The sequence below is a fragment of the Mytilus edulis genome, chromosome 5, assembly GCF_963676685.1.
Source record: "Mytilus edulis chromosome 5, xbMytEdul2.2, whole genome shotgun sequence".
Classification (NCBI taxonomy): domain Eukaryota; kingdom Metazoa; phylum Mollusca; class Bivalvia; order Mytilida; family Mytilidae; genus Mytilus; species Mytilus edulis.
In genome coordinates this window covers 66,737,317-66,982,212 of record NC_092348.1, presented here as the reverse complement: position 1 = coordinate 66,982,212, position 244,896 = coordinate 66,737,317, and the positions used below count along the sequence as shown (strand labels likewise).

Below are 244,896 nucleotides of genomic sequence, written 5' to 3'. Positions count from 1 at the left end.
GGATAGTGCGAGTGGGGCATCCGTGTACTTTGGACACATTCTTGTTTTATAGAAGTTAATTAATATTAATTTTCACCATGACTGTATGACATTTTATATTTTAATATTTTATGATGTATTTAAATGAGTAGTTATTGTTGCAAACTCTATTAGGAATTTGAATTGGGATCATTCTTGGAATAAGGGACTGGGGAGGTGAAAAAAAATTGGGGGAAGGGGGTCAATTTTTCTCATTTCAGATTTCAGAAATTAAAAAGAAAATTTCTTCAAATATTTTTTTTTTTTGAAAGGATTAATATTCAACAGCATAGTGAATTGCTCAAAAGCAAATCGTCGCTGGGCTTCTAAATGTTGTAAATAACAAATTTTTCAAGAATTTTTTTTCTCACAAACAGGCTTTAAAATTTTTGGCATGCTTTCAAAATGTCGTATGTGAACTTGAACATTTTTGTAATAAGCAGTGAAATAAAAACTTTGACATTTCTGGATTATCCAAGAACTTAAATTATTTTCACAGAAATAAAGAAATGTACAATTATTTTTTTCCCAAAGCCATTCTACAACGATTTTCAAGTTTTCATACATTTTGGAAGCAAACTTTACAAACAACTGACATTGCCAATTTTGTAATATGTCTTATTTCACACATTTTGATTGGTCTAACTGTATGCTATTTTGTAATACCAAAGATTTCCTGCTGCCCAGACCATTGGTGTCAAAAAGTATCTTTAGCCAAAAAATGCATATACATTGTAGGACATTTTAGAAGCCCAGCGACGAAATGAAATATTTTAAGTTCATTAGACCACATTCATTCTGTGTCAGAAACCTATGCTGTGTCAACTATTTAATCACAGTCCAAATTCAGAGCTGTATCCAGCTTGAATGTTGTGTCCATACTAGCCCCAACTGTTCAGGGTTCAACCTCTGCAGTCGTATAAAGCTGCACCCTGTGGAGCATCTGGTTACATAAGTTGTAAAATCACTTCTTGTTTACCAATAGTTAAACCTTTTACCACACTCATTGTACTAGAAAATCTGTCAAACTTTTCTTTTGAATGGAATGATTTTATATGTGGTTTGCAGCTTCATATAAATGGCAAGATGTAGGGAGTAGGCAATATTTATATCCACTATCCAGCTTCTTAAGGTTTGTCTATAGTTTTAGAAATTTTTCAGATAGCCATAGATATAGGAAGATGTGGTGTGAGTGCCAATGTGAGAACTCTCCATCCAAATAACAATTTATAAAAGTAAACCTTTATAGGTCAATGTACGCCCTTCAACACAGAGCCTTGGCTCACACCGAACAACAAGCTATAAAGGGCCCCCAAAATTACTAGTGTAAAACCATTCAATTGGGGAAAACCAACGATCTAATCTATATGTACATGTTTACTGTATGCTTATTCCTTACAAGTATAGTTGAACTATTGCTTCTAGTACTTGATAAATAGACAAATACACAAAACTTAATATTGTCTAATGAACCATGAAAATGAGAACAAGGTCAGAAGAACCTTCCAGACTGACATCTACCCCTTACAATCATTCCATACACAAAATATAGTAGACCAATAGCTTATAGTATCTGATAAATGGACTTGACCATGAAAACTTAACCTTGATCACTGATCCATGAGATGAGGTCTAGATCAGATGAAAACCGTCTGACTGTCATTAAGACCTTGCAAGGTACGCTCATACTAAATGTAATTATCAAATTAATCTAATAACACGAAAGAAATTAACATTACAAAAAAATTTAGCTTTTTTTCAAGTATTCACTAAACCATGGAAATGAGATCAAGGACAGACAGAAACTACATAACATAAAGCATTTATATACAAAGTATGAAGCATCCATGTCTTCCACCTTCTAAAAATATAAAGCTTTTTATACGACCGCAAAAATTTTAATTTTTTGGTCGTATATTGCTATCACGTTGGCGTCGTCGTCCGCATACTTTTAGTAAAAGTGAATAGAAATCAATGAAATTTTAACACAAGGTTTATGACCACAAAAGGAAGGTTGGGATTGATTTTGGGAGTTTTGGTCCCAACATTTTAGGAATTAGGGGCCAAAAAGGGCCCAAATAAGCATTTTCTTGGTTTTCGCACTCTAACTTTAGTAAAAGTGAATAGAAAACAATGAAATTTTAACACCAGGTTTATGACCACAAAAGAAAGGTTGGGATTGATTTTGGGAGTTTTGGTCCCAACATTTTAGGAATTAGGGGCCAAAAAGGGCCCAAATAAGCATTTTCTTGGTTTTCGCACTATAACTTTAGTTTAAGTGAATAGAAATCTATGAAATTTTGACACAAGGTTTATAACCACAAAAGGAAGGTTGGGATTGATTTTGGGAGTTTTGGTTCTAACAGTTTAGGAATTAAGGGCCAAAAAAGGGCCCAAATAAGCATTATTCTTGGTTTTCGCACAATAACTTCAATATAAGTAAATAGAAATCAATGAAATTTTAACACAAGGTTTATGACCACAAAAGAACGGTTGGGATTGATTTTTGGAGTTGAGGTCACAACAGTTTATGAATTAGGGGCCAAAAAGGGGGCAAAATAAGCATTATTTTTGGTTTTTGCACCATAACTTTAGTATAAGTAAATAGAAATCTATGAAATTTAAACACAAGGTTTATGACCATAAAAGGAAGGTTGGGTTTGATTTTGGGAGTTTTGGTCCTAACAGTTTAGGAATAAGGGGCCCAAAGGGTCCAAAATTGAATTTTGTGTGATTTCATCGAAAATTGAATAATTGGGGTTCTTTGATATGCCGAATCTAACTATGTATGTAGATTCTTAATTTTTGGTCCCGTTTTCAAATTGGTCTAAATTAAGGTCCAAAGGGTCCAAAATTAAACTTAGTTTGATTTTAACAAAAATTGAATCCTTGGGGTTCTTTGATATGCTGAATTTAAAAATGTACTTAGATTTTTAATTATTGGCCTAGTTTTCAGGTTGGTCCAAATGGGGGTCCAAAATTAAACTTTGTTTGATTTCATCAAAAATTGAATAAATGGGTTCTTTGATATGCCAAATCTGACTGTGTATGTAGATTCTTAATTTTTTGTCCAGTTTTCAAATTGGTCTACATTAAGGTCCAAAGGGTCCAAAATTAAACTAAGTTTGATTTTAACAAATATTAAATTCTTGGGCTTATTTGATATGCTTTATCTAAATATGTACTTTGATTTTTGATTATGGGCCCAGTTTTCAAGTTGGTCCAAATCAGGATTTCATATCAAGTATTGTGCAATAGCAAGAAATTTTCAATTGCACAGTATTGCACAATAGCAAGAAATATCTAATTGCACAATATTGTGCAATAGCAATTAATTTTCAATTGGAGTTATCTTTCTTTGTACAGAATAGTAGTTGATAATATATTTTGGAAATTTGCCAGACTTGACTATGATGTCATTTTCTATTTTTATTTGCCAATAACTTTATGTAAATAACTTCATTGGAAATTTGCCAATATAAAATGTTGCTGATGAAGCTTTTTTTCCTTATCTTATCTAAAATGTTTTTAGATAATGTATGTTGGACATTTGCCAGACATGACTATGATGTCATTTTCTATTTTTATTTGCCAATAACTTTATGTAAATAACTTCATTGGAAATTTGCCAATATAAAATGTTGCTGATGAAGTTTTTTTTATTGTTTTATACAATAAACAATGTATATTCACTTTTACTACCAACCAATCTTTACCATTCAGTGATAACAAGCACTTTATTTTACATTTTAATATTTTATGATGTATTTAAAAGAGTAGTTATTTTTGCAAACTCCATTAGAAATTTGAATTGATATCAGTTTTGGAAAAAGGGAAACGGGGATGTGAAAAAAAAGGGGGGGTTTAAATTTTTCTCATTTCAGATTTCATAAATAAAAAGAAAATTTCTTCAAACATTTTTTTGAGAGGATTAATATTCAACAGCATAGTGAATTGCTCAAAGGCAAAAAAAAACTTTTAAGTTCATTAGACCACATTCATTCTGTGTCAGAAACCTATGCTGTGTCAACTATTTAATTTTAGATTTTAAAAGTTTGAAGAAGAAATCTTTAATTGATTTGTAAAATCTTGACATTTGTTTTGTGTAAAAAAAAACCATGTAATGTCAAAAATTTGATCACAATCCAAATTCAGAGCTGTATCACACTTGAATGTTTTGTCCATACTTGCCCCAACTGTTCAGGGTTCGACCTCTGCGGTCGTATAAAGCTGCGCCCTGCGGAGCACCTGGTTAAAAGTTATTTCGACGCCACTGGATCACTATCCCTATGTCAACTTTCTGTGACAGAATTTGCAGACTCGACAAACACTTAACACATGACTAAAAACACTTTTTATTTAAACAGTCCCTGAACCATGAAAATGAGGTCGAGGACAATGGACATAGACATAATCTTTGTTACATAAGGTTTCTCCATACAAGGAATGTAGCACCCAGGTGTACTAGATTCTGAAATATAAAGCTGTAACAAATAGCTTCAATGTGTCACCATCGCCGGATAGTAATACCTATAAGGCTATTTCTTCCTTACTGCCACTTTCTTAACAGGCAAAACAAAAACAGACAAAAGTTTGCAGATCTTGTTATTTATTTTCGTACAGTATTTAGAAAATAAATTCTATATGACAATTTATGATAAATGTAATTGGCACTTTACATATTTGTTTACATGATCAAATTATTTACCTTGTTAATATTTCATTCTGCGTTGACAATTTGACATATATACATATAAGTACATATATGTTTTATCAATAACCTTTAAATTTTACATTACTGTAAATTCTGAAATTATTGCGATGTTTTTCTTTTTGCAAAAAAATGTGACAGGGTTATCATCGCAAAAATTAAAACTTGCATTTTGATTTTTTTTGTTAAGAATTAAATAGGATTTTTCTGAATAGCGCCAAAATTCAAATCGCAAATAAATGCACGCAATAATTTCTGATTTTACAGTATTCTTTTATCTGTTCCTAGATTTTTCTTTCCTTCTTGTTAAAATAACATTATTTTTTTTTGTAACATGCTGACATCATTTCTGGAAAAAATTGTTATCGGGATATATATAAACGTAAATTCTAGATGTTCTACAAAACTTTTCATATGTACATTGAAGAATTAAAAGTTTCCAATTTTCTATGTGTTTAGAGTATTCAAAATGCAAATATCTCTGAACAAAACAAAATTAATGACAGTGATGGAGTTATTTATTTATAGCACTAAGATTTATGATGGTGGATCTCAATCCTTCCTGTATTCCAAAATTCCAAGGTTAGCTCTTCTTAAATGTACCGGTATATCAAAATAATTCACTTTATATTTCATCAAAATATAGAATGCATGGTTTGTTTTTCCAATGACTTCCCTGAAATAATGTGCAACGCCCCTAACCCTAATTGGAATATATTTTTAATAGTTTACATCACAATGAACATGTATGTGTACTCAGATCCATGTTGAGTTGATTAAAATTTTTAGTAATCAAATCTTTAATCTGATATTAGACAGACAGGCAGACTGACAGACCCATATAATACCCATCCATTAATGTAGCTGGGTATAAAGATTCTAAACAGTTCAGCAGAAAAATACTATATACACATGTTTTAATTTTACAATAAGTTTATGAATGTTGAAGATTTCTGTGTTTTTACTGGTCAAAATTTGAATAAATCTGTAGGGTTAAAAGAATTCACCAGATTAGCATAACTGTTGAAGATTTCCATGTTTTTTTTAACTGGCCCAGATCTGAACAAGTCTATAAGGATGAAATTATTCTCCGATGAGTACTTTATTCGGCCACATCACCAATTAGCCCTGTTGTATATATGGGTTCTCAATTGTGTTCTGGTTAAGCATTCACATCTTCGTGCACACATGCATTCTTCATTCATCCATTTGTAATTTCTTTGTTGTCTTTACGTCATACTGAAATATACAAAATAATGTTGCATTAATGTATGCAGAAACCAGATGCTCTGCAGGGTGCAGCTTTATACGTCCACAGAGGTCAAACCCTGAACAGTTTGGGCAAGTATGGACACAACGTTCAAGCTGGATACAGCTCTGAATTTGGACTGTGATTAAATAGTTGACACAGCATAGGTTTCTGACACAGAATGTATGTGGTCTAATGAAAATAAAAATTTGTTTTTGCTTTTGAGCAATTCACTATGCTGTTGAATATCAATCCCCTCAAAAAAAAATATTTGAAGAAATTTTCTTTTTAATTTCTGAAATCTTAAATGAGAAAAATTGTACCCCCTCTCTTTTTCACCTCCCCCTTTCCAGTATTCCAAAAATAATCTCAATTAAAATTTCGAATGGAGTTTGCAACAATAACAACTCATTTAAATACATCATAAAATATTAAAATATAAAATGTCGTACAGTCATGGTTAAAATTAATGGTAATTAATAGTAATTTCTAAAAAATATTTTTTACAGCAAATCTTCTCAAGAGGTTCATCATTTCTTAATACATAATTTTCAATTAAGTGAGGTAATCAAACATACATATAACAGTATTCTTCAAATGGAATTGGATTACCTCCCTTACACTGCTTTTAAATTGTCTAAATTGTCCTTTAACCAGAAAACCCTTGTTTCCCCCCTTTTTGCCCCTATTTGCTAAATGATTTGAGCCATAACCCCCCATAACAATCCCTTTGTAGTATGGAAACTTGGTATAATTTCAGAGAGATTTATACACTTAAACACAAGTTATTGACTGGAAACTACAACCAGATGCTCCGCAGGGCGTAGCTTTATACGACCGCAGAGGTTGAACCCTGAACGGTTGGGGCAAGTATGGACACAACATTCAAGCTGGATTCAGCTCTAAATTTGGATTGTGATTAAATAGTTCACACAGCATAGGTTTCTGACATAGAATGAATGTGTTCTAATGAACTTAAAATTATTGTTTTCTCTTAGAGCAAGATTTATGAAATTTCAAATGAGAAAAATTGAACCCAATTTTTTTAATCACATCCCCCTTTCCCTTATTCCAAAACTAATCTCAATTAAAATTTCTAATGGAGTTTGCAACAATAACTACTCATTTAAATACATCATAAAATATTAAGATGTAAAAAAACTGCTTGTTATCACTGAATGGTAAAGATTATTTTAATTTATCAGTTGGTAGTAAAAAGTGAATATACATTGTATATTGTATATAACAAAGATTTAAGTTGATTCTGGACAAAGAAAGATAACTCCAATTAAAAAAAAATCTTGCTATTGCACAATATTTTGCAATTAGATATTTCTTGCTTACTATTCTGGACAAAGAAAGATAACTCTAATTAAAAAAAAATTTGCTATTTCACAATATTGTGCAATTAGATATTTCTTGCCATTGCGCAATACTGTGCAATTGAAAAGACTTGCTATTGCACAATACTTAATATAATAATTTAAGATCCTGATTTGGACCAACTTGAAAACTGGGCCCATAATAAAAAGTCTAAGTATATTTTTGGATTCAGTATATCAAAGAACCCCAAGATTTCAATTTTTGTTAAAATCAGACTAAGTTTAATTTTGGACCCTTTGGACTTTAGTGTAGACCAATTTGAAAACAGGACCAAAAATGAAGAATCTACATACACAGTTAGATTTGGTATATCAAAGAACCCCATTTATTCAATTTTTGATGAAATCAAACAAAGTTTAATTTTGGACCCCGATTTAGACCAACTTGAAAACTGGGCCAATAATCAAGAATCTAAGTACATTTTTAGATTCAGCATATCAAAGAACCTAACTGATTCATTTTTTGTCAAAATCAAACTAAGTTTAATTTTGGACCCTTTGGACCTTAATGTAGACCAATTTGAAAACAGGACCAAAAGTTAAGAATCTACATACACAGTCATGACAGTTAGATTCGGCATATCAAAGAACCCCAATTATTCAATTTTGATGAAATCAAACAAAGTTTAATTTTGGACCCTTTGGGCCCCTTATTATCTCCCAAAATCAATACCAACCTTCCTTTTATGGTCATAAACCTTGTGTTTAAATTTCATAGATTTCTATTTACTTATACTTACGTTATGGTGCGAAAACCAAGAAAAATGCTTATTTGGGTCCCTTTTTGGCCCCTAATTCCTAAACTGTTGGGACCTAAACTCCAAAAATCAATACCAACCTTCCTTTTGTAGTCATTAACATTGTGTTTAAATTTCATTGATTTCTATTTACTTAAACTAAAGTTATTGTGCGAAAACCAAGAATAATGCTTATTTGGGCCCTTTTTTGGCCCCTTATTCCTAAACTGTTGAAACCAAAACTCCCAAAATCAATCCCAACCTTCCTTTTGTGGTTATTAACCTTGTGTCAAAATTTCATAGATTTCTATTAACTTAAACTAAAGTTATAGTGCGAAAACCAAGAAAATGCTTATTTGGGCCCTTTTTGGCCCCTAATTCCTAAAATGTTGGGACCAAAACTCCCAAAATCAATACCAACCTTCCTTTTGTGGTCATAAACCTTGTGTTAAAATTTCATAGATATCCATTCACTTTTACTAAAGTTAGATTGCGAAAACTAAAAGTATTCGGACGACGACGACGACGACGACACCAACGTGATAGCAATATACGACGAAAAATTTTTCAAATTTTGCGGTCGTATAAAAATGCTTATTTGGGCCCCTTTTTTTACCCCAAACATATTGAAACCTCCCTTGGAGCAAGAACCCCAAAACTAAATTCCAGCCTTTCCATTGTAGTATAGAACCTTGTTGTATAATTTCAGAGAGATCCATACACTTAAACACAAGTTATTGCTTTTTTTGGCCCATTTTTTGGCCCCTTATTCCTATATGTTCTGGAAAATTAACCCAAAACTCAATCCCAGCCTTCCCTTTGTTATATGGAACCTTGTGGTACAATGTCAGAGAGATCCATACATTTACTAACAAGTTATTGTCCTGAAACTAGAAAAATACTTGTTCTTACCTCTTAATTCCTAGACAGTTTGCCCCATAACCCTTTAATCCCTACCTTCTACTTATGGTATTAAACATTGTGGTACAATTTCAAAACAATTGAAATACTTATACACAACTTATTGTCCTGAAACTAGATAAATGATTGTTTTGGGCCCCTTATTCCTAAACCTTTGGGACCTAAACCCCCACAATCAATCCCAACCTTCCTTTTGTGGTTATAAACATTGTGTTAAAATTTTATTGATTTCTATTCACTTATACTAAAGTTATTATCCGGAAACCATCTGTCTTCGGACGATGCTGACGACGCCGACGTGATACCAATATACGACAAATTCAAATTTTTTTTAGTTTTTGCAATCGTATAAAAAGGCATAATTTAACAAATTACTCAAGTTCTTTTATAATCTGATAATATAATGGATTTTGAGTTTTATCAAAACAACAAATATTGATATATCAGTTTCACAATCGACAACTTAACTTTAACTGATCTTTAGTCAATGCTTTTTTAACTAATTACATTTCCAAAATCCCTGATGGTACTCAAGCGTCAAGTTATTCCTGTTGTGACAAAAAATTTGTATAGCTAACATTTTTGCTTCTATACAATGGGTGACACTAATGATCTGTGTAGACACCAAAAAATGCATATGTTGAATTGATTTGTTTAATTTGTCACATGTGTTATGCATAAACTAAAAGTGGAAAAGCAAAACACTTTTTTTGTCAATTAACCAATGGTTTTTCTACAGATAGTGTTAATACACAAATCAAGTACCTTTACAGTGCATTGAACATAAGTTACATTTTTAACGTAATGGTAAAATTTATGCTTCTGATATTTATTACGTAATGGTAAAATATATGCTTCTGATATAACAGGGTCAATTCAGTCCCTTCAAGATTAAAAGTTCACAGAAATTGAATAATTTGGTTAAAATGAGCATAATTTTTTACAGAATTAGTCAGTAGCACAACCTATGTCAGACCATTGCAATTTTTTAGGAAGTGTTTAGATGGTTGGAAGTTGTGAGATATATTTCAATTTCTTTTTAGATCACATTAATGCTGGTGGTGAAATGGCTAAATGGGATATTTTCTGTTTTATATATTAATAGAAGACTTTAAAAGTCAGCATTGGCTTACTATGTATGGTATAGTATTCAAGCTATCTAGTCTGGGAGAAAATTTATAATGCTTGAAAAATATGTCCATATCTAATTCTGATATTTGTACAAAAATACTTTTGAGTATTACAGGACAGTTTATTTGGCATTACTGGTATGGGAATAAAAGTGTAGCATTTTATAAATGAATTATCCAAAGTAGTAAGTCTTTACCTATCAATTAAACTTTCTCTCATTTCTGTAGATATTGAACTAGGTTGTCTATCTCCGAGTTTAAATACACTTTCTACAACTGATAATTCTGTACTGGTTGTATCTAGTCCACAAAATGCTATCCAATCATTGACTACCAGACCTGCTGCTATCACATCGCTGCCTCTGTTCACTGTACCTGCCTAAAATACGAAGAGTAAATGAACTTATAGTGATTTACAGCTGGCCATGTTATTATTTTTAAAGGTTTTGTGTTTCTGATTCTCTAGTTTTCTATGTTGTGTTCTGTGTACTGTTGTTTGTCTTCTGGTATTGTTATTTTTGTGTTTTTGATATTGATATAGCATTGTCTGTTTGTATTAAACTTATGAGTTTGATTATCCATTTGGTATCGTATAGGTTGTTGTGGTGTCCTCATGAATGTTGTGTTCCACTGGTCATTTTAATTGAATTTCGCTGAAAGTACAGTGTGCTTCCATTGCAATTTTTAAATTTAAAAATGTTGTTATTGGTCATGTTGGTTGTATTGGTGTCCTAATGTTGTTTTCCAGCAGATATTTTCTATGAATTTTTAAATTTTCACTGGACATACAGTTTGCTGCCATTGCAATTTCAAACTTTAAATATGACTATTTTATTATTATATTTTGCCCAATTCCTCAATTCCCTGAGAAAGTAAACAACTTCCAAACCGTTTGACACATAAGTGGTACACTGATTTTTATAGCTGTTTATAATTCCACCTTTATAAATATACTACCTATTATATTCTTTTAGACAAATGAAAACTTACAACTAGAGGAACTTGTAATAATGAGGATAATTCATCTTGATCTTCTATGGTGGTTTTTGGATGTACCTACAATTTATTTTCAAAACATAATTAATTGCATAACTTTTAAAAGTAGATGACATGGGATATGTGTTCAGATAAAATAATTACACACATTTCAATTAATAAATATAACTCGTACAACAATTTCACCTAGTCAATTTCTGTTGATGTTATGTCTCGTGTTCAAATTATTGATAGCCTTGTTTAAATATAAGGTATGGGGCTGAAAGGTAAACAACTTGTGACCAGTTCTGTTGTGCACATGTGTTTATAATGGGTCATACTGGACAAATTAAGTGTAGTGGTCAACCATACAGGAACAGTGTCATATTTTGCTTTAAATTAAAATTTACCAAGTAAAACTCTTTAATTCTAAAACTGCAACTATAAAGTTAATGGCAATAGTTATGGCATATTTCAAACCTTCATTGGCTGTCTATAAGTGCTTATTTCATGTATTTGAACAAGCTCTAATGTGTTTCAGTTATACTATAAATAGATATTAGAAGATGTGGTATGAGTGCTAATAAGCAAACTCTCCATTCAAGTCACAATTTGTAATTTAATTTTTTTTTTACCAGGATTGCAGTCTGATTTGGCTATATTTAAATTTGTTCAAAGTTAGATAAAATCAAATTACCAGTCCTCCTTGATTACTGATTGCACAATAACTGCCTACTAAAACATTGTCTGCAACTGTTTGTCTGAACACTTCTACTTTCAACACATCAGAGATTATTTCTTCCGTTTCCTGAAATGGTTTAAAATAATATTTTATACTTATATAGATCTAATGTATTCACCAAACAAAGATTCATGTAGAAGTTTTCACCTTCCAAATCATCTGTATACAAAGTTTAAGTTTTGAGACATTTTTGGAGTGACGAACTTACAAACCATTTTTTACATCTTTTGGCAAACATGCATCTACCATGTAATGACAGATCTGTTATGTATACATAGAATTTCTATTAAAGTACTATAGTATTTTGTTCAATGTGTTTGCTGTATGGCTATTATTATTGGTCAAGTATAGGTTGAAATGCAAATTCATAGTTTTGAATAACTTAAATACATGCAGGCTGCTACAGGGTGTGGGTACAATACATGTTTGCATTGTTCTAAAGGCAGTTGACATCTGATCGAACAGACCCCTTCAGCTTATCTTTTCTATATCAGTTATGCCTTGTTTCAGTCAACTGCAAAACTGACACACTGTTTATAAAATCAACTTGTGAGTGATAGAGCTGTTAGTTTTCCTTAACTGCTGGCAAAGTTTTTTAATACCAGTGGCATACTAGTTAATTGTGTCTTTGTTTATAAAACTAATTACTAGGAGACTGTAAATGGTGGCTTGAAAATTTCCAATGGGGCCTGTAAGAATGTCTGTTACAAGGCAAGAGAATAAAACAAAACATTTATATCTGTGGCTTCAAAAGTTAACCATGATAATGCTGAAATATGGAGAAAAAAAATTACAGTGTATAACTAGCTTGATATCTTTATGTCAAAAGATAATTCATGCAACAAACATTTCTTCAAGAGCATTTAATCTGACATTTCATTTACTTACCCTATCTAAATCTGGATGTACCAAGGCAACATAATCATTACATGTGATAACATTACCAAGGGCAGATAACCGTTCCTCAACTCTTTGTATTTTAACAGTGTCAGGAAGGGAATTTCTTATATGCTGTAATTCTTGATCTGTTGTTGTGTTTGGAACAAGTAATCCATTTCTGTTTCCTGGTTAAAAAGTAAAGGACATAAAGTTATAATAATAAAAAGCAATTTCTAAATGCACTTGAACTTTTTTGCATTGATCTGGATTATAGGTTACAAGAGCGCAATTATTTGTTTACATTTTACCGGCAAGTTTTTTACCCCAAGATGGTACTCAGAATAGAATCCTATACGGCTTCTGATTGGTTGATGCAGGATTGGATTTACATTTAATCGAAAGCTTATCCAATTAGGTTTAAAAATTGCCGAAAATCATATTCACATTTTACGAAGTATAGAAAATATCTTCCATTTCTGCACGTCGGAGCCATTAAAAATATGCCTTTTTCATTAAGAGAAAAAAGTAGACGATTTTTTTCAACTGCATTTTAAGTCAATTTGAGCCGCATGACCCTATATATTTTTTTGGTTGTAATGCAACACTGGCATTTCTAGTAACAGGAACTGCTACCTGTTTTTCCCTAGTTTGTGTAGTCTTCGAGAAAAAAATACGGAACACTAGTGGTACCCTATGGAAAATGCATTACGAATAATTGCGCTCTTGTAACCTATACATCTATCTACCAAGGGGAGGTAATATTTATTAGGTCTCTTTGGTTCTTCAGGCTTATTTAATTCTTTTCTAAATAACTTGGTTAACAGTTAACATTACTTTATTGAAATTTTGTTTAAAATGATTTTTGTTCTGATGCAATAAACACTCCAAGTTGACAATTGTAAGTAGATAACTTTTCATTTTTATAACGAAATAACAGGTATACTATAATTTAACTACCTTAAATTATTATTAATGACTTAAGATCTGCACATACCTACACACATCCTCCCAATAATTCTGCATCCTGCAAGACTGACATGCACTACAGGTATAGTTTCTGATAATTCACCTTCAAACACACTGAAAAATAAATTTCGAAATAAATGGAATGTAAAATTATTTTATTTTATATCAGACAAAGTGCTATTTGGCTGCACATAGAAATTGTTTCACAAGAAACATGGATATATATATCATGTATATATGGGGAATGTGTCTATGGGACACAGATCATGCCCCTGCATCCATATGACATTATAAATGGACATAACTCAATAATGGTGAAAGATATGGTACCCAAATTTGTACTTGATCTGATTTTGAGGTAATAAGCATTGTGTTTCAAGGGAAACTTCGCAAAAAAATCAAAAATTGATATTATGTTCATTCGGTATAAAAATGCTCAAATTCATAGATATTAAAGTTTTATTCCGCTAGATAAGCGATCACCATCGATTTTAAATTTAGAGTATCATTTCTCTACGATCAGCCATTTTGTCTTCTTTCCCGGTAAATAAAATCGATATGTCTATAAACCCAAAAGGAACAAAACTACAGTAACCGATGTAGTCGCAATTGCGTGTCGATATCTTGTCAATCGTACGTTTTTTTTTATCCGACTTACTAACTTGATACGGAAAATATTCTTATTTTTTTTAAATTACCATGGTCTGTTGTTTTTAAACTGTTGATATTGGAATTAGGTAAAAAGTCAAAGTTGAAATCATAAATAAGTGTTCCGGGAAAATTGTTTTCGAAAATCTAATTTGTTCATAATTCTTTAAAGTAATAAACTTTTTTCAAATAACTTATAATCTTCCCTCATCTGATCACCAGCATGGCTAAAGGTATAACTTTCAAAGGTATTGTGAGGGGTGTGAGGTGACACGTCCAGGTATTCAAGCGATTTCCTGTCGGGCTTGCAAGTTCATGCATCGTTTCACTTCTGCATGTATTGATCAGTGTACACGGCTGATAACTTATAACTTTCCATTGTGAACTATCAGATGTATAATATACAACTCTGTCTTACTTGTCATTACTAAACTCATACGCTTGTTTATGAATAACATTTCTGGTGTAAAGAATATTATTCATAAAAATATAAATAATACCCAAAAAATAAGATTTGATGAAATTAAAATCTATTTAAATATTTTTTCCAAGGGTGAATTTGGGAAAATGTAATATATACTCATTGTCAATGGTGAAGGACAGATTGGAACATACCAGAAATATTGATTTAAGAAAATGTACGCACTTGCCGACGATTCGTTTATACGACTGGGTAGAAAGTTATGGAACTAAAGCGCAATTTAAAATATATACATGTATACATTAAACATAAGAAAAAAATCATATATTTTGAATAAATTGGGGTAAAAGTTTTGTAAATAGACTAGTCCACGTATGCCAACAGTATGTAATCATTGAATGTCGATAGACTATTGTATACCAGAAGAAGAAGAGAACCAATTTGATTTAAATACAGGTCGATGTATAACTTTTGCTTTGGTTCATTGAAGTTGTCACGGGAAATAGTAAAATCACAGATTTATATTTCAATAAGATTGTTCTCGAACAAAGGAAGGAATTCGTCATCACAATTGTTATATATGCCACTGGACGAACACTAATTATCCCCTTGAGGGATGTGAATATTTTGCTGGGAAACTTTTGAGTATCAAAGTTTCAAATTAATTTCGGGAGTTATTTTCGTTCTTGGTATTTAATTACAGAAAAAAGAATAAATTACTTGTCCGCTAAATAGGGGTATTCTTGTCAGTTAAAAGACTTTTAGTTATATTTATAAAAAAAAATGGAAATATGACATTAAATTGTTTCTGTCGTTTTTTTTAAACATCGTTAAAAAGATGTGTGTCTAAGGTGAACGCCACAAGAACCCTGTAATACTAGTACGAGAGTATAGCATGTAAACCTTGCTTCTCAATAACATGGTTGTATTGGAAATCTTTTCATACAGATTGACAACTCATGGTCCGATATGCATGTAATATTTGCCACATAACGCCCATAGTTCTTTCTACCATCATCATCTTATTCTTTGATATTGCTGTAAACATCGATGGTTCACACCCAAACAAAATGGGAGTAATGGACCCTCAGAGCTTCCCCGTGTTATACACTTGTGGAACTTAATACATAGACGAAATTTCTGTATTGAAATGAATCTACATCTCACAAACAGGATTTTCAAATTACGATTTTGAGTAATCACCTTACACAATGTTACAAACCAATATAAAAGTATGGCAAGATATAACCATGAAGGAATTTAGTTTTTGTCAGTCGCAAGAACTCATCACTATCATAAACGTATACGTATATATGCATGCAGTTTCAAATATCAAGAACAAGCGGTCGATGTCGATAGTCCGTTTTCTAACTGTTCAGAGTTCGACATGTCACTTGTTCATTCTTGGAAGCCTTCATATTCCCTGTCCAACGATGGGAACTCTTTCTGATTGTATTGACTATAAATGCGTATATGGTAATTCTGCGTTTATCTGTACAAGTGGTTGCATTTCCTCTCCTTTCCCAACAAACGAACGAACGAAACGCTACTAGTCTGCTTTCTCTGGAGCTCATCCTCAAAGGCGCTTATACGTCAGGAAACTTACATGTATGTATACTAATAATGATTGTTTCAAGAACAACGATGTATGGACGAACTATTCTAAATTCGTCAATCTCAGTTATGCATGACTAAGATATAAGTTTTATTACAACTACTGTATTATTTGGATTAATGACGGCTATCATGTTCAACATTGCACAAATATTATCATAGAATTTTTAAAAAAAATCCTCAAAAAAAAAAATGCCTTAGCTTAGATAATTGGTATTCTTTTCATAAAAAGTTCGTGTAAATGATTGTCAAATGAATTTAATTATGTAAGAATAAAATGTTAAAAAGAAACTAAAAAACATCATGCATTTTGTATGTTGTATTTTTTTTTCAATTAAAAACTTTAAAATTGCTATAGTTTTATTAGTATTTGAACACAGCCAGATTTGAATACAAGTTAAAAAAATTCCGGTAAAGTCAATGATATCAAACAGATTTGCAATGGTATATCAAATTGGGTAATATTGCATTTAGTTTTTATTAAAGATTAAAACTACTATTTTTTACTTCATTTACGCCAATTGCAGCTAAGAAAGTAATCAAAAATTATTTCCTTGTATTTTTATGCACTTTCGGAATTACGAATCTGAATTTTATTTTCAAATAATTTACACAATTTAATTATTGTATCTTTATTCTCATCGTGTATTAAATCTTAGTGTATTAAAATCGTGACAGCATACTCTTTCTACTAATCCTTTCTGTTTATCCTTTCCAAATAACAACATGTATACCTGTGTTCGCTTGAACTCACACCTGCGGCTAAATAGCTACAAGGTAAACAAATTGACCTCAAGCCGAGAAATATACAGTGACCTTTACAAAATAATATACACACTCTGCTCACACTTTAGTTGCATTGAAATGATTATCAAGACAATAACGGTAAATAGAACTGAAATATTTTCAGTTCAATATCAGTAAAAATGTTCAATAAATATTTTATGAAAAAAATCTCAACAATAATTAATGAAATTTATTCGAAAACATTTACTAGAGATAATTTAATAGGAATTTAATTCATCATTACAAAACGGTATATGCATATTCATTTTCGTTCATGCTTATATTGTGGTTAATGACTACGACCATTCGTCAGCTGTGCGCTTTTAATTACGTATATTGTCGATAAGATATAAGAGTTAAACAGATTTTATTTTTTCCCAGAATTCAATAAATCGGGCTAATACGTCACGACCCACTCGAGAATTCAACCAAAAAAGTTACAAATACTTGATTTTCTCCGTTATTAGAAGGAATATAAATTTAAAACTTTGCAAATGTGTTTTTTATGTTAAGATGAACATAATTAGATGATAAGTAAAAAATCGCGGAATTTCCCTTTCAGTTTCAAAACATTTTGTTGAAGAACAATAACAAACTAGATGTGTCAAAGCAACACGAATGGCCCCGTCCCAAAATGTTGAGCACATGTGGACACAAACATGATGGTAGTCTCACATATCAAAAACCAGCTCAAAATCTGGAGGCGTTTAGAAAAAAAATCTGTATAACTGTTGATTTTCAATACATTTGCAATTTATCAAATTCCAAAGCCTGTAATTTCAGCAAAAATTAGCAGAGCGGAACGAAAACTTATTTGATTTGAACAATGGCGGAAGACAATTTAACGACGGCGCGGGTCATTTGACGATGGCACAAGACATTTAAACAATGGCAGGGCGCCCTCGTTAAACAGGCCATGGAGATCCCTGTGGATTTTGCTGTGCACTTTTTTTCGTCCCTGCAGAAGATGATAAAATTAACAAACATTTGAGTTTTCCTTGATATGGTCCACTCAGGTACACAGTTTAAAAAAACAATTATTGTCAGGTATCTATTGTTCATGTCAATTAATACTGCTCATCTCAATTATTACCTTACCTGGACCTGTGGGGAAGTTCTAAAACCTGTTTCCCAACTTAGTTTATTTTGACACCTTCTGGAGGAATGAAAAAAAGTGCATAGCAAAATCCTGGTAAGTTTTTATTTTTCTAAAACATAAAACAAATTTGAAATTTATTTATCTAGGGCATGCTATGCCTTAAAAAATTTACAGATGCCCAGATTTGTCTATACTCAGAGTAAATTTTGAGGTGAAAATAAGGCCATTTTAGCCACTGGGTCCACATGAACCTTAATAAGACGTCGCAGGAAGGCGTCAAAGAAAAAATTAAAATTAAAGTTGTCATAATTAATTGGACTAATGCAGGTGCTGCTTGAATGTTGCTTCATAGAAATGAAGAGTTCACAATTGGGAAGCTGAAATACAATGTACCCTGGCACATGTATATAATATGTTTACATGCCATTGTAATGCCAACCAAGCCAAAGAATAGCTGCGGAACCGTAGCTCTTAGGTCCTTATGTTATGTTTTGACTTTTTGCGGACCATAGATCCGCAAATAGTCAAAAAATAACATAAGGACCTAAGTCTAAGAGCTACGGTTCCACAGCTAGCCAAAGAAAAGAACAAATTTCCCACTTTAAACATTTGAAGACAAAATAATGATCAAAGTGGTGTATAGATGCATTTTTATTGGAATAGATCAATTAAATTCAGCAGACAATTGATTGATAATCATGTAAACAGTAAAATAAAGTTGATTTTGTATATTTTTTTTGATAACTCAACAACCTCACCTGTAAAAGTTTTCAGAACCACCTATTGCAGTAAGGCAATATGCATTTGTCAGTTTACTGAACACACCGATTTCATTATTTCCCTCAAACTGAGCACGGACAGCCATAGCAGTAATATCAAAAATTCAAATCTTCGGTTTAAAAACAAGATTATTGCGAAATCATGAGAAACTTTCTCGACAACGTGCAATATCCAATGTGTAGTGAGTAATACGTCACAGAAATTGTGCTCTTGGGTTGTTCCATATTTCAGATCGACAAATAAAACGAACTATGAGAATGTTTTCCTTCAAATTCACGTCACGCCTAAAATTTACCATCGAATATCTTAATTTTCATGCGCGTAGCTACGTTTACGTCAAAACGCCCGGGCGTACACATGAATTTTGAAAATAAAACAAACAATCGACATAGAATAAGAAAAACTGGTCAAAAGCACATCAGCCTTGTGCTTCTTTTTTTCAATGGATTGTGATTTTGAATAAAAAGGGACTAAATTTACTCAAATATATTTGTTCGAATCTTTTGTAAAAGTCTGAATCTACTATAAATTCGACGTACTTTTTCTTATATTTAAAGCAATTCCCTATCTGCTCAGATTCGATATGCTGTTTGTTTTATTTGTCGAGCCTGTGATTTATGTCCCAAAAGCGAGACAAAGCGGCGTCAATATTTAGGTTCCGAATGTGGATAAAGTCTTGAATGACTCTCCGTGAAATTTTACGAAAGTTGGACATAAACTGTTTATGATCAAAAGAGTATTCAGAGCAATATAAAAATGCAATTATATCTTTAATTTTCCCGCATTTTAAGGACAAAATGTATTTCTTTCTGCAATTGATAAGTGGTCGCAGTTTGGGCTTACATTTTGTTATTTCTTAATTACATTAACTGCTTGTCGAACCTTTATCGAATTTCATGAAAATGCCGAAGAAGCTTTTTCTATGACTAATGTCTAAAGCTAAAATTTTGAAAGCATTTTTTTTCGTTCATTTTTCTGTTCTTTTCTGATAGACAGATAGCCGGACTCTTCTTTACGCAATTAATTGTTTTATATGCTCAATTTATAAACCTTCATAGATTGTCGTGAAATATTCCAGATCAAGAAAAAAATATCAAAAGAAAATTTTTGATTTTTTTTAAATCCCTTTAAAGGAATGATAAATTGATTCACTTTTTGTGGGAAGAAATCCTAGGTGTTCAAGATTTTTTTTTATATTGCACCTCTTAGAAATATTTTTTTTCGTGTTCATTAAAAGGTGCTTTTGTCGATTGTATGCTCACGCACGGCACCCTTTAAACTTATTTAAAAGTAATATTGGTTTCGACGTTTTCTCTAAAACCAATGACCATTAGGCTAGCTTCCAGTTTAACACGATGAATAAGTTAACATATTACAAAATTTAACCAAAACAAACAAACCATTTAGATTCAAAAGTATGTTGCTATCAATGATTTTTGACTGACAGGAATTATTTACGGTATCTCATTCTCGATAGCTTTCGGGGGCTTCGTCCCTTTCGAACCCACTACCAGCAGGTGCTTTAACATTGAGCGGTTGGCATCCCTCATATCCCTCGCCAAGGTTCGGGCGTACACGTAAAAATGACCCAGCTACGCCACTGATTTTGCACCAGTTGGTCAAATGGATGTTTTTTAAACACAACTTTTAAGTCTGTAACTTGCATTGAAAAAATAAAAAATGGAAACGGGGGAAATTGTTATCATTCTTGAACTTACACAAATGTGGACCAACTTAAGTTTCATAAAACTCGAAATGAGTAGAATAAGAGTGAGATTAAGATAAGTAAAGTAAAAAGTTAAAGTAATCTTTATTTAAAGTCGGGTTGCATATATACACAATAACAATGAACATGAGCTTTTAATAGCTCTTTAAACCGACTTTTAATAAACAAAACATACATGTAATGATTACATCAGATACACATACAACACAAATATACAGACAGACAGACAGACAGCCAGCACATATATGTATTAATACATAGATAGCACATGCAGAATAAAAGCTAAGCAAGATATATATTAAAACAAATGTCAAATATCAGCACATAGTAGAAAAGGTGTTTATATCGGAGTAGCACTTGCAAAATTAAACAATATAAGCACAAACAAACGACTGCATGCAGCTATAGCAAAGGTAATGCATAAGCAAAAGAAATAAATAGCTAAACAAAAAATCAAAAAGATAAAACATAACAGCAGGCTTCGAGATCAAGTTATGGGGCAGAAAGTAAATACATTATTTACAAGAACTGCATGTACATTTTTCTGAAAAACACCAGGTGGAGATAAAAATTTTGAACAGGCCTAAAGTTGATAAGCTCCTTGCCTTATTTGGCAAGGAGTTCCAGAGTTTTGCTGCCTCATAACTAAAGCTTTTCTTACCATATACCTTGTTGATTTTGGCCGTGGTATACCTGCTATGCCTTTGTACCTGAAGTTGTATGAATTTTCTTTAATATTTACTAAATTATGTAGGAATTCTGGACTTGATTTATTAATCATTTTTATATATCTCTAATGCCATGGTTCTCAATCTTCTGATTTTTAGTGCTGGTAGCTTGGGCTGTGCAAGAAGTGTATCGTAAGAATTTGTGTAGTCGTCATAAATAAATCTGAGTGCTCTTTCTTGTATTTTTTCTATTTTCTTTGTGTTTTGTTCACTGCAGAAGTGCCATGTAAGAGGACAGTAGCTGAGGTTTGACACATGTGATAAATGAGTGGTATATTGTAAGTTTAGAAAGTCTAATGAGATGAGTGCCAATTCTTTTTAGAACGTTTAGTTATCGTGCACCTTTTGGCAAATATTTGAAATGTGAGGGTTGGAATCTAGTTTGAAGTCTATGGTTTTTTTTTTTTTGTTTTTTTTTTTTTGTTTTTTTTTTTTTTTTTTGTATTTGTTTTTGTTTTTAGTTTGAAGTCTATTGTTACACCGACTGAAATTAGAACATATACGATCATATATATATATATATATATATATATATATATATATATATATATATATATATATATATATTTATAAAAACTCGTCTAAACATCAACCCAACAATGTTAGATCTGTAAATTTGCTTTCGCAAATTTTTGGTTCTTCCCTCGCCGGGATTCGAACCTATGCTACTGTGATATCGTGACACCAAATCGCCTGCACTGCAGCCGTCCCGCTAGACCACACGACCACCTGGGCTCTCAAAAAAAGAGCTTTCGCTGGCTGTGTGTTACCTTTCCTCGTCAGTTTTAATCTAGCGGCGTACTACAGTACATGATATAGAAGGCATGAAGATGTTATTGTTACAGATCAGCTAAATTATCTATAGTAAAGGATCCTACAAATTAATGTAATATACAGTCACAGAAAATAATTATATTTATAAGTACGTCTGAGTCAGTGACAACTCTACAACAGATGTATCCATCGGATCGCCATCAATGATGGTGATACATGGCTGTGTATATAATGTATATACAACTCGTCTAAACATCAACCCAACAATGTTAGATCTGTAAATTTGCTTTCGCAAATTGTTGGTTCTTCCCTCGCCGGGATTCGAACCCATGCTACTGTGATATCGTGACACCAAATCGCCTGCACTGCAGCCGTCCCGCTAGACCACACGACAATTTGGTGTCACGATATCACAGTAGCATGGGTTCGAATCCCGGCGAGGGAAGATTCAAAAAATTTGCGAAAGCAAATCTACAGATCTAACATTGTTGGGTTGATGTTTAGACGAGTTGTATATACATTATGTACACAGCCATGTATCACCATCATTGATGGCGATCCGATGGATACATCTGTTGTAGAGTTGTCACTGACTCAGACGTACTTATAAATATAATTATTTTCTGTGACTGTATATTACATTAATTTGTAGGATCCTTTACTAAAGATAATTTAGCTGATCTGTAACAATAACATCTTCATGCCTTATATATCATGTACTGTAGTACGCCGCTAGATTAAAACTGACGAGGAAAGGTAACACACGGCCATCGAAAGCTCTATTTTTGAGAGCCCAGGTGGTCGTGTGGTCTAGCGGGACGGCTGCAGTGCAGGCGATTTGGTGTCACGATATCACAGTAGCATGGGTTCGAATCCCGGCGAGGGAAGATTCAAAAAATTTGCGAAAGCAAATTTACAGATGTAACATTGTTGGGTTGATGTTTAGACGAGTTGTATATACATTATGTACACAGTAAAATTGAGAATGGAAATGGGGAATGTGTCAAAGAGACAACAACCCGACCAAAATAAAAAAACACAATAGCAGAAGGTCACCAACAGGTCTTCAATGTAGCTAGAAATTCCCGCACCCGGAGGCGTCCTTCAGCTGGCCCCTAAACAAATATATACTAGTTCAGTGATAATGAACGCCATACTAATTTCCAAATTGTACACAAGAAACTAAAATTTAAATAATACAAGACTAACAAAGGCCAGAGGCTCCTGACTTGGGACAGGCGCAAAAAATGCGGCGGGGTTAAACATGTTTGTGAGATCTCAACCCTCCCCCTATACCTCTAACCAGTGTAGAAAAGTAAAAGCATAACAATACGCACATTAAAATTCAGTTCAAGAGAAGTCCGAGTCTGATGTCAGAAGATGTAACCAAAGAAAATAAACAAAATGATAATAATACATAAATAACAACAGACTACTAGCAGTTAACTGACATGCCAGCTCCAGACTTCAATTAAACTGACTGAAAGATTATGATTTCATCATATGAACATCAGGCACAATCCTTCCCGTAAGCCATGTATCACCATCATTGATGGCGATCCGATGGATACATCTGTTGTAGAGTTGTCACTGACTCAGACGTTCTTATAAATATAATTATTTTCTGTGACTGTATATTACATTAATTTGTAGGATCCTTTACTAAAGATAATTTAGCTGATCTGTAACAATAACATCTTCATGCCTTAAATATCATGTACTGTAGTACGCCGCTAGATTAAAACTGACGAGGAAAGGTAACACACGGCCATCGAAAGCTCTTTTTTTGAGAGCCCAGGTGGTCGTGTGGTCTAGCGGGACGGCTGCAGTGCAGGCGATTTGGTGTCACGATATCACAGTAGCATGGGTTCGAATCCCGGCGAGGGAAGAACCAAAAAATTTGCGAAAGCAAATTTACAGATCTAACATTGTTGGGTTGATGTTCAGACGAGTTGTATATATATATATATATATATAATTGAGAATGGAAATGGGGAATGTGTCAAAGAGACAACAACCCGACCAAATAAAAAACAACAGCAGAGGGTCACCAACAGGTCTTCAATGTAGCGAGAAATTCCCGCACCCGGAGGCGTCCTTCAGCTGGCCCCTAAACAAATATATACTAGTCCAGTGATAATGAACGCCATACTAATTTCCAAATTGTACACAAGAAACTAAAATTAAAATAATACAAGACTAACAAAGGCTATATAGGCATCACAAAGGTTAAACCAAAGAGTATCAAAGAATTGTTGTTACACAGTTGAAGTAGCACATACGAGAATTATACTTCCAAATGTCTGCAAAACTAAACAGAAGACTATTATAGAGTAGAAAGCATTACACAAGACATTGTTAAAACGAAGCAATTAAAACGAAGCAATTTAAGAAATAAGAAAAGATGCATCACGACCAGGAACCAAGTTAGGTAATCAAATATTTAAAAGACTCTTCACCAGGGGATAGCACAAAGACTTTCTGCATATTAAATTGGTAACCGTAAAACTAGCGAATGTATTTGATATTTACATACAGATCCAAAAGAATACCAAATTGGCAAAAAATTATAGGCCGAACATAAAAGTAAGTATTTTGGAGGACTCCGTTTAACATTTTTTAAATGAAGTTCAGAACAGGCTGAAAGATCGATACCGAAACTAAAAAAAAATGATGGAATTAAAGAAATCACATGCCAAGAAATCCTCGCTAAAAATTCCGGTCGACCTCCTACGGCAGTCATTAGTAGCTAAAGATTTGATTTCATTCAAGAAATTAATTTATGACCTTCATGTACGTGTCGCTTAGAACACGGCCATATACCAAATGGTCAATATTAATCATCCATGTAATTTGCTCTATGGGGTGTTTGCAGAATTTCAACGGAGGCAATTTCTTGGCATGATTATAACAGACCCCCCCCCCCCCCCCGCCATTACAGAAGAGATTGTGTTAAGATCAATAGCGATTCACTTTGTGTGGTTTTTAGTCTTTAGTGTTTTAAATGATATCGTCATCTAGCTTGGTGTCTTTTTCTGGTTTCCTTGTGTTAAGGTTGTTGGCTTATTTTCGCATAATCCACATAGATCTCTGTTGATTAAAACAATAACGAAAATTTAAACAATGTTTAACAATTTTAAAATTGAATTTACTATATGTTTAGTTTGTATCTAGCAGCTGTTGAAATATTACAAACACCAAAAACAAACCAAACATTATTAATAAATGGGACCCCTATCCAAAATAAAATAGAAAACCAGAAAAAACGGCAACGTGACAAACTTAATTTAATTTATCTCTGGTATCTTTGTTTCAAATGACATCAGTAAAAAATTTAGGAGATGTGGTATAATTGCCAATGTTAGTCTGTATTTGTAGAAACAGCAATAAATCATCAATAAGTCACGAATGTCTCTCTGTATCTGAATAAACAGTCTAACACATAAATTGCTATTCTGTTTATAAATTTTTGCCGATTTAGGCAAAGAACTAGACCGATTGTGTGCTGTCATGATTATACAATCCAAGATGGCAAGGTTGTCAAGAAACTTTCCATGTAACAGTTTAATCACTTACGGTCATGGTGCATCACAGTTTCAGTTAGTAGATTTCTTTTTTTCATAACAGAAGAAGGCTGGTTATGAGTTACAGCAAATAAAACATATAAGACGGGTTTGTCAGTATTGGTTAATTAACGAATACATTGTAAAAACTCTTGTATGTGCAGTTTATGTCTTCAGCTATTTCAGGAAAGCAAAATAAGAAAAAATATAAATGTTCGGTTTAAATGCTTTATTCATTGAAGATCTCGAAGAAAATCAGAGAAATTATTTGCAAATTATTATTTATTTTACATGATTCGTTATTAGTAGTCATATATTTGTGTAGAAATATTTATCAATGTTCATCTTTTTGTTCATATATACTTTTAATTTCTGCACATTTTAATTGAACAATTCTATCATCTTAGAGCTAATGATAAACTGACACTAACAACGACATTTTAATTTATAAACCAAGTCTTTGCTGGAAGATCGTACTTACAGTACTCCGTGGGCTTTGATTTTCAGATTGTTGCTAAATAATTTAGAGTTATCTCCCATGAGGTAAATAAAGATTTCGGTATTCAACCGAAATGAGTGCGATCAAAGCGTGACATGTTTTCGAAACGACCGGATAGATAAAATGGGATTATGGCGAATACGAGCCAAAATGAGAATGGTGAAATATTTATAGATTCTTTATCATTAGAGGATATATTAGTAGCTTTTAATAATGCTGTCAATGAGGAACAGGCTTGGTCAGTGTGTTACCAATGTGCACAGTTTTTTCAAAACTTCGAAAGTCAATCTTTGGATGATTGTCGTTTCAAGTATCACGAATTGTATAAATATGGAAAACGTGCTTTAAAATTTAATAAGGATGGTGCTGTGTTTATAGAATATTCAGAGATTAGTCGAGGCACTGGAAAGGGTCCTCCTGGAAAGTGTAAGTTTATTTTAAATGTTTTTTTTTAATTTTTAATCATAAGGGGGTAGGAATTATGCCCTTTACCTTATGGCATCAAACTTTCATTTTACACTATACCCAGTGGCGGATCCAGAACCTTTCATAAGAGGGGGCTGCTCCAGTCATGTTTAAGCGATTCCCTATATAATAAACCTTATTTTTTTTCCACGAAAGGGGGGATGGCCGGGCCTCCCAGGGCCTCCTGGATCCGCCTATGCTACCGTTATTGTCGAATTGGATAAAAATTTACTGTAATTTGACAAAATATCCTTATTGTGATTCGTCAGAGGTCTGAAATAATTTTCGTTACAATTATTTTTGGAAAAGATTTACGTTATTTGTCAAAATCAGTCGATTTTTATTGTCTAAATAAAAGTGTACACTTTATTGTCATGTACGAAACATTACAGTTAACATCATTTGGCAATCGTTGATTTGCATAGATTATCGGGTTTCTACACATTGATATTTATGAGGGTGGTCAATATTCCTTCCTTACTGTCATTAAGTTTATGCTGAGACTACTATAACTGTTATAGTAGTCTCAGGTTTATGACATGTCAGAGAACAGATAACTTTACTCAACTAACATGTCTATATAGATGACAAATTCATTTTGCTCCATTGTAAGTAATGGAACCAAATTGTAACCCTGTAAGGATAGTTAGTAGTGGACACAAGGCTATGTCATGTACAAAAAAATGTATGACATAATGTGATAATGTCTACTTTGTACATGTACAATGTACATAATTTAAAACTAACAATAACATCAAAGGGAGAAAGTAGAAAATGGTTTATCCTTGACATTGATCATGTTGATCAAACAAATAGTTGATGATAATAATATAAATCAATATTTTTGCATCTACATGTGAATCTGAAAGATGAGGAATCACACACATGGGACAGATTTTCATTTGGACCCCTTGTTGACGGAACACAGGTAAGGGGTGCAAATGAAAGTCTTTGATATTCATTATACTATACATACATTTTGTATATCAGCACTACAAGTAAACATATTTTGTCTTTTCTTGCAGCCAGGATGTCGTTTTTATAGCTTTACTTTGTTATCTTGTATTTTGTATTTAGCAGGATATCCAGCTTTATAAGTAAACATAATGTACATGTCCATGTATGTACAATAGAAATGTAGCAACCAAATTTAAACATCTTGTAATAAGTTCATTTTCAGTTTAAAAAAAAAAAAGACGCTGGAGAAAAAAAAGGGAGGCAAAGAACAGACAAGGAAGTACAGAACAGAATTTTTGATTATATTATATTATAATGAAACTGACAGCACTGTACACATGAGGTCATGATGAGGATGTAATTTTTTATGGATAATCTATAATAGTAGCCTTTCAATAGTAATGGCATTATTTTAACTGATCTGTGTTGTTATCCCTCGTTCAATACATTTGTTGAAAGGGTAAATTTATGTAATACATGTATAAAGTGTCAGTGTGAGCAGATATGGTGTCCTATAGACAATTATTCTTGATTGTATCTTTATATTTAACCTTTACTTTTTTTCGGGGATCTGAACTTGCCTGTATTATAAACATACCCTTAGCCAAGGGGGTTCGAGGGGTTCTGACGAACCCCGTCTTGAAACCAAATAATCACTGTTAAAGTCAACGTTCTGTTCAAATTGTGACTGTTAAAGTCGAGTTCATGAGTCCAAATAACCTCCCATTGGAAATTCCTGACTACGGGCCTGATAAATGTGTATGTTGATTGTTCAGCATGTTCAGTATACTAGTGTGGTTCAAAAACTTTTATTTACATGACATGAATGGCAAAAAATCTGTCTTACTGTCAAAACTCTTACATTGCCTTGTCCTTGATCAGTGTTTTATGCTATTTGTACAAAATGTTTTAAGTTCTGAAAATCAGCCAAATTAAAGGTTTTAACTTTCTCTGTATTGTTAATTTTCAGTGATTTTAATTCATATAAGAAATTTTGTATGTCATTTAAGAAATAGAAAGTCATCATTAGACAACAGGGCTATTGAAGTATGTCGAGGTAAATCATTTTCTCAATGAAATCTGTCAATATCTGTTAACCTGACAATTCTTGCCTGACCTCACAATTATTCTATATACACCTATCATGTTAATGTGATTAATATTGTATTGTCTATAGTACATGGATCATGATCAGCGAGTCAATGAGACCTGCACTCATTAAAATCTGTCTAGACTCATCATTTTCAAAATTTGTGAGTCCAAAGACGCATCAAGATTGTAAAATGTATCGACTGAGAAAAATTATAATTATTTTATATCAAAAATTAAAAAACAGTATTAATTTGATGTCATTTTTTTGTTCTTTTTGTCATGGAGACTGAAATAATAGATTATATACAAGTGTACATATGTAGCAATAAATTTCCTCTTCTTACTGTTGACCTTGGACTCTACATGGACAAAATATGAGTCCCTAACTAGCATATACAAGTTCTTAGTGAGAACCCTGACATCTACATGTACATGTATCAAGATTATAGCGCTTGATACAGTACATGCAGTTCATTACAGTGTACATCCAAAAAGTGTAGGTGGTATTTCTGGATTTTTCCTATTGGTGACGGGTGCCTGGATAATAGACAGTCACCAGTGTATATATTGAACATTAGTTTTTATAATATAACTGTTTATCATCACTTGTTCATGTCTAATTCTTAAAGATCGTTTAACTTTAATTTCAAAATCTTTCAAGTATATGTCAATTAAGTTTTTTTACAGTCAATTTGAATTTGTTTATTTAAATAATCTTGTAAAAAGTTATCATTTGAAGATTTTATGACATATTTTATTGGCAATGAATAAAAAACTATTAAAATATTTTCAACTGATCAAAGATTCTGAAAATGTGTATATTTTAACTTAATGGGGAGAATTATATTCTTACAGTCAATGATTTGTGCAATGGACTGACGAAACTTTAATTTAATTTTTGAACGCCTACAATTTTAATTTAAAAATTTGTAATAAGGTCAATGTTTATTTTACATATTAATTTAAGTTAGAGAATAACGGAGTCATCGATAAAAATAGTTTGGAATTTTAAGACCTGCCATTCCTTCTTCACTGTCATGACTGTTATTTGTTATTTAATTATAGATATTTGAACATTTTATTATATTTCCTGTTTGATATACATGTACATGTATGAATAACTGTAAATAGCACATGTGGACAGTTTTGGTTAACACCTTCAACATGGTATAAAAATACATGTAAATAGATTACTGATGTAAATTTGTTTATGCATATCTTTCATTTTTACTACATTGTAATTTTATGCACATACAGTGCATAATTTTTTTTACATGTCAACTTTTACTTATACATGTACCTACAAAACATGTCAAGTCAATTAATATTATGTAGAATTAGATATACTTTTTGCATTGAACCTACTCTATCAATACATGAATATTAATTATTTAATTTTTGTTGTGCCAAACAACCATGACTGTTGACAACTGACTTTTTTTTATTTAAATTTGAATAATTTGTGAACTATTAAAGATTTAATTAACTTCTAAAGTTTTAAATTTAAAAAAGAAAAATACAAATACATGTAATATTAATTCCGTTCATTTCCATTAAGGAGACCATTTTATGAAATCCTTCTAGAACGTCTAGGATTTGGTCAGGTTTTAACTATATGGTGTTAATTGAACTATGGGGTTCAAAGAGTTCTCCATTGTTTGAACATGAAAAAAACAGTGTAAATATTTGTGTTTATTTTTATCTTATAAATACACTTGACACATTCTTTATGTAGTAATTTGTTAATTCTTGTCTTTGATTGATTTAAGACCATAATACTAATCCTGGGGGCCATTGTATCCCCATAAGGATTTTAGATTTTAGACTTTTATGTTTATTTGATTGGGAATTATGTTATTTGAGACCCCCTTTCTATTGTATTTGGTGATATACCTGTTAAAACATTATGTTATGTTATCTTATAATTTGTCTGATTGTGATTTAAAAAAAATCTTTTTGTGTTTTCACCTTTATTTTTACTTTTTATGTAAAATATCTTAGAGGTATTTACAAATTAACCAACTTTAATTATGCTCCGTATTGGGATAGGCATAATTATTGTGCATTTATCATATTTAAAAGAATCATCTGTAAATATTTTGTTGTTTTAAAACATGATGTCACAATATCTATTTATGGAATGTTCATTGATACTTTTGAAAGACATAATTATAGTTTGAAATTCCAGATTGAACAATTATAATTAATGTCCTCATAATTAACATATTTTTAGCTCTTTGTTTTGGTTATCCAATTTGTATGGTTACTCTAGAAAAGGAGTGACTTTTATATTGTTTTGTTACAACATTCTTAAATATTTTGAGAATTTCATATTAATTTTAAAGAAATGCATTTGGACTTTGTGTAATAACAAGTATACAAAATAAGATGTAAATATAATTAGAAAACCAGAAGTTTCCCCCACTTTGTTTATATTTTATTTTTAATGCAAATTAAGGTTTTGATATAATACATGTATGTTGGTATACTTCATGAAGACTTTACAACATGCATGAAATAAAACATTTGTACCATTTTGTCATTAATGTGTTTAAAGCTTGTTAATAGAGGCTTTGAAGTATAATTTTATCTTAAGAAGGTCAGAGTTATACATAATTTTGGTTATAAGTGGATGATAATAGACTGAATTGTCAACACGATTTGTGTGACATTTGTAAAACATGCATGTATACATGAAATTTTTCCTAGATAATACATACAACATATATATTTCTATGACAGCCATATAACATGTATAAGCTTCTAAACTTCTTGTTTTTAGAATATTTGAATGACCCTGTATTCATAGTATTAAAAGTTTTGTTAATTTTAGTATATTTTTAATATAAATTTGTGTGCCTTCGCCAAGTCGTGCAAGTGGAAGGAGCATTAAGTGTTACCCTTGTCTTATACATACAATGTACCTCCCAAAATAAGTATACATTTAGTTTGCCTCAACCAAATGTTATGGAACTTATATATATTCAATACTTATTTGTTACCACAAAACACAGATTAAGTTCAAATTTGGGTACTTGACTTTTACCTTTCATTAATTATTTTTTAAACCTTTTATAACATTATATGCATATATCCAATGGACTCATTCTCCATTTATTTTTCAAATAGAAGTTTTAAGACTATTTAGCATATATTTAATCATAGTCTTGCCTCAGTCTCTCAGTTAAAGAGGTCACAGTAGATATTATCTACACAGTTAGTAGTCCATATTTCAGACCATTTAATAATGACATGGATGAAATTGACAGTTATTGACCAGTACCTGATTGTCCTTAGGATGTTAACATAAGTGACCATTACATGATAACACATATACTACCTCAATTATCCGATTGTAATCAAATTCTTTGATGTGATAATTGTATATTCATACCTGTCACATATGAATTCACATGAGACCTTGAATTATCAGGTAGTATGAATATATTACAACCCCTACTGTGATGAATATATATGTAATTCACAAGGACAATACTATAAAATATTAAGATTTATTGAACATGTATATTTCATGTAATTAGATGTTAACATTCTCCCAATAAACACACAGGTGATTTAAACTGTCAAATCTGTAATTTTATTTTTTAATTGAATTTTAACTTTTTCGTTGATATGCTTTTAATAAAAAATATTTTTTATTATTTCTGTAATTCTGTAGACATAAAGATGGTAATGTAACAGGTTAATACACATTTTAACTGAAAAGAGCTGAATGTATGATAGCAGGGGCTGATTCAGTCATTTAAAAAATAAAAGTGGGGGGATGTTCCCAATCCAGGATAAAGGGGGGTTTCCAACTGTATGTCCCCATTCAGATGCATTGATCATTCAAAAAATGGGGGAGGGTTCCAACCCCCAGAATCCTCCTAAATCCACCACATGTTGGTAATTTTTTTCGATTATCTCTTTTAAATTACATTAAATGAAAGTGACCATTTATCTAAACTGAAGATAAATTATGGTCATTTATATTTACACAGGCTTCATTATTTTCATACAACTTTGTCTTTTTCGACCTGAAAAGGTCACTGATGACACCTGACACTAATTAGGCACACTTTGTAAAGGGACTTGAACTGTTAGACCTTTGTGACATACAAAAATAACAGTTTGACAATTTGTCACTGAAAATGTATCATCTTTGTTTATTGTTTTGTTTGTAAATATTAACAATGTCCACTACTTGTCCAGTATGAAGAGCTTAAATTATGAAGTATGAAACATTTCTGAGATATATACCTTTTCCTCACTTTGCTTTACTTATTTCCTATCCATTAAATTTGCAATCAGTTGATCAGAAAAATATATAAACTGCCACTTGAAATTTGTTTGGTCCCATTGGTATTTTGATAATGATGGATGGTTGTTTCACATCCCACATTTGTCCAGTGGCAAATTAAAAGCTTATTCAAGACAGAAAGCATGTTAAAATGAATTAAATATGGACCTTTGCTTTGTATTAGTATTTTGCAAAAGATAATTTGCGTAACTACAGCATATGTTATATTATGATTAAGATACGTTTTTTTTTTCCATGTGCATGCTACATGTACATTTCATTGAGCAACACATACTGGGGATTCATTTATTTTTATGGGGGTCTCATTGGGGGGTTCCGATTACGGATGCCGCTTACTGTTTTGTCTGATTCCTGTATCCCGCTTACACTATGTACGTAAGCAATTCTAATTTTTTTGTCATTTCCCGTTTTCCCGACACAATAATTTGACTTTCACGTGTCACGCTTACAAAAAAATCGGCAATCCCGCTTCACGCTTAGACCCCAATGAGACCCACTTTTATGGCTATCAATGTTTGTTGATTTAGGAAACTTTTCATTAAGCTGTATATTTGGTTTCAGGGTTTTGTTGAATTCTGCATAGGACAATGTAGGAGATCATAGATAATTTGTACTTTGTATAATATTTTTATTTGTGGTTTTCCTACAAGATCCACCAAATCCACCAAATATCCAACAAATTCACTACATGTCATATCAAATCTGTTCAATGCATGCAGGATGATCAAATGTTTATGAGTTTATTTATTTTTGGTATACAATTTCATCAAGCTTTGATTTCAAGAAAAGAATATCCAATTTCAAGGACTCATTGTGGTTTGTTTTCTTTTCCTCTAAATTTGTGGTTTAATTTATTATTGCTTGTCCGGTGACCTTAGGTCAGGTGAAATCAGCGTTTTACATTGACAAGTTGACAAACAGTGGTCGTTTGACTTTTAATTGTAACATAAAGTAATTACTGGCCTCACTACCCAGGTATTCATGCCTGAGGATTTAAAGGTTTGAATGTTTTATCCTTGTTTTATTGTCCAAGGCAAGCCGACTGTAAAAAGCCTAATCTTTGCCGAACCATTGTACATTGTAAAGGATCATGCTCATTTTGTCAATATTGTGTATTTGGTGTATGATGTTGTTGATACAGGTGTCTGTCTCAATGTCCCCCTCCGAGGATGGTTTACGTAAAATGCAGCTTTATATTAAAAAATAAGGTAGTGATATCTCTCTGTATATTTTGAAGTCCTTTAAATGGTTCAGAATTAAAAAAAATAGTTGCTGACTCATTGTTCATGTTGAAATTGTCTTCATTATTTTACATCTGCCAATTTGACTGGACCTTTTATTGCTGACTACATGTATATGCCTTATGGGTTTTGCTCATTGTTCAAGGACTTCCAGTGACATACAGTTGCTTACTTCCACTTAATTTGGTCTCTGGTGATAGCACTTTCTATTACAAAGAAAATAGTATATTTTCAATAGAATGTACTGTGCCGTGCACAACACTATCTAACCAAAATACATTGTATGGAAAGTGTCATTAACCGCTCAAAAGATTATAATACCAAATAAACATGGAATTTATCAAAAAAATTTAAACACAAGAAATTATGCAAATTCCATAATTAAAAATAATTCCAAGTTCAAATAATAGCCTGTTATATATATCCGTGTATATATATATAAATATATTGACAGATTATATGGTAATATCAGTGTTTAATAAAGTCCCTTTAGCAAATCAAATCACAGGTTTTCAATAAGTGTTGTTATAATGAATATCAGAAACAATTCATTTTCCTGAAGATATATTTCAGTATGCAACATTTGGTGTCAGATGTTTAATTCCCAAATGACAATTCTTTTTTTGTGTGTGCCAAATATGGCCTTTGGAATAAACCAGTTTTTAATCTGCTGATGTAAATGAAGGTTTTGAATTGTTATTTTGTTATCATAAATTTCAGTGATGTGGGGGGGGGGGGGGGGGGGGAGGGGTTCCGGGGGTTGGAACCCCCTTTTTTGGGACGATCAATGCAATTGAATGGGGACATGTAGTTGGAACATCCCCCCTTTACAGTTTAAGAATTAAGTATATATGTATACATTTCTGTGACTGTATCTTACATTAAGTTGTAGGATCCTTTACTATAGATAATTTATAATTAGCTGATCTGTAAAAACAACATCTTCATGCCTTATATATCATGTACTGTAGTATGATGCTAGATTAAAACTGACGTGGAAAGGTAACACCTGGCCACTGAAAGCTTCATTTTTATGAAGCCCAGGTGGTCGTGTGGTCAAGCGCACCGTTTACAGTGCAGCAATTTGGTGTCACGATATCTCAGTAGCATGGGTGCGAAAGCAAATTTACAGATCTAACATTGTTGGGTTGATGTTTAGACGAGTTGTATTAACTACCATATATACTTAATTTTTAAACTGTAAATTAACTATTAACTACCATATAGACAAACTGAACCCTAGATGGTTTTTGACTGTTTTAGTTTGGTCCTCTTTAGATTTTTATGCTTCCAACTATGTAATTGGTTTCCTTGTGAAAAACACAGACTTTGCTGTCATTCAATATGTTATTTGGCAACTGCAGGTGCCTTGGAAGACTGCCACTTTAATTTGAAAAGCTTGTCTTTTATCCCTATTGTACTTCTAATAGTGGCAACAATTCAACTCTATGATGTTGAAAATTCATCTTATGAAATGCATGCAACGTGTCAAGACCTCTTATTGTAGATTTTTTTTCATGAAAATATAAATTAAATAGGAATTTAAGTCCTCTTATTGTAGTTTTTTTTTTAAGAAAATATAGATTAAATAGGAATTTAAGTGGTTCATACCTGGAAAAAGTAAGTTTAAATGATTTATTTGGTTTGGTTTCTTAAACTGTTCAAACAAAAAAATAAAATTGAAACAACACTAAAAATCTTTTGGCTTTAGGTTTTCAATTGTAAGAAAAGGTGCAAATATTGAAATAAAAAAAAAATGTATTACATCAAAAGGACTGAAGAGCTGGTTCTTCTTGTAATAAGTTTTTGGCGAGCAACGAAGTAATGTAAACATGAAGTTTGACAACACACACACTATAGAAAATGTCAGCGTTTCATGTCAGATAGGGTTGACAGTTTTATGTAAAGAGATTGTTGTTTAATCTACTTAAATGTAATTAGTTGGGTAATCGAAGATTGAATACATGTATAGTAATGACTGCTTCAAATCTGGGGGCATTCTCTGTATTATGTTGTGAAAAATAAATACCCAATTTAACGATTTGGAAGATTTTCAATTTTCTTGTAATTTGAAAGAAGATTTTTTCTTCCAAATTTTTATACCCCACCTAAAGCATTATGTTTTTTGGTCTGTTTGTCTGTCTGTCTGTCTATCCCCTTTCAGGGTAAAGTTTTTGGTCAAGGTAGTTTTTGATGAAGTTGAAGTCAGATCAACTTAAAACTTAGTACACATGTTCCCTTTGATATGATCTTTCTAATTTTATGCCAAATTAGAGTTTTGACCCCAATCTCACGGTCCACTGAACATAAAAAATGATAGTGCAAGTCAGCAGGTTAAAGTTTTTGGTCAAGGTAGTTTTTGAAAATTTCAGAATTCCTAGCAAATGTCAGTGGTTCTGTATAAGCACTCCAGCTTCCTACACCAATAAAAACTGAAAGCCACGAAGTGACGCTGAAAAGTGGTGTTTAAACACCCACAATCAATCAATCAATCAATCAATCAATCAATCAATCAATCAATCCACCAATAAGAAATGGCTGCCAAGAACTGAACAGTAGTTTTGAAAGTGGCATTAAACACTATTCAAGCAATCAACTAATGCGATGTAAGATTTTCCAATGGGCGTTCAACATAAGTCGATTTATTGAAGTCTTAGAAAGATGGTTATTTTGCTTCAGAAGAGTGCTCATTTTGACTTCCTATCTTGATATAAATGATGTCCCTAACCCTTACTTTTTGGAAAAGTAGCTACCAGGTATTCTAAATAAGCACCTTTCACTCAAAGTTAAACTAATCAGATTTTGGTGAACAAAAACTTCCTGGACAGTTATCAAATGTAAATACATGTAGACACTAAGTATATTTGTACTTCACATCAGACATGTAAAAGATAAATTATTTAAATAATGGTTTTGTCCTAACATCCATGGTATTTCGTGATTCCCATCCAATACAACCTTGTTATACTCGACAGACTGATTAAATAGAATGGTTAAAAATGTCTGTAATTTTTTATGTGGGCTGTATGTATAATGTTGGAATGTTTGACTAAAATATAACTTTATAAATTAATGACAATTAAAGAATTTTTTAAAACACCAATTTGGCAGTATATCAACTTATCCTGGCTTAAGATTAAAAGTTCGGAGACTTTACCGATAAAATAAATATGAGATGTATTATATTTGTAAACATAATTGAAATTCTTTGTGAATAGAAATTAAAATGTTGGTATACTTTACTTTATATTGATTTTTAGAAGTTGTAATTTTTATTTACCAACTTTTCAATTCACTTTTTAATATTTGCTTTATATGTAGATTCTAGTATAGCACATACTATAACATCTTCCCCTAAGTTTATAAATGATATGAAATTGAAAATGTCACATTATAAATTTAATATACTTTTGCATTGATATTAACATAGAACATAACAGTCATGACTATTTGAATCAAAATATTTTATATGTTTTTGTCAAATTTTGATCATAAAGAATTGCCTTGTACAACTGTATAACGATATAAATGGTGCTCAGCTTGTTTGGTGTTGATTGATTGCTTATTGTCCAGTAGCAAATATTCTGGAATTACATAATCACATTCAACAATTATCATTAGACAATCAGATTGACTGTGAATGTGATACTCATACCTTGTTTACAGGCCCTTTTCAGAGGTACATTGTAGGTGTGGGTAAAACCAGGTTTTATGGTACCAACTACTGTAAACCAGCTTATTTTCGCGGATACTTTATTTCGCGTTTGACCCTTATTAGTCCACTTTACGGCTATTTAATTTCGCGATTTTCATATTTACTCTTTGTAAAGATCCTAGTTTTACATATTCACGATGATTAATTTTTGAGGTATTTTTTTTACTCACAAAAGTCGCGAAAATAAATCACTCGCGAAAATAAATCACTCGCGAAAATAAGTTTGTTTACAGTATTTAATAGAAACATATCTCCTTCGTGAAGTGTGGTACACATATTTGTACATATAAAAAGCAATCAAGAATCATGACTGTTCAGCAGCTACAATTAGATGTACTGAGTCTGAGTGTATAAAAAATATATTCAGTTGAACCAAGGAGGTTATATTCTAATATAACCTCCTTGGTTGAACCTAATAGCATAGCTGCAAAATAACTAATTGTCATTTGTCAAGTATGTAATAAGAAATAAAACACCAAATAAGCAATTATCTGTATGTATGCATTAAATGTTAATTTGATATATATTTTTGACTCCTTATAGACAAACTGCAATAATTGTAGCAATTTGTCAATCTTAATGGTGCGTTGGTGTGTAATTTCATTCATTCATAAGAAAAATGATTATAATAGAACACAGCTAGATGTGTCATCTTCGTGGTATTGTAGTAAAACTTGGTATTGTTCCAATATTCTGATTGTTCTTAAGGTTTAGCTTCATTACCTCATGCATAAAATATTTTGTTGCAACTATTAAGTGCAGTTGTCAGATCTGGAATGAAATTTTAGCTGACAACTGAACATTTTAAGGGAGGTCCTCTTTTTGTATAATTTTGACCATTTGTCTTGACACATTTTGTTGCATTTTCTATTTCAAAATTTGGAACAGTTAATTTACATTATAACAGAGGAATGCCGCCAAGACACCTTGTTGATGTTGTGTCATAAGGTAAAAGTCAATGATATAAAGCCCCTAGATCTAAAAAAATGTTTTTGAACACTTCCTTGAGTTAACTTTGACCCACATTCATGTAACTCAAAGATACACTAAAAATACAACATTTTAACAAGATGCTTAAAGATACTTATAGATTATAGTTCAAAAAGTGGATTTAGACCAACATTTTAAGTTTTAGATTATTCCAATCAGGCATTTTAACAAATGAACCTTTCTGATATTTTATCATTATTTTCAGAGGGTGGCGGCTGTAAGTTTGTTGGCCATCAAAAGAGACTATATAGTCCTATAGAAACATTGATAAACTAAAGAGTTTATGTAATTAATTAGGTAGCTAGAAACCATTATAGGAAATAGTTGTCTGTGACCCTCCACTTTTTTCAGTCTACCCTGTCAGTGGACAAAGTTGAGATATATACAGACATTGAATTTTTAAGTGTAACATGCAATATGTTTGATCTCCATAACTAATTCTGGATTTCTAAAATAGTCTTTTTTACACCCTCAGGTATATGTCAGAGGTTGTGAGATAGGTTGTATACTTATATTTACCTTTTAGTTCAGTAGTTGTTTGCCTGATCGTTGTATATGGAAAGAATTTTAAATATTAAAACTAATAAGTTTTCATATTGAATTTTGTCAGCATGTCAATATTGAAATATAGATATATTAATAATATCAGCAGGAATACAGTTTATGTGAAGATTTTGATGGGGATTACTTCAAAAGAAGTGTCAGAAACATTAATTTAATTTGTCTGCAGTTTAGATTGAATTAGCTATAGTCTACCAACGTTATGGATTGAACACAGCTGATTTAACTTACACATTTGATAATCAAAAAGAAGTGATGGGAATTACTTTTTCCTTTTTATGCGGAATCCGCCAAATTCTGGGCTTTCTAGATTTTATGTTGTCCTTTTTGCGTAAACCCCTGAGGGTTTACGCAGTATATATTGGACGAGTGATGTAGTCTTTCGGAACACCGGATGTTAGTCGGAACACTTCTGGTCTTTCTATGACCACCTTTCAAATACATGCGCAATAGCTATGACCACCTTTCAAATGCATGCGCAATAGCTTACAAATCTGTTGAATATGCATTAGCATCTTAAGTTGCTATAGAGATATTTTACGTATGATCTGAAATTTATTATGATATAATATTTTCTTGCACACGATTACAAGCTGCTAATATTAACCTACATGCGTAGTATTTTAATTAGTCAAACGATGTAACCAGCTGTGTTTAGATATGAGATAAGATTTCATGTAAACAATGCGCTTTATATTCTGAACGAGAATAATTAAAAATAAAATCTTTAGAAAGAGTTTTAGTAGCATTTTATTTTAGATTTTACGTTTAGTGAAGATGTACATGTTGTAAAAAGCAAGCTATTTATTTTTTTATACTGAAATTAAAGGGAAGTCTTTCATGCATATGATTAAATTTTTTTTGGTTAAATATTGCAACTTTAATAAAAAAAAAATGGTTATTAAAAATAAAATTAAATAGATATTGAATATGAAAAAATAAAATATTTTGAACGAGAACAATTAAAAATAATATCTTTAAAAAAAGTATTAGCACTTTTTGAAATTTTACGTCTAGGATAGACCAAGGACATGGAAATATAATCATAAATACGTGCCTCAAATAGGTGTAAAAACGAGGATTTAAAAAAAAATCGTTTATTGAAAATAACGTTAAAATTAATTATGAAAGTTATGTCCGTATTTATTTTCATTAATATTGCAAATTTAAAGTTATTTTCTTTGTTTAAATATTGCAACATTATTTACTTTTTTTTAATAACCTCTGAATCCTTTTCGTCATTAAAATGCGACTGATAAGTATAGATATTCAATATGAACGGGGAAAAAATAACTGTGACTGAAATCTAAATCTAAAATTTATTTAAAAAAAATACACATTTGACCATGCAGATGTAAGAAATGATACTTCAAGCAATGAAACAACGAATTAAATGTGCCACTTTAATTACGACTGATAACCTAAAAATGAATCATGCATGCATTTTTAGCAGACTTAACCAGGTCGGCGATAAGATATCGAATATAAAAAAAGATATCGGGTTTGGTGTCAATGAGACAACTATCTGCAAGAAACCAAAATAACACAGAAATACAAACTATGGGTCACCGTACGGCCTTCAACAACAGGCAAAGCACGTACCGCATAGTCGGCTATAAAAGGCCCCGAAATGACAATGTAAAACAATCAGTCAAAAAAGAAAATTAACAAAGTCCGTATCATCGTATGCGTAACTTAGTTGCTCACCAGAGGAACTTTACGCAAGCGTTTAAACACGCGTTCCATAAGTTTGAAGTACGTCGAAATGCAAAGGTATACGCTTGGTGAACGCTTTTACTTCAGGAAAATTTTAATGGAACATAAAAAAAATCATTCAGCTCAAGCGTTTGTCAAACGTATATACATGTACCTGTAAACTGCACGCACATAATATACACGCTACACGAGCGTTGAAAACGCTACAGATAAGTTTTAGACACGTTAAGGGCACATTGCATACAAAAATACTCGTCGCCTTAAAGCTTTCATTTAGGAAAAGAAGTCCGATACGGGTGAAACTTCATCAAACCTACAGAAGATATTACACCCTCTCTAACCATGCAACATGGGACTAGACATAGAAGTACAGGAACAACTCACATTAGTTTGAGCTGTACAAGATCTACAAAAATATCCCGCCTGCCTCAAAGGTGCATATAGGATCGACCATGGTCCAGCACTAATGATACAAATACCAACCAGAGTTACAATGACGTGGTAGTAAGTCTTTAAAGGCCACCGAGCGGCCTCCAAAAATGAAAAAAAACCTACTATTTAGTCGGCTATTAAATGCCCCGACCATTAAGATTTAAAAACAAAAATCAAACAAAACTAAACAGCCTTATTGATAACAAAATAATTTACGAAAACAACTTGACCGACATGAATTATGAACAACAACCACTGTACTACATGTTTCTGGCTTTAGAATGGACATTGGCACATAAACAATGTGGTGGCCATAAACCCAACCCTCCCAAATGAACCAAACCTTAAGGACAACACATCGCAAGAAAAAACTGTAAAATATCAGTTGCAATTCGCGTCTCTAAAATTATGGGTACGGTGCACAGTAATCACTTACATAAAAACAATAGACACAAATCACTGAAATAATCGCACTTACCGAAAGCTATTTCAAAGCTAGTGAACATGTAGACGAACCAGTGGACATAGACGGACTGGTAAACATGTAAACAGACGGGCGAATGTGACAGACTTATTGACAAACATTCACATATAGACAGACCTGCAGTTGGGAATGTAGGAAGACCAGGAGAAACGCTAAGGTACGCTTTACGCACACCCAATACACGCTTTAAGCTCGTTGTGCACACGATACAGATATGATTGACAGGTTGAATGCATCAAAATTACTAGCGTTTTGGTAGCGTGCATGATTTTTTTTACCTCGGCCGACGTACGTCGGATCTATACGTTGATGTGTGAAGCCGGTATTACATTATTTAAACCACTAAACAGGCAATGTCAGTTTCTAATTCTAATGCACAACAAAAGTAATATAAAACAATACATCTTTATTAAACAATTATCTAATATATATATAATGCCAAACAAGCATTTGGGTTTACGATTGCATTTCTTTTTTTAAAGAAAGCAACTTGTTACACTGTTGTATACATGTCTTGGTAATTTTTTCAATTTTTTGCCATGGCGTTATTGACTGCAGCTAAAATCATGTTGAAGAAAAATAGATTACAATGGATAGCCAAAAGAGTAATAAAACAAACAGCACAACACCAGTCAACAAAACGCTACTCAGAAAACTACAACAGTCAACAAAACACTACTCAGAAAACTACAACAGTCCACAAAACACTACTCAGAAAACTACAACAGTCCACAAAACAATACTCAGAAAACTACAATGGTCCACAAAACACTACTTAAAAAAACTACAGATTGTACCACATTTACTAGGTATATTTCTTACATGACATGCTGTCTTTAGACAATCTGATGTGGACAATGTAATGACATTATTTCTACTTTTATTTTCAGTAAAAAGGAAGAATTCAGTAACAGGAAAAGATATAAAAATAGTCACAGAAAATGATGTAAGTAGTCGCTGAGAACAGGGATATATATACATATAAATCTGCTCTGACTGAAAAGTTGGATTGAAGTTTTTATGAAGAATATCATAGGTAATGCCCCTTCAAGAAAACCTGAGTTCACCCTTGACTTTAGGGATTCAAGTCCCCTGTGTAATGGTGTATGGAATCTGTCTTTTCATCTTTTCTTTGTTTTTTTGAGGTTGGTGTCTGTTCTTTTTAACAAATGATTTGGATTGGACACTTAGGCCAAATAAAAAAGTATGTGTGGTTCCAGTTACATCTTAAAAAAAGTTAGGGTAGGTAGGTAGGGATTTTTTTATTTCATATTTTTTCTTTACATTGAGTCTATGGGAGCAACATTCTGAATTTAACAGTATTTCAAAGAAGGGACGGTAGGGTTACTGGAACCACACATATATTTTTATTTGGCCTTGGTATCTTCTTCTAGTTTGTTTTATTGAAGATAATAAACAAAAATACCATGTATGGTAATTGTTCAATAAATCAAAGATTGAAAATAGGGCTATTATTATCAATTTTAGTTATTCATAGTTAAGAGTGTGTACTAGGCATAGGATTAGGATTATCTCTTTGCTCTATGACTAAGTAACGTTCTTGGACCTTAATAAGATTATCCTGATCCAGTTATAACTAATTATAACTTATTGTGTGCAATTGGCGAATTCTAAAGATTCGCTACAGGTGCCACAAGCAGATTATTTCTTGTTGATCTCTACATGTCTATCGTTTTTCCTGTGTGACTTTCAAATACATTGTGTATTATAAATGGTTTTATTTGGAATTTAGTGAAGTACATTGTATTTCAGATGAACTTTCTGATAAAATTTTGGCATGTGTGTGACTGAAGAGATTTCGATTAGATTTATATAAAGTAATGAGCTATAACACTCATGTATTTAAAGTTTAGATGAATATTTCATCAAAACTGAAAACATGAATCCATCAGATTAACATGATATTGATATTTCTTAGTTTCTACAATTATAGAGAAAGAACTTTTGAATGTAGCAAATTAGCTTACATTCGTAGTTGTCAACTAGTTAGATACTGTCTCCTTTATGCCTTATGTATACTTTGTTTTGATCCTGAACTTTTAGTCAATATATGCTCTCAATTCTGGATACATGTACGGTCGGTACTGACTTCTGGGGATCAGTTTCATGTTTTTTTTCTCAACAATGGAAGAAAAAAATATTTTTATGGCATTTGATGTCCAGGGTCATAGAAAGAAAAGAATTGTTGCTGGATAAATTTTATTTATTTGTAATCCATATTTTTACAATTAATTAAAAACGGCAATGTTTCGTGACTGTATTAGACCCACTCTGAAAAGATGGCAGGATTTGATAAGTGTTGTAGCCTAACAGCCTTGATAGATTGAAATTTCATATAGGGAAATTAATGATGAACAATTTAAAATGAATTTGACTTGTACCTTCAAATTCCTCAGATTCATTGATGTAGTAAAAATCCGATTGAAATGCTGATTTAAAAGTTAAAATGTTTGTATTCACTTACATAAAAAAAAATACCTCTTTATTCACACAAGAAATTCAAAGATTTATTAAAGAGATTTGGGTAGGGCTATTGATGATAGACCATTTCCTGTTTAAGGATAAGGTAGAAATTCATTAGTATAAAGGTCCATTTTTGTGGATGATAAAGAATCTTCTTTGAAGCTTTTGTTGTCATACATCATGTATGTTCATCTTTTAATGTGATATTCAAAGTGTAGAATAATCATATAAATGAACAGAAAGAGAGTTATTTGATGTGAAACTGTTACTAACTTAGTATGCATGTTTTATGAAATGTGGCCAACTGCATTGTATACATATTAACAAATTTAAGGCTGGGAATCTGTAATGCTGAAGTAAACCCATGGCTTAGAGTAAAGCCTGACAGTGTTCTCCCCAGATATTTCATATAGCATCCTATATAGCTAGTAAACTAGGAAATTTGAAATAGAATCTTATTTAAAACAAATATAGCATACATCTAAAACACAATCTATAAGAAAATCAATTCAGATAGTATCACATAATTTAAGAAATATAGCATCACATTACCATGATGATAAAAGGTCCTGGGGAGAACACATACATGTATATAAAACCATATTACTGCATGTCAAAGGTACTGTAAACCAGCTTATATTTTGTGATATTTTTTTCACATTAAGGACTCACCTTAAGCTTAATGTCATCAAGGTTAAGCCTTATCTAGCCGACTTCATGGCCAAAAGTCATTGAAAAAATTGCTTGTGAAAATAAGATTGTTACAGTATGATGGGGGAGGGGGTTACAGTGTGATGGAAGCTGTTTTATGCTGGTGTCCTAAAGTTTATTATTGCACTATTTGCCTAAGAGACATGAGAAAATGCATAACTCTGTGATCAGTGGTAAAGCTGACCTGGACTTTTTTATTTCTTTACCTTGGAAAACCAACACCTTTATTACTTCTCTGAAGTGTTGAATAAGTATTAAAAACATTTAATGACTGAAATATGAAGAGCTTTTAAACCCTTTTTCAACATGATTTACAGTTAAAACATAGCTTTATATAGAAAATTCTTATTTGTTTTGCAGATTGAGTTTGAATGATTTAGTTGAAAAATAACTCAGCACGACATTTTGACTTATTTGGAGGGTTACTTTTGTATTTTCTTTTGTTTTTAAGTAGGTATAAAGGTGTTGATAAAAGTACCTTGACACAGTACAGCACATATAAATGGGCCATAAACTATTAACACAATTCTTAAAGTCAAATATGGTTGTGTTTGTAATATATATGTTTAGTATTATTGACAAGTCCCATTATTTGTTTACGACATAATGTTGTAAATGAATATTTATGTTGCATAATTCATGTATAAAGATTTTTTATAAATCAATATTTTCTTCTATTCGGGAGCTTCAAGTCTGGATGTCCTGCATGTATAACTCTAAACTGCTGACTGTTTCTAGTGGTTAATTTTAAGCTTATCCCTGGCCCGACAATGATCCAAACTTAGTATACTTAAGTATTAAACAGCTGTCCAAGACTTATTATAATAGCCCTTGCACAGTGGAGGGAGCATTAAGTGTTATCATTGTCTGTCTGTACATATGTACGTCTTGAAATTGGTTTCCGTTCACTAGATTTAGTTTGCCTTAACCAAATATTGTGTGACTTATACACAATTCTTATTATAAAAAAGAAAGATCTAGTCTGAATTTGGGTGATGTCATTTTTACTGTTCTAGAGTTATGCCCCTTTACAAATCTCCCCAGACTGATGTGGTATCCTTAGTCAATTGCAGTATGGACTATAAAATTTTGCATTATTTGAACTTGGTGACAGATAACTGATAAGTCTGCTATTAGATGACTATGCATTAAAGGGTTGGCCTCTGGCAAAATTCGTGTTAAACACAACCAGTCTTATTTAATAGAAAACATTTATATCTCTCATGTTTCAAAGAAAGTATCAAATTGAAATAGAGATTTTTCTACAAGATACATTTTAATTTAGAGTTTCAGTAACACACATTTTATTATAATTATATGAAAGGTGATCAATCATTATTTAAAGTATTAGATACCCTGACCTTTGACATTTATTTCTATTTGATGAATGTTAATTATTTGTTTAGGTTTTTTTTCCTTAAATACCAGTTCGTAATATACATATATTATGTATAATTTTAATTCCCTTTGAAATTGGTTGTAAGAGATAATTTATTTTCATAAAGAAAATAAGTGTCTAATTCTGTAGAAGAATATATCATTTGTATATTGTAATCATATTAAAACTTGGTTATGAATGGATAATAATTTAAATGAAATACTGAATTGAGGATATAATTACTAAAAATGAATGAGATAAACTTTGTCTTACATATTTTCTTATTATTTAATTCTGTCATTTGTATATTTTAGGAAGCCATCTTGAATGACATGTGTCAAAGATTTGCCAAAACTAAATTTCAAATTCTTTTAGTAGAGTTCAAGATGGTTCAGTAGTGCAGTAATGACATTCAGTCAAAATTCTAGTGGACATTTAGTCATATAAGCTTTCTTGTATGTTTTCTGGCTATGCTTTTCTTAGGTTGTGTTGTTGTCTCTTTGACACAGTCATTGTTTCCATTCTCATTTTTGCTAGTAGTCTGATGTTATTTATGTATTATTGTCATTTTGTTTATTTTCTTTAGTTACATCTTCTGACATCAGACTCAGACTTCTCTTGAACTGAATTTTAATGTGCGTATTGTTATGCGTTTACTTTTCTGCATTGGCTAGAGGTATAGGGGAGGGTTGAGATCTCACAAACATGTTTAACCCTGCCGCATTTTTGCGCCTGTCCCAAGTCAGGAGCCTCTGGCCTTTGTTAGTCTTGTATTATTTTAACTTTTAGTTTCTTGTGTACAATTTGGAGTTTAGTATGGTGTTCATTATCACTGAACCAGTATATATTTGTTTAGGGGCCAGCTGAAGGACGCCTCCGGGTGCGAGAATTTCTTGTTGCATTGAAGACCTGTTGGTGACCTTCTGCTGTTGTCTGCTCTATGGTCAGGTTGTTGTCTCTTTGGCACATTCCCCATTTCCATTCTCAATTTTATAAATTTTATGGTCATGGCAATAATCATTGTTTTTACCTACAGGAATGAGTGTAAATGCTATAGTCTTTGAATGTTGGAGGACATGCAAAGTGTTAATTTTAATTATTCAGAGTAAAAACTTCTTGAGTGTCTATTTATTGTGGAATAACCAGTAAATGAAAGGAACAGCTTTTTTTTGCGTTGCATCATTGTTTGCCATGGTGTTTCTCGGTGATTTATAAACGAGTATCTTCTGTTTCCTTATTAGGGACACTCTGGAATTATCCGCAATTTTAAATCTCAGATATATGTATTTTGGTTGCAAAGCAATTGAAAAGTTTGAATTCTACACTATTGTTATAGAAGAATTATAGTAATAATATTCTGAACAAGGCATCTATTTGTAACCAGCATACTCTCATTGCATCAACTGGTTGCCTTCCCTGATCTAATGATCTAATTATGCCAGATGTCTTAACTGTTCCAACTCAAAATGAGAACTGTCAGTCATATAAGAGGACAGGCATCCTGAATTGTTGAAAAAGATGTAAAAAATGCTGAGGTTTAAATTTTTGATGTTGATTAGATCTTAGATGCAGAAATATATAAGTGAAATTATATAAAAAATGATAAACTTTCAAAAATTCTTGTAGACAATAATTTGATATTCATTTTTTAGGCAATACAAGCCCTTGGTCTGGTTATATACCAAGCGTTAGATTTTGGTCTTGGAGACAATGAAGAGCGCCATCTGGGAAGAGATTTGGAACATCTTTTGGAGTTGATGATAAATCCTGATGAAGAAGATGAAACATTTAATGCAGATGATGAAGGAATAGAGAAAGATGCTAAAGAAGGGTGTACATTTCAGGAAATCACAGTGGTAAGGAAATTGTATAGAGTTCAGGATTGATGCTATTCTGTATTGAATGAACGGGAGATAACTGAAGATGAAAAATAAGGTTGAAAAGATTAGCAAATTCGATCAATCAGATGTATGAAAAATTCTTTCATTGTTATGTGAAGGAGACGTAAGGAATAATAGAAATGTAAAGACAGCATTTGCATATAAAGGAGAAGGTACATATCAGAAATTGTAGAGATAAACTATTTCAGGAGTGATGGAAAGCTTTTAAATGTTTTTTTCGAGCCACTTTCCTATTCTATTAGAAAAAACACTGCTGTGATACAGAACCAGTTTTACAGCAACACTTATTTGATATTTTGATCAACACAAAAAATTTTCAAGATAGGATGAAATGCTAGTTTGTTAAAAAGAAACTGTCATTCCGAAACTGAATATCATAAAACAATACATAATTAATACACCAGTAATTCAGATTAGATCAGTCTCAACTTTAAAAATTTATCCCTTGTTAAATTGCTCTGACCGAAAAATTAAATACTGTCTTTATTTTATTCAATTAAATAGGCCAAATTGGAAGAGCATGCCTCTTTAATATGTTTAACAAGGAAATAGCATAAAAAGACACAAAGTTTTGTTTATTTGGTAATTTACCATTCAAAAACATATTGCATTACACCCTGGTTTTTAAGTGGGCACAGCTCTGGGAAAACCCATTTTGGTCACAAAAATAATTTATATAGAAGGACAGGATATGGAAATTTTATACCTTATGTATTTTAAATTAGCCTGAAATATGAATTGATATGAGGCCTATAAAATTAAAACGATATATACTTTGATAGTCTTTTTTGCAAGCTAGCATACCTATAGACCATGGTAGACCTAAACGATGATTCAAAGATGTGTCATACTTTAAACATATGAGTAATCTGTGTATTGTAGTGAACTACCCCCATGACTTTAAATATTGTCTGATTACTTTAAATATACCCTGCAATTGTTACACCTATACCCTTCATTGTAAAGATTTTATCAAGATAGTTCGGTCAATCATCAAACAGTACGATTCTTATATCTATATAAAGACTCTGACAATGCATGTCCATCTGTTTGTTTTTAGATACAAAATATAGATATGAGTTTATTAAGTTATTAAATTTCTCAATGTAGGGGGTTCATTATGCGCCATTCAGCTTTATAACTGGGGTATATGATGTTTTGAAAAGTAATATTTATAATTTGAAAATTGGCAAGCAGCTCCTAAATTTTGTTTTGTTATTGTTATAAATTAAAATATAAGTTTTACAAAATATAAGTTTTTCGTTGTGTCTCTGGTATATGAAGCATTTGTTTGACAATATTTTTTGGCAAGAGATGGGCTTAGTTTTAAAATATTGTATACTGCATATTTCATTCACCTTTTATGCACAATTATAAGTAGAGCTAAGACCTAGAATATCTAAAAAGATTAGAAAAATACAAAACTATCTTTTTATCTCTTCTACTCAAAAAAAATATTTTAAAGAATTTGAAGTTCTTGAAATCGAACTTCAAACTATTCATCAGAATGTTTGAATTTGGACAAACAATTTTTGAAGATATTTTTTACCAAACATAAGTGCTTCCTGAAGTGACAGTGCCATCTTTGATCTTTACCTTAGATCTTGTTTACCTGAAAGGTGATCTAACTGTAAGTCAAAATAAATAAATAAAAAAGGTCACTTAGGCTCTCCTTTTATGGTATAAGGTGTACCTCTAAAAGTAAGCAAAACAGTAAATAAAAATCTTACTGTGGGAAAAATTTTAACTGAATTTTTTTTCTATCGATGCATGATTTATCTTCAATGAAAACACATTTATTTCAGTGTTATGTAATTATATAAGTATTTTTTTTCCTTCAATATATTTACTTTTACATATAGATGATAATTAAAATATTGGTAAAATGATTTATTTTTGATGCTTGGATGAGTGATTTTCTCATGTTTAAATATTTTAGAGACTTTTAATTAAAAGATACAATATGTGCAGTATCATACCTGTTTACGTAACTTCTCAAGTTGATAGGTATTCAAACTATTCCTTATTAAATTTGTCCAGAAACATGAGAAGGAGTAAAGTTAAATTTGGTTTCTTTATTAAGTTGTTTCAACTTTAATCATGCATTATAATCATCTGAAAAAGGATATTTTAGTTAGTTGTACATTGCTTAATACACTATTCTCTCATTCCCTTTATATGTAAACATGACATATGTAATATTTTGTAACAAAAAAGTATGTTCTTGTTAGAAGTGGGAGTAGATAGAACTTCCAATAATGTTCTCTCTGAGTCTATCATGGGTCTTATATAAGATGGTTGTCATTATTTGCACATTTTGACCTGTCTTTGTCTTCTCTGTGATGCAGTTTGGTTTTGACTTGTCAAAAGACGATTAATTGTTATATAAACCATTACAGCCACCCTTTATGCTTCATTTCAAATAATTGAATAAGCTAATTTGCAGGAGATATTTGATACATGTAAGTTAAATTAATTGGAAGTTCTCGAAATGCTCTAGAAAATAAAAGTATTGGTCAGTACACCTGGCCATTTTAATATTTGTCCTTCATCATTTGTTGATAGCATTGGACAAAGGACATATATTCAGCATGATTTATACAGTAGTTGTGAACTATCAAATTTATCATCACCAGGCTACAGATTTATTAAATGGGTTGTTAGGAAGGTTGACATTTGTTTATAATTCTTCAATTTTAAATCTTTGAATGTTTTGAAAGGGAAAGTTCATGACCACTTTTATGTATAGGGAAGGCAATTTATTTGTGCAAGGGTCAGAATAAAATTAACTTTGCTGATGTTGATTGATATACATAAAATTTGATGTTTTTGATACATTGAAGTCAGCACATAACTTCAATTTACAATAGGTTGACATCAACATTCACAAGAACAGGTGTGATACTAAACCAATAATAAATCAGCAATAATAGATCAGCGTTTAATATCCAATTGTCATTATTTTTTTTTTACCAAATAAATAACCTTATATCATCTGATTTACGACTTTATCCTGAACTACCTGATTTTTACAGCTTTACAAACATAAATGAAAAAAAGGAAATAGAAACAGAATATGAGTAGTTTGCCATAATAATCAAATGAATAGAAGATATAATTTACTTCGTTTTATGAACCATTGGATACTTGTCTGAAACTGCTTGAACATACCAATTTCTCAGATATCTGTTTCTTTTGTGAAAAAAAGGCAGGAATTGTCATTTCCTTATGGAAATTCCCTTTGTGACCTACTAAAAATGTACAAAGACTAAACAAAATTTTAAAGGCTTTTTGATACTGATTTATAAGGCCAATAATTAAGTGCCTGATATATCATCATAAATAAAAGTAAAATTTTCTTTTTATTTGAAGCTAAATGTAATAATATTTTTAACAGTTCACAAGAAGGAATTTCAGATCCACATAACATTAACAGTAGAAAAACGTATGTTAGATCTTTGAAAGTTAAAAGAAAGGCATGTATGTCCTCCCACCCTTTTATCTTTCCTATTATGCTCAGGTTTGGTGACTACAATGCCAAGACATAGATCATTTACTGTTAAAAGCCAAAGCATAGCCCATTTACTGTTAAAAGCTAAAGCATAGCCTATTTACTGTTAAAAGCTAAAGCATAGACCATTTACTGTCAAAAGCTAAAGCATAGACCATTTACTGTTAAGAGCTAAAGCATATACCATTTACTGTTAAAAGCTAAAGCATAGCCCATTTACTGTTAAAAGCTAAAGCATAGACCATTTACTGTTAAAAGCTAAAGCATAGCCCATTTACTGTTAAAAGAAAAAGCATAGCCCATTTACTGTTAAAAGATAAAGCATAGATCATTTACTGTTAAAAGCTAAAGCATAGACCATTTACTGTTGAAAGCCAGTACATAGCCAATTTACTGTTATTAAAGATAATGCATAGAACATTTACTGTTTAAAGCTAAAGCATAGACCATTTACTGTTGAAAGCCAGTACATAGCCAATTTACTGTTAAAAGATAAAGCATAGCCAATTTACTGTTTAAAGCTAAAGCATAGACCATTTACTGTTAAAGCTAAAGCATAGCCCATTTACTGTTAAAAGCTAAAGCATAGACCATTTACTGTTGAAAGCCAGTGCATGGCCCATTTACTGTTAAAAGCTTAAGCATAGCCCATTTATTGTTAAAAGTTTACTGTTAAAAGCTAAAGCATAGCCCATTTATTGTTAAAAGTTTACTGTTAAAAGCTAAAGCATAGACCATTTACTGTTTAAAGCTAAAGCATAGACCATTTACTGTTAAAAGCTAAAGCATAGCCCATTTACTGTTAAAAGCTAAAGCATAGCCCATTTACTGTTAAAAGCTAAAGCATAGACTATTTACTGTTGAAAGCCAGTGCATAGCCCATTTACTGTTAAAAGCTAAAGAATAGATCATTTACTGTTAAAAGCTAAAGCATAGCCCATTTACTGTTTAAAGCTAAAGCATAGACCATTTACTGTTAAAAGCTAAAGCATAGCCCATTTACTGTTAAAAACTAAAGCATTTACCATTTACTGTTAAAAGCTAAAGCATAGACCATTTACTGTTGAAAGCCAGTGCATGGCCCATTTACTGTTAAAAGCTAAAGCATAGCCCATTTATTGTTAAAAGTTTACTGTTAAAAGCTAAAGCATAGACCATTTACTGTTACGAGCTAAAGCATAGAACATTTACTGTTAAAAGCTAAAACATAGACCATTTATTCTAATGCAACAACGTTTGTAACGTTAATTTTGATTGGATAACGTTACTTTCTTGCATGGCATCAATTGACAATTGATGCTATGGGACGTACGCACAAGCGCAGACGGCACATGACAGATTTTAAATACATGTTTTAACGTTGTTTTCTGTCAGTTTCATTAGAATGGAGATAACAATATTGTATTTTAAGCTCCGACGGCATCAATTGGGGATTTGATGGTCGCAAATACCCGTTTACTGTCTCCGCTAACGCGTCGCCAGTAAACTTAATTTGCGACCATCAAATCCCCAATTGATGCCGTCGGAGCTTAAAATACAATACAGTTATCTCCTAACTGTTAAAAGCTAAAACATAGACCATTTACTGTTAAAAGCTAAAGCTTTCAGACCATTAATTGTTAAAAGCCAAAGGAAGAATTATTTACTGTTAAACACTAAAGCTTTGACCATTGACTGTTAAAAGCCTAAGCATACACCAAAGCATACACCATCTACTGTTAAAAGGTAAAGCACCATCTTCTGTTAAAATCAAGAAGAGGGACACTTAACATTTAGAACTGAGAGCAAACACATTAATTGTAATAACCAGATAATAAATATTTTTTAAGGCCTGACTCTCAGCAAACACCAAAGTTGTGATATTAAAATCTTCAATGTTTGTCATAAACTGTTGAAGTAACCTGTTTATTTTTATCTCTTTATGTCATCTTGTTAAATAAGAGAATTTATAAAGTCATATGATTCATACTGCAAAATTAACTCAATTTGGTGCATCTTTTAGCTACAAAACAAGGTCATGAGTGGTAAACATTTTAATAGAGAAAATTGTCTATTTAAGTGATATTTAGATGAAGGAGTGTGATATTTCATTCCATTTATTATTGTATACATATTTATACAGAAATATGAATCTGTGTCTAGACTACATAGATAATTTTTCAGGGTAGATATTTTTATATTATATGCTGTATTTATTTTTTTCATGTTAATTTGTTACATGATTCAAGACTATTGAATTAAGTGCAGTTAAGTCATTAACTGATGTGTTGATTAAAGTCCAGTATATGGACTGACCTTATGCAAGGGTAACATAAGAATTGTAGTCATTTCCGGTTTCAATGTTTCAAGGGGATCACATTGGTAGTGTCTGATCCCAGATCACGCTTATTATTTTGTTCAAATCCTGTATCCCACTTATCATTGCAATTATAGCGCTTGTAATTTCTCGAGTCCAGCCCAACTTCGTTTCCTATTTAACGCAAAATAATTTTACTTTCATGTGTAAGGATTATACAAAAATCGACCATTCCTGTGTCATGCTTAGACCCCAATGAAAGCCACTCTCAGTGCCTTAGTGTATATTAGAAATGAAATTTTGGAAAAGCAGTGTGAATAGCCATTCTTAAAGATCCATCAGACAGTCAAAGATGTCTGATAAAATTGGGTTAGACTGGAAAAGACTTTTTATTAACATTGATTTTACAGCATGACCAATGTTCTATAAAAGTAAACAGTCTTTCTTAATCACTTGCTATATAGTGAAACAACTTTTGAAATGTCTTTTTTGTCATTGAGTTGACACAAGGTTACAAATCATTTCCATTATATCTTACAATCAATATTTCAAATTATATTTCCTTAACTGATTGAACAAATTGACAATTTGATAAAATTTATCTATATTTTAGATTTGTCGATTTATCGGTAAACAATTTAAATTTTCCGAAAATAAAATTGAAGGATTGATACGATTTAATTTGATGTGATTGCCAGGGTTTCTGTAAAGTATCAAAAGGAATGTATTGATTTGGTCTGATATCGGTGATTGAGTTTAGTATTGGAATGCTATTATAGGAACGTAGGTATAGAGATCTATAGAGATCACCAAGTGGAAAGCCTTTCAATATCTTCGATCATATAGAAGGTGTATTGATCACTAGAATATATATTGGAATGTCATGACTCTGCATAATTAAAGTCAATTTATATTGATTTAATGTATTTAATGACTTTTATTTTTTTATTTGATTTATTTTCTCAAGCGTTTAATATGGGTTTTTTTAAGGCATTTATAATATGCCAGAGACAGGTATTTCTATCTTTATCTTTTTAATAAGCCGATAAAAACAGTTAAAACAAATGAAAAGCTGGTCACACCATACATTTTTTTGGACACAATCAGATCAATTATATATTTACTTATAAATTTTTATTATTGATCTTCAAATGCTTTTGTTAAGATCAGCAAATAATAACTGACCATTTTTGTAAAACCTAAAGAGAAAAGTAAAATGACAAAAAGGGCAAACTCTGATTACTCCAAGGAAAATTCGGAATGGAAAGTCCTTAATTAAGCAAATGGCAAAATCAAAAGCTCAAACACACCAAAGAATGGATAATAATTATATAAACAACTGTCATATTCCTGACTTGTTACAAATTACTTCTATATCTAAATTCATAATGTCTCTGGCCTGTTTAGATTTAATTGATATACATATATTCCCAGTATTCCTAAACATATATAATTGAACTCTGCCTTGTAATTTATTAATTTAAATCAAAGGCAATCAATTATGTTAGCTATAGGTGGATCAAATTAGCCATAATATTCTAATTTTATTTATGAGCTGACTGCCTTTTGATGTTATGACCTGTCAAAGACCACACACCTGAAAAGGTTAATTGTATTTCTACATCTATCCTGAACAGGTACGATACCTGATCTACTCAAATTAGAGACCTAAGTTTTGGGACTTATTAAAACAAGGAAAATGTCAAAGATATCAGGAATATTTGTAATGGCCCACCCTTGAAAAAATTAATTGCTTTCCTGTATCTGTCTACCATATACTGGAAGTTGACCAAAAGTCAATAGAATCAATAATGACACTGGTTATCAGAAACAGACATTTGGACAAGTTAATTACAGGTTGTGTTTTATTTATGTTGCATCTAACTTGCATGTATTGTATTTCAAGAAAAATGAAATAAAATGCCAAGCAATTTGCGCATTGTCTTGTTTGAAATGTTGTAATACTGGGGATTCATGATTATTCTTTGAATACCATTTTTCATGAATTTTTTGTGTATATGAATTTACCATGATCGATATGTTTATCAAAGTACTCATTTTTCTATAGTCTTAATTGGCAGCAGACTATCAGAACCATAAAATAAAATATCAATAAAAATATGATCCTCCATACATAGAAATAAGTTTCTTAAAAATATTGAATCATATGTCCGTATTCAAAAGCATTGATCATCAAGCAAAGAGGGGAGGGTGGTTCAAACACCAAAACCCCCCAACCCTAAATCTGCCATTATGAGGGCTTAGAGCTGACAAGTTCAGAGTGCTAAAGGTTGTGAACATTTTGGATAAGCCAAAATTGGAGTTCATTTAACTTGGATACAAGTTGTATGGAGAAGAACCGCATCTGCTTTATATGTAAACAAGTTTAACGAAAAGATGTAAACATTTAATAGTATGTTTCCCATATTACATACCGTACATGTGCAATTTAAGTTTGATAAATGAAACTTTTAAACATTATATCATCGTTTATCATTTAAGACAGGAAATATGTGGTCTTTTCTGTTAAAACATCTCAAATTTGTTAAAGTCACCTTCAGGCAAATGAAATTAATGGAAAATATATTATAATTAATAATTTGTTTAAAAATCTTCAAAAGAAAATAAGGAAAAAGAAACTCTATTCCATAAGGATGTTATCTTTTTATTTGTAAAAAACATTTATTAAAATTAAAATGTTTACTTATGAAATTGAATGATTTATTTAGTTATATGTTTTATGGTTTTACAAGCCAATTGAAAAAACTATAAAACGATAAGAAAATTTTTTTATAAATGTTTTGGGTAAAACATTGCTTAGGCAATCTGAAGTTGTTTATTGTTAGAAAACAGTGTTGTTTATCAGGGGGGTTTAAGTAAAAGGTTTTGTACATTATAAACTAATATAAAGTTAAGTAACATCTATGTTATAAAAGGTTTTCACACTGACTTGAGGGTACCCAGATTAGAAGTTGTACAAATGTATATGGTTTACTACTTTAAATTTTTCCATTGCTTCTGAATTATTTTTTTAATAAAAAAAAAAGAAAAAAAGAAAATAAGAAGTATATTCATTAAAAGCTAATATTCAGCTAACCCAAATTCAAATAAAGAAGCTACTAATGTCCTTTCCATTATTCAATTCTTTTGGGCGACACCAGTTCCTTAAATTCACAACTGGAATTATTCTTGTTTAGCATTCTACGCTTTTGTAATAAACAAGTGTAACCTGGAATTAACATTCTGCTCATATATTTCCTAATGACAAGTAAAAATGAAATATTTGATATAAGTTTAAGGTCATGGTCCTAACAGTATATTGTGCAGTTAATGCAGTCTTCTGACTCTTTGTAAAGTAAAACGTCCATGTTATATTTGGAAGGAATGACATGTTTTGTTTCAGCAAACTTTTAATAGATGTTGAAGGTGGAGTTTTAATGGGATTAAGAATCATGTACAATGGAGGAATATTCAAGCAATTAATAATTTTGACTGCAAACTTAATTTGGTTTCAATTTAAGTTAAATTGTAAAGAAGAAATTTATAAATTTGGGCTCATTATATTGTTAAATTTTATATATGCCAACTTAATGCCTAAATAGATCTCAATTTTTTCAATGCCTTTAAAAAAAATGTCACCACTTGGTGGCCGTCCATTTTAGTAAGTGTCACCCTTGTCCTTACATTCCCTTCAAAATCCAACAATTGTCCAGACTTTTACTGTCATGCCTGTTAACTTTGAGCTTATTTATGGGTTATAAGTGTTATATATAGTGATCAATTTGTACAAATCTAGTACCAGTATATATATATATGTTTTTGTTTTGGATGAACAGAATTTTGGTCTTTAGAACTTGACAGCAGACAGAAGCAATTGTCTAGTTTTCCCTCTAAGTTTAATACTACTTTCTTATTTCATATAATACGCATGAACAGTATCAGTATATTTGAACTTGATTGTGAATTGTAAAATATTTTTATCAATGCAGTAATGATAAAAAATTATTGAACTTGACAATTTTGAACATATATGCTTATTGTCCTTGTAGATGATAATGAAACTTGAAATCTTTAATATATATAAGCTTTTATTAGAAAGGCAGTTACTAATATGTTTGAACAAACAGCATATTTGTATCATGCTTTAAGTTAATTGATCTTTATATTTACTTTAAAACTCTACTCAGGATAAAATATCAAATTTTTGTTGACATTTTTGTGAAATTTTGTAAATGATCAATAAAGATTTAAATATAGTAATGAAGATCAATAAAAAATGTTAGTAATAAAATACTGTTAATCAATTTTCATAAAATTATTAGAAATACAGGATACAGCAAGTTAATCTAGGTAAAAGTCTTAGATTTATATGCTTTAAATCAAAATGAGTTTGAATTAAGGCTTGATAATTATTAGCTATTAATGCAGTTACACTGATACAAAGTGAATTCAGAAAATAAAAACCATGCAATAAGAAGAGATGGAATTATAATGAAGACTGGAATTTAATGTATAAAAGCTGTAACTCAAGATGAAAATTCATAATTTAGTATAAACATAAGTCATTTATAGTCTATAATCTGAGATTACTCTGACTGTCTGGCAAAACAGCCGTTGGACGTCAGAGTAATCTCAGACTATTAGCCTATAAATGTTTAGGTTTATAAACATAACATTCCTTGCAGCCACATCTTTGCAATAAAGGGTTACAATCTGGTCCCCATATCATATGATGGAACCAGATCGTAATACTTTGCTATTTAAAAGAATTAGTTACAAAACTAGTACAATCATCAAATTTTAACTACAGTAAATAGTTTGTCCAGATTAGTGTAGTGTTAAAGTTTGTATGACACGAAGGAAATTGAGGTTATGACATGTAGAGCTGCACATTATAGTTGACATTTACAAGAATAAGTTGTGTTGAAAGTTGATGAATTAACAAAACTTCCAGTAAAGGAATCAAATTTTATAGTTTGGTATTTAGATAATAGGAGATTGATCATTAGAATTTCTCAAGTCTTAAAATTACTTCCCTGAAAAATGATTTTGTTCATACATCTGAAACTGGACTATAGATTCTTAGAAGATTAAATTCCTGATAATTATCCTGTCAATAACAGAAGTTATTGCCTTACAGTCTGGCAGTCCTAACAAATACCCATAATTACTGTGTTTATAATCCTGTCAGCTTCCTGTTGGTTTCTGAAACAAACCATAAACAGACATAAATAAAGAATAGAACATTGATCTGGGTCATGAAATCCTGAGTTATTACAAATACACGACAGGAAAAAATATATTGAGGTTTAAAATTGATCCTGCGCTTCATCAGACAGTTAATTTCGGAACAAATTACGATAGGCATTATTAATTGGCAAGCTCAGTAGAATAATCATGATGTAACAAGTGCAGCAGACAGATAATATAATCAGGAGGGATGGACTGCCAGGCGATAATGAAAATATTGACTGGAATACTGTCAACGACTTTCAATGACACTATCTGATTGGAATAGTCATTATACTATTACCTATAGGGAGGTTATAATCACAAGAATCTGATTGAAATTCAGTCATGGTACTATAACACATATTATTATGACACAATCTGACTGAAATACACAGGCAATATCTATGACTTTTTGTCTACATTTGTTCAGTAGAGGGAGTACAAGTATTTAAAAGAAGAAAGTCATGAGATAAATTTCAATTAGACGAGTCTCATACCATCTTCATAAAAAGTATATGCCAGACTATATGGCAATGTTAAGATTGCCTTGGTTCTAGGCAAGGTTCTCAGTAAGCATATTACTTGACTAATGTTATTCGTCAATCTTGTCTTGTATTTCCTCTCCTTTATCAGAAATCAAAAAAGAAATCATTGAATAAAATTGAGAATGGAAATGGGGAATGTGTCAAAGAGACAACAACCCGACTATAGAGAAGACAACAGTAGAAGGTCACAAACAGGTCTTCAATGCAGCGAGAAACTCCCGCACCCGGAGGATTCCCCCAGCCAGCCCCTAAACAAACATATATACCAACCCAGTGACAATACAGATGTCGTTTTCTGAAAATGGAGTCAGTTGGAATGTTGGTGAATTGGTGATTTCTTTTTGTAGAACCTCAATGTAAAATTTACGTCAAACAATTATAATATTATTAGCCGCTTTATCGGCCAGGACAAAAACAAAATCCGTGGCTCGTGCTTAGAAGGTTTTGATTTGCTTTTGTGAATATTCACAACTTCAAAAAACATGCATATTGATAGTTATAAAAGTGAACTTCAATGCACATTAATTTATGTTATACATGATGTCATTTGCAGTATTTAATGACCTGAAAATTGAATTTTAGTATAATTCCCACCATTTATCATAAAGGGATACAGTTTATTTTAGAATGGGAAAGAATTTCATCAAAATAAGCATCTTTGTAATAAATTGAATATGATCTCAACTGATAATATCTCCCTTTTATGTAGTAAACTTCATTTATCATGTTTATTTCTATACTTTTACATAATTGAAGATGCATTTAAATTAAGTTGTCTTTTTTATGGCGTATTTTCAGACACTAAAAGCTAAATTATATGGCATATTGAATATATTAGTATACAAAGGTTCACGTTACATGTGGAATTTTTTAAGTTAGAGACTTTGTTTTGTAGCTTGTTATTTGAAGTATCATATTGCTAGGGTAAAATGGAATAGAATTACTAACATTTGGGTTGCTGTCTCATTTTTATTGGATATTTTTGTATCTTCAAATCCTGAGGAATGATTGAAAATGCATTTTTTGCCACTCTTTGCCATTTTAATACATTGAATATTTAGTTGTAAAAAACGGTAAAATAAACTTAAACCCCTATAAAGGCAAAATTTAACAGCATTTCCCTTTACATGCAAGTTTTTGTTATTAGATTTGTATATCTGTCAAGTTAAAAGAAATTAGTGAAATTTAAGATTGATATTCTAATAGTAGTGATTTTTCTGAAGGGAGGTGTATCCTGGCAACAGTTCATTGATGACCAAACGAGACAAAAATTCAACATCATTATCAAAAATCTTGATATTGAAGTGGGCGTCTGACCCAAACATGACACATATGGGTTTACAATTCACCCTAATGGGTTTAAAATAACCGAGAACTTATCATCGCCTATAAAAAGACGTGTGGTGAAGCAGATATGTCCAAAGATAGGACCCTTCTTTTTATCGGTTGATGGTCACTTGATGATTCTTTGATCTCTTGTTTATTTACCTTCAATGTCCGTTAATAAGCAATTGTTAACTTGCCAATAGAGATAAAACATGGTCAATTTTCATAAATATGTCAAACAATAAGTATGAGTTTAGATAGATTTTAGTAAGTTTATAACGAATTTTGTCAATAACACATGAAGGTGCTAGGTAATTGTGAATTGTTTAACTTTAATTGTGTTTGCTATTGAAAGATAGATATAAATCCCAAAAGTACGCCAGGACAATTGTTTATTGTGGGGTTGGACAAAGTTATTATCTTTATCCTTGTGTTGTGCTGGTCTGGTTGATAAGGCATACTTGTGGACAGTAGTCCTTTTATATTTTGCAATCAAGACTTAAAAAGGTCTTTTTCTCTAAATTTGGACTTTCATTATTGATTTTACAATGATTTGAATGTACTGTAAAGTTATGGCATGGCCTATTTCTGAATCTTCTTCCATATATATGCCTGTTCGTATTCTATCAACAGACAGGGGAGTTCAAAAGTAAAGCTTTCTTAAATCCTTCTTAATGTTCAAATTTACAAACAAACAAAAATTCTGTAATTTGATTGTCATTGCAAAAATTAGTACAAATATCCCCTAATGGAACTTATTCACTTCACAGAATATCAGGACATGTACAAAATGTGTATTCATTTGCATGAGAAAGATTAAAATTTAGTGCTTAAAACAAAACATCATTTCTTTTTTTCTGTTATTAAAGGAATTACAAAATCTGAGTTAAAAATAAATTCAAACACTGCCAAAGGTCGTTTGTGTTATTAGTTCATGACCTCAACAGTTTGATGATAATAAGGCCTTTCCAGTTATGTTGACCGTCATCACCATTTTATACCTAGGATGTAAAAATGTCAGGATGTCTCCATTTAAATCTCTCTCATTATTTATTTGTCAAGTCAATGTTGAATTTTGAATTTGAATAATAAGAATATCGTCTTCACTCAGTCAGCCTTTTGTTGTCAAATATATGATATATGTTGTTCTTATGTGAATCATTGAAACTGTATTCAGATCATAAAAGATATTTTCTTTACTTGGACCTAGTGATTGTTTGTGTAATCCATTAGATTTATCACAGCAGTATAAAATAAATATTGAATTTTACTTTCAAGAGTTTTAACTTGTTTTTCTTGTAACAAATAGTAAATAGTTACATTTGTGTATTTATAAAACCTGAAGGTATTATGTCCATATATTGTATGAAAACAATAAGAAACTGGCCTTTGAGCAGGTATTGAAGATAAAGAAGTTGAAATATGATGGTTTAAGTTTTCTGGACTCAACTGTTGTATTGTTTCTTACATAAATAAGTTTTTATTTACCCTTCTGTTTAAATCTTGACCATTATGAGCAAGATTTAAGTCAAATACAACTTTGTTACATACTGAAATTCTGTCATAGTTTTTAGTGAAAAGATCAGGTATGACTCTTAATCCTGGTTGAATCAAGGGTTAACGTTATCTGCATAAATTTCCAAGCATACTGACCTTTTCTATCCCAAAATTGAATTATTCTAAGGACAAAAACTCAAATTTTGACATTCATTTCGCTTTTCTTTTTCTAACAATTCAGTCCTAATACTGTAAATTCAGAAATTATTGCGTGCATTTATAATTGGGATTTTGTCATTTCAGACTTAAATGCGATTTTAATTTTCACGATTTTGAGACAAATCCTGATTAATTCATATAAAATATTTCAAAATGCGAGTTTAAATTATTGCGTTTACAACTCTGTTGCATTTTTCACAATAATAAAAACCTTGCAATAATTTCTGAATTTACAGTATACAATAAGTATTGTTTTGAGCATGCTAGCGTACATCCTGTTTTTAGTACAGATTTTGCTTTATTGGTACATGTTTCAACATTATATTTATAAAACTTTTTTTTCTATTTTCAGTTGTGTGTAAGACATCTAACCAGTAACCAAGATGCTGGTTACCATTATAAAGCTGTGTGTAGAGCCCTGGCAGCAGAGGCAGCAGAACTTCTACTGTTTCTGGACAAAGTTACCAGGGAAAATAAAGTAAGTTCTGAATGCAAATCTTCTATCAGTATGATGTTTCTACCTCCCCCTACCCAAGAAAATCTCTTGTATTTTTTTTCAAACTATAGTTAAAAGAAGCACCCATTTTTTGACTTCAATCTCAATTGACAATGCTTGTCAGTTTTCTCTGGGAACTCCTTGGTTTCTCTGCCAAAAATAAATGGCTTCCATGAAATAGCCAATAGTGTTGAAAGCTGCTTTCAACACTAAAAATGGAACAATTTATTATAATGGACCATAATTTATTGACATTTTCATAAGTTAAAATAATGATTATCAACTATTTATGTCATTCCAGGAAATAGTTTTTAACTTGTTATTAAATATTCTCAGTTAGCATGTACCCATATTGACATGCAGAAAAGAATTCTTTTTGAATACTCAATAAATATGCTTTAATAGATATAGGAAGATGTGGTGTGAGTGCCAATGAGACAACTCTCCATATTAATAACAATTTAAAAAGTAAACCATTATAGGTTAAAGTACGGCCTTCAACACGGAGCCTTGGCTCACACCGAACAACAAGCTATAAAGGGCCCCAAAATTACTAGTGTAAAACCATTCAAACGGGAAAACCAACGGTCTAATCTATATAAACAAAACGAGAAACACGTATATATTACATAAACAAACGACAACTACTGTACATCAGATTCCTGACTTAGGACAGGTGCAAACATTTGCAGCGGGATTAAACGTTTTAATGGATCCAAACCTTCTCCCTTTAAGCCTTATACAAATTCATAAAACTTTTATCAAAATATGAACATCTTAAAAGTTTAAGGACCTTCCTTAACCTTAAATTGTTACACAATCTGCATTCCATGGCTAGGACCCCTTATCTGACACATAACCACTATCTATAATTGATTTTGCATTTTTTATGGACAAGTAATTACGTGATTGACAGGTAGAGATATAAATTATCTACATCCTTTTTAAAAATTCTGCTTTTTCATACCTTCCCTGTTTAGGTAATTGATTATCCTTCAGGGTGGTTTTATTTTACAATATAATCAATTAGGTATTTTATCCTCAGTGTAAATACAGGTTTTATTGCTCATGGAATATTTGGGTAGAGGTCGTTAAAGGGAAACTTCGCAAAAAAATCAAAAATTGATATTATGTTCATTCTGTATAAAAATGTTCAAATTCATAGATATTAAAGTTTTATTCCGCTAGATAAGCGATCACCATCGATTTTAAATTTAGAGTATCAATTCTCCGAGATCCGCCATCTTGTCTTCTTTCCCGATGAATAAAAACGATATGTCTATAAACCACAAAGAAACAAAACTACAGTAACCGATGTAGTCGTAATTGCGTGTCGATATCTTGTCAATCGTACGGTTGTTTAATACGACTAACTAACTTGATACGGAAAAATATTCTTACTTTTTTTAAATTACCATGATCTGTTGTTTTTAAACTGTTGATATTGGAATTAGGTGAAAAGTCAAAGTTGAAATCATAAATAAGTGTTCCGTGAAAATTGTTTTCGAAAATCTAATTTGTTCATAATTCTTTAAAGTAATAAACTTTTTTCAAATATATTTTGATCTTCCCTTATCTGATCACCAGCATGGCTAAAGGTATTACTTCCAAAGGTATTGTGAGGGGTGTGAGGTGACACGTCCAGGTATTCAAGCGATTTCCTGTCGGGCTTGCAAGTTCATGCATCGTTTCACTTCTGCAGGTATTGATCAGTGTACACGGCTGATAACTTATAACTTATAACTTTCCATTTTGAACTATCAGATGTATAATATACAACTCTGTCTTACTTGTCATTACTAAACTCATACGCTTGTTTATAAATAACATTTCTGGTGTAAAGAATATAATTCATAATATATAAATAATACCCAAAAAATAAGATTTGATGAAATTAAAATCTATTTAAATATTTTTTCCAAGGGTGAATTTGGGAAAATGTAATATATAGTCATTGTCAATAGTGAAGGACAGATTGGAACAGACCAGAAATATTGATTTAAAAAAATGTACGCACTTGCCGACGATTCGTTTATACGACTGGATATAAAGTTACGGAACTATAGCGCAATTTAAAATATATACGTGTATACATTGAACATAAGAAAAAAACATATATTTTGAATAAATAGGGGTAAAAGTGTTGTAAATAGACTAGCCAACGTATGCCAACAGTATGTAATCATCGAATGTCGATAGACTACAGTTGAATACCAAAAGAAGAAGAGAACCAATTTGATTTAAATACAGGTCGATGTATAACTTTTGCTTTGGTTCATTGAAGCTGTGGACCTAGGAAAATCACAGATTTATATTTCAATAAGATTGTTCTCAAACAAAGGAAGGAATTCGTCATCACAATTGTTATATATGCCACTGGACGAACACTAATTATCCCCAGGGGATGTGAATATTTTGCTGGGAAACTTTTGAGTATCAAAGTTTCAAATTAATTTCGGGATTTATTTTCTTTCTTGGTATTCAATAACCGAAAAAAGAATAAATTACTTGTTCGCTAAATAGGGATATTCTTGTCAGATCAAAGAATTTTAGTTATATTTAAAAAAATAGGGAAATATGACATTAAATTGGTTCTGTCTTTTTTTAAACATCGTTAAAACGATGTGTGTCTAAGGTGAACGCCACAAGAACCCTGTAATACTAGTACGAGAGTATAGCATGTAAACATTCCTTCTCAATAATATGGTTGTATTGGAAAACTTTTCATACAGATTGACAACTCATTGTCCGATATGCATGTAATATTTGCCACATGACGCCCATAGTTCTTTCTACCATCATCACCTTATTCCTTGATATTGCTGTAAACATCGATGGTTCACACCCAAACAAAATGGGAGTAATGAACCTTCAGAGCTTCTCCGTGTTATACACTTGTGAAATATATAGACGAAATTTCTGTATTGAAATGAATCTACATCTCACAAACAGGATTTTCAAATAACGATTTTGAGTAATCACCTTACAAACCAATATAAACGTATGGCAAGATATAACCATGAAGGAATTTAGTTTTTGTCAGAACTCATCACTATATCATAAACGTATACGTATATATATGCATACAGTTTCAAATATCAAGAACAAGCGTTCGATGTCGATAGTCTGTTCTCTAACTGTTCAGAGTTAGACATGTCACTTGTTCATTCTTGGAAGCCTTCATATTCCCCGTCTAACGATGGGAACTGTTTCTGATTGTGTTGACTATAAATGCTTGTATGGTAATTCTGTCGTTTATCTGTACAAGCGGTTGCATTTCCTCTCCTTTCCCAACAAACAAACGAACGAAACGCAACTAGTCTGATTTCTCTGGAGCTCATCCTCAATGGCTCTTATACGTCAGGAAACTTACATGTATACTAATAATAATTGTTTCATGAACAACGATGTATGAACGAACTATTATAAATTCGTCAATATCTGTAATGCATGACTAAAGTATAACTTTTATTACAACTACTGTATTACTTATTTGGATTAATGACGGCTATCATGTTCAACATTGCACAACTATTATCATAGAATTTTAAAAAAAATCCTCAAAAATCCTCAAAAGATATAATGCCTTAGCTTAGATAATTAGTATTCTTTTCACAAAAAGTTCGTGTAAATGATTGTCAAATGAATTTAATTATGTAAGAATAAAATGTTAAAAAGAAACTAAAAAAAAATTATGCATGTTGTATGTTGTATTTTTTTGTCAATTAAAAACTTTAAAATTGCAATAGTTTTATTAGCATTTAAACACAGCCAGATTTGAATACAAGTTAAGAAATTCCGGTAAAGTCAATGATATCAAACAGATGTACAATGGTATATCAAATTGGGTAATATTGCATTTAGTTTTTATTAAAGATTAAAACTACTATTTTTTGCTTCATATTTGAATCTTTACGCCAATTGCCGCTAAGAAAGTAATCAAAAATTGTTTCCTTTTATTTTTATACACTTTCGGAATTACGAATCTGAATTTTATTTTCAATTAATTTACACAATTTAATTATTGTATCTTTATTCTCATCGTGTATTTAATCTTAGTGTATTAACATCATGACAGCATATACTCTAATCCTTTCTATTTATCCTTTCCAAATAACAACATTTATACCTGTGTACGCTTGAACTCACACCTGCGGCTAAATAGCTACAAGGTAAACGAATTGACCTCAAGCCGAGAAATATACAGTGACCTTTACAAAATAATATACACACTCTGCTCACACATTAGTTGCATTGAAATGATTATCAAAACAATAACGGTAAATAGAACTGAAATATTTTCAGTTCAATATCAGTAAAAATGTTCAATAAATATTTTATGAAAAAAATCTCAACAATAATTAATTAAATTTATTCAAAAACATTTACTAGAGATAATTTTATAGGAGTTTAATTCAATCAATACAAAACGGTATATATATGCATATTCACTTTCGTTCATTCTTATATTGTGGTTTATAACTTCGACCATTCGTCAGCTGTGCGCTTTTAATTACGTATATTGTCGATAAGCTATAAGAGTTAAACAGATTTTATTTTTTCCCAGAATTCAATAAATCGGGCTAATACGTCACGACCCACTCGAGAATTCAACCAAAAAAGTTACAAATACTTGATTTTCTCCGTTATTAGAAGGAATATAAATTTAAAACTTTGCAAATGTGTTTTTTATGTTAAGATGAACATAATTAGATGATAAGTTAAAAATCGCGGAATTTCCCTTTAAATTCTATTCTGTATTTAATTGAACTACTATAATAGAAAAATCCAAAGAATTTTTTGAAAATTTATTCATTGTTGTCAGAAAAGAACATGTAATGATTGCACAAGGAATATATTGTACTGAAATGAAACTGGACGACTTTACATTTTATCTCCCAAAAATCAACAATTATATATTTTATTGGTGGAAAGCATTTTATATGGAAATTATGGCATAATTTGTCATCAGAAGATTAGCTGTTGATATGAATATATGAAGTACTCTATATAGCGATTTGATGAATTTTAAATGAGTACATAAAAGTATTCTGTAATAAAAGAAGGTACCAAGAGGGGAAAAGAAAATGTTGATCATAGAAGAGAAAATGATATGTAATCTTTGGCAAGTTGAAGCCTGCCAGTCATAGTGCAACATTTTCTCACATTGAAGATTTTAACAAAATATTGCATTTCACAAATAGAGAGCTTGTAGAACAATTGGGGATTATAGCCTTGCATGTTTGCATTGAAAATGGATAATAGGGACACACTTCTGTATTGTGTAATTTTTCCTATACATGTACATGAGTGAATTCCTTGCCCAATTTCATAGTTCTTATTGTTTCTATAAAAGGGTTCAAGTCTGAAATTTGCTGTCTAGATGTTTTTTTTTACATTAGTATCCAATTCAGTGATAGGTTTCAAAATTCAGGAAGCAGATTTTGCTGTACAGTTTACATAAGCTTAATTGGATAGAAATGACACTTTCACATCATATATCTCACCAAATTACTGTTATTAAAGTACATAACTATGTTATTCGCTGTCTATCAGAATGAAGTTTTAATTCACTAGTTTGGGAGGAATTTTTATCTTATAGAATAAATCTATTAATTTATTTATAAGACAAATAGTAAAATCCATATACCAAATGCAGACAGACAAATTCCTTTTAAAAACAGCTGACCAAACAAAGGTTTCAGATCTGACAAATATAGCTGAAATGTAGCCAAATCATGGTAAAGTAATTAAAATTGAGAATGGTTATTAGGAATGTGTCAAAGAGAGAACAACCCGACCAAAAAGCAAAGACAGCTGAAGGCCAACAATAGGTCTCCAACACAGCACATAAAGAATTAAAAACAATTACATGTATAGCTATGTACATTTTGTTAAAAATTATAAAAGTTGTCACGATAACTCAAAACATGAGTATATTTAGCCATTCATATTTTCATCAGTACTTTTAACCTTTTTTGTTCTATTTTTTCAGAGGTTAGTAGAGACACAGCTTGATAAGGATGTCCAGCAGCTTGACAATTTACAGAGAGCAGATTGGGTAAGTTATCCAAGAAAGATAACTCTGATTCACAAAAGATGCCACCTTCTACTTAACTGATTTAGCATATTCAACTGTAATGACCATTTTAAACACAGTTCTCCGTTATGTAAAAACTACAGTTTTCTATTGTTCAGTAAACATCTTCAACCTAAAACATATTTTCACAATGTGTTGCAAAATGAATATGAATGAAATATACCCCCAAGGGTGACTGGGGAAATAAAATATGGTCACTTGGTCTTCTCTTGACCGGCAGTAAAACACTTGCCAAAGTGGGGGGTCCGTTTGGCTGTGCAGGATGTATCAAGTTTGCAGCCACGTCCAGTCTGAATGGGGACATTAAATCTGATGCCTCGTGTAAAGTGGGTGCCATGCTCTTTGCATGTAAAGAACCCTTGCAACAACTCTTTGAGGGGTCCGTAGGTGGCCTGTTGCAAGGCAAAATTTCTGTCCCTATCCAATGTACCCTCATTTTCCAGTGGCAGTCCAAAGGAGTAGGTTCAGTAAAACCCCTTTTTGGCCCCAAAATATAGCAGTTTTACAAAATTGTTAAAATGTAAACTTTTTTGAAAGTAGAATGCTTCTGCTACATGAGTATGGGCTGTTTTTGACGATACAATGAACATATATCAGGTACTAGCATCATTAAGTCATGCTAAATTACTGAAATCTTCACAATTTTAGCATTTTAGTTAAATTTTAGACGTGTTAAATGAAAGTGAGCACATTTGTGTTCATTCTTAATATTGAAATGTAAGTTGTATTTGATGATAAAACATAACATATATAAAGGTTGAGGATGAACATGGATGCGGCCACTTTCATTTTTGACAAAAACCATCTGAAAAGTGACATTTTGGCATATTTGATAGATTTTTCATATTTAAGCTTGAATCGTAGCGTTTTTATGCCCCACCTACGATAGTAGAGGGGCATTATGTTTTCTGGTCTGTGTGTCCGTTCGTCCGTCCGTCCGTCTGTCCCGCTTCAGGTTAAAGTTTTTGGTCAAGGTAGTTTTTGATGAAGTTGAAGTCCAATCGACTTCAAACTTAGTATACATGTTCCCAATGATATAATCTTTTTAATTTTAATGCCAAATTAGAGGGTTTACCCCAATTTCACGGTCCACTGAACATAGAAAATGATAGTGCAAGTGGGGCATTCGTGTACTGGCGACACATTCTTGTTAATGACTAAATCAGATAAATTCTTTCACATAAACTAATTGAATCAATTGAAATAGACACTTCAGTGTTTAAAAAGTGTCCAAAATCTATTGTCAGATGGACCTGAAATTAGAGGCTAAAATCAGGCCCTTACCTACTCCTTTCCCCGACCATCATCCCGGATGGCCTCTTATTACAAGACCTACCTATTGTATTTATTGTTAACTTGTGCTCGTCCTGAACATGCATGAAATATTAGCCACTGGACGTTAAGAAAACCAATAATCAATCAATCAATCAATGAAATATTTGCCACTGGACATTAAAAATAATAGTATTGATGTTCCAAGTTAACTTGACCTAGCAACTTCCCTATACATTCTACATAATACAGGGGATTCAATGTTTCACAGAAAATTCATACCCAATTATTCAGCTCATTGCTAGAAGATGTCAAAATTAATAAACTATAGAATTTTGTCTACCAGACCAGACACATTTGGTATTTCATTTAATTATATTTAAAGTGTAAGTATAAAAAAGAAGATGTGGTATGATTGCCAATGACACAACTCTCCACAACAAACCAAATTTCAGTTTGATGCAGAAATTTTGACTTAAATTTGTTGAATTAATTTTATCTCCCAATATTTCAGGCCAGACTATGGGTGCAGATGATGAGGGAATTAAGACAGGGTGTCAGGTTAAAGAAAGTAGAACATATCCACCTGCAACCAGTAGAGTTTGAACTGACTCCATTTGAGATACTTATGGAGGACATCAGAACCAGAAGATATACACTCAATAAAGTTCAGGTAAGAACAGTTGTTTCACTTTTTAAGAAAAAAAAATGAGAATATTGTCTGACCGTAAAACAATTTTTGGTACTGAAGTTTGATTTTAAAGCCAACTAATTTTGTGATGAATGTTTTTGACTGTCCTGTTTTGTGCCAATTTAAAAATTGACTTGTAGTGTGTTTTGAAACAGTGTAAGACTTTAGAAATGTGTTTTTAAAAAAAATTCAGAGCTCTGTCCACATATGGCAGAATTGAAACTTTTAATGGAAAGAAGAGGACAATGTCTCACTGAAATTACAATTTTAATGTGGATATTTAAGATAATCTTATTTTGAAATCTGTTTGAAATGTTTGTGATTATCATATTATATGCAAAGAGATTATAATTCTGTTCTACAATTTTGATCTTTGAAGATTTCATCAAATAATATAACACTTGAAAGGAAAAAAAAGTTGATTACAGGTATAATGAATATTTATATCAAAACATGACAAATAGGGGAAAATCTTTATACGAGAGTTTACTGTTTATATAAAATTTGAGCATTTATCAAAACAAAAATAATGAAAAGGTATTTGTGCACATATTTTTTTGTGAGCATATGAGAAAATTTCCTGATTTTTATAGGAAGTTTGGTTTTATAGGTAAAGTATTATGTGTTTAGTCACTCTATACAATTCTAGTCAATACAAAGATTTACAAATATATAAGGTAGTTTATAATGAAAGTAAAGGCATGGAGTGCTTAAATGATTTCAGCATGGCACCTTTGAAATGTTTAAGGAGAGAGAAAAGCTTGAATGTTGTGTTCTGATACTTATGTCATGTGTGAAAGTTAAAATACCTTCAATTTTCTACATTGTGGTACTGCTTTTTGCATACAGACCAGTATGTCTAAAACCCAGAGTTTGTTTTATTGCATGATCTGCAAGTTTCCTTCCTTTATCTGTATGCTACTTATACTGTTATATGTGCATGTTGTGTTTCAATAGGTTAATGGTGATATACCAAATACAGTCAAGAGTGATGCCCATGACGTCATGTTAGATTTCATCAGGTCAAGGCCACCACTACAACCAGTAAGTATGACAGGATTTGAAGGATTATATAGTTTGTTAACCTTCAATTAGGTTAATACTGCCATTTATTTATAGATTATTGGTGTTTCCTCTAAAAAACAAAGGGGGGGGGGGTTTCAGCTATAATCTCAGGGTAAGGAGATAGCCTTGAGATTAGCTGTATCTGAGAAAACATTCTCAATTTTGAAAGGCCAACAATATTCTGATTATCCATATTTTCATAGGCACCAACAACAGCTAGGCTTTTGGCGTCATGAATTTCTCTCTCTACCAGAAATAAATAAATTTGGTATCACTTGAGTTAAATAAAAATGCTATTGAAATTATTATACAGGAAGATCAAAGGAAAATTTGAGAAAATGTTGATAATGGTTGATTAGGTATGAAGATAATTTGGACAAGACTTAATCTTAATTTTAAGAAAAAATATTCCAAATAGAAATGAAAAACTTGTTCATCCATATAAGTTCTATGGGAAAAGAAAGGTATGAAGTGGGTTGTAGAGAGACAATTAAATATCCAACGATAAACATTGAACCAAGAAATAACAAATGTACTATAGGAAAAGAACCTTTACTTCTTTCTTGATCTTGACTTGCTGAAATGTCTTCAGCAATGTATTTTAAATCCTTCACCTTACTGATAGGTCAAATTTTGATGATATAAAATAAGTTGTTTATAGTCATGTCTATTGTAAAAAATTACCAAAAGGTATATTACCAAAGGGAATTTATAATTAATGTTTATGACCAAGTACTTTTTCTAAAGTGTTATTTTTCTCAACTTATATTTAATTTTTCTTCATATCATTTAAACCCAAGGTTAAATATGATTGATTTTGTAATTAAAGTAATCAATCGTGTTTAGAGTTGTAATTTGTGGGTCATCACACCAAATTTAACATTCATGGAGAGAATTATACTAACAGATATCCCCTATAATAATATTGTAATAACTTCTATATCTACTTGATCTACTCAATAGTTAGGATAAAAATTCTATAATTTTCTATAATTTTCCTCTAATTTTCCAATGATAAAGAGAATTGAACACTCATACTGCTAATTATGCAGCCTCTGAAAATCATCTGTGCATTTTTTCAGCATGTGCTTGTGTTGTATGTAGATAATTGTCTATATCCATCAATTAACTCGCCATAAATCCTAGTAATCACCGCTAGTGGATTTACTTACTGTCTGAAACTGTATGTTCATTACTATGGATGTTATAGACACATGTACTAATTCTGAAAACTGTGAATTTAATCAAATTCAAAATGAATTTGCAATGGAAATTATTGAAAAATTACAAAAATGGAAAATGTCTAAAAATTTGGAAATAGAGGATTTGGAAAATGTTGATTTTGAGGTCAGTAGTTTTAATTGTGTGACATTATTTACCTTTTTTTTATAGATTGACCGACTTTTTATTGAGGAAAGTAAATGTCAAGTTGAAGTTATAAATTTAATTAAAAGTTTAGAGACTTTAATTTCACGTTTTTGACATGTCCTATCACCTTACAATTTCATTCTTGACTAAGTACAGTTGTGTGACATATTTTGAATTAAACAGTATATTTAACATCTATATAGAGGACACAAAATGATAGTAAGGGTCTGTGATATCTTGATATTCATGGTTGTAACTAGTACGGAAATCTTGCGTGTAAATTCTGATGTGTCTATAGTCTCTATTGTTTTCAAATGTGAGGAACATTTGTTAAAGAATGTTGATTATGAAAGTTACTATGTAGCACCATAAATTTTTGCAAATATCCAATCTTATGATAAAAATGTTCTAATGATAAAGATATTGTCTCTCTTTGTAGTATCACTTGAAAATATGAATTTATATAAGGTTGGTGTTGGCCAAATTTGCAAGTAGTGATTCTATTTTATAAGCAATTTGTATATATATACAATGTAAGTGCATATCAGATTTGGATTCTGTTCTTGTTCTGATCCTTGACTTCTTTGAATATGTTTGACTTGATTATTAAACTGCACTCTAAAAGTGGGGGGGCCTTTTATAGCTGACTATGCGGTATGGGCTTTGCTCATTGTTGAAGGCCGTACGGTGACCTATTGTTGTTAATGTCTGTCATTTTGGTCTTTTGTGGATAATTGTCTCATTACCAATCATACCACATCTTCTTTTTATGCCCCACCTACGATAGTAGAGGGGCATTATGTTTTCTGGTCTGTGCGTCCGTTCGTCTGTCCGTCTGTTCGTTCGTTCGTTCGTCCGTTCGTTCGTCCGTCTGTCCCGCTTCAGGTTAAAGTTTTTGGTCAAGGTAGCTTTTGATGAAGTTGAAGTCCAATCAACTTGAAACTTAGTACACATGTTCCTTATGATATGATCTTTCTAATTTTAAAGCCAAATTAAACTTTTGACCCCAATTTCACGGTCCACTGAACTTAGAAAATGAAAGTGCATGTTTCAGGTTAAAGTTTTTGGTCAAGGTAGTTTTTGATGAAGTTGAAGTCCAATCAACTTGAAACTTAGTACACATGTTCCCTATGATATTATCTTTCTAATTTTAATGCCTAATTATATTTTTTATCCAATTTCACGGTCCATTGAACATGGAAAATGATAGTGGGAGTGGGGCATCCGTGTACTTTGGACACATTCTTGTTTATATACTATATTGCTATCACCTTGTCCAGCTGTCTGTCAGTACTTTTAGAGTATGTTATAATCAGTGGTGGATCCAGAGGAGTTGGGGAAAAAGGGGGGGGGATGTTCTGAGGGTTGGACCCCCCCCCCCCCCCCCCCTTTTTTTTTTTTTTAAAGATGAATGCATTTGATTGGGGACATATAGTTTGACTTCATATTCGGTCAGCAGCTCAACAGTGGTGAATTGTAATGTGTGAGCACTTTTGGGATTTTTTGTTTGCAGATACTTTTTCAATTTGTTGAATGAACTTAACATTTTCCATTACATAATTATCCAATACTTCTGAACAGGATGACTACATACTTGGTCAGCAGCTCAATAGTGATGAGATTAAGTAGAAATATATCCCCTCAAGTAATTTGATATTTTAGAAAGAAACTAATCAAGGACTAGAAAAATGTGAAAATAAATATATATTTGTCTATATACATGCAAGCCAAACGCTTGTATACTTAATGGGATCATGTAACAAGGTAGACGAAAAATTTAGTTTACATGAACCCTTCATACAGAAAAAGATTTTGGCATTTTACCCATGTAGTAGCCTTAAAATTAAATAAAGATGATTAGAAACAGTCAAAGTTGGTTTACACTGAAAACATTAGATGAAAGTAGAATTGTCTATGTAATGAATAGGGGCATTTACTGTTTACATGATAACATCTGTTCTCCTGTCTGAAACCTTTCAATCTTTAAGTTTTCTGATTAGATGGTGATTATAGTAGAAAGCTTATTCTGTTTAAAAACAGTTGTTTGATGCAAAAGATAACTACATTTTACAATAAGAGTCTTTAAGTTTTGTAAAACTATTAAAATCTGATTTCAATAAATGACTTGTATAATATTTTAATAACTGCATGTTTTGCAATGTTTAATGCCATTGAAATGATCTGATACTGAAACAATGTTTCATTATCAGTTTAAAAACATCACTCTATAAGATTTTCTGATTGGTCTTGACATCAGTTTAGTAGATGATGATGCTTTGCAATGTAGCTTACAAGGAAAAAAGTTAAATTTCTGTATAATTTCAATGACTTCTGAATTTTAATTGAAACCAACGACTCTTCCCAAATTTCTAAATTAATCTAATGACTTCCTGAACTTCTGTACAAATCCAATTACTTTTTCCTAAATTCAATTACTTTACCTAAAGTCTGATTCCTAATAACTCATCAAAGTGCAGTGTATATAATTCTCTGTGCTGATTCAGAAAGAGATTTTTAAGACATTCTTTTTTCCATTCTTATCAGATAATCATTCAAGCACTTTAAATCTTATTTGGATGCTAGAGATACAATTATTGGGTTAAGTTCTCAATATTAACTACATTTGGTATTTTGGTTGTTAAAAAAGTGCATGTGTGTGTTTATTACTCTTGGGTCTCTAACATGAAAAGTTAATTTTGTTGTTATTTTAGGCTAAAGATAGAGTACTGAAATCACCACCAAAGAGAGAGCTTTCAGTTAGGGAACAATTGCTATTACATATAAGATCTCAACCACCTAAATTGAAATCCGTCAGCGAGGGCCAGCATATGGGTAAGTGTAGACATATCTGTCAGGAACAGTGGTAGATTCAGAGAGGCTTTTAAGAAATAAGGTCAGTGACCTTAGTCAATAGGAAGCATTGCTGCCATTTGGAATTACTGCAATCAATTATCCTCAGCTGTTACCAGAGTTAGCAATTAATTTTCAACTAGATACAGAAGAGGAAAATAGGGCAAAGACCCAAATTCTGTTTTACAACACTTGTGGTTTATGATTTAATGAAAGGCTAGGATAAGTGGTAATGGCAGAGACTTTATTAGACACTTGCATTTTTAAAGTTGATGAGGGATTTTTAAAAAAACATGCCGACAAATAAACCTCATCAATTTCATTAACATTGCTGAAATGTACTAATATGAATTAAAAGATATTGGCTATACATCAATGAGACAGCAACTCAATGACACACATTGGGATATGAACTATGAGATCATTGGCTTAATATGCACCACCTCCTGCTTTTCTACGTAGTCTGTTGATATTTCACATCAGTAAATAAAACTTTTGTACTGCCCTTTCATACTGCTGTAGAAAATAAGTAGATTTTGACTTGCATTAATTTTACACATCCTATTTTATTTGTAGTTGAGACATCCAGAACCAAGTTAGATAATAACAATGAGAAAGAGAATCCTCAACCAGTTAGAAAGGTCATCAAACCAGATTTCAATCTGCTGCTTGATAGCTTTGAGGTTTGTTTAAGTTCTACACTAAGTTTATTTTTACTTTGCTTTAGATTAGTTAATAGCTGAAAATAGATTGTAATTTCGAAGGACCACATGGGATATGTTTAACAACTTCAGAACCTTTTCTTTTGAGAAGTCAGAAAAAATAGAGTCCTTCCTTATTAAACTTTTGTTGTTGTTGAAATATGTGGTTTTTTTTCTTCAGACAAATATAATGTCAACTGTGATTGCAATAATTGTGACATGACAGATTTTAAGATGTACATGTGTACATGTCTCTTTATAAATTTACAATGCTTCTCTCCAACAGGATGATGAAGATGATGATAGTAGCACATTGAGTCCTAAATCTAGAAGATCCAGTGTTGCCACACCTTCGCCAGAACAAGAAGTCCCTCAGTGGAGGAGAACTGGTAATTTATTCATTGAATTATGTGAAATTGTCAATTACACATGAGATGTTGTATAACTAAATGTGTGGTTTTATCTTGTTATAATTTGTTAATATGCATGTATTTGGTAAAGTTAATTCAAATACCAAACTTTTGAAATTGTTAAATAATGTTTTAAAATTAGGAATATTTGAATATCTTGTAAAAAGATAAAATAGATACTAGGTGCTCACACAAACTTTAAACTGAAGACAAACAGACAAAAGCGAAAGAAAATGACAGAAAACACTAAACAAAAAACTTAAGAATCAGTGATATTGTTGCCTTAAATCAATGGAGAATAAAGGCCTTTTCCCCTGGAGAAAAATCCAAATTTGAAAAAAAAAATGGCTAAACATTATTCCCAAAAAGACAACTTTGTTCCCAAACAGTGCAGTCTCAGTAGTAATTGTGAATGTATACAAACTGAAAAACACTCATTTAAACCATTGTCATGCCTAAAATGACTATATGTGCAGATTAAAGGGACTATTTATGTATCATCACTGGCAATAAGGGGTCTTATTTCAAATGAGGGTTTACCTCTTGAAAGGGGGTCTGCAAGTTGAAGTTCTAGTCAAATTCATCTTTCATTATAAATTTCCCAATTTGATAAAAATGACGCATATTTTCCCAATAAAAAAGGGTAGAGGTAGTTTTGAAAAAAGCCAACAATATCCCTTGGAATTTACAACACAAACCAAACCAACAAGTTTGAGTGAATTCAAGTGCTCTGGAAGGGTAATCCTACTGTGTTTCTCATGACATGTAAAACTGTGTTGGTAAGTTACATTTAGTAATACCAAAATCAAGGAAAAAAGAACAGACTTGTGGCTGATACAAGAGTTGGTCGTCTATGTCACCAAAATATCATAACCTTCAACCAAGTAATGAAGACATTTATAAAACTTTTGAACAGAGACTTCAACTTTATCATAAGGAACCCTAAGCTCAATATCATCTTTTTAAAATTGGTTATAGATATTCTTAGAAAAGAACAGTAATGATATGGTTCCATCTTTCCTATTACCACAGCATGAGGGAATTTTACTTTCTTATTAAGCATCACATGTAAGATATAAGGAATTTCTGATTCACAGATAGCGTTAACTCAAATACATTAATTTTGAATTTAATTTTACTTTCAGTTGTAAGAGACGTAGTAACACAGGAAAGACACAACATACTGAAGAGACGTAATACAATAACAGTATGTGAATCTCCCCAGGTATCCCCTACTTCTCCTGTTGAGAATGAGGCTTCTTTAAAGCATCGTGAGCATGAATCAAAAGTTAAACGGAGTGGCCCTGTGTCTAAATCTAATGCATGTCCAAGTGATTTACGCAAACGTTTGAATGACAAATTGCATGGGTGTTCTAGTGTTTCTCGGTTACATACTCGTCGCATGCATGGTTCAATATCTGAAGTTCCGTCCGAATCTGATAACAGTGAATCTATTATAGATGAACAAAAGACAGTGAAAAGTGAATCTCAGACGACAGTTAGGAGAGCATCATCATCTCTTAGTAGGATGTCCTCTTCTACACTGAACAAAGTTAATTCTGTTGACAATTCTAAAGTCAGAAGGTCAAGTAGTAGAACAATGAGCACAAATGATTCTGATGCTACAAGACAAAATAGTAAAAGTTTAATTAGAGTTCAAAGAAAAATTTCAAATAGTGATGAAAATTCATCCATACAAACTAATGAAAGTAAAATTAGAGTGCGGAGAAAAATATCAGACTCTGGTCAAGAATCAGTGCAGGTCGTGAAAAATATTAGTGTTCAAAGAAAACTGTCAAGCAGTTCTGAAATTTCTTCATCACAGGCCGCTGAACAAAAAAGAAGACAAAAACTTTTAGACAGTGCTGAAAATTCCAAGCAAAGAACTAAAAATATTGAAACAAGTAAAACTCAATTATCAGATAGTAGTGAGAAAAACAAAATTGTGCAAAGAGCAACTTCTTATAGAACTAGAAGACCAGTTTCTTTTGAGCTGTCTGAAGATCAAGATAGCAATAAATCTTTGGAAGATAAGTCTTCACGACCTCATTCACCAAAAATAATAATTCCAAAACGTTCGTCATCACCCATATCTCATTCATCACCATTATCACCAACTTCACCAACAAAAACGCATGTTTCTACGTGTTTTGCTGGGTTAACTGATATGTCGTCTTCCCCTATCAAAATGCATGTTTCTCCAAGTTCTAAAAAGGAGCATGAAAACGCATGTATGAATGACTCTGAAGATACTGAAATTTCATTAGGACGATCGCTTCCCAGTCGTAGAATTCTAGTATCAAGAAGGACTTCTATGCCTGTCAGTAAATCTTGTAATGATCTTGATGAGACGGAATCTCCGCAACCTGCTGAATTACATAGAACACAAAGTGTGCTGGAAATTGAACCTGAAAAACCAAGACCAAAACCAAGACCAAGACTTTCTATAAAGAGAAATAGTCTTTCTCCAGGAGATACAATAACTGACATTTCTCCTACAGTGCCAAAAATTGAATCTCCGGCAGAAACAACACCAAAGAAGGAATCTACAGTTAATCCACCAAAACCAGTGCCAAGACCCAGAACAAAACTAGTGCAAAGGTCACAGAGTCAGAGAACCTCTGTCAGACATTCTTTAGACTTAACACAATTACGTGCAATAAATACGCCTGATTTCTCCGTTTTAGAAAATGGATTAGTCCAGGAAGAAGCAGAAAATAAGCCATCTTCTCCTCGGAGGAGTTACAGGTCAGAAACACCAGATCCATCAATGTTTGGAGGTGAAACATCTCCAAGGTTATCTGAATTAAATGTAAATGAACTTTTAAATGTAAGTGCTCCGAGTGTTCAGGAGAAAGATACTAACAACAGTAGTTGCGCACCTCCTTGCCAAGACTCTAGCTCTGAATCTGTGAGTACCTAACCTATCTTTAACCTTCTAACAAAGACATAACCAGTATCCTTCTTCTTTGACCACCTTTTACACAGACTTTCTCTGTCTGTTCGTCACATTTTTATTTAAAAAATATGATTTTCTTCTTTAACAAAAAAAATCTCAGCTGATTTATTCATCAGTCCTTACATTTCAGACTTAACAATGTTCATCTGCTTCACATTTATCAGTAATTTGTTTTTTAAATTTATAATTTGCTTCAGTAATATTTCATGATCATCAAATAGTATTTGCTGTTTTATTTTAATTTAAATATGTATTTGAAAAAATAATTGAAATAACAATAACAAAAATTTTAATAGCCTATTTAAGATATTGGTTATGTCTTTGAAACTGGTTGTTTCTCATGTTTTTTCAAGTTTAACCTCATTTACTACAATGTGTTTTAAACAGTTCTTTAGCCATTAGAAACAATCATAGAGATTAAGATGAACTTTAATAGCAGCTAAAATTACTCAGTTATAAAATCATTTTTGAAAATAATACAATTTGTTTGAAATGAACAATTTAAAGATCTGATAGATATTTGTAATTTTAGCTGCAGGCTTATTTAGTTTAGATTTAGATTTATTCTTTGTGAATCATTTAAACCCATAAATAAAAATGTAATTTATAACATTTACAATTATATTTTTTTCTGAAAATTTGATGATGGATTCCATCAACATGCTATTAGTATTGATTTCTTCACATTATTAGTATAGTTTCACAAACTTCTTACAATTACAACAATTTTAAATACAGAACTTTTCTGTGATTCAAGTAAAATTTTGTATGTTACTTCCCTTTATTAGAGCTCTCATAAGAACTTATTGTATTAAATTTTGGTTTCAAATCGTTTTCAAACATTAGGATAAGATAATTTATTTTAGATAATTTTTTAATTGTTAGTATGCTAGAAAATGAATAGCTGAACTTACCAGCTGAGAAAGAAAAAAAGTATTGCTAAAACAAAGGGAAGTAATTTATAAAATGAGTCTGCAGATCAGCTGATCAGCAGATCTTTGTTTATAAAGCTGAAATATTTTATCTGTACCACATGTACCTTAGAATCTCTAATATAAGCTAGTTCACATGGAAATTGAGTTTACAATTATAGAATTTGTTAACAGTTATCATAGAATTGCATTATTAATTTGCATTTATTTGTTGTTTGGGTACCATAAGGTACCAAATGTTTTGCATGATTTATTTGCTTGTTGAATGTCCGTAAATTATATATTTGCTTTTTGTTTTATTTTCCATTTTATTTTTCTGGAGCAAGTAGAAATCAGTTCATACTATATTCTGCAAGTTTGTATAACTGCATGAGAAAGAGTAAAATTTTAGTAGCTTCTGTTAATGGTAAATGAGGTACATGATTTTCTAGGAGTTAGTCATTTATGAAGAGATTGATTGGACAGAAATGTATCAGGGCACCTAGTTCTGCATACAATACTTAGTTTGATTAAGGTATTTTGGTACTATGCAGTTATATTTATTTTTGTCCTGTTGAGATTTTGATTGAAGTTTAAAAGGAACGTTGGCTGATTTTGCCTTGTCATTGATTCTACATCTGTGTTGATACTATAAACTTTATTACAAAATTGGATTACATGTAATTACAATATTTTAAATGTCAATCTAATTTTCCATTTGAAGAAGTGGCAGCATCCTATAGAGTGTCTGTCATTAACATTGGAAGAAGTGATGCATATCAGAACAGTCCTGACAAAGGCAGAGCTTGAATCGTTGATAAACCAACCAGAATTCTATACTATGATATCCAAAGGAAAGGTATGGTTCCTTCAATTATTCCTTATGCCATACCATAGTAACATGAAGTTGTAAGGGAATTTTCGATCTGTTGTATTTTACTTTGTTCAGTGAATGTACATACATTTCTTATAGAATTTAAACTGTCAGTATCATTTTAGAGCTAAGTGGTCTAAAACATTATGTGGAAATCTGTTTTAATCTCATCTATGGAAGAATGTTTGAAATTTATTATTATCATTGCATTTAATGGCAAACAAGTTAGGAATCTGCCAGTTACTTACCAAAAGTCTTTGTTTACTTGACTGAAAATCAAAAGCCTTGATTTTATCTGAATGTATCATAAGGCCACTTTTTTTTTATTAGTTGGTTTACGGGATTCTTCTTAAAAAAGGAAAGGTAGGAGGTCGAAAAAAAAAATAAAAATAAAAATAATAAAAAAATATAGGGTAGGAGGGAAAAAAAATAAAAATAAAAATTGGAATTAATGCTGGTTTTTTTTAACCAAAAATGGAGAGAAACAACAAACAATGACATTACTCTATATAATAGTGTATTATACTAACAATGTATGCAGATCGTTTCATAATTTGGTATTAATTCTTGCTGTTTTATTTTAAATTAAATGTGTTACAAGGAGTCAAATGTCAATGTAGATTGATGAAAGAAGATATCTATAATACTAAAATTACGAGGTCCAATTTATCAGCCGTCATCACGTAAAAACGATGAATCAAAGAATTCAACTTTATATCTAACTAATATAGTACAATGCTGTTGATTAAAAATTACACCACTCCAGACTCCTTTGTTTCCCACATAATTAATATTGCCAATAATTAAGAAGTTCCGGGTCGAATCCGATACCGATTCCAATAGTATATTCACCTGATACCTATTACCTTATCTGTACGTTCCCCATCTAACAGGCGCACCACCAAACGCTGTATTTAGAATTTTGCTATATACACGGGTCGTAATCACAGGGTTAACACTACTAAATTTCATCATTGTCACATTGTTCCCGATTGTAGTATTTTAATCAGTATGACTTTCTAAGATGACACTACGAATAATATAATTCTGGACTTAAAATGTACATAGTGTACATAGGTACAGCATGTACAGTTTTCAATTTGTTAGCCGGAATGACGTAAAACAGCGAATCAAAGAATTCAACTTTAATTATAGCTCATTAAGGACAATGCTGTTGATTAAAAAATACTCCTTTCCAGGGACTTTTGTTTTCCAAATAAAATTAATAATACCAATAATTTATAAGTTCCAGGTCGACGGGTTCAAACAGAAAGATGTTGAAAGCAGAGAAAACTGTGCATCTTATAATCGGCATGACTTTATCAGATGACAATACCAATACTTAAATAAGGCTTACGCATAATTATTTTCTTTAATTCAGCCACAGACCCGCGATATCACGGGTGTGTTCTAGTATATATTAAATGTCCCTGATGAAAGGGAAGTGTCTTTTCCAATTGCATTTCTCTTTGTTCTGTGTATTTATTTATCAAATTTAGATCAGGGAGTGACAAAATTCCTCATAACACAATACAATTTTATTGAGGAAATACCATATGCGCTCTGCAGGTCATATGCCTTCATATGTGGTACATGAAAACATGTCCTTTTTAGGCTTTTTATGCTATTTTACACTGCTATAAGTATTAGCTTATATCTCGAAGTGTCCTGTGATTGTCCCTTTTTATAAATGTTGAAGTGATTTTAATTGTCCTGCATTCTATGACAGTAATACATGTTCTGATTTTGTGTTGGGATATTGTTCACCATACCCCATCTCTGTTCCATTAAATCTTAATGAGTACCGTGGGAAGGTATATATATAATAAGGCCAATTAATGACACCCATCCCTGGCAGCAAGTTAAAAGATCCTTCCCTTTAGTGACGTCTGGCAAGGCTATTTAAAAACAAATCTGGGATGCCAGGAAGCCTTGCCAGACGTCATTATTATTTGGACTAGTACCTGTAATGGAACTAAAACAGCCCCTTTCAACGGGTCTCAGACTTTCTGATCAACACTTGAACCAAAGTTGACCCGCCGTCAACCTCACTGACTGTCTGAAACAGGGATTCAAACACGGGCACTTGTTTCTATCCATAGGAAGGTCGACTATCCATATAAATAGAACTTCTAGAAACAAGTGCCTGTGGGTTCAAACTAGCGATGGTCCGACCTTTTAAACTGTTAAACCAAAATACCCAAACGATCTCAAAAATAATTTTCATTTTTATTATTCATGACTGCGATGTTCAATTTGTTCAACCGCTAGATTTACACCGAAAATCTCCAACAATTAATGGGTAAATCTAAGTACGTAGTCTTTAGTCTTTACAAGTACGTATTGTAAAATCGTATCTGGTCCTCCATTTTCAATTGGTTCCTTTTCACCGCATTAGATCATGATGAAACGTTGACTGAACAGGGAACCGCCTTTCAACTGGTTCCTTTTCACCACATTAGATCATGATGAAACGTTGACTGAACAGGGAACCGCACAGGATTTTCGAATCCACTCCGAGGGTATTCCGACTGGAACTTGAGTGGAAGAAGAAAGACCGATCTTTTTTTTATCATGTTTTAATTTTATTTGTACTTCTTCAAACAGAAAAGGGTCGGCGGAATTAAAAAAAATCTTCAAAATCGTTTTTATTTTTATTTCAATATCGTGAAATACAGGGTCGGCGGATCCGTAAACCAACTAATAAAAAAAAAATGGCCTAAGACACACACATATTAACTTGAATGTTATTATATACAATATTGGTTACTTTCTAATTAATCTAAGACTGTTATTTCTTGAAATATATGTTGATAAGAATATTAATATGTTTGTATCCAAAAGAGATCAGGCCTTGAAGGCATAAAACTTTGCTCAGTGCTTGGAGCACAAAAATCGTGCTCGAAACATGAAATCCAGCAATTTGATTGGTTGATTTTCGAGTCTGAGTACAAAAATCATGCTCGAAAGTTTTATGACCGTGAGGCCAGAAGTTTCTTCATGGGGTTGAGTGAAATAACAAAACATGCGAATCTTAAAAATTCAAAATCTGAATAAGTACTTTTTGACAACATTTGTTAAGCTATTGTCCAATCTTGAAATTAGATTTGATGGATTAGATAACCTATATGCACAGTTCCAAGATATTACTATTGAACTCTGAAAATGTATCACACTTTTGTTTAAGATAAATACTCTATAAATACTGTGGGTTTTTTTCAGGTGTGCTTTACCTGTAAGGAAGTGAAGTTCTCCATTTTAGGTCAGTGGGGAAACAGGTGTAAAATCTGCAAAAGAAACGTTTGTAACAACTGTCTTCGCAAGGTAAGGGAAGATAACTCTATTAGTGTTCTTGTACTAGATTTTATGTTTTAAAGGATTTGATAACTTTTTGATCTTTTTTATGAAAGTGACCACAAATTTAAGAGACCACACTTTAACACATTGTGTTTTAATTATGTATTTATTATTCATACCTTAAAATTAAGATTTTGAATTTTTAATGAGTTTTGATTTACCTCATTTAAAAAGCTAGGATGTAACATATGAATATATCAAATAATGATAATTGTAGTTAAACATAAATCACAAAAGACTTTAAACAAAAAATCAATCATTCTGAGTAAAGCAGGCAAGTCATTTCAGCATGTGCTCTGTTGTTTCATGAATATATTAACATAATTTAATTTTGGATGTAACGCGTTTTTTGATTGGCTGACGTTATTTTGTTATTAGCTCATAGACATAATTTAGTCATGTGACCATGACGTCATCAACGTTTTTTCATGGTTTACTACGATTTAAAATGGAATTTAGAATTAAATTATAAGAAATGACTAATATTTTTTCTGTCTATTCGAAATAACATAAAAAATGTGGTGCACACTGTTAAATAACCCTCTACGTGCGTTATTCAGTGTACACCACATTTTTTATATTATTTCGAATAGACAGAAAAAATGTTAGTTATTCCTTAAATACTTTCTAATATAATATGATTAACTTTCTGTTGTTTTGTTTGTTTACAGATGAACATTCCCACAGAACATTTCCATAATATTCCTGTACATACACTTAGTCCTATACCTCTTGGTCAAGAAGCTTTAGATATACTCAAGGTCTATGAAAGGTAAATGACTTAAAATTGATAGATATAAGAAGATGTGGTATGAGTGCAACAATGAGACAACTCTCCATTCACGTCACAATTCGTAAAAGTAAACCATTATAGGTCAAAGTATGTTCTTCAACACAGAGCCTTGTCTCACACTGAACAGCAAGCTATAAAGGACCCCAATAATGACTAGTGCAAAACCATTCAAATGGGAAAACCAACAATCTAATCTATATAAAAAAAAGACAAGAAACAAGAAACACTTATGAATTACATCAACAAATGTCAACCACTGAACATCAGATTCCTGACTTAGTCTGTATTGGTCAGATTTATGATAGTTGGTTTATTTACATGTATGTCAGCAAATATTCCATGTGAAAAGGTTTTTGAGTAAAAGGCAAGTAGACACTGTGACAACATCATAAAACTGAAACAACACATTTCATTAACATGGACGAGGCGCGTTTTTGGCGTATTAAATTTTAAACCTGATGCTTTTTGTTATTCATTAATCATGTGTTTCTTTGTCTAATACGTTTTCCTATTTATTTGTATTGTAGTCCTGTAATATTATGTTGTCATTTCTATGTTATATTTAACATTGCCATTAAAGTGCGATGTTTGGCATGCCACAAAACCAGGTTCAACCCACCATTTTTTCCTTTAAAAATGTCCTGTACCAAGTCAGGAATATGGCCATTGTTATATTATAGTTCGTTTCTGTGTGTGTTACAGTTTAACGTTGCGTCGTTTGTTTTCTCTTATTTTTGAGTGTAAATTGACATTGCGATAAGACGTGTCACGGTACTTGTCTATCCCAAATTCATGTATTTGGTTTTGATGTTATATTTGTTATTTTCGTGGGATTTTGTCTGATGCTTGGTCCGTTTCTGTGTGTGTTAGTTACATTGTAGTGTTGTGTCGTTGTTCTCCTCTTATATTTATGCGTTTCCGTCAGTTTTAGTTTGTTACCCCGATTTTGTTTTTTGTACATGGATTTATGAGTTTGAACAGCGGTATACTACTGTTGCCTTTATTTAGAGATCAATGATGGACAAGAATTTATAGGTAAAAAAGAAGATTTAGGGTACAATTTCAATGACATAGCAAACCAATTACATAGAAGACAAATACAAAAGTGGTATATGAAATTAATGAGAAAGCAATCAAACAACACAAACATCAAAATACATTTAAAGTTCAGCATTTGGTCTTCAGCTATAGACAACTGTGTTTACAATAAATTAAACCCTAAATCTTTAATATTCTAGAAAAGTTTTACAGGGATAATCAGAGATTTGCCATCAATATTGAATTCTTTGAATGTCAAAAAAAAACAACAACCCAAAAACATTAAGATATCTGACAGAGGTCCTTGCTTTGGACATGTAGCAGTGTTTAACAAGATCTTAAACGTAGCTATTCAAACCTATCCATTACCAATTGCCATCACTGGAATATCAAATTTTACATATATGTGCTAGTGACTTAATACGGTATATATGGGGTCAGTAAATTCCATATAGGGTGAGAGCGAAGCTTGAATCCCCATATGGAATTTACTGACCCCATATATACCGTATTACGTCACTAGCACACTATGTAACGAATTTATTTTACCAAAACTATCTGAACGTGTAAAATTTAGACTAGTGACCTATCAAAATGAGCAAGTATTCAATACAGTTAGCATTAACATGATTAAGAAACTACTTCCTTTGATCCTACAAAAACAGATGCCAACAATGAAAACTTGTTAGATTTAAATGTGTTTTATGAATTTATTTCAATTGATCATCACTTTCTTCGTCTGTTGAAACCTTTAAGATTTTTTCTCAGTACTGTTTTGTTTTCCTAAAGGAACGTAAAACCACTTTTAACCGTGTATGAAATAAGCCCCGCCTCCTTATTACCTTATATGGAATATAAAATGATGTAACTCCACTACTAACTGTGTATGAAATAAGTCCCACCTCCCAACTAACCTAATATCAAATATACACGGTTTCCCTGAAGAGCTTTTAACCAATCATATTCCTAGAAATGTATAGGAGGTAAGATAATACATAGTATCTGCTTTAATATTGAAAATTGTACAAAAATTAAAATGTACATAGTAAGGGTACAAGTAGCATGTTTGTGAGTATATAAGAATACAGCTATATTTATCAAGCTAAAACAGCAAAATTAACCACATTTGATCCATCATTTATGTTAACACCAATATGACCTTTATGATGTTAACTTGTAAGCAGATGATGGACAAAATTTATGAAGTGAGTAAAATTGAGAATGGAAATTGGGAATGTGTCAAAGAGACAACAACCTGACCAACAGCAGAAAACAGCTGAGGTCTACCAGTAGACTCATTTCAGCTTTATATTGTGTTTCTATCAAAATGAATGTACATATTTTAAATATCTTTTTTATTTATCTTTTCAGTACTGGATCCGTTCCTCATTCTCCACTTACACAGAAAAAACTTTTACGTGAGATAGAAAATAAATCCCCAAAGAAATCTTTACAGAGGTCTCAAACTTTTAATTCTTCTCCGAACTTAGCAAGTCCATTACCAAACAAAAATTTACTGAAAGGACCACAAATGAACGTGTGTTGTGAATGTAAAAAGATGATAATGGATATTATACGGACAAGTCGGACTTCTATAGCGCTGATAAATAAAAGAAAAACAGTACAATCAACTACAACTAGCAACGAAGAAAAAAGACCATCTTCTTTATCAGCATCTTCACTGTCTCTTAGTGTCAAAAATTTCTTCACACAGAAATAATACATATACAATTGTACATGTGAAGACTGTGTATTTTATGTATTATTTTAATTTCAAATTTACTACTTAAATGGTTTCAATCAAAGGTTTTTGTTCAAGATCAAAGCATTTATATTGTTACTTGAAATATTTCATTTTATTTTTAAAAGTTACATTTATGAATCTTGTTAAAAGTTATTTACTAAGAATCTCAGTATTTGAAAGCTATCAGTTTTGTGGCATAATTCAAAATCTCAGTTTATTTATAAATATTTTTTTTCTAAGAATGTTGAATCTTTTAAGCTGTAATATTCCATCATCTGATAAAATACCTCATTCCTAAATCTTTTATTTCTTTATTGGACATTTATTGAAGATGTTATCCATTAACCAGATCTAACTCCAAATTGTTTGTATGAGCAATAGTTTTACATTCATATTGTCATGGGAATTTGATTTGCTAAGGAAATCAACTTTTGTTTAAATTACTCCTTTATTGCAATTGTAATTCATTATCCCTTAAATCATATGTGACTAGTACACTTCTTATGTTATCTGAGTATTGAAGCTGACCGAGAGTTTCCCAAAATGCAATTTCATAGGCACTATTGACAAATTGTTCAGACAGTGTATTAATATGGTGTTGTGTATGTATATATGTATGTAAAAAGGCCATAATGTATATTTAGTTCATAGCACTGTAAAAATATCATTCAAATCATGGTCATAAATTTTATTTGCAAAGTCTATTTATTTATATGTGGTATATCATTGAATATAGTTGTGTTTTAACAATGTAAAAAGTGATTCGCCATTTCAATATTTTTAGAAGTAAATAATTAGGAACTTTTAATTTATTACTTGCATATGAAATTTAATAATTTTGTGACAATATTTAAAGAATTTGAATTACATAGATCATATTTATTAAAAATGTGGACAATTCTTGTTGTCCAACTTGTCATATTTGACCCTGGAAAGTAGCAGTTTAAACATTACTAGTTCACACAGTTTACAGTTACTCGCCAATTTTGATTGTGAAATTAATTCACGTTAAAGACACCACATCATCCTGATTGGTAGTCTAGAAACTAAATCTTCTTAAATGTTCTGATTTATTTCTTATCTCATTCAAGTGAATTTAATACAGGTTGATACAAAGAAATTGTATAATTATTATTGAGGAATACAAACTAGTAGCTGTCAGGTAAAATTGACATTGTGGTTCAAAATTTTTAAACTACTAATCGCATTCATTCGAGTTGACATTTTCAAAAAGCGGAATCAAAAATCTTTCCAAAAAAGCAGTACTATCCTACCTTTTGTTGTTGTATCACTGTATAATTCAATGACTTTAAATTTTGTCACAAAAGCACTTTTAACATTACATTTTGTGCAGCAATAAAGTTAGTTTTAACATTAGAAGCATAATGTGATATTATAAACCATCCATCTGGTTGTGAATTTATTTGTTCTTTTATACACACTAAACGTAGAATTAGTAACGAAGAACTTATAGTGAAGAATCAAAATGAGTGGTGCAAGTCAATTTCGATTTCTGAAATTTAAATTTTGTAAGGATTTTTTTATATTATGGTTTAAATTACTATTCTTATTGGTGCTTTAAATTGGAAAATTGCATGCATTGCTAAATCTGCAATGACTTACTAGAACAAAAAGTCCTTAGTATTTGTTTGAGAAAATTATTGATTTGTACCATGTAATGTTTATATACCATCTGTTAGATACTGCTGATATTGTTTAGTGTATTCTTACACACTATGTGGTACATTTACCAGAAGTTTGTGTATTGTTACACACTATGTGGTACATTTACCAGAAGTTTGTGTATTGTTACACACTATGTGGTACATTTACATTTAATAAAGAAGAACACTACCCTGAAATTAGTTCCAGAACAAGTCAGATAGAAATTAACATTAAAACCAATTTTCAATAATTTCATTTGTTAATTTCAGTTAATATGCTATTTTCACTTTCTTTTCTTTTGAATTTCCATATAAATTAGTTACTGTTTAATACATGTACTGAAAATCTGTTTTTCCCTTTTTAAATAGTTATTTTCCTTTTTATAAAATATTTACAATAAAAAATTTCAACAAATCATTAAATTCATTATGCCAAGTCAAAAAGACTAATAAAGTAATAAACAGATTTGAACTAGAGTACAGTTCAAGATGAGTCTTAAAATAGGTCATATATATATTTAAATTATACTGCTGAAAGATATTGCCTATATTCAGAAAGACATATTAATACATGTATATGTACAAGTTATGCTGAATTTCAGTAAAATTTATATATTTATTGCATTGTTAAATGGAAATAGTGCGTTATTTCTGTGATATTTCAGAACTGTTATTTAAGGCAAGCTTTGGTATATTATATGGTTTACTAAATCAAGTTGACCTTTATCCAATCTAACTGGAATGAAATAATAAATAATAAGTATGAAACTGTATTGTTGTTAATTTTACCATAGTATGCCCATTGATCATCAGTGGATCATTAAACAAGTTTATTTTTGTCGAGCCTTCGACTTTAGTCGAAAAAGCGAGACTAAGCGATCCTACATTCCGTCGTCGTCGGTGTCGTCGGCGGCGTCAACAAATATTCACTCTGTGGTTAAAGTTTTTGAAATTTTAATAACTTTCTTAAACTATACTGGATTTCTACCAAACTTGGACAGAAGCTTGTTTATGATCATAAGATAGTATCCAGAAGTAAATTTTGTAAAAATAAAATTCCATTTTTTCCGTATTTTACTTATAAATAGACTTAGTTTTTTTGCGGGGAAACATAACATTCACTCTGTGGTTAAAGTTTTTAGAATTTTAATAACTTTCTTAAACTATCCTGGGTTTGTACCAAACTTGGACAGAAGCTTGTTTATGATCATAAGATAGTATCCAGAAGTAAATTTTGTAAAAATATAAATCCATTTTTTCCGTATTTTACTTTTAAATGGACTTAGTTTTTCTGCGGGAAAACATTACATTCACTCTGTGGTTAAAGTTTTTAAAATTTTAATAACTTTCTTAAACTATCTTGGGTGTGTACCAAACTTGGACAGAAGCTTATTTATGATCATAAAATAGTATCCAGAAGTAAATTATGTAAAAAGATAACTCCATTTTTTCTGCATTTTATTTTTAAATGGACTTAGATTTTCTTTAAGTTAACATTACATACAGTTTGCAGTTAAAGTTTTCAAAACATTCATTAGATTTATAAACTATCCTAGATTTTTACCAAACTTAGACAGAAGCTTCTTACAATCATAAGATGATATCAAGAGGAACATTTTTATTGATTTTTTTCGTCATTTTTGTTGAGCCCGCTATTTACAGCAAAAGTAGGCGAGACACGGGGTTCCGTGGAACCCTTACAAATTTTTATCAACACAGTCTTGTAGAGGTGTAAAACCACCAAATCATGGTACGTCACATCCGGTTGTATACGAAAGTAGGTCTAAAAAAATGTTCCCTTGAATTTGACAGTTGTAGAAAATAAACCCTGCATTTCAATGCACTTAAATTTTTCTGAGTCATAAACATGTATGTTGGGTGTCTGGAAGCATCATTCTTTTTATACGACCGCAAAATTTGAAAAAATTTTCGTTGTATATTGCTATCACGTTGGCGTCGTCTGCGTCGTCGTCGTCGTCGTCCGAATACTTTTAGTTTTCGCACTCTAACTTTAGTAAAAGTGAATGGAAATCTATGAAATTTTAACACAAGGTTTATGACCACAAAAGGAAGGTTGGTATTGATTTTGGGAGTTTTGGTCCCAACATTTTAGGAATTAGGGGCCAAAAAGGGCCCAAATAAGCATTTTCTTGGTTTTCGCACTATAACTTTAGTTTAAGTTAATAGAAATCTATGAAATTTTGACACAAGGTTTATGACCACAAAAGAACGGTTGGGATTGATTTTGGGAGTTTTGGTTTCAACAGTTTAGGAATTAGGGGCCAAAAAAGGGCCCAAATAAGCATTATTCTTGGTTTTCGCACAATAACTTTAGTTTAAGTAAATAGAAATCTATGAAATTTAAACACAAGGTTTATGACCATAAAAGGAAGGTTGGTATTGATTTTGGGAGTTTTGGTCCCAACAGAATAAGGGGCCCAAAGGGTCCAAAATTAAACTTTGTTTGATTTCATCAAAATTGAATAATTGGGGTTCTTTGATATGCCGAATCTAACTGTCATGACTGTGTATGTAGATTCTTAACTTTTGGTCCCGTTTTCAAATTGGTCTACATTAAGGTCCAAAGGGTCCAAAATTAAACTTAGTTTGATTTTGACAAAAAATGAATCAGTTAGGTTCTTTGATATGCTGAATCTAAAAATGTACTTAGATTCTTGATTATTGGCCCAGTTTTCAAGTTGGTCCAAATCGGGGTCCAAAATTAAACTTTGTTTGATTTCATCAAAAATTGAATAAATGGGGTTCTTTGATATACCAAATCTAACTGTGTATGTAGATTCTTCATTTTTGGTCCTGTTTTCAAATTGGTCTACACTAAAGTCCAAAGGGTCCAAAATTAAACTTAGTTTGATTTTAACAAAAATTGAAATCTTTGGGTTCTTTGATATGCTGAATCCAAAAATGTACTTAGATTTTTGTCGAGCTTGCAACTTTTGTTGCAGAAAGCTCGACATAGGGATAGTGATCCGGCGGCGGCGGCGGCGGCGGTGTTAGCTCACTTCTTAAAAGCTTTATATTTCAGAAGGTGGAAGACCTGGATGCTTCATACTTTGTATATAGATGCTTCATGTTACGAAGTTTCCGTCAGTCACATGTCCAATGTCCTTGACCTCATTTTCATGGTTCAGTGACCACTTGAAAAAAAAGTTCAAATTTTTTGTAATGTTGAATTCTCTCTTATTATAAGTAATAGGATAACCATATTTGGTATGTGCGTACCTTGCAAGGTCCTCATGTCTGTCAGACAGTTTTCACTTGACCTCGACCTCATTTCATGGATCAGTGATCAAGGTTAAGTTTTGGTGGTCAGTCCATATCTCAGATACTATAAGCAATAGGGCTAGTATATTCGGTGTATGGAAGGACTGTAAGGTGTACATGTCCAACTGGCAGGTGTCATCTGACCTTGACCTCATTTTCATGGTTCAGTGGTTATAGTTAAATTTTTGTGTTTTGGTCTGTTTTTCTCATACTATATGCAATAGGTCTACTATATTTGTTGTATGGAATGATGGTAAAGTGTACATGTCTAGCGGGCAGATGTCATGTGACCTTGACCTCATTTTCATGGTTCAGTGGTCAAAGTTAAGCTTTTGAGTTTCGGTCTTTTTATCTAATACTGTATGCCATAGGTCAACTATATTTGGTGTATGGAAATATTAAATGATCTTTATGTCAGTCGCGCAGGTTTTATTTGACGGTGACCTCATTTTCACGGTTCATTGCACAGTGTTAAGTTTTTGTGTTTTGGTCTATTTTTCTTAAACTATAAGTAATGGGTCAACTATATATGTTGTATAGAAGCATTGTTAGCTGTACATGTCTGCCTGGCATGGTTCATCTGACCTTGACCTCATTTTCAAGGTTCATTGGTCTTTGTTTAGTTATCTTGGTTAATGTTAAGTTTATGAGACAGTTGTAATAAAACTTTATACTTAGGACTATCAACATAATATCAATGATTAGTATAGAAGGCGAGACATTTCAGCGTGTGCACTCTTGTTTATTATGGGCCCAGTTTTCAAGTTGGTCCAAATCAGGATCTAAAATTATTATATTAAGTATTGTGCAATAGCAAGTCTTTTCAATTGCACAGTATTGCGCAATGGCAAGAAATATCTAATTGCACAATATTGTGAAATAGCAAATTTTTTTTTAATTAGAGTTATCTTTCTTTGTCCAGAATAGTAAGCAAGAAATATCTAATTGCAAAATATTGTGCAATAGCAAGATTTTTTTTTAATTGGAGTTATCTTTCTTTGTCCAGAATCAACTTAAATCTTTGTTATATACAATATACAATGTATATTCACTTTTTACTACCAACTGATAAATTAAAATAATCTTTACCATTCAGTGATAACAAGCAGTTTTTTTACATCTTAATATTTTATGATGTATTTAAATGAGTAGTTATTGTTGCAAACTCCATTAGAAATTTTAATTGAGATTAGTTTTGGAATAAGGGAAAGGGGGATGTGATTAAAAAAATTGGGTTCAATTTTTCTCATTTGAAATTTCATAAATAAAAAAGAAAATTTCTTCAAACATTTTTTAGAGGATTAATATTCAACAGCATAGTGAATTGCTCTAAGAGAAAACAAAAATTTTAAGTTCATTAGAACACATTCATTCTGTGTCAGAAACCTATGCTGTGTCAACTATTTAATCACAATCCAAATTTAGAGCTGAATCCAGCTTGAATGTTGTGTCCATACTTGCCCCAACCGTTCAGGGTTCAACCTCTGCGGTCGTATAAAGCTACGCCCTGCAGAGCATCTGGTTTTATTTGATGGTCTTAAAAAATATTTTGGAACTTTAAGGTTACATAGTTACCAAAGCAGATAACCAGTAAATAACAGTGTAAAAATTGGGTTGTTTACTTCCGGGGATGGTTATGCTTCATGATACATGTACTTGTAAATTCAATCAATTGCATGCAGTGACACAGGATCCAGGTATTGGTCTAGTTAGTTCACTGTTTAATGATAATTTTATTTATAAATTTAAAAAAGGGTGTTATTGCATTTAAATGGTTCCAGGGTTGTTGTTGGAATTTAAATTTCATAGAATAGAAAAGCAGAGGATATGGGGGTATCCATCCATGACAAAAAATCACTCCATGCACAAGAAAAAAACACCAAAAAAACATCAAAGGTACAGTGCTTTTATTGCGGTTCTTCATCACAGAGTCACATTGTGGCCTACTATACAGATAAGAAAAAACCTGATAGTTTAAGACAGCCCACAGCACTGGCTTAAGTGGAATTCTTTGCAAAGATAATTGTATGCATGATTTTCAGCAGTATTAAGGTTAGTGTCAATGTCCTGGTTGAGGAAATCCTTGCAAAGTTTCGTCCATCTTAATTAAGTATGGACAATTTTCAAATTAATATAAAGATAAGAAGATGTGGTATAATTGCCAATAAGACAACTCTCCACCAAAAATGAAAATCCAAATGACATAGAATTAAGCATCTGAAAACAAGACAACAACCAGAAACAAAACAAATATAATTATAGTGTGGTTTATGACTTAAATATCATGAAGGCTAAAACGGAAGTTAACAAACATTTCTGTTTACTGGTTTTAGCCCATACTGAATCGCTCGGGATACTTGCTCTGAATACAAGAAAGTGGTAGTGACAGACTGCACAAGTTGGTCAGTGTGACAGGCATCACAAGATAGTGGGTGCTACAGACCGCAAACGTTAGTCAGTGTGACAGGCATCACAAGATAATTGGTTCTACCGACCACAAAAGTTGGTCAGTGTGACAGGCATCACAAGATAATTGGTTCTACCGACCACAAAAGTTGGTCAGTGTGACAGGCATCACAAGATAATTGGTGCTACCGACCGCATAAGTTGGTCATTGTGACAGGCATCACAAGATAATTGGTGCTACAGACTGCAAAAGTTGGTCAGTGTGACAGGCATCACATTATAGTCAGTGTGACAGCCTATATCATAGGCACTGGCTACTGACTTATATGGAAATGTAACTATAATAAAAAAAAACATTGTTATATTGGAGACTAATTGCCGGAATACATGGTAGGGTAAGGAACCGATTGATGTATTAATGATATTTGTGTCTACAGTTGCATTGCATTGTCGATACATTAAAGACTGCAATGTACGCTAGATATATTGAACTTAAAGCCAGTGGCGGATCCAGAAATTTTCATAAGTGGGGGCCCACCGACTGCCCAAGAGGGGCCCTCTCCAGTCACGCTTCAGTGATTCTCTATTTGAGCAACCAATTTTTTTTCCAAAAAAGGGGAGGCCCGGTCTCCCTGCCCCCCCCTAAATCCGCCTCTGAAAGCTTCTATAGTTTTGTTGCTTAATTCTTTGATATGTACTTGGTAAAATTAGTAATGATGATAATGATAATATTCAACAAATAATGTTTAAATATTTCTAAGCATTAATTGATTTGATGTTCTTAAAGATACTAAAATGTTAAGAACGCGGGCTGAGAAAAGTGTTCACTGTTATGTATTTACTGGTTTGTGAAGGCTGCCACTTGGAGTGGTTTCACACTTAAAAAAAAGGTAGACTAAAACATGCTACAAAAAAAACCATACTGGATTTGAGGAAACTTGGCATTGAAAATAAAATTAAAAAAATTGTATGCAATTTGTAAATAGATAAAAATCAGATTTTTCGAGTTTTGTTTTGTAAATACATGTTACTATTCCCATCTTATTTTGCCGTGCAGTAGTGTAACAATAACGCAATGTAAACGTAGACACAAATATTATTGTTACATTCGTACCTAATCGGTTCCGGCAATTAGTTTCCAATGTAATTTTTGTTATTGCCAGTGCCTTCAATATACGAACGTTTGTCTGTTAGTATTGATATCATAGTTATCAATATCAGTGGACAGCTGGGTATACATGTAGAACACATCTTTCAAAAATCAGTTCAGTATACACAAAAGATCATAACGATATACAAATATAACACATAAACTTATTTGATATGTAAACGGTATTATTACAATGCAACTCTATAGGTAGACAATTAACTTTCAAGTCTGCCTCATGTATTGATATCATCGAAAGTCTGTAATGAAACTGTACCAATTAAGGCAAAAACTGCATCATATATTTATTTTAACAAAGGTATTATACCCAATAACTGCATCAACATCACCAACATTAAAAGACTGATATAAACAACAGTACTGTATTTTGTATGTAAATGATGTGCAAAATGAATTTCTGAAACACAAAATAGCACAAGCAACCTCGGTTGTAGCGCTTCCAGTGTAGAGCGAGTCTACATAAGACTTAAGTTTAATGTTAGGCCAATCCAATATATACATTTGAGAGTTCAGGGCTATTGTTGGCGATTTCAGAGTGTTTGAAACGGTTGTATCCAATGCAGGGATGTTGGATGTAACTGCACTTTCTGTAACAACCTTAGATGCGTCTTTTGTTTGTGTTTCTGTCTTGATCGTTGGTGCTGGAATAGGGTCTGGAGCTGGAGGTGGGTCTCCACCACTTGGTAAACTAGGATTAGAGTCACCATCAAATCCTTGGGATGTAAGATTTAGCTTTGATGCCACTAAAATTATAATCAGACATTATTTTGATTAGCTGCTTATTTTTGCAAAGAAACTATAAAAATGCATTGATTTGAATAGCCTTTATAATTTATTTTCCATAGATATGAATATTTTGATTTTTACCAAAGAAACAACTATAGTATGAGTGAAATCGCTAGAATGTTCTTAATATGATAGTCATATATTTAAAAAAAAAAAAAAAAAAAAAAAAAAAAAAAAAAAATTATATAAGATATCTTATATAAAAAATTGTTTATAAGATATCTCATATACTTTATAAGATATCTTATAAACTTTAGAAAATATCTTATAAGGTATATAAGATATCATATAAACTTTATGAGATATCTTATATAACATTAAAGATATCTTATATAACATTAAAGATATCTCATATAACATTAAAGATATCTTATAAAAATGAAATTATATTAGATATATATCTTATATATTATAGGAGATATCTTGAAATTTGAAGAAATAGTAGAACGGCTTGTCATACGGGTTCCATGAAAATTAGACTGCAACCCATAAAAAGGCCATATAGTGGTTACCATCATAAGACGTATATTGTGTACCCAGATGTAGAAAATATGAGACCAACAAGAGTATGCAGAAAATGAAGATAAATTAGTAAAACTTTAAATAAAATTACATCCAAACATAAGACTTACCGTATAGAACAACAGCCGTTATCCTGCAAAATTTATGTTAACTCCTGGGCTGTCGAAAGTTTAAAGTACTTTGAAATTTTGTCCTGTAACTCTGTATTTATATTTAGATTGGCGTCATTTTTTTTGGAACTTAACTTGAGATTTAAAATATTCTTGGTCGACTTCTTAGGTGTTTTTAAGTGCGTTCAATCATCGATTAAAAGGTCTTCCCTAATATACAAGACTATTACATTAGTTTTTGCTTTCAACAAATACAAAAAACTACGGAATTAACTATAGCAGCCGAACTGTATATAGAAGTAAATGCAAATGATGACATTTATCATAGGTTTTCTGTAAAATGCGAAACGGAATAACAACGGAACGGAGTAAACATAACAAACCATAACGAAACGACACAGAACAAAACGAAACACAATGAAACGAACAAAATTGATATGATCAATAAGACAAAAGGCAGACGTATTTAAGCCGAGAAAAAGATTTAAAAATCATATTTAGTCCTCAAAGCGCAGAACCCAACAAGAAGAAACACTTTGATCATCAAAATTAGAAAAAACAAGAAAAAAATGAATTCCAACCATTATAATTGCAAAAAAATAAAATGAGAAAGAGGCTGATGATTTGGAGACCTGCTCAGTGATTATATTTCAACTGTATGTGCATGTGGTTCTTTTTGCATGTTTGCATTATTGATTTAGTCCTTGATGAAGCACCTGTCATTATTGAGTATTTTGATTGATTATATAGGAAATCACCGACTCGAGCGGGCCCCCCTTAGGTCAGTCAGCCCCCCTTATGAAAAGTTCTGGATCCGCCAATGATATTGTTGCGTATGCGTTGGTTTGTCTCTTTGCGGGAGAGCTGGCATATCACTTATACTATTGCCTGTTCCAATTTATGATTTATAAGTTTTTTACTGAACTTTTGATATTAATTAAAACTTGGTCAAATCCGTAATAAGCTACCTACATGTTTTAAAAGTTAACATTATAAATCAGTTTATGTATAAGTTGATGTTACCAAACTACAATGGTTGCTTTTTGTCGTATTTGTATTTTGTTTATTGTTTGAGCATGCATTAAGCGTAGAAGAGGGCGTTGAGTATTCATAGACTATGGGTTTTGCTCAGAGTTTATCATACGATGACGAAAAGTGCAAAATTAATGACAACTACATAATCCCGTAAACTGATAATACAAATAACGAATATCCTATATGCTTCTATCCGCGATTATACTCGCATCAATATTTTGGAGCCCCCATTAAAAAGTGTTAATTTCTTTCCGTTTCGTCATATTTCGTTTTGATTGTTTCGTTCCTGCGTTCCATTTTTTATTCCGTTTCGCAGTTTACAGGTACCCCTTGTCATACCAAATATTTATTATACATGTACATACAATCTTTCTATTTATATAAAGTTTCTCCATGAGAAATGAAAACACTTCCTTACACAATACCGATACCAATAGTATATTTTAATACCTGTTACCTATTTCCTTTATCTGTACGTTCCGCGTCTGACAGGCGCACCACCAAACGGTGTATTTAGGATTTTGCTATATACACGGGTCATAATCACAGGGTTGACACAACTAAATTCAATCATTGCCAAGTTGTTCCCTATTGTTGTATTTTAATCAGTAAGACTATCTAAGATAACAATACGAATATTAAAAATTTGGACCTAAAATAAGGCGTATAGGTACAGTTTTCAATTTGTTATCGGGCATGATGTAAAACAGCGAATCAACGAATTCAATTTTATTTATAACTAATATAGGACAATGCTGTTGATTAAAAAATACTCCATTCCGGGACCTTTTGTTTTCCACATAATTAATATTACCAATAATTGATAAGCGCTATGTCGACGGGCTCAAACAGAAAGATTTGAAAGCAGAGAAAACTGTGTATCTTATTATCGGCATGAATTTATCAGATGACAATACCAATACTAAAATAAGGATTACGCATAGTTATATACTTATATTCAGTCACGTACCCGCGATATCACGGGTGTGTTCTAGTAATATCAATTAGAACACATCCAACATCCAACGGATTTAGTGAAACGACGTCATTAACTGTCAGAGAATAACATAACCTTTGTGCAATGAATTTGAATGTCCTTTTGGTAACGTACGACTCTCTCTTGTGGCCATTTTAGATTAACCTATCTGACTAAAACCACTTGTGTTTTTTTTAATAAATTTCCGGTCCGAATGGTCTTATAACAGTCATTGACACAAATGAAATATCGATTGAAAATTGTCCTAATGCAGATTTTAAAAAAAACCCGAATCATGTTATTTCACTAGTTAATTTTCTATTCCACCGTATCAGGAAGTCGACCTGGCCTTAAAAGTTTTCTACCACGGTTTCAAACGACTACGCATAATATAGAAATAGCAAAAGAATAAACGAAAAATAGATATAAAAAGTAAAATCACAAAAATACTGAACTCCGAGGAAAATTCAAAACGGAAAGTCCCTAATCAAACGGGAAATTCAAATAATAAAACAAATCAAACGAATGAACAACAACTGTCATATTCCTGACTTGGTATAGGCAATTTCAAATGTAGAATATGGTGGATTGTACCTGGTTTTATAGCGCTAAACATCTCGCTTGTATGACAGTCGCATCAAATTCCATTACATTGACAACGATGCGTGAAATGTCACACATATGGGTACAACAACACCACGAGCCCCACCTAAAACTAGGATTGATCTCAGGTTCTCCGGAAGGGCATGCAGGCCCCGCTGCACATTTGGCACACGTGGTGTTGATCATGTTATTACAAACCCGGTAAATAGTCTAACTCGGTAGGTCACATTCGTGAAAAGAGAACGGGATTGTAGCTACAACATAAGGAACATATCCGATATCATATTGCATAACGGGCAACCAACTGGTGATGGCGTCCGTAAAGTATACGAAGTGATGATTTCAACTTCATTATTTGGAAAGCAACCAACGACCCCCCCCCCCCCCCAAAAAAAAAAGGCTCCTGACTTCGGACAGTCACGACTTAGTATATCAAGGTTTATGTATTGTCAATCACGAATATAAAGAAAAAGGGTATTGAAAGAAAAGACAAAGAGACATCATTCGATCGAACCGTTTAAAAAATTACAAAAACGATTTTAAAATAAACATTGTACCAATGACAGTATGAAAAGTGGTTGAGATGGGTAAATCTTAAATAAAACTATAAAAATTCAACCATAATATTAACTTACCATATAGAATAATAGTCATTATCATGCAGAAATTCATAATTATAAAGATCTCAAACTTTAAGATGTTAACGGTTTGTCTATAATTTTACGAAAATGGATGGCTCTTTTGGAACCAAACCTCAGTGTTGATATATATATTCTTGGTCGTGACAGGCTTCTTATGAGATTTTAAGTGCATTCTATTATTGAAAGAAAGTTGTTTTACTTTCCTAGACACAACTGTTCGTGACATTAGATTGGTTTTTCAACATAAAAGAAAACATAGTCGATTCCTTTACTATAGAAATAAATGCAAATGAAGACACTTATTGAATATATGCATGCATGCATATATACTCGGTATATACCAGCTTGTTGGAAAATGTCTGCGTGGGAAATTAATTTCCTTATTTTAAACCTTCTTAATTAGTTTGACAACAAATAAACTGAGGAATGTATACATGTTCTTCTGTTTTCAAATTGAAAGGTATATGCACATCTCTGAGCAAGATCTTCAGTTGAAAACGGAAGCATGCCAATACTTATAGAAAATGAATTTTTACACAACGTAAAAGTTGATTTCAATAGAAATAACACTAGTCATGATTAATAATTCTGTTTGTAACAAGGTTTCAAAAGGCGGTTATTAAGACAGTTATACGACAAATATTATAAATTTCTAAGAAATCCATGTTACTTGTAAAAAAAAAAGATGATTGCGACTCTGTTTCAAAATAACAAGCTTTTTAAAGACTTATAAATTGATAGGTTATTTAGAACGAAACTTAAAAAGAAGAAAAAACTATGGGTCCATTTGCTTGTTTTTGAGACATTAGCCGTTAAAAAGTTGGCGGGAAATGATCCCACTATATGTTTCCTATAATTAACATTAGCAGCATTTTACTTTCAAAAACTATGAAAAAATAATATGGATTTTATAAGATTTTCAAATATGATTTTTAAACTATCGGTTATAAAATTATGAAAAGAAAGGTAGGGCTCAGTGGACAAAGTTTGTAATGGGTAACAGATTGATAAAACTAGAGGATACCGAATATCTGATAAAAATTCCACAAAAGGAGCGAACATTCTTAACAACTCATAATATAAAACTTTTTAAGTTTAACAGTTGGAGTGCAGTGCCAAGCATCAAACTCGGAAACATAATTTTTCAACTTTAATAAAGGGGCACTAGCTGTCAAATTCATATTCGCCAATTTGACTCAAATTCTCATATCTTATTTATAACAATGTAAAACAGTTATCCAAACTATCAAAGTATAAAAATAAACAATTTACAGGCCATGGTCTCAATAAGATATAATGATTAAAAAACAGTTATTTTGATACTTTATTAAAGAAATCTATCATCACACTGGCAAATATATAATTTTAAAGCATTACCATCAATCAATTAGGAAAAATATCACAATTAGGAGTAAAAATTACCTCCTTTGATTTTCATGAATGTTACCAATGAAATGTTCTGAATAAAGGCAACAAAAATATTCCGCTCTTCAAAAGTTACAAATCGACTGAGAGAAAATAAATCAGGACTACAAACCAAAACCGAGGGAAACACATCAACTATAAGAGGAAAACAACGGAACAACAGACACACTGAAGTGTAATAAAAACAAACGCCAATGCATTATACATAGAAACGAACTATTTGATAACAACTTCCATATTCCTGACTTAATAAACTTAGGATTGATTTGAAACATAATTTGTGCTTAATTTGACAGATTGAATTCCTGTTTATAAGGTCAAGGCCGTCAGTAGTTATAAACGCAAAGATATACAGATCGAGGCTGAGAACATGTCAATGGTGTATGGATAGATACACCATGAATTGTACTAGAGTAAGACCAACACAATGACAAAATGATTTCATAAAATGTATTAAAAGGAGCAAGTGCTACAAAACTTCGATTCAATCCTATCATGTATAACTATTGCAATTGAATAAGTTTGCAATCAACAATAATTAAAATATATTATATTATGGTTATTTTTTATAACATGGTATTCAGAATTAAGAGTATAGCTAATTTTGATGGTCTATATGTGCATTAGTTTCTTTTTTTTAAATTAAAGACTTCGTGTACTGCACGGTGCCTTATACTAAGTTAAAAATAACTTGTTTTTCTTTTGTCGTTTCGGAACTGAAAATTATTTTCTACGCAAATGTAAGACACGTGTTTTAAGTGCAAAATTGATAGGCTAGGAAGATAAGTACATATTACGTTAGGAAAAGCCACGCGAAACAATACTTTTGTATCAAATAATACTGTCCTAATACTTTTAGTTTAATTCATGCATGGCAGGGCCGTAACTAGTCCCTTTTAATACTGAGGCAAAATATATTCGCCGAGCGTAGCGAGGCGAAATTTTTTTGGCGAGGGGTCTAGGGGCCGCTGAAGGCCCCCAGAAGCTCTGAGAAAAATAACACAAAATCGTGCATTCTGAGCGTTTCCCGGACTCTTTCTTACATAGAAACGCAAATAATTTTTAGCTATTTTTTCGCCAATATTCTGGTCTTAAAGCAAAAACATAGATTCATTATTATTTAAGACTTTAAAGTTTAAGGGAAATTCAAAACATTAAAAGACCGATATGTAGGATATAGCAAAAATCGTAATTCTCATAATCTTTAATACCGGATCTGTCTGTCTGTCTGTTCTTGTCTTGTATTGTGCTGACTTGAGAACTTTTATGACTAGATTTAAATATAGTGACAGTCATTAGTGCAGTAATACACGTTAAATACTAGTACTGCTCAAGTCGACACTAGGGACCGTATTGACCTTGTTTTATGGTTAATGATTCTTTCATTATTGAAGACCCTCCAGTAACTATCAAGATGAAGAACAGGAATAAAAACTTTGACCATTGATCATTTGTAATTTTTTTTCTATACATTGACATTGTGTGCGATTAGCTCCCGTGCACGTGTACTTCATATTCCTTTATTTTCTGTTAAAGGGTCTAAACACGACTTAAAGCAAATTTAACCCTTGAATGTAAAAGGTCATATGGCAATACATTGATGTTTTTTTTCAACAAATGATTTGATACTGGGAAATTGGTGGTCTTACTTTAATTTAAACCATGTCAGCTATCTAGTTTTATCCACAGGCGCTTGGGTATTGCAGTTATTTTTTTTGTTGTTGTTGTTGATTAAGATATTCAATGTTCTATATTTATAATACATATCTATCACTTCTGTGCCTATCTCACCTAGAGAAAATACCTAATTTTGCAATCCACACTAAGAAAAATTGGGTATATACAAGAAAGGCAGTTTCGTATTCTTTGATATCAAGTTCAATTCTCCATGCAGAAACGACCACTGTTTTCTGTGTCCAGTAGCATCGTATATTCTTAAAATATTTTCTTGCATAATGCCTGGACATCGGTGGACATGCAACATTACACAGTGTGACACGTTTAAAAAAAACCCCACTAATACTAGTCATTAAGTAGGACAATAAATGAACAAAAGACAAACCCGGAACACAGAATTAAGTACAAACAATAGACCAAGAAAAGTAAAATAGAAAGATGGATTACGAAAAAAAAATGCAGGGGCGACATCAGAGAGTGAAGAGAACTTGCTTCTTGCAAGACACTTTCAGTGAAAACAATTTGATATGAAGACAATCATATGAAGACAATATTTTGTTTTATTTGGTTTTTTTTTTTAAATTTGAAACATGAGGCAATATTTGCCTCAATGTAGTTACGGCCCTGCATGGTTTCGTTAAAAAAAAACTAATTTTCTGAAGTCTTTGTCTCAAAAAGACTATTGTCGCCCACGAGGAAATTAAGGAAGATGTGATGCAAAATTTATTTCGGTTCTTGCAAGCACATGCATGCTTCTGATGTTTTGACTTGTTGTAGTCCTCTAGATTTTTGTCCCATCTAATAAAATTGGTTCTGTTTATTTCACATTGTATCGCACCCTACGAAACCTCAGAGAATTTTTTGCTAGGGTTCTTAGTTTTCGAATTCATGTGCATCGTTTTACCCATTTATATATTTTATTCAACAAATATAAAGTACAAAAATTTCAAAAGGAAAATTAACACTGCATGGACTCGTTATAATGTATCAGCAACTCGTATATTAGAGAACGTGCAGTGGTATACTGACTGTTTTCTTATTTGTTTGATATCATGTTATGAATAAAAAGTATATGTAAATTGTGGTTTTATCTGTACCAAAAATGAGTGGTGAGAACATGGAATACACTACCCGAAATTATAGTGACATCGCCAACCACAAATACATTTAAGAATAGACTAGACAAATACTGGAATAACCAAACAATGATGTACGAAGACTATAAATCAATAATCACCGGAAGTGAAGAAGATTTAGATATAGAGACTGATGAAGAGGAACTTTAGTTCCTGTATCAGTAAAAGAACCTAAATAAACCTAAGTAAGTAAAAATAATTGTTGCAGGTAGAGTCGGTCGGTGAGCGAATAGATTATGATCGTTGCTGCCTTATTTCAATTTAAAACGTTAACATTGTTTTTTGTTTAATGAATGAACACGTTTACAACATTCTGAACATATGCACAGCCCTATCAACTAAAGTTCAAAGTAATGGTTGCATGATTACGGATTAACATCAGGATTTATTGACTTGCAAGCCAAACATACATCAGCGATATTTGTTTATATGAGGCAAAGTCCTTGTACTGATAATGTAAAACTATAAAAGGAATAACTACATCACATATTTATTTTAATAAAGGTATTATAACCAGCAACTACATCAACATCACTAACATTAAAAGATTGATATAAACAACAGTACTGCTTTTTGTATGTAAATGATGTGCACAATGAATTTCTGAAACACAACACCGCACAATCTACCACATTTGTAGAATTTTCTGTATAGAGCGGGGATACACTAGGCTTTAGTTTAATATTAGGCCAAGCCAAGTCATAAATCGCCAACTGTAAGTTTTGACCTATTGGTGACGATATCATACTGGGTGGAACAGTTGTATCCAACTTAATAATGTCTTGGTTAGTTGCACTTTCTATCACTGCCGTGGATACGTCTTGTGTTTGAGTTTTCTCAGTGACAAATTGTGTTTGTGTTTTGTCAGTGACCGGTTGTGTTAGTGTTTTGACAGTGACCGCTTGTGTTTTAGTTTTGTCAGTGACCGATTGTGTTTGAGTTTTGTCAGTGACCGATTGTGTTTGTGTTTTATCAGTGACCGATTGTGTTTTCTGAGAGATCGGTTGTGTTTGTGTTTTCTCAATAATCTGTTGCGTTTGTGTTTTATCAATGACCGATTGTGTTTGTGATTTATCAGTGACCGATTGTGTTTGTGTTTTGTCAGTGACCGATTTTGTTTGTGTTTTGTCAGTGAATTGTTGTGTTTGTGTTTTGTCAGTGACCGATTGTGTTTGTGTTTTGTCAGTGACCGATTGTGTTTGAGTTTTCTCAGTGACTGGATGTGTTTGTGTTTTGTAAGTGACTGGTTGTGTTCCTGATTTCTCAGTAACCGGTTGTGTTTGTGATTTCTCAGTGACCGGTTGTGTTTGTCTTTGCTCAGTAACCGGTTGTGTTTGTCTTTGGTCAGTGACTGGATGTGGTTCTGTGTTCTCAGTGACTGGTTGTGCTTGAACAGAATCTTGATCAGGTAGACCAAGGCCAGCTCCGCCAAAATTACAGATTACAATATCCGACTTTAATGCCACTGAAATTTAAAATAAAACATTGTTTTGATTAAACCATGTAACTGTTGTGACTGTGTGACTTCAATTAAATTTGCAATTCATTCGATTCACTTATTAAAATGCAACGATTTGACTGAATTGGGTAAATTGCTAGTTTTCTGCAAGTGTATAATTAACTAGATTAGGAAAGTTTGGTGTTTTCTCTCAAATTGCATGAATATTGGCGTACAGGTCAATTCTGGCACATCATTGTATTTAATCTACATTTATTATCAGTTAAGGGAGGTTAAAGGTTGAATAAGCTAAACTGTACGTAGTTACTGTGTACTGATTTTTTCCTTTTTTTTACCATGACGTTGTTGGGTTTTTTTCGACTATCAGATGAAAATAAGAAGATGTTTTATTGTCAATGAGACAACTCTACACGAGAGACTAAAATGATAGCATTATTAACAACGGTTACCAAAGGTTATCGTACAACCTTCAACAATGATCAAAGTCCATATCGCAAAGTCCGCTATAAAAGGTCCCGAAATGACAAATGTAGATCAATTCAAACAAGAAAACTAACGACCTAATTTATATACAAAATAATGTACGAAAAATAAATATGTTACACATGAACAAACAATAATCACTGAATAACAGGTTTCATACACAGAACATGGTGGGGTTAAACTAGTCTGAAGTCACTAACCCATCTCTAAAATGGGACACTGGTGCTGAGCACTGGTGTACCAGTTCATTAAAGGAATAACTTGAAGTAAAAAAAGTATGTTGAAAAAGGATAAACTCATCAGAAATAGAGACACCAATCCTTCAAATCATTAACAAAATCACAAAAATGAATTTAAAAAAAAAAACATTTTACAAATGACAGTATGAAGAGCGGTTAATATGAGTAAATCTTAAATAAAACTAAAAATACAAACAAAATATAAACTTACCATATAGAATAATAGCCATTATCATGCAGAAATTCATAATTATATAGAATTTTTAGATGTTGAAGGTATGACATACAATATAATTTTACGTATATGGATGCCTCTTTCGGAACCAAACCTCAGATTTTATAATTATATATTCTTGGTCAACTCAGTCTCTGATCGTTAGGTTTGGTTCTTTGCATTTTATTATTGATAGAAAGTGGTTGTACTTCCCTAGACACAACTGTTACATTAGATTGATCTTACAACACAAAAGAAAACATAGTCGATTCCTTTACTATAGAAATAAATGCAAATGAAGACACTTATGGAAGATATGCATGCATGCATATATACTCGGTATATACCAGCTTGTTGGAATATGTCTGCGTGGGAAATTAATTTCCTTATTTGAATAAAATTGAGAATGGAAATGGGGAATGTGTCAAAGAGACAACAACCCGACCAAATAAAAAACAACAGCAGAGGGTCACCAACAGGTCTTCAATGTAGCGAGAAGAAAAGAAAAAAGGGCTTAGTGGACAAAAGCCGGTAAAAGGTAATGCACAAATACCGGTATACACTACAAGTCGAGGAAGAGAACATGTCAATGTTATATGAAAAGATACGCCATGATTTGTACTAGATATACTTGAGGACAAAATTGATATGATAAAATGTATTTAAAGGATCAGCTGCTATAACCCTTTTGTTAAATACTATCAAATAACTATTGCACGCGTTTAAACTCTGTCGATTCCGTTCGTCCGTCTAACAAGGAGGAGAGTTACTATACGGATTCTACCGTGGACTGTTGATTTGTAACTATTGATTCTTGACAAGTTCAGAGTAAAGGGTGCATGAATACGGTATTCAAATGAGGTTGAATTATTGACTTGCAGGCCAATAATACATCAGCGATGTTAATTATCTTATTTTGACAAAATTAAACCGAAATGACTGTAAATATCAAAATATTATGTTAGGGGACGACCATTTGATATTGAAGGGGAAGGGGGGGGGGGCAGGGGGGTTTGTTTTGGGTCGGGTATTTATTTTTGTAAACTAAGAGGACAGTACTATTGAAGCAAGATTTTTCAATTTCATTAAAGCAAGGGGCTGATCATTTATTTTCACAACTATATTTATAATATTCGAAAACATACAATTTTAAAATTATTTGTTTATTATAAATAATACATGTATAGAAAAGACATTATGTGCCATTTATTCAGAATTAATCATCATCCTCTGCAGAAATGAATCTTCTATATTCCGAACTGCATATACATGTATTGCATACATACACAGTATTAACGTGTGGTTGTATCTAGACTTTTTTTAGAAGTATTGGCAAACATTTTTTTGAAGGGTTTTGGAGTTCTGTTTTAATATTTTTTTTGACAATAGTTTGGTCTCAAAAGCAAAATGTATAGATTCAGTAAGACTTGAGTTTCTAGGGACAACATCAAATGACAAATATGCATGATAAAGCAAAAATATAATTCACATAGTTTAGTCTGTGGATTCTGTTTCTTTTTAAACCCATAATCAAATTAATAACAAAATTACTAAATTACAAAAGGAATGCCATACTAACAGAATTCAGAAGGGCAATCAATGAACAAAAGACAAATAAATAAGAAACATTGATCCCGAAAAATCATGGGCTACGTTTGAGGGAGAAAAAAACTTGCTTCTTGCAAGGCACTCGCCGAGAACATAATTTGCTATGGAGACAAGCGTTTGGGTTTTGAAATTTCCTACATTTTAAGACATTTCAAGTATATTTAAATAATATCTATACTTTTATTGTTTCCTGATTTTTTAATTTTTGAAAAAAGATGAATTTATGAAGAATCTGGTGCCATCTCATACTCTCGATTAGACCTGCTGAGTTATTTATTTTCAATACATTGCAAGTGAGGTAATTAATTTTCCAACTATAACAGAACAAACCATTTATTTTTTGTGATTATCAAGACTGAGTTGTTTGTTTTCAAAATCCTCCTGCCCCCCCCCCCCCTCGAGAATATCAAATGGTCGTCCCCTTAACATTTTGATATAATAATTGTTTGAATCTAACGAATTCATAGTTAACTATCGTTTAATGTAAGAGTGTGGCATTCAGGGTTGTCACTAGCCTCTTTTAATAGTGAGGCAAAATATATTTGTCGAGCGTAGCGAGGCGAAAATTTTTTGGCAAGGGGTCTGAAGCTCTGAGAAAAATAATACAAAATCGTGCATTCTGAGCGTTTCCAGGACTTTTTTTTTACATTGAAACACAATTAATTTTTAGCTATTTTTTCGACAATATTCTGGTCTCTAAGCTAAAACATAGATTAATTGTAATTTAAGACTTTTAGGTTTCACAGGGACAACATTAAAAGTAGACCGATATGTAGGATAAAGCAAAAATCGTAATTTAAAATCTCATAATCATTAAAACCGGATCTGTCTGTCGATCTGTATTTGTCTTGTATTGTGCTTAGACTTTTTTTTATTTTTTGTTCACTAGATTTAAATATAGTGACAGTGCAGTGTTATAATTATACTAGTATTGAAAAGTTGTCACTAAGGACCATCTTAACCTTGTTTTACGGTATTAATGATGCTTTTATTGTTGAAGACCCTCCAGTAACTATCAAGATGAAGAACAAGAATAAAAACATTGACCATTGATCATTGAGTATTTGTTTCTAAGCATTGACTTTGTGTGAGATTAGGTTCCATGCGCGTTTAATCAATATTCCTTTATTTTCTGTTAAAGGGTCTGAACTTAATGCAAATTTAACCCTCTAATGTAAAAGGTCATATTTCAATGCATTGATGTTTTTATATAGATGACTTGATACGGGAAAATTAGAGGTCTTACTTTCATTTAAACCATGTCAGCTATCTAGTTGGTTTTTTTTAACAAAAAAAGAGCCAGTTTTCTTTGATATCAAGTCCAATTCTCCATGCAGAAACGACTTTTAATTTGCTGTGTCCAGTATAGCATCGTATATTCTTTAAATATTTTCTCACACAATGTCTGGACATCGATGGACATGCAACATTGCAAAACCAAAGGCTTACAAATGAAAATCAACACTCAGACTATAGTCATAAAGTAGGACAATAAATGAACAAAAGACAAACCCGAGACACAGAAGTACAAACAAAAGAAAAACCCGGGACACATAAGTACAAACAATAGACCATTTACTCTGAAAACTAAAAGTAAAATAGAATGGATCAAGAAAACCTGCAGGGGCGACAACAGATAGTAAAGAAAACGTGCTTCTTGCAAGAGACTTTCAGTGAAAACAATTTGATATGAAGACAATATTTTGTTTCATTTTTTTTTTTTTTAAATTTCCAACATGAGGCATTTGCCTCATTTGCCTCAATGTAGTAACGGCCCTGGCATTCTTTTAAAATTGTACACGACACATCGCATGTGATAAACGTTTCCATGCTGATCGGACTTGACTGCGTATTTATACATCATACACAGCCAAACAGACGCTAAACATTGACAATATTTTTCTGATGACCGGAGGAAGACCAAACCTGATCTTTTTTTTTATATTACCCGGTCATCCTTTTTTTTTATCTATTGTACAGAAGATAGATGACTTTCCTACAGAAACAAAGCAGACATCAGTCAAATATTATAGTCTCATAGACACTTTGCCTCTCAATTTATGACAGTTATTGTGTCTGTTTGTACTGATCTGCTTTGCACTTCTTTGTTTTTTATTAGGACACCTGATCTAATGAGCTATAGATGCCTGTCAGAAAATCTTTTCTGTTTTAAAAAAGAGACGAACATATCAACTCTTAAACTTGTTTGATATGTAAACGGTATTACATAATGTAAATTTAGGTATACAATATAGATTCAAATGAGTTTCTTAAGGATGTACTTAGGTGAGGGTTTGGTAAAAATTAGGAAATTAAGAAATTAAAATTGTAACTATAAGTTGCTAGAGCATCGATTAAGGATAAAGATAAGCTAAACATATTGATAGGTCATGGACCTCCTTTTTGAGATATTAGAGATTTAAAATATGGCGGGAAAAGACTGACTCAGACTTTTACTTTATATTTGCATTGGTATCATTTGGGTCTCAAAACAAAAGAAAGAAAATCAAGAATCTTCTAAAATTTTGGTAAATGACCTTTCATGAGCTATTAAGTTATTAAAAAATAAATGGGTGTTATGGGGCAAAATATTTTACACTGTATTGTATGGAAAAACACCAAGGAGTCCGAACATTTGACACACATTCCAAAACTTCACCTAAGTACATCTTTAAGGTGTTTATATCAGACAAAGTCAATGTAATGAAAATGAACGAATTAGGCAAAAACTACATCACATATTTATTTCGATAAAGGTATTAAACCCAGCAACTGCATCAACATCATCAACATTAAAAGATTGATACAAACAACAGTACAATAACTGTTTATTGTATGTAAATGATGTGCACATTGAATTTCTGACACACAACACAGCACACTCAACCTCAGTTGTAACATTTTCTGTATAGAGCGGGGACACACTAGGCTTTAGTTTAATGTTAGGCCAAGTCAAGTCATAAATCGACCACTGTAAGTTTTGAACGATTAGTGGCGACATCAAACTGGATGGAGCAGTTGTATCTAACTTAAGGATGTCTGTTGTAGTTGAACTTTCTGTATCTGCCGTCGATACGTCTTGTGTTCGTGTTTTCTCGGTGACCGCTCGTGATTGTGTTTTCTTTGTGACCGATTGTGTTTGTGTTTTCTCAGTGACCGATTGTATTTGCTCTTTCTCAGGGACCGGTTGTGTTTGTCCTTTCTCAGTGACCGGTTGTTCTTCTGTTTTCTCAGCTGAGACTGGTTGTACTTCTGTTTTCTCAGTGACCAGTTGTGCTTCTGTTTTCTCAGTGACTGAATGTGCTTTTGTATACTCAGTGACCAAGTGTGCTTCTGTTTTATCAGTGACTACTTGGGCTTCTGTTTTCTCAGTGACTGGTCGTGTTTGTTTTTTCTCAGTGACCGGTTGTGCTTCTGTTTTCTTAGCTGAGACTGGTTGTACTTCTGTTTTCTCAATGACTAGTTGTGCTTCTGTTTTCTCAGTGACTGAGTGTGCTTTTGTATACTCAGTGACCAATTGTGCTTCTGTTTTCTCAATGTCAATGACCGGTTGTGCTTCTGTTTTCTCAGTGATCGATTGTGCTTCTGTTTTCTCAGTGACTACTTGGGCTTCTGTTTTCTCAGTGACTGGTTGTGTTTGTGTTTTCTCAGTGACCGATTCTGCTTCAGTTTTCTCAATGACTAGTTGTGCTTCTGTTTTCTCAGTGACTGAGTGTGCTTCTATTTTCTCAGTGACTACTTGGGCTTCTGTTTTCTCAGTGACTGGTTGTGTTTGTGTTTTCTCGGTGACTGATTGTGCTTCAGTTTTCTCAATGACCAGTTGTGTTTGTGTTTTCTCAGTGACCAGTTGTGCTTTTGTTTTCTGAGTGACCGTTTGTGTTTTTGTTTTCTCAATGACCAGTTGTGCTTCTGTTTTCTCAGTGATCGCTTGTGCTTCTGTCTTCTCAAAGACCGGTTGTCTTTCTGTTTTCTCACCGACTTGTTTTATTTCTGTTTTCTCAGTGACCGGTTGTGTTTCTGTTTGCTCAGTGACCGATTGTGCTTCTGTTTTCTCAATTACTGCTTGTGCTTCTGTTTGCTCAATTATCGGTTGTGCTTCTGTTTTCTCAGTGACCGGATGTGTTTGTGTTTTCTCAGTGGACGATCGTGCTTCTGTTTTCTCAATGACCGGCTGTGCTTCTGTTTTCGTAGTGACTGGTTGTGCTTCTGTTTTCTCAATGACCAGTTGTGCTTCTGTTTTCTCAAAGACCGGTTGTGCTTCTGTTTTCTCTATAACCAGTAATGCTTCTGTTTTCTTAGTAACCGCTTGTGCTTCTGTTTTCTTATTGACCATTTGTGCTTCTGTTTTCTCATTGACTAGTTTTATTTCTGTTTTCTCAGTGACCGGTTGTGTTTCTGTTTGCTCAGTGACCGGTTGTGCTTCTGTTTTCTCAGTGACTGGTATTGCTTCTGTTTTCTCAATAACTGGTTGTGCTTCTGTTTTCTCAATGACCGGCTGTGCTTCTGTTTTACCAGTGATCGGCTGTGCTTCTGTTTTCTCAATGACCGGCTGTGCTTCTGTTTTCCCAGTGATTAACTTTGTTTGTCTTTGCTCAGTGAGCGGTTGTACGTCTGTTTTCTCAGTGACTGGTTGCGCTTGAACGAGGTCTTGATCAGGTGAACGACCGTCAGCTCCTGGAATGCCAGATTCGCATATTACAATATCCAACTTTAATGCCGCTAAAATTAAAAAAATTTAATGATAGTTTAAGTTTCTCATTGAATTTCACGAATATTGCCGTACAGAACAATTCAAGCACACCATTGAACTAAATCTACATTTATAATCAACAGATTAGAAACTGTTCTTCAGATCATTTCATAAACTATTACACGGTTGATAAAAGGTTGAAAAAGCTAAATGTGTGGGGTTTTTTTTTACAAATCTGTCTACGTAAATTTTTATGGTCAGGGATTGATTTTTCCGGGTTTTTTTTGCAGAAAGTAACAAGTGATTTTACATACTCACTGATCATTCTAAGAATGATCACACAAATTCAATGATTCTCATTTATAGCAGTCCACTTGGTAAATGGTTATATTTGTTACACTTTGTATATATTTTATACACATTAGATACTGCAAAACATGTTGGAAATGAATGGTCGTCTATTCACCAAAATACACAAAAACCTTAAAAAAAGTTAAAACTGCTATAGCGAATCTTTAATATATTTTTAAGACCAACCAATCTGACTACATGTATCTTTTGAATAAATTGCCAAGTAGAATGGTCTAATGACAGTCGTAAAAACGAAAGAAATGTCGAAATGTTTGTGCTAAAGCTTAAAAGAAACATGAACCTAAGTTCGCACGCTAAATTTGATACGAACGTACCAGGGAGTCGATTTATACATTACATTGACTATCACCTTTTCAAACTGCTTGAAAAAATATAAAAACCATGAATCAGCCAATCAATTTGAAAAAAAATTCTTTCATAGATATATAAAGTATAAAGGACCAAAAAGGATAAACGTAAAAGCTTAAAGGGGCACTAGCTACGAGAAATATGTAAAATCTAACATACTATTTTTTTGGCTCAATCATTAATGTAATGGAAATAGTGAATATAATAATTCGCTTTTAGCAGCCAGTATGGTATTTAAAGGAAAATAATGTCAACATTGAAAGTGAAACAAAGGAAAATCATTTGATTGACTGATTCGATCCACAAAAATCCTTTCTATACAGGTAAAAACGATGATTAACATTTATTTTCATCTATATTATGAAATTAAATAGACCTAGAAAAATCCAACAGCACGAGTCACTCGATAGTTAATCAGATGGCATCTAAACTAAAATACACATGAAACGAAGCTACGTATTTTCACGACCGTGCCCTGTTAATTGATTATTTTAGACTTTTCGACCGTGCCCTGTTAATTGATTATTTTAGACTTTTAATAGTTTGGATAAATGTTTTACATTGTTATAAATTTAATAGTAGAATTTAATTAAAATCTGTGAACATGAATTTGACAGCTAGTGCCCCTTTAAAATACTAACTGCATAAAAATATAACTAAAATATTAACTTACCATATAAAATAACAGTCGTCATCATGCAGAAATTCATAGTAAATCCCGAAGTGTCAGATTTCAAAGGTTACTTTAAAGCTTTTGCTTGTACATCTGTGATTGTATGAAGTATATGGTCTGGCTCTTTAGGAACCAGACTTTAAATTTGATATATTCTGGATTAGCTCTTATTGTAACATACTTCTTCGGTGAGTTTAAGTGCATTTTATTATCAGTGAAAAGGGGTTTTACCCAAACACAACTGTTACATTAGATTGGTCTTTCAACAAATAAAAGAAAACAGGCTGATTGCTACGGAATGAACAAAAACAGCTAAGCTAATAGAAGAAAATGCAAATCCAGACACTTGTCAGAATAGATTCACGCATACATACTCGGTACATAGATGCTTGGTGGGAAATCTTTGTGTGTGAAATTAAAACATTTCCTTATTTGAAACCTATATCTTACATAAGAGGTTGAAAACAAATAAACTGAATAATTTACGCACGTTTCTACTGTTTTCAACTTGAAATGTTTTTGCAGAACTCTGGGTGAGATCAGTTAAAATAGTGCAGTATGTCAGAGAATACAGAAATTGTCACAGCAGTTTTTCTAAAAGTAAGAGGACACATAAAATAATAAATTCCTTTCTAGAATAATTCTATATTACATATATTTAGTTAACAGCTTGAATACAACATCAATCATCGTGTAACCTGGCCACATAGTCGGATCCAGCCACGCCCCCCTTTTCGTGGGAAACATTTGGTTGATCATATTGGGAATTGCCGAAGCACGATTGTAGAGGGCCCCCTCTTAACGCAGTGAGTGGGCCTCTCTTGTAAAATGTTCTGGATCCGTCACTGGGCCAAAAGATTACTTTATAACTTGAACAGTTAAGTCAGGGATCCTTTTAAGATCAAATTAAAAAAAAACGAGCATAGTTATGAATAAAAATTATCTCATTTGATGTCTCTGTATCATGCAAATAAAGTGTTCTGCAACGGAGTCTCTAAGAGTTTAGGAGTCATAGTTCACTTTGAATGGACGAACGGATGTTTCTGGTCAAAGAAAAAGATGAACTATGCTTTGAATATTCTTTACCAAAGCACAAAAATGTCTGCATTCACCTCAAAAGCTAACAAAACCTTCAAACAGACGTATTAAGAAGGGATATAATAGTTGCGATACTCTCAAATCGTATTTTCTTGTTAATTCGACATGTTGATACTGTTTATAATGCTTTTTTGTTATTTTTTAATTATATGGATCTTGTCTGTACATCAGCTTTGATTATTTGTAATATCTTCAATTTTTCACTTATTCTTACAACATTTGTATAAACTTCAAGATTATAAAAAAAACGGTTTTTTTCTAAAGTGAACATTGATTGGTTAAATATTTCTCAGTCATGTCCAGTGTTTGAATTTGTTTGTTAGCTTTTTGGTCATGAAGGTTTGTCTCTAATATTTAATTAACTGTGCATTTGTATTCAGATATCGCAGATCAAATTTATTCGTTCATTGTTTAATCATACGTTTTTTGATTGAGTTAAGTCTGCCAATTGATATTTTATCGTATGTTTTTCTTTGTTGTGATGTTATGCTATTGTTTCAGAAAAAGGGAGAAGGTTTGGGTCCATTAAAACGTTTAATCCCGCTGCAAATGTTTGCACCTGTCCTAAGTCAGGAATCTGATGTACAGTAGTTGTCGTTTGTTTATGTAATATATACGTGTTTCTCGTTTTGTTTATATAGATTAGACCGTTGGTTTTCCCGTTTGAATGGTTTTACACTAGTAATTTTGGGGCACTTTATAGCTTATTGTTCGGTGTGAGCCAAGGCTCCGTGTTGAAGGCCGTACTTTAACCTATAATGGTTTACTTTTTAAATTGTTATTTGTATGGAGAGATGTCTCATTGGCACTCACACCACATCTTCCTATATCCATCAATGATTGTATATTTTTTGCTTTAATATTGATTCACTTACAGGAATTTTCATCGGAAATAATATACAATTATTGTCTTTTGATGAGGTAAATATGTAGTTTTATTGACTTATGAAAAACTGATGTTCACTGAGGCCAACGGCCGAAGTGAATATCAGGTTTTTTTTTTCAAAAGTCAATTAAACCACATATTTACCATAACAAAAGACAGCAATTGTTTTATTCCATATTCCGAGAGAAATGTATGTGATGGCAATTATTTACCAAAACCAATTGTACATCAACCGTTTTTTTTAAACAAAATTATACACGCGACGTTTTGCGCGGTGAATATGCTCATTTATTCAAAATCCAATTCATCATATAGAAAACCCTAATAAAATGATTTTATTAATATTAAATACTAGTAAACACATTTATTCAAAACCAGTTTTTGACACGATGCGGATTATGTTCTCGTATATTTTATGATGGTACAATACTAAACCCATAACGGGATGGATGGTAATTGATATTCATATGATGAAGACATAATCTTTCGATCAGTTTATTTGAGGTTCTGAGCTGGCATGGCAAGTCAGTAACTGCACGTAATCCTTTGTTAATGTATGTATCATTGTCAACTTGTTTAGTTTCTCTAGTTACATATTCTGACATCGGACTCAGACTTCTTTTAAATTGAGTTCTACTGTCAGTTTTGTATGATTTTTAATTTTAGTTTCTTGTGAATATTGACGGCCATTATCACTGAACTAGTACACATTTTTGTTTAGGGGCCAGCTGAAGCACAACTCCGGGTGCGGGAGTTTATCGCTGCATTTATTTTACACGTCTTTAAATTCTTGTAATTTCATTTTTTTTGCACTGGCTCTTATAAGACACGTGTTTTGAACAAATTTCGGGATATTGTTTCACAAATCACGACCACTCTATATACTCCCAACGAAGGACTAAGATGCATAATAAGACCTCCCTAAGACACCCCGGAAGCCATTACTTCTGTATAACCGATCTAAGGACGAGGGTCTGAATGAGATTTATAGAACAGTAAAAAATTGACAAACAAATTAAGAACACAGAGAAATAGATAATAAATAAAAGAAAAGAGAGAAAGAAAGAAATATAGTTGGGTACACAAATAATACAAATAGAGAGAAAAAATGGGGAAAACAAAGAAATAGATAATATTGAAGACGAAATAAGTTTGCCAATTATATCACCACACTCATTCGGTACTCTCTCTCTCACATACAGCAACTCCAAAACACACCTCAAGTCCTCACTCTAATTATGTCTGCTTTCTCTCACACACGCACTTAACTCCCACTATCTCCTCTTAAGGATGTACTTAGGTGAGGTTAGGTGAAAATTAATGAATTAAGAAGTTAAAATTGATACCATAAGCTGGTAGAGCATCAATTAAGGATAAATATAAGCTAAAACTATTTATAGGTCATGGACCTCCTTTTCGAGATATTTGAGATTTAAAATATGGAGGGAAAAGACATTGATATTATCAGGTCTCAAAACAAAAGAAAAAAATTAAGAATCTTCTAAAATTTTGGTAAATGTCCTTTCATGAGGTATTAAATCTTATATGAAAAAATAAATGGGTGTTATGGAGCAAACTATTTTACATTGTGTTGTATGGAAAAACACCAAGGAGTCCGAACATTTGGCACAAATTCTAAAACCTCACCTAAGTACATCCTTAAACTCTCTCCACTCCCACCCTGTCTACTCAATCACACACACAATCTGCTCTCACCACTTCCTTACACATACAACCTCTGCTTTCACCACGCACACCTCTCACTCACACATAATCTGTTCTCACCGCTCCCTTACACACACACACTCTGCTTTCAACACGCACACCTCTCACCACTCCCTTACACACACACTCTGCTTTCACCACGCACACCTCTCACTCTCACAACTTCCTTACATACACACACTCTGCTCTCACCACACACACCTCACACACTCTACTCTCACCACGCATACCTCATTCACACTCTCTTCTCTCTCACAGTCTCAGCTCTCACCACTCAGACTGTCCTCTCTCACACACTTAGGTGTCTCTCTTTCACCACTCACACTCTCCTCTCTCTCATACACATTCTGCTCTCTCTCTCACATACTCTACTGTCACACTCCAAACACCCCTCTCACCACTCACACTATACTCTGATCACTCACACTCTCCTCTGACTCAGTCTGCTCTAACCACTCACACTCTTCTCTCACAGCTGTCGACATAGCCGAACCTTAGCCTTGCCCTTAATACCCGTTAACTATAGCCCTGTCTAACAACCACCGATTTCACCCATAACCATTTTTACCCTTGACCGTTCACATACCTACCCTACCTATGCTTACCCCAAACTACACCACGGGTAACCACCTAACCCATAACCCTAGCTACGGTACCCTTACCACCAAAAACACCCCCATTATATGCCCTACCCTACGCCCTTACTCTTATACATGACCCAAACTCCTCTCCCAGTGAATGCTCTGTATACGACTGTTTCCCATCCACATGAGAAATATCAATATGACACAGATTCAAAACGGCTATGACAGTACAGGAGTTCTACTCCTTCAGGGCTGTGGATACCACAGTCCATCGGGGAGGACGCCACTATCTACCATTGCCTGGGACAGGTTGGTACTCGTCCCTTCAGTTAACCTTCATTAGGTAAGAGTACAACACTATGTAAGATAATATAAGCTTTTTATTGCAATGAAAATGTCCTACTTCACCGGTCTTTTAACATTTTACAATCTGCAATATATATACATGAAGAAGCAATTTCTTTTTGTTTTCATTTGCATATCACTTTTTTTAATATACTTGATCCTTTTTATGTTCAGTTAGCTAAAAAATATCTTAGATTTTGTATGCACAAAAAATATTAAATGAGACGAAATAAAGGGTGCTAACTGTGACAATCCTTAATTCATTGTTAATATATAACGTAACAAATATACGCTAATTAACAGATTTTACAATGTATGTAAAAATCAGTTCAATTGTAATCACATTTAATTACTGAACTGTAGAAATATCAACTGAACATAAATATCTTAAATTCTAAATTTATATCAAACGTTTTTCTAATGAATAAAAAGTGGTTATATAACATTTTTCGTATCTGACTCAAAAACTCTATTGTTCTGTTAATATAATATAATATTGTTTCCTATAATCATTGGTTGACCCATTTGTGCACTTGTTTGCATTCTTTCTTCTTGTAATGTCTTTTTTCCATAGCAGAAAAGATTGAAAAATTATGAAACAATCTAATTATCAAGAAAATAATATTTTAAATCATTTTTTTCTGTTGTCAACTGTATTTTGAAATGTAAACTCCAAACCTCCGTTCGACAGATGTATGTACAGTATACAAATGGATCGACATAAAAGAAAGGTTGACTTTATAAAAGTTTCCGCTTTTGCCCACTTTCATTATTTAGAAATAAAAAGTGGTAATTGTTATTGAATTTTAAGAGATTTGATACAGAAAAAACGTATCAAAATGACGTATTTTGTTTATGAATTTGATATACCGTGGCCATGATATATTTCGATAAATAAAATGAACAATTGAATAACACAGATACATTCAAAACCGAGTTATGTCAATTTACCAAAATTATGAAGACTTAATTTAAATACGCATACGAGATATCATGTGTCATAATAAGATTTTATCTTGGTGAGCAATTTAAAACTATCAGAGTTTTTATAAAAAATTCTTGGGTTATCTCGTTTGGAAATGTCCTATACTCTTGAACGTGGAACATGCATTTGACATCATGTTACGCCCCTTTAACTGTAAAGGTTGAGCGAACTTTCTTAAAACAAAAATGGCAGAACAACACAATAATGGAATTCTTTGTAAACGATCTTTTGTACAACAGCGTCTAATACCCACTAATAGAGGTTTCTCAACATCTTACTAATGGTCGAAACTCTACGAACGTATCGTTAAGAAGCAGTAATTTTGTTAAAATAGAATCAACGATAAATTTCTACCGCCAGTACAGTGTGTTTAAAGACAACAGATAACAATTTCAGTCTTTTTGCAACCTTGCATTTTATTGTTGTGGTTAAACATCAGTGTTCTAATTTGTTTTTCTGTTGTTGAATGTTACGTATTCTTACGTTGAGTTGCGTTTGTTTACATGTTGTATATGTGTTCGATTTATCTCCCTTATCCATTTAAAAAGAACATTGTTTTGTAATTTTGTTGTTAAAAACAATCGGAGCGTCTGGTTTGCATTTGATTGATATATTGTTGGATGTTATATGTTCAGTGGCAAGTATTTCGTGCATTTCACAAGATTAGCGTTTGTGATTGAATGTGAGATGACACAAGTTTAGCATTTTTCATGCATTATATTCATACCACACATCCTTTATTAATATGGGACGAATAAAGGAGGAATGTTTGGGTAAATGCTGTCTCCTAGAATAAAGCACCGAACAGGAAAGTCTTAAAAGGTGTGCCTGATCCAATTGGTCTGACTTGCTGTTTGGCATGAATGAGCTTCATTTTCGTAATCGAGAGTTTTCTTGCATAAATAGGTCGTTGACACTGATTTAAAAGAAAATTATTTATTGGGAATAAGTTACAGAAATATAAAGGTGCACTCGATCAATCATAATGCAATAGTTTTTTTTTGTATTTTTGTATTCTTGTTGAAAGTATGAGTTCTGCAACACCAACAAAACTGATAATCAGGGCCGTAACTAGGGTTCGAATTCAGGGGAGGCAGGGGTTTTGGGGCCGCCGAATGAGGCCCCCTAAGAGAGGGGGTTTGGGGGCGGAGCCCCCCTCCTATTTTTTCCGGTCCTACTAAAAAGCGCCCGGGAAAAGAAAAAGCGCCCGGAGAAAAGAAAAAGTGCCCGGAGAAGAAAAAATAGCGCCCGGGAGAATAAAATAAATAAAATTTTACAACATTAATTTTTTCTTGAATAAAAAAAAATATTGCTTGTTTTGTCCTTAATATTAATGGGGATATGCACGATGCTACATCTAAAGTGTGTAGACGGTGTTGTTGCATTTTTACATTTTAGATTTCAATTTTTTTTCTAGTTAGTAAGTAAATATAAACAAGAGTATATATAGAAAAATCATGAACGATATTGTCTTCGATCAAAACGTATATTTCGTTATTTAAAATAAGCGGTGTCTGAGGTCTAATATTCGCAACTGCATGGTGAACACTTTTCAAAGTTTTGTATTTATAAATCACACTTGAATTGACGGTTAAGATTGTGGAAGGGTTTCAACATGCCTGCCACTAAGAAAAGAAAAGTCAAACCTACTGCCAAGCCTAAAGCTAATATGATATTCTGGAACTGTGGGATATGCCGTAAAAACTGTAAAATTGCTAGCATCTGCTGTGACAATTGTGATACGTGGTATCATCTACGATGCGAAGAGCTGGAATTGACAGATACGAGATGTTCCTTCATTTTGATGTCTTACATTTTATAAATCTTCAGCAAAAACTGTGATCCATTATTATATGTCTTTCGAAATAGCTCGAGGGCTGATATTGACCGAGGGCTGATAATACATGCGATATGGAAAATGACATGATATGATCTTTTTATCATATGCTTCAACAGTAGAGAAAAATAACACATTCATATATTGATTCGTTTACGTGATTCCCGAAAAGAAGTTCAAAGAGTGAAAAGTTCACGGACGTCGGATCCCAAATTTAATACATTCGATATGAAATCTTTCTATCATATGCCTCAACAGAGAAAAAAAAATCATATTAGTTTAAACATATTTATTTATAGTGGATTGGGAAACAAGTTTTGAAACTTATATTAATCCCTTTCCACTTTGCGGGTGCGAGTGCTGCCTTGTAGCGGCATTAGCCTACTTTGTTTTCGAAAACTACAATGGTGTCTTTAACGTGCAAGAGATATGGCTCTCTCTTAACACGGGTCAGCCATTTATCGTCCCCTTCCGACGGACTATCATCGTTTCATCAAGACCATACTCGCAGATGGTGTCAAACATATTAATATGGACAAATCTACAAAAAAAAATATTCAACAATCTACATACTGAACAGTGTTTGGAAAAGTCAACGTTTTTTAAAGTAACTTTCTAAATTGTTTGAAACTTTTAAAAAAAGCATTTATTTAATAATTTGTTTGGGTCTTTTTTCTTTTTTTTTTTACTATTATTTAACACAATTGACTTAACAGTATCCAAATAATTGTTTAGTACATTACTTTGTAATGTTTTTCACTGAAAACGTAGCATTGAGGTGTATTTTCCGAAATTTGCCGAGTATCTTGTATGATTTTAAAATTTTAGTTTCTTGTGTATAATTCGGAGTTTAGTATGACGTCCATTATCACTGTACTATTATGCATATTTTAGGGGCCAGCTGAAGGACACTTACGGGTGCGGGAATTCTCGCTACATTGAAGACCCATTGGTTGCCTTCGGCTGTTGTTTGCTCTATGGTCGGGTGGTTGTCGCTTTGACATATTCACCATTTCCTTTCTCAATTTTATCACCGGAATACCATGCGATAACGTTACGGAAAGGCATGTAATAACAATCGAAGCATGTGATAAACTTTTCATATCAGCCCGCTAAGCACCAATTCGAAAAATATGGAATATACTTATAGATTATCATTGATCATCTCAACGAGATTGATTTTCTCGCTTGAGCCGGGACGGAGAAAGCGAGAAAGGCAATCGAGTTGAGATGACCAATGATAATCTGTTTATCGCTATTTTACCTATGACGACGTTGTCAATTTCATGTCAATTTTGTTAGCAACGCCACGTGCTTGCTTAGTTTCTAGCGATAATTTTCCATCTCAAGCGAGTAGCATGATATGAAAATTATCACAAAAAAAGATCAAAGAAAAAATGCACAAAATAGTGATAAGTTAATTAACTTCAGTTTTTAATCTTTTTTACAAGTATTGACTTGTAACTTTTACATCTGTTCGCTGTCAATCTGTTTACCATTTGTACATTTTACATTTCTCAAAATGAAATTGTCAACCTGTCGACTTGTCGATCTGTCTACCAGTCACTAATAATACTATTTTACACTTTATAAATGCTCTGAAGTTGTCAATCTGTCATTTTGTCAACTTGTCAACCATAACTTACTTGTTATTATATTAAATTATCAACTTATCAATCTGTCAACCTGTCGACTTGTCAACCTGTCAACCACTTATTTCATCCATAACATTTTTAAAATTGTCAACCTGTCGACTTGTCAACCTGTCAACCACTTATTCCAACCATAACGTTTTTAAAATTGTCAACCTGTAAATTACTCATTTATTTCAGTTTAATGTAAAATTTAAACAGTTTTAACTTTATTACCCATGAATACATACGCGTATTAATTTATTGCAAAAGCCGGAACTATAGTACCGTATATCCTACTTGAGCCCAACCAAGTTACCCCGGATCCAAGGTTGTTTTTATTTCAAATTAAAAACAAGACGCGTTCACGCCTAGACTTATTTAAACTCATGTTTGTGTTAAGATTCAAAGAGTTTCCTATCTCCTTCCATTCCAAAGTTTTTCACATTTATGAACTAAAAAAATCGAAATGATGAAATCTCTTGAACGATAGTTATATCATCTTCGCCATAATTTATTTATCAATTAAATTTTCAACTGTGTTGATAAAATCGTTTTTCATAGATATCAAGTCAATATAATATGTCTACTCGACTCAAAATGGTCTTAGAAACTCCAGCATGTATATATATATATATATTTTTTTTGTATGTAAAAGACAATTCGAAGGGAAGAAGAGCACAGCCGATACTCCAATACTATTAATAAATTAATGCTCCCTTTTTTCTCGTTACGGCAAGTTACGTCAAGTTAGGGAAATTTTCGTTCGTTCGTTAGATGTTGAGAAACCTCTATTGATAGCCGACATTACGAACGGGGTTATTTCAAATACGTGTATTTTAATTTTCAATTGAACCTGTAGCCCTGTGAATTACGAAATTTTCAGATTGCAATAGTATCACTGTGCTTAAACGGCTGTGGGTAACTCAAGTTACCCACAGCCCAAGATGGAGCCGCCTTGCGTCGGTTAGATACTTTTCTTCTATTGAATAACAATACCACGAATGCATCAATTAAACAACTGAATTTAAAAGTTGTATTAATCGTTTAGGGAAACCCTTAAACTGGAAAGGTGATTAAATTCTACAAAATAAACGATCACAGTACGATTTTAAAAAACATTTAGGCTGTCCGTAACTTCAAAACAACTTGTCCGTAACTTTTTTCATCATACCAATAGAGAGGCCCCTCATGGGGGGGTCCTAGTAATCACATAATCACCATTTTTTTGCCAATATAATCACATAATCATTAAATATTTGCTTATCTTTAGTAATCAAATAATCATAAACTAAAAATACAGTCCTAGGTAATCAAATAATCATGAAATATTTGGCTTAATAATCAAATAATCATTAAAAAAACGGCCAAGTAATCACATAATCAAAAACCCCATGAGGGCCCTCAATAGAGATGTCCGTAACTTTCAAAGAATCGACATACGAGGATGTAATGTTTAAACTGATGATAGAGATTGCATCGAATACATATTCACAAAACGAAGTAGATGTCTAGTATGATATAATTCATTGTATCGATGGAAGACAAAATTGGGGAAAATATGAAAAAAATCACGATAAATCCGCAAAACTCGGGTCTCATTTTGTATAACGTCGGGGTATCCGAATCGCCTAGTTCGGAGGGTTGTTTCCGATCATAGCAGATAAACTGTTGAAACATCATTGTTCGTTTTTATTATTAGTATCAAAACAGCAAATATAATGAACAGCATAGATGGCCTTTTTGTACATATATCGATGGGAAACGTCATGCAAAGCCTTATTATTTATTGTTTCATTGCATTTAAGGCAGCAACCATTTGATTTTCTGGGGGGGGGGGGGGGGGGTATGGTTTTTTTTGGAAAAAAAAGTTTGTTTCCAGTTTTTGGAGAAAAAAATAATCTGTTTTTGATTCTGAGAAAAAAAATTGTTTGTTTCACCCTCAGCTGCCACTATATGTAATGCTAAAATTGAAAGGAAAAAATTGTTTTCGACTTGTCGCGAAAAAAATAGTTTTTTGTCCAGAAAAAAAAACATAGCCCCCCCCCCCCCAGAAAATCAAATGGTTGCTGCCTAATAGAAAAAGCGGATTGTGTGGCAAATAAATCAAAGATTTTTAAAACAAATCCACCGACTTTATGAAAGAGGATTGTGTTATAAAATTTTAAACAAATATTACTCACTTGTTTTTCTATGATGTGCTAGCATTTATTGTTTACAAAAAGTCCAAAACAACCTTTAAATTCCAAATTACCTCGTGCTGAGTCACTTAAGTCGAGCGCACCCGAGAAGGTGTACTTGAATTGGTCCATATTAATATTTTTTTAATATCAATATCTAAGTTTATAAACTTGCTTTAAGGAAATCATTGCTAGCACTGCATGCAATAATCCTATATCTATCAAGCACTGAATTGCCAAATATGAGAGTACATGGGGACAGGCTTGCTGTTGATTTTCCAATAAAAAAAATCCTTATGTTTATCATTGAATCAACACAAGGGTACATAATCCTGAATGCAATACTGTTGTAACGAGTCATACCAACAGAGAAGGTGTGATTGAATAACGAAAAACAAAATCTTCTTTTTACTACAAATGTTCAATTTTAAGTGTATTTTTCGAAAGTATTTTCCATATATAAAAATACAAACCAACTTGATGATAATCCACCATAAAATGCAGTACTAGTATCTACGCAGACAAAATTGCTGTTGACTGCATTTGTTACATATAATACCATGTTAAAAAAAGGTTTCCAAAAATTGTTTGTATTGTTTTGAAACTTGTATACAATGGCCTTATTTTAAGTTGTGTGTATATAACACATGCAACATTTGAGCTTCATTGCTATATAATCAATTCTCGTGTTATTGGTTATGTACAGGCATCTACTTCAGTTTGACGGCAGTTGTTCCTTGTAAATATGTAATTAATGTAAACACATGAATAGGAAGTAAGTCAAGAGACTGAGTATGTACAATCATAGGAATGCACACAATAAGCGATACATTATTTTTTCTCTTTAATAGAATGATATATAGTCAAAATGATCAAGCATGACTCTGTGAATTAGGCAAACATCCGAAAAAATATGATAAAAACATTAATATCTAATATTTCAACACAAAAAGATTAAAAATCTATGTGAGATTCGAACTCATTCTTGATTATAATTTTTCCTTTCAAGTTCTAGGCTCTACCGGCGGTGCACATAGTTATTTCTGGTATTAATCAACTATATATATTGGTACAATTTAGCGTTATCCTCGAGGCCCAAAACATAACAAATAGATAATAAGGTTTTGGCAGTATTTGGCCACAGCTTTATCTTGAATAAAATATAACATATATGATATATAATATGTATTTAAATTGGCAATCTTGCTCTGAAACATATTTATCAATGTCTTTATTTAATATATATGTAAATTATAATGTGGCTACCGCAAATTACGGCAGACCACTAATATAAATATATTTAAGTAATATGTCTGGTACGAGAAGTTGACTGATGAGCCCTGGTAATCAGAGGCTATCATTACTGTTCACTGAATATATGAATGTTAAATCCAGCGCAGCGAAATGTGCCAAATTGTCCGATAAGATCAGGGTGACAACCTGGAGGGTATTCAAAAAAATGTTATTTCCAAAAGACGTCAAATGCACTCCATCTTTCATTAAGAATAATTCATTAGCCTTTATATCAGGGTAACGGATGTAAAAACCATCTGTTTTGGTTAAAAATGATGCTATAGAGGTATTAACCCTCATTCTACATTTTTCCATGGCATTAATATTGTCAGAGTAACGCCAACTTGATCTCGGAATAATTTGAGACCAGACAAAAACTGTGTCCAACATCAGTTGACGCATCCAACTGAACTGTTTTCTTATTAGTTCACAAAGAGTTTTTGTACTTTTTTCCCCTATATCATTGCCTCCAATATGTAAAACTAATATAGTTGGCGGATCTTCATATTTTAACATGGTTCTTATTTGTTGTTTCATGTCCAGCACTTTACCTCCACATTTTCCCTGCCACCAAATATTTACACCCATCCTCTGCAGCCGTAAGTTTACCCCTCCCGGTCTTCCTCTGGCTTCCCCAAAGGCATGCTTAATAATCGAGGATCCAACGATCCAAACTGTAGCATGTCCTGCAATTCTTAGAAAGCAATTATTACTTGCTTATATTGATGCAGGACATACCATTTATTTACATAATACAATATTTATTCAAATGCCAGCTCAAGACTGCATTACAAAATAAGCAAATATAGAAACATATTTACACAAATAAATGTACATATATAATGTTCAGGCATTTAAATCCTAATGTAACGCAAAAAGGCCTGTGACTTCCAACGTCCCATTTCTTTAATTTGTTCATCCGAAATACCCTCTAATGCGCATGTAGTTGCCATGCCAATTCTAAAGGAATAGGACTTAAATCCATTGTTTTCTATACCAATTACTGACAGAGACCTTTTTAATAATGCTGAAAACTGGTATCTTGTAAGGGGGCCGGGATCCATCAAAATGACAAAATAAAGGTCCCAGATAAGGTGGGCGAACTTTAATAAAATTAGCCATTATTTGTACTGGACATACATTTTTGTTTTTCTGCTTAGAAATAACGATTGTTGTTCCAGAACCAAACTGATCAGTTTTAGATGACGTCAATAAAACCTCTAATCTTGCATCACAAAGCTTTATATTTTCAAATTTTACAGTATGCATCTGCTTATTTTTACAATCAACTGTTATTTCACCTACTCTCATAAAACCATTAAAGGCTAGAGAAAATGAAGTCATAAACAGTTTTGTCTCATACCCGTTTTTGCAAATCACCGCCAGTGACCTCAATAATTTTTCCAATATATCTCTCGTTATAGGTAATCTAGTGTCCTTTTGATTTGGGCCCCCCAACCTTTTTATTCCTTCAATCAATTTTCTGACCACAAATTTCTGTGTATTGTCTTCTAAATTGTTGATTTTATTAAAGTAACTTAAGCCTGAAATATAGTCAGATACTGTTGAGTGGGACAATTTCTTTCTAAACATATAAACAATGAATGATGTCAAGTCATCACGCGGAATAGGCCAGACATCAGAAAACCATGATTTTCTCTGAATTTAACAAATATGTCCATGCTATGCAAATATGCTTTCTGTGTACTGGGTGCTAATGAATTTATAAGTAAATGATTCATTTCAGTTCTGAAATCATCGACAGGAATTCTTGTGGGATTGCTGCTGGAGAACTGTCTGCATTCGGGACCAAGTCCATAAAACGTTGTTCCTGAAATCGAGAAAGAGCATCTGCGATTGCATTATGCTCACCCTCAATATGTTGTGCCCTAAATTGTATGTTATTGTTCATAGTGAGAAAAACTAGTTGTCTTATCAATATCATAACTCTCTTTGATTTTGATGTTCTTTTGTTCACAATGCTCACTAATGCCTGATTATCTATTCTCAACAGAATCTTTTTATTTCTAAATGAACGACCCCATATCATGAAAGACAGCACGATGGGAATAAGCTCCAAACATGTTATATCCAATAAAATGCTAGTATCAGCCCAACTATTTGGTCACTGGTATTGTACCCAGTGACCTTGAAAATAAGCTCCACAACCTAATAAAACATTACCTGCACAATCAGTGAATAATTCCAGACTTTCATTAGTCGACCAAAATCTATCAGGAAAATAACACTGACCATTGAATTGATCTAGAAAATTTAACCAAACTCTAGCATCTGCTTTGACCTCTGAATTCAATCTGACAGTATAATAAGGCTTTCCATTCTTAACTGAAGCTATCAAATCATAAAAACGACGAATGAATGTACGGGCTGATATAATAGCCCTTGAACAAAATGCCATTAAATCAGTAATTGATTCAAGTTCCTTCAGTGCCATTTTCTTTTTCGACAAGACCTGATCAAGCATAAATTTAAGTTTATCCAGTTTTTCAGGGGGGATTCTAACCAACATAAGTACTGTGTCAATTTCAAGGCCTAAAATGTGATACATGTGGTAGGACCTACTGTTTTATTCTCCTCTAGTGGAACACCTAGCTGCCTACATACTTCATTAAAAGTGTCCATCAAAATGGTACAATTATCCGTTAAACTTTCACCAGCAAAGAAAAAGTCATCCAAATAGTGGTCTAAAGTCTCAATGCCAGCTTTCAATGCAACTGTTTTATGCAAAAAAGTGGCAAATTTTTCAAAGAGGGCACATGATATAGAACAGCCTTCAGGCAGACATTTATTAAGATAATATTTCCCATCAAAGAAAATTCCCAGAAGGTCAAAATCAGCTGGGTGAACCAATAAAATTCTAAAGGCCTGACTAATGTCCATTTTTGCGCAAAGCACGTTATTTCCTAATTCAGAGATCATCCCAACCACTTTATCAAAAGAAGAATACTTTACTTTACAAATTTCTGGATCAAAGAAATCATTCACACTCCAGTTTAGAGGATATGACAAATGAGTTATAAGACGCCATCCCTCGTCATATTTTGAAAATTGGTATTTTTGAAAAGGGGCCCAACATTCTACCAAGATGCACTTCTTTTTGTAATTTAAAATTCGTTTCAGTTTTGTGAACTTCTGCCGAAATAAGATTGCTTGCAAAACTCGAGATCCTTGGACCAGTATATATATATATAGTTTAATCTAAACCCCTCTATAAATCCAAATAATAACATTGCTGCATCAGTTTTGTTTTCATAATTTGACAGTAATTCTCTTAAAGATTTAATTTTGACTGGGGTTTTGCCTTTGTCCCATAAATGCTCCAGGAGAACGGAATCTTGTGTTATTTTGCATTTGCCTAGGTGCAAAGGGTTGAAAATTAGATGCTGTTTTTTGTGGTGCTTGAGGCCGGGCTGATCTGAATCTCTGAACAATCCCAGGTGACTGAGGATTATTAGAGTTAGTCACTTTGCTATTAGTGCAATATATAACCGGATGTACCCCACTGCATTTTAAACAAGCATGTTTGTATGTGCAATATTGTTGGGTGCACGTCCCATTATAATTATAAGCATAGCATTAAGAAAATTGTTTGTTGTTTTTTGTGCAATATTGAAATCTGGCCCATTAATTGGACCTGCTGGTTGCATATACAATAACCATAGCTCAGTGTCTATGACAGACCAGGATCCAGCAGGCTCCTGTGATCTACGTAGTCTAAACTGTTCATCATACAATTTCCATCCTAAACCTGCATAGCGTTTAGCCCCTAACCTGACAGTTTGCATATACTTCAACAGTTCTTGGAACTGAGATGTATGTATAGTACAATAAATACTGATATATATTAAAAAGGCATCCGTCCATATACCTATTGTGTTAATTCTTGTATCCTGTTGCTTAGGTTGTAATATAATCTGTCCCTGATTAAATGTAAGTGTTTGATTCACTCCTGTTATGTTTTGTGAATTATTTAACAAACTGCCTATATCTACATATTCCCCATTTATTACTTTTTGTTTGACATTTTGCGATACGTTTCGCGCTATGTCATCTGACGCCTTAACCGTTTCAATGGGTAAGGCATAACCTGTGTTAATTAGGGGTTGGTGTAATGTTGTATTACCTGGAGCAGGGTAAACTGTTTCTGCTGGCAGTGTTGCTGGGATCATTATTGGACTGTGTGGTAGTACGTTAGTTGTCACTGTGTTTGAGCCGAGCTGTACAGGTGGTGTTCCACTTGTTCTAGGTAAATTCCTAGGTAATCTATCTGCAATATTAGCAGTCGCCTCTTCCTGTGCTGTTTCGACCTCTTTGCAGCAGCCGCTGCGCCTCCATTATTTGCCCTGCTTGTCGGCACCCTTTTTCTGCCGGACCTCCTATACATGATCTGAAACTTAAAGTGTATGTGTTATCTTCATTCAAATAAATACATGTGCTTTACCTTATATATATATAAAATATTAAAAGTGAATATCCAACAACATACGTATTTCACAAATCTCTCTCCGATTATGTGCCTATAGTTTTCTCTTTCGTGTTATTCTCAGGATATATAAACTAAGAATCAATTACTACTTACTAAAATGATTGTTTTGCCATTTGTGCAAATCCGGAACATACGAGTTTATCAAAGCCGGTTCCGGTTTTTATGCCCACCGTTAACCGGAAGTTTGTCATTACAAGTTTGTCAATAAATAGAGTCGAAACACTCAACTTTTTGCTCATTTTTGTCCTGTATTTAGATGAACTAAGTTATCGACTGCATCAATTTATATGCTGACAATAAGCTATTTCAAAATTTCATCGTGAAAATATTTGGTTGATTTGGAAACCCTTTATATCACTAAAGTACGGCAATAAAGGTTAGATTCCTTCACATTTTCATTTTTTTAAGAAGATTATTTTCTCGTCCAATTTTCGTCTGCTGCAATCTTGCCGACGTATTTCGGAAAGACCAAAGCGAGGTTGCGATCAAACTAATCACCACAAATGTTAAATACCCAACAGTGAACCACCACCTGCCCAAATTAAAATCTTCGAGTTTGTACCCAATGGATAACGGGCTTTAAAATTGTAGATTTTAAATCCTTTTGTTCCAGTTTTCCTTTAAAAAGTTGTTTTTTAGGTATTAAAGACACACTAAACCAATTTCATTTTTGAGGGAAAAAGTTGTATAAATTACAACAATAACAAAAACATAACTTTTTTTTGGTTAGGATGTCCTTCTTGGGGGATTCCCTGTTTTTCCAACCTGAAAACACCCTAAATTCCGCATATTTGACTTTAATCCTTTTTGAGGGTTGAATTATTTTATCTTCCACACATATTATAATATATAAAAATCGAGATATTGATCAAAAAGCATTTTTATTTTTTGTTTTTAAAGTAAATTTTATTCTTTCAGCACTTTTTTGAATTGGCCCTTCTGTGAAAAAAATTATGGGGAAATTGGCCCTACCTCAAATTTTATTTGAACTCGAAACGAAACATAAGAAAAAATATACAGGTTGCACTTTGTAAATACAGCTGATACTCAAACGTGTCAAACCACACCTCTTTTGGGGAGATAAAAAATATTCATAGATAATTAATTTTGTTTACATACTGGTTCCTAGTTATGATTTCTATGTTTCACCTCATAGAAACATAACTTGGGAATGTAACCAGTAAATATACATATGCATATTGTTTATATTGAAATCTGTGGTAATTCTACAGTCAAGGTAGGAAGGTTAAGAAATTTAGTGTTAGTCTTAACTCTTAGGAGTTCGGGGCATATAAACTTTGAAAATATGCCGCACAGCCCTATATATTTTGACCTTGAAAAAAAGTTGTAGTGCATATGAACTTTCCATTCTAGTATATGATTTTTTTTTCAAAACTTCATAGTAAAAGTGGTACAGTTTTAGCCGTAAAAGAAGTTCCTATGGAAAATTGCATTGTCAATATTTACAGAAATGCAACCTACAAGCTCGGTGTATGTCCTGTTTCTAAAATCTCGTACAAATAAATAATGTATTTACCGACAATGCACACTGCGTCTATTGTATATATATTTATATTAATTTTAATTGTGCTTTGAATGACCACAATTGTAACGGTTAAGTGTCTGTCGAGTTATCAATCTTTATTTAAGATTTTAAATGTAATGGTGCAAGGTGATATTATTTTGATTTTTGTTTAAAATAGGTTAACTCATCATCAATACCAGGATTAAAATGGTGTACAGATATTATTACCAATGGCAGATACATCAAGTTTATAATTGACTGCATTTTACTTGTATTTACTACTTAGAATAAGATAGATCTAATTTATAAACCGTAAACATCAAATCTATGTATAAAGATAAATTTTGTTTAAATTGTAGATATTGATTGAAGATTGAATGTCTAACATAACCTTTATCCTGTTTATCAAACACCCGACATATCGTTTGCCCTGTTACTGTCTGTGATACATTGATCACTGTGGGAATAGTCATAGCTTATTTTTTATGGAGGGTAATAAATGTGTTTTAACGTATTGCTACTATCATTACATTGTGCAGGGACTTTTCTTTGGTGCTTCTCACATTGATACATTGTATAAGACATATGTCTTTAAAACCCTTACTTCCGGTAATATTCAAAATGGCGGACATAGAATTATCAATTTCTTATTGTAATATTCAACTTTTTTATAAAATGTAAAGAAAATATTGGGGTGTTTTTTCTCTCTGTTCGTTCAATTTTTGGCTTTAAGTTATTTTCAAAACCACTAATTCTATTCTGTTGTAAATGTTTAAATACAAAGTTGACACTTCCGGTAAAAAAAAAACCAATATGGCATAAATGTCAAAGATGAGTCCTCAATCCATATCTTCGATGTATAGTTTTGGATAGATTGATTAAAACAAAATAAAATCACTAAAGTACTAAAACATTTTTAAAATTACTACAATTTTCGGCCAAAAATAACGGTCACCACCACACATATTAGTATATTGCATGTTTTACATGCTGGAAAAGACTAGACCAAGTTGAGGGAATAGACTCAAAAAGCCTTCCCTTTTGCACAAATAGTTATTTTCTTGCTTCCTAAACCATGATATACCCATCTGTTAAGTTTGTGCGATCTTACAGTAAAACCCCAATGATTTAGGCTGATTAATCATCATTCCTTATGTTAAAGTCACATCTTCAAATGCCATCAATGTCTCTCACGCAGTCTTTCTTTTTCTTTTCAAGCAAAGAGAGAACCATATATATCACAACCGGTAAAGGCATGGATAACAATAAGTGTGTGTGATCACTCATTGCCTAGTGCATTTGAAAGGCCATGGATAAATATTAATCCAAAGTCTTTTGCCCTCCCAAACACAATCCATAGTTCGTCTACCCCTATGTCACGGAATAGCGAAACAGTAATGACAGCATTATCATTAACGGCTGTTCGAATCATGGCTCGTTTAAGTTCGTATTTCACTGCATCAGACACGTGCACCATGATTCTAGTGTCTGCCTCTTAATGTGAACTTGGTGGTAAACTTGAAATACATCACGTGGTGGATAAGATAGAATATCCTTAGCATTTGTTGCTATAACTACCATACGCATCAAATACTTCATCCAATCGTATTACAGTTTCAAGGTATTGTATTAAGGTAAGGACATAATACCCAACTGCATACTCGTTAGGCCGCGATTCACAATCGGAGAGCTTATTCTCCACATTTACAAAGACTGTGGTATTGTTTCTCACATCCATAATGTACAAGCTCAAGATAAGATGAAGAGACCTCACAAAGAGTTGTCCAAAAGGGTTCTTATGGATCATATTTGTTCCTTTGCCATTCATATGCGTCTAGACTAGTTAGCATAGGAGCCAATTCCAAGCTGGTTACTCATTCACACCCGCCATGGTATATTGCACGCTTTACATGCTGAAAAAGACTAGACCGAGTCGTGCGAATAGCCTCAATAAGTCTCCTCTTCCAAGACACTTGTTTTCTTGCTTTGTTAACCCCATCTGATATTTTTTTTTCGATCTTACAACAAAACCACGTATCGTTTTCAATGACATTATCAAATCCATATATGTTGATGTTGGCTGATCAATAATCACTCTAAATGATAAAGTCACATCTTCAAACGCCATTAATGTCACCAACGCAGTCCCGGGATCTTTTCCAGCAAACGTGTCATCTCTTAATGCCTAGTGCATTTGAAAGGTCATGGATAGATATATATATATATTTAGCTTTTCCCACTTCCAAATGCAAACCAAAGTTTATCATGTCACGGAATAGTGAAAGAGCTATGACATCAGTATCGACTGTTCGAGTCATGACTCAGTTGAGTCTGTGTTTAACTGCATCGGACACATATCATTCTTGATTCTAGTGTCAGTCTCTTCGTATAAACATGGTGCTAAACTTGAAACATCATCAGGTTGTGGATAACACTGAACATCCTGAGCATTTGTTGCTACAACTACCTTTTCCTCAAAATTGTATTGAGCAAGCTGCTGTGAATGAAAACTTAAAAGTTCTTTATTATTGTCGTCCTCTCTCAGAAAACTTTGCCAATTTTGAAGATTATTTTACCTTGGATTCTTCTGTGTATTCCCTTTCCCCTAATGAAACTCTTGCTTCTTGTAGCAGCTTTCAAACTACCAGTTTTGTCTATCTTCGCATCCGAGACTACATCCACTGTTGTTACAGTTTCAAAGTGTTTCCTTACGAGTATGCTGATTGCGCATTATGTCCTTACCTTAATAAAATACCTTGAAACTGTAACAAGAGTGGATGAAGTCTTTGATGAGTATAGTAGTTGTAGCAACAAATGCTCAGGATATTCTATCTTATCCACCACGTGATGTATTTCAAGTGTAGCACCATGTTCACATTAAGAGACAGACACTAAAATCATGGTGCATGTGTCTGATGCAGTGAAATACGAACTTAAACGAGTCATGATTAACAGTCGTTACTGATGATGCTGTCAATACTATTTCGCTATTCCATGACATAGGGGCAGACAAACTATATATTGTGTTTGGGGAGGCAAAAATCTTTGGATAAATATCTTTCAATGGCCTTTCAAATGCACTAGGCAATGAGTGATCACATACACTTATTGTGACCCATACCTTTACCGGTTGTGATACGGTTCTTTTTTTGCTTGAAAAGGGAAAAACACTGCGTGGGAGACATTGATGGCATTTGAAGATGTGACTTTAACCTAAATCACCAAGGTTTTACTGTAAGATCGAACAAACTTATCAGATGGAGCTAACATGGTTAGCGAAGCAAGAAAATAACTATTTGCACAAAAGGGAAGGCTAATTATAATTGAGGCTATTCCCTCAACTTGGTCTATAGTCTTTTCAAGCAAGCAAAACGTACAATATACTAATGCAGGTGTTTAGGGGACGAGCTTGGGTTAGCTCTTATGCTACCCAGTCCAGGCGCTAATGGATGGCGAAGGAACAAAGAGGATCCCTTTAAAAAAATCTTTCTGAGGCCTCATTATTTTGTCAGAAGTTTGTACATTGTGGATGTAAGAAAGGATGCCGCGGTCATTGGTAATGTGGAAAATCGGGTCTCCCGTGCACTGTCTTTTGTGCATGTGGTGATGACTGTGAATAAACATGTATTCTTGGCCAAATAGTAGTAATTTTAAAAATGTTTTAGTACTATATTGATTTTATTTTGCTTTAATCAATCTATCTAAAACTCTACATCGAAGAAATGGATTGAGGACTCATTTTTGAAATTTACGCCATATTTTTACCGGAAGTGTTTTGTGTTTAAACATTTACAACATGATTGATAAGTGGTTTTGGGGATAACTTAAAGCCAAAAGTTTAATGACCAGCACAAAAAAAAAATCATTTTCTTTACATTTTGAAAAAAAGTTGAATATTTGAATAATAAATTGATATTTCTATGTCCGCCATCTTGGATATAACCGGAAGTAAGTTTTTTTTAAAGACATATGTCTTATACATTGTATCTATCAGATGCACCAAAGAAAGGTTCCAGCACAATGTAATGATAGTAGCAATACGTAAAAACAGGTTTCAATTACCCTCCCTGCAAAATAAGCTTATTTAAGTACAATGTCGGCCATGTTTGATTTTACCGGAAGTAGGGTTTTTGAAGACATCTTATCTATAAAAAAAATATCCAAAAGTAGTACATAACGAAGATTTGTACCAAATATTATGCTAGTAGCATGCTAATAACACCTTTTCACATACTAGCCTTCGATATTAGGATCGTTCAAGTATGATGTCCGCCATCTTGGATTTTACCGGAAGTTAGACATTTTTTTCAAATGCCTCCCTATCTGAAATAAAAGAGTAATAGTTGAGGAAGGTCTATGCCAAATTTCATGCTTGTAGCAGGATGTGCACAATTCGTCTGAAATATGCTTGTAGCCGCCGGACTATATGTGTACATGTATGTTAATAAACAAGCTCTTTTGCATTATTCTGAATCAAGTATTAATATAAAACCGTTATGTTTTTCAATATTGACGCACAAACAAAACTTTAAACCCGATCATCGTTGCTATGTTATAATCGATCCTTCTACAAAAGAAAGCACTTTAATCATTATCTTAAATGGTTGAATAATCTTATTTTTTGTGTGTTTTCTAAAGCAAGGTTATTTGCTTACTTAAAAACATGCTACAAAGGAAATTGCATACATTTTTATTTTGTTATGTTATCGAGGGACGTATATTTTAAAGATTTACGAAAATACAGGTACGGTACATTTTTTTATTTCTAATCTTTTACACAAATTAACTTCATCATGAATTCCCAAATAGATCGTGATATAAGTAGCACGTTACATTGAACAGAAGCTTTCCTTGCGAAAATAAATACCTAATTTTGAAGATATGCCCCAAAAAATCGGATTTTAACAGTCAGTTCTATATTAAGCTTAATTATTACTTTAAATGTAAAAGTCACTGTGTTGTATTGTCTTTCAGAAAAGTAAGTTATCAAAAAGTATTTTAACCACAATTAACAATTGGCGATATCTACAGCTAACAATGCGCCTCAGTTTTTAGATATGGGGATTGACATGTTTTTTGTTATATATCGTATACGAAAAATTATATATCTGCACAAAACTTGTTTTCTTTTAGAAACAGGCCTCATCTAGTACATAGAAAATATCCGCTATAAAATCAAATTTGGGGGACCCCTATATTTTATGTTCATGTTGTTTTTTTTTTATAGATGGAGATTAAACAAGACAAATGGCAAAGAAACTTTTATGAAGACATCTGCAGCGAAGTATTCCACGTGTATGATAATCAAAGGCATGATCCGATGTATACAGAAAAATTGAAACTCATTAATGAATGCCAGAAACTTGTTGGAAATGATATATTCTTAAAATCACCGCTAAACATTGCCGTTATTGGACATCCTGGTTGTGGAAAGTCGTCATTTCTTAACACGGTGTTTACCAGTTTTAATACAGATAGTTGGCGAGAACTTGCCCCAGTCGGACTGTTTAATCTAGACGGTCAGCAATTGCATGTCACAGAACGTTTTAGAAGGTTTGTGACTTTTACATGTCTTTTATTACGACATATAACGCATTGATCATGCACAGTCATTATTTGTAAATAATAAACGCTACAATAGATTTGATTGCACAAAAAATGCACAAGTCGCGCTAAGTTTATTTTCGCAATTTCTAGTGCAGGTCCTGTTCACAAAGTTATACTTTCGAGTTTTTTTTGGTCGAAGATTAATCTATTCTTTGAGGAAAAATAACGTCGGAACATATTTGGCAAATATAATTCTATCGCGAAATTAGCTAGAATCGTTCATTTTACAATAATGGATTAATGATGGATATGAAAGCACTATATCCATATATGTTTTATATTAAATTTACGTAGAATATCCGGGCACATCAAAATGAACCAATGAACCGATAACTTACTGGTCACTCAGAACTTCAAATGTATCATCATTTCTGTACATTTGTATTAATGCTATAAATGGACTGCTGTTGTTTGACAATCAGTAGTCAGGAATACTATAAGACATTAACCAACACTTCAATAAGGGAAAAGTTAAAAGGAAACATTTCGATTGCAATTTTCCCGATAAATCATGTAACTGTGATTTAACTACAACTGTCTTTTTCTGCAGTTTTGTTTTATACAAGATGACGCTAAGATGCATTGTGTTATTTTTTTTGCCACCTAGTGCGTATTTCACTCAGTGTATCATCTGATGTTAGCTTTTAAAGAAACTAATGTTCTGCAAACACATATTGTTATTTCAATAACATTTAAAAATTGGATATATTTATAACCAATCAACAGTGGATTATTTTTACTTAATAGTTAGTTTTTCTTTTATTAGTACACGGCCGACACTCGGCTAACCGAGGGATTGGTCGGTTAATCTATATTGAGTATGCGGCTATATGGGAGATTGGTCTGTTAATCGGGTTGGTTATACGTCTGTTAAGAGTAAAACGCACAATTTAATGTTAAACTCTATTAAATATAAAGATTTTTGGCATATTATAAGAACCAAATCAAAAAAAGAAAACTGTCGGACAAAATGATATCTATCATAGAACATTTTCCACTTGTAAAAACATTTCATAGTCTACGCAGTTTTCAGTAAAATCAAAAGGCGTCGCGCAAGTATGTAGTATTTATGCTTATACGCATAGCAATTTTTTTTAATAAAAGGCGAAACAAACAATTTTAGATATCATTTAAAGGACACAAAATAGTACTTTGGTTCTAAAACATAAATTTACATTGGTAAATATTTCATAATTGTAATAAAAAGTGAATATTACCACGTTTTAGTGAAAATTATGGGAATAAAGTCTGTTAATGGGTTGGACAATTGAAATTGTGTCAGTTAAGAGTAATTTAGCCACAGTTATTTTTGCTACCTTTATATTTTCCTATAGAAAAAGTTAAGAATGAGATATTCCTGAGTAAAAAAAAATGACAATACGGTGCAACAGTATCCTACGGAAGCGAATTAGCGCAACACATTTTTTTTTTTAATTTTTCGTCCTATATTTGCGTATCAACGCAAACCTTTTGCGTTATAATGCAAACCTTTGCGATAAAACGCAAACTTTTGCGTTATAACGCAAACCTTTGCGAAATAACGCAAACCTCAAATATCTTGATTTCAGTTGTTCATTAAGTTCTGTCATTCACTTCGGTTGTGATTTACTAGTAAGAGCATTTTTATTTTGACTTTCTTTGCATTTTATTGAAGGGTGTGTCATTTCAATATAGTGTGATATGGATTGGCCGCTGGAATACGCATGAATTTATTATTAACGTTTTCAATCAGCCTCAATTTTTGTGTCTGTTCAAAGTAGCACGTTCTCAAATCCGACTGAAAGTGTCTTTCTAATACAACATAGGGTACATATAACGTGTTGTCATTCTCATATCCACATGATATTTGTCACTGGAACTTTAACCCTAATTCGTAAGCATCGTCCAATTGGTTCTTTATTTCTATTACTTTATCATATGTTGTTTACAAATCATTCTCAAGTAGTAAATGGAAATGAGCAAATGCAGCTACAGTTGTACATTTGGTCATCTTGAGTTTTAATACATTTTATTCCGTTTAGTTCCTTTCTTCATAAGTGTAGAGGAGAACGGCAGTTGTCCGCATGTAAACTTCTAGCATTTGTCACCAATTAGAGTACATCGAAATCTGTTACTGTTTCAACACCCAGGGATGTTTCTTAAACAATTATTATTTTTTCTCTCTTTTTAGCAATGCATCACTCTCTACTGTCCTTATCTATTATTCTATATTCTGCTACTCCATCCAGATTATCGTGTATACCATGAGGGTTCGGATTTGGGGGGGGGGGGGGGGGGGGGGTTTATTTCTGTATTCTTTAAATTGTTATGTCACGTATCCTCCGTGACTTTTTTTCCTTTTACCTTTTATTTATCTTACTCATTATTCTTTCTCTATTCTTTATATTTCAGCATCCCAATATATTTTACTTACTGATGTTTAGTTACATTACGATGTTTATCTCTGATCTATATACTGGTTACCAATGTAGATGACAAATTGGTGTCATTCATGACAATTAAACAGAATCCACATGACATATGCGACCATTCTTGGATCAAATTAACATTACTTTAATATTACACTTTTTGAAACCGTTTTTATCAATTTTCAATTTCCATTGTTTAAATTGTTCATTGTTCATGTGTTGTTTCCGTATATTTTATGTTTCATTGCTCATGTGTTGTTTCCGTATATTTTAGCCGCTCGTCTTGAGCCTACCCATTTGATCCGATAACACCCCATATAGCAATAAAATTATTCTTTCATTGCCATTCATAACTCTTAACAGACCAATTAACAGACTGGGTTTTATACATCCGACCCATTAACAGACCAGGTTTTAAATAAAGATTGATTTATGTCACCAAAATACAGATTTTCGTGAAGATTTTTCACACAATGATTTCATTATGGTTAACAAACATAATGCCTGTATTTTCTCAATGTTCAAAATATTGCATGCACGTAAATTCAACCAACGTGTCATTTTGTGTACAGTTTGTGTGTGTAAAATGTGTATAAATTTATTGATGAGTAACCCGCCTTTTCATTTTATAGATCGTACATTGAAGCTAGAAAAATAATAATTACACCACTGGATTCAGTACATTGAATTGTTTTGTTAGACATGAATATTTTTTATGATAAAAATATATTTAAAAAGTTATACAATGAAACATACTGAACTTTCAATGATTTTCTCGATAACACCTGATTAACAGACTTTAGCCAACCCGATTAACAGACCAACCACCGATATAGCCGCATACTCAATATAGATTAACCGACCAATCTCTCGGTTAGCCGAGTGTCGGCCGTGTAGTAGTGAGAGTCCATCGTCACCTGCTTCTGGTGTTACATGTCAAATTTGATACTTGACTGTCGTACAAACCAAATTTAAAGAAGATCAAAAGTTTGAGCTGTCTCTTTTTCTTCTTTAAAATGATCCAATAGAGTCTACATGTGCAACGTAATTTAAATATCTGAACCATGTGCACTACTCTTTTCACATACTCACATTTAAATGGAAATATTCAAATGATCAAACATTTGAAAAGAAATTCAGGAGTGATTTTACTATATTTAAATAATTACTGTTACGATTAATTCAATTGAACAACCATATACAACATGACGAACTAAGAAATGCATTCACATATATTTCCTTTTTTTAATAGTTATACAAAAAAAGACTATTGCCGATTTTCCAATGATGCAGATTCATTAATGCCGACGTTTTTGGACATGACTGGGTTTTCTGATGAACAATCTGATAATATTCTGAGTTTATTAGAATTGGTATTTTCTGGAAGGATTAGAGAAAAAGAAAAAATTGCGGATATCGTACACCTTTCTGCCGATGCTGCAAATAAGTTTAATAAAGAAGTCAAGCATCGACCTGTTGATCGAATCATTGTTGTTTCTACTCTTGAACCTGATTCTAATTTACCATTAGATCTTATGAATGCTATAGTTAAAGCTGCAAGAAAAAACAGAGGTATGATTATAAGGTAATTAGGATTAGAGCATTTTGGTTAAATTCACTTCGTGAGTATCCAATCTAATATATTAATCCTAGGTATATTTAGAGACAAAGTCGCATATAAAAGCGATGGAGATCATCATGTTGTATTGGAACTTAAAATGTTGTCCCCTATGCAATATAGTCCGTTGGACAAAATTTCCAATAAAATATTGTCCGCGGACACTATTTCATCATGAAATATAAGCAGCTTAGTTGTCAGTGCTTCGTTTAAAGATGATTTATAACATAGATTCTACTTGTTTTTAAGATAACCAATTAATAAGTAAAAACATGACAACGAAAGAAAGGCTCCAACTTTTTCAGGTAAAGCTGGCCTCAGACTGTTTTATATACCTGACGCTAATATGATTTCGAACGTTTCTTCGCATTTAAACACGTGTCTTAAGATTTTCTTAAAGACTGAGAGCAATCATTACTTAAGTTCATTTAAAAGTTCTAACAAAAATAAGAAGATGCGGGTGTAATTGCCAATTAGACACCTCTCCATGATAGGCTAAATGACGTGGAAATTAACAACAATAGATCACCTTACGGACTTCAACAATGAGTAAAATCCATATCATATACTGAGTTTTTAGCCCTGAAATGACAAGATTTTAATGTAAAAAAAAAATCATACGACAAAACGTATGGGCTAATTATGTACAAAATAATAAACGTACAACAAATATGATACACAGAAACAAACAACAACCACTGAATTACATGCTTTTGACTTCGGACAGGTTCATTCAGAATGTGGCAGGGTTAACTATGTTAAGGAACGCCTAACCCTCCCCTAACCTGGGGCAGATATGAAATAATACAACCTAATAACAAGCTATAGAAATCAGTTTTAAAGGGCTTAACTCATCAGATGGATTCAAATAGAAATTCACCTAACAAAAACATAGCGTAGACGTGGCAGGGTACTTATACATCCCCACCTCAAAAAGAAATTAAGCACAGATAAAATGGTACTTGCAGTTACTGACAGTTAGTTCAATGCCAATAACAACTAATAAAAAATCATGCATCTAAGATTAAAATATCAATCAGTACACATTTAACATCCAATTGATTTAGATAAAATGCGTCATTAATGTCAGAGGAAAATATACATTTTACACAGCGTATCATGGATTCAGTTTTGGTTATGTGTAAAATATATAGAAATATATATATATATATATAATGAATTAAAATAGAGATCCAGTTTGTTACACCTTACAATCGTCAATGGCAGTCAGCAGGGTTTAAGAACATCAGTTGTTCGACCTGTTAGTCAAATGCGTGTTTTAAGAATTTATTTTTTTCACTCTTTTGGTCTTTTTGGAAAATGTTGGTTGTGCTGTATTTAGACCCCTCGACAACGAAATTTGTTACATGCACACGTATAAAAGTTGCGGTTTTTATCCAACGCAATCATAGGTTTGAACGTTATTTTCAATTCAAACTTGTAAATATCTATATGTACACTTATTTTACAGTTGTTTTAAGAATTATTACAGATTTGTTTTTCTATTCTTAATTTAAGTAGTATACAATATAAAATAAATCATGTCCCCTTGTTCTTTCCGGCAAAGTTTTTAAAAACTATTAACATTAATTTTTCAAATACATTTTTGTAATGTATTAAAAAAATAGCCTTACTTAAAAAAAATTAAATCAAAAAGTTTGTGCGACAAAAAGATGGGAAAAACATTACCATAATTTCTGAACTAATGTCTTGTGTGGATATGAAAAAATAAACCTTTCTACAACACATTGGACAATTTTGATGTTACTTTTAACCCACTTTGAAATCTATTTTAATTTTTAACTCTCCAAAATGAATTTTAATTGATCACTAACATTCATATTTGAAAAATTCACTGGGGCCTAAATGCTATTCGTAGCATAACTGTGGAATGTTGTCTTATCTTTTGATATTTTCTTTCAGAATCTGCCTACCCTTCATGACTACCTAAGGTAGCAATACCTATGGCAGTTGGAAGAAGTGTTTCACATTCTGGCCCTTGTTGATTTTTCAAATATGACAATGATAATGCAATAATCTTTTCTTAGACAGCTGATGACTAATTTAGCCTTCAAAGTGAGATTATATGAACAAGATTTTTTTTACATGTTTTATGAGCTATGTACTGTTTTACAGTCCGTATTTTCATATCCAGATTGGCTTGGACCCAGTAATACTTGTAAAGTTGACCTTTAGTTGTTAATTTCTGTGTCATTTGGTCTCTTATGGAGGGTTGTCTCAAATCAAACCACGTTTTTTATTTTCTTATAAACACTTTAATTCACTAGAGCTTTTAAACTCAATTTTACGAAAAAAATAGCTGAAAGACATATCATTTGTATACGATTTCTGGATAGATATAAGTAAATAATTACCAAAAAGGTATCCCATTCTATTATTTTTGGGTGGAAAAATTACGTAACTTCTCATTCCTTTTTGTAATACGTTAGAGTAAATAAATTCAGATTAACTACTATGATAAAATATATGGAAGATACTGGGTACATACATATGCACATTTGTGGCTTCATTTTTACGATTAGAAAATGAAAAGGGGATATTGCTACCTAAGATCAAACCCCGGTTTTAGTAGGGTTCCTGCAGTTCAGTCTTTACTTTTCAGTGTGGTGATTTTTAAACTGTTGTTTTTATTTTAGTCGATTTTTGGGTTTTTTTCCATGACATAGTCGCTTTGTTTTTTACTTGATTTTTAATATCGATTTGATATCTTTCACGTCTCTTTTATAGACATTCCCATTTATGGAGTTTTGACGGGAAGGGATAAATATGACCCAATTCGTAACAAGAAGGTGAATGAGAAAGTAATCAAGTTTCGTCAGGTTCTTGGGCTTCCTAAACATCGTTATGCATGCATAACAAACTATTGCGAAGATTCTGATCCGGATATGAAGTACCTAAATACAACTATTCCACGTTTCGATGTTCCAGTTCTCCAGTTGATGAAACAGGTAAATAAATAGATGATACAATTATAACATACCAATATCATTTGTTGGAAACAAAATCACAAATTAGAACTACCTTTAATTCCATCCGTTATTAAAAGACTTGTTAAAAGTTAGAAAGAATCTAAAGATATTTATAATTTCATTCGTTTAAACGGGCAGTGCATTAGAGTGAAATTAATTTCTCCTGGGTGTTTCATCATATGTAGCATAGAGGGCGTAATGTTTTCCCGCTTCAAAATTATTTTCGTGGTATTTTATTGCCTATGTAATCATTCAGCACGACATCGTCAATCTGAGCAGTCGAATTTTCTTGGTAAATTTTAATTCTGGTTAAAGTTTATTAAGCTTTATATTTGGAGAGTTTTTTTTTGTTGTTGTTGTTGTTTGATACTGATGTTTGAATTATATATTATATGTGTAGATATATATGTATGAATTGTGTTTATTTTTTATTAAATATAGAGCATCGGCGTTGTCGTGCGACTATCCACTTAACAAAGTCTTTGGTATTTATTATAGCCTTTTATGGCGTGCATATTCAGAGTATTTATGTATACTTGGATATTTGGTACAAGTATTGGTTATACTTGGATATTTGGTACAAGTATTGATTATACTTGGTTATTTGGTGCAAGTATTTGTTGTATGTCTACATTGATGGGTGGTTTATACCAGGAGAAGTATATTGTTTTAAATAGAAATAAAAGTGTTCTAACTAGTCATGTCAGATGGACTGAAAGTTTTGGTTATGATAAAAATTAATTGGGAGAAAATTTATAAACTGCCATTTGTTGTCACAAAAAATACTAGTATAGATTCAATCAATGAATCTTATCTACAAACAAAGGAGTAGGTCCGGTAAGGGCCGATTTCGGCCTCAATTTTCAAGTTCATCTAACGAAAGATTTTAGACACTTTCTAAACACTTAAGTGTCTATTTCAATTGATTCAATTAGTTAATGGGGAAGATTTTAACTTAATAAGTCATTTAAAACGCCCCGATTCAAGGTTAAATATGAAAAATCTATCAAATATGCCAAAAATCGTCACTTTTCAGATGGTTTTTGTCAAAAATGAAAGTGGCCGCATCCGTGTTCATCCTTAACCTTTATATATATTATGTATTATCATCAAATACAACTTACATTTCAATATTATGAATGAACACGAATGCGGCCACTTTCATTTCAGACGGAAACCGTCTAAAATTTAACTAAAATGCTACAATTGTGAAGATTTCAGTAATTTAGCATGACTTAATGATCCTAGTACCCGATATATGTGCATTGTTTTGTCAAAAACAGCCCATATTTATGTAGCAGAAGCATTCTACTTTGCAATAAATATCTAAACGATTACATTTTCACAATTTTCTAAAACTGCTATATTTTGAGGCCAAAAAGGGGTCTTACTGAACCTACTCCTTTCTTCATAACATTAAGATTTATGATAAATTGTACATTTTGTAAAAGAGAAATTGAAACATTAGAACATTTATTTTGGGATTGTGAACATAAACAGATATTATTAGAACAGATTAAAAATTGATTTCTGACAAATGGGATTAGTGTACAAAAGAAGTTTTTTTGTTTGGTAACATTGCAAAAATTTCAAAAGGCCGCAATGCAGAAAATTGTTTCTTACACATGTTACATATGTATCATAAAACAATATATTCATCATACCAGATGTTGAAAAAAAAAACTAAAAACTGTCAATAAACTTAGTAAAAGAGAAGATGAAATATTTGCATGCAATTGATGGATGAACATATTGCTTTGAAGTTTGAAGTTGAAGTTTGGTTGTACCTGTAGAAAACTTATTTTAAACGGGATAGCACATCCTCATGTTTACGGAAATGTTGTTTACCGTGCCCGGAAATTTAAAAACGATCCTGGTAAACTTATCCATCCTTTAAATAAATTTATTATAAAAGGTAATCAATTCAACACTGTAATTAGATCATTGAATAATGTTTTTATTGGTATTCATATTGATTTTGTTATCAGTAAATTAAAAGCAAACTAAATATTTTTAATATATACATATACACATTCATGGAACTATAAATCTGTCGATACCTGTATCTTGGCATTACACAAGGTCATGTTTTTCTCTGACTGTTTATGAAACTTTACACTAAATCAATTGGATATTGGATGTGTACGGATTGATAATTTAGTCTTAGATGCATTATTTTTTAATTAGTTGTTAGTGGGTTTGAACTAGCTGTCAGTAACTGCGAGTACGCTTAGATCTGTAATTAGTGTATTTTTGTTGTTGGGATATACAAGTACCCGGCCACGTCCACTCTGTGTAGTATTTCTGTTTGTATATATCTGATGAGTTAAGCCTTTTTTCAACTGATTTTATAGGTCGTTCTAATGTTGTACTGTTACACCACTGTCCCAGGTTAGGGGAGGGTTGGGATCTCGCTAACATATTTAAACCCGCCACATTCTGTATGTGTGTGCCTGTCCCAAGTCAGGAGTCTGTAGTTCAGTGGTTGTCGTTTGTTGATGCGTTACATATTTGGTTTTGTTTTGGTACATAAATTAGGCCGTTAGTTTTCTCGTTTGAACTGTTTTATATTTGTCATTTCGGGGCCTTTTATAGCTGACTATGCGGTATAGGCTTTGCTCATTGTTGAAAGCCGTACGGTGACCAATTATAGTTGTTAATTTCTGTGTCATTTGGTCTTTTGTGGAGGAGTTATCTCATTGGCAACCACATCTTCTTTTTTATATGATAAAACAAAAGTGAATATCTGATTCATAGAGAATGCAATATTGTTGATAGATTACTTGGATAATTATATATGTTTACTGATATAAATGAAAATGCCGGATTTACTAAATTGAATTAGAATTCAATGTCCGAAAGAACTTGTTTTGAAAACTCACCACACTAGTTCCTCTCTCAATTATCTCTCTTTCACTCTGGTGTTCAGACTGCCTTACTCTCTATCTTATATTTGTATTTAAAAAAATGAGTCATTAGAAAGCTGTATTGATGAGACAATATCAATAGATTTATAATCAGTATATGCTATTATATTTGTGTACATTATGTTGTAATTTGGAAGTTATAAATAATAATAAAAAAAGTCTTTGATGTGCGATTTGTTTACATTCATTACGAATCTTAACTTATTGTCACAAGCAAACATTTATATGTCGTGAAAAGCTTGCGCGCTTATTACATTTCAGGTTTAATTGCCGATGTTTTCCGATCTTGACCTTAAGTAAGTAGCACAAAATCATGAGGCACATGAAACATAATTGAGGTAAAAATTGTATTTATCAAACGTCGTAATAAATTAAAGTTGTTAACTGATTTAATGTTTACTCTTCTTTCTTTTAGAATCAATGTAACATCATTAGGGCGTGACGTAAGACGTCGAATATCACAAACGTCCAGCTGTCGTATTTTTGGTACACGAAATGCAACTATAAACAATAAGCGGCAGCAAGAGAGTTAAGCTCAAAATTGCATTTGATGTTGTAGATAAAGCAGATTAATAGATAGAGTATTTAACAATATAACTGTAATTGGAACATTTCATATAACGGCTAATATGTTTTGCGGCTATGAAAAAAACCCGAATATTCATTTAAGTTACAGATTTCAGTTGTAGCGGGTTTATAGAGAAAGGTAACTTTTACAACATTGCAGTATATACATCTACAGCATTAGTATACTAAAGATCGCAATAACGAAATGCACGTTTTAAATTTAATTCGATTGTACTATATGTTAATTATTTATGTTTCAGGTATTGACTCCTGTTACCATTGACAAAGACGCCTCTGATAAAACTCTCCAAGTTCTGATTCTAGTTTGTTCAATTGTTATAGTTTTGTCTCTGTGTTTCGTGACAATGTTTTCAAAACATAAATAAAATAACTGTTTAATTATTTAAATCTAAAGTCTTACTGACTTACTGAAGTTACTCTGAATGTTATCCAAATTTTATTAGGCGACAAAATATGTTTCACTGTAATGTACATCCATCGAAAGTATTGTTACGTAGCTTCAAAACTTATTATAGAATTGAGGAACCGAAACTAGTATACAATCTTTAATTAAGGAGTTACACCAGTGGACCTGAGGTCAATCCGTGTACATGTCGTTACTGATCAATGGGATCTTATAAGATCAGCATTGTGAAATAGATATACGGGAAAATACACAAATATGAAAGTAGTCTATAATAAATTGTATAACTGATCATTAATACTTTATTGTTTTCTTAGTACCACATTAAGACTTAACACTGTTAACCTAGCGCAAATACTAATTTTATAAATAAAAAAAGCATAATTGTCGGTTGATGCTGGTATAATTTCCTCCTCAGTTTAAGCACAACTAAATAACTTTTACATTGCTTAAATATCAGCGCGAAACTGTTAAATGTGGTATATGATACTAACGGAAATGAATAGTGATAGCTATGCATATCAGTCTTTGGTCAAGAGAGGCGTGAGATACCAAAGGGACATTCGAACTCATAAGTCGGAAATAAACTTTATATTCTAATTCGCCAGCTGAAACGAATATAAATTATTTAATAAATAAAACAACATATAAATAGGATAAGTGTGCCTACAGGTGTAGCAGCCTTTAATATTAATTGCATTTACAATTTTTCAAAGTAAAGTCCTTCACTATAAATTCAGGCAAGCATTTTACCAATCCAATCATATAATAGAATATACAGTAACTAAATAAAAATATCTACAAAAGAGGATTTAAAAAAAAAAAAAATTCATATTAATATAATGTAATATTTGCATATGCCCATATTAACAATAACCAAATAAAAAAAGGGGTGGGTGGATGGGTAAACATAATAACGAACTGCTGCTACGTTAACTAGAGACAAACTTCGAAAAACTTTATTTTCTCAAACGAACCCCTTAAGTAATACTTAATCATGCTTTTCACGAATCTCATAAGCGCATATACCCGTAAAACCGGCATGCGGGTACATGTATATGCCATCCAATCAAATAGAACATAAACAAACATAAACACACACCATGTGCTTGATGTAAACACAAACACGTGTTTATAGTAAACAATCACTAGACCGTTACTACGTCATTATCGACTCATAGGAGTCGATATTAAGAATTAAACGATGGACAGTCAGTGCGTGAATTTTTCTTGCTACCTGATTGAAAGATATTACGAGACGTGAATAATCAAAGTTTATTGATTGGTTAGGACAATCCAAACCTAGTAAATGACCTTCAATCCCGTAGAGTATCGGATTTGTCCTTTCTATTTTAGCAATTAGATTTTGCCTGGTCATTAATCATGCATATTCATGATATTGGTACACAGGTAACTTTTATCTATACTGAAAAGTCGAATCTTCTGGAGTTTCGTAAACAACAACGTTAAACGATATATACTACTTCATAACGTGTGACCTCACGTGTGTGGTAAAATTTGTTGATTGATGCACGTGGATATTCTAGTAAATGAATTAATCTACAAAGCGAGAGCACTTTCCATTTTCATCAGCTAAGAGTCGACTAGCCCTTTTTGAAAGGCTAATGCTTATGTGACCAATACCTTTAATAAACATATGACAACAACATGGCTAAAAAAGAAAAGATCGACAGACAAACAGACAATCAACAATACACAAAACCCAACATGGAAAAAATTAAGACTGAGCAACATGAAAGGTAAGTCATATTGGCTATTTCAATGAACGAAATATATGCATCACTGGAAAATTATGAAACTCAGTTTTCTGTTCAAGTTGTTTTTCAACATTTTAACGAACCCATAACGTATTATCGACAAAACGATATTCATTCTTCCTTTTGTAGCTGACTGTACAGGTATTGATAATTGATAAAGGCCGTTCGTTCACCTGTCATTGCTTTAACATCAATTCTCTGTAATAATAGACCAAATATGAAAAATTTTGGCCAGATTATTTTTTTTCGATTACTTTTTTTTAAGTTGAAATGGTCCAAACTAACAGTCAAATTAAAAAAAAAAAAAAAAAATCTGAAAAGTCTGGTTGCCATGGAAACCACGTGACATCATATGTATATATTATTATAGCAAGGAGAAATGGCTAACATTGTATTTTATGGTAAAAATGAGATAAAGCATATAATTTTTTGTTATTTTCATGGGTATAAGAGAATATTTCAATCATTTAAACTGCTAACTGACAATTTTTTGGAATAAAAACAGTTTTTTGGTACATAAGGTGGTCCACTTAACACAAAAATCGGCATGATTTTTGCCGATTTTTGTCATTTTTTGCATCTGATTTTACCAAAAACGCAGAAATCCTCACATAAAAGACTATAAAATATAAAATTATGGATGTTTTGTCAACAAAATGCTGCAAAAAAATTCTTGGGTAAATGTTGCAGAAAGTTGCCAATAGAGGAATATTGGTCATTGTAATTTTCCCTGAAATTCCCCCTTTTTTAGGTTCTATTTGTAAATAAATATTTCATATGAATATTTTCATAATAAAACAGTCCTTTCTTATGAAAGAAACTATTTTAAGATGTATTGAGGGTAATTATATCATATAACATGTTCCAGCAATTAAAAATTTCATGCTCAAACTAATCTGGATGTAATTTCGAAAAATGAATTATTTCCCTTTTTTGAAAATCTTCGTTCAAGAAATAGAAAAAAAACTGTAGCAGCAATAATATTAGGAGACAACTTGATTATACTTTTTCGGGATCACTATTCCTTATTTGACAGCTTCAAAACAATTATCATTGAAGTTTTCCACAGATAGTGATATACTAAATTATGAATGTTGCCTGTCCATTTTTAAAACAATTTCCGGACATAATTTGTGACATTTATTACACTGAAATATCACAATCAAACTCTGAGTATTCAAAACTTTCGACTATGAAACAAGGTACACGTTTGACAGAAATTGACTTAATAAATCGTGTAACCGTCATCTGAAACATATTGAAAGCCTAATAGAGCTCAGAAAAAGAAAAAAACACTTGTGAAGTTCCCGATTCCCATTACCTCAGGAAAATAAATATCTAATCAAGGGAAGGGAAATGCTATAAGAAATTTACAATGTGTAGGCTTCTTTTGTAAAGCTTTGTTCTAAAATTCAACAATGGGCAATCTAATTTTTGTAACAAATATATATACTAGTTCAGTGTATATGAACGCCATACTGAACTCCAAATTGTACACAAGAAACCAAAATGAAAAATAATTCAAGAATAACAAAGGCCAGAGGCTCCTGACTTGGGACAGGCGCAACAATTCGGCGGGGTTAAACATGTTTATGAGATCTCAACCCTCCCCCTATACCTCTAGCCAATGCAGAAAAGTAAACGCAAAAATACGCACATTAAAATTCAGTTCAAGAGAAGTCCGAGTCTGATGTCAGAAGATGTAACCAAAGAAAATAAACAAAATGACATAAATACATAAGTAACATCAGACTACTAGCAGTTAACTGACATGCCAGCTCCAGACTTCAATTAAACTGATTGAAAGATAATGTCTTCATCTTATGAATATCAGGCGCAATCCTTCTCGTGAGAGGTTTAGTATCATACCATCATAACATATATGAGAAGAACATAACCCGTGCCATGCCAAAAACTGGTTTTTAAATAAATGTGTTTAGTTCCGATGTAATGACCTGACAACAGTATCATAACTATATCTCTTCTTAATAAGTCTATTTAAAGGTTTTGTTAGCTTCTGAAGTGAGTACTGACATTTTTGTGCTTTGTAAAGAATATTTCCATAAAATATTGTATGTGAAATACCTAAACGTATAAGAAGTCCGCATGTTGAGCTATATTTACGAATGATGTCCTTATACCGATGATAAAATTTAGTAAATGTTTTGACTAGTTTGTGATATCGAAAACCCTGGTGTAATAATTTTCAGTAATACATAAATTTCTCTCGCTAGAATCTAAAACATTGTTACATACACGAGCGAATCGTACAAGTTATTCAAGCTTGAATGTTATTCAATTTACCTGTTAAACTATTTTTTCACATTTCATATGCATTGTATCAATTTTCAAAGAGTTGGATTGTGATTGGAATTTTCAAAAGTAGTATTTTGCTCTTTAAAAGATTGGGTGACAAAAGTTTGCTCAAAAAGAAAGAAAATTCCATCTGCCTTTGAGTTTAGTCTGATATATAAGTCACTTTGATAAAAGTATTTTGCATATATATAGACCAATGTACTAATATTTGCCTAAGCACTGCATTGACGTCTCATTTTTCTTATTCTTGTTTATAAAATATATTGTTTAAATATATTTTTACAACTTTATCATGTGTATGATACATATATTAATGTGAAACTAAATGGGTATTGATTCAAACCGTCAAAACAAAATGTAAGCTATTGTATGTCACCTGCTTGAATAAAATCATACTCGGGTTGAATATATAATGCAGCAATATTCCTCCAAAAACACATAATTACTAGCAGTAAAATTGAATATCCTATCTTAATTATAAAATCATATTGGATTGGATTCTCACGGCATTTATACTTGTGTGTTACACTTTGCATTTACCCAAAAAGGAAAGCCCGAAGAATTAGATAGTGCGCGTTTCTAATTTAACGTCATTTTTCTGTTACACCAGAGTACACTTAATGGTAGCAATATCTGACGTTGCGTCTAAACAACTCACCTATACCAATGGTGGTCGTCTAATTCCTAGCTGATTCCTTTAATCGTACCTTTCTTGACGACACCCATCGTTGTAGCGTCTACCATTGGAGGTAGCGAAATTACATGATTTGACAGGAGAGCGAAATAAACAAGGGGGGGGGGGGCAATTTTATCGAACCGCATTCCGGACTGTTAAGGCAAGCAGAAACGAACTTTGGGACATAGCGATGACAGAGGGACAATGGTAAAACTTAATGCCCTCTGTGCTACGGAGGGGGCAAAAAAAAATCGGACTATATAGTGTTTTACACAATCATTGACAGTAAAAACTTGTCTTACCCACTACAGTGGCGGATCCAGAACTTTTCATAATGGGGGGGCTCGATGACTGACCTAAGATGGGGCCCCCTTCAGTCATGCTTAAGTGATTCCCTATATAGTCTCATAAAATGGGGGGGGGGGGGGGGGGGCAGACCCCCTATCGCCTATGCACTAAACAACCCTAAAGACAATTTACCAATAAAGAGTTTTGAAATCTACAAGTTACAAATTGACAATTAACAAATGAAGCATTATGAAATTGCACAGTTACAAGTTACAAATTGACAATTTTCGAATTAAGCATTATGAATTTCACAGTAACAAGTTACAAATTAACAGTTTACGAATTTTAACAATTTAGAAATTACACAGTTACAAGTTACGAATTAAACAAATTACGAATTAAGAATTTTGACCTCGTTTGCGTTCCATAGATTCGTAGTGTAATTGATTTGTTCTGTGGTGTTGTTTTATTTTCTGATGACTTATGTACCGGTGCAGGGACAGTGGTAAAAATTTCATATAAGCCATTTTCTATGTTCTATTCACATTTTTTTAGTCCTGACGCCATCTAATTAATTATCGAGTTGGCCTCCGAATACTTCCGATGACCATATAAGTGAATGATATAAACATAAATAAAGATATAAATAGAAAAGAGAACTCGTGTAATTGCATTTTGCTATGTCTGTTTTATTTTATATTATAGATTAAAAATGTATGTTAATCATCGTTTTTACTTGTATAAGAATGAGTTTTTGTGGATCGAATAATTCAGTTAAATGATTTACCTTTGTTTCACTTTCAATGTTAACATTATTTTCCTTTAAACAATTATACACACACAATTCATGTGTTATCCATCACTCGCTAAGGGGTTAAATTGAAGTTCACATGAATACGGATTTAATGAAGTCGAATTATTCACTTGCAAGTGAATAATACATTATCAATGTTTCTTCGCTTATTTTGACAAAATTAACCCGTACTGGCTGCTAAAAGCGAATTATTATTTCACTATTTCACTTTCATTAATGATTGAACAAAAAATATTATATTTTTGATTTTTAATGTATCGCGTAGCTAGTGCCCCTTTGATGTACGTCATGTTGACGACAGACACGGTATATACCTTAATTCGTTCCGTCTAAAATACAGTTGTAGTTATTGTACGACATGTTGACGACAGACATGAATTGATTCCAACTTGCCTCCCCTTTTCAATTTTTTTGGTGAAGCATAAATTATCCTTTTTTTTACTTCCCTCGCCACCTGTTTTCCGCCCCACTCTTAATTCCCTCCAACCTAACCCCACTCATTTCCAGGCTTCGATTCCAGAATCGTGTCCACCTAGTGGCATCTTTGGGGGAGGGGGGTTTCGGGGATTTGAAACCTACTTTTTTGGACGATCAATGCATTTAAATGGGACATATGGTTGGACCCCCCCCTTACCGCGCCACACTATCTACTGGGTTGGGAACGCGATTATTGCATTACATACATACTGGTCTAAGCGACGGTGAAGGGGTATTTCATAATTATAAGCAAGTATGTTTTACAGAACTTGAGAAATGAATTGAGGGATGTAATGTACGAATCCCGGGGCGTAGCTGTGTCCTTCTGAAGTGCACGCCAACCACGGGGGGGGGGGGGGATTGCCCCCCCCCCCCCCCCCCGATTTGTTTTTTTGGCTAAACGCAAAATGGTGCGTTCTGAGGGCCTAAAATGTGTTTGAATAGCAAATTATAAAGACTGTATTTGATCATTTTTTATTGAGAAACATCCGCTGTAGCACTAGCAACGGGCATTGTTAGGAGAACACACAGTATTGTATCATTAGACGGTTTTGATTTGGCTTCAGTTAACAGTTTTTCGGATCAAATGCCATCAACAGACTTCTTTACTTTTATTTTCCACTTGTATTTTGTCTCTGATTTAAGTTAAACCTCTGATGCACACGGTGAATTATATTGTTTTAAAATCTTGCCAGCCCTAATAAACCAGCTTTTTAAGTTTTTTCCTTTTGTAGACAGTTGACGTTAAGCAAGACCAGTTTCAACAGAGTCGCTTCTAGCTATGGTACGAAACGTTATCAGGATTTTTTTACATAGAAGTGCAATTATAGGTAATTGGCCTAAAAGTAGATAAGCTCCAGCGGGAAGATTTTGAATTTGTTTCAGAAAGTTATTACAAGAGATATCTATAAAACGGGAAATATCTTTAGCACTAAGATTTACTATTTCAAGTAAAAACTGATGCAAAATTATTAATAACAATATATAGAAAAGAAATATTCCTTTGACCATCTAGATCAGATTTTCGAAATTTTCCGTTACCTGATGCATATTTCTTTTCTATATATTGTTATTAATAATTTTGCATTGGTGACAGATCTTTCATTGTCTTCGCACCTTTATACTCAGAACGATTCGGAGCATGATATATTGTATGGACACATAACTACAGTCAAGTACTGTATTTTACCTTATTTTGTCGTTAGGTTACTGTCTCATAGACGTATACCCTACATCAGCTTTTATTCATGTATATCTCACACAACGAATACGTGTCCTTCAGTAGGTCCAGTCTATAAAATTATATTAAAATTGAAAATTCGAGACATAAATAGATAAAACAATGTAAAATGGAAATAACTTTTAACGAATATGGATCAATATTATCTCAGCCATCCCACGATGATTCAATTTAAAAAGTGCTCTGCATTAATATTTAAAGTGAAAAAAGCTACTAATGTAGCGAACTCAATGATAAATCATATTTTCATAAGCATTTTCTTCGCATAGAAATTGTAAATCTACTACATCCAGCTGACGCACTTTAACTACATTTTGCAATTCTTTGCTTGAAAAAAAAAGGAAACGAATTTCACCATTTATTGTATTGTCAAAACATCCATTAAATATTACATTTGTAAACGGACAGTGAAAAGGGATTATTATAAGTTGCAATAACTTGTTTCCCAATCCACTTTAAATAAATACGCTTAAACTAAACCAAACGGACAAAAAGTTCAATAATTTTCAGAATATGCATTAGAAATATGTTTAAATGCTTTTTTATAAGACAAATGAATTTGATTTACTTTTAGATTTTTTATTATCTTTTTTTTCAAGATTTTTTATTATCTTAGATATCTATTCTTATGAAAATTTCACGGAGATAACATGTTTTAAAAGTCACCGTGATTCAAAGTGAATAATAATTAAAACCTTTGATACATTTTATCATTTTTAATTTAAAAAAAAATAAATATATATCTTATTTAAAAAAAAAAAATATATCTCATTTTAAAAAAAAAATATATATCTCATTTTAAAACAAATACATATATATCTTATTTAATTTTTTTTTTATATATATATCTTATTTAAAAAAAATATTTATTCAGTTTGACAAAAATTAAATATTTATTTATTTAAAAACATATTAAGTTTTTTTTTTATTTAGTTCGAAAAGTATATCCTAGTATTGAGATGGCATCTAAGATGACACTTACTTTATGGTTTCTTTATAACCGTCAAAGTTAGCGTTATGGTCCAAGGTTTCATTTTCCCGTCACGAAGACAATACAGGGTCGCACCTTACCCCTGGAATATACCGTGTATTCCAGACTTACCGTCGGGAAAATTAGAATTGTATATTCAGGTGGGTGACTTCATCCCAGAGTTGACAGGGACCTTTGAAATTATAAATACCAACATTACCAGAGATGGTCATCATTTCAATTATAGAAGACCACAAGAAAACATCAAGTTATATGTAAGTACTTTTTTGTTTTAATGATATCTATATTTATAGTGATAGAAAGGGAATTGTACTATTTTAATTAAGTACTGTTTTTGTTTTGAAAAGGTTATTTTAGTATTTATGTAGTTGTGGTTAATCCTTATTGGTGTTAAAACACGTAGTTGTAATGACTTAAACAAACAAGTTTTAATTACAAATAATTAAATTTAATAAAATAGTAAACCAAATTCTTTACAGAAAAAATGAATAACAAGGATCAGTTTCCAGTCCCGTTAGTTAAATAGTCCCAGATATATATGATCCTTATGGAGTAATAAATATTACCAATGTATTATAATAAAGAAAATGAAAAGATTTTTCTCTGGTTGAAAACGAAAATTAAATTGAAAATAAAACATTTTTTCCCAATATTTACTTAAGTTCAAACTATGAAAAAGATGGGATCTATATTCTTTATGGGAAATTTGTTATGGGGGTGTATATAAAGTTATATTAAGAGTATGTTGCCTTCTGAATGTTTTATTTCTTATTTGTGTCTTCGTGTATTCCACATCGCCCTTTAATTGAAAAAAAAGAAGCATTGGGGGATCTAGGGGGGGGGGGGGGTCCGGGGGTTGGAACCCCCTTTTTTGGCAGACCAATGCATTTGAATCGGAGCATATAGCTGGAACCCCCCCCCTTTACTCTGAGATGGGACCCCCTTTTTAAAATGACTGGATCCGCCCCTGAGAAGTTTATAGAATATATTTGACTTAGTGTAGACAATGCATAACTTGTCAGAGCCGGAGAACGTTCGAGAAATAATATCCTTTTATTACAAAGATTCATTTTACAGTTTAGTTCATTGTCGAATATCCTTGATCAATGAATAATAATCAAATTTTTATCAAGTAGGATATGTATTTTTTTTTTGGCACGAAGAACCACTTTGCACTTTTAGCAATTGTTTTCGTTACTATTTGATCATCATTTTATTAGAACACATATTGATTTATATCTTTAGTTAAAAAAAGAGTTTTCCAAAATAAATGTTTTTTTTCCAAAAATGAATTTGGAGTTTTTGTCCGTGAATTTTTATCTTTGTCTTGTGACTTTCCGTCCTACAAGTTCCGTGATTAAAAACTGATTAGTATGCATGAATCTGTCAAATTGAATTGTAGACTCTTTAACATAAAATTGTTCAAATTTTGAGATACTGAAGCGAACAGGAAGTTCTATAAATGTGAAATATTTTGTTTAAAAAGTTTCACGCTTAAATTTTGACTTCAAATTAAAGAACACAATGCTTTGAATTTAACATGATTTCACGAAGCTGTTTAAACGTATAAAGGAGATACACAACAAACAGAACTTTGATAGGTGAATTAATGTAAATGTCTCTATCTATTTTCGTTCTTTATTTATGTTATCTGTCAAATTGAATTGTAGACCCCTCTTTAACATAAAATTGTTCAAATTTTGAGATACTGAAGCGAACAGGAAGTTCTATAAATGTGAAATAATTTGTTTAAAAAGTTTTACACTTAAATTTTAACTTTTTAAATTAAAGAACACAATGCTTTTACACAACAAATAGAACTTTGATAGGTGAATTACTGTAAATGTCTCTATCTACTACGTTCTTTATGTAATTGTAATGAAACAGTTATCTACGGAAGCGTATTAGCGCCACACATTTTTTTTTAATTTTTCTTCCTATGTTTGCGTTAAACGCAAACCTTTGCGTTATAACGCAAATATATTGATTTCAATTATTCATTAAGTTTTGTATATATGTCCGTCTGTCATTCATTTTGGATGTGATTTACTAGTAGATAAAAAAAGAAACATACATACAAGGCCAAATCATTATAATAAATATGCATAGGAATAATGGAATAATTGAAGTGCAATTATACATAAATTAAGACTGATTTGTGCATCAGAAAAGTAAATAATTTAACAAGAAAATATATATAGTTTAGTATATAGTCATATTAAAATTGTCATACAATTGTGAAACCAACCTCCAAGTCAAATAGACAAAATGATCTTTCTGCTTTAAAATGAATTATTAATAAGGAAACATTTTTTTTTAAATCTCAGAATATGATCAAGATTCTTTGATAGAAAGTCATTGAATTTTCATTTCAATATAATGAAGTATTTTTAAGATGCTTGGGTAGCAATTTGAATAGAGAGAACATAATTTAATTTTATTAATAAAACATCTTCATTCTATACATTTATTGCCAAAGGGTAGCTTGTTTGAATCTAACCTACTTTACACAGTTCTCAAACGAGAGCTTACTTTGGTTCAGTATATTTATATTCGGTTATAGCTATATTACCAGGATTGATTTTTTTCTTAGGTATAACCTCAATTTACTCAATTTTCTTTGTAATATATATACTAGTAGAAACATGGATATCGTTTTTGGGGACCTTTATAGTTTGTTGTTCAGTGTGAGCCAATGCTCCGTGTTGAAGACCGTTATTCGGCCTATGATGGTTTACTTTTACGAATAGTGACTTAGATGGAGAGTTTTCTTATTGGAACTCATACCACATCTTCTTATATTATTCTGCTCATTATTAGTCATTGATATGATCTAATTATTCAAGCATTTTACTTTGCAATTATTACAAAGGTGATAAATTTTAATATATACAGCCTCCTCCATTAATAACTACGGTTTCCTTTGGATTTTGAATAAGAAATAAGATAAAACAAATGTTTGCGTTATAACGCAAAACTGGATTTTAGAATTTTATACGTACGAGTCCTGCTTTCCCCCCTTCAGTGTGAGCCAAAATTCTGACATTTTATTACTTGACAAAGTTATTGTTATCATTACTTACCGATTCACTTATCAGATATGAAAAAAAACATATGAATGATTTGTAACAATATTTGACGATATAATAAAATTGCAACCGACACACTAGCAAATAAATAATAATATGCCTCACAATTACATTTAAATTGTTCCTAATAAAAAAGTTTTCACTTCTATTTTTCATTATTTATAACCAGAACAGATCTTTCAAAAAAAAATCAAAAAATCATTAGAATTATATTTTTTTTTATAATATCAGCATTCTATAAAGTCCAAGAGAGTCTTAATGGTTCACAATATACGAGCGAGATTCTGATATTTTATTTCAAAATTGTGTCTCATAGACTTCTTTTAATGCATAAAATGTGTTTTTTTTTCATGAACAAACTAAGCGAATTTTGGCAATTTTGAACGACTCAGTCTCGTACCTTGAAAACTAGTGAACCATACTTTTAATCATTTTGTTTTAAAAAGTATAGTAAAATTATCATTTTGGAAAAGTATAAGAAAATTCTGTCTTTTTTTCTATATCCCTGATTTACCTTAATTTTTTATTTTGTAACTTTTAAAAATCATTTTTTTCTAATTTATAATTAGTTCCTATTATTCCCTATTTATAATTTTAATTATCCTTTTTTCTGTATTATTGATATAGTATTTTTATTCAGTAACCCCATCACCATCCAAACAATAGATTTTTTGATCTTCAGTTTTTAGGTTTCAAGTGTCAGATAGTAAGTGTTCCGTGTCATTTTCCATATGGTCCGTGGTATCAGCCCAAAACCCATATCAAGCCCTCTGGCTTGTTGTGGAAGTCAAAGTCTGATACCAAGGCCAATATGGAAAATGACATGTAATAATCTATAAATATTACTAGACTTCTGCTTACATTTGATACTATCATAAAATCACTCCTGAAAGGACCTATGTTGTATAACTTTCCGTCCATCTGTTTGTATTTAAAATTTATACTATCAAATAACCATGTTAATTTATTGTATATGTCTCTGTGCCATTGTACTTTGTTTTACGAGAATAAAGATATGTATATACTGTTAAAAAAAGTTTCATAGGTCTTCTGGAAACGAATCATGTGCGAAATATATATCTTTAGATATACAAATAAAAAGTGTGGACACAGATCAGTGTGGATTGCAATTGTTGAATTTTGTTAGTATGTTTGACAGCGTTTTCCCCACTAACTTCATGTATTGGTTTTGCCCCACCAGATGTTATCATATGTATAAATATTATAAAGAATAATTAATGGTCTTTTATGATCAACTTCCTTTTAGATTCTGTATTTAAACATAATTTGATCCATGTTACCACAAAAATTAACACCGTACTAAGCTACAAGGCAAAGTGGGAATGAAAATGCTTTAATTTGATAGAATAAATTAAGGGATGTTGTTTAATCTGAAATTGAATATTGTAAAATTATGTCGAGGGGGTGATTAAATTGTGTGGAACTGGATTATATATTTATGTTGTTACGGATAAAGTACTTGTATTCTAATATAATTCTATAAAACCATAAACCCTATGGTAAACTTTAAGTTAGAGACCCACTTATTCGGCGCCCTATATTTATGTCTGTAAGTTGTTAAGGTACGATAAGTTAAGATTGCCTCAATCAATGTATCTTTTATAAACAATTTAAATATATCATGGTGTTTTTTTCGCATTTGTTTATGTTCAGATTGCAATAAGAATTACCATAGAAGTATGCTCTGCTACCTAAATTGAATCACATGGTCAAAATTGAAGTAAAATCTTTTTAGTTATCACTAACTTTGAAAATTTTTTTTTTTTTTTTTTTGTCATAGAGTTTCAACAAAAATTGATTTTTAGGGACACCCTGCTTTTTCAAAATGATACTGGTGTAAAACTTTCTTTTGTGCTCTAATTATTTTCTGAATTAAGATGATAAGTATACACATTTAATTTGATAACTGGATAAATATTTTGTCAGTAAATATGTTTCACTTCTAAAAAACATTCTCGGTTTAAGAACATATATCTGAATTATATCTCGTAGAATTCCTTACATAAGTACTCCTCAAACATGTATCGCTTTATTTGTAACGATTTTAATTGTAGGTTTCTATATTGCACGAAGAACCCTTTCCGTAAATTATGTTTCCTAGCAAATAAATGGAAACGCTTTGATTATACTGGGAAAAGGGGAAAAGGAATATTAATAATAATAAAAAAAAAAAAAAAAAAAAAAAAAAAAAAAAAAAAAAAAAAAAAAACCCAGAATTTTGTTTCAATAACGAAACCTTTATGTTTTTCTGAAATCACACGATGTTAGAAATCGAAGAAAAGGTGTCTTAAAACATTTATTTAGGATTGATAATTGTTTATTTCATCTCAAATTATATTCATAGACTGTTTCATTAAGTCGTTAATTTGACCGAGAACAAATGCATGTAAAAAAAAAAAAGAATGTTAAAAGTGGTTCTTCCTTTTGCGTGACAATTTTTCCAAATATGTTGATCTGGATCGGGTTAACAGACTAGAGATTTATTATGTGCTTAAAATGAATTGAAATACGTATGGTCTTCTATGTTAAGAGTAGGCCCTATATTTTTGATGCCATGGTAAATGTTTGACGAAAGTTTTGTCATTTTCCTCTATTCAATTTAAATATTCAATAAAAATATACACTGTACCTACTTTTAGGAATAAATTTGGTCAACATTGGTCTAAACATTTAAGACATTAATATTGGATAGTTCTATCCAATGCAATGGAAACCCATACTTTTTGTTTCAAATTCAAAACTAAGGTGAAACATCTTGAATTTGTTCCCTTCATACGTGTGTTTTGATTTTGGGTTACCATCTTTGGAAATAATTAATTTTAATCATATTATAATTTTTGTCAGAAATAGTCATATTTTGACCGTCTCGTCTGGAATTTTGTTTGCATTATTTATCATTTCGCAACTCAATTTTTGGTATTTTAAAATCACAATAAATAAGGAAATTTGTCTTGACCAACTTCGAAGCCAAACATGTGGCTGCGAAAACTTACTTGATAATAACAGAAGTTGGCTTGAGGTATAGGGGAGGGTTGAAATCTCACAATTTGACAAAACAACGTTTAACCCTGCCACATTTTGCGCCTGTCCCATGTCCGAAATCCTCAGGCCTTTGTTTTTCTTGTATGCTTTTTAATTAAATTTTAGTTCATTTATATGTTTTGGAGTTAAGTGTAACGTCCATTTTTCATTTAACTAGTACACATGTTGTTTCGAGTCCAGCTGAAGCTTACGCCAGTTTGAGATATTTTCAGCTGCTCTTTGGTCGATTTGTTGTCTCTTCACACATTCCCCATTTTCATTCTCAATTTTAAATGTGACAAATAACGATATTCAACTTCATTTAGCAAAAGTGTAAGTATACTCGTAATGCATACGTGAAATCCGATGCCTCGTGCATGGGGGATTTGACATATCGCAGCTTCCAACAAAAACTCCATAAGGGGTTGCGCTTTCAATTATTTTTATCCTCTTTTCAACGAACTTGTAATTTCTAGAAGCCGTCCAAATTTCCTACTCTTCGCACCTCGACCTATCTTGCAGAACCTACCTAATGCGTATTTGGTCTCATCTCAAAATATTCATGAAATATTTGCCACCATAAATTAAGAAATCAATAACACAATTTTATGTGTACAATATAAAAAAACAAGGATAGATAGGATTTTTAATCAAAATTTTTACCATATAAAGCACCTTCCATTAACAAATAAAATTGGTAAGATCTTATAAAAAATACGAAGATGTGGAATAAATTGCAAATGAGACAAAATAACGTAGATGTTAGCACCTATAGATCGCAATCGATCGTCAACAATGACCAAAACCCATAAAGCAAAGCGATACAAAAGGCCCCGATTAGTTCACTTTTGTAAATATAAAATGAAAAAAATAGCAATGTCAGTAATCTTTCTGGTATAATTAATATAGTAGTGTCCTGAAAAAGATTGATTAGATAATTGCTTACTGTTCAAAGGGTGATGTGCAATATACGCTTTGTTTGTATTAAAAGTTCTTCGGGTGCGAGTTCTTGCATGATAAATGCTCCTATATGGTCGATATTTTCAAATGTGTTCGGCATAAGTTATGATAACGTAAGATTTTATATTATAGTTGATAATGACTACTGCTTAACAGAGTAGCAAGGCAACAATGAACAAACGCATAGAACCAGTCCATCTTATCCACTTAGCATTTATTTTTTGCTCATCAGCATGCTTTGCGGTTGGTGTTTTTCTCATTGTTGAAGTTTGTACGGTTATATATTGTTGGTACATCTTCTACGTCTTGTAGTCATTGGTCCACGAGCTTTGACATAACGACAGTCGTACCACGTTATCCTATTTTCTGTAACGATTATTTTACATTTTCAGATACACTACTAAATACTACTATCCAAAAGATTTATGATGGATCCCAGTTTTGCATTCTGCAGTTACTATCCTGACATATATCAACAGTCATACACAAATCCAGCTTCATCACCATATAGGTAAGTTATTTCAATATCTAACAATTTGTCTGTGAAATGTTGAAGAATCAATTTAGTAAAAAATTTTGGTTCTTATACATTCTTGTCTATAAAATATTATATTTGGGCGTTTATGATGAAGGTCAACCCAGAAAAGCGCTTCGGCCACGTGTATCTATTAAACGTGTTGTTTTGATTTTTTAGTCTGTATAAAAAAGCAACTAAGTTTATACAATCGTGTACAGTTATATAAGAGTGTATTCACGTATACTGTTTATGAACTACCATATTTATTATTCTAGACGTCTCAAGTAAATCTTAAATTGACTAGATAGTAATCGTCAAACTAATTTTTTAAAATCAATTTAAGTAAGATCATACTGTAACCTTTTGACAACCTACAGCACACACTGAAATTATATACAAAATTAAAAAGAACAAAAAACAATTCATATATTCTGTCTTTCTATAGAGTCCAGCATTTATCAATAGACGTTTACTTTACAATTCCTATGCCGTGTTGAGCGATAAAAAACTTGGCTAATGCCGCATCATTCTTAATGTGCCTTTATATGCAAGTCAAGAGCTGATTTTCAGTGGTCTTCGTTGGTAGCCAGTTGGCTGAGATATATTTTGGTTTCCTTCTTTAGAAAATTGTTTTTATTGGAAATTATACCAACGTTTCTACTTTATCGCATAGCTAACATGTCTTCGTCAACTTGAATAATTATTTCTCGTAAAAATATCATGGATTTAATTTTCGGGCCGTGTCAACGAAGCTGTCCTAGGACTAAGACATGTCTTACGATGATCTTAGGACACGTCTTAGTCCCAAGTCGGGTTAACGAAAGTCTCCTTAAATAAGACATGTCCTAAATTTGGTCCTAAATTTAGGTGTCTTAGGATAGTCCCAAAGGTTACATCGTCCTAAAACGTAATAAAAACAACAAATATGGCATAAACTCAATACTAAAAATACTAATACAATATTAAACTATCAATTAGATAAAATTAATAAAAAAAATATTGTTTAATGTTTGTTAAAGATTTAATTGTATTATATTAAATTATTTCGTGATGTCTTTTTTGAAGCCTAAACAATACTATCATCATAAGCAACATATTTTCAAATATGGGAACAAGTTTGCTTCTTTTTTTACTTATCCTGATTCGATACATGTAATGAAATCGAGTGGACCTAAGGACAAAAATAGTTTATGTACTAAAATTGCAGCACGAATATCACAAAGTGTGCATTTTGCTTTTTCCATTTTATATTTTCTTTTTTGGTGGGGTGGTGACATTGATTCCAATACACTATAATTTGCACTAACTGTCACGGATGCTTAAATTGTGTGATTTAATGTCCAATACATTTTATAAATGTTGCTATATATATGCATATAATTTTATTTACTTCATTAATCTTTATAGAGTGCAAAACTACTACAAACGTCTTTCTTTCTTCAAACTCCAATTTTAAATCGATTGGTTGATTGGTTGTTTTATTTTTTGTTGACTGCTTGCTGAGATCGGTCTAGTGGATACTATGTCATGCGCGTAAATCTCAACAGTATATGCACGTGAACAATTGCTTGTAAGAATACATCCGTCGTAAAATGATTAAACCTTACACAACCCACGCTATACAACACCTCCTATTTTTTTTAGACAACAAAAATGTCAATTCTTTTACCGTTACATTCGTGATACGCAACAATGTTCCAGCAAAAAACTCGGAATGGAGTAAATTTATCAAAAATGCGTTTTAGCATAATCATCCAGGCTTTGTGTTTTATTTGTTTTAAATGTTGCAGTGCAAAATTAAAACGGACTTTTTTTTTAAAATCTGCTAATCAGAACCAGAAATGTGCTCGGTAATAGGTTCCTGTATATCTTCGCAATAAGTTTTTTTTATCGCTACCTGTGCATTTTACCTTTGATCTTTTTTTGTGATAATTTTCATATCATGCTACTGGTATTATCATTATCGTTTGTTTTTCTTTGCAGCACTGCATATGTAGCACAGGACAGCAATGACTATGAGGCAATCTTTCCAAACAGATATACAGAGTCAAGGTTAATAATAAAGATATAATTTTATATTAAGGATATTGACTGGTCGAAACATCCTGAAAGTTATATTCTATTTCCGTATACCATTCAATATTTATGAGTGTACCCCTCCTAAATTAAACGAAACAAAACCCGACAACAAACAAATGAAACACTCGATTTAACTCGTTATTTCATTGTTGAAGCATAAAAATGTGTATACAGCAATAAAAAAACAACATCAAAACAAAAGGACTAGTCAATATACGGCATTCACCAGTGACAAATGTCGGAACACCGTCTTAATCTTAATGAGTCTAAGCAAGCTGTAAAACAGACATTTAGTTATAATTACATTAGATGTATGTTTCATTATAATACTTTATTCTGATTAGCTAACAGCACATCACGTGTTATTCCGTAAGCAATTGTGTCACTCAATAAAACTTTTCATTCATGATAACACGTGGTCCCACAATAAAGTGCACAGGTGAATTAAATAAAAACAATATAAAATTCGTTTTTTTCTTGATCATAGCTAAAAAAATGTAATTATAAGTATTGAATGCTTCTTTTTGTAACTTTATAGGGTTGTAAAAGCGTTGACCGTGCGTACATTTTTAGAATGAAGCGCTTCCGCGCTTCATACAAAATGTACTTCGGTCAACGCTTTTACACCCCAATAAATTTACAAAAAGAAGCATTCAATTCTTAAATGAAAACATCCCAGTATAGAATCTAGAAGTAGAAGTTCTAAATGCCCAAGTTACATGTCTTTATAATTGTCAGGTCAATAACTTTATAAAAAGAATTGACGGTATTTACACCAATAAACTAGAGATTTAACCATTCACTGCTGCTGGTGTCCTCATTCGGTAATATTTTCAAGACACCCTCAACCAAAACGAATTATTCTCTTCGGAGGCTTTACTTTGAAGCTGGGAACAGTATATCTTACATATATATGTTCCTGTTTGAAGTTATCATTATTTAGATTTTTTACGTTTTGGAGCTTTTATGAAATTTGGCAGATAAACATCATTATATTGCTATCCTAAATTATGGGGAAAAATCATATATTATTCCAATTCATAAATCAGGAGACAAATATGATTTAAATAACTATAGAGGAATTGCTTTAATGAGCTGTTTGTCAAAAGTATTTAGTGCATTGTTAAATAATAGACTAAATAACCTTATTGAATCCAAATATAACCACTCACAGTTTGGATTTCGAGAGAATCATAGAACTTCTGATAGCTTATTTATTCTTAAATCTATTATAAATAAATAACTTCATAAAAATAAACGAAAATATGTATCTGCTTCATAGACTTAAAAAAAACCTTTGACTCTCTTTGGCGGCTAGGACTAATGTATAAATTGTGTAAACTAGGAGTTCAATCATACTCTTGGTTCTTACAAACATAAGAACTCAGAGTCTAGACATTTTATTACAGATAAAGGTGTAAGTCGAGGAGATTCTTAAAGCTCCACTTTATTTAACATTTTAATTAATGACTTGAGTCAGTTATTTGAAAAGCAAAACTGTACCCCTGTAAAACTTATAAATCCAGACATAGGAAGTCTCCTATTTGCAGATGATTTAATCATATTATCAGAGCGAAAACGGTATGCAAAATAGCTTAAATAATCTCTCAGAGTATTGTGATAAATGACAATTAACAGTTAGTACAAAAAAATCTAAAACCATGATACTACAAAATAACCCAAGTAAAATAAATAAACACTTTTTGAAATTTAAAGGAAATTACCTTGAAAAAGTATATGAATATAAATACCTTGGATGTGTTTAAACATCTAATGGCAGTCTCACTAGTTGTAGTTCAGCTGATCTTGCAAAGAATGCAAGAAAGATTTTATTTGCTATTAACTCCTACTCATCAGGCTTTAGACAACTTCCCGTGTGAGTGTTTCGCAACCTTTTTGGAACTTTGATCAAACATATTCTAACCTATAATAGTGAAATGTTACATGGACATTTATATTCAATTTTATAGAGCTAAACTCCGAGCTAACAGAAATAGCTCAACACCAGATGAAAAAAACCCAGCTACATTCTATTAAACAAGTACTGGGGACAAAAAGAAGCTCAACAAATCTAGCTGTTAGAAACTTTCATAAAAACCCAAAATATGATGTATAGTACCTATGTAGATTAAATAATGAAAATCTTAACCCACTTCTTAATGAAGCCTTTACATTAACTAAACATATAGATGCTAAGGGAACATCCTCTTGGTATACTTTTGCAAAAAATGTGTCACAAAACAGAAATATTGACATTCATCTTATTGAGGAAACTAAAACTTTAAAGCAGACTGAACAGCTAAAGCCCCAATTAAAGAAAGGTTATAACATCTCTCATCAAACTCTTATTGATTATAAAATAAATAACTTAAACGAAAATAATAAAATATATCTATATAAATTTCTTAAATCTAATATAAATGACTAAATGAAATAGAAGAAGAAAGAAAATTGTTAACCAAATTTAGAATAAGCGACTGTTGTCTCTTAATAGAAACTGGACGATGTACAAAAATACCACGAAATGAAAGAAAATGTAAAATATGTAATATCTTAGACGATGAATTCCATTTTTTCTTTAACTGTAAAATTAATAAAAATAAAAGAGAAATCTTTTTAAAATATTATATACAAAAATGTGTAAATCTTAATACACTTAATTTTACCGATAAACTCGTGATTATACTAAATCCATCAACACCAAATGATGTAAAAGCAGTTGTTTCTCTGATTAAAGAGTCATTAGAACTGAGGAAAGGAGACCAAACTGTTTTTATCATATCTATTATAATTTTGTCGAGTTTTTTGTCTATGTATTTGCCATAACCAAAAGTGGGTTTTGTTTGTTTTGCAAATTAAGAATTATTACTATTATTAAAAAAAGAAACTCATTGGAATTTATTGAGTAACAGTAATTTTTTGGTAATGATTTAAAAAAAACCCGATAAGGTTGAATTGCCAATGAGACACATATCCAATAGAAACCAAAAATGACACAGGAATTAACAGTTATAGCGCACCGTACGGCTTTCAACAATGAACAAAGCCCATACCGCATAATCAGAAATAAAGACCCCCATATATGCTTCCTTGACTGATATATAAAATCATAGTTCTACATTTCTAACAACCAGAAATTGTCTGAAGTATAAAAAAAGAAATCTTCCACTTACAAAACTGACAGAAACATATGTAAATAACTCTGGTCCAGGATCCCCCCGCATTGATTTAGACAAACCCGATTGGTATTTGAATCATGAAAAAATAGAAGGCTACAAAATCCGAACCGAATTATACTCGATTTTGCTATGTGAACGAAAATACATGTATATATAAAATAATAGTAAAAACTTCAAAAAAGTCCTTTTTACTTTTTGAAGTAAAATAAAGAAAAATAGGGGTAATTAATAAACTGGAACCCGCTTGTATTACGTTTAAATTAACCAATTCGTCAGCCGAGAATCAGCTTCTAAATATATCATATTAATCCCACGGAACAAAAGAGATTAGAAAGTAATGCTTCTATTTGATCGTTCTTTCTTTAAATGTTTTATTTCGTGTGATCCTAAACAGACCAAAGCTAGTATGAATGTTTTAAAGGGGCGTTACCTTCGGATTCGACCAAAAATTTAAAAGACTATTTATGCTTACCTTTAAAAAACCGAAATAAAGACATTCTATTTCGCTATAAGCAGTCAGTTTGAATAAATTTTGTCAGCTAAAGTAAGCTCGAAAACATCACAAGTCAATATCAACTCATTTATATCTGTAATTATACAACCTTTTATTTTTACATTTTTACTGTTCACTCATCTGAAAGAAAAGTATGTCAACATCGAAAATTGAAACAAGAGAGACACTAGGAATATCATGTTTTGATAAACAACAAAAATCATTGCTAAACAGGCAAAACAATGACTAACGTAAATATCACTTATCCATCTCATTACACTAAATCAAACAGACCAAGACACATCCGATTTCACACACTCACTATCTATTCATACTTTTAATTCAGTGGTTGTCGTTTGTTTATGTGTTACATATTTGTTTTTCGTTCATTTATTTACATAAATAAGGCCGTTATTTTCTCGTTTGAATTGTTTAACATTGTCTTATCGGGGCCTTTTATAGCTGACTATGCGGTATGGGCTTTGCTCATTCGTGAAGGCCGTACGGTGACCTATAGTTGTTAATGTCTGTGTCATTTTGGTCTTTTGTGGATAGTTGTCTCATTGGCAATCGTACCACATCTTCTTTTTTATATTTTAACTTCCGTTTATTTTGGGTTTAATGATCGTCTGCAGTCTTTGGAGACTATTATGAAGAATATTAGTTGGCGTCTGGTCGAATGTTGATACGTTATAGCTATCCCATACATTGTAAATTATTTCTTTTCAACTTTTTGTTATTTGTTTATACGTGTGATAGGGTCATATAAGGGCTTCTAATTATAGACTGGTTCAAATAGTTTATTCGCCATTTGATTGGGGACCTATTTGAATTTTCCTTGGAGTTCAGTATTTTTGTGATTTTACTTTAGACCAAGAAAGTATGTAACTCTGCAGAACGTTAACAAATATCATAAGCAATTTTACAAATGTTATATAGCATAATTAAACACAAGACTTAGTATGAATTAACACATAAATTACAGTATTTAAACACTATTATGATTTTAAAAAATCCCGATTAAGAAACTCAAGACTCAGAATCGCACACTTGTTTCTATCCGAAAGCTACAAATAATATAAACCTCGCAAGGAAAACCGCAAGACATAGTCACTAGAAAATTAGTACAAACTAACCAATGAATACCATCGAAAATTACAAGTTCTACACGCAACGTGACAATTTAATCTACTCACTGTACTGGTTTCAGTGCGTAATAAATACGATATAAAAGAATTTGGGTAAAACCGGTGGATATAATGGCTAATGCCTCTTAAACACATTTCTGGACAAACAGGTCAAATTCAATTTTTTTTGTCTCTGGTCAAAGTCAAAATTTTGGGTCTCTTAGTGATATCTTTCTTAAATTTTGTTTGTTTACTTGTTATGATATTAGTACATCTTGAAAAATCTGTTAGGTTAAAACACAACGTCCATAAAACACAGGTCCAGTCATATTCCAGTGGCGATCCAAGGGGGGGGGGGGGGGTCCGGGGGTTGGAAACCCCCCTTTTTTGGCCGATCAATGCATTTGAATGGGAGCATATAGTTGGAACCCCCCCCTTTACCCTGGGTTGGGAACCCCCCTTTTTTAAAATGGCTGGATCCGCCACTGTATTCTAACGACTAACATTTACCATTTTGCTCCTTAATCATTTTCTTTTTAAATTTTTTTTTTTATTAAGCCAAACTAGATTATCCATTAAAAACAGTTCCAGTTCGATTTTAACCTCTTACTAGTACCATTAAACGTTCTGTTCCTTGGTTTTCTCATTTGTATATTTTTAATAACTACCAAACTCCTTGGGTCATAGAATACGAATAAGTTAAATTTTGACATCGTGGACATTTTCTGTCATTCAAGAGTTATGATACGGGCGGCTGTAGATCAGATGACTAGATAATTATACATAGAAATGTTTAATGAGTATTTTGTATTTAATTTTGACCTGTAAAATAATGACCCATCTTTTTTCATTTCAGTCAGCTTATGAAAAGTTCAAAGCGTACAGCCAGTCCTTCAGATGGCAAAGCACCTAAGAAGCCCAGAGTATATCAACGCTATCCTAAGCCACCTTATTCCTACGTGGGTATGATCATCACAGCTATAGAGACCAGACCAGATAAAAGCATCACCTTATCAGAGCTTACAGCTAGTCTCAAGGTCATGTTTGATTTTTTCCGTGGTCCATACACAGGTTGGAAAGATTCCATTCGCCATACCCTCTCCAGCAGTCCATGTTTTATAAAGACAGAAGAAAAGCGCAAGACCACTTGCTTATGGATCGCCGACCTCACCACAGCACCGTCTAATGTCTTCAAACGTCAAGATACTAGGGTAAAAGATGAGAAAGAGTCATGGGCTCCAACACTACATGAGCAACTCAACATACCAGAAATCGTCCTACCCAGCGCAGAATGTCGTCTTCTAGCAACAGATTTCCATGATACTTCATCAGTCATCAAACCAGTTATTCACAAGTCACCAGATTTCAACTTCAGCATAGACAACATCCTTACCAACGTCGACCGTCCATCTGTTGAGAATGACGACGACTCTAGACGACGACTGAGCTTTAGCTCTGATTCACCAGTATTTACCACCAAGAGCATCAAACTCCGTCGTAACTCCAAGAAATCTACTCACAAACAGTTGTCTAAACTTATCGCCGAGCAGTCCGCCGCATGGGGTATAAGCCAAGACCAAGCTATAGAAAATCTTAGTTTCCTCTGCAAGAGCATTCCATCTGCACTTCAACAACTATCAAGTACATCTTCTGCACCATCTCCTGTAGCAACAGCTTCGTCACCAGATAGTTACTACCTGCCATCCCCATTGTCAGTTATAAACTCGTCCGACACAGTTACGTCATCATATTCACCAGTCACGCCTATCTCTCCATCCAACCAATCTGTCTCCAGCAACTCAGCATCTGTAAGTCAGCATCATCCGCAACCAACATTTACTATGTTACAAGGACCTTCCTTCTACCAACATGACACCAGCTATGCTCCTTCATCGTTCTACGCACACCAGAATCAAGCTACGTTTAACTACAGTGACTACCATAATGCTTACTATCAGCAGTATACAGACTTTCATTCTTACCATCAGTCACCCGCTTACCATGTTGATACTAGCAGCCAATCAATACAGCCTCTGAATCTGTCATCTACAAGTTTATCATCAGCGTCATCGCCATCCTCATCTGATACGTCATAAATATCAATGTGTGTTGAAAACACTTGTTTTTGTCGGACAATCGTTATATTGGGTTTTATTATCTGAAAAAGTCTGTTTTACTTTTGATTATTTTGTTTTTAAAGATTTGCATTTCTTAATAGATTTTTAAGGATGAATTTGCATACATGTATATCAAAACTAGTGCATTCCATACATTTACTATATTACTAACTTTAGTGGAGAAATGCTTCTAATATGTTTTTATGTAAAAGATCAGAAAAAGTAATTTATGTTAAAGTAAAGGACTTTTGAATGTCAAAGAATTTTTTTTTAAGTTGTCTGTGTAAAAGAAAAGAACTCATAAGTTACTTATGTCATTAAAAAAGAAGTTTTTTATTATCTAGGTAAAAGAGAAATGAGTTACTAGTTACTTATTTTATAGAAAAAGTAGTTATATATTATCTATATAAAAAGGAAAGAATTTTTTAGTTATCTATGAAAAGGGGAAAAAAAGTTATAAGTTATTTATGTCTTAAAAGTTATATTTGTAACGGAAGTTATATTTGTAACGGAAGTTATATTTGTAACGGAAGTTATATTCCTTTGAAAGAAAAAAGAAGTTTCATATGTTATTGTTGTTAAAGATTAAATTATTATGTACATAATAAACTATTTATTTGAAATATTAGTCTTTATTGTGAGTTAAACGACCAGTTCAACAAACACATAAAAACATTGTTTGGTTGCTGTCGACATACTCTGCGAGTTTCACTTTATTCTGTTTTAGAATCAATTGAATTGAAAATGCAATACTGTCACAAATTATATAAACACACTCAAGAGCAAATTCTAAGAAAATCGGAATTCAATTGTTAAATGAAGACAAACGAAAAACGACAACGTCTACAAGACGTTACATTAAAAACTGAGCAATACAAACCCGACTTAAAAATAAGGCTGATCTGAGTTGCTCCGGACAGGTTAGCCGATCTTACTACACATTGGGGATTTCAATGACGAAAGAGTATTGTTGTCAAATGCTACATACTTTAATGATTATGTATTTATATTACTTAAAAACAGTGATGATTTATTAATATAGGAATGAAAATGGCTAACACAAAAACCTCGTGACATATAACATATCGTTTGGATATCGCAGTTTTTGAAAATTTAATACAAAACACAAGTTATTTCCTTTTTCCTTTTTCGATATTAAAATTTTGAAAAATTTATAATGAAAAACTTTATTATGTACATAAGAATCTATTTATTTGCCGACTGTTTTGAGATAATTGAGAAAAGAAAATGAAAAATAAATTCAGTTTCGACTGAATAATAATAATAAATATATTTTGAATATTCAAAAAGGAAAAAGGAAACAGGGACCAACTTGTGTCTGTTAAATTTAATTGTATTGAAATCATTTGGATATTTATTTACTGAACGTTTATATATTCGGACTTTTATTCAGTTTGTGAGTTAATCGCCCCGGTTTACACATCAATAACCTCTTGAAAAAATGTGTTTAATCCTATAATGTTCCTGTCCTAAGTCTGGAGCCTGTAATTCAGTGGTTGTCGCTTGTTGATTTGTTACATATTTGTTTTTTGTTCCTTGTACATAAATTTGGCCGTTCGTTCGTCGTGTTTTAATTTTTACAAATACATTTCATGAATGCGACATGAACTTTGCTCATTGTTGAAGGCCGAACTTTGACCTACAGCTTAATGAAAATAATTTTGTTTAAGGCATACAGTATAAATGGAGAACGAAAATATTAGATGTATGACTTTATTTATTTGTTGATATTGTCTTTGTTGAACTATCTGTCAGTAACTGCGAGTATTCTCAGATCTGTACTTGTAGTGTTTTTTTGTTGTTGTGGGGGTACCCGGCCACGTGCACTCTGTTTTTGTTTGATGTATCCATCTGATGGATTAAGACTTTTTCAACTGATTTTTATAGTTCGTTCTAATGTTGTACTGTTATACCACTGTCCCAGGTTAAGGGGATTGTTGAGACCGTGCGAATATGTTTGACCCCGACACATTCTGTATGTTTGCGCCTGTCACAAGTCTGGAGCCTGTAATTCAGCAGTTTTCGGTTGTTGCTGTGTTACATATTTACTTTTCGTTCATTTATTTCATACTTTCCTCGAAGGTAACTATCAGTATTCATTACAGCCATGCTGTTTACTATTACTGTTCTGGACCAATTCGTCTCTTAAATGTTTTGGCTTCATTTTGGGTTTAAACTTTAGGACTTGGGTATAAAATGGTTTAAATGATAGTTTAAAATCCCTACTTAAAGTAAGACATTTCCCCACTTTATTTAACTTCTGTATGGTTGTACAACTAACTGCCATAATATTAGAATATTTATTGTGTATTTTGGCATGAAATAAATATGATTATTGAGGTATTATTTCTTTAAGACTTCCTTTCCTAGAATGCTGGCTTATACTTGCCCAAATCATTATCCGGCCAAGTATTAGCTTTGTCCTCTCAGAGAATTGTCCGTTATGTCGGTTGTTGTAGACACTTGTCCCCTAGTGTGACAAGGTGTCCAGGGCAGAACTGGTCTTAACTGTTTATGTAAAGAACCTGGGTTTATTTGGTATTTCGTGGCTGCGCTAGCATTAAGTAAAAAGGTATCCGGAAAACGTTACTTTTACTTGAATGTTAGATCAGTCCGTTCACATTTTATTAATTTGGCCGTTCGTTTTCTCGTTTTAATTATTACAAATACATTTAATGCGACATGAACTTTGCTCATTATTGAAGGCCGAACATTGATCTACAGCTGTTTATTTCTGTTTGTGGTTTCATGTAGGCGACATTGTTTCGTACGCTCGACACCAAACGTATAGGAGGCAAAAAGTAAAAGAAATCGGAATTAAAAGGGGAGGGGAGGGGAGGGAGTAAGGTCGTAGTTCTTCAAATTCAATAGTCTGAGTTCAAAGGTAACTTTATCCTTTTAAAAGACAATGCAACTTTAATAATAGTCCTACAATGACTGTAGGTGTATATTTTTTCATGTGTGCGTCGTGCTTTGCGTCATGGATTTCTTTTCATTACGATACGAGATTACATAAGAGAAAATTGACACCGGTAACCAATATATCATTTAATCTAAATGAAATTTGAAAGTTGCATAGTCTTGAGGTAAAAGTGACCTTTGATATCAAACCGACGGTCTTTAAAGTATTACACTCCTTACTTACGAAAATTTTTAATTTTTGCCTCCTATTTGTTTGATGTCGAGCGTACGAGACATTGTCGCCTACACATATGTCGTGTTTACCGAACATAGTATAATTAATATGGTATCTTCTGTACTATTAAACGAGAAGACCTCATTTTGTGTGTCGCTTCTCTTCCTTCCACAGTAAATCAATCATCATGCCTCTGTGTCCTATAGGTAACATGCATAGTCGCATTTCTTATGATTATTCAGATTGAGATATTTTGGGAGATAAACGACAAAAAAAGAGTCCGGATATGATTCTGTCATCGGACTGACTTTTAGACATAGATAAGACTTCCGGTTTGAAACTTGCACAAATACAAGCAATGGTATGATAGATAACAACAATGAAAAATAAATAAGCCAACCAGAGCGTTCTTCATATCATGGTGTTTAGATCGCAAGAACCACAACTATTATACCTCTTTATAGAGAACAATAATTTTTCGCGTCTTTCTACATGTAAACTACGATTATACTACTTTAATATATAGAGACTCTCTGTATTCTCTCTACTGCTTTCTTTGAATGTTTACTATTTAAGGGGTCATACCACTTGCATATATATTAAAATAAGTAAAACATATTCAACTTCATCTTAAACTACCTCGATCAAAAACTTTAACCGGAAGCGTGACAGACGGACGTACGGACGACCGAACGAACGAACGCACGGATGCACAGATTAGAAAACATAATGCCCATAAATGGGGCATAAAAATTTATTGTTGAAAGGTAAAATAGTGATTTGGCAAAAATGAAAGTAAGGTAGAGATTAGAGGCAGGCAGGACCTTTTTCGAGGCGTCGGGATTGGTGTTTTTAAGCTCGGGATTTGGGGATTGATCCTTACGGGATCCGGGAATATATTTTTCGATTTCGGGATTTCGGGATGAGGACCCCTCCGACCACCCCTCAAATAAGCCTTAGTCGGTCTTAGTCATTTATACATCTTCATATCCTACCATTGGCATGTAAATAAGGCCCTCTAAAGAAAAAGCACTGATAGAATTGTCATAGAAGCATATTTTATTAGACTAATAATGGTCTATATATAAGCAGTTACATTTATTTCATGTTTGAAACGGTGCAAATTTTTACTTTGATTTGACTTAAAATTACCAAAAGAAGCATTGTAGCAAAGGAGAAGACTAATTGTGGTCTGAAGCCAGACACACGAAAATAATTGAATTTAACAGAAAGGAAACAAATATCGGACTTTGGAAAAAGGGAGAGGGAAAAAGGGAGAGAGCTTTTGATACCTTTTATGAAATTCTCCATACATAATATCTTTTACAAAAAATCATCCTACAACAGTTCGCAAGCTGTATATGCCCGCGATTTCAGCTACCCATTGACAAAACTGCCATGAGTGTAACTTACACAGTGTTCAACATAAACGGATGAATGTTTATATAATATGTGAATCCATCTGTATTGAAACGTTAATTTGATTAGAACAGATTTTTTTAAGGTGACTATCTTATATTTTTTCACCAATACGATTTAATATTTTTTGAGACCATGCCATATCTTAATGAGTGTTCTGATTTGATGGAGATGATTTTGAAAATAAATTGACACAAGGCAAACGCGAAGATGTAAAATTCAATATTTCAAAAATTCATTAATTGCTGTAATACCTTAGAGCTGACAAAAAAGGCAACAAAAAAAGTATTTTTTTTCCCAATAAAATCCTATACTAAATCATTGAATAATCTACCTATAAAAGTAGCAAATAATCTTTTTGATTCTTTAGTAAAACCAATTATTACCTATAATTCAGAAGTAACATATTTGGATACATATCTTTCTTTTCATAGATAAAAAAAAACAAAAAACAAAAACAGAGCCTTATCTTCAGGAAAACAAATTAATAAACTTGATTTTACAGACAAAACCCCTATTGAAAATATGCATCTTAAATTTTGTAAATCTACTCTAGGAATAAGAAAAAATGCATCCAATTTAGGAGCAAAAGTTGAATTAGAGAGATTGCCTATAGAATGTTTTATTTAAAACACAACCCCTTTTATATTTAGCTAGACTATATAATAATAATATTAATCTATTGATAAAGGAGCTTTTTCTCTCTAGCACAGTCTCTAGATTTGACAGGAACTTATTCATGGTATACATATGCCAAAAATATTGTTGAAGAGACTAAATTAAATGTTGACCTTAATATTCTTTCTACTTGTAAGGACATAAAAGATGTAAATAAAATAAAAAACGATATAAAGTTAAAAATGAAAAATAGATATGAAGATTTACTTCAAACTAAATTTGAAAACATTGAGGATAAAAGTAATTTTATCTTTATAAAAAACTTAAAAAAGATTACAAACTAGAATCTTATCTAAATACATCTAATTTTCAGATAAGGAGATTAATCACTAAATTTAGAATAAGCGATCATTCCCTCTTGATTGAAAAGGGGAGATATTTTAAAATTTCAAGAGAGGAACGACTTTGCCATAAATGTAAAATACTAGAGGATGAGAAACATTTTTTACTCTATTGTGATTATAATAAAACTCTAAGAAATAACTTTTTTCAACACATATGTACAGAAAATAACAACTTTAATAATTTAACTGAAGAAGAAAAAATCTATTATTTACTAAATCCATCAACGCCTCTACAAACAAATAAGTTAGGATCCTTCTTGAAAAAGTCATTAGAAGTGAGGGCAGGGGACTCTTGACAGCTTATTTGTTTTTATAAATTTTGATGCTGTTTTTATTGTGTATGTTTGATATGTATGTATATATATGTTTATTGTGTTCATTGTGTTAATATATGTTCGTCACAAACTGTAAAGTTTAGACGACAATAAAATACTTGATTTGATTTGATTTATGATTCTGGTTCTGCTTTTATAATGAGTATCTTTACATATGATGGTCACTTAAGTTACGATAGTTACCTATGTGCACTTGGAACATAATTCAATATCAAACGTAATTCTTAAATAACTAAACTTTTATCTATTGCATAATAGTTCTTTATGAGACAATCATGATCTGTTTTAATAAAGCTTTCAATGAAAGAACTGCAGTCTGATACAACACTACAATGAAGCAGATACAATATGAGCACGCTGTGACTCTATATATATTGTAAATGCAGTTATTGACCACTCAGTCCTTTCAGAATTTCAAAAACTGTGAAGTTTGTTTATTTTTTTTGCAATTTTGTAATTTAAAGTTTTGTTAGTGCATGTCGGTTACATTAAAAGACACACCTTGAAAACATTTATCAGATAAGCTTTTCTATGCGTTACAACAATCAGTTAAGTGTTAATACCAGGAAAACATAAAGCTTGCTTTGGACTTGATACAATTAAAGTAATCTACAGTCAAATAAAAAAGCTGCGCAGTACTTAAATGTTTCAACTTCACACACAAACATTTCAAAGCACGTATTCATTTCTAAAGCGCTTAAACTTCTGATTTAAATATGAATGTTAACTAGGTTAATTTGGAAACTGCGTTCTCTTGTCCGGACGTATACAAATGCAAATTTCTCATTTAAGTATTACTAGGTTTATATAAATATCTGACTTTTGATGATTAAATGGAAGTTTTTCTTTATTTACATTACAGAAAACTTAAATCACCAAAAACACAGAGGCATTAACTTCATTGTAAGTGAAAAATTAAGATTTGAATACATCTATTGAATCCATAATTTGGAGGCAATGATGCGTACTAACATAATTGCATAATCATGTTATTAATAAAGTGCGAAACAGAAAAGAAATCAGGCGATATCGTAAAAAACGCATCATTCAGAATAACGTCTTCGAACGACATTGTCTCCATTGCACGATGGGGTGGATTTGTATATTGGTAGTTCTAATTGTTCAAGGTAAGTAAAAAAAATATTTATTACATAGTCTTTTTCGTAATTAAGTATGTTTGCTAATTTTTATTCAAAATAGCAAACTTAAAAAAAAACCTGTTATAAATGATAGTATATAAACGAAGGTCCCAAAATAGCAAAAAAAAAAAATGAAGGGGTTTGTGCCCTTTTTTCGAGATATAATTCATTGAAACTTTGGCGGGAAATAATTCTCTCTAGACTTTCCATTGACTTATATGAGTTTGAATATCCAGTTGGAATCTTTCGCCTGTTTTTTTCTCTATGTAATGTTATTATTGTTAGTTAACATAGAGTGCAACCTTATACATAATAATAATAATAATAATAATAATAATAATAATAATAATAATAATAATAATTTATTTTTATTAAAGTGTCACATACTTGTCTACAGATTTTTTATACAGATTATATAATATACATTGCACAATAATAAAATAAGACAAATACCCAGCCTAGAAAGGCTTATGAGACACTATATATACAAATATATATCTATTTAACAAATTGAAAAAAACATAATAAAATGTTTACATATACACAGATAATATATTGATGGTTAAAGTTATTTTTCCCAAAATTCTATTTTTATGGGTTAAATGAGAAATTTTATCTACATTTGTACCTATCGGACTGGGATATTCCTATTCCAGCTGGCAACCAGGTATAATTTTAAAAACAATTCTTTTGATGATTTAGATTTTTAAAGCACTTTCTCCCACAAAACATAATTGGTTTGATTGTTGTTTGCGTACAATGGCTACTATTTCATTAAGAACCACAAAAATTGACAAAGATTATTTATAACTATTTTTCATATAAAGCGATCACAACCATTACAACCTTTAGGGGTATGAAAGTATTATTTGTTTTCGATAAAAAGACGACACTTGTTTCTGAGGAAACCCAGAAATTCAGTGTTTCAGACTGAAATAAAAAAAATGAGAAGATGTCATAATTTACTTTACTTGGTTGGGAATAAGCTGTGACCCATAACAAAACAGGAATTCGACATGTCTGTTTTGAAAGGGGCGCAATTGGTGCCTGTATGAATACATAAAACCTTTCGAAAAAATGTAGTTTCAAAACACAAATAGATACTGTCAAGGAGAAAATTATCAGCTTCCATTATCTCACCACACTTCTAGTAAGTTTCTCTAGATATAAGTAGATAGTTTATGAGAGCCAATGAGACATTTCCCCATAGCAAATTTACAATTTTCATGACAGAAGAAAGATTTACGTTAAAGGAAATAAATTTGCGCTAGACAAATGCGTGTTTGATAAGATTGTCTGTATGTATAATGTAGAGAAAATTCCATTATTTCAACAAACTCCGAAAATAGTTAATTTCTATTATTTGCATATCCTTTATTACAAAAAAAGTAATACCAGCGTCACACATCAGCGTACTAGTATAGCATCGATGTACGCCTAGCGTGGTAAAAATAACATGTACGCTGCCAATACGCTAGTAATTTTAGACGCATTCAACTTGTCAATCATATATATGTATCGTGTGCACAACGAACTTTAAACATGTTTAGGGCGTACGAGAATCTTACATAAGCGTGTATCGAGCGTTCAAGTAACGTATGTTTGTGTATGTCTGGCGGTTGGCTAACGTAATTGAAATGCACACCACTGAGATAAAACGTCCCTTGAACGTATTTGAGACGCGTCCCGATCGTTTCTTGGACAATTATCCGTGCTTTCGTCGTGTCTGGGACGTGTAATTATGAGGTGTTTGTTTGTTTCAAACACACTCTACATACGTCTAATACCGGCGTCACACATCAGCGTATAGGTCCGACGTACGCCGGGCGTGTTAAATAATCATGTACGATGCCAAAACGCAAGTAATTTAGGATGCATTCAACCTGTCAATCATATCTGAAACGTGTGCACAACGAGCTTATATATAGCTTGATATTACATCAAAACAATTTATGTCATGTTCATAATTTTTAGATTGTACAGTTGCACCTGATCCATATATGGTATGGCCGCTAGATGACCAACACAATGCTGATGAAATCGCAAGAAAATCGAACTCACCGAGTGACGCTAATAATTATAATTTAACATTTTCCGGATTTCATCCTGATCTACGGTATGCACCTATAGACTTGAAGTCTGGATATATAGATGTGATTATACATGAAGTTGGAACATTCAGTGAATTTACATTTTTCATTTATATGAATCCACGATCAGTGGTCGACAGGATGATATTTGACTTCAAATCTTCAACTGAAAGTAACGGAATAAACGAAGTAATAGTAAGACTGGCTGATAATACAAGCGCATGCGTCAAGGTATATGCAAGCATTTCTGGAAAGCAATATATCGACCAAAAGTGCACCACTTTTGATCCACTTCCTAGTAATGCATGGGCAGGAGTTTGGATATCATACAAAAGTGGAAAGGAATTGAAAATAAATCTTCTTGGAACAGATTTAGAAATGGTCACTTCTTTGGCTGACACCGATCTGATATTTCCCGGAACAATACGATTTGGAGGCTGTTTTTCCTGCGACAAGCAACCATGGGATGGCTTTTTAACCTGTGCACTATTCTTCGACACGTATATCAGTACTTTAAACGAAGATGTATCTAAATTCTGTAATGTTATTGAAGGTACGTCAATCAGTTATTTATAATGAAAAAAAATTTAATAAAAAATTACAATAAAATAACAATTTATAGACTTTTCTAGGTTTATCGTTCTCAACACATGCACACAAGAGATATTTGAAAGCCAATGTTGTGTTATAAAAGAAATATATACGCTATTATAACAAAGATGGGAAAACACAATTCCATCTGAGAGACTCATGCGTTTTTGGTATCATCTCTTGTCTTCCTATATATATATGCTGATGAGTGCAGTTTCAATATGAAATGGTTCACCACGACATGCGCATGTCTATAACGAGAAATGGTTCATCACAACATGCGCATGTCTATAACGATTCAGATGATCATTGTAGCAATACAGATCGCTGAAAAATCACAAACAAAAGTATGCTTCTTAAAACGAATACACAATTCATTAGCAAAAAGCAATCCAAAGTGAGAGGAACAGTTTGTACCTTTCTGCGGCTTTCACAGTTCATAATTTACGTCATTTTTTGTTTTTTGTTTGTTTGTTCGTGTTTTGTGTGTGTGTATTAGCTTGCTTTGGGATTAGATGAAGTTTTTAGTTTTAATTCATAAGTATTTATTAGTTGTATTTATTGTTACTTTTGTCATTTAGGTTTCAGTTACATTCAGACTATACGTTTGACATGAAATGTTAACGAACTGGGAAAAACTCGTGACGTAAAGATAAACTCAATCCGTTATGAGGGTCTCGAATTAGAATTTTGAAAGGAAAAACAGATAAAATAGTAAAATACAAAAAAAAAAGGATTCTTTATATGTATGAGGTTCTATTCAGATCATCTCGACAAGACTGACAAGTGATTTTGTTGATTCGGAAATATTCCCACTCTCTTTGATTCAGTTTGGTCAGGTAGAATTCAATTGATGACCATGATACACATACAATATCTAATGTATCGGTCGGCCCGATTAAACGCATCAATAAACAGCCCATACTTACCACTGGTTTTGCGGCTTACAGGCAACGCTCTTAATGTGCTTGTTCGAGGTCACAAGGCTGCAGATCAGTTAAAAGGTAGATAGAATGTAAAATAAGATAACGCCAATTCATTTTATGTTTAATCTTACAGGATATCTTATTGTCATGAAACCATGCAAAAATCCTTAATTGATCTATGAATTGGTTGGGCCACAAAATTTAATTTCTTGTTCTATGGATTTTCGACTCCAAAATTTGGGACGAGCGAGCGGTTTAAGATTTTATAATCATAATTCTTGAATGGGATACTCATGTTTTATATTTCCAGGTTTGGCCGCTACTTGACAAAAGATTATTTTTTATTTGTTTTCATGATTTTTTCCTAGAATCTTTTTATAGTAACTATTTTGACTGATTGACGGAATAACCAGATGCAATATTTTAACTAAATCATCTAAAGGAGGACAAGGAATCTTTGTATTGATGATCTATTTCTTATTTTTTTTTTAATAATTTCCATAGATCTGTAATGTCCATAACTTTTAAAAGCATATTTTAAAAACATAATATCATCATTTCCATACCAACAAAGTTAACAACAAATATATTGATAAAACCAGAGACATACATATAAACCCTGCATCAACAACAATGTCCAGTTCATTGAATTTTACGGTCTCTTTTAGACAAACATAAAACATTTAGAAATGTGTATTATTTTCTTTTTTTCCAGATCAAATGAAATCCGAAACAACGCAAACATCTCCAATTATTCCAAATGACGTCACCAGTACACCATTATCTCGAGCAGACGTTCCTAGTGACGGTTATACACGTGTGTTCTTAGATTCGGCTATCGATCCTATTATTACCGCAGATTTGTTTTTAAAAGAACGTAATATTATTCGCTGTGCATCACAATGTTCAAAATCAGCAGACTGTCTTTCGTTTTCATATTTTTTCCTAGAATGTAAAATATATAATAGCACTCACACTGGTAGTATCGTCGATGCAATCGGCACTAAAGTATTTCATCGGAAATTTCCATAGCAACAAGTGACAGTGAAAAAGTGTCTTTTCCGATTCAATGAATTCAAACAGGGATAATTTTACAGTAAACTGCTCATCTGTCTGTTATAGTTTGTAGTCTCGCGAGAACTTGTAGACGAGATTCATAGTAATGTTCTTTGTCATGTATTAATTGATAATTACATTACATGTATGTTTCATTATAATACTTTATTTTGATTTGCTAACAGCAATCTCGCGGCATTCTGGAATTAACATATCAAAATGACTTTAGTCAACGCATTTACATCCAAATGAATTTACAGAAAAAAACATTCAATTCTTAATTGAAGTACAATGAATTAAGAGTTTGAAAAATTTAAAATATATCTAATTTTAGGAACAATTTGTCTTCTTTATTATAGACAACATAATTACTAGTTACTAGTCTTAAACATCAACTTCAAACGTCTTTCATGAAGGTGCATAACTAAGGTTGCTCCTGGAAAACATGACGTGCACACTAAAATCGGTACTATAAAAGCCCGCTTATTACACCGGTTTCATTGATTTTGTATCATCACTACCCAGTCGTTGTTTTCTCTGCTGTCGGACTCAGTTCTTGAGGATACCAGCTGCCTAGTAGCAATTGTGCCGTAGTTGGAATGGTTCTTATGACTTATTTTTCTTGTTAAATTTAAGTTAATTAATAGTGTAAAAAGTATAACAAAAATATCGAACTTCAAGGTGAATTGTAAAGGTAAAATCCATTAACACTGACAAAATCAAACGTAAGCAACCAACGGAAACTCAACTGTCATTATTCCTGACTTGGTACAGGCATTTACCGCAAACGAGTGGTGGGTTTAACTTGGTTCCATAGCTAGCTAAACCGCCCACTTCCATGAAAGATATTTATAGTTTTTTAATATTGACAAAATTGGATAAGCACTTCAAACAGACATAATATGTTAATGTAATAATATTTGGGATCTAGCAGCCAAAAAAAAGGTTGCAAATAAACTCATTATAGAAATCATAATTGAAAATTTTGTATTAATGTCCGACACGCGTTTCGTCCACAAAAGACTCATCAGTGTCGCTCAAATCAAAACAAGCTTTTTTTTTGTAAACCATTATTTTCATTATTTATAATTCTGACCACATCAATGACAATTAATGTCAACACAGAAGTGCTGTCACATTAGACAAAGTTGCCTGTGTCAATATAACACTTTTGGTTTTAATCCTCTAAAGATATTAGAATTTTTCTACCATAACATTTGGCACCTTACAAAATTTATTTCAAATACACGTGTCTTGTATCATAATTGGTTTGTATATTTATCTATCACTTCTTATGATATATGGTGGACTGTTTTTCATGGAAAGTACATGTATCATGTGTTTAGGTCAAACGTTGTTTTACAAGAACGATGGTTGTTGTCAATTTTGCTACGGTCAAAATGCTATCCAAGAGGTTGAGACGTCTTACTAAATCTCGGTTAGGAAGCTTGCTTCACTCCGATTCTAAATACTTTTAAATTCAGAAATTATTGCGTGCATTTATTACTGCGAAATTTAAAGAATGGACTGAAATCCGAGATTTAATTATTGCTTTATCAGGAATCTATTCATACCTTTGTATGTATTAGATGTCAAAAGGTGAGTTGTTATTATTGCGATACTCATTCAGTCGCATTATTCGCATTAATAAAAACCTCGCAACAATTTATGAATTTACCGTATTAAACTATGTCTTGTAATTATGGACTTTCCCAATTGATCTTCCTCTAAGTTCAGTATTTTTGTGATTTTACTTTTTGTAAACGAGAGAAGGTTGTTAGCATGCTTTGAGTTCTACCATTAGCATAGATGGCCTGCGCCATATTTGGTTCAACTTTTTTTTTGGAATATTGGGTTTATATTGCTCTTCAATTTGACTTGGCCTCCTAACTTTGTTCAACTCGTGCGCCATTGTTTAGTCCTGGAAAAAGTCAATATATATGTTCTTGGTTAGACTTTTACGGAAAGACAAAGGTCTGACTTGTCTAAAAGAGGGACGAAAGATACCAAAGGGACAGTCAAACTCATAAATCTAAAACAAACTGACAACGCCATGGCTAAAAATGAAAAAGACAAACAAACGACGACCTCACTGCCTTAATCCATTCGGAAAGAGTGTCTACGTCTTCCTTCCCGCGCTTAGCCCATCTAATATAGACACCACCTATTATTATAAAGATACTTAAATAAAGGGATGCGAGAAGTGCATGGCAATGAGGCAGTTCCATTTCCATTGTATTTTGACTGATTGCCCGTCTCTTATGGTCATATTAGAACCTTATAATCCACACGGATTTGAATTAAATATTATTTGACAACTTCAAAATGACTTCTAAGACTACTTGAATGGCCTTTGATTTTTGTTTATTCGAACGATATTGATGAGGCTTTTGTAGACGAAAGGCGCGTCTGTCTTACAAAATTATAAGCCTGGAATCTTTGATGATTTTTTTTTATGAAAAATGTTAATTTTTGATTTTCTTCAATTTACTTCAAAGGTTTGACATCTTGTTTTTCTAAGCGTCAAACAGTATTGTGACAGCTATTCCCAAAAGATTTCCAGTTGCTATCGCATTTCTTTTTACTCTTTACGAAATTAACAAAAAATATCATTGTTATATCAAAAACATCAATCGGTTATCGGTCAAATTCTGTGATAAAAGAATCATAGATAATAAAAAGTAAGAAGTTTCTTTTAAAACTTGCGTCCTATACGTGAAACTAATTACAGGCTTGACAATTTATTTGAACGTCGCGCTAACGAGGTAAACCAGTAATTTCAATTCATGAATCATGGGACAATATCTGTAATTAAATAAATAATTTGGATATAAATATATAAAATCAAGGTTGCATACGTTTCTAGTTACAAAAAAACTGAAAGAAATGAGAGCTGGCTTGGTTTTTATTACAATTATAGGTAAGTTGAAATACTTAAATAAGATACTTAGATATATGTTATGGTCAGCCTTAAGATGTTATATCACAATTTTTTCCCCATTTAGTCTTGGTTAAATTTGCACTTTTAAAACAATTTATAGCAGAATTTATATTTGTTTCAAAGTTAACCAATCAGATGTTCACCCCTTTTTTCCTTCGTACAAGCTAAAGTAACCATGTAATCTCAAGTTTTCAAAATATACTATAACAACACTAAATCAAAAAATAATGGTGCTTTGAAACACTCAAGATATATGTTTATGACTCAGTTTTTTTTTAGTGCAAGGAATTAAGATTATAAAAAAAAAATATCCGATTTAAGGAAATATTTTTTTACAATCCCTTTTCTTATGGATCGACGAGACGTTCTATGATTAAATGGTATAACACATTAAAGAGTGTACATGGAGAATTAACAATTAAATAAATAATCAGAATATGGAGAAGAAAACGTTAAACTAAATTTATTTTTGAACTGTGCCACAAATAAAGCAAACACTTGAAATATATATCAAAGATTTAATTGGCTATAACTAAAATTTCAGTAACAACATAGCAAAAGGAGTGTTCGTCTTTTTAAAAGTGTTGTCTTATAAACATAAATCTTTATACACCTTATTACATTTTTTATGTTTATAGAATCATCGTTTTCCCTTCTTTTACGGTTTGCATGGGGGTAGTCATTAATAACTAACTCCATTCTTAACCTACCTTTATAGTGTTCTTTTACCAAGGTATGATTTGATTCAAATGAGCTTGGTGTTACAAAGTATTAAAATAATCAAAGTGTAAGGATTTTATTTTTGCGCTGAGGAGGTAGTGTTTATATGAATGTTTTAAAAATAATTTCAACGACAACTTTTCAGGTTGCATATCAGCACCAACTCCGTATATGATATGGCCTCTTGGAGATCGTCATTATGCGACAGAGTCCGTCCGAAATTCAAATTCTTTAAGTGATCACACAACAAACAGCTTTACTTTTTCTGGATCTTATCCAGGACTTCCGTATATCCCAATGGATTTGAACAACAACCCAATCGATATTTCTGTCAATGAAGTGGCCAGTTTCTCAGAGTTTACTTTCGCAGTCTACCTCTTTCCTCGAGCCTTTGATGATAGAATGATATTCAGTTACAAACCATCAGTAACTGGCGAATGGATGGAAGAAATAGATGTTAGACTGGTCTCATCAGCAATTGTATGCGTTAGAATATATACCAGTGTTTCTGGAACTAGACAAACATCTCAGAGGTGTAGTCTTATGATATCACCTCTGTCTCTTAACAAATGGACTGGGGTTTGGATATCATACAAAAGTGGAGAACGACTAGACATTAACATAATTAATGTCGAGTCAGATATTGTTATATCTCTATCATCTTCCCTTGTCTTTCCTGGAATTATTCGTTTTGGAGGAGAATTTGATATAGTCGCAAAACCTTGGGATGGTTTAATGACTTGTGCCTTATTTTACACGCAACATATCAGTACCTTTAGCGGCAGTGAATACAGACATTGTAATGTTACATCAGGTAAATATGCCTCTGATAGTGCAAATGAAGAAAAAATAACCGATGTATAGACAAAATAGAAATAAATCAGGTAAAATATGAATAGTAGACAAAAGAATACAAAGCACCTTCTTCAATTATCATTGAAATGTATTCAAATATAAGAAATATTAAGCAGCAACATATAACGGGGTACAGTAATTAATTAATTAAATTTTTCAAAATTAATGAAAATTAAAGGAGCTATATCTTTTTTTAGTGAAATTGTAAAGGACCCCATTAAAGTAAACGCAAATACCTTAGTGACTATTGAATACTTATTGGATGATCTGGCGACTTAGCTTAAACGAAACAGAAAGTAAAGTTGGCGCATAAACCCACATTATACATTATACACTATTAAAACGCCAAATTATATAATTGGTCGCATCTGGTGCAAGAAAATTGGTACCATTAATTTTATTACTACCACTGGGTCGATGCCTCTGCTGGTGGACTATTAGTCCCCGAGGGTATCACCAGCCCAGTAGCCAGTACTTCGGTACTGGCATGAACATACGGATTTTTTGTGTTATTAAAATTTGCTGTTACAAAATATTAGAAATTATTATAAATTAAGGAATGTATCTCCCTCATGCAAAGCTCTGATTCCTTTCATGGATTTGGCTATACTTTTTGGACCTTTTGGATTATAGCTCTTCATCTTTTATATAAGCTTTGGATTTTAAATATTTTGGCCACGAGCATCACTGAAGAGACATGTATTGTCGAAATGCGCATCTGGTGCAAGAAAATTGGTACCGTTAATTTTATTGCAGAAATATAAACACTTAAATTCGAAAAAAGTTTGATGACACACAAAAATTTTGTTTTACCATTTCTACTTTTAAAATTAGTAAACTATTTGATACAGAGATGTTCAAAGTTATCTTATAGACTTGTAAAATAATTCCCAATTGATAATAATTCTATTTTTAGGTCAAATTTGGCAATCAACTACGCCAGAAAAGACGACAAGCGAGACGCCAACACCAGAACTTCTGAAAGATATCAAAACAACAACTGATTACACGGAACCTGGACAAATTAAAAACCAGACAACACGTGCGCACATGTTAGCGAATTTTATTTTGATATTCAACGACACCAGTATTGACACATCAGTAACTGTTCTATCTATAATAGTAGCACAGGGTATGGTCAGATGTGCTGTGGTTTGTTCAAGGTCATTAGTCTGTCTATTATTTGCATATAAGGAAGGTCAATGCAAACTTTATACAGCAGTTTTTAACGACGATATTATTGTGAAAACTGGTTCAAAGGTGTATAAGAGGAATGTTTAGTTGTTTTCTGCCTTGTTGAGTACATATAATAATTGAATTTGAATGCAATATATTACATAGAATTGTTGTGTCGGGTTTAAATTAAAAAGAATACAAACAAGTAAAAACAAGACCTATTTGTGCCCTTTAGAGTTCATATTTTAGCGTAATGCAATATAGACGCGAGTGTTAAAATTCACTTTTTTCTATTTTAATATGAAGAGCTACGTTAATATTGTTCATTAAATAATTTTATGGAATAAGTTGGGCGATGCGCAGCCTATTTGAGATCGTAAAAAAGAGCTTTTGACTCATTAACATTTTTAAGTAAATAAGATATGAATGTTTAATTACGCAAAATGTTAATGTTCGTTTAAATGTCTATGTTTGAATGTTTAAAACAAATACTTTTCCTCATGCTAGTTTCTTTTTTTATACTCGCTCTATCGTAAATGGCGACGTGTGATTCATCAGGTAATGACATAAACAAGAAAACTTTGTTTTAATTTCAGCCTTTATAGCATCAGTCATTTGATATTTTATAAAGTAAGACGTTTTTTGATGATGTGGTTACTATAAAAATAATTAGTTTTGATTCAATTTCTGGTATTTGTTTGACTCCAGTTACTTGAAGTGGCTATTACAAGTATTACATATTTATTTATCAAAAATGTATTTCAAATGGCCAGAAGAGTGTGTGCTCTAAACCATGTAATTAGTAGCGTGTCTTTAACATTAAATAGGCAATACCTAAGATTTCAGAAATGTCTGGGACAACTGATAATACGTGGGATACAGCGTAAAAGGTGTGTGGCAAAACTTTGAGCGGATAAACCAATTGCATTTAAGAACTTTATACGGATAGACTCAAATATGATTTAAGAACTGCTACATGTTGGTCCGACTGTTACGAAAAACACCACCTGGTACAGATAGACCGGTAAATGATTTAATAAATCAGAACAAAAAAATCATTGATTCACTGCCATAAAGAAATGATAAAAGATAAGCTTCATAGGAATTGATTGACGGATTAGAAAATGTGGCGATTCGTACCATTCCGAAGCAGACCGTTCTAATTCGTTTAAAAGCCCCAGTCACACTGTCACGTTTCAAGAGCTACGTTTTACTACGTTTTGAAAGCGTAGCGAAACGGGAATATACGTAACAAAGCGTATCGCAACGTAGTGATCCTTTTCTCAAAACTGAACCTGCCCCGTATGTTTTGAAAATTCAACAACACACGTAGCTAAATTGAAACGAAGTAGAAACCTAGTAAATACGTATACAAGTTTAGCGGAACACAACAAAACGTGCTTACTACGTATCGAAACGTATCAGTGCGTGGTGAAAGCGTGGGTCTAGACGTACTAATACATAACATAACATGATAAGAACGTAGCACAAACCTAGTAAAACCTAGTTTTCAAAATAATGTGACATTTTTGTTCAAAACGTAGTTGAAAGTTAAAATTAAAACGTAGTAAAACTTGACAGTGTGACTGAGGCTTTAAACCCTTACTTATACCGTAGCAAACTGCTTTTTATCCGCAGTACATACGCCCCGACACGTGTTGTTCGTATTAAACCGTGTCATTTCCGTATTCAACCGTGTCTTACCGTAAAAATACGTATCACTCATTTCGCCAAATGACTCCTTTTCTACTTACCCGTGATAGATACGTAAAAGCCCGTAGTCAAACCGTTGTGCATCCGTAGTGGATCCGCATTAAACTACGGAAACTGTATTTCAAGGATCATCCGTGAGAATAGATCCGTAGTGGAAACGGCAAGGTGATCCGTGAATCTGTGACCTAGGCATTACGATGACCGAAGCCCAAGTTTTACACAATGTTTTTAATTTTGTTCATGTGGAATATCAACCCACAAGGGTATCATCATGGCAATATTTGGTCGTACAGCTCTTGATCTGTTTCGGTTTTTCAATCAACATTCTTAGCTCTCAAAAATTTGGCTTTGTGCATTCTGGCTGATGGTTAATCAAAGAGAGCGCTTGCAATTCATAAAGTTTTGTTTTTAAATGTTTTTCGACTACGTTGTGGTAATTTATTTGGCATTCTAATTGACTTGAATTGAGGGCCACTGATGAATTTTATGTAAAACTACGCTCGAATGATATCATAAATTGAATTCATTGTATATTTGAATTGTTTTTTACTAGTACGACTTTAATATTACAGTGTCTTTTTATATAACAGCTTTTATTATTCAAATACACAGAACACTTCGATTGCGCTTTTACGAATAAACACCCTCAGTAGATTGTCTGCCTTTTCTTATAAATAAATTTTAATCAGTAAAAGGATCGATATAATTGGATAAATGTCTCCAATCAGCATCCATGCATATAAAGTATATATTGCTAGTCCGCTGTCTCGGTCTATTTGGAAGCACAGGTGCATAAGCATCTTTATGAACAACAAGAACCTAAAAATATATAAAAAAATATCCTACGATCATCTTAACCAGAGGGAGTAGAAACATTACGACACACCATAAGGATATGATGTATAATCAAGAGAGGAAAACATTTCTAAAAGAATGCTGAAAATACCAAAGGCAAATTCATACTCAAAAGCGAAATACAGGCTAAAAAAATCAACACTAAAAAAAAAACCCCAAACCCAATGAAACCATTGAGTGAAGGTATCATTTATACATAAATAAATGAAGCATGTGTGATATACATTCTCCCGTAACAGTATGAATTAGTAGGATCTGAAATTGATGTCATTGGAATAGTTGTTACAAAATCTTTTTGCTAACACTGGGAATTGTCATATCACTATTCAAGAGGTTTGGAAATTCCAAAAAACTCGGTTCGGATGGTTGTTGAACAACATTATTTACTCCGATTCTAAATATTGTACTAAGTTGTGAAACGAGAGAAGGTTGTTAGCATGCTTTGAATTTCCAACCATTGGTATATATGGCATCAATCATGGGTTGAGATCTCAAAAAAGATGTTTAACCCCGCCGCAATTTTGCGCCTGTCCCAAGTCAGGAGCCTCTGGCCTTTGTTAATCTGGTATGATTTTGAATTGTAGTTTCTTGTGTATAATTCGGACTTTAGTATGACGTCCATTATCACTGAACTAGTATGCATATTTGTTCAGGGGCCAGCTGAAGGACGCCTCCGGGTGCGGGAGTTTCTCACTACATTGAAGACCCATTGGTGGCCTTCGGCCGTTGTCTGCTCTATGGTCGGGTTGTTGTCGCTTTGACACATTCCGCATTTCAATTCTCAATTTTATTTTAAGTATTTGGCATAACTTTTTGAGAATATAAGGTTTACAATGCTCATCAACTTGACTTGGCCTCCCAACTCGAGCGGCGATGCTTAGTCTTATAACGGAAAGACGCATGCCTGACTTTCCAAATGTAGATATCACCTTCTATCATAAAGATACGTCAATAAAGGAATATGAGAAATTCATGGCAATGAGTTATTTCCATTTTCATTGTATTTTGACTGATTGCCCGTCACTTAAATTCATATTAGAATACTTGTAATCCACACGGATTTGAATTAAACATTATTTGATAACTTTAAAATGAATTCTATTTGAAAGGTCCTTTATCTTTTTTTCATCTTCAACCGTTATTGATAAGGCTTTTGTATACGAAATGCGCGTTATACGTCTAAAATTATAAACCTGGTATCTTTGATGAGTTTGTTTTATGAAAAATGTTAATTTTTGATTTTTTTCAACTTCCTTAAAAGTTATTGACATCTAGTTTTTCTAAGCGTCTTACAGTAGTGTGACAGCTATTCCTTAAAGGTTTCAAGTTGATAAAGAATTTCTTTTTATTCTCTACAAAATTAAAAGATATTATTGCAATATCAAAAAGATCAATCGGTTATCGGCCAAATTCTGAGATAAAAGAACTATAGAAAATAAAAAGTAAGAAGTTTTTATTACAGGCTAGAAATTTTATTTGAACGTCGCCATAACGAGGTAAACCAATAATTTCAATTCTTAAATCGTCGAACAAGATCTGCTTTTCAAAAGGATTTAAAGGTGTTGGGATATTTAAATCAAGGTTGTATACGTTTCTAGTTACAAACAAAATGATAGAAATGAGAGCTTGCTTGATTTTTATTACAATTATAGGTTAGTTGAAATACTTTAAGTAAGATACTTAAATATATGTTATGGTCAGCCTTAAGATGTAACACCACCATTGTTTTCCCCAATTAGTCTTGGTAAAATTTGCACTTTTTAAAATAATTTGCAGATTTTATCTTTGTTTCAATGTTCACCCCTTTTTTTCCTTTGTCACAAGCTTTAGTAACCATTTTACCCCAAGTTTTCAAATTATTCTATAAAAACACCAAATAAAGAAAGAAAGGTGTTTTGAAACACCAAAGATATATGTTTATGACTCATTTTTTTTTACTGCAGTGAAATGTAGGATTAATTTCCTAAAACTGTCAAAGGTATATTTTTTCAAATCTTTTTCTTATGCAACCGGACGTGACGTACAATGTGATTTAATGGTATTGCCCATTTAAGAGTCTACCTAGAAATTAAACAAATAAATAATCAGAAAATGTAGAAGAAAACATTAAACTGAAATACATTTTTGACATGTGATACTTTTTTCTCATTGGTACTATAGTAAAAACAAATAAGGCAAACACTAGAATTATATTCCAGATCAAATCGACCAAAAACTAAGATTTCAGAAATTACTGTGACAAAGGAGAATACGTGGAATACATAGTAAAAGGAGTGTGCGTCTTTTCAAATGTTTGTTCTTATACAAATGAATCTTTATACACCTTATAACATCATAAAAATAATTTTTAATATGTTTATAAATCCTCGTTTTCCTTTCTTTTACGGTTAGTATGATTCGATTCAAATGACCTTTGTATTCCCAAGTATTGTATTAAAAAAATCAATAGGAAAGGATAATTTTTTGACAATCATTTCAACGACAACTTTTCATAGATATGAGAAGATGTGGTATGAGTGCCAACGAGACAACTCTTCATCCAAGTCACAATTTGTAAACGTATGCCATTATAGGTTAAAGAAAGGTGTTTAACACGGAGCCTTGGCTCACACCGAACAGCAATCTATAAAGGGTTACAAAAATGACAAGTGTAAAACCATTCAAACGGGAAAACCAACGGTCTAATCCGTATAAAAAACGAGAAACAAGAAACACTTATGAACCACATCAACAAACGACAACTACTTAACATGAGATACCTGACTTAAGACAGGTGCAATCAAATGCAGCGGTTTTAAACATTATAATGGGTACCAACCTTCACATTATGTATGAATGTTTTGACAATCATTTCAACGAGATCGTCATTATGCGACAGAATCCGTACGAAATTCCAATTCTTTTAGTGATCATACAACAAACAGCTTTACTTTTTCTGGATCTTATCCAGGACTTCCGTATATTCCAATGGACTTGAACAACAACCCAGTCGATATATCTGTCAATGAGGTGGCCAGTTTCTCAGAGTTTACTTTCGCATTCTACCTCTTTCCTCGAGCCACTGATGGTAGAGTAATATTCAGTTACAAACCATTAGTAACTGATGAATGGATAGAAATAATAGATGTGATACCGTTATCATCAACAGTTGCCTGTGTTGAAATATTTGCACGGGTTTCTGGAAATCTGCAAGTAGTTCAGAAGTGTAATATGTGTTCATCACTGTCTCTTAACAAATGGACTGGAGTTTGGATATCATACAAAAGTGGAGAAAGACTGAATATTAACGTTATGAATGTCGAGTCAAATTTCATATTTTTTCTATTTCCAATATGAATAGCAACGTTATAATTTTATGAAATAAGTGGGGGCGATACGCAGTCTATTTGAGATCATAAAAAATTCATAAAGAACTATTGATTCATTTTCTTTTTTTATAAAGTAGTTGTGTTTCATTTCAAAGGGGCAATTTTCGTTGAATGTACATGTTTAGAATTTGCTCTTTGGTTAATGGCGACGTGTGATTCTTCAGATAATGACAAAACTAGAAAACATTGTTTTATACCTGCCAATATAGCTTCTCTTATGTGATTTTTAAGAAATAAGACTTTTTATGTGATTTGGATGGAAAAAAATGAATTTATATGCTAGATAAATTTAATTATTTTTAAAACGTATTTGGAATGGCTGGAATAGTGTATTCACACAACCAATCAGAATATAAATGAAAAGCACATATGTGGTATCTGACAACACATGTAATAAGTAGCGTGTCTTTAAAATAAAATTATTATTGAGATAACAAAGTTTAACATTGTCCTTTTAACTTGGTAAAAATCCAGTTTCCAACAATTATTTAAAATAAACTATTATCTATCATACCTGCTTTACTTTCCCATTATTATGTCATATAGATCGCTTATCAAGTACAATGCTTAGCCAATGCTTTCCATTCCTAAAATACCTTTTTAAAATACCAAAGGTATAAGAAACATATGTTAGATTGAGAAAGTACATTGATAACTTTAACTTGATTTTCTTATGTTCGTTAGTTATGTACAACTGACTTAAAATAATACGGCTGGAATTCCAAGCAATCAAAGCCAGGCTTCAAGGTTATTATGAAACTGCCTATTCTAGTGGTGTGAATCAGACGTGGATACTCCAAATTTTCAAGGATCTTTTACAGTACATACAATCTAAGACTCTTTCATCTTACAATAGTATTAAAACATTTGACTGTTCTACATTGTACACAAGTATTAAAACATTTTACTGTTCTACATTGTACACAAGTATTTACAATTCCAAACTTAAAGACTAATTGAAATAGTTGGTATTGCTTTGTTTTATAAAAGGAATGGTCAACGTAGATTCAAGTATCTTGTCTCAGGAAGGGATAAATCCTGCTGTGTAAAGAATCAATCACTCTGATTCAGACAAACAATTCTCTGAAACTGACATTAGCAAGATGCTTGATTTCTTGATTGACAACATTTTTGTTACGTTTAGAGGATGTGTTTTTCCCATGGAAACTAATTGTGCCCCTCTTTTTACCGACTTGTTCCTTTATTCGTATAATGCTTAAGTCATACAGTACTTCTTAGGAAGAAAGAAAAGAAGTTAGCAATATTCTTTAACTTTACTTTCCGTTATAAATATGATGTTATCTCACAAAATAATTCAAAATTTGGTGACTATGTTGAACCGATCTATCCCATTGAACTTGAGATACAGGATACAACATATACAGGTAAGTCTGCCTCATATCTTGACTTCATCTAGAAATTGGCAATGAAGGTCGATTGAACACAAAAATGTAAAACAAGAGCGATGTGTTCAGCTTCCCAATTGTGCACTTTCCATTTACATGTATATGTAGAAACATTCAAGCAGCGCCTGCATACGTTGTTAATATCTCCCAGTTGATACGATATTCTAGGGCTTGTGTTTCCTATCATGATTTCCTTGATAAAGGGTTGCTGCTAACAAGGAAGCTATTGGACAAAGAATTCCAATGGGTGAAGATACAATCATTCCTTCGTAAGTTTTACGGACGCTATCACGAGTTGGTCGGCCGTTATGGAATACACGTTTCAAAGATGATAGCAGATATGTTTTTAATGTGACGAGTTTTCATTTCCCGAATGTGACCTACCTAATTGAACTTGTTGCTGGGTGTTTACTAACGTGATGCAAGATGACGGATTCCACATGTAGAACATGATCTGTTCATCCACCCGGAAAACCTGGATTCTTCTGCAGCTTTTTTGGTTGGGTTCGTTTTGCGCAGTCTTTGGTTTTCTATGTTAAATTTTGTGTACTATTGTTTGTTTGTTTGTCTTTTCTTTTTGAGTCATGACGTTGTCAGTTTATTTTGGACTTATCAGTTGGAAAGTCCCTCTGGTATCTTTCGCCTTTCTTTTTAGCATTCTTAAATAGAAGTTCAATAAGATGAAATGATTTTGGTTGGATGATTTTATTCATTTTTCTTGTGTTCTTTTAAATATTATTTTCTGAAAGTATGACAAAATAGGCAATGCAGAATGAATTACACTAAAAATGATATATCGATGTAAACGATTTTATACGTGTGTGAACTTGGCGCACATATCAAGGAAGATGATATGAATGAGCAGATATACAAGATGATACCAAATACATAATATAAACAAAAAAGGAAAAAAAACCACAGTAGGGATGAAGAAAAATAGAAAGGATTACATGGAGAAAAAAATTTCAATGATGGCCACAAGATTGCGGTCAAGGGAAAATTTACATTTAAATTAAAACCTGTTATTGCAAATTTTTGACGTAATTTTGAAACTGTAATCTTTATTAATAGTTAGGAAAAATCACCATAAGCAAGCGAAAGCAATTAACCAGTATTGATTTTATATAACTTCAAGTGGGAAGTCAATTATTGGTGTCAAGTGTGTAGACATGACCTATGGAAACATGTTAAGACATACAAGGTTTATTTTTTAATATAATGGAAACTCTGAAAGAGTTTGGTATAAAATAAATTACAGATGAGAATTGACGTCACTTCTGAGGAAAAGCAGTTTAAAATAAGGTAAGAATACCTTTTTGTTACAATATGAGAAGATTGAGAAATTTCAAACTGTATTTAACTGTATCACAACTCATATAATACCGGTTTGTTTTTGTTGTCATGATCAACCAGTTCCATTTCAAATGATTATAACATTTTAATAAGGCCGTGCTACCTATAGTTGTTAATTTCTGTATCATTTTGATCTCTTGTGGAGACTTGTCTCATTAGCAATCATACCACATCTTCTTATTTATATTCATACGAGATGTAAATCAATACAATCCTTCATTTATTGTTTATTTGTCATCAAGCCACCGATTTTGTCCGTTATTGAAATGATCAGTTTTGTAATGTCAAATAAGAAAAAACGATTTGATAATTTTTTGATTTTTCAATATCAAATATTTTAAGCCATTTGACCTCCATTTGACCACATTTCGACATGTTAAAAAGAAAGAAGCAGAATACAGTCTTTAATCAGTGATTTTCTTTAAATATAGCACAACGTTCAATTTTATCATCAGTATAAGAGGTTTATTTCTTTCCAAATTTTGAAATTTAAATTCATGAACAAATGAATGGGCATCGAGTTGACAATTAATAATTTTTTCTGTTACTTCGAAATTATTATCGAGAATAAATTATCCTTTTCAAGAGTATTGTAAAAACCGAATAAAGACAGATTTTACTTCAGTGTTATATTTCGAACATAAGTGAAGATCTTTATTTGTTTGATCTGTATTTGAATATTCATGAAGAAACCGTAAAAATTATATACTAGTATCAAGTAAAAAAACTCAAAGCCAATTAGTAATAAAACTATAGGTTTTATGTCATTATCAATTAAGCAACTTTATATACAAATAATAGGTTTGCGTCTCGGAACCATTTGTCTTACAAACCCCATCTAAAGTCGAGACAAAGAACTATTATACATGAACTCTATAATTATTAGACATTATTATCAACTGTTAGTGACTTTCTATCATTTCTTTAACTTATAATTTATTGTGTGATATCCTTTAATTATTTCCTCTTATCAAAATATTCATATTAAGCACCTCATTATCTGCGTTAGTTCAATAGCCTATGTGTCTTAACATAATCAATTTAACGATATAAATGAAACGGTAAAGTTTATGTATTAAAATTATCAAGTTTGATGTAGTAAACTATTTATTTTCTAATAAGGATGACTAAAATAATATTTGAGTAAGTTATTTTTTACTGAATTTTACCGATTGGTATTTTCGTGATTTTCTTATGTTTGATATTTTCATAAACTTCTCTTCATAAAAATTGTATTTATATTTGAAATGGTTGTATTAAAAATTACGACCCCCATTGACTAGGCAGTAGAAATTAAGTCCATCACGATATAGGTGTATCATCAAAATCCATAGACTATCATTAAGCCTAGGTTTTGAACTTAGTGACTGTTTTTGCAAACATATTATAAGGGGATGTATGCATAAGTTTACTTAGTTACAATATGATTATGATGTGTAGGTGTTTGTTTTAGGTATATGCTTCATATTTGAATCACTACAGACAAAGATGAAAATATCACTAGCAGTGGGCATTGTAATTTGTTGCGGTATGACGTTTGCTAGAAAAGGAGCTGTGGATCTGAATCTGATAGTAAAGTCTTTTGAGGTACATTTTAAAGTGTCACAAATGCAATTATGATTTATGAATTTTACAAACTTATTCACAAAATACATAAACATTTTTATTGTAAATGGGTAAGGCAAACGTTTTTGACTTGTCATTCGGTTGGTTAAAATGTTGTTAAACAATACGACAAAAAAATGCATCACACTAGTTTAGAGGATTTTAATCATTGCAAATAGCAAGAATAGTTTGTCATAGTAATTATTAGAATAATGCTAAAATATGACTAATGCATCTGTTTACGTTGTATTTGAATTAGTTACTTTTGATCATTTAGTGCATTTTGTGTGTATGGATGACTCATAAATTTAAGTATTCAACAAATTAAAAAACACCATATTTGTCAAAAGCGTGGACTAAAATTTGGAAAATACCATTTTTCGATCCAACAAAAAATATGAATCTCTGATAATTTTATAGTCATGTTTTGAATTCGGGCGTTCCTGATGCAGGTGGGTCTTAATGTGTGATTCGGATGCAAGAGGTTTTTACAGTGTTGATTTCAAATTTGTTTATCCTTGTAATTATTCCATACTTAACATGCTTAATATGTAATTAGGAATAATATGTCCCCATACGGCCTTCATTAATGAGCAAAGCCCACACGATATAGTCAGCCATAAAAGGTCCCGAGATTGCAAATGTAAAACCATTTAAAAGAGAAAACTAACGGCCTATTTTATGTTCAAATAATGAACGTAAAATAAAAAAGACACAAAGTGCAGATCTGAAAGTACTAGTTCAAAGCCAAAAACAGATAATAAAAAAACACCATGCATCTAAGTATGTTTGTGATACAGTTGAGAATAGAATTGGTGAATGTGTGAAGAAGACATCAGTCCGACCGAAGAGCCAACCCCCCTCCCCCCCAAAAAAAAACCCAAAACCCAGCCGCAGCAGTTTCTGCTGCTGCATTCCAATTAAACCACTGTACTGGAACTATAAAAGAAGTAAACTACTAGTAGCGAAAATACTGTACTTGAAGGAAATTTCTAAACGACAAGACAATCAATGACAACATCAAAAGATTAAACACATCAAATGAACGGAAAACAACTGTCATATTCATGTTTTGATAAAAACATATCCTTACGAAGTTAATGTTGGATTATACCTGGTTGTATAGCTAGCTGAACCTCTCACTTGTATGACAGTTGCAAAGAATTTTATTACATTGACAACAATTTCTTAGTAAAAAAACATACATAATCGGTAAAATTGTAAAAAAAAATTGGATACAGCAGTCATTATTGTGTTAAAATAGGCAAAGTACATAAGCAAAACTGAAAGACAAGAATACAAAAAATTACCATAACATAAAAACACAAAGGGGGACGTATAAATACCGAGCCACGCCAAAAAGTATATTACCAAAAGCTGACTAAACTATGAAGGTAAACAATGTACAAAGACAAATACTATACTTTAAGACCATGATGTTTTAAATCTGAAATTAATACGTAAAATGTATCACCAAGGTTTTCGTGTAGGCCGATTAACTTTTTAGGAAAAAAAAACGAGACGTTATTTGACATAACCCTGATTTTACAACTTCATGATGTTTATAAATTCTGCATAGCTGCTACAAGCTAGTTAACAATGTATATCCAATACGCGGGTGAAGTTGGTATATTACATTAACGTTTGGAAAAAAATTCAAAATTAAAATGGTCTCGTTTGTTATTGTTATAAACAGTTATTGAACAAGTGGAAAGTTAAGTAGCAATACAGACAGAATCCATCCAATTTGTATTTCTCCGGTAATGTCTCACCAAATCAAAAATATGACAGATTTGTTTCCTTGTTCCGTTGGTTGATAAAGTTTGATTTTATCAGTTTTATTAATTTCTTCTTTTTGAACTTGCATTGGATTTGGTATTTCTGTTATTCTTTTTTTTTTTATTATAATAGATTTTGTTTTGTTCTGATATAGCGAGTTTTGGCCCTGTACCGTTTTCGTTTTTTTTCTTCCAAAACGTTTTTTACAGACAAGAATAAAACTAAATATAATGAAAAACTAATTTTCAGATGCACCCGACTAGAGTAAAACGATCCACCATGCAAGATATTGAGAGTTCTTTGCACACGGTATTCATCAGTACAGACGAAAACCATGATGGACACATTACAGTAGACGAAATTATTGACTCTGTCGTTGGTAGCACTGGACTAAAGATTAACAACAAAATGACACAGGGCTTCAATGTGGTATTTGGTAATCCAAAATATGACCTGAATGAAAACGGCTCCCTCGAGGAAAATGGTATGAATTCATTAACGTAAGAAAAATCCAGACAATTCAAACATAGAACAGGTGTTAGATTTGTATGCATTTTACCTGTTTCAGCATATGCTACATAAACAAAAGCATTTAGATAATCATCGGTAGACAATCTTGATAGAAAAAATTTGTTTCCAAAAATGTCCAGTTGCATGTCACCTTTATGAAAGTTATTTCTAGAAATCATGTCATACAATTTGCATGCTAGACTGTCATCAACTATTTACATTTTTAAACGTGACTATCTACTTTATTTTTTGATGAGTTTGTGCAATACTTAGTTATATGGAAACCTATCAAAATGAACAACTTCAGTACAGTGTTTGCAAAACTAAGGTCAAACGGCCTTTGAAAGGAAATACATTGTGTACTCTCTTTAAAAAAAATCCTGCAGTAAATGTAGCATGTAATAGTTAAGATTGATTTCCAATAGTAAGGCAGTATTTATGGGTTATATTCAATCAGTCTTTAGATAAAAGATAAAGAATATCAAGTCCCATGTAATGTACCAAGTAGACTTACAAGTCAATCAATTAGATTGAGTGACTTATATTAATAACGATAAACACACCTGATACACTTTACATTTTTTATACGTATCTGATACGCATAACCTTCCATCATTACCGAACTAAACAAAGAAATAACACGAAGGTTGCCGTATACGATACAGGAAATACCTACCCTTCCAGAGCACCTGATTTCACTCCCGGTTTTAGTGGAGTTCGTGTTGTTTCGTATTTATTATTTATAACTGTTGATGTAAATGTCATTTGGTTTTTTGAGTCTTTGTTTACTCCTTGGTTTTGATTGTTATTGTCTTTAAATTAAGTAAGAATATTATGAAACTGAACATATAGAGAAACTGGGCAGACCAACCTATGTTCCAATAATGCTTCTAAATTATCTAGAAGGTAATGCTAGTTTGCAATTGTTCTTTGAATTTTTATTTTATTCAAACTGAAATGACATAAAACTACGTTCCTATTTGTTGAATCAAACTCAAATGAAGTATTTAAAGAAGAAACACTAATGTACAGGAACAGTTTGCCTTGACGAGTGTAGTATTTTAGTTTTTTTCTTTTAAATATATACAAAAACAAATATTCATTATGCAAACTATTTACAGCCAAGGATGCTTTCATCGCATACAAACATGGTTCCATGGAGGAAAATAAAATCATTGAATTCATTCCAACATTTATACAAAACACAATCTTGTTTAAAACTCTTATCATTTGGACAATGATATTCAAGCTGTAGAAAACGTTACACGTTACATGGTTATAGCACACATGCCATATTCCTTATGGTCAAACTAATAACATTCCTATACTATGTAAACTATTACCGTGAGAGACCCGCCCGTTCTTTCATACAAAGGGAATGTCAACTCTAAATTATACTAAATTTTTTATAATGAATGATTTAAATTCTATATAAATTTTGTACAAGTAAACACGAAACACAATTTAAGTGTATAAGGAGATTTACTTATGACTGTTGATATATACATCTATCTCAAAATCAACTTATAATTTTCAATACATATAAATTATCAGCACGCAATTAGAGAATGAAATGTTCCGCTACCTTATTTCCTCTTTTCCATTTTTATTTTTATAATAATAATAATAATAATAATAATAATAATAATAATAATAATAAAAAAAGAAAAAAAAAATAATAATAATGATAATAATATTTCTAGCCTTTTATGTTGATTACTTTGTGAATTGTTTTAGAATCACAAATGAATCAATGTACCAACCCCCCCCCCCCCCCTAAAAAAACCACACGCACACAAAGCAAAGGAACAGCGCTTTGATTTCTGTTCCTCATCCTGAAGTCACAGTGAGGCCTTCTACACGGAGAAAAATGAACATCTCAGTTAGACAGAAATACAATAAAAAGTAAATTAACAAAAATACCGTATTCCGAGGAAAATTCAAAACGGCAAATCCCTAATCAAAGGTTCAAAAGCATTAAACTAATGGATTGCAACTGTCATATTCCTGATTTGGTAAATACATTATTTTCTTACGGTGAATCAAACCTGGTTTTATAGTTAGAGCTACCTCTCACTTGTATGACAGTGGCATAAAATTCCATCATATGGACAAACGATGTGTGAACAAAACAAACAGACATTATTGTTTTTTCCATAGTCAATTTCGTATATCTTAATTCATTTTAATACTTCCTTGTCTTTTTTAGAATATGCTGAACTGATTAAATCTGGAATGGGAATGTAATTGGGAGTGCAGAAAAGAAAAGCTGAGAAATTGCATTGATGGGGACAGAACATGACTGTGACAATACATTTTGCTTAAAACAGTGGATCTATTACCTATACAGTATAGTAACATATAAAGCAATATCGTTTGCAATGTATTGATATTTAAGAAATAAATTATCCTAAAATGTAATTTGAATTAACAAAGTCACAAGGTTTAATATTTTTTTATATATATATTTACACTTCATTTTGAAGCTCCTTTTGGTGTCTTCTAGGTGTTATACCACTATTGATTTTCCTGTATTAGTCTTTGTTAAATTTGCACTTTTCAAAAAATTGTGCAGAATTAATCTATGTTTCAAATAAAAAGAGTACTTGGCTTTTATCTTATCCAGTAGTTTGCAATATACTAGTATCCAAACATACTCTTTCCTTTAAAAAAACTGAATTTGAAACAATGCTAATGAGGATCCACAGCAAACCTAAATACTTTTTATCAGTACTAAAAAAGTAGACCTAAAGATAAAATACATTTTATGAATTATGTGTATCTAAACAGAAAAAAGACAAATGATCAAATACATCCGACTTCTTCAAGGTCTGTAGTTTACTGTATTTAGACTTTAACTCTCAAGTACTGGTCGGAAATAGGAAAATGTAGTTGTTGTGGACGTCCTGTGTTCATGGCTATGCAATAACCGTTACATATCCTTTACGAATCCCTATACATATTTACGCTTATGCACTTATGTAACAAAAAAATTGTTCCGGCGTAAATGTTCATAGGAAATATGATCCGCCGGAATTAGTATCATAGAAAATATGTTTCAGCGCTGTAAAACTTATTCCGGAACTAAATTTTTTACCAAATGGGAAATAAGTTCCGGAACTAAAATCATAGCATAACGCGCGTCTGGCGTACTAAATTATAATCCTGGTACCTTTGATAACTATAGCTCCATGAATTTTGTTCCAATTAATATTTAAAGTTCTAAAAAGTTAAATAAGTTCCTGTGATAATCAGTTGTAAACGTACATGTACATATTTCATAAACATAAATAAAAAAGTTACACTCAAACTTTTTCACAGTAAATAAGTACCTTGGCAACATATTCCACAGCGAAACATTTTCTTGTTATATTTAAACTATGATGCAAGCTTTATGTTGTACTAAGTGTGCTTACATGGGATACAATTTGTCCAGGTTCCGTGTAATCAGTAGTCGTTTTGAAATCTTTCGGAAGTTCTGGTGTTGACGTCTCGCTTGTCGTCTTTTCCGGCGTAGTGGATTGCCAAATTTGACCTAAAAATAGAATTGTTATAAATTGGGGATTCTTTTACAAGTCTATAAGATAACTTTGAACATCTCTATATCAAATAGTTTACTAAAGTAGAATTGGTAAAACAAAAGTTTTGTGTAGCATCAAACTTTTTTCGAATTTAAGTGTTTATATTTCTGCAACCAAGTATATAATTTGGCGTTTTAATAGTGTATAATGTATAATGTGGGTTTATGCGCCAACTTTACTTTCTGTTTTGTTAAAGCCAAGTCGCCATATCATCTTTTAAGTATTAAATAGTCACTAAGGTATTTGCATTTACTTTACTGGGGTCCTTTACAATTTCACTAAAAAAAGATATAACTCCTTTGATTTTCATTAATTTTGAAAAATTTAATTAATTAATTACTGTACCCAGTTATATGTTGCTGCTTAATATTTCTTATATTTGAATACATGTCAATGATAATTGAAGAAGGTACTTTGTATTCCCTTGTCTACTATTCATATTTTACCTGATTTATTTCTATTTTGTCTATACCTCGGCTATTTTTTCTTCAATAAAATATACATTTGCACTATCAGAGGCATATTTACCTGATGTAACATTACAATGTCTGAATTCACTGCCGCTGAAGTTACTGATATGTTGCGTGTAATATAAGGCACAATTCATTAAACCATCTCAAGGTTTTGCGACTATATCAATTTCTCCTCCAAAACGAATAATTCCAGGAAAGACAAGGGAAGATGATAGAGATATAACAATATTTGACTCGACATTAATTATGTTAATATCTAGTCGTTCTCCACTTTTGTATGATATCCAATACCCAGTCCATTTGTTAAGAGACAGTGGTGAAATCATACTACACTTATGGGATGTTTTTCTAGTTCCAGAAACACTGGTTTATATTCTAACGCATACAATTGCTGATAAGAACAGTCTAACATCTATTTCTTCCATCAATTCGCCAGTTACTGATGGTTTATGTCTGAATATGATTTATCACCAAAGGCTCGAGGAAAGAGGTAGACTGCGAAAGTAAACTCTGAAAAACTGGCCTCTTCATTGACAGAAATATCGATTGGGTTGTTGTTAAAATCCATTGGGATATACGGAAGTCCTGGATAAGATCCAGAAAAAGTAAAGTTGTTTGTTGTGTGATCACTTAAAGAATTGGAATTTTGGACGATTCTGTCGCATAATGACGATCTCCAAGAGGCCATACCATATATGGAGCGGGTGCTGAAATGTAGCCTGAAAAGTTGTCGTTGACATGATTGTCAAAACATTCATACATAAGGTGAAGGTTGGTACCCATTATAACGTTTGAAACCGCTGCATTTGATTGCACCTGTCTTAATGGATTCAGTTGAGGATTATGCCAGACAATGGGCTAAGCGCGAGAAGGAAGACGTAGACACTCTTTCCGAATGGATTAAGGCAGTGAGGTCGTTGATACAAATCAGAATTAAGAAACTGAATGGGTCTATCAATGCCCATGCTACGTCAATCTTTAAAGACCCAAATGTTGCAAAACACCTATCCTACCTCCATGACAAATATGTTGTTGTCCCCGCAGATAAAGCCCCAAACAACATCGTTTTTGTATGTAAAACTCATTACATTAACTGCTTGATAAACGAATTAGGTATTGACAATTCACTTGGAAACTCAACATATACCCTCACGACACTTACCAAAGAGGAAATCCTGGATAATCATAGGTCTGTTCTGTGTTCCTTTGGAATTTCAACCAAAGATGAAGAACTGGATCTGCCATCACTGTATTTGATACCTAAACAACATAAGTGTCCTTACAAACAACGGTATATTACTGGGTCTTCCAAGTGCTCCACGAAACCTCTTTCTAAATTATTAACATCTATTTTATCAGCAATCAAAGACGGCCTTCAAAGTTATTGTGAAACTGCCTATTCTAGAGGGGGCGTGAATCAGATGTGGATACTTAAAAATTCCAAAGATCTTTTAGAATACATACAATCTAACTCTCTTTCATCTTGTAACAGTATTAAAACATTTGACTTTTCTGCTCTTTAAACTAGTATTCCACATTCCAAACTAGAAGACAAATTGAAAGAGTTGGTATTGCTTTGCTTCGTAAAAAAGAATGGCCAACGTAGATACAAGTATCTTGTCTTAGGGAGGGATAAATCATATTGTGTAAAGGATCACTCTGATTCGAACAAAAAATTCTCTGAAACTAATATTATCAAGATGCTTGATTTCTTGATTGACAACACATTTGTTACGTTCGGAGGACGTATTTTTCAACAGACTGTCGGGATTCCAATGAGAACAAACTGTGCCCCTCTACTTGCCGACTTGTTTCTTTATTATAATGAGGCTGACTTCATGCAGAAACTTCTTAGGAAGAAAGATAAGAAGTTAGCAATATCCTTTAACTCTACTTTTCGCTATAAAGATGATGTTCTTTCACTAAATAATTCAAAATTTGGTGACTATGTGGAACGCATCTATCCAATCGAGCTAGAGATAAAGAATACTACAGATGGGACAACATCCCTAATGCGCCTCGAAATGAGGAACTCAAAAGTCACGTGTAAAGAAAAAATCTCTGTGTAGTGATATTGGACATGTTTCTATTTTTAACAAATGACTGAACTTAATTATTTGTGGTGGGTGATTAGGAAAGTAGAGGAACATAGAATAAATGTGTAAAAACTATGGAGCTATCGAATGTGTTCAAAGTATTAAATTTTCAAAGAACTTATTGTGTTAAAAAGGGGATATTTTACCACAAGGAGCCGCATCACAAAAGGATGTTCGGGGTTTGCTAATTTACGGAAAAAGTAATCCCACTTCGTACCCCGAAAATTTAACCACATATGTGAAAATGTCACAGCTTCGAAACGAGCTATCATACATATCCAAGTTTACGATATGGACTGAGCTACAGGAAAAAACGTTACCATTACTGCCTATGTAAAAACAATTAAAGATATTGAGCCAGATACAGTTAAGTCGGCCTCATATCTTGACTTACATCTAGAAATTGACAATGAGGGTCGGTTGAAAACAAAACTTTACGACAACAGAGATGATTCTAGCTTTCCAATTGTGAACTTTCCATTTTAAGTAGCAACATTCCAGCAGCACCTGAATACGGGGTATATATCTCCAAATTGATACGATATTCCCGTGCTTGCATTTTCTATCATGATTTTCCTGATAGAGGGTTGCTTCTCACAAGGAAGCTATTAAACCAAGAGTTCCAAATTGTGAAGTTGAAATCATCCCTTTGTAAATTTTACAGACGCCATCACGAGTTGGTTGACCGTTATGGAATAACCGTTTCACAAATGATATCGGATATGTTCCTTACTTCGTAACTACAATCCCCTTCCCTTTCATGAATGTGACCTACCGAATTAGACTATTTATCGGATGGTTTTCCCGTTTGAATGGTTTTACACTAGTTATTTTTGTAACCCTTTATAGCTTGCTGTTCGTTGTGAGCTAAGGCTCCGTGTTGAACACCGTTCTTTAACCTATAATGGCATACGTTTACAAATTGAGACTTGGATGAAAAGTTGTCTCGTTGGCACTCATACCACATCTTCTCATATCTATGAAAAGTTGTCGTTGAAATGATTGTCAAAAAATTATCCTTTCTTATTGATTTGTTTTAATACTTGGGAACACAAAGCTCATTTGAAACAAATCATACTTTAATTAAAGCACACTAAAAATGTAGGTTAAGAATGGAATTAATCATTAATGAATACCCACATGCTAACCGTAAAAGAAAGGAAAACGATGATTTATAAACATATCAAAAATGATTTTTATTATGTTATAAGGTGTATAAAGATTCATTTGTATAAGACCAAACATTTGAAAAGACGCACACTCCCTTTACTATGTATTCAACGTATTCTCCTTTGTCACAGTAATTTCTGAAATCTTTGTTTTTGGTCGATTTGATCTGGAATATAATTCTAGTGTTTGCCTTATTTGTTTTTACTATAGTACCAATGAGAAAAAGTAATTACAAGTACCACAAGTCAAAAATGTATTTTAGTTTAATGTTTTCTTCTACATTTTCTGATTATTTATTTGTTTAGTTTCTAGGTAGACTCTTAAATTGGCAATACCATTAAATCACATTGTCCGGCTGCATATGAAAAAGATTTGATAAAATATACCTTTGAATTTGACAGTTTTCGGAAATTAATCCTACATTTCACTGCAGTAAAAAAAATGGAGTCAAAAACATATATCTTTGGTGTTTCAAAACACCATTCTTTCTTTATTTGGTGTTTTTATAGAATAATTTGAAAACTTGAGGTAACTTGGTTACTATAGCTTGTGACAAAGAAAAAAAGGGGGGAGCATTTGATTAGTTAACATTGAAACAAAGATAAAATCTGCAAATTATTTTGAAAAGTGCAAATTTTACCAAGACTAAATGGGGAAACAATGGTGGTGTTACATCTTAAAGCTGACCATACCATATATTTAAGTATCTCAACTTAACTATAATTGTAATAAAAATCAAGCAAGCTCTCATTTCTTTCAATTTGTTTGTAAATAGAAACGTATACAACCTTGATTTAAATATCCCAACACCTTTAATTTAAATCCTTTTGAATAACAGATCTTGTTCGACGATTTAAGAATTGAAATCATTGGTTTACCTCGTTATGGCGACGTTCAAATAAAATTTCTAGCCTGTCATAAAGACTTCTTACTTTTTATTTTCTATGGTTCGTTTATCTCAGAATTTGGCCGATAACCGATTGATCTTTTCGATATTGCAATAATATCTTTTAATTTTGTAGAGAATAAAAAGAAATTCTTTATCAACTTGAAACCTTTAAGAAATAGCTGTCACACTTCTGTAAGACGCTTCGAAAACAAGATGTCAATAACTTTGGAGTAAATTGAAAAAAAAAAAAAAATTAACATTTTTCATAAAACAAACTCATCAAAGATACCAGGTTTATAATTTTAAACGTATAACGCGCGTTTCGTATACAAAAGCCTTATCAATAACGGTTGAAGAAGACAAAAAGATTTAGGACCTGTTAAGGGGGTTCGCGGGTCTAAATCATTTATATAGGATTTCTCTATATTTTTCTATAAATAAACTTTATCTTATAGTTAATAGAAAAATAAAATAAAAAAATGGGGTCACCGTTCATTTGCGCTCACAATCTGCCTTCGAAAGAAACATAAAAGTGGGTTTTTTCTGTTGAACTAATAGGAGAAATAAAGGTAATATCGAAATTAAAAAAAGAAATTTATTACAGAAATCGCTCAAATTTTACAATTGTTTAGTTTAAGTACAGCATATATCGAAATTATATTAAAAAATATAGGTCACCGATGAGTTAAAAGAGATATTTCAATTTTAAAGCCAAAAAATGGCATTTTTTTCACCAAAGGGATATAATTTGGAACTTTTTCAATGATGTTTACATTTTAAAAGTCATCTGGGGCAAACACGAATTAATTGTTTTTAATGTTTTTGTACCATATAATAAAGTAACAACTACAAAAGGTAATAAATAAAATTTGTAATGAAAAACAAATGTTTAATTTTTTTCTGAAATTTTTATATTCTCGAGCCTCCTTAAATAGAATTCATTTTAAAGTTATCAAATAATGTTTAATTCAAATCATTACAAGTATTTTAATATGAATTTAAGTGACGGGCAATCAGTCAAAATACAATGAAAATGGAAATAACTCATTGCCATGAACTTCTCATATTCCTTTATTTAAGTATCTTTATGATAGAAGGTAATATCTACATTTGGAAAGTTAGGCCTGCGTCTTTCCGTTATAAGACTAAGCAACGCCGCTCGAGTTTGGAGGCCAAGTCAATTTGAACAGCATTGTAAACCTTATATTCCCAAAAAGTTATGCCAAATACTTAAAATAAAATTGAGAATGGAAATGCGAAATGTGTCAAAGCGACAACAACCCGACCATAGAGCAGACAACAGCCGAAGGCCACCAATTGGTCTTCAATGTAGTGAGAAATTCCCGTACCCGGAGGCGTCCTTCAGCTGGCCCCTAAACAAATATGCATACTAGTTCAGTGATAATGGAGGTCATACTAAACTCCGAATTATACACAAGAAACTAAAATTCAAAATCATACCAGACTAACCAAGGCAAGAGGCTCCTGACTTGGGACAGGCGCAAAATTGCGGCGGGGTTAAACATGTGTTTTGAGATCGCAACCCATGGTTGATGCCATATATACCAATGGTAGAAAATTCAAAGCGTGCTAACATCCTTCTCTCGTTTTCACAACTTAGTACAATATTTAGAATCGGAGTCAATAATGTTGTTCAACAACCATCCCAACCGAGCTTTTTTGGAATTTCCCAACCTCTTGAATAGTGTTGGTAAAAAGATATTGTAACAACTATTCCAATGACATCAACTTCAGATCCTACTAATTCATACTGTTACGAGGGAATGTATATCGCACATGCTTCATTTATATATGTATAAATGATACCTTCACTCAATGGGTTCATTGGGTTGGGTTTTTTTTTGGTGTTGAATTTTTTAGCCTGTCTTTCGCTTATGAGTATGAAGTTTCAGCACTCTTTTGGAAATTTTTTTCCTCTCTTAATTATACATCATATCCTTATGGTATGTCGTAAGGTTTCTACTCCCTCTGGTTAAGATGACCGTAGGATATTTTTTTATATATTTTTAGGTTCTTGTTGTTCATAAAGATGCTTATGCACCTGTGCTTTCAAATAGACCGAAAAAGCGGGCTAGCGATATATACTTTATATGCATGGATGCTGATTGGAGACATTTGGAAAAGGATTTCAACATTTTGTATCGATCCTTATAATGATTAAAATTTATTTATTAGAAAAGGCAGATAATCTACTGAGGGTGTTTATTCGTAAAAGCGCAATCGAAGTGTTCTATGTCTTTTGAATAATAAACGCTGTTATATAAAAAGACACTATAATATAAAAGTTGTACTAGTAAAAAAAAACAATTGAAAGATACAATGAATTCAATTTATGATATCAGTCGAGCGTATTTTTAAATAAAATTCATCAGTGGCCCTTAATTAAAGTCAATTAGAATGCCAAATCAATTACCACAACGCAGTCGAAAAATATTTAAAAACAAAACTTTATGAATTGCAAGCGCTCTCTTGGACTAACCATCAGCCAGAACGCACAAAGCTAAATTCTTGAGAGCAAAGAATGTTGATTGAAAAACCGAAACAGATCAAGAGCTGTACGACCAAAAATTGCCATGATGATACCCTTGTGAATTGATATTCCACATAAACAAATTTAAAAACATTGTGTAAAACTTGGGCTTCGGTCATGTACCAGTTCTTAAATCATATTTGAATCTATCCTTATAACGTTCTTAAATGCAGTTGGATTATCCGCTGAAAGTTTTGCCACACTCCTTTTACGATGTATCCCACGTATTATCAGTTGTCCCAGACATTTTTGAAATCTTAGTTATGGCTATTTAATGTTAAAGACACGCTACTAATTACATGGTTTAGAGCACACACTCTTCTGGCCATTCGAAATACATTTTTGAGATAAATAAATATGTAAAACTAATTTCATCGGGTCATTACGAAAATACAAATGTTTACCATTTGAATCATGCTATATGCAGTAATTCGACATCTTTGTCAGCAGCTCTCATTCTAATGCTTCACCATGCCTCACCTATGTATAGTATTATACCTACTGCGATTCTGTTTAAGGTTAATATTTGCAAATTGAGTGAACGATGATCGAGAAATTAGTTTTGGCACATCAGTCCCACGAAATAAGGTCTCGAAAAGTTGCTAGTGTTCGAGGAAAATACATATCAACTTTATATCAATTAAATGACAAAAAGAATGATATGCATTTTGTATGCCAATATCCTGTAAAAGAAAATCCCGACTGATAGAATCAAAACTGACTAGGATGCCGTGTAACTACAAACGAAATCCTGTCTAGATTAACATGGTTATATAAAATATTTTGCTACATGTATTATACGGCTAATACTGACCTTATGTTTTATATCTTAGCTTTGTAAATAGTCAAAATAGTTCAAAATATAGTATTTGCTGATGAGAATCTTATATGCAGAAAAATAAAGATAATAAAATGACAATACAAACAAATTTATTCTTTAAAAAATGAACATCAATAAATTATTCATACGTACAGAAAAACAAAAACATGTTTTGAGGATTAAGATATCATTTTTTCTCGTCAATCCATCCAATAAATTGACCATGATAAATTTAGTAACCGTAGCCAACTTGAACATAACTATTAAAACATTAACATCTAAAAGCAAAGCGTATCTCATTTGTGTAGTAAGATCATATACTTCTCTGTTAAAGTGTTGTCCAAGAAATCACTAAATAATTTATATAAATTGCTTATGTATTGAAAGTAATTCCGATGAAAACTTAATACATGTACAAATGTGTGTTGATTATCCGCTATGTGTAAAAATTCATCAGGTCGACCTGTGTCTTAGCTCTTTCTGTATGTGCACATAAAAGGCATCATTCCACAAAAATCATAAAAAATATCCTTTATGAAAATTGCAAATCAGTTTGCTGTATGTCTTCAATGCAATAATTATATCTACCGAGGTAAAAAAAACGTGCATTTTCATGTATGATTTATTTTCTAAATGCTTATATATAACATTTCGAAACACAATAGAAAAAAAACCCGATCCTATTTCAAAATTGATGAATTTCCCAGAACATGTATTGGATAGGAAATCTAACAAATTTTTAATTCATTCTTGTTGTTTTTCTTTTTTTTATTACTCTGTTCTTAACTAGATTTTCTAATATGTCGGATCAAAATATAGTTAAACCATTTTAACCAAAACTTGTCAGTAGACTTGCCTTATTCTCACTTCGGAAGCCTTCAACAAACTACCGATTAAATTGTAATAATGTTCCTTTGCTCAAAACAATCATGTCATAAGAAAAATAACAAAAACAAAATGGTGGATTAAACCTGGTTTTATAACTAGTTAATCCCTCACTTGTATGACATTCGCATATATTTTCGTTATATTGGCAAAACGTGTGAGAAAAATAGACATAATGTGTAAACATATCAAAGATCAGTGAACAGCAGTCAACATTGTGCTATAATCTTAATCGATATAAAAAGAAACAACTATGTCCACAAAGAAATACGAAAATGGCTAATAGACACTCCATACACAAAGCAAAACAAATTAAGTGAAGAATATAAAAATGACCATAGCACAATACCATAATAGTGAGATTTATAAATGTCGATCAACGTTAAAAGGATGTTAAAAAACCCACTAAGGCCAAAGAGCCCTGAGATAAACTTCAGCTGAACTTAAAAGTTCTTACGAAGTCAACAAGAAATGCATATGGTCAAGGGATGAGATATGGGCTGTCTAGAGGATACTAATGATGTAGTATATGTATATATTATATGTGAGGCGGATATGAAGACGAGAGCAATTCTTAGGGGCATCGACAATGTCTTCCTCATCCATGTCCCAAATATCAAACTCCTAACGTATACAAATATGTTATATTCCAAACACAAAAACGTTAACAAAACAATAAAGGTAAATTGACAATGTCAAATAAAGGTCACGATGATATCCGACATACCGTCGTATGTTAATACACCTGAAAATATCTTTGCATTTAAAGAATAGTTTTATTAACACTGAAAGTTTAGAAGTTTGTTTTCTGTTGTTCTGCAAAAGATTGTTACGATATAGGTTCTCTGTTAATAGGACTTGTCATTCATTGCTGATTCTGTATATCCTTATTTATGCCTAAAATCAACATATAATTGTCTCCCCTTCAAAACCCTATTGAATAAAAAATACTTGTTTGTTGTTGTCTGGGTACAAAGATGACTGCGTTCCATTGAGACATTCTCCTTTCAGTGTACAGACATTTGTGTACTTGTTATACTCTGCAGCGAAACATGCAGTCTCCGTGATGCACGTGCTTGTACACTGAATGTTACTTTTCGTTACAGATGACCTTAAAACAGGACCGTAATATCCATATCCGAGTTTTCCACATGCATAGATAGACACAATGCTTCCCAAACCTTTAATAGAAAAATAAAGTTTGTTACAACATTGGGTTTTCAATTCGCTTCATAAAATTACACCTGTGAGTTCATGCAGTTTTTAGTCACAATAAATGTATAAGGACATTCCAGTGTTACCAACGGGACAACTATTCGCCAAAAACAACAGAAATGACTTTACACTTATAATGACTTATCATGAAAGTAATCTTCTAAAATCAAAATGAATAAAAACAGGTTTGATCTTATTCACTATTATATTGAAAAATTATAACTTACTTTATTTGTACTGGATACATGTACCAAAATTGTGCCCACTGAGAAAGAGGATCTCTAGAAAACATTTTAGCCTTATGGGCCATTTTAGACATCTTTAACAGATATCCGCGGAATTATCACGCAAGGACAAGAATATGCATTGAATATTAATCTTTTATATATTTTAGATGGTTTTAAATTATTAAACCAATTCTTATATGTAATAAGATGTTGTCACAGCTGTTTGCCTTTTCATTTTTAGCCATGGCGTTGTCAGTTTGTTTTAGATTTATGAGTTTGACTGTCCCTTTGGTATGTTTCGTCCCTCTTTTAACTGTCAAAGTGAAAATATTTAAGGGTATTACTTTTCTGAAAATTGAATTTAATTTAGTTTAAAAATTCATAAGAAATGATCCAAACTGCGTTCCATTTACTTTTTCCTGAGTGAAGTCACACCACATCTAACAGCTGTTTATTACGCATGTGGACTTGACCTTCTTTTCGAGCTAAGTTTTGTTTACATTTGAAAACGTGATTTTTATGAACCGGGGGTATGAAGTTGGGGAAGTTTTGTGAATAAGGAAAAGTAGATTAAAATCGTAAAATATTATTTCTACTGTTGTACTATGTTTGAAAACTTGAAATGTTGAAAATAATGCTTGCTTATAGCGAGTTTTTGTTCTGTCCTTGAAATCCCGACACATTGAAAACGTGCGATTTCGCGAAAGACGTCTGTTTTAATCACGCGCATTGGTATCGAGAACTGAATACTATCGAGAACAGATGACTACACGATATACCACCATTCCCTATGTGAAATTGAAAAATCATCCAAAACAAATAATCCACAATGCTTGTCAACATGAAAATGGTAGTATACACTATAAATATATTACTTTGGGATACCATACGACATATTTTATACAACTGTCATACAAGTTAGAGGCTTCGCTAGCTATAAAACAAGGTTAAATACACCATTTTCTACAAAAAAAAGTGTACCAAGTCAGGAATATGATTGTTCATTGGATGTGTTTGAGCTATTGATTTTGCATTTGGTCAGGGACTTTCTATTATGTATCACTCTTGGAGTTCGGTAGTTTTGTTAATTTTCTTTTTTCAATCTTACTGAAACAACCTTTTTGCTCAATTGGTTTTAAAATTGTACAATTACATAAACTCGTGTCACCTTACTCAGACTTTTTATTCAGACTTGTCATTGGACATGTACATACTTCTAAAGGTTCATGTTTAAAGTAGATGAAATTCTTCAACTTATCCAAAATAACAAAGGTGTTACTATGAATTAAATCAATTATTCTACCTGATTCATGGAGGCTGTTTACTGGCTTTCCATACACTTCTATTTCACAAATGTTTAAGTATACTGAGTCCCTGCGTTTAATCCTGACATACCTTCCTTTAGTGTTAGGAGGGCATGTAATCGTGATTCTCTGACTTCCTGTTGCCTGATAATGACAATTAATTGTATCTCCTTCCTCTAGATTATTCCAATGATTGCATGTACATGTTGGCAAAATAATTTCAACATCAAAGTTAGCGAGAAAGTGAGCTGATAATAAAATAAATAACAAAATAGAGTAAGTAATTGAAATTAAAATGATACGATATGATAGGCTCACCACTAGCCAAATATTCACCTGAGAAAGTATGTATGTGAGTCGTCTTGATCAATTTAAATTTTTTTGTAAAGTTTTCTAATAAAATAATTTAGCCTTACTCCTATTGTGTTTTTGTGTTATTGTAGCAGCTCTTCAAATTTAGAAATTTCAAAACGTTTTGCCTCAGGCATCACTGGTGTAATTTTAGTGAACGAAATGCTCATCTGGTATAGTTAAATTGGTCCCATTAAACTTTTTACAACTTCCAGGTCAATTCCCCTGTAAGCCCTAAAGATAAAAGAGCATCGACACTTGCATGTCAGTACGGATTTTTTTTTATGTACTATCCTCGTGAGTAGCTCTTATACCTTGTTTGGGTTTGGTTCTACTGTTGGTTCTTTTTCTGTTAAATAGCCGACTTTTTGTATTGTTAATGATATCATTTACATTTATGTTATGGTCCTCTTTCGACTTATGATTTACCTCTTTTCCTTTTTAAGATAAATGCCTGTACCAAGTTAGAAATATGAAAGTTGTTGACCATTGTTTGATGTGCTTGGGGTTTTGAATTTTCCATTTTATCTTTCGCTCCTCTTTCGTTTTACTTTTTTTCTCACAAATAATCAAATAATTTCGTATTATAAATGTCCCCTCTTAAATTACTCAATTATATACTGGGCATATCGTAATTCAAACATTGGAAGTCAACACTATTAGTAGTAATTTACTTTCAGTTATTAATATATTGAAAAACGTATATTTTGGCAGTCATTACTTTTGAATTTTCCCGCCTTGAAAGCAGCTCTGCTACTTTAAAATAAACTACTTATAAAAGATAATTCTCAGATTGGTCTGACTTCAAAATATCATCTTCCATAATAATTGTGTAGAAGATGTAATTTTAGTATACATACCAGAATTCTGAGAACCCTAATTCGCGCAATGAGCGATCAGTTTTTGGCACTTATAAATATCAAAATGTTATATTTATGACCATGCAATCAAAATGTTTTATCTTATATTTTTTTATGCTATTCACGTATGTATATCTTGAAGTTGGTCACATGTACTTTTTATACTAAAATATTGTGCTGTATTTGTATATTATAGTAAACCAGAGAACATAATAACACTTACGGCAACAATCTGTACGTCCAAAAATATCTATATCATTAATGACATAAACATTTTGAAGGTCGACTACCCACCATGAATGTTGATTATCAAGACTGTCTGACTGCGCGCAGATAAAAGCCCCATGAACTGATCTATCGGACCTATCTCCATCCAGGGCAAATGTAGAGTAATATTGTTCAAATGTGGAAGAAAGCTTTGTTGGCTTCCTTAATGCTACATTTATATCCGCAAAAGCTTAAAAGAAAAAATGTTCATAAATATTATACGTTTATATATTTAAATATTGTTAATATTGAGTGACAAATTAAAAAATAACAAACCTGATATGTCTCCATCAAAGGCATGTGTAGAGTTGCAACATATATTATAAATCACTTCTCCCTTGACTTATTTAAAGATAAAATATAGATAAAACTATGTGAGTCTCTTTAATACACTGTTAACAATGGCATCAGCTTAATCTTACAAATGCCAATAAAATATCATACGTATATTTGTAAAATATATATAAAATATCAGTTATTATAAAAAAAGAGTGAGAACCCTGATTGGTAAGGTAGTATTTGATGATTATTTTACAAAAACTTATAACCTGAATTTTATTTTTTAGATAACAGCACCAGTTTGAAGAGTTCAAAGAGTCTGATGTGGAAATTAAAAACTCTAAATAATATGAATATTTGCTAATTATTTAATATGTTAAACAGAATTTATCAGAAGATGCAAAACTCGTAGAATTACCAATTGCAAAGTAAAGTACGTCATAGTAGCGTGTCATCATCAAATTCAAAGTGGAAAAGCGTTAAAAACCTACATTACAACAGGATGTGTCCTAATCTCTATGTACGCCTGGGAGTGAACAAACCGTAAAGTTTCAATGTGAGATAAACATTCTGTAATTGAGGTCTCTAATTTGCTTTAAAAACGGACAGAAACTGCAGATTTCAATTCTACAATAAACACTTTTTAACTTGAATTCTGAGATGTTGGTCCGTTGGGAATATATTTTCCTATTTCGTATAGATCTTTCCAATTATTTCAAACCTTCTTTAAATGCCTATACCAGGTCAGGACTATGACAGTTGTTTTCGCATCATTAGAATTTACCATTGATAAACGTCTTTCCGTTTTGATTTTTCCTTGGGGGTTCGGTATTTTTGTTGTTTTACTTTCTGTCTTATAAATAACATCAAGCGGTTTACAACTTATTCTGAATTCGCCTTCCTCAGGTAAGTATGACATAAAGTATTGTCATAATTTTAAAAAGATATTGGACTTTGACGTGTATTCGAAAATTAATGTAAAAAAAAAGAAAAAAAAAAGAAGATGTAAGGCTATTTTACAGTTTAGCCAAATGCATTCAAGAAGATCAAAGAAACCAGATTATTTAATTTCACTTTAAGATATATTGATGATGTTCTTTCCATTAACAATCCGAACTTTATTGATTGGGTTCCATTAATATGTCCCCCAGAACTAGAAATTAAAGAAAAAACAGACACGTCTTCCTCCGCTTCATTTTTAGACTTTTATCTCGAATTTGACACACACAGTCATCTCAGTACCAGAATCTATGATAAACTAGACGATTTTAATTTTGAAATTATACATTTCCCCCACCTTAGTAGCAATATACCAACTTCACCTGCATATGGGATATATATTTCCCAACTTATTCGATATTGAAGAGTTTGCAGCTCCTACTCAGACTTTGTAAAACATCTGTCTGAGCAGAAATTTGATGAACTAGGGGTGTGTCAAAGAACGTCTCGTCCTTTTTCTAAAACAGGTCATCGGAAGGTACCAAGAACTTGTTGATAAATATTCCGTATCAACATCACAAATAATACATGATGGTCTTGATGTATAGATTCTGCGTACTGACGTTGTTTAAAATCTTAGTACATCGTGTTATATTGTTCTTTTATTTGTCTTTGTTCAATTATTAATATTACTTTAAAATTTACTGTTTGGTCTGTTTTATGTGATCAACACATGACGTGGCTCGGTACTTACACATCCCGTCAATGTGTTTATATTATCTTTCATTTTTGCTGGTGTCTTTTGTATATCTGACTTTTTGTTTTTTCTTGTTTCTTATAACGCGACTCTGTACTTTTAAAGATCCTGGCATTATGCTATTGTTCTATTTTATTTCATTATGTTATTGTTCTATTATAAATTTGATACTACTTTGCACGACAAACGACAAAATTATTTCATTCGCATAGTAGTATTAACCATATATGGATTCTTAAACATTATAAAGAACTGCTGGATAAGTTTTAATCTCGGTCTGTTTCTGTAATTAATTTTAACATAAGTTTTGATTTTATAACCCTGCATACCACCATTATACATGTGAAATTATAATTGTTTTGAATAGACATTGAAAGATAGAATTTCTTTTTGTGACGTTTGCATTTTCTGACTCCAAACACGCGTAACAAGGAATGTGTTTTTTAAATTTGATAGATGCATTTTGCTTTTTTTTGTATATATGTTTGTTTGTCTTGAGATTGTAACACAGTGATGACTTCTGTATCCATATTTTGCCTATTTGACCGATTATGTCTGTTTTGCTCACGCATCGTTGTAAAAATAACGGGATTTGATGCGACTGTCATAAAAGTTAGAGGTTTAGCGCAATAAAACCAGGTTCAATCCACCATTTTCTACATTTGAAAATGCCGGTACCAAGTTAGGAATATGGCAGTTATTGTCCATTCGTTTGATGTGTTTTGTCCTTTGATTTTTGATTAGGGACTTTACGTTTTGAATTTTCCTCGTGGTTCAGTATTTTTGTAATTTTACTTAACAATTGACAGCCTTATAATCTAAAACAGTACAGAAGAAGAAGTGATAAAATCGTTACATTAAAGTTGTCTGGATATTCTAAAACATCTGCTGGAAATGTAGTATGGCAATGAATTATTTATTTCATGTCAAAATAGAGAAACCTTTCTACTGGGAACTTTACATTATAAGTTGTTAGGGTAAAACTAGAAACATCAAAGTGTACGTAGACAATTGACAAAGTGTGAAAAGAACAAATTCTACTTTAATACAAAAGTAATGTACCTAATGATATCTATATATTATAAACCTGGTATATTTGAATCCATTTAAACCTAGAAAGGGGAAATTATTTCATCCGAAGAATATTGTTTCACCATCAAATTTCTATAATTGTTCTGCATATATATTTAAATACAAAAGGATGATAATACTGTAGTCATAGACTACCAAATAAACTCATCATAGATACCAGGATCAAAATTTTATATTTACGCAAAATTAGAATAAAGCCATTCAATTAAATGTTTGTACTAGGTTATCAAAATAATACATTACCCCACGACATCATTAGATATATCAATCCTAAAACATTGATGTTTAACATTATGCCTAGCTATATCCACTGTAAAGTTGACAGCAACCCGTCCAAGAGAATTAATAAAGTCAATGTATGATTATTGTATTTACTTGTTACGTTGATTGACAGAGCTAGAGATTTCATGAACTGCTCCATTTTGAATATGTTTTTTTTGTTATTATATATTTTTTTTATATATCATACAACAACCTTATTTTGATTGGTTGTTAGTGGTGTAATAAATAGTGTTAGCAGTAAAGAAACTATCCTTTATCATTTTTTTTTAGATTTCGATAATGACGCTATACAAGTTATAAATTCCTCATTGATTCTGATTGAAAAATGATAATATATATTCTTTTAGAGAGAATTATCAATTAAGAATGTGAAAGAATGTGTAAGAATGTACCATTTTACAGATACTAATAAGACATTTAAATTCCGATAGATTTCATTTTAAGAATATTTTAAAATGAAATCTTTTATCAGATGTACTATTTGCAAACTGTTCTTAGAATTAATTGCATAATAGTGTGGTCGACAGTAAAACGTTTGTAGGTTGTAACTTGTTTGTCTACGGCTATGATTTTATGCTCACCCAGTCTGTCAGAGGCCTTCCAGTGGGGATTGAAATATTCACTTGTTACACATTCCGATACATAAAATGAAACTTTCTTTTTACAAAGCTTGAAAGGAATTTGTTTTAAATATTTATTATAATCATCACATACAACCGTGTCATTTATAAGAATAATAATGTTCAGAGATGATATTATTTAATAATAATAAAAAAATAGGTTTATCCATTGTAAAAAAAAAACTATTAAGTTGATGGGGTTAATTCACAAAATATCTCATTGATTAAGAGCACAACTACTTCTACGGTGTGATCATTTAAGAATGGCCTACTATTTATTCAATGCGTATACATGTGGGTCTTGTTTGTGAAGAGTTCTGGATAATTAAAAAATCATTTGATTTCTTTGTTTAATACCATAAAACGATTCATTCTTTCAGATATTTGTCACTTTGCCTTATCTTCAAGTCCAACACAATTTCTCACGTTTCTTACAAAACTTATATTCTTGTGATGTATTCTTTTGTTGGAACAAATGTATTGATATAGATAGATATAGGAAGATGTGGTATGAGTGCCAATGAGACAACTCTCCTCCCAAGTAATAATTCATAAAAGTAAATCATTATCATAGGCGGATCCAGGGGGGGGGGGGGGGCCCTGGGGGGCCCGGGCCCCCCCTTTCGTGGGAAAAATTTAGTTGATTATATAGGGAATCATTGAAGCATGACTGGAGCGGCCCCCCTCTTAGGTCAGTCAGCGGGCCCCCCTTAGGAAAAGTTCTGGATCCGCCACTGATTATAGGTCAAGGTACGACCTGCAACACGGAGCCTTGGCTCACACCGAACAGCAAGTTATAGAGGGCCCCAAAACTACTAGTGTAAAACCATTCAAACGGGAAAACCAACGAGAAACGAAAAACACATATGAACTACATAAACAGACGACATCATGCATTGTAACTTTTAAAGCCAATTAAGTCAAAAAATAATCTGAAAGAACGTGCGATATCATATTAGGAAAATTGATGGTCAAACCATAACAAAAAATCAAGTAAAGAATTTTAAGTATTCAACCTTTATAGCTTGCTGTTCGGTGTGAGCCAAGACTCCGTGTTGAAGGTCATTTTTATTTATTTTCAAATTACAAACTTAAGGTTATTCCTGATTAGTATTTTTAATTATTTTATTTAGGCGTTTAGAACCTTTGGTGACCTCACAGTTTAAATGTCTATGATAAGTACGTCGTGAGCAGTGGGCATTACAGACGAACGTTCACCTAATTTCCCCCAGTCAATGAATGGCCATAGCTACACTGTTATGAATTTCATTCTATTATTTTATTACTCATACTTTGCAATAAAACTCGTTCAAATTGTATCATTTTCTTGTATCTTTTGTTTTTCTCTTTTATGAATTTTCTGATGAGTTTTGAAATCAAAAATGTACCAGGATTATAATTTTATACGCCAGACGTGCGTTTCGTCTACATAAGACTCATCAGTGACGCTCAGATCAAAATAGTTAAAAAGCCAATTCAATACAAAGTTGATGAGCATTGATGATCCAAAATTCCAAAAATACGGCTAAGATAATCTACTCCTGGGGTAAGAAAATCCTCAGTTTTTCGAAAAATTCAAGGTTTTGTAAACAGAAAATTTATAAAAATGACCATATAATTAATATTCATGTCAACACCGAAGTGCTGACTACTGGGCTGGTGATACCCTCGGGGACGAAACGTCCACCAGCAGTGGCATCGACCCAGTGGTGTAAATAGTTATCAAAAGTACCAGGATTATAATTTTATACGCCAGACGCGCGTTTCGTCTACATAAGACTCATCAGTGACGCTCAGATCAAAATAGTTAAAAAGCCAATTCAATAGAAAGTTGAAGAGCATTGAGGATCCAAAATTCCAAAAAGTTGTGCCAAATACGGCTAAGGTAATCTACTCCTGGGGTAAGAAAATCCTCAGTTTTTCGAAAAATTCAAGGTTTTGTAAACAGAAAATTTATAAAAATGACCATATAATTAATATTCATGTCAACACCGAAGTGCTGACTACTAGGCTGGTGATACCCTCGGGGACGAAACGTCCACCAGCAGTGGCATCGACACAGTGGTGTAAATAGTTATCAAAAGTACCAGGATTATAATTTTATACGCCAGACGCGCGTTTCGTCTACATAAGACTCATCAGTGACGCTCAGATCAAAATAGTTAAAAAGCCAATTCAATACAAAGTTGAAGAGCATTGAGGATCCAAAATTCCAAAAAGTTGTGCCAAATACGGCTAAGGTAATCTACTCCTGGGGTAAGTATGAAAACGATGGACAAATACAAAATTGTGCCTTCTCAATTCTATAAATCAGTTGTTGAATGTTGAATATTGACATATTTTTTTAATTCTCAATTGGTTGTTTAGTTTACAAGCAGTAAAAGGTTTACAGAGACATTTGTGGCTTTGAATATCGTTCTTTGGATAAAAATGAATGAAGTTATACTTTTTGAAATCGCTGTAAAATAATGACTTTCGCTACGCAACGATGAACGTCTGACAAATCAATTACAGACGTCTTAGTTTTGTAATAGTGTTGTTTACTCTCTGATCTTTTTCAGGTTGTGGTTTATGCTTGGAACATTGGTACTATTTGTGTCTTCATGTCACTTATGGTTTTTCTTTTCCTTTTAAAGCGTAAAAAGGTATTTTGCATAAAAAAAGACATTCAAACACGTCTGTTTTATATCATTGATACTTAGTATATGCATGTTGATAACGAAATTGATTTAACCGGAACTGGCTCTTTAAAAATGATGGGTAATTAAAAATTTTAATATTCGAAGATACCTTAATTTCATGTTTGAATGATAGTTTTCACATTTGTTAGTGGATACATCAAAGTGATACAAAAGTTTTATCAATGTTTTTTATTTTCAAAAATACGATGATGAGAAAATATTATAAAAATTATTTTCTAGATGATTTGTAGAGTGAAAAACACTTTTTGTGTGCATATAAGTCCTCGATTTGATATCCCTCTTGATGTTAAATAACAATACCGATACAAGTTTTAATGGGTAATTAGTTTGACTGTCCCTTTGGTATCTTTCGTCCCTCTTTTACTTCATACGAAAGTATTTTTTTAATGTTTCGAAGAATATTGTATCACACTAAAATCTCGATTAATGTTTTGCATACTTATTCAGGTTACAGTTCTGTAAATATAGACAATGTAGTTTGCCATAGGAACTCACTTTGCTGCTAAAACTGTGCCACTTTTACTATGAAGTTTCGTGAAAAAATATATCCCATAACGGAAAGTGATATGAACTATTATTTTATTCAAAGTTCAAAATATAGAGCTGTGCGGCATATTTTCAACATGTATATGCCCTGAACTTCTAAGAGCTTAACTCTTACTTTACAATAAAAAAAATACTCCTACCTCAACTTTTGGACTTCCTAGGAGCTAAATTTTAGGCGCTATCATAATTATCTATACTGGTAACATTCCCAAATTATGTCTCAATGAGATGAAACACAGAGATCATATCTAGGAACCAGTACGTTAACATATTAAAATATCTTTGAATATTATATATCTCCCAAAAAGAGGCTTGACTGGTGAAACGGCTTTGTTTACAAAGTGCAACCTTTAGGTACAGAATGGTGCTATAACTATTATGATGGACCACCAAAACAGAATACAACTATCCTGTACAATATATTTATACTACGTTATTAACATAATACTACATTACCCCATTTCATATCAATCCCAAAACTCTTTTGTCTTATAGTTGCATAGTTACATAGTTGACAAAACAAAATGTCGAAGAGTATAAACTAAGTCTATTTATAATTGTTTCATCTATTTCGTTTATTGACAGCTTGATTTTGTCAAGTTTCATGAACAAACCCTTTTAAATTTGCTTTGGAGTTCCGGAATTGTTTAATATTTTTTTAATCATACAGAATCTGCGTTTTTATTGGTTGTTAATGATGTACTGAATAGTATTAGCAGTATATAAAGTAACCTTGAAAATTAATTTTCAAGGTTTAGGGATTTCCTTAATGAAATCATCATTGATTCTGCTTGAAAAATGACTACAAATTATACATTTTTCAGAGGGAATTATTAAGTAGGAACTCTTTGCGAAGAATGAAAACTTCAATCTTGATGTTTTGTCATTTACCAGTCACGGCAATTTACAACTACTAAAAACGAATTTTAAATTCTGATAGATGTTTATTTCCCATAACATCTAACATCAAAGAAGGAATTTTAATCCCCATAGATGTCATTTAAAGACAGCATTATATAAGATGATGCTGTTTACAAATTGATTATTAATAGTTTATGTCTCATACTCTTCCTCTGAAATGTGGTGAAAGAAAGTAAAATCCCAAAAATACTTAACTCCAAGTATATACAATCGGAAAGTTCAGAATCACATGGCAAAATAAAATGGAAAACATTAATAAGGACCCATGATTAATTACCAAATATTCATCTGAAGGTCAAATTAGTAATACGAAGAGGCACAGCCATAAAAGCAAATCAAACCTTTGTACAGACGTACTCACAAAGGAGATATTTACTTATAATACTGTAGTCAAATCTATAAAGATGTTCTATTTGAATTAATGTTGATTCAGTCATAAGGTTTTCGCATCGGAAATAAAATTGTAATATACAACCAGTGTCTTGGCATTATATTTTTCCAGTATATTTTATGATGGAATGATACTAAACCCTCTACCGGATTGATTATCGTTTATTTTATTTTGATGAAGACATATTCTTTCAATCAATCAAAAAGAGGTCTTGAACCGGTATGTTCGTAACTATTGATAATCTTATGTGATTTTTTGTTAATCATTGGCGGTTAAGATTGTTTCTACTGTTACATAGTTTAGCATCGAACTCGGATGTCTTTTAAAATAATTGTGCGTTAAGCTGCGTGTTAGTTTATTCCATATTGGTTACTGGTATTTGGTTTATTTTTGAACTCACTAATCATGTTTAACCTCAGTGCATTGTTTGCACCTGTCTTAAATCAGAAACATCTAGCCTTTGTTTGTCATGCATACTTAACAAATTTTTTAATGGTATGTTTCGGAATGTCGCGTGGCGTCGGTTTTACTGAACTGATATTAATTATAGTTTAGTGTCATAATGAAATGCGCATGGCAACTCGATATGGCATATTAATTGTTATTACACAAGCTTTACTTTTGAACTGTGTTCCTGTGACGTAGTGTTATTATTTCAGCGATATATTTTTTTTCTTCAAAATTGTCAAAAAGCGGGAGCTTTGGCTAGCCGCTTAACCTGGTTCAACCCACCTTTTTTTCTTCATTTACTGTATAGTTCCCCTAAACAAAAGTATGTATTCATTCTAAATCAATAAGTTAAACCGATCTCAAAACGATTCTGCAGTGAGGATTAATCCAGAAAGGAATTCATTCTTACTTTCTCTGTTCATCAAAAATAATCAGGAACCTGATGTTCAAAGGTTGTCGTTTGTTGCTGTGGTTTATTAGTGTTTCTCGTTTCTCGTTTTTTATATTGTTTTTTTCCCTGTTTGAATGGTTTTGCATTAGTCCTATTTGAGCCCCTTTATTGCTTGCTGTTGTTGGGAGCAAAGGCTCCATGTTGAAGACCGTACTTTTAGAAATTGTTACCTGGATGGAGAGTTGTCACAATTTTTGCAATTAATTTATTTATGATATATATGTTTATGTTTTCTAGACAGCAGATATAAAAATAGCACTAACTGTGGCACAAATGTCTTCATTTTCTAAAACTTATTTCCGTAGATCCAGACTATGTACATTTGTCAGCAAATGATAGCAGTTTATAATATATATATATATATATATATATATATATATATATATATATATATATATATATATATATATATATATATATATATATATATATATATATATATATATATATATATATATATATATATATATATATATATATATATATATATATATATATATAATATATATATATATATATATATATATATATATATATATATATATATATATATATATATATATATATAATACTAAAATAACGAGGTCCAATTTGTCACCCGTCATCGGGTAAAAACGACAAATCAAAGAATTCAATTTTATATATACATGATATAGCCAATATAGGATAATGGCGTTCATTAAAAATTACACCACTCCATACCCTTTTGTTTTCCGCATAATTAATAGTGGCAATAATTAACGAGTTCTGGGTCGAATCCGATACCGATACCAATAGTATATTCACCCGTTACCTATTACATTATCTGTACGTTCCGCATCTGACAGGCGCACCACCAAACGGTGTATTTCGGATTTTGCTATATACACGGGTCATAATTACAGGGTTGTAGTACTATTCAATCATTGACAAATTGCTCCCTATTGTAGTATTTAATCAGTAAGACTTTCTAAGATGACAATACGAATACTAAAATTCTGGACTTAAAATAAGGCGTATAAGCAGTTTTCAATTTTTTAGAGGGCATGACGTAAAACAGGTATTCAAAGGATTCAACTTTATTTATAACTAATTTAGGACAATGCTGTTGATAAAAAAATACTCCCTTCCAGGACTTTTTGTTTTTCAAATAATTTATATTACCAATAATTGAGAAGTTCCATTGAAGTAAACATACATATTCACAAAAGCTATTGATGATCACATTACGCACTCGAATTATGTTTTTTTTTATAATAATAGTTTTTGAATATTATCAATTATTGTTGAATTTCGAAATGGCCCAATTTGATTAAAGTGTTAAGAAGTAGACATACACAGTGACTCCTCTTGTACATGTGTTTGGGCAATGAGACATAGTTGGAAATCTGGTAAAAAAGAACCAAAAAAAATTACCTGTTATTTTGATAGAGTCGAGAAAATCAATAATAAAACAAAGCCCGTGACGACACCGAGCAAAAGTTATTTCTAAATATCAACTACATTTTAAAGGAATTATTTTTTTATATCTGTGTTATTATAAATATACATGAAAATACACGATGTTTATGCCCAGAATTTATTTTTGTAATAAAAAGCCTTAAGGCGAAAAAAAGCAAGCGTCCGCTGAAAACAAACATTAACAAATCGAAACTTAAAGCAACTTGCGGTAGAGTTTACGTTAAGCTTTTTAGTCGAAAATTATTTGATATTAATTGGGGAGGAGGCGATGTGTTTTAATTGAAAACTTATCTTGGAAATAAGTTTAAAAACAACGATGTGAATGAACGTGTATCTTCAAAACTATAGGACAAGACATGATTGTATTAAAAAAGATATAAAAAACAAAGCCATTCCGTCTTAAAAAAATATAACGAAACAATATTATATCCAAAACGTACACAGAAATATTATATTACATACTTTATTATAGTTTTCACTAATAAAATAATAGCACAAATAACCCCCTTTCCTATGGCTAACTGTGCGTAGACAGAATACTTGTACATGTAAGGGAAAAATGCACGTTATAAAAATCACCCCTTATTATCATCGGAGGTGCATGGTGGCAAAAAAAAGTCTAAAATGCTTACGAGCGCATAAATAGAATAGATCCTTTGGTGACAAATTGTATGTCTTTTCAAATAAGAACTTGTCGTCGGGTTAAAATAGCGGCGGCTACAAAACTGCTTTGTACATTTAAATTTATTTAGAAAATATCCGTCTACAAAAAGACTGAGTGTACATCAGGTAAAGAATCCTATCATGGATTAATGATTTTATCTTTATTTCATTAGTTTAGTATAATAACACAGTTATGGCGTTCATGTGTGTTATAAGAGAGATTGTCGTAATAACTATTATTACTTATTTCTAATTACCCATCAGTGTCACCAGGTCACCAAATAGATATACAAAAAAGCTGGGTGTATTATCATAATAATATGGTCAGAATAACAGTTTAAAATCGATTGGATTTATATGTGCTATAGCCTTGTATTTTGAGGTATTGGTTATTTAAAACTTTACTATTTGCAATATCAACATTTCAAAGATTTATGATATATGCAAACATTATAAAGAAAATGGAATATTAACACCTTCCTTAAATATGATCATAATATACAATTGATAGACGATATATATATATATCTATCTATTATATATCATCTCCTAACAAGACCTCACTTTAAAGTTCATAGGAATAACCATCAGTATGAATAAGCTTAAAGGGGGCGTGGCAAATTAGTTTGACGGAGGCAAACGTTACATATATTTGATACATTTCCCGTGTCCATTCTCAATTCTATTTTGACTGCATCATATTTACTTAAATTCTTCAAACACAGATTTTGTTTTTTCTTTCAAATATTGTATTTAAAATAGAATTTGCAAAAAAATAGATTTGAAATACAATGTGTGCTTCATTACAATAATACATATCAATAATACATTACCACTAGTAGTAAATAGATATAACAGTCCTAACACACTTATATACATCATGATCACCATGTATATTCACTGAAACTTGACAAAATAATGTCTTTTGACAAGTTAGTTTAAAATAATCAATACTATTTTATCATGCAGTATCTTAACATTTATATGTTTCATTTATACTTTTTAGATTTAAATGACATCTCGTAATTTCCGCCTCTGATGTAAATGAATGTGTTTCGCACAAGGATATACCTTTGAGCAGTATAGTTCGAAGTCTTTCTGATTACCATTCCGTGTGGATACTGATGAAATACTTATTATGTCTTCAATAGATAATTTAATATGTTCGAAACCACAAATGTTTTAAAAGAGTTTACGTGCAGTGAATTACATAAACTAGAAAATGTAAAACTAATGTACGGAAATGATAGTCGTTCAAAACAAAATTCGTTACCTTATTTGCAAAACCAGACTATTTAAAGATTTTAAAACCCTTAAATTAAGAAGGTGATTGATTTATGTAATATTCCTTATCACATATGTAAATGCATCTTTAGATATTCTATATTAATTTAAAATGGGTTTAATTCGGTCGTTTTAAAAATATTTTTTGGCGTACTAAATTATAATCCTGGTACCTTTGATAACTATTTGAACCACTGGGTCGATGCCACTGCTGGTGGACGTTTCGTCCCCGGGGGTATCACCAGCCCAGTAGTCAACATTTCGGTTTTGACATGACTATCAATAACGTGGTCATTTTATAAATTTCCTGTTTACAAAACTTTGAATTTACGAAAAACTAAGGATTTTCTTATCCCAGGCATAAATAACCTTATCCGTATTTGGCACATCTTTTTGGACTTTTGGATCCTCAATGCTCTTCAATTTTGTACTTGTTTGGCTTTATAAATATTTTGATATGAGCGTCACTGATGAGTCTTATATAGACGAAACGCGCGTCTGGCGTACTAAAATATAATCCTGGTACCTTTGATAACTATTTACACCACTGGGTCGATGCCACTGCTGGTGGATGTTTCGTCCCCGAGGGTATCACCAACCAAGTAGTCAACATTACGGTGTTGACATGAATATCAATAACGTAGTTATTTTATAAATTTCCTGTTTAGAAAACTTTGAATTTAACGAAAAACTAAGGATTTTCTTATCCCAGGCATATATAACCTTAGCCGTATTTGGCACAACTTTTTGGACTTTTGGATCCTCAATGCTCTTCAACTTTGTACTTGTTTGTATTTATAAATATTTTGATATGAGCGTCACTGATGAGTCTTATGTAGACGAAACGCGCATCTGGCGTACTAAATTATAATCCTGGTACCTTTGATAACTATTTGAACATATATTTTAATAATATAACTAGTGAAGTGGCAAATCTGTATGATAACATCATTTATCGGACAGGAGATTGCAGTCATACAATAGTCTCCTTTTGAATTTCATTCTGTTTCTAAGGTTAACATGATTTCTGTCTTATTCGTCAAATTTTGAGATAAGAGCATCTTTAAACAACAGTTGCCAAAATATATTCAATTTTGATTAAAGTATTATTTTGCATTTTGTAAAATTGTTGTAACTAGTAGATTAAAATTGCAAACCTTTCGTAATCCTGAAGTTACAAAATAGTTTTTCGTGTAGTTCGATTAGCTCAAATTATACCTTTCTGTTTGACTTTCTGTTTGTTTACTCATTGATTGTCGCATAATCCATTGTGTTATTTATGACACATGTAAAATAGCAATCAGTTTTTTTCAGGATTTTTTTTTAATTGAACAGGGGTCATCATCAAACAGATTAACTGGATTAACAGCAATTATTGCAAATACTCAGCTAAAATTAAATTATATATTGTTTGATTAAAATAAAAAAATGAAAAAGCTTTCATCTAAGATCAAAGTAAAATAACAAAAATACCGAGTTCCAAGGAAATGTTAATAAGAAAGTATCTTTTTAAATGGGCAATTAAAATGCTTAAACACATCTTGATCAACCAACTTGACAACTGTCATTTTCCAGACTTTTTATGAGCATTTCCTTACGTAGAAAACGGTGGATAAAACTTGGGTTTTATAGTAAAGTAAACCTCACAATGTTATGACAGTCGCATAAAATTCCATTATATTGATGTTTGAACAACAGAACAAACGGATATAAAGATAATAATGTCAAACGGCACAGCAGTCAACATAGTCTTCTAATCTTAATCACAATTAAAACAAACATATATGTCAACTAAGAAACAAAATGGTATAATATAGACTAGCACATAAGCATTAATGAATGACAAGAATAAAAACATTACCGGAACAACAAAAAGTACCCAGCCACGCCAACAGATATTAATAACAATGGACTGAACTGTAACCTTAAAGATAATAATTAAGAACAACAAATTAAAGTATACTGGAACACGTGGTGAAGACAAACAACGTCAGTACCTATAATCTTTAATTGAAGACCATCATGTATTATTTGTGAAGTTAGTGCGGAATATTTATCAACAAGGTCTTGGTAACTTCCGATAAACTTTTTTTTAAAGGAAGAGAGGTTCTTTGTAATCCTGGTAATCATCTTTCTGCTCAGACACTAATGAAATTTTATAAAGAGTGAGTAGCAGTGTATGAACACCGAATGAGTTGATAAATGTATATCTCATATGCAGGTGATTTGGTATATAGCTACTACAGTGGGGAACATTTATAAATTAAAATTAAAATCGGCTAGTGTGTCATAGATTCTGGTTTTTAGATGACTGTTTATGTCAAATTCGTGTTTTAATCTAAAAAAGAGGAAGCCGTGTCTATTTTTTCTTTAATTTCTAGTTTTGTAGGATATATTAATGGACCCAATCAGAAAAAAAATGGATTGTTAAAGCAAAGAATTTCATCAATATATCTGAATGTGATATTATAAAATGTGTCTCTATTGTGTTTGACAAGTATATGAATTAGCTCCAACATAGATGCAAATCACGATAAGTCGACAGGGGGAGGCGAACTGTTCGTTCCCATAGGAATGTCGACAATTACAAATTCAACAAATCTATTGTCAATAAGAAACTGCAGCATACTAATAGTTTTTTCCCCTGTGTAACATGCTTTACATTTTTGTTCACTGCTAACAAAATATGCTATATTGTATCCCAAAGTAATAAATTCATAGCGTATGCTACCATTTGTATATTGAAAAGCATTGTGGATTATTTCTGTAAGACGATTTTTCAGTTTCACATGGGAAATGGTGGCATATAGGGTTAAAAAATATAAAGTTTTGAAAAAATTAATTTCACAGAAAGATCGATAGTTGAAATTATGCAGAGTGTTCTTTACAGTTATTTTAAAAATCAACATACGGTTAATACCACTACACGATTAAACAGTTTGATGATATTTCTGACGACCCTCCTTCATTGCGAACCGAGTTTTGGTTCATCTAATAAACAATTCCTTTATATAAAATGCAGAGGAGCTGGAAATTTACCATTGTGTGCATGGAATTTTGTATAAATGAAATAGCATATACACACAAGGCAAATCCTAAGATTTAGTGTAATGTTCATTAACGCCATGTAGGAGTTATGATCCAAGACACTTGAAAAAGACACTGGTAGAACTACGATTTATAAAATACAAAGATAGTATTATATGAAGTTTTGTCTACAGGATCAAAAGCATATTGAACTCATTTCTCTGCTTCTTTGTCTCTGAAACGGACTTAACTAAACAATTCGACGTTTTATCAGAGACCTGACTGCTTTGACTCATTCTGACAAAAATTCCAGTTTAACTTCTCGTTACGCCCTTCTCTTGTTTGTCCTCAATGGTCTTGGTAATCGATTTGAAATTGTGGTTCCAATTGATGTTTTGCGTTTCTCTTAACTTAAGACCACGAGAAATCACCTTTCGGAGAATTTCATGTAGAATTATGTTTAGATTTCCAATAGTAGCATGGCCGGAGGGAAGTTAATATACGGCGAGTGGAACAGTTACATTTCAGATGTTTTTCTAGTTATTCTTCTCAATACCTTAAATTATCCGTAAAAACTGAAATCGTTCCAACATTTAATCGACACAAAATGATATTAAAAAAATGTCGATAGCTCTTAGAAATATAGTTTATCTACCATTTTTAACAGTGGTTTAATATAAAATAATTACAGATAGACAAAAAACTTTCGATTTCAATTCCATTCCCATAGTTTAAAATGATTATTCACTTTATTTATGTAAACATCCCTTAAAAAAGAAAAAAAACATTATACAATGTATTTTTAATTTCATGTTGAAAGTGAATATATCTCTTCCAAAATTAAGAAAACGACACTTTATGTTACAAATCGTCTTTTTCAATTTTGTTTGTTTGTTTTGTTTACACATTGTTGTCAATATATTGGTATTGTCTACGACTGTCAAACAAGTGAGAGTTTTTTTTCTAGCTACAAACAATGTATAAACAATGTGTTAATCCACCATTTTCTACATGAGCAAACTAGTCAGGAATATAATAGTTGTGTTCCATGCATGATGTGTTTTGGTTTTGATTTTCAATTTTTAATTTATTTCGATTTATTTTTTTGTTATCTTTCTTTTTACAGTGTTCATATTATCGCATTTTATGCTATCAATATTTCAATAGAAGATGATAAACAGAAGCCAATATACCGCTGTGACGATTGACCATATACGTACAATGGAAATATTTTTAATCGTTCATTCCGTAATTTATTATAAATAAATTTATAAATTATAACTGCTCTAAATATCAGCGCAACAATGTTTAATCTGGGAATTTACGGATGCACATTTTTGTTCTCTCCTTCCAGAGATTCTAAGGTATGCCATTGCGGTATCAAGACAACACAAAGTGCACTGTGTCTATTAGTATAGACCAATCGGCCATCTAGACAGAACTAATTATACATATATATAAATACATAAATTTCTGTTCCTCTATCAAGCCAGGGGCTTGTAAGTTAGTGGTCTACTTTTGTCGCTGTGTATCATATTTATTTTTCATATATTATTTTGTACATAAATTAGTCCGTCATTTGTCTCGTTTCAATTGTTTTTCAACTGTCTTATCGGGAATTTTATAGCTGACTATGCAGTATTGGTTTTGCTCATTGTGGTGACCTTTATGTGGTGGCAATTTTTTTTTATATAAATATAGTTAATTATTATAAATATATTGTTATGTGTAGGGATTTCGCTCATTTCAATTTTTTTTATGGATGACACTTTCGCTATATTTCTTTTAATTTAGTTTGTAAGTTATAAAATTCTGTGTTTCACCATATATGTGATAAAACAGTGATCAAGATCAAAGGTCAAAGGTCACAGGTTGCATTGTCGTTTGTTATTTATTGCACTTCAGTGTTTCTGTTGTTTCGTTTTTTCCCTCTTATAGTTGATGTGTTTTCCTCGGTTCTTGTTTTTAACTCGGATTTGTTTTTTCTCAATCGATTTATGACTTTCGAACAGCGGTATATCGGCTTCTGTTTATCATCTTCTATTGAAATATTGATAGCATAAAATGCGATAACATGAACACTGTAAAAAGAAAGATAACAAAAAAATAAATTTAAATAAATAAAAAATTGAAAAATCAAGACCTAATAACAGCAAGCAAATGGAACAAAACTATTATATTCATGACTAGCTATAGAGTTTGCTCATGTAGAAAATGGTGGATTGAAACTTGTTTTATACATTGTTTGTAGCTAGGATAACCTCTCACTTATTTGACAATCGTAAACAATACCAATATATTGACAAAAATGTGTAAACAAAACAAACATACATAATAGAAAACGACACTTTGTAACATGTCGTTTTCTTAATTTTGGAAGTGATATATTCACTTTCAACATAAAATTAATGAATTTTCAATACATACATTGTATTTTTTTTCTTTTTTAAGGGATATTTACATAAATAAAGTGAATAATTATAATAAACTATGGGAATTGAATTGAAGTACAAATGTCTTGTCTATCTGTAATTATTTTATATATTTAACAACTGTTAAAAGTGGTAGATAAACTATAATTCTGAAAAATATAGACATTTTTTCATATAATTTTGTGTCGATTAAATGTTAAAACGATTGCAGTTTTTTAAGATGATTTAATGTATTGAGAAGAATAACTAGAAAAACATATGAAATGTGACTGTTCTACTCGCCGTATATCAACATACTTAACATAAATTTCTCTAAAGGTGATATCTCGTGGTCTTAATAAGTTAAGAGAAGCCCAAAACATCAATTGAAACCATAACTTCAATATGATTATTAATGTCACTGAGGACTACACCAGAGAAAGGCGTAACGAGAAGAAGTTAAATCGGACTATTTCTCAGAATGGGTCAAAACAGTCAGGTCTCTGATAAAACGTCGAATTGTTTAGTTTAGTCCATTGTCAGAGACAAAGAAGCTGACAAATGCGTTCAAATTGTTCCTGTAGACAAAGCTTCATGTAATTTTATCTTTGTATGTTATAAATCGTACTACTACTAGTGTCTTGTACAAATGTCATGAATCTTAAATCATACATGGCTTTAATGAACATTACACCAAATCTTAGGATTGTTTGTAGTTTATATTTAAGTTTTACAAAATTCCATACACACAACGGTACATAACCAGCTCATCTGCATGTTCTACAAAGGAATTGTTCATTAGATTGACAAAAAAATTAGTTCACAATGAAGGAGGGTCTTCAGAAATATAATGAACTGTTTTGACTGTGTAGTGATATTAAACATATTTGAAAAAAAACAACACCTGAAGGTGTAATACCACCAAATCATGGTACAGCACATCCGGTTGTATACGAAAATAGGTCGAAAAAAATATTCCCTTGAATTAGACAGCTGTAGGTAATTTTTCCTACATTTTATTGCAGTAAAACATTTCTGTTTCATAAACATATTTCTTGGGTATTTCAAATCACTATTATTTTTTCTATTTGGGGTTTCTATAGAATATTTTGTAAACTTGAGGTTACACGGTTCCTAAACCTTGTACACAGGTTACATAAGGGCCAACCCAATAAAATTTACTATAAAAACAAAAAAATTAAAATGCTTTTTGATCAATATCTCGATCTACCTTTATCATGATATGTGTGATAAATACTTAGTTTAACCCTAAACAAGGATGAAAGTCCAATATGCGGAATTTTTAGGTAGGAAAAACAGGGAATCCCCTAAGAAGGAAATTTCAAATAAAAAAAAAGTTATGTTTTTCGTAACTGTGGCGATTTATACTACCTCTTCCCTCAAAAATGAAATTGGTTTAGTGTGTCCTTATTATATATAAACAAATTTTTAATGAAAAAATTGTAACATCGCTAAATTGTATCGTCGTTTAGCTCCTTATTAGGCTAAATAAATAAAATTAAATAGTAGATTTTCATTATGAAACCCTCTCATGACAAGTTCTTCGTACCGTGGGGTATGAGCAAGTGTAAAAACATTATATAATGTATATACATGTATAAGTAATCTTACATAATTTTTCAAACTCATATATATCTCTGGTTGGGAACCACTGTTATACATGTAATTGCCACTTTAGAAACCTACAAATGTATCTATATCAAAAACGTTGGAAAATTCTCTCTTCAGTTGGATTATACCTACACAAAATTTATTTTCTTTCTAAGCTATGGTTTGTTTAAAATAAGATTAAGCAAATGTATTGGAACAAATGTGTGCAACACAAGCATTATGAGTACAGAATAAAATGAAGACTCAAACAGTGTTGAAAGTAATAGGGTTTGTGCTAAAGCAATATGCAAATATAATTATGTTGTAAAACATGAACTTAACCAAGAAGAAGTTGTTGTCTAATGACTATATTGAGGGTATTGGGACAGAGGGTGTTTGCTGTTTGTCAACAAAATACCACATCCATTTATAAATCT

General features: G+C 32.0%; 8 protein-coding genes across 10 annotated transcripts; 5 read left to right on the top strand and 3 right to left on the bottom strand.

Annotated features, from left to right (window-relative positions):
- Positions 1-4,610: 4,610 nt before the first annotated feature.
- Positions 4,611-19,262, bottom strand: LOC139524269 (eukaryotic translation initiation factor 6). Its single transcript, XM_071319004.1, has 7 exons — positions 19,037-19,262; positions 13,739-13,824; positions 12,754-12,929; positions 11,821-11,931; positions 11,139-11,204; positions 10,346-10,527; positions 4,611-5,968 (listed from the first exon to the last, which is right to left on the bottom strand). The coding sequence occupies exons 1-7, from the start codon at positions 19,141-19,143 to the stop codon at positions 5,959-5,961; spliced, it is 738 nt and encodes a 245-aa protein (XP_071175105.1). The 5' UTR covers positions 19,144-19,262; the 3' UTR covers positions 4,611-5,958.
- Positions 19,263-26,375: 7,113 nt separating this feature from the next.
- Positions 26,376-91,522, top strand: LOC139524324 (protein spire-like). 3 transcript variants are annotated; one of them, XM_071319074.1, is made up of 15 exons: positions 26,376-26,774; positions 43,213-43,268; positions 48,548-48,751; positions 63,775-63,900; positions 69,914-69,979; positions 71,805-71,963; positions 72,939-73,025; positions 77,126-77,246; positions 77,841-77,947; positions 78,252-78,354; positions 79,521-81,286; positions 82,970-83,104; positions 86,342-86,443; positions 87,148-87,248; positions 89,679-91,522. In XM_071319074.1, exons 1-15 carry the CDS (start codon positions 26,480-26,482, stop codon positions 90,025-90,027), a joined length of 3,777 nt encoding a protein of 1,258 aa, XP_071175175.1. In that variant the 5' UTR covers positions 26,376-26,479; the 3' UTR covers positions 90,028-91,522. The 3 variants fall into 3 exon arrangements, with proteins under 3 accessions (XP_071175175.1, XP_071175177.1, XP_071175178.1); XM_071319076.1 differs by having other exon boundaries at positions 79,521-81,205; positions 89,679-90,724; XM_071319077.1 differs by lacking the exon at positions 72,939-73,025 and having other exon boundaries at positions 26,390-26,774; positions 89,679-90,724.
- Positions 91,523-97,640: 6,118 nt separating this feature from the next.
- LOC139525202 (uncharacterized) lies at positions 97,641-109,893 on the bottom strand. The gene is made up of 4 exons (XM_071320393.1): positions 109,875-109,893; positions 108,105-108,947; positions 98,988-99,314; positions 97,641-97,741 (listed from the first exon to the last, which is right to left on the bottom strand). The coding sequence occupies exons 1-4, from the start codon at positions 109,891-109,893 to the stop codon at positions 97,641-97,643; spliced, it is 1,290 nt and encodes a 429-aa protein (XP_071176494.1).
- Positions 109,894-114,219: 4,326 nt separating this feature from the next.
- On the bottom strand, positions 114,220-121,762 carry LOC139525201 (uncharacterized). The gene is made up of 2 exons (XM_071320391.1): positions 121,690-121,762; positions 114,220-116,204 (listed from the first exon to the last, which is right to left on the bottom strand). The coding sequence occupies exons 1-2, from the start codon at positions 121,760-121,762 to the stop codon at positions 114,220-114,222; spliced, it is 2,058 nt and encodes a 685-aa protein (XP_071176492.1).
- Positions 121,763-129,159: 7,397 nt separating this feature from the next.
- LOC139522491 (uncharacterized) lies at positions 129,160-152,944 on the top strand. Its single transcript, XM_071315992.1, has 5 exons — positions 129,160-129,213; positions 141,392-141,717; positions 145,432-145,751; positions 148,546-148,766; positions 152,542-152,944. The coding sequence occupies exons 2-5, from the start codon at positions 141,392-141,394 to the stop codon at positions 152,665-152,667; spliced, it is 993 nt and encodes a 330-aa protein (XP_071172093.1). The 5' UTR covers positions 129,160-129,213; the 3' UTR covers positions 152,668-152,944.
- A 15,799-nt stretch (positions 152,945-168,743) lies between these two features.
- LOC139522490 (forkhead box protein H1-like) lies at positions 168,744-177,962 on the top strand. The gene is made up of 3 exons (XM_071315991.1): positions 168,744-168,887; positions 170,877-170,945; positions 176,628-177,962. The coding sequence occupies exons 1-3, from the start codon at positions 168,802-168,804 to the stop codon at positions 177,865-177,867; spliced, it is 1,395 nt and encodes a 464-aa protein (XP_071172092.1). The 5' UTR covers positions 168,744-168,801; the 3' UTR covers positions 177,868-177,962.
- An 8,976-nt stretch (positions 177,963-186,938) lies between these two features.
- On the top strand, positions 186,939-189,776 carry LOC139522489 (uncharacterized). The gene is made up of 2 exons (XM_071315989.1): positions 186,939-187,603; positions 189,283-189,776. Exons 1-2 carry the CDS (start codon positions 186,961-186,963, stop codon positions 189,597-189,599), a joined length of 960 nt encoding a protein of 319 aa, XP_071172090.1. The 5' UTR covers positions 186,939-186,960; the 3' UTR covers positions 189,600-189,776.
- A 14,068-nt stretch (positions 189,777-203,844) lies between these two features.
- Positions 203,845-212,000, top strand: LOC139522488 (uncharacterized). Its single transcript, XM_071315988.1, has 4 exons — positions 203,845-203,959; positions 205,464-205,597; positions 207,644-207,878; positions 210,114-212,000. Exons 2-4 carry the CDS (start codon positions 205,499-205,501, stop codon positions 210,149-210,151), a joined length of 372 nt encoding a protein of 123 aa, XP_071172089.1. The 5' UTR covers positions 203,845-203,959; positions 205,464-205,498; the 3' UTR covers positions 210,152-212,000.
- Positions 212,001-244,896: the final 32,896 nt, after the last annotated feature.

Bases quoted from the DNA above. Each gene is read 5' to 3' on its own strand.
- LOC139524269 (XM_071319004.1), bottom strand. From the start codon at position 19,143: ATGGCTGTCCGTGCTCAGTTTGAGGGAAATAATGAAATCGGTGTGTTC. The intron at 11,205-11,820 runs GTAATTTGATTT...AATAAATTGTAG, and splicing joins TCAGTAATCAAGGAGGACTG to GTACATCCAAAAACCACCAT. The intron at 10,528-11,138 runs GTAAGTTTTCAT...TTCGTATTTTAG, and splicing joins TATTACAAGTTCCTCTAGTT to GCAGGTACAGTGAACAGAGG.
- LOC139524324 (XM_071319074.1), top strand. From the start codon at position 26,480: ATGGCGAATACGAGCCAAAATGAGAATGGTGAAATATTTATAGATTCT. The intron at 26,775-43,212 runs GTAAGTTTATTT...TTTTATTTTCAG, and splicing joins AAAGGGTCCTCCTGGAAAGT to TAAAAAGGAAGAATTCAGTA. The intron at 87,249-89,678 runs GTAAATGACTTA...TTATCTTTTCAG, and splicing joins ATACTCAAGGTCTATGAAAG to TACTGGATCCGTTCCTCATT.
- LOC139525202 (XM_071320393.1), bottom strand. The intron at 99,315-108,104 runs GTGCGGTGTTGT...TTATAATTTTAG, and splicing joins TTCTACAAATGTGGTAGATT to TGGCATCAAAGCTAAATCTT. The intron at 97,742-98,987 runs GTGCTATTTTGT...TTTTTATTATAG, and splicing joins CGCTACAACCGAGGTTGCTT to TTACATTTCCATATAAGTCA.
- LOC139525201 (XM_071320391.1), bottom strand. From the start codon at position 121,762: ATGTCGACAGCTGTGAGAGAAGAGTGTGAGTGGTTAGAGCAGACTGAG. The intron at 116,205-121,689 runs GTATAGTGTGAG...TTTTAATTTTAG, and splicing joins GGAGAGTGTGAGTGATCAGA to CGGCATTAAAGTTGGATATT.
- LOC139522491 (XM_071315992.1), top strand. From the start codon at position 141,392: ATGGAGATTAAACAAGACAAATGGCAAAGAAACTTTTATGAAGACATC. The intron at 141,718-145,431 runs GTTTGTGACTTT...TTTTTTTAATAG, and splicing joins GTCACAGAACGTTTTAGAAG to TTATACAAAAAAAGACTATT. The intron at 145,752-148,545 runs GTATGATTATAA...TCTCTTTTATAG, and splicing joins AGCTGCAAGAAAAAACAGAG to ACATTCCCATTTATGGAGTT.
- LOC139522490 (XM_071315991.1), top strand. From the start codon at position 168,802: ATGATGGATCCCAGTTTTGCATTCTGCAGTTACTATCCTGACATATAT. The intron at 168,888-170,876 runs GTAAGTTATTTC...TTTTCTTTGCAG, and splicing joins CCAGCTTCATCACCATATAG to CACTGCATATGTAGCACAGG. The intron at 170,946-176,627 runs GTTAATAATAAA...TTTTCATTTCAG, and splicing joins AACAGATATACAGAGTCAAG to TCAGCTTATGAAAAGTTCAA.
- LOC139522489 (XM_071315989.1), top strand. From the start codon at position 186,961: ATGGTATGGCCGCTAGATGACCAACACAATGCTGATGAAATCGCAAGA. The intron at 187,604-189,282 runs GTACGTCAATCA...CTTTTTTTCCAG, and splicing joins ATTCTGTAATGTTATTGAAG to ATCAAATGAAATCCGAAACA.
- LOC139522488 (XM_071315988.1), top strand. From the start codon at position 205,499: ATGAAAATATCACTAGCAGTGGGCATTGTAATTTGTTGCGGTATGACG. The intron at 205,598-207,643 runs GTACATTTTAAA...ACTAATTTTCAG, and splicing joins TGATAGTAAAGTCTTTTGAG to ATGCACCCGACTAGAGTAAA. The intron at 207,879-210,113 runs GTATGAATTCAT...TGTCTTTTTTAG, and splicing joins CGGCTCCCTCGAGGAAAATG to AATATGCTGAACTGATTAAA.